Raw genomic sequence first — 253,747 nt, forward strand, 5'->3', positions numbered from 1 at the left:
AAGAGACAGAGTCGTGAGAATAGAGCTAAAGCAATTAGTCAAGGTAATCTCAGCCCTAAGATGTTCTCTTGCCTTGATCATAGTCTAGTTTTTTTTTTGTTCACGGGATGCGAGCGTCAATGGCAACGCCAGCCCTTTATTGCTTATCTGTAATTGTCTTTGAGAAAGTGGTGGTGAGCCATCTTCATGTACCACTACAACCCATGTGGTGTAGGTACAGTGCTGTTAGGAAGGCAGTTCCACATTTTTGACACAGAGACAGTGAGGATTCCTAGCACCTGTTCCAGCCAAAATGCACCTCCATGGTAAGAGATGCAGGTGAACTTTATGTCGTGTTGACAATTTTTGGGCCATCTGCTGATGCTAACAGCTAACAAACAGCATGGCTAATACTGGCTGCACGCACTAATCAGTCTAACTATTAGGCAAACCAAAGTTGGTGTGCTGCTTTCATCTCAATCAACAACTGCAGGTTAATCACGCATCACATTATGTATGATATTTCCAGGAGCTACCAAATTTAGGAGTTTCCCTTCAGTTTTAGAATTGTGGTGCAGATACACAGTGCGCACCTTTCATGTAAAACAATGTTCTCTAACTTGGGAATTAACAATCATTCACTCTCCTGCTCTAACTGTGTCATCCCATGGCACCACCCCCACCCCAACCACTACCGACCATCCAAGTTTACTAATATTCTAAAATTTAACATTGCTACTAAACTAGTGTGGCAACTTCTATTACTCATGAGGTGATGAATTACACATGCAGATTGCAAATTAATTTTACAAAGGGTTTCAGAAGATGTGGATAACAGAGGGAAGGGAGGCTTCAATTTAATTTCATTATTAGATTAAGACAGTATAATGTTCTAGAGACATTATTCTTTTGGTTTCCAAAACTACCTTGCAAATGATTTCTTGACACAGCAAGTGCTGAGAATGTGGAAGTTACCGCCACACAGAGTGCTTGAAGCTTGAATAATGCTGACATATTTAAGTGGAGGCTTCATATTTGCGTAAGGGAGAAGCAAGAGGGACATTGAAGGATGATGTAATTAGAGAGGGAATATAAAGATTGGCACAGGCCAATTGAGCCAAATGGCCTATTTTTGTTCTGTACATTCTCTGCAATTCCACATGATTGCAATGTTCGGATAATATCCGCACAACCACTTTAATAAAGAAATAGACATAGATCCTGAGAAGAGATAGTGTAGTGAGGTCAGCATGCACACTCATATTGTCAAATAAACCCATAGTAAAACAGAGAATAAAGATGTGGAACTGCATTGGCTTCTGCCTTGGCAAAACAGGAAATCCATTTGCAGTACAGAGGAAGGTACTCTATTCCCCTTTGTGATGTTTTTGCTTTTGTCATTATCTTAGAAATGGTTAGAGTTAAAGTTCTTTTTACAAAGGCCAATGTCATGGTTATGTTCTTGGATTAATAATCCAGAAAACGTGAGGTCAAATCCCACCATGGCAATTTGAGGATTTGAATTCAGTTTAAAGAATCTGGAAATGAAAAGTTGGCATCGGTAAAAGTGATCACGGAGCTATTGGATGGTTGTAACAGTTTAACTAGTTCCTATAGGGAAGGAAATCTGCCATCCTTACCCAGTCTGACCTAGATATAACTCTATTGACTGAGTTTTAACTGCCTGACAATTAGCGATTTTCAATACTTGCTGGCCTTGCTAATGAAGAACATCCCAATAATTAATAAACAAAAATTTACTTACATTATTTGTTCTGAAAACCATTGTAATTGTATTAATAGTCAAATTCCTGTCAGGATTAATTGTTTCAGTTCTGGAAATTATTAAAACTGCCCTCTGATAAACACACCTTATCAAACGAACAGAGTGCAGTTCAGGTGATATCACAAATTGCAGAGAAAAATTGTATGAAATTTCTCCAATTATCAATATTTTCAACAATGACTTCTACTTTCAAAAATAGTGAAAGAACATTTCTGGCAGTAGGATGATTTGGAAATCTCAGTGTTTAATTTTATTTGTCATATTTTAATTAAAGTAATGTAAATTGTTTCCACTTTAAATAAATTCCAGCGCTTTTATAGATTACCAGCCAAAGCATTTATTAGTGTCTTAGAGTCACATAATCATTAGTTGACATAACATTCCAAGTACATTCCAGCTTCCAATTCCATCACTTGCACAAATAATGTCAGATGTTGAGGAGAGTCCAGGGGGACAAACCTCTTTCAAAATTGGCTGCAGAGATAGACAGACTGTTAAGCAAAGTGAATCTTGGTAGAGTCCAATTTTTTTCTCCAAGTTTGTACAGTAACTATGGAGGCAGAGCATTAAGGCTTTCTATCATATATGAGTTACATTTGTACAAGTGTTTGTAAAGGAAATACTATTTTTTCCTAATATTACTGTGTGATACTTTAAAGCAGGCTTGTGGGGGCTGTGTTGTATGTGAGAGTGTGTGCGTGTGTGTGTGTGTGCGTGTGTGCGTGCATGTGCGTGCGTGTACGTGTGAGAGAGACTGATTTAATTAAAATAAATATGGTCAGACTGCAAGGTTTGCACCATTAAATGGGTTAAGTGTAAAACAGGCATTTTAAAATGGAAATGGATGAGCTAAGTAAGATAGGTAAATAGGCTAGGCCTAACATTTGCATTTGTAGATAAGTTGAGAGGTTGTTTGAATTTCAAAGGGACAGGATAAGATGTTTTACAACTGGCAAAATAGATAAGGCAAAGTTATTAAGTTTATTTTTCCTGAAAGTGCAGGCCATAATGACAACATGAAAGATTTTTATATTCTGGGAAAAGTACCTTCCAAAGAAAGGGTGAAACAATGGGATTTACAGATCAAAAGGGAGAAAATACATTTAAAGAAAGATGGAAAGCTGTAAGGGGAGTGGCCATGTGAGTTCTTGAAAGGTGGACTGCGAAACAGACCTGTGAAAAAGTAGCCTCTAGTCACCAGAGAAGCATTTGCTTGTTGCAGAGAGAAAGGTTTTGTTAAAAGCCTTGGAACTCTGTTGTCGAGTGAGAGGGAGAGTGAAGCAGTGAAACACTTCCCTTATAGCAACAATGGGTGCTTGTGGTAATATTGCTGGATGTTTTTTTAGATTAAGAATCTGTTTGGACTGTTGCGTGAAAAGGGGTGTGTAGTTGAGAGCCTAGTTAAGTAGAAATCGTTTGGGAATTGTTATAAGACTAAGTTTAACAGTGTAACTGTGATCTTGTGTGTTTAACTTCTTTGTTTCTTTTGTTAATGTTTTAACTTAATCTTTAAACTCTCTAAAGGTGGTAGTGGACTCTTTACTTCTGACTTCAGTGTACATACCTTCTCGTAATAAATACAAATTGCAAAATTGTTGTGATAGTTTGGCCAAGTTTCCCTTTGGGATTTGGTCAGCCTGGCAAATACCACTTGCCATATCATAACAAGTTTTAAAACAGACACCATATTTTATCATGTTCACTCCATTCTCTGGTAAATTAAAAATATCATAATGAAACAGAAAAATGAAGTTGTGGAGTGGCTAACCCTTACATTCTATATTGCTAAATGATCAAATACGATAAATCAAGAAGTTGAGCATAGTCTGTGTCTAATTTTGCAGTCAGATTGACAAATGAGTACATTAGTATGATGTGTCTGCATTCTGTCAACAGATTATTGTGTTAACTTCACCACCAAAGACAAAATAGACTGACAAATGTTCCATTTGTGATTCAAAGGTGTTGAGAAGTAGCCTTGGTAGCTCTAGATCATTGACTCTCAAAAGCAATCCAATGATCCAATTCAAATCTGTAACAGGTTAGTTTTACATGCAATTTTGCTGAATTGCAAGTAGGTACTTCAGAGATTATAGCCAATGATGCTTTTCCTTCTGAACAAAATTAAAGAAAAAAATTTTGCCAGACAGTGCTCCAACTAAATCTATATTTCCATTTTAAAACCTGTGCAAATAGCCCCAAAAATTGTTAAAATAAATCCAAATGGTGGTTGGGTAGCATTCCACCCCATACTACATCACAGTATCTGCTGCCTATACGAACTGTCTAATAATAGCCACTCGATTAAATTGCCTTTATTTAAGTAGATCATCTGAATTTAAATTTACATATATATGTTCATTACTTTGCACTCTTATTTACACATTTCACCATTCTCGCTTGAAGGCCAACAAGATGATTTAGCCATTCTTTAAGGAGTACTCGCCAAAGTGGCAAGAATATTGAAGGAAAAAATATTCTATTTAGACTCAGTAACACAATTTAAGGATTCAGATACTTGGGCTGACTGTTCACCACTAAATATGGAAGAGCACACCCTACTGCAGCAGTAAACGTTCACCTCCTACTATCTGTTTCACTGATTTCCATATTATCGACAATCTCCAGTATTGCAGACATGTAGTAATATGCACTCAGAGGCATCTTGGGCAGTTAAATTTTATCTGTTGGTTACAGGACCTGCAAAAATTCAATGGAGCATCACCCCCTCTTAAACTGTATAAAATTCATCACATTTCTACTTCTCTTTAACTCCCTTTCTCTCTCTACAGATGCTGTTAGACCTGCTGAGTTTTACCAGCATTTTCTGTTTACATGTCATTTGCATCTGTTCATGTAATTTTTATCCTCCATCTTCTCCCTAGTTTCTTGCATCCAAATTATCTTCCTCTGTCAAAAGGTCCTACACCTGTGAACATTTGTATGGCTGTTTTTATTCATACTCTTTGATAGTTTGAAAACTGCAGTGATTGAACAATTTAGGTTGTGTCTTCTCTGGTCAATTTTCCCCTGAGTTTCCAGGAGGTTCAGTATAAATATATGCCCAGACTGAATCCAATGCTCTGAAATTATAACCAACTTCATCACTGTGCGAAGGGTGAAATATGTAAAATAATATGTTGCATAAATTTGATTCAGATAATGCAAAAGACTATTAAAGGAGATATGTGTATTCAGCTCAAATCACAAACTTAGTCAGTCTGGGGGACTGTTAGAGCCTGGCCTTTGGGGTCATCAAAACGGTCATTAGTTGTCAACTGCATGATCATGTGGATGCCATAGGTAAGGATGTACAAAAGAACCAGCGATGTCACCAGGGCCATCCAGATTGCACGAGTGAAGAACGAGGTACAGTCACTTGCATAAGCAAATAGGTTGTTCTCCACATTGAAACCCTGAATCTGTTGAGGGAAAAAAAGACATAAAAACAAGAACATTTGAAACGCAGGTCTGTATTTTAGTCAAGACCAAGTTTGAAGAACAGAGGCTTCCATTGGCTTCTGTACAGAGCAGCACAATAAATCTTGTAATTTGTTAAGTTAGCTTGGAAGCTTGATTCAGAATAGGCTTCACCTAAGTGTTTCCATAACAAACTTTAGGCTTTCATCACCAGATATACTGTAAAATTGGATACAAAAACACTATAAAAAACCCAAGTATTGCAGGTGGTGAAAATCTGAAAAAGAAGTAGAAAATGCTGCAAACACTGAGCAGGTCAGGCTACAACTGTGGAAAGAGAAGCAGGGTTAACATTTCCTTTGATTTGAAACATTAATGCTGTTTCACTTTCCATAGGCACTTTCTGCCTGACCTGCTTAGTATTTACAGCACTTTTGTTTCCAAGATTTTTGGTACACCAATCCCAAAAGCACTTTATAATTCTGCTGAGGCAGACCAGCATTATGTAAGCAAGATAATACATACGAGTTGGTCTTTCACAGATTTAGCTTCACTGGCCACCATTCAATTTTGACCAATTAGACATCAACTTTAGCTCAGTGGGAACACTCGCCCCTGAGCCAGATGATACAAGACTCACTCAAGAGATTTAAGTACATAATTGAAGCTAACACGTCAATGTAGTATGGAGAGTGTCCTGTACTGTTGCAGGTGTCATTTTTTCAATGGTCCACTGCTCACTTAGGTTGACGTAAAAGATCCTATACCACTATTCAAAGAACAATAGGAGAGTTCTGTTGTCCTATTCTCTGTGGCCAACACTTATCCCTCAGCCAACACTACTAAAAGAAACAGATCATTATCTGTATCATTACTGTTAGTGGGACCTTGCTGTGTGCAAATTGGTTGCCTCATTTCTAACATTACAACAGTCACTACGTTTCAAGGAGTACTTTCTTAACTGTGAAAAGCTTTGGGACATCCCAAGGTTGTGAGATGTGCTATATGAAGTTCTCTAAAGAGCTACTTCTTCAATTCATCTTAATTAGCAGAAACCAAATGCAGATGTAGCCAGTGAAATGTTCTTCACTCATGCATTGGAAAGCACATTCTGACATTTCCTACTGCACGGGGGACAGCGTATTGGCAGCTTCTGTTCACATAATGATGTGAAAGTGTCAGTAATGCACTAGCAGGCACAAGAAGTAGCATTACTGCACCTTTTGTTGAAGGTGGTCTAAAGGGTTATTGTTCAGGGCAAACCTGTTTACAGTTTCTCAGGTAACAAAGGGAAAACTCAGAAATCTGATGAGACCATTTGCTAGCAGTAATGCAACCTGATATTTATTGTCCTCTCATACCACCTGAAGTTAGAATGGATTTTAAGGCAACTTGCCCAACACAGCAAGACTATTGTGGAATTAAGATTCCAGCTTTGCCTCCAACTGAAACTGTTGACAATGCCAAACATATACCATTTGTGCTGCTGGGGCTTGACCATCAGGTTGCTATTTTGGTTCCACTCACATATGAACTAGGCGAAGTCAATTGTTCATTTTAAAACTGAGGTGGATAGATTTTTGTTAGCCAAAGGTACCAAGCCATATGGAGCAAATGTGGAGTTAGTTTGCATATCTACTATGATCTCATTGAAAGGCGGAGCGGGCTTAAGGAGTAAACAGCCTAGTCATGTTTCTATGTTCCTAACTGACCTCTCAGCCCCTACAGAACAAAAATACATTGTCCCCGGTGTTGAAGAATATGGCAAGTGAGTCAAGAATTAGAGTTGCTAACCCTGCCAGATTGTCCTGGAGCTTCCCAGAATTGAGGTCTGATTCCCTAGAATTGCTGTCAGCAACCTGGGAAATGGTCACCAATGAAAGGAGGCATTGCTTTGATGAGTCAGTGCTGATGTCAGTCCTCAGCAGTGTTGATTCAATACATGTGTCTTGGGCCAGTCTGTGAGCATGGCAGCTATCCAATCTGGTTGGAAATTAATATAACCAAGGAGCAGATAGTTCATCACTCACCACTTGGTGATGGATGAGGAGTAGGACTTATCCACTGTGGAGAATCCGTAAAATTTTTAAGGCAGTGAAATTATATCTTAGACCTAACGCACATGCTTCAGATCCTGAAAGTCCATTCATTTTGTTAAAATTGCTACATCTTCCCCATAGGTAGGTTTTGCTTATTAAACATGTAGCTCTGTACAGTGCAGCCACGTTCAAAAAACAGGTTCTCTTAATCTAATTCATGCATGACACATCCCAGGACAATAGTACAAAAAAGAATTAAACAGAGACAAAGGAAAAAGAGACAAAACATAGTTTTTAACTAAGAGGCCTGAAAAATCACTCATAACCTATTGAAATGGCAAGCTTGCAAGCCTGAGATTCCAAATAGCCCTTAGTATACTGAGAATTTAAATAATTATGGTTCCAGGTCAATTTACATATTGCTTTGAAAAGAGATGTATATTTCAAGTTCCGAAGAGGGGTTTTTCTCCACAGACAGTCCTGTTGACTTTTTCCAGCACTTTGCTTTTATTTCAGATTTCCAGCATCTGCAGTATTGTGATTTTATTTATATAAATAAGGTAAGGCTTGGTAGAGAGTAACCATTTTTGCATTTCTCATATCTATCATTAAATCAACAATTGTATTTGTTAATAATTAAGAGTTGCACAGGCGAATTTGTTCTATGTCATCTATTTACCTGAAATTCAGAAATGGTGATGGTCCAGGCTTCAGCCGCCTTGTTAGCAGGAATAAGCGTTGCACCATAAAGTCTACTGGTCCCCACTAACTGACAGTGAAAGGAATACTCCTGTGGTGCTGAGATACTGGACACATTAAACATTGCGATATTGAGCTCGTCCTGCACAATTTCAACAAAATCCAACCTGAACCAGTTTCGAGCTGATCCAGTGTAGAACTTGGTTCTCATTAAAAACCTTTGAAGGGAAACAAAAGATCCAAACCCTTTTTGGCAACGTCTTATGGCTTAGTAAATTATTTGTTCAAAAGAATTCAGTTTCCCCCCGGCACGCCACAAAAAAAATCTGGTTAATGTGACAGATTCAACGCTGAATTGTTAAGCGCCTGTGACAAATTTACTTCAAAAAGTGAAAACCGTGAAGAAATTAGCATATAAGAAATAGCCATGGGTGAGGAGCAGAGGAGAGACAGAGAGAAATAGCAGCAAAAAGACAGAAGCTACAAGAAAGGACTACATTCATCGATTCACTATGTACAATGCTGTGTCATTGAATGGTAATAATATGAAATAAAAGTATTATATAAAATTTGGGTGAAAATGAAGACTTTAAAACTGGGACAGAATTGTGTTTGCAAGTTTTGGGTCCATTATTTCCTGCCCTTTAATCCCATTGTACATAAGGATAACATTTAGTCTTTATGATCGATGAATAACATGGGAAGTCAGCAAGTAATATATCAAACATCTTGCATCTAAACATACTGCCTGTTAATTTCTTACACTATAAATTTCCATGTCCATATTTATAATTGGAAATGTCCTGTAAAATTTGCAACTTGTAAATGCACATCCTTCCAGTGAAGCTGCTGCATTGTCAGATAATACCAAACAATCCTCTATTCCCTCCACGAGAAAATTAAAACACTGGAAAAAAAATTATACCCTAAAAAATTGCTTCTTTCTGATCTGGGCATATGTTTCTGTTATGTAAGAGATGCTGCTGCGGGCAATGCAAAGTCACATGATTCAGGGCAGTCCCTTTTTAACCTGTCCACCTTCCTACTGCACAAGAGGTGCCATTTCGGTTGTGGGTGGTGGCTCCACCTGAGCCTCAGTCCTCAAAGTAGCTTCTTCTCCCGCTTCTGGTTCCAAAGGTTTCTAGCCTCATTCTCCTCCTGATTGTCTCCAGTTGGATCACTTGTTGCTCACTTGATTAATTGTCTATTCCCTCTCGAAGGCCTCCACCAAAAAGTTACCTCTCAGCCACAGATGGGTGGGAATCCCAATTAGTTTGGCCCATGTCTACTACTTGCTTCTTATAATTGACATTCAGGCTACGTCTCCCACTTAGAGCTTTTCATTGGTGCCATCAGCACGCTCCATGCTGCTCTCCTGCTGAAACACGCTCCAATGTCTTTGGGGCCTACACTTCTTCTCAGCTGCTCCTACACACCTGCCCTGTTAACCCAGCCTCCCAGCACCTCAGCTTCACCAGAAGCACTGGGCCTATAAATCTGCCACTGAACCAGGGAAACAAGGTGTAACTGCATAAATGTCAGGAGCCAGACGCAACTTTAGGCCTGGTGTCAGTCTAGTTTAAAAGCTGTTACCCCATTAAAGAGCTTTTGAAAACCTTTTGATTGTACAAAAGCAAATCTCTGTCACTTAATCAGAAATGGTAGCTAGGCTTACCTGATTTCCAAAGTGTTAACGCGGATACTTGGATGTTTTTGTAGTGAATACTTGAGGGATAACCTAAAATAAGGTACATAAAAATATGAGGTGTCTTTATTAAAGCAAGTTTTAAAACTGAAGTTCAAAGATCTAAGTCCAAATTTAAAAGCACAAGATAACACAGCTTGGAAAACTCTGGAATGACTAATATCCTATAAAATCCAAAATTTGGGAAATTGGAATAAAAATATTATTGAAAAGTAACATTAGATCCTCCTACAACAGCTATATGAGTAAAGCCTCACTTCAGGACTTGAGAACATATAACCCAGGCTTACACTTCAGTTCAGACCTGAGAAAGTACAGCAATGATATTGGTAACGCTATACAGTACCCAGGAAGAACATGAGCATTCCTGGGCATTTAGCAAAAGAAAAAGCTAGCAAAGTGCAGTCTGTGGTCGCTGTGATATTATGCACCAAATTCAGAGTAAAATGCAGCTCATGCACATTATAAGCCAACGTGAAAAAAAAATGTGCGTATCACCACACTTACCTCACCAACCTTGTATATGCCAGAAATTCGTTCTTGGTTTATTCCAAGATTCTGAGCATAGGTAAGGTAGTATTCACTTGTTCTCTCACATGCATTCCTGCTGCTCTTTGTTGCAAGGGAGCCCTCACCTCCAAAATAATCATCTCTCTGTAAGATATCATGCAGCTGGACTTCCAAACTCATCAAACCAAATGGGTCAGTTCTTACCTTTGTACGTTTCCCACTTTTGTGCAGGATAACTTTAAGAGTGATTACTGATCCTTTAAGTGCCACTGGCATCCATTCATTAGTACTTGACTTTGTAATACTCCCAGTGCTTTATGCACTAGGAGAGTCGAGTATATAGTGAGCTACCCTTACACTATAGAGCAAGGTCAGCCTACGGCTCCACAGGTTTTCAGAGTGCCTGTGCACAGGTGCTGTCGTTTGAGGTGGGTACTATCTATCCAAAAGTGAATAATAATTGCACTTCATCTATTACTTATCTGCTGGTGACATAATCCCCATGCTTGAATGATAAAGACAACTTTTGCATTCCCTGATGTTACATCACAAATACCCTACATACAAGTAAAAAGTTCAATTTTTGCCATAATGGTTCCAGGGATGAGAGATGTTATCTACAAGGTTAGGGCCTGGATTTTCCGTGCCCTCCTGTGGTGGGTATCATGAAACTGATAGGTGACACAAGGCAGCCGAGGATGTTCCACAGGTGTCAATCCATTTGGAGGTGACTCAGTCCTCTGTGTCACCTTCTTTTCATCACATTGACATCCAGCACCCTCAGTTAGGGATGCTGGCCTGCATTTATCCTTAGCTTTCTATGGATGTGGGTAAACTGAGGATGACAACATTTAAAGTCAGACATTAAAGTCAGACATCTGTTAGACATTAAAATGCCTCCTCCTTGACACAGACATTGCGCCCTCATGGCCAGCCATGGCCCTTGCAAACTCCAAAATGCTGAAACAACATGAAGCCCTCAAGGTCACGCATCGTTGCTAATAAAGAGCACACTTCAATTTCAGTATTCCTCACTCCTATCCCATTGCTCCCCTCAGCATTGTCAAAGGCTCTATTGACCATCAAAAATCACCATTTGGAATTAGCATCACTGACCTAGATGAGTGTCTAGGTGAAGGGGTGCACAGTGCTGTATCCCTACATTGTGACAGGAGCCTTGTGGCTGCAATACAAACAACTGCAGGGTGAGAAACACTCAAGGTTATAGGTATGAGCACCAGGACAATAATGTGGGGGCAGAGAGGGAGGCAGAGCTTCAGCACATTGAGGTGGCAAGGTACTCCCACTTATTGGTGAGCTTAGCAGATGTACACTCGGAAAGTTGGAAACATGCTTGGCAGGCAGGAGCACACATGAGCTCCGAGTATGGGCTCATAGCATGAAAACCCTGCTGGATGACAAAGAACACATGGAGTTCTAGGATATATGATCCTTCTCCATGCATTAAGACATCTCTCCTTGTACAACTCGTCTTCACCTTTCAAGATGCAGACGAGATGGGAGAACACATCTGCTTCAATCTAAGGGTGAACATAACATGTTCACATGATTTGCAGGGTCAAGGTTCCTTCCACAAGCATACTTTACAATAAGGCCGAGGCATCACTGATATTGGGAATGATCTGAGAATGGGTACATGCTTTAGTGATATGAAAGCAGACTGGAGCTGGAGATGATGGGGTCACAGGAGGAGGGGATTGGGATTGGCTGAACATTATTGGATTCACCTAGGGGGTTGGCCCGGGGGTGTCCAGCAGCTGGTCCTCCTCCCAGTGGATGCCCGAGGGCCCCTGGCTGACTTCTTGAGAAGGAATGGCTGGAGTGAGTACGAGGTGCCCTGTCCCCTCTCACGTAGCCACTGATGGATGTCACCAATGCCTACAGCGGTGGAGTGCAGCTCCTGGCACAGTGCAGGACCAATATTCTGGACCCAGATCTCCATGGCAGATGCCATTCTACAAGTGTTGACCTTGGTGTGTTGGCATGCCAGCACTATCACTTCAGGCTGAACATGGACGGACTACTCCATCGTCTGTCGAAATCTGAGGCATGCAGCTGACATCCCTTCCTGCTGTTTCTGTGATTGTTGCTGCAGCTCCGCCAACTGATTTAGGACCGAGTCTGGAGGCTCGTCATCTGACTTGGACTTAGCAGAATCCCGACCTCCAGCAGTTCTCAGAGTATTGGCAACCTCAGATATCCCTCCTTCTGCCTGTTGTGGACCAGGTTCTGTGCTGTGCTCACCAGATTGTGACCCCAAGCCTGCTCCAGTAGCAGGTCCCACCAAGGTGTATGTCTCTACACTGCTGGAGGATGTGGGTGAGAGCTGTGACGTGTCTTTTATGGTGCTCTATTCTCGTTCCTCATCTGAGGTGGCGTCAGGGCTGGAGCTGAGAGCCTGGCTTGTGGGGGCCTTGGCGCTTTCCAGAGGTGCCTATGAAAGGAAGTAGAGATAATTAGTGCATGGCAGGCAACTCTAAAACAGGACAATGCACTCACAGTATTATTGTCTGAGGGATGAGCTGGTGCAGGATCCTCACTTGGGCATGCATCGCCACCTCACTGTCGCCACAGACACGGTCCATGTCCTCTCTGGCCAACTCGATGGCCGGTTCTTTGTAGGGAGTGAGGACCTTAATTTTGGCCACTCCACCCTGGCCTGAGACAAGCCTGTCCTGCACAAAATCAGATGGGGAGAGTGTGAGCTGGACACATGCCAGGGCAGATGATAAAGATGCCTGACATGTGTGGGTTCTGAGTGGAGTCACGGATGGGATGAGGACGCAAACTCCAGAGGATATGAGTCCAGATGGAGATGTGTGAGAGAAAATGAGTGGTGATGTCCCTTGGCAGCATGCAAAATCCCAGTGATTGTCTGATGGGCTGGTGAATGAGAGTTGAGAATGATGAAATTATTGACTTATTCTGACAGCACGGATGAGATCATTCATCCTCTTTCTGCACTGGGTAGCTGACCTCTTCTGTGTTGTGTTAGCACTGACCACCTCTGCCACCGCCTTCCAAGCTGGAGTGGTGAGGTTTGTGGACCTCCCCTGACGATCATAGGCATAGAGGAGACCAATGGTGGGCCTCAACTGCATCGAGCAGGGGTTCCATGGAGGTATCATTGAATTTGGGCGCAGCTGTCTTCTTCCCTTTTTGGGCCATTTCTCTCACCTGTAGCAGTTCTGGGCTGCAGACACTGAGAAATCTGTGCACGTGTGCCACTTAAATATGGCGCCCCGAGTGGGAAACAGCTGAGCTCACGAGGGGGCAGGCGAATCAGAGGGCCCCGTCCACAATCTGGCATGTCTCCTAGCGTGCTTAATTAATACAGCTGGAAGCGGATGATACAGTGTGAAAACCCGCCATTGCGACCGGCGGGTAAAACGGTGATTTTCACGCCTGCTGCCACATTTAGTGCACGGAGGGGAGAATCCTGCCCTAGGTTTGAGAAGCTGGGGTGGTTCTCCTTGGAGCAAAGGAGATTAAGTGGAGATCTGATAGAGGTGTACAAGATTATGACAGGCTTGCATAAGTAGACAAGGAAAAGCTGTTCCCATTAGCTGATGGTACAAGGACTGGGGGACACAGATTTAAGGATTTAAGGTTCTGGCAAGAGATGCAGGAGAAAGGTGAGGAAGAAATATTTTTCGCAGCAAGTAATATTGACCTGGAACTTGCTGCCCACAAGGCTCGTGGAAGCAGAAACAATCAATGATTTCAAAAGGAAATTGAATGGACACTTGAAGGAAATAAACTTACAGGGCTGTGGGGATAGAGCAGGGAATTGGGACTGATTGGATAGCTCCAGAGAGAAAAGACATAGGCTTGAAGGGCCGATTGGCCTCCTTCTGTGCCATAAACGACTCTGCTTTATAAAATGAGGTCTAAGCGCAGGGGAAGAGCATACCTTAGAGTTATTATCTAAATATGAGGTGCAATATAAAATGAATAAGATAGCAGGATTCATGGGATCTTCTCGCATCCCCACTCATTTCATTAAGTCATAAGCTGCTACAAATCTATTTCCATGCTGGTAAAAAATAAGCCTCAGACAGTTGCAAAATTAATCAGGAACACATTTCCAAACACATAAATGGCCTTACATTGCAAAATGTTTGGGGGGAAAAATCAACTGCTCACACTAAAGAAATCGTGTTTAACTTATGCATTGCAATTTCTTCAACTTTTCAACTTACGTGGTATTAGTGGTTGAACATACAGAGCTACTGGAGTCCACTGAATTGGAAATAAAAGTTTCATTGGTCAAGTCAATTAATGTTCCATTGGCTGTTAGCTGCAGACTGGTAGCATGAAAGAGAATGCACGTGTTTGTGCCATTTGTTATGTTCAGGGGCGGGTATGGAACAGGGCTGGTTGAATCTGTGGTCATTAATCGCCGTCCGGTTTGAATCACTCCATCGTTAGTCTTTCTAATAACCTGAAACAGTAAAGAGACCCTGTCTGATAAAGGAATTTGATGACAAACAACAGCAACCATTGACCCTAACAAGTGACTCACTTTCTTATAGACTAGCTGTCTGTACCTGGATCCTTACTTTGGCTAAATAGACCATCATTGCCATGGTGCATAGGTTTGCTTCATGATCCATGCAGTGAAGTTTATGGACACTCTGCTGGTGTATTTGAAGGCGGAGGGAGACATAAAATAAAGCTGGTGGCAAGCCAGCCACCTTCCCCAATTTAGGGCCTCAACCCGCCTCTGCCACAATTTTTTGGTCTGCAGGGGGGTGTAGAGGAATGGCGAACACCCTGGCAGCTTTCAATGCATGGGCTGTGGTGGGCAGGAAGAGGTAGTACCTCCTTTGGGGGAGTGCCCTGTGTCCATCATGCGCGCACACCCCCCCCGCTCCCCCAAAAAGGTCTTTTATCCTTCCTACCCCCACCCAGCCAATAAAACCCAAGCCCCACACCAACCTCCTTTGGTGTGATCTGTTAGGCTGGCCCATCCAAAATCCCTAGACTTATCTCAACTCCAGCATCTATGGCACTTAATCTTCAGGTACTGCTTGTAGTCCCAGCACTGGCTATTACACAGTCTAGCCAGATTGGCCAGCCACTTTCTTTTTACCCAGTTTTGGTGTTCCTCTTTGTGTCTTCTACAGTGCAACTATTTGCTCCTTCTAAGTATTTCACAATGGAAAGAGGAAGTGAGATGCATTGGTGTTTAACTCTAGGTATGGAGGTGGCTCAGTATCTTCTGATGCTGGATCACTGGATGGCCCTACAACAACAGCTGCCTTGGAGCTTGATGCAGTGCATGCCTGGGCTTACATGCTATCATACTTGCCCACAGTGATTTAAAGGAGGTGGCTGGCTGTCATGGGCGCGTTATTGCCAAGATATCTCCATCGTTAGTACCAGCTCCTGTCAATTCCCTGACAGTCCCTCAGTATGGCCTGGGATCTGTGTGGCAGCAGATGTTATACACTTGGATTTTCAAAAAGTCATCAATAAGGTGCCACATCATAGGCTCACGCCTAAAGTCTGAATATGTTGAGTCAGGGACCAAGTAGCAGAATGGATAGCAAGCTGACTATAAAACTAGAAAACTGAGGGTAGGGGCTACAGGTAGTTGCTCGGAATAGTGAAAGATGAGAAATGGTGTTCCACAAGGATCAGTGCTGGGGCCATTGTTGTTCACCTGTTACCTGAGCAATTTAGACTCAGGAATTAGAAATATAATTTCAAACTTTTGAGTGACATCAAATTAAGGGGTATAACCACAAGAGGAAGGCAATGACAAAACACAAGAAAAATGTTAATAAACTTGCAGATTGGTTGTGTAATTAGAACATTAGTTTCAATTTAGGTAAGTGTGAAGTAGTGCATTTTGGTAGGAGGAATAAGATGCTACATACAGTTTGGAAAATAAGAGTCTAAATGTAAATTAAGCACATGGGGGTCATTTCTAGAGGAATAAAATCTTGCTTAGGCCATATACACAGTAAGAGTCCTGTGTATAGCTTTGATCTCCACATTACAAAAATGAATACAGAGGCACTGCAGAAGTTGCAAAAACAGCTACAAGATGATACAAGAACTGAGAGGTTATAACTAGACTGAGCGCTGTGTTCAGGAGACAATGAATGAGTAAAAAAAGGAAAGAAAGAATAAGAAGCAAAGGATGACACTAGCCATAAGTTTGGAGAAGACTTTGGATCTCCCTCTTCCCAACTCTATCCTTTTCCTCTAGACCCAGAATCTCCGAGGCCTTTTCCTTGTGCAGATTTAAGACTCCTAAATTAGACTAATACCACTACGCCACTTGACCCCCAACCCCCCAACTATCTTCTGCCTCTCCCCCACACCCTGCAGACGCTGGAACTAGTTATGTGTAGTCTTATCCTGCAAGCAGATAGAGAAGTAACCTGTGTGGAATAAGGCACGAGAAGGAAGATATTTGCCACTCATGTGCCGATTCCAGCAGTCACCTAATACGAGTCTGTGAATATGCAAAATGCAAGTATCATGTACTGGCAGTACTTGACTTATTGCTTATCACATTTCATAGCTCACACTTAAAACAATGATTACAAATAGTCATATTATTGCACAGAATTTGAGTTTGCAGAAAAAAGAGACATGCTGTCGAAGCTTTTTGTCTTGCACTCATCAGGACAGATTTGCAAGAATACCAACAAGTTATACTGCATGAGAAGGCGGTGCTGATTGGTTGGCAAGTGGACTCTGATTGGTAGAGGCATTGCCATGGAAAATGCACCAGGCAACAGTTAACCGCCATGCTTTTGTTTAAATTCAAAGCAGGCAGGTCAACTCTGATTGCTCAAGGCATTGTATATGGTTCACACTGCTGCCACCATGTGTTGGGTGGTGGTGGGAATGAATGGTTAAGGTGGTGGATGTGCTTCCAGTCAAATGGGCTGCTTTGTCCTGGATGGTGCTGAGCTTCTTGAGTGTTGTTGGAGCTGCACTCATCCAGGCAACTGGAGAGTATTCCATCACACTCCTGACCTGTAGACAAACAGGAGGACTGTAACTTTTATAAAAAGATGTAGGCAATTTCACAGAGCGGGCAGGCAGAAGAGAAAGCACTTTGGGTGAAAAAACCAAGGAATGGAGCAGACAATTAATGGAAAGAAACTGAAAGGTCTGGATAAACAGAAAGATCTGGTGTTCAAATGCGTAATTCCCTGAAAGTGAAAATGCTGGTAGACAAAGCCATAAAAAAAAAGGGCAGGAAATATTAGAGAAGAAAAAACCCATACCTAACTCCTGGGTAACCATACAACTGACACCCCGACACCCCACTGACACCACCCCACCCCCCGCGCCCCCCCCTCAACCCCCCACCAATTGCCACCAGACCCTTCAGATGACCCTCCCCATCTACCCCTGACCCGACCTGATCCTGCCACCCAACCCACCCTGCCACCCATAATTCTGCTACCTACCACCCTGTGCCCCTTACCCACCCTGCTACTCTACCCAATTGGCACCCTATTGCCCTGCCACCCCATCACTCTACCCACTTGCCTCACTCACACTCATTCGCTAATACATTGAAATTTAAATGTCCCAAAGCTTTTCACTGTGTTAGTGAATGAAGACTTACCAAAATATGGCAACTAGTGCTGTAAAAAGGGCTTGGCTTGGCTTCCCCTGATGATCCTGCCCTATGAAGGAGGACTCTGATATCAGGCAAACTCCGTATTTCTGAGGAAGCCTGGTTAGGATGTCTAGGCCAGAAATGCGGAGCTCCGACAGTGATTGCCACTCTTTGGTAGGTTGGGCCCAAGATTATGGATGTTAATCTGTCATACAGCTCAGACTTCTAATACAGATGTTGAATTTTAATTTCTCCCATTTGTGAGGGTTTTTTTTAAATAAAAATGCTGATGTGCAAGGTAATCTTTTGGATACCTGTCGGGTTGGAAGCTGGAATAATGCCAATGATCATCAGCTGTCATTGTGTTCACTATGGAGGAGTAATTAATTATGGTTTCAAACTAGGATCAAAAACTAACACCAGGATGAATGCTGATCGCAGATGGTACATGCGTAATTATCTTTTGAGTGGGAGGTCTGATCTAATTTGTACAGCATGTTAAGTTGTACGTATAGCATTTTTACTTATGGGTAAAAGATGTCATGCAGGTTCAAGCAGCTCGTGTTAAGGGTTCTAATGCTTTCGCTGTAGATTGCAATGGAAACGTGATGCTATTTGACACTGATAACAAATAAAAGCAAATTTGAATTCAAAATTTGTGGATGATGCAAAGACCAGCTGTGAGGCAGATTCCCAGTGTTGGAAGACTGAGTTAGAAGAAAACATGAGAAACTTGGCCTCCTCAGCCTTTAAAGGACATGATTGAGAGGGAATTCTTACTGGCATTAAGTAGGGTAGAACAGGTAAAACCTGTGCACTGCTTCAAGGGGATATAGCTTGAAAATGATAAGATGATCATAAGAAATTGGAGCAGGAAAGGATGATTTGGCCCAACGAACCTGTTCCGCCATTAAATAAGATCATGGCTGATCTGATTGTGCCCTTAGCTTCACTTTCTTGCCTGTGCCTCGTAACCCTTAAATCTCTTGTCGATCAAAAATCTGTCCAACTCAGCCTCGAATATATTCAATGACCCAGCCTCCATTGCTGTCTGTGGGAGAGAATTCCAATGACCCTCAGGGAAAAAAAAATTCCACCTTATATCCGTCTTAAATGGGAGACCCTGGTCTTTAAACTGTGTCCCCTTGTTCTAGTTTACCCTAAAGTAGGAAACATCCTCTCAGCATCAACCTTGTCAAACCCCCTCAGAGTCTTCTGTATTTAAATAAGATCACCTCTCATTCTTTTAAACTCCAGTGGGTGTAAGCACAACCTGCTCAACCTTTCCTCATAGGACTCACCCTCATCTCAGGAATCAACCTAGTGAACATTCTCTGAACTGCTTCCTTCCAAGGAGTCCAAAATCTTACACAGTACTCGAGGCGTGGTCTCACCAATTCCCTGTATAATTGTTTTTTTTTATTCATTCACGGGAGGTGGGCTTTGCTGGCTGGGCCAGCATTTATTGCCCATCCCTAGTTACCCTTGAGAATGTGATAGTGAGCTGCCTTCTTGAAACGTTGCAGTCCATGTGGTATAGGTGTACCCACCATTAGGAAGAGAGTTCCAGGATTTTGATTCAGCGACAGTAAAAGGAATGGCGATATATTTCCAAGTCAGGATGGTGAGTTACTTGGAGGGGAACCGCCAGGTGGTGGTGTTCCCATCTATCTGCTGCCCTTGTCCTTCTAGGTGGTAGTGGTCGAGGGTTTGGAAGGTGCTGTCTAAGGAGCCTTGGTGAGTTCCTGCAGTTCATCTTGTAGATGGTACACACTGCTGCTACTGTGCGTCGCTGGTGGATGGAGTGAATGTTTGTGGATGTGCTGCCAATCAAGCGGGCTGCTTTCTCCTGGACGGTGTCCAGCTTCTTCAGTGTTGTGGGAGCTGCACTCATCCAGGCAAGTGGTGAGTATTCCATCACACTCCTGACTTGTGCCTTGCAGTTGGTGGACAGGTTTTGGGGAGTCAGGAGGTGAGTTACTCATTACACGATTCCTAGCCTCTGGCCTGCTCTTGTAGCCACAGTCTTTATATGGCTAGTTCAGTTTAGTTTCTGGTCAATGGTAACCCCCAAGATGTTGATATTGGGGGATTCCGTGATGGTAATGCCATCGAACATCAAGCGGATATGGTTGGATTCTCTCTTGTTGGAGATGGTCATTGCCTGACACTTGTGTGGTGCGAATGTTACTTGCCACTTGTCAGCCCAAGCCTAGATATTGTCCAGGTCTTGCTGCATTTGGACATCGACTGGGTATCTGGAATACTAGTCCAATGACAATACCACTACACCACCACTTCCCCTGCATGCTAACCTTTTGTGATTCACGTATGAGTACACTTCTGTATCACAGCATTCTGCAGTCTCTCTCCATTTAAATATTATTCTATTTTTCTATTCTTCCTGCCAAAGTGGACAATCTCACATTTCCCACATTATACTCCATCTGTCAATTGTTTACCCACTCACTTAACCTATCTATATCCTTTTGTAGACTCTTTGCATGTTCATCACAACATATTTTCCTACCTATCTTTGTATCATCAGCAAATTTGGTTACAATACAGTCTGCCCCTTCGTCCTAGTCATTAATATAGATCAAAAAGAGTTGAGGCCCAGCATTGATCCCTTCAGTACACCACTAGTTTCAGTTTGCCAACCTAAAATTAACCCATCCTCATCACTATGAGCTCTTATTTTGTGCAGTAACCTTTTTTGTGGCACCTTATCAAATGCCTTTTGGAAATCCAAATACACCACATCTAACGGTTCCCCTTTATCCACTTTGGTTGTTACATCCTCCAAGAACTCATAAATATGTCAAACAAACTTTCACAAAACCATATTGACTCTGCCTCATTTTACTATGATTTTCCAAATTCCTGCTACAAGGACCTCTTTAATAATGGATCCTAGCATTTTGCCAATGACAAATATTAGAATAACTGGCCCATACTTTCCTGCTTTCTGTCTCCCTCCTTTCTTGGATAGTATTGTTATATTTGTGGTTTTCCAATCTGCTGGGACCGTTCCAGAATCTAGGGAATTTTGGAAGATTATAACCAATGCATCCACTATCTCTGTAGCCACTTCTGTTAAGACCCTAGAATGCAGGCCATCATGTCTAAGGGACTTGGTAGCCCTTAGTACCATTAGCTTGCTTAGTACTCCTACTCTAATGATCGTGATTGTTTTAAGTTTCTACCTCCTTTTTGGGCATCAGTGAGCAGGTTATTGCTAAGCATGTGCTGCTTGATAGCACTGTTGATGACCCCTTCCATTACTTCACTGATTATTGAGAGTAGACTGATGGGGCAGTAATTGGCTGGGTCAGATTTGCCCTGCTTTGTGTGTATAGGGCATCCTATATTTTCCACATAGATGCCAGAGTTGCAGCTGTACTGGAAAAGCTTGGGCGCGGTGAGTTCAGGAGCTCAAGTCTTCAGTACTATTGCTGGAATATTGCCCACAGCCTTTATGGATCTACTTTTTAATTTAATCCCTAGCTACACATACTCCCTCAGCAGAACACATTTCTTAATCCTCCCTATGTCATTTTTACCCACATGATCCACAGCAACTGGATCCTTCCCCTCCCATTCCAATTTCCTTTCCAGCCCTGAGGAGATGTCCTTGCCCCAGCACCAGGCAGGCAACACAGACTTTGGGGCTCACACTCTGAGCTGCAGAGAACAGTATCTATCCCCCTAACTATGCTGCCCCCTACTAAAACTATGTTCCTTTTCACTCCCCCAATTGATTGGCTCCTCACATCATGGTGCTGTGATCAGTTTGCTCACCCTCCTTGCAGTCCCTGTTATTGTCCACACAAGTTGCAAGAACTTCAAACGTGTTGGACAATTGCAAGGGCTGAGGCTCCTCAATTGCTACCTGGGGACATGAGCCATGAGGAGGATGTTAAGAGGCTTCAAGGTGATTGAGACAGGTTGAGTGAATGGGCAAATACATAGCAGATGCAGTATAATGTGGATAAATGTGAAGTTATCCATTTTGGTAGGAAAAACAGAATGGCAGAGTATTATTTATATCATGATAGATTGGGAAATGTTGATGTACAAAGGGGCCTGGGTGTCCTTGTACACCAATCAATGAAAGCAAGCATGCAGGTGCTGCAAGCAGTTAAGAAGGCAAATGGTATGTTGGCCTTCATTGCGAGAGGACTTGAGTACAGGAGCAAGGATGTCTTACTGCAGCTGTACAGGGCCTTGGTGAGAACACATCTGGAGTATTGTGTGCAATTTTGGTCTCCTTACCTAAGAAGGGTATACTTACCATAGAGGGAGTGCAGCGAAGGTTCACCAGACTGATTCCTGGGACGGCAGGATTGTCGTATGAGGAGAGATTGGAACGACTAGGCCTGTATTCACTGGAGTTTAGAAGAATGAGAGGAGATCTCATTGAAACAATTAAAATTCTGACAGGGATGGACAGACTGGATGCAGGGATGATATTTCCTCTGGCTGAGGGGTCTAGAACAAGAGGTCACAGCCTCAGGATATGGGGTAGACCATTTAGGACTGAGATGAGGAGAAACGTCTTCCCTCAGAGGGTGGCGAACCGATGGAATTCAGAAGGCTGTGGAAGCCAAGTCATTGAACATACATATTGGAAATAGATAGATTTCTGGACTCTAAAGGCATCAAGAAGTATGGATGTTGACTTTATTTAAAACAGAGAGCGGGTGAGTGTGTGGACTTCATTTAAAACAGAGCGGGTGAGCGGGTGGACTTCATTTAAAGCAAACAGTAGATGAGCATGTGGACTTTATTTTAAAACAGAGAGCAGGTGACATCATTTAAAACAGACAGTGGGGAGACTTCATTTAAAAAGAGCGTGCGGAGTGCAACTGATTGGTGAGTTGGATTGGTGAGTATTTCTAGTCTTTAGATTAAAATTAAGGTCTATAGTTTGTGTTTAGGTCTCTAGTCTTTATTTTCTCTTTCTTAAAAATAGCTTGTTAAGTATAAGATCGATATTGGTGTAAAAATTAATTTCAATAAAGTGTAAAGAGTGGGGATTCTTCAAGTGTAAAGAGCAGGGATACTAGAGTAATTAATAAATAAATTTAATTAAATAAGATAACGATGGCAGGATGGGTGATGTGTTGTTGCTGCAGCATGTGGGAGCTGCTGAACATCAAGGTGATCTGGAGCAAACACATCTGTACCAAGTGTTTGCAGCTCAAGGAACTTCGGAACCGAGTTAAGGAGCTGGAGTCTGAGCTGCAGACATTGTGCCACATCAGGGAGGGGGAAAGTTACCTGGATACTTTGCTCCAGGAGGCAGCCGCACCCCACAGGTCAGATAATTCGAATTTGGTCCATGATCAGTGACAGGACGGTGCGACTGCAGGTGAGGCAGGTATGGGGACCCTGGGGGTAGCATTCAAGAAGCCTCAGCCCCTGCAATTGTTCAACAGTTACTAGGTTCTTACAAGCTGTGTGGACAAGAGCGGGGAGTGCAGGGAGGATGAGCGAATTGACCATGGCACTATGGTACAGGGAGCCATTCAAGTGGGGGAAGGAAATAGAAATGTAGTAGTGGTAGGGGACAGTATAATTAGGGGGGTAGATACTGTTCTCTGCAGCCATGACCGTGAATCCCAAAGGCTCTGTTGCCTGCCTGGTGCCAGGGTTAAGGACATCTCTTCAGGACGGGAGAGGAACTTGGAGCAGGAGGGGAGGGATCCAGTTGTCATCATCCGCGTTGGTACCAACGACGTTGATAGGACTAGAAAGGAGGTTCTGCATTTAACTAATTAGGTTTCAAGTTTAGAAATATCACTCAACTATTGTCTGTAGTTATACCAAGTAGCTTAACTAGTCAAGCTATAAATTTGTTATATTGCCCCAGTACCAGTTTAAACTATTGCCCACATTTAGAGGAATAAAATCCTAAAATATTACCAAACAATTACCTACCTGCTCACCTAATTAAAGCTTTGAACACTCACTAGCTTCTGGAGGCTGAGAAAAAAAAAGGCAGCACCTCCTTTCCCCTCTGCACCAAATTCCCAAGTTAGCCTTCATGTTTGTCACACTCAGGCCTCCTCACATTCTGTACCATAGTAAAACCTATCTAATTTAATAGAGAGCTGATGGCTGTCACCCAAGTTTCAACAGTTAAGTCAGCTTCCTGCTACATGATTAACATCTATTCACTTTCCTTGATTAACAGATGATTGCCACTGCCAGGTAGGGTCTGTTAATTAGCTAGCAGTTAACTAGCTTGCAGTTTTAAAGTTCTAAGTCAGAGTCAGACAGCTAATCTAAATTATGGCTTCAGAAAAACTTACCAGAGATTCCCACCTGTGTCAAATTCCCAAGTTAGCACTTGTACCTCATTGCACTCAGGCCTCATTACATTCTGTGCTCCCACAAATTGAAAATGAATTATATTTTACTTGGAGTGATCAACATGTAAAAAGATCTTCCATGTGGAGTATTGAGTCAACAATGTTCGAGTCACTTAAGAGACAGTTAGCTGCTTGGATGATATGCTTTTTTAGATGAATGATCTAAGATGGATGGAATGACTCTCCTTACTCCTAATTATGTAATGAATACTTAGATAAGCTCACGATTCCTGCCGATAGTTTTGTACCTTTAAGCTATTGGGTAGTCAGTCGTTTCAATATCATGGGGAGAATTTTCTCCCCTTTGGGCGGGCTGGTCGGGAGCGGGCGCAGAGCCGATCATCACCCGTGATCGGCTGCGCGTCGCCATTTTACGTGGGCGGGCCAATTAAGGCCCGCCCAGTGTGACGTGCGCCCGGTGGCACTCAGCACTACCTGTGCAGGCGGGGGGAGGAGGGAGAGCCGGGGCCTGAGCTCTTTCATGGAGCTGCCTCAGGGAGATTAATTTCATAATGAAACATTGGATAGAGAAAATAAAATTATTCAGACATGTCCCCTCATGTGACAGTAACACATGAGCTGGGACATGTTTATGAATTTTCATAAAATTTTTATTGAATTAATAAAACCTTCATGAAACCTCATGAGGTTTCATGAAAAATACGAAGGCCGCCTGGACTCTTCGCATGCCCGCCAACCTTAAGGTTGGACGAGCAGCCCTGTTCAATTGGTTCATTAGATTATTAATGGCCTTAATAGGCCTTTGACAGTTTGGTGGGCGTGCAGCTGACTCCTATGCGCAGCTGAACTAAAGATTGGAATGTCGTGTGGTGACACCCGATGACACCGCGTGTCATTTTGCGCATCGTCGTGCGGGGCCCGCTCCTGCACGCCGACCAGAAGATTCTGCCCCATGTAATCTTACTTAGAATTAATACATTCTTAAATGGGATACCAAGCAGTATCAAGGTTGGGAGAAGATTTAAAAAAAATACAATGTTGGCTTAGAAAGCCTTTGAGACATCTGTCATCCAGACATTGCTAGAAACTAGAATGAGATAGCAAGTTCAAACCGCTTGCATAACAAAGCATATAAACCATTAACGGCTAATAATTGGAACTCAGAAGGCTTGTTTCTATGTTATTACTCACCACACTAGGTCTCAGAGCTGTATAAATGCCAGAAAAGTGCAGTCCTTTCTTTCTCAAAGTACTAGTTGCCATCCCAATTATTTTATCTAGAAATGGAATTTAAATGATTTATGAAATCCAGAACATATACATTTAAAAACAAAAATAGGTCAGTCAATGCTAATATGGTTGAAATACATTTAGTTTATCAACATGAGGAGAATGAATATTGGCCTAGGTTTCTGATGAATACTCATCTGAAATAAGATATTGGGCTGAATTTTCACTTGTAAATATTTATACAGGAAAGTTCCTAAATTTAATAGATTAACATTCACTATTTTGAAGTCAAGCACATGACATTACGTATTTTACTGTATTTTACATAATTTTTTAAAGTGTTGAATCAGAACAACTAGGATTGTTGATTGTACCCTTACATACTGATTAGTTGAATGTTCCAACAAGACATTACTGTATTTTTTTGAGAATTTTCACCTTCTTTGCTCAGACACCTAAAAATATTGAACTTTGTAGGTGGGGGCAGCAGTGGTGGGGAGGAGGGGGGTGGGGGGGCGGACGGAAGAGAAAGAAAATAATACAACAATGGGATCTTGTCAACAGGCCTATCGAGACAATTCCCACCCTGCTATCTGAAGAGCCCCAGCTACAGAATGAAATGGAATAGCAAGTTTAAAACTTTCATGCGGTTTTAGCTGTTACTATTTTTGTAGGAGATCAATGGTGACTGGGGTTGGAGCGTGTGGGTAGTGGGTGAATGAATAGTGGTGGGAGGTGCAACCAATGTTGATGACAAAACTTTGTCTACTTTGCCTAAAGGTCTCACTGAAATTCACTTCCAGAATGCAGACCTGGAATAAAGTAAACAAAGATGAACTCATTGCTTTATTCACTCAAGCATACCCATATCCCGCAATACATCAGTACAGTGCAAAGTGGAAAGGTGATGCAGGTCTATACCATCTTTCAGCAATCCAACTTGTCCTGGATCATTTCCAAAAATGCAATTCAAAATTAACCTGCATGAAATCAGTTAAAACCAGTTCCAACTTGTGCTTTAAGCTTGCTCAAAATTCTGAATTACAGGAAAACACATTTGTAAGGTGACAAGCTGAACCATAATGCTGATTTACTAGTTAATTATAAGCAAATGTTGCAATTAGATAATGTAATCTTCAGCAGGGACTATTTCACCTATTCATCTTTAGGCAGGTAATAGTTCACGTTTTTATCTTTAGAGTGGAAGATTATGTTATGGATTTTCATTGTGAAGAAAGCAACTTCTCAATATGTAATTAACCATGAAATAATTAATACAGATTTAAACACATTTTAACATTTACTTCTTTTGGTTTGAGAGAATATTTGAAGTTATATGAAATTATGCCATAAAACATGTAAGTAACAGGGCCAGTGATAATTGAAGATGTGTAATCATATTCATCAGGCTCTGAAAACATAATTACATTTCTTTCCCAAAACCTTTTGAATTAATTTATTTTTATAGAAAGTAATCAATCCTTTGTTGCAAACCTCAATATCTAACCACTTGTTTTCCAAAGCAACTACATGTACATGAGATGCACCTCCTTTTCCCTCAATCCTATTCCCACTAAACTGCTGATAACTCAACTTTCCCTTCTAGTCTCTCTTCAAGCGTTGTTCCCTAAATGTATATCAAAACATTAACAAGACAGCTGTTTAAGTGAACAATTGAAAAGAATCCATCTTTAAACATTGTTTAGATTGTTTATAAATGGTATTTTTTTAAGACTCACCTTGTTCCACCCTCTCACCTCTCTTTCAAAATCATTGTTCTTTACCACCCTCAAGTGAGATAAAAAATTTCACACCGAGATATCTTCACGGCTTTCCTCCCTCAGCCACTACACTAATGACTTCTCATTCTTGATTATTTCAACCTTCATATCAACTCAGCATACTCTTTCTGCTCTGAGTTCACTGCTCCCTTATCCTCCATAAATCGTTCCCTCCACCTAAACTCCCCAACCCATATTCACAGTGCTCTCTTGACCTAGCCAATTTGCCTGGTCTTGCTACTCCCACTGTATCAATTACAGATAAGTCAATCTCCGAATACTTCCTTGTAGCACTCACCACCCATAACCCCTGTCCACTTTCCAACCCTAACTATTTCTGTACCCATCCCTGGAAAAAGCTAAAGCCCAATTCACTTACAACCATGTTTTCAAAATCTGAACCATCTAACCTTTGGCCCTCCGTTCACAGCATTTTTGCAGCTACTGATTTACTCAACCATGTACCTTTGATGCCCAGTTCCCAATAAAACCATTGCTCTCTCTTACCCTGGCCATTCGCCCGTAATGACCTTCATCTCTGCTCCCTTAAGTCCAGAGAACGCAGACTTGAAAAAATATAGCGGACAACTAGCTCAGCCATCCACTGCCAGATCTGGCTGGACTACTGAAAACACTGTCGCTTTCTGGTCTGCTAAAATTGCTCACTATTTCAAAACCATCCCAGAATGCAAGATAACCCCAGGCTTCTTTTCTTTACTAAAAACAGTCTTTCTAAGCCCTTCTCCCCTGTCCCTCTCATGCACTACTAAAAAAATCAGTGCGAGGAGCTCATGGACTTCTTCTGTCACTTAAAAAAAGACATCTGATCAGCTATCTCTGCCACATCCCTCCATTCTACTAGCCCACCCGGCTAAACTTTCTTTAATGCTCCCCTTGTCTTACCCCCGATCTTTCATCTTTCTCTAGTTTTTCTCCTATCTCCCCTCATGCCCTCTCTGAGCTTATCTTGTCCTTGAGATGCACTTCCTGGTTCCTCGATCCTATTCCCACTAAGCTGATGATCACTCAACTTCCCCTCCTGGTCTCCCATGTTAGCCAATATTGTTATCAATTCTCTCTCTTCAAGTGTTGTTCCCCTCTCCTTTAAATCTGTCATTACACCTCTTCTCAAAAAACAAACCTTTGACCCCACTGTTCTTGCAAACTACCATCCCATCTCCAACCTTTCCTCTCCAAAGTCCTTGAACATATCAACATCTCCAAAATCTGTCCCCATCTTTCCTGGAACTCCAAATCTAAATCCTTCCAATCAGGTTTCCACCTCTGCCACAGCAGTGAAAGAGCTCTTAAAGTCACAAATTACCTCTTATGTGACTGTGAAAAGATAAACTTTGCCTCTTTGTCCTTTTCAACCCATCTGCAACCTTTGGCATGGTTGATCACACCATCCTCCTACAAAGCCTCTCCATCATTATCCAGCTAGGCTGGTCTGCCCAATTCTTATCTACCTAATTCTAGCAAGAGAATCACTTGCGTGGCATCTCTTTCTGCTCTCGCACTGCTCCCTGTGGTTTCCTCCAAGGATCTATCCTTGGCCCTGACTATTTCCCAAATACATGCTGCCCCTCAGCGACATCATCTAAAAATGCAACATTAATTTTCACAGCTATGTTGATGACGTCCAATTCTACCTCACCGCTACCTCTCTCAACTCCTCCACTGCTGCTAAATTATCAGACTGCACATCTGACATCAGACTGCAGAAATTTACTCTCATTAAATATTGGGAAGACTGAAGCCATTGTTTTTGGTCCCTGTTCCAAACTCCATTCCATAGCTTCCAACTCCACTCCACTCCTCTCCCTGGCAACAGTCTGTGATGAAGCCAGTCTGTTTGCAACCTTCATGTTACATTTGAACTCAACATGAGCTTCTGACCTCATATTCATGTGCCATAACTAAGACTGCCTTTATCCATCTCCATAACATCACCAACTTTGCCCCATGTCTCAGTTGCTGTTGAGACTGTCATTCATGCCCTCACTACCTCGAGACTTGACAATTCCAATGCACTCCCACATTCCAACCTCCAGTAACTTGAGGTCAACCAAAACTCTGCTGCCCGTGCCTTTGCTCACACAAGTCCTGTTCACCTATCACCCCTGTGCTTACTAACCTACATTGCCTCCCAATCAAGCAACTACTTGATTTTAAAATTCTCATCTTTGTTTTCAAATCCCTCCATGGCTCCTTATCTCTATAATCACCTCCAGCCCCACAACCATCTGAGATATCTGTGTTCCTCTAATTCTGATTGGCCTCTTGTGCATCCCCAGTTTTAATTGACCTGCCATTGGTGGCTGCACCTTCAATTGCCTGGGCCCTAAGCTCTGGAATGCCCTCCCGACACCTCTCTGCCTCAGATCCTTGCTTTCCTCCTCAAAACCTTCTTATTTGACCAAGCTTTTGGTCATCTGAGTCAATAACTCTTTGGTTAAGTGATTCACTTGATTGGACCTCGGTTGGAGTATTGTGTACAGTTCTGGACGCCACACTATAGGAAGGATGTGAATGCATTGGAGAGTGTGCAGAAGAGATGTACAAGAATGGTTCCAGGGATGAGACACTTTAGTTTTGTGGAAAGATTGGAGAAGTTAGGACTGTTTTCCTTGGAGAGGCGAAGGTAAAAGAAGACTTGATAAAAGTTTTCAAAATCATGAAGGGCCTGGGCAGAGTAGGTAGGGAGAAATTGTTCCTGCTCGTAAAAGGATCGAGAACCAGAGGGCACAGCTTTAAAGTGTTTTGCAAAAGAAGCAAATGCGAGGTGAGAAAAAACTTTTTCACACAGCGAGTAGTTAGGGTTTGGAATGCATTGCCTGGAAGTGTGGTGGAGGCAGGTTCAATTGAGGCATTCAAGAGGACATTGGATGATTACTTAAATAGAAACAATGTGCAGGGTTACAGGGAAAAGGCAGGAGATTGGCACTATTTAAAATGCTCAGAGGACCATACAGACACGATGGGCTGAATGGCCTCCTTCTGCACCATAACAATTCTGTAATTCTGTGATTCAGTGTCATATTTGTTTCATAATGCTCCTGTAAGCTGCTTCGGACACCTTATTACATTAAAGGCACATAAATATGTTGCCATTGTTGTTGCTGTTTTTAATGCGAGGTAGGCAATTAAAAGTGTGTACACATTGACAATACGAACAATGTGATGTTTAGCAGAAAACATTTCAAGCCAGCTGCTTCCATAATCTATTTCAACATGAACTTTATCTCAAGGATTTAATATCCTTAGCAATTGTTATCCATTAATACTAATATAAAGCTCTGTATTAGTTATCTGTCTCCACATCTCCACTATTACCTTTGGCCTGTTACCTTCTACAGGTAAAACTCCCCTCCTTCTAGTTTCACTAGTACACTAACAATTGTCCTGTGGACTGTTTGAGGACATCTATCAAAACCCGCCAGGTAGGCAATAAACTTAAATTCAGTCTTTAACATTTTTAAACCAAGATAAAATAACAAAGTAAAAATCAATCTTACCATTGTCAGCCAGAGTCTGTGCCAATTTCAAATCAATTGTTCTATTAATTAAGACAAAGACATTTTCTTATTATCAATGTGTAATGGTGATAATTAACACCATTGCTAAACATAATTCAATTACTTGAACTCTTTAAGATTTATGCTTCAAAATGCATTCATGGCAGCTATAAACTGAACTCTGGGTGTAAGGGGCGTAAGGGAGGGGTAGCAACTCTCACAGGCGGGCTTATTGCAATCTTTTGAAATGGCTCATTCTCATTGGTCTTCGTCTTCACCCAGCTCTCACCTGTGGCTCCAAGTAGTTGTTATCATGTGACAGCAGCCACACCAGGTGAAGGTAGCCTTTGATTCTCCAAATTTCAGTGACTTAGGGGCTTATCCACCCTGGCATGTGAAGACTGACTCGGGTGGACTGGGTAGGTGAGACCAATCTAAGATCTAATGACCTTGAAGGCAGGTCAGCACCATGCTGTGGAATGCATCAAGCTCGACATGACACAGAAGACATCCTGGTCACCCAGTACATCCGGTTCTATCTCCAGCCATCTAGATTCATCTTGCCACTGGACCAACACAGGTTAGACTGAGAGAGTGAAGCTGACAATGTGCAACTCTCCCTATAATCCAATTCACATGCAGGTCATGTTCATCATCTGTCATCTAGCAGCTGTCATAGGCTCTATGATGATGAGCGAGTGACATAACAGCGTGTGAGTGTTCACTGGGAGCTGCAGCCATGAACCTGCACATAGGTAGTTCAAACCATATGATCATTTTTCACTGGAAGGAAACAGAAGTGGAACTTGGAAGCTCCGGTGGGTCAGCTCAAAGAAATTGGTACAGGTTACACATTCTTTTGGAATGGCCATGAGAAGAAGAATGGTGCAAAGCTGGCTTAGGAGCTACTGTCATGAACCATCTTGTCAGTACGTTGACTTGCTTTCTCTAGGGTGTTAATGACCACCAGATGGTGCTGAAAGTCCAACAGGCAAGCAACTCCCATCAGTGTGTAAAACCACTACCATGACCAGCCCTGAAGAAGTCAAGGATAAACTCTATGATGACCTCCATTCCTTGACTGCTGCTGTGCCAAAGTCACACAAGTCTATCATTCCTGGTGATTTCAGCGCAAAGAGTTGGTGCTGATCACTAGGCATGGACAGGGGTCATCGGAAAAAAATGGGGTTGGCAGCTACAACAGCAATGGTCTCCTCTTGCTGAAAATGCATGCTGAGCATGAGTTCATAATCAGCAACACAGTTTTCCATAATCACAACAAGACGTCCTGGATGCACCCCTGTTCTACATTTTGGCATCTAATCGACTATCAGGAATAGGGACTGGCGGGATGTGTAACAATCCTGGCAGTCATGAAGAAATCTCTCTCAGAGAAACTTGTGAGCCACCTGTATAGAGCAAAAATGAACACTCACTGCACTGAGGATGACTGGACGACCTTAAAGGGTATAGTGTACTCCGATGCCTTCCATGATAGTGATCCTGAATATCACATGGATGGGAAGCCACTCAATCTGAGTTGACTCCAGGCAAAGCCCAAAGTCTCCAAGGGTATACTTTGTGATTTCCTTAATATTGATTACTGTGCACTACCTGCTGGACATGCGATGTAGCATGGAATTGTTCTCCAATGCATGCAGCAACTTCAGCCTTATAATCATCATGAAGAAAACTGAAGTAATATGCCAGCCAGCTTCAGGAAGCTCTAACTCAAGCTCAAGGTTTCAGCCCATGACCAGAACCAGTCAGCATTGGATAAGTTTGCTGATCGCGACAGCGCACTCTCTTGGGTTGTTTATATTAACGAGGCACATGCAAGAATCACCAAAGCAAATGTAGCCTTCGGCAGACTTCAAAAATCAGTCTGGGAATGAGGAGGAGTAAGTCTGCATACCAAACTTAAAGCCTATAGAGCAATAGCCTTGTGCTGTCTGTCCTACACATGCAAGGCTTGGACCACGTACCAGGATCTTGCCAAGAAGCTCAACCATTTTCATTTGAGTTGCCTTTGGAAGCTTCTGAAGATCAGATGGCAGGTCAACATACCAGACACAGAGGTGCTCACCTGAGCTTGCATGCCAAGCAAGACACCATATTGAGACAGTCACAACTGAGTTGGGCTGGTCTTGTAGCTAGATTGCCTGACATTCACTTAGCAAAGTGAATCTTTGATGGAGAGCTTGAGTCCAGGGTGCGCTCTCAAAGGAAGTGCTACAAGGACACTCTGAAGGCTTTGCTTAGGAGTGCTGATGTTGACCCTGAGTCCTGGGCAAAGCTTACCCAGGATTGTTGCACCTTGTGCAACCAAATAAAAAAAGAGTGCAGCCTCCTTTGAAAGCTAGCAGATAGCAGGGTCAGAGAGAAAATACAAGAGAAGAAATCACAAGCCAGCAGCTCACTCAAAAATCAATTCTCTGTGGTATCCTGTTCCATTTGCAGCTGAACCTTCGGGGGGCAGATCAGCCTTAGCAATCACCTACCTACCCACCAGAACCCTACCAAACAACCCAAATGATGGACATGGTCATCTTCACCCCGAAGGACGAATAACAAGCTTAACTCTCAAAGACTCATTGCAACATCCATACGCTCCTTCTATCATCAAAAACATTTTTTAAAAAGCTCACTTTCTTACCCATCAACTCAATTAAATTATATTCTTCATCAAAAGTACTAGAAGACACTTGGACTCCCATGGTATTGCTTTTGATTAGTCAGAGGTAACGCTATTGCAAGGAGGGGATAGTTTGGAATGGAATTTGGGGAAATGATGCTTATTTCCCCAGAAAATATTTGGGAAGAGGTTTGTGAGAGTTCTCCCCAGAGTCACTGAAATGTTTTTAGTTGAATCCTGGAAAATAATTTATGTTTCTTCCATAGATTTAAAATTAATAAGTAAAACCACAGTTTCATAATAAATACATATCTGCATGTAACATTATTCTCTCGACTTTGGACACTAGAACTATCAAGAAAGATATAAAACTTCAAAAAATATTAAAATAATTTGCTTCTTTGCCAAAAAGCTCTGCAGCATTATTTAAATTACCAAAATATTCTACATAAATTTCCATGTTTAAGATAAGAGCTTGACTCAATCTTTCTCCAGATTAGTATATAGCCCTTCTAGTACTTGTTACTTATTTTTATGAACAATCATTTTTTTTAAGATCTGAAAATAAGAAATTGTATGAAAGGCAGATTTTATAACCATTTAGAAGACATTAATAAATATAAAAACTTCCCCAAATCCTTCCCCACTTAGTATTGTATTTCTTAGCTCTGTCTGAGCTTGGTTCTGTCATTGTATGTGCAGCTGATATTTACTACAGACCATTTCTTTTCTTTCAAAGTTATCCCAGGAAAAAGTTGAAGAATTTGTGTATTATACAGTTCACGACGTTTTATATGGAAAATCTAATTGGAATGATCTTAACTACTTCTTATGCTGATTCCCTGGTGAATTTTAGCTCCACTAATTTTTCACAGGCATGCAGGACGGCTTGGGGCTTACAAATAGCTTGTCCTAATGTGTTCTATGAATTGTCAGGCTTGCTATGCACTCCCAAAGAAAACATTGAACATGTGTATTGATATCTCTAGCCTGCAACCTGGTGATTTTCTGCAGCTTACGGTGATAGATCCAGGCAAGTCCCATGGACTCCAAGCTGAAGTTTCCCACAAAAGGCAAGTGCATCTCAAATACAGAAAATTCTATTTTACGAAAAGCTCAATCACATATTCTTTGCCATTATGTTGCAAATATTATTCCAATAATAAATTCTCAGCTCAGTACTGTACGCAAGATGATAACTCAAAAAGCATTTTCAGCAATTTGATTGGTTTGGCAGCTTCTTTTATTGGTATCAGTTTCCCATTTCATTGTTTTTTGAATTTCATAATTAGAACATAAGAACTAGGAGCAGGAGTAGGCAATTCAGCCCCGTCAAGCCTGTCCCGCCATTCAATACGATCATGGCTGATCTCATTTTGGCCTCAACTCCAATTTCCCGCCCTCTCCCCATAATCTTTCAACTCATTACTAATTAAAAATCTGTCTATCTCCTCCTTAAATTTATTCAGTGTCTTGGCATCCACTGCATTCTGAGGTAGTGAATTCCACAGATTCACCACTCTTTGAGAAAAGTAATTCCTCCTCATCTCTGATGTCGTTTTGATTCCCAATCCCACTTGTTTTTGACGCAGTCTCCCATTGGTCAGATCCGATATATAATTTTATTTTTGAATAAGCAATCTGAATCAATTAGGTGTAAATGTAACTCACAAGTTTACAGAAAACATGTGCTTGATGCAATTTATTTTTACATATGTACTATTGGATGTACTTTAACCCTTTAATTTACTTTAACAGCAATAGGGATGTTACACCATTTAACGCACACTTTATTACCAGATTAATGACTTATGGTGACTACTCGGCCAGTCAAATTCTGTTTATGTTATGTGGTATTCTGGGATTTTTACCTGTGGTTTGTGGATCGAGTTAAATAGTCTCCATTTTTATTTAAAAATTGCATATTTACGGACTTAATTATTTTTCTCCCTTTACTTATAACACTCGGTTTTTAAACTCTTACAGTTTTGAATACAGAAGAGTTACCAGGTCGGAGATAAGTACCCGAATCATGCAGAGGGAAGTTATCTGGGAAATAGGGCAGAAGTGAGAGAGAAAATGGAGGGCTGGGTGGCAGTGAGGAAATTGGGGCTGGTGTCCTGGGGCTATGCAATTACAAAGGGAAGGGGACTGTGGCCTGGCAGTGAGGTCGATTATGTGAATAACACCAAATCAATGGTATTTTTAAGTAAATTTGATGTAATAGAAGCAGGTAAATGCAGAAAAGAAAGCATCTGACTCAACTGTTTCAAGTACCCAGCAGTTCAAAACAACCCAACAAATTATTACAGGAGTTTGGCGCCAAATTGATCAGTACAGACAACTTGTACTGATTAGTGCAACTAAAAGAAATCTGCACTGGAGGCAGAGGCACCAGTTAGTTATCCCAGGAAGGATGAAAGCCTTAAACCAGCATGTTTTTCAGTAGAATATACAGTATTGGATAAAATACAATATTCTACGTACAGAGCAAGGGCAGAGAAATTTATTAATTTTGCATGCGTAAAAGTATACTGAGAATTTTATTTTTGGAGGTGGGGCTCATGAAGATGAACAGTATCAATGTTGGAAATGGCACTACTTTTTTATTTTGGGTACCTATTATAATAGATTCCACCTCTGACAGTTTTGAGATTAAGAATGGGGTGAATCGTGGCTGCATCTCTAGCCCCTATACTGTTTGGTATTTTTACCTCTGTTCTACTGAGCTATGCTTTCCCTGCCAACATGGAAGGAGTTACCTGTACACATAATCAAACTCCTAAACAAGACCGATAGTCAACACAAAAGTGTGGCATGCTGATCAGAAAACTACTGTATGCTGATGATGTTGCAATAGTTGCCCAGACAGAAGACCAGCTCCAAAGGCTCATCTGTCCCATGCCTGTGTCATGTTCTCCCTCACCATCACTATCAAGAGCTGGGAATTCTGTGGCGAGTAACTCACCTCCTGACTCCCTAAAGCCTGTCTACCATCTACAAGGCACAAGTCAGGAGTGTGATTGAATACTCTCCACTTGCCTGGATGAGTGCAGTTCCAACAACACTCAAGAAACTTGGCACCATGCAGGAGAAAACAGACCGCTTGATGGGCACCCAATCCACCATTTTCACTGTACACCAGTGTGGTTCACAGTGGCAGCAGTGTGTACCATCAACAAGATGCACTGCAGCAATTCACCAAGGCTGCTTTGACAGCACTTTCCAAACCCACCTCAAAAGACAAGGGCAGCTGATGCATGGGACCACCACCACCTGCAAGTTTCCCTCCAAGCCACATGCCTTCCTGACTTGGAACTATATCACCAGTCCTTCATTGTCATTGGGTCAAAATCCTGGAAATCCCTTCTTAACACCACTGTGGGTGTTCCTACACCCCTGGACTGCAGCGGTTCAAGGAGATGGGTCACCACCCCCTTCTCAAGGGCAATTAGGGATGGGCAATAAATGCTGGTCTAGCCAGCAACACCCACATCTCATGAAAGAATTTGTATAAAGAGAACTTTAGTTATGGACAGGGTGTTGTGTCTCTGCCTGTGATCAGACTCGACAACACACCACTGGAAGCAGGCAGCAAATTGTGCTACCTTGGATCTATGGTGAAAGACAATCTTGGCACAGAGCTCAGCACACATATTGGAAAGGCAGTCACCAACTACCAAAACAGGCATGGACAAACAACAAAGTAACCCACAGGACCAACATGCTTATCTACAAGGTCTGTATCCTCAGAACACTGCTAAATGGCAGAAAAATCTGGATGACCTACACCTACCAAGAACAAAGACTCAAAAACTTCCATCTCCGGTGTTTTTGATGCATCCTTGGCATCACATGAAAAGCCAATGTCACCAATGAACAGTCCTTTCTAGGCCAAACATGCCAAGCATGCGAGTGCTCATCAAGCAAAGAAGGTTTTGCTGGTTTGGGCATGTGCACAGGATGAAGATGGCCACATTCCCAAACAAATGCGAAATGGAGAGGTAGCCCATGCCAAAAGAGCAGGGTGCCCAAAGCTCCAATTCAAGGATGTTGTCAAAAGAGACATGAAAGCTCTCAGCATCAATCATGACAAATGAGAAACTCTAGCTGAAGATCCATGCAAATGGAAACACCATCTGTGGGCAGGAGTTCGCCACCATGACAACATGTGGTTTCAGAAGCTCCAAAGCAGATGCCAGCCCTGCAAACAAAGCATCAGTAGAGATCATCCCGCACCACTGGTAAGGAACAACTTCACATATGGCACTAGTGACAGATTTGCCTTTCAGAATCACATTTTCAGCCATCAACAATGTGCAGCAGATGACCTCGCCAAAGCTCTGAGGCTGCATTCCCATCATCAGATGGAAGGACATTAACCTATTATAATAAGTATGAAGCACTTATAGGTTAGACAGGGACTAGAATTGATGCTTTCTGTATTCTTCTCCAGCAATGTGTCTTTGCCAGAAATTCAGAAGATTATATTTGGAGGGTGCAGTATGTCCATCTCCTCATTGGCATAGCCGTCTTCTGGATCAAAATCTGCTCACATTATCTATTATTGGACACAAAACTATGAATCAAATAACAAATTAACTAAGTATCAAATGTATATCATCAGGTTCAACACATTGGAATATAGTGATATGCATGTTTATTTAATAACTTAACATTTACTTTCAGTGATAATGAAAGGATCAAAGACAAACTCTCACTGTAATTTATTGTAAGGTTTATAACAGCTCTTATCAGATATTCCTTTATCTAGTCACAATTTAAAAAGGTGACAATGTACCGTACAGATTAGGTTAGGAATTTAAACACATACCTGTCGACTGGTGTTAAATTTATCATGATTAAGTTTGGTTTTGAAGGATCTATTTCCAGTTCTGTATCTTCAAAATGGTCAATTTGAACTTTGGTCCAATTTTGATTTTCCTGCAATTGTTTTATGGCCCTCCAGTCAACTGCTGGCAGAATCAGGGATGAGTTTGAGGATTCAAGCAATTGCTGGAAAAGATATATTCCACTGATCAGATTTAGAGAACAGACTTCACAAATCTATCTGCTTGTAAAGGAGAACATTAAAACACCTGATAATATACAAACCTCATTGAGTAAAGTATATTCCCTACATATTTTAAGTCACTTTAGAGTATAATTTTCTCTGCTTATTTCTCGGCTAGATCCTAGATCTAGAAATACACAGACTGAACAGACATGCATTCCTTTGTTACTCGGCCTATTAGTTTTGAACATAGTCTAAAGTTGGTGTAACATCCGGAAAGGCCTTTGTTAAGAAACTTTTAAAGTTTTATGCATGGAGGGAAACTAAAACAGAAAATGTCTCCTGAACTTCCATTTTAAAAATTAGGATTTAGCAGTGCAAAGGAAGGCCAAGTTGGTCTTCGCTCAGTTGGCCTGCCCTGTTCCTGTTTTGTAGGGTTGTGTGCTATGCATTTGCAGATTTTATCAAAAAGAACAGGGTGAAGAATCTTCGACCCATCTTAACAAGTTATAATGGTGGAAATTATCACTGTAATTTACACAATAATGTGAAACAACATCATCCAGTGGTGTGTGCAAACCTGGTCACTTGAATTAGCTAGTTCAGGTCTAGATCCGAGGTGGGTTTTGTGGAAAGCAGGGCTACATAGAGAAAATAGACTAAATGTAAAAAAAAAATGACTTACTCTAATTAGGAAACATTTAAACTAGAAAATTGTAGGGTGAGGGTAGAGAAGCACGAGAGAGAAGAAAACAATTATATGATAAATGATTATGATAGGGGCGGTGATGTAAGACACCAAGGGCAGAATTGTCCCAGATTTGCACTAAGTGCAGTAGCGGGCGTGAAAAATGATGTTTTACCCACTGGCCGCAATGGCAGGTTTTTGCTCCGTATTTGTCCGCCTCCCACCTCATTAATTGTGCAGCCACAGGAAACATGCCGTCTTGTTGGCGGACGGCCTCTGAATGACCCGCCATGCCTTTACTCGTTACTGCACTCCAGGTGCCATATCTAAACTGCAGCAGCACACACAGTTCTCAATACTTGCAGCCCAGGATTGCTCCAGTGAAGGCATGGCCCTGAAAGCCAAGAAAAGTTCAGTGACCCATCACTGGAATGTCTTTTGGAAGCCCGTCATGATATCCTCCACACCCATCCTGGCCGCTGGCAATCCAGCAATCTCACTCTGGCTTGGGAGGCGGTGGCAGTGGTGGTCAGTGCCAATGCTGCACACAAGAGGTTGGCCATCCAGTGCAGAAAGAGGATGAATGACATCATCTGTGCTGCCAGGGTAAGGCAACCATCTCATCACTCTAAACTCTCACACTCACGAGGCCATCACACATTCAGTGGCATCTCACTCACAGCCAGCTCAAGGGACATCACCTCACTCTCTCACGCATACCCTCACATCTCCATCTGGTCATTTTATTAAGGCCATTTGCACAGATCAACATGTGCGCCCACACACACACAGTGGGATACCCCGCTTCCCCAGTACAGCCCTTGCCCTGCAGGCTCTTACCTTGCCTGAGGCCACTTTTCCCCCCTTCCCCAAGCAAGCCCAAGCCCTACAACCATTGAAAAGCCACCCCTGCCTTATAGCTGATCTGTGAGCCCCCTAAAAAGTGATGTGGTGCTGCCTGCAAAGCCTGGAGCTCTAGTATGTCATGTGAAATGTATGCTGATGACCGCAAGTGCTGCCCGGAGCAAGATAGGCAAACAAACCTGGAAGTCCCAAGCAAAGTGCAGCCCACCAGGTGCACGTTGCTTACGTACAGTTGTGACACGCGTCAGTGTGCTTGCCCAGATGATCCAGCATGGGGGGCATGATTCTGGCGAGCAGGGCTTATAATGAGATGCTAAAGTATTGGAATTAGGACCCCAATGAGTAGTGGTGTGAAATGCAGCCTGCCATTGACGGGTGGAGCGGACGATCGCAAACTGGTTTTACGATGGCGTAAAAACGATTTTTGGCCTTCTCGCCACTTGCGCCTGACACCAACGGGACCGGACGATTCCACCCTAAATTTACTGAATAATGAAGGACCTCACAGTGGGATTTGTATAATATTTATAAAGTTACATAGTTACAAAGATAATACACATTTCACATGTCATACTGGAGCTTGAAGACTAAGTATTGGGAAAGCTATGTAATGGATACGTGATTCAAGGCTGAGGATGGACCTCTGTTTCATATGCTGACTTAACCTGTTTAGAAAAGCTTGGGGGTTGATAGCTCTGTTCATAAGAGATCTGAGAGTAATTAAATAAATCATATAACCCAAAGGAGTAAGTATTTGAACAGACACAACATAAAGCAGGCTCTCGTTGGAGGAAACCAGCAGAGCAAAAGAGAGTTTCTTAGAGCAGCTTATGGTTGCTTTACAACTATAATGACATCATCAGAATTAAGAGTTAGAAAAGAAAAAAATGCACAAATATGTTATGAATAAGGGACAGCCAGCATGGATTTGTTAAAGCAAATTATGTCCGATCAAATTCTGATTGAATTCTTTGATGAAGTAACAGAGAGGATAAAATATAGTAGTGCAGTAGATGCATATATGGACTTTCAAAAGACATTTGTTAAATTACCATGTAAATATTCAGAAAATAGAAGGGATTAAAGGCAGCTTGTGCATGTAATTGATTATGGCTGGGAGACAGACAGTAGTGATCATGTTTAACTGGAGAGAAGTATGCAGTTCCCCAGGAATTGGTATTGGAGCCATTTTTGTTCGTTATGTATAAATGTTCTGGACTTGTGTATAGGAAGCACAACTTCAAAGTTTGCAGATGATACAAAACTTAGCAATATGGTAAATAGTGAGGAGGATAGTAGTGGGATGGGCAATGGCATAGTGGTAATGCTGTGCGACTAGAGGCCCAGGGGACACCAGTTCAAAGCCCACCACGGCAGCTGGAATATAAAGCTAGACTCAGTAATGGGGACCATGAAACTCTCATTGATTGTCGTAGAAACCTATTTGGTTCACTAATGTCCTTTAGGGAAAGAAATCAGCCATCCTTACCTGGTTTGGCCTTTATGTAACTCCAACCCCAGAATGATGTGGTTAAATCTTAAGTACCCTTTGAAATGGCTTAGTAAGACACTCAGTTCAAGGGCAATTGAGGACGGGCAACAAATGCTGGCCTTGCCAGTGATACCCACATCTCATGAAAGAATAAAGAAAAGTACAAGTCAGAAGAACATAAACGTTATGGCGGAAGTGAGCAGACACATAGAAGATGCCATTTAATGAGGATCAGTAGGAAGCAATGCATTTTAGGAACAACAACATGGAGAAGCAAGTTAGTCAAAATGGTACTACTTTAAGGGGAAGCAAGAGCTGAGGGACCTGGATCTACACATACTTAGGAAGTACGTAAAGACCTTGGGGAGGCTTTGAGGAGGTTTATCAGGATAATACCAGGGTTCAGGGGCTTCAGTTATGTAAAGAAATTGGAGAAGCTGAGATTGTTTCCCTTAGAGCAGAACGAGTTAAGAGGAGCCTAATAGAAATATTTAAAATTTTCAGGAGTTTTGATAGAGCAAGTAGGGAGAAACTGTTTCCTCTGGTAAGTGGGCCGATAACCAGAGGTCATAAATTTAAAATAATTGATGTAAGAACTCGAGGGAAATGAAGTGAAATTTTTTCACACAGAGGGATCTGAAACATACTGGAACAAATCTTCCGGTCTCCAGATTGCTGGAGACCGGACATATGACTGAGATGTGTGTCCAGACCTGAGGAAGTCCCGAAGTGCAGACCTATTCGGGAATTTCCCGGGAATTTCAACTTCCAAACAGCAATTCCCCTGCTCCCTGGGACCCTCCACGAATGTTCTCTGACCCTGAGTTACGTTCGGAGACTTGGGACAGATCAGATGTACCTACCTGAACAGTTAGTTGCCCAGGAAATGTTAGGCAGATTAAAACCTAGTCTAACTCTGGGGTAACTACACAACTGGCCCCTCAATCACCCCCATGACCCAACCAACTACTCCCTCAACCCCTCAACAATCCTGGTGACTACCCTCCTGACCACCCCTCATTTCCTATGTTCCCTCAACTCCCTGACTCCCCTCCCAACCACCAAACCACATCCCTGACCAGTTGACTAGCCCCTAACCACTCCCTTGGCCATCCAGCTACCCCCCCCAATTATCTGACTACCCCACCCCACCACCGGCTACCCTCCCAACGATCCGACTACTTCCCGGCCTGCCTTCAATTAAACCCCTGACCATCCTCCCGAGCTCCCAGCTATCCTCCTAAGCATTTGCCGACCCCTCCTGACCATCTGACCTCCCCAGATCCCCAACTAACCCCCGACCTCCTGAATACCCCAGACTGCCCCCACGACCACCCTACTTCCTGACCACCCCTTGACCTGACTACCCACTCACCTACCCTGTACACACTCACCCACCTCCCCCCTACCCACTTACCCCCTCATCCCCTTCCTACTTACCCATTTAGCCCTACCCACTTCACCCCCTACCTACATCACCCACCTACTCCCTATCCATCTCACCCACCTACTCACTCACCTACTCACTAACATCCATTCACTAACATTCAGACTGGACATTTAAACTTACCATATGGCAGCAAGTGCCATAAAAATGGGTCTCGTCTTCCCCCTACTCTTCTACGGTCCGTTGGGAGTTCTCTGAGGGATGCTGTACTCCACATTTCCAGGGCAGCTAGGTTTGGAAGACCCTGGTAGAAATGTGAAGCAGCAGTGGTGTGGGGAAATTTACAAACGCTGCACCAATTCGAAGATTACTGCCGCTCCTTGGAAGACCCAGGCCACTACCTGAAAGGGTGGTCGAAGAAGATTCCATAGGGACTTGCAAAAGGCAATTGGACAAGTGCTTGAAGAGGCCTAATTTGCAAGGTAATGGGGAAAAAGTTTGGGCCTAGGGCTAAATTGGAACAGCTCTTTCAAACTGATAGCACTGGGCCAAATAGCCTCCTTTAGTGCTGTAATATTATATGATTCTATATTTTCACAGCTTACAATCTGCTTTTAAATAGTGGCACTGTCCAAGTATTACAATATTCATTTAGTAACGCTTTGCAGAAATGCAAAAGTAATGGAAGGTCACAATGATGCCCTTCCCCCGCTGTTTTTAATAATACAACAAAAATATAGCTGTGTGTCTGGTCAAGATCTGTTTCAACTAAATGAGGAGAAATTTCTTCACTTAAAGGGTTACGAATCTTTGGAATTCTCCACCCAGAGAGATGCTCAGTCATTCAGTGTATTCAATAAAGAGGTTGAGAGATTGTTGGGTATTTAAGGGATTTGGGAATAATGCAGGAAGATGGAGTTGAGTATAAGATCAGCCGTGATCTTTTTGAATGGCAGTGCAGGCTTGAAGGGCCAAATAACCTACTGCAACTTATATTACCTATGTCCTTATGTTTTAAAGCATTTATTATAGGCATCTACAGTGCTCACACCTGGGGGCTCATTTCCCTTACATTTAAAATGTTCAGCAAGTTTTCTTTCATTTCTTGCACATTTAGTCTGTAAACTACAGTATAACTTTCAGCTTTGTGCAGAAAATATACAGCATTATACTTTTGAAGATATTAATTCACAACCATTAGAACTAATGAGTCTAATATACCAACATCAATTAAGCCCAAAGTTCAAATCAGAATCTCATTTCTCATCTTCCAGTAGGTAAAACTGGACAAATATCTTTGAAGAGAAACAAATGGTCGATTACAACTGTTACAAACACAGCCGATGTTATTCACTGAGCCAGCCAAATCCCAGAGGGAAACTTGCCTTACTGATCAAAATGCTTTTTTTTGTATTTTGAAAATGAGGGGAAAACTACTAACCCCAGTAGCATAGAATCCCAGTAACATTTTTAGGATTTTAAAATTAAAAGATTAATAACAAGAGGAAAAAAAACTTAAGTACACAAGATTGAAATTACACAGTTAAACAGTCTTATAGAACACTCCCCCCACCACCAAAACCTCACTTGGTCAAAACACACATGTAAACTACTTGGAAACAGCTCCCTTATAGATTTTTAGCCATAAAAATCCAGTAATATTACCCAAGGCAAAATCTGCTGCTCCTTTAATAAAGTATACCACACGACTTCTCACTCTTTTCCACTCAGTTGTGGAACCGAAGGAAGTTCAGAAACAGGCTGCTTTCAGAAAACAAAGACTTCTCTGGCTTGAAACTGGATGGCTGCTTCAAATTCACAACTTTTCTCAGTACATCTCCCCCACATAGCCAACACAACTTAACTAAACATCCTTCCTTAAATATCCTTTTCCCTTTGATCTTAGACTCCATTGTTCTAAGCACCTCTTTGAACTTAATTTTTCCAAAATATAAAAATCTTTCATATCTTACTATTACCTCCACTTTCAGGTAAAATAAAATTTAATAACCTTTTCTTGTTTACTTATGAAAGCTTTGTAAGGTATAAAAGTCCCTTGCCACTTCTAAACTCCCTTTGAAATTTAACAGCTGAAAAGTCGTCCTTTCTATCACCTAATGCAAATTTTAAAACCCAACCTATTTACTCCTATGTTCAACTTCACCATATCCTCTCACTACAAATGCATGCATTTAGCACCTTTACCTCTCATCTTTTTGCTTCTACAAACAAGCTGTGTTTACTAACCTTCCCCAAATTTAATTACACACATACACTCGCTCACAGCCTTCTTTACAGGACATCGCTATGTTCCCAAAAATATTTTTTAAAAATCCATCTTCACACAACTGCTAGGCTAACAGGAAGGTGAATATGCTAATATCTCGTCTTCAGATTTTCTATTTTTCCATATTTCCTGTGAAGGTTAAGCCCTGGGATTGATAAGTTATTTCACCCTACAAATGGGATAAATAATTCAAAATAACACATTAATTAAGCCTGTTCCGACGTAAACTAAATTATTTAAAAGTTATGCTGTCAGTGTTATCAGGCTTCCAGCCTTCACATGTTTTTCCTATTATATTTCTGCTATTTCAGGTGATTGCTTTTTTTCTCATTCCCATAATTGAATTTGTGCATCACAATTTCAATTGCAGCGAAATTGCTGCCAGCTCAGATTCTGATTGTCCATTAACACGTTTTCATTAAAAAAACCAGGAGAACTTTTCTACCTCTTCGTTTCCCCTTCAATATAAGTCAGTTATTTTGTCCTGAAGAAGCATCCTTTTCTGTACAGCAGTCCTAATAAAAGCTGTCAAGTAAATTCTATTAGGGATGAACAGTTGAAAACCATTTCAGTAGTATTAATGAGTGGGTATCTTTGCCTTTCCTCTTGTTTTCCGTATGCCACAAGGAGCTCCCTTTTAGTCAGCATAAAGCCATTTTGTGACATTTTATACATTTTAATTTCTCAGCATAGAAAAAGGTCACCTGAAAGTGAAGACTTCAGTCACACCTCATTACACAACTGGAACTCAACCCAAGGAAGGGTGTCCTCAGTTATGTGTGCTGTCAATGCCAGGAATAATTATTTTGCCTTGAAGCTGATTTAATTGTTTATGATAAGTTAGACAGTTAACTGAAACAGCATTCAGCAGTTTATGAATAATCTCTTCAGTCATTTGTAGTTTATGTTTAAACATAGAATAATTGTGAGGAATCAATCATCTTATCTTGTGCTGCCATTGACATTTGGTTTATCAGTGACTTGAACCTTGTAATCAAGTCACAGCAGCATAGTATCACTTTTACTGCCCATGAATATTTAAAAGCCATGTTCATGGCAGAAGTTTTATGCTGATTTGAGTGTGTTTTTTAGGAGTCATATCATAGACAATAGTTTGAGGCCAATGTAGTTGGTACATGTTGGCAAGACATAATAACTGCAAGGTAATCTGCAGCTGATTCAATTAGATATGCAGTGATTACTTGTTAGCATGCATACTGAATTGCTGAATTTCACTCGTTTAGAAAAGAATTCACTTGTTTTGGTTTAATGAGATGTGTTTTACTTCAAAAAAAAAGTTCCAGTGCACTTGAAATTAACCTCACTCTTACTGATCAAGAATCTCACTCCTAACATTGCCCTGATGTTGAGTGCACATTCTAAGGAAGGAATAATGAGCAGTACCCCAAATCCTCAACTATGTACATTAGCCTGGGCATACAGAACATCTGGCCTGCAGAAAGGTGGTGTATGCTGCACTTTTAGACCTTTTGAAGATTTCAGAATAGCATTAAAAAATCTGAAGAGAGTTGCAGAATGGCTGAAACTCTTGTAATTGTAGTTCTGAGGAGGGACAGGTATCAACTTTGGATCAATGGTAGCATTGTCACCTCAGAATCATGGGTTCAAAGCCCACTCCACAAACTTGAGCACGTAATCCAGGCTGATACTTCAGTGCCGTGTTCTCCCGTTACAGATGCAGTCTTTTGGAATGAGAAATTAAATCAAGTCTCACCTGCTCTCTTAGTGAAAAATTATGTAGCATTATTAAAAGAAGATCAAGGGAGTTGTCCCAAGCGTCCTAATATTACTCCATCAACTATCATTAACAACAGATAACTGCTTATCTAGCTCACGGCTATTTGAGAGTTTTCACTACGTGTAAATTAGCTCCTCTAATTCCCTACATCACAACAATCTCTCTACTTCTATCTCATTAGTTGTGAAGTAATTTGGGATACTGTTGAGGAATATTTCCATAAATGCAAACACTGCTTTTCTTTCAGGGCCAGCAGAAGCACAGTGCAGAATTATTTTAATACCTTCCTGGACAGTCTCCTCTTTTCCACCCTACATAAACTTGATCGCATCCAAAACTCAGTTTCTCTGCCCTACTATGTAGAAAGTCCCATTCACTCATCTCCTTTGTGCTCATTGAACTACACTTGGCTGCTCCCTGTCCACCAACTCAATTTTAAAATTCCTTTATGACCTTGCCCTTTGCTATCTCTGCAACTGCCTCCAGACCCACAACCCTCTCATTCCTCCAACTCCAGCATCTCAACCATCCCCCACGACCTTCATTCCACTATTGCCTATTGTCCCTTCTGGCTCTCAAGATACTCCTTAAACCCTACCTCTTTGACCAAACTTTACTTGTGCCACTGTTTTCTTCTTTGGCCCAGTTTCAATTTTTATATGATTATGCTCCTTTGAGTCAGTGCATTAACAGCACTGTATAAATACAAGTTGTTGTTGTTGATACTTAGTAGGCAACGAGAAGGCTTAGGCTACACTTTCACAGGAAATAGCTGAACAAAGCAGAGTCAGATGTATACATGACTTTGGAAAGTCTATGAAACTTAAGGGAAAACAGCATAACAAAATGAAGTGTAGTTTAGGAAAATGAATCAGCTGTATGTTAAGAACATGAGAACTAGGAGCAGGAGTAGGCAATTCAGCCCCTCGAGCCTACCCCGCCATTCAATACGATCATGGCTGATCTCATTTCGGCCTCAACTCCAATTTCCCGCCCTCTCCCCATAACCTTTCAACTCATTACTAATTAAAAATCTGTCTAACTAAATCTGTCTAGCATCCTGGCATCCACTGCACTCTGAGGTAGTGAATTCCACAGATTCACGACCCTTTGAGAAAAGTAATTCCTCCTCATCTCTGATTTAAATCTACTACCCCTTAGCCTAAAACTATGGCCTCTCATTCTAGAATGCCCCACAAGGGGAAACATCCGCTCCACATCTACTTTGTCTATCCCCTTTAGCATCTTATATACCTCAATTAGATCTCCTCTCATCCTTCTAAACTCTGGCGAGTATAGGCCTAAACTGCTCAATCTCTCCTCATAAGACAAGCCCTGCGTCTCTGGAATCAATTTAGTGAACCTCCTCTGAACCGCCTCCAATGCAACTACATCCTTCCTCAAGTAAGGGGACCAAAACTCTGCACAGTACTCCAGGTGCCGTCTGACATGTTGTGGGAAAAGAGTGCGCAAAGTGGATATGGGATAAGGATATAAACAAAGGCAGCAGGGAAGGCTTCAAGAGGTAACTAAAGAAGTTCAAGAATCAGTTTGGGGTGGAGAACTATCAAAAACTGAGGGCATGCTGGAAAATAATAACTGGAAGCCACATGCTGCTTGCTGCTGAATGGGAAACAGCAACTGGCAGGAAGAGGAAGAGAATCGAAGAAGAACCAAGGGAGGCAGCCTGCAGACCCAGCCATGTTCAAGAAAACTGCCAATAGTCAAACTCAATTACCAGGTGATTGGACAATAGTTTATGTACCTGACGCTTTAAAGTATAAATTGTGAAAATGCTCAGCGCCACCTGCAAGTTCCCCTCTGAGTCACACACCATACTGACTTGGAAACATATCGCTGTTCCTTCACTGTCGCTCAGTCAAAATCCTGGAAATCCCTTCCTAACAGCATGATGGGTGCACCCACACCACATGAAATGTAGTGATTCAAGTAGGTAGCATATCACCATCTCCTAAAGGGCAATAAATGCTAGCCTTGTTCATATCCGATGGACGAGTATTTAAAAGAAGTGGTTTTGTACGTGGGGCTATTGGCCATTGCTTCAGTTCACTTTTGGTTGTAACAGAGCCAATGTTAGTCTCTCTAAACACTTTGTTTGTCTTCCATTTAAACAGGATTCTTACAAATAAATCCAGCTTGCTGTTTCAGTCTGAATGATCCAGTTTGACAATGTGAGCCCTGAATTTCCAAGGGATTCCCTTAGTCACTCGCTGTAACTTCGTTAGGAGACTGGGGAACACCAAGGGGAATAACAAGCAGCTATTTACGCTGTCCCTCTGTTGGTTCTACTAATCTTCTGTTGATGTTTGGTTGGGAGACCAAGAGAACTTAGATGGAATTTCAGAGTTGTGATATTTTTCTATGAAAGTAAAGAATGGTAGAATATGGTGAGTAGGCCATGTGACTCCTGGTTTGAAAAATCCCAATAAATTGCATTTTTTAGTCCTGAGGCACATTAGTTTTACTCTCATGGCTTTTCTGGGACGCAAGTTGCAAATCATGGGTGACAAGGGCTTGATAATGCAAACAGCTGTAACCTGTGAACATGAATAAAAAGATTTGAAAGAAGAGCACGAACTGCAATATTTATAATTCAACAAATGCATTCAAAAATTGTAAAATATTGCAATTTCAATTATAAAAACTTTGCATAGTTATCAAATAAAACATTCATACAGGACACGGCATAAATTTATATTTTGACTCAGAGAGTAGCTAAACACGGTGGCTGGAATCATTTCAGATTTACATTAAGTGCGGTAGTGGGTGGCAAAAATGAAGTTTTACCCGTCGGCCGCAATGGCAGCTTCTCACACTGTATTGTCCCAATCCTGCCGCATTAATTATGCATTCATGGGAAACATGCCGTTTCGATGGCTCTCATTCGCCCGCCATGCCATCACCTTGCTACCTCACTACGCCGGGTGCCACATTTAAAGTGCAGCCATGTGCACACCTCTCAGCTCTTCCAGCCCAGGACTGCTGCAAAGAAGACATGACCCCGAAAGGCAAAAAGGCTGCAGCCCCCAGTTTAATGGCGCATCCCTCGAATGCCTTTTGGACGCAGTGGAGGCCTGCTGTGATGTCATCTGCCCCCGCTCTGGCTGCAGGATGGGCAGCAACCTCATTAATCCAGCTTGGGAGGCGGTGGCAGCGGTGGTCAATGCTAATGCCCTGCAAAAGAGGACAGCCACAAAAGAGGACAGGGCCGCAACAGGATGAATAGTCTCATCCATTCCACCAGGGTAAGTCACTCTTCTCATCACTCTCAACTCACACACTCACAAACCCATCACACATCCACAGGAATCTCACACCTGAAGGGACTAACTCTCACACACACCCTCACATCTCCATCAGGCTCATATCATCTGGAGCTCATGTCCTCATTTTGTCCACGTCTCCGCTCACCACACAAACATTCGATGCAGCACCAAGTTTCCTGCTCACCATTTCTCCATCTGTTTCCATGCAGAAAAAGCCTGCTCACAACAGCAGGAAGAGGTCCCAAACCATGGGGGATGGAGTGGCCCATATTAGGCCCCTCACTCACTTTGAGGAGTGTGCCATCACGCTGACTAGTGAGGACGGGGACCTTGCCTGCAGTGATGATGAGGTTGGCTGTGAACACCCACCTGAGGATCCTGCACCACATCATCCCTCTCTCAGTGCAACTGTGAGTGCTCTTTCTCTCTGCTTTTGACTCTGCTGCCATGCACTAATTATCTCTACTTTGGTTCACAGGGAGCTCTGCCAAGCGACCAACACCCTCAGCCAGCCAGACCCTCAGCTCCATCTAGGTCCTCACCTCCAGCCAAGGTGACACCACCTCCATTGAAGAGCTGGAAATAAGCAGCCTGGAAGACCCGTCACAGCGCTTACCCACACCCTCCACCAGCGCAGAGACACACACTTTGGCAGAACCTAGATCTAGAGCAGGCTCAGGTTCACAGTCTAGCGGTCACTGCACGGACACGTGTCTGCAGCAGGAGGAGGCAGGTTTGGCTGAGCTCCCAGCACTTGGAGGACTGTTCGGGAAGAGGTACCTGTGAGGTCCAAGTCAGATGATGAACCTCTGGATTTGGCCTTCCAACTCATCCTGGAGAGTCAGCATAAGGCGGGGGAATATCACTCAGAACTGTTGGAAGCCCTCAACAAAGTAACATGCGAGTTGGAGGAGTGTGTCCGCCTGCTCTCTGATGAAGTGGTGCCCACATGTGCCCGTATGGAGGTCTCTATGGAGGGGATGTCAGACGCCATGGAGACCCTGGCACAGCAGAACACGGAGATGTGTGCAGACCTGCACTCCATCGCAGGAGCGATAGTTGAGTTCCTGCATGAGCAACACGAGAGGGAAATGGGTCACCTCGACGTCCACCCAAGTGTTCCTTCCCCTCAAGGAGTCAGGCCAGGGCCTCCAGGCACTCAAAGGGAGGAGGAGTGGTAGCTGAGCACCCCTTGGTCATCCACTCAGGAATCTCAGAGGCTGTCCTCTCCCTCCAAGCCCCCTTTGCCTGTGATGCCCTCAACGTCATCCTCTGTCACTGCAGAGGGAGCAGCCGGCCCACAGGAGGACAGCAAAGCAAGCCGGGGCCCTCAAGGCCTCGGCTCTCCAGGGGACCCATGCCGAAGTTATCAGAGGCAACAGGGCCAACCATTGCACAGGCTGCCTCCACCCCTGCTGCGGATATCAGGACAGCAACTAAAGTCTAAGGCGTTCAAAAGTTCTGATCACAGTTGGTTCTATGGGTGAACACATTTTGTCACTTTACAATCCGGAAATATACTCATTTTCACTGAATAATGTGTAACGGTGTCTTTCAGCTTCATTGACAGACTATGCGAATCCTCTCACTGCATCTCCTTCTCATACTAGCAGTTCAGCTGCACACAGCCGGCCCATGAGTGATTCTAGAGGGAGAAGTATGTGTGTGTGGCAGGGCCTTTCGGAGCCTCATGCAATCTCTCTACCACGCACACTGATCCTTCCCGTATCACACTCATCTCACTGTCCTGAGCATTTTCAATGCTGCCTGCTGGGGTTCACTTTCAGTTGTCCATCTGAGCTGAGCTGCATCTCCGCCCACCCCCTGATCATACCCCCAAGCAGCACCTGATCTTGCCCATCATGGCTCTCGTTTCACTTTTGATTTAGCCAGCATGGTAGCGCTACAGTTTTTCTTTCGCTCCCCCGTCCTTTCCCCTCCCCCAATCACCCATTTCTTTTCCCCCAACACCATCAACCCCCCGGCATCACCTTCCACCTCCCCTCTGTTACCTACCAGCCACAACCCTTTTCCTTTGGAGATGTCCAGGTGAACGTGCACATTCCCTTCCTTTCCGAAAGTCCCACCCCCCCATCCACGTTCACCTCCCTGATCTCCTCCTTCCCACCACGAGGGTCCATGTCTGCCCCTGAGTCCCCACCATCCACCCCGGTATCCCTCCTATCAATACTGTTGAACCTTCATCCTACTGCCTCACTCTGCCCTCGGTCATTCTCACCATTCCCTCGTACCACGCTCACCCTCAGTTCGCTCCCCAGGAGGCAGTTGTGGACTCATCAGAGCCCTCCCTTGTACGTAAACCTGGACTTCCCCCCCATCCCGACTCCTTCTCCTTCTTGGAACCCCTTCCTTCACTCCCCCCACTTTAGTCCACCCCCGCGCCCCCATCCCCTCTCTTCCCCCCCCCCCCCCCCCCAAACCGACTGACGGGTTCCCCACCCCTTAGTCCTTCCCCCTTCCTGACTCGTTCAAACACCCTTACTTCTTCCTCCACCCTTACTCCCTCCCCTCCCCGCACTCCTTCCTCTCTCCCCCGCACTCCTTCCTTTCCCTGGCACTCATTCCCTAGCACCCCTACACTCCTTCCTAGACCCCCGCACTCATTCCCCCTCCCCACACTCCTTCCTCCCCCAGATCTCCATCCTTTACACCTTCTATTCCCCCCCTTACACCTACCTCCCCGGTTGCCATCTTCTCCCCATTACCCCTTTCTCTTCCTGTAATCCCTCCCCCTCCCACTGATAGCTTTGTCCCCCCCAACCTCACCCCCCTGACAGCTTCGATCCGCCCTCCCAACCTCAATACCTCCCCCCGACACTGCTCCCTCTCCCAGTCAATCCTAGACCTTCTTTTCCACCCCCTCAAGCATCATCCGTTGTGAACAGACCCTCAACGGTGACTTTCCACCTTAAATGAGCCACTTTGTGGAGTAACCATGTCCATGACAATCTACCCATGGACGTACCTCCAGGGTCCTGTTGCTGTCAGGCTCCAGCATCTTCTGCTCCTCGGATGTGAGCAAGGCCCTGGTGGTAAGTCCCGACTTCTGCACATCACACTTGTCAAGACATGTTCTGCACCGACGTGTTTTCCCGCCGACGTGGGTGGACAATCCAGCATGAGGGGATGATTCCGTCGGGCTGGCCTTATGCAGGTGTATTCCAATGAGGTTCCCGACGTCTGACGGCAGGAAATGCAAACCGCTATTGATGGTCTGAGCGGATAATCGCAAACTGGTTTCACAACATCGTGAAACTTGGCCTACTGGAGTGCTGATATCCTGGTTGATGGGAGCAAGATGCACTTTAAGCTAGACAAAGGTGTAGCAGTTTCTGTTCTTCCTGATCCGGAACCGTGTTTGGAGAGAAGCTCTCTTCAGCTGTCATGCACAAAGCTTTATGGGCCAGGAGGCATAGAACTTTAGGTCATGGGAGAACTGAAGCAAACCCCACCCCCCCCACCTCCAATACCAAGAGAAAGAAGTCACGGAAACATTATACGTGACTCAAAACCAGAGTTGCTCATGTTTGAGCAGGAAAGTCTGTACTGACTTGCATCTGATTTGCAGAATAGAGGAACTGCAAAACCGAGAAGATCAGCCCAGAAACGTCAGTGCTGAATTCCCACAGCTGTTCACAGGACTAGGAAAGCTGAAGACAGCATTCCACATAACTGTACATCCTGAAACAAAGCCAATGGGCAGAATTTTGCCCTTGATGAGCGGGCAGGCCCCACCAGCTCGGCGGCAGGTGGGCAGCCGATCGCCACCACCGAAACGGGCCCCGTTGCTATTTTAAGTGGGCAGGCCACCCGACAGGAAGTGCATAGCGCTTCCTGTGCTGGGGGGGTTGGGGGAGGGATTCCCCAACTGTCAGAGTGCGCACATCTCCCTGAGGCAAAGTGCTGCCTCAGGGAGATCGCTGAAAGGCTGGCAAATATAAAAAATAGAACAATAAAAAATTCATTAACATGTCCCCCTCATGTGAAAATGTCACACGAGATGGGACATGTTAATGAAATAAACAAAAACTTTATTAAAAACTTTTTTAAAACCGCATCCCGCCACTGGATGAGGTTTGTACAAAAATCACCTACCCGCCTGCCCGTTGGGCCCATGTGCCAAGCCGAAGTTCACACGGACCCCTCAAAATCGTCGACGATTGGCAAGTTACGGGCCTTAACGAGTCCTTTAATTAATGGCGGGTGCGTGTCCTGCTGCATAGCGCGCCCGCCGACCTAAATATCGCGCTGACATCGGGCTCATCGCGAGACATTTTAAGCGCTGGCATGCAGGCTCCGCCACCTGGATGCCAGCCAGAAGATTCTGCCCGATGTGTCTATTTACATCCAGAAAAGTTCAACCACTATTGCCAAAGTAAAGAATCATAGAACCACAGAATCTTAACGGCACAGAAGGAGACCATTCGGCCCATCATGTCTGCACTGGCTCTCCAAATGAGCATTATGACCTAGTGCAATTCCCCTGCCTTTTCCCTGTACCTCTGCACATTGTTTCTATTCATATAATCATCTGATGCCCTCTTGAATGCCTTGAGTGAACCTGCCTCCACCACACTCCCAGGCAGTGCATTCCAGACCCGAACCATGTGTCTGAAAAAGTTGTTTCTCACGTCACATTTGCTTCTTTTGCAAATCACTTAACATTTGTGCCCTCTTGTTCTTGATCCTTTTACGAGCGGGAACAGCTTCTCCATATCTACTCTGTCTAGATCCTCATGATTTTGAACATCTCTATTAAATCTCATCTTAGCCTTCTTCTCTCTAAGGAGAACAGCCCCAACCTCTCCAATCTATCTTCATAACTGAAGTTTCTCATCCCTGGAACCATTCTTGTAAACCTCTTCCACACTCTCTCCAATGTGTTCACATCCTTCCAATAATGTGGTGCCAGAACTGTATGCAATACTCCAGCTGAGATCTTTTTAAAATTCAGCATAACCTCCTTGCTCTCGTACTCTACGCCCCTATTAATAAAGCCCAGGATACTAAATGTTTTATTAACTGCTCCCTCCATCTGTCCTGCTACCTTCAATGATCTAAGCACATATACACCCAGGTCTTTCTGTTCCTGCACTCCCTTCAGAATTTCACCCCTTTATTTTATATTGTCTTTCCATGTTCTTCCTACCAAAATGCATCACCTCACACTTCTTCGCATTAAACTTCATCTGCCACCTATCTGCCCATTCCACCAACTTGTCTATGTCCTTTTGAAGTTCCACACCGTCCTCCTCGCAGTTTATAACTCTCCCAAGCTTCGTATCATTCGCAAATTTTGAAATTGTCCCTTGCATACCAAGATCTAGATCATTAATCTATATGAGGAAAAGCAAGGATCCCAATACCGACCTCTGAGAAAGTCACCATAAACCTTCCTCCAGTAAGAAAAATATCCATTGACAGTTACTCTCTGCTTCCAATTTTTCAGCCAATTTTGTATCCACATTGCCACTGTCCTTTTTATTCCATGAGCAATAGCTTTTCTCACAAGTTTTTTTTAATTCATTTGTGGGATGTGGGCTTCGCTGGCTGGGCCAGCATTTATTGCCCATCCCTAGTCACCCTTGAGAAGGTGGTGGTAAGCTGCCATCTTGAACTGCTGCAGTCCATGTGGTGTAGGTACACCCACAGTGCTGTGAGGGAGGGAGTTCCAGGATTTTGACCCAGCGACAGTGAAGGAACGGTGATATATTTCCAAGTCAGGGTGGTGACTGACTTGGAGGGGAACTTCCAGGTGGTGATGTTCCCATCTATCTGCTGTACTTGTCCTTCTAAATGGTAGTGGTCATGGGTTTGGAAGGTACTGTCTAAGAAGCCTTGGTGAATTCCTGCAGTGCATCTTGTAGATAGTACACACTGCTGCTACTGTGCGTAAGTGGTGGAGGGAGTGAATGTTTGTGGATGGGGTGCCAAACAAATGGGCTACTTTGTCCTGGATGGTATCAAGCTTCTTGAGTGTTGTGGGAGCTGCGCTCATCCAGGCAAATGGGGAGTATTCCATCACACTCCTGACTTGTGCCTTCTACATGGTGGACAGGCTTTGAGGAGTCAAGTGATGAGTTACTCATCGCAGATTCCTAACCTCTGACCTGCTCTTGTGGCCACAGTATTTATGTGGCTAGTCTTGTTCAGTTTCTGGTTAATGGTAACCCCCAGGATGTTGATAGTGAGGGATTCAGTGTTGGTAATGCCATTGAACGTCAAGGGGTGATGGTTAGATTCTCTCTTGTTGGAGATGGCCATTGCCTGGCACTTGTGTGGCACAAATGTTACTTGCAGCTTGTCAGCCCAAGCCTGGATATTGTCCAGGTCTTGCTGCATTTGGACATGGACTGCTTCAGTATCAGAGGAGTCACGAATGGTGCTGAACATTGTGCAATCATCAGCAAACACCACCACTCCAGACCTTATGATGGAAGGAAGGTCATTGATGGAGCAGCTGAAGATGGTTGGGTCGAGGACACTACCCTGAGGAACTCCTGCAATGATATCCTGGCTGAGATGATTAACCTCCAACAACCACAACCATTTTCCTTTGTGCTATGTATGACTCCAACCAGTGGAGAGTTTTCCCTCTGATTCCCATTGACTCTAGTTTTGCTAGGGCTCCTTGATGCCACATTCGGTCAAATGCTGCCTTGGTGTCAAGGGCAGTCACTCTCACCTCACATTGGAGTTTGAATCAAGGCTGTAATGAGGTCAACAGCTGAGTGGCCCTGGCGGAACCCAAACTGGGCGTCAGCAAGCACGTTATTGTAAATAAGTGCAGCTTGATAACACTGTCCATGACCCCTTTCATCACTTTATTGATGATCAAGAGTAGACTGATGGGGCGGTAATTGGCCAGGTTGGATTTCTCCTACTTTTTGTGTATAGGACATACCTGGGCAATTTCCCACATAGCCAGGTAGATGCCAGTGTTGTAGCTGTACTGGAACAGTTTGGCTAGGGGCGCGGCAAGTAGGGAGCACAAGGGTTCAGTACTATTGCCGGAATATTGTCAGGTCTCATAGTCTTTGCACTATCCAGTGCTTTCAGTTGTTTCTTGATATCATGTGGAGTAATCGAATTGGCTGAAGGCTGGCATCTGTGATGCTGGGGACCTCTGGAGTAAGCTGGGATGGATCATCCACTCGTCATTTCTGGCTGAAGATAATAGCAGCTTATCTGATGTGCCCGGCTCCCCATCATTGAGGATGGGGATATCTTTGGAGCCTCCTCCTCCAGTTATTTAATTGTCCTCGACCATTCACGACTGGATGTGGCAGGACTGCAGAGCTGAGATCTGATATGTTGGTTGTGGGATTGCTTAGCTCTGTCTATTTCTTGTTGCTTATACTGTTTGGCACGCAAGTAGTTCTGTGTTATAACATTTATTCTTCACCAGCTTCACCATCGGTTAACACCGATATTTAGGTATGCCTGGTGCTGCTCCTGGCATGTCCTCCTGCACTCTTCATTGAACCAGGGTTGATCCCCTGGCTTGATGATAAGTGTAACAAGTCTTTTATGTGGCACTACATCAAATGCCTTTTGAAAGTCCATGTACACCACATCAACAGCATTACCCTCATTGACCTTTTCTGTTACCCCTTCAAAAAACTCCAGCAAGTTAGTTAAACACTATTTCACCTTTATAAATCCAAGCTGGCTCTTCCTTATCAGCCTATATTTTTCCATGGGACTACTAATTCTATGCTAAATAATTGTTTCTAGAATCTCGTCCACCGCTGAAATTAAACTGACTGGTCTGTAATTGCTAGGCTTATCCTTACACCCTTTTTTGAACAATGGCATAATGTTTGTAATTCTCCAGTCCTCTGGCACCTCCCCGGAGTCGAGGGCAGACTGAAAAATTATGGCCAGTGTCCCAGCAATTACCGCTCTCACTTCCTTCAATATCCTTGGATCTATCTCAACCGGTCCTGGTGCCTTGTCAAATTTAAGTACCAACAGTCTATTCAACACTTCCTCCTTATCAATATTGGATCCTTCTAGTGACAGACTTTCATCTTCTGTCACCATGGCCTGGGATCAGCCACCATTGTGAAAAAAGGAAATTGCCTCTATGTTAAAGCAAAGGGCTATTTCACCTGTGAAGATCCAACAAGCTGGTGCTTGAGGATGGTCTGGGTGCCAAAACCCAACAGATATATCAGAACTTGTGTAGATCTTGCATAGCTGAACAAAGCAGTTGAATATGAAGTTCATCCTATGTTGTCTATGCACGAGAGCTAAGCAAAATTGGGAAAGAGTTCAATTTTTTAAATGGCTGTGGTTGCCAGTGTTGAACCAAATGCATGAAATGTAATCATAAATCTCACTTATACTATTTCAGATTCCTATGTTGCAAGGTACTATGTGACCTAGCTGTACTTACCTGGATATTGCAAAATATTTCTTTGTCTCCATAATCAGGACCATGACGTGTGAAGTCTTCGACACTAAGCTGAGAAGCAAATGAAAAGATTAAGGAGTACATATCAGAAATCATTTAACAAAGATTGATTCATGAACTATGTTCATAATAAATAGCTATCACTAACCTCATTCTGAAAAAAGAGAATAACATTCTGAGAGCCTTGGTTCAAAATTGGTTTCAAGAATGTATGCAGCTCATGATTTTTAATGGTATGACCTTCATATATTGCACTTTTCATATTCCATAAAGAGCTGAAAATGAATCACAATACATTCCATAAAGGGATTGTGTAAAAACTTTCATGCAGTAAATGTCAAAACATTTACATCAACATTTTTCTTAAGTTCTTACTTTTTTTTATTAAATTATAACTATATTGGAATACTAGAAGTTGTTCTGACCTTGAAAAACAGTTTTGAAATATGACTGCTCCCTTGACAATGTAACAATGCTGCAGTGCCAAAATTATACCACAGCCTCACTATTTCCCCACCTTTTAATACACAGGACAGTGTCTCGTGTGCATGAATTATATTTAGGTGGCTTGAAATTTCAATTTTTATACTTAAAAAAAAAGAATATATGTTGTGAGTCTGTTGGTGTTGGCGATTTCCTGGAGCCCTAATTATTCACACTGAATTGTTTACACATATTTTACATTCTGGTTAGCAGAATCTTTGGGTATAAGTAAACATTGACAAAATGGGTGCATAAAGGGGCATCATTTCATGTATAATTTTACAATTACATCTCATAACAAATTCCATTCCCATAAATCTACAACGGGGAGATTATTTTTTTTATGTCTATTACACTGTGGAGGAGGCTATTCCACATATTCAAAACAATTGAATTCAATCAATTCCACAAGTTTATTATATCTTCAGGCGTTCAAATCACACCACCAATGCAATCCCATGGCACCCTAAATTTTACAATGATACGTATTTAAGAAGGTAAGAACAAAGCAGACCATTCAATTCCCCGAGCATGCTCCACTAGTCAATTAGCTCATGGCTGATTCATACCTCAAGTCCATAAACCTGCCTTTGTTCCACAACACTTGATATCCTAATTGGGAAAAAAATTATTTTATTGGTCTAGTTTTTAAAATGGTTTTATTTATTCATTCCTAGGATTTGGCTGGCAATATAAAGTTCAGTATTTATTGCCTATTATCCCTAGGTGCTCTTGAGAAGGTGACAGTGAACCGAATTCTTAAATCGCTGCTATCTGTGTAATGAAGATGTTCTCACAATGCTGCTAATTAGGAAGGCCCAGGACTTTAACTTAATAATGATGAAGAGATGGTGATGCTTGTCCAAGTCAAGATGGTGTGTGACTTTAAGGGGATCTTGGAGGTGGAGATCTTGAGGGGATCTATGAGGAGCTGGCATGAAAGAGGAATTGAGGCCAGGGGCAGATCAGCCATGATCTTATTGAATGGCAGTGAAGGCCTGAGAATGGCCTAATCCTGCTCCTATTTCTTATGTTATTATGTGTGGGCCCATGCATCTGATGCCCTTGTCTTTTTAGTTGTAGAGGCTGTGGGTTTGGGTGGTAATGCCCTAGGTTTCCTGAAGAAGCCAAGTAAATTCCAGAGGCCAATTTCTTGCAGAAAGCACTTGCAAAGCAAATTCTATTATAACAATTTGACAGGGCAGGGAAACGCAGCTCCAAGGCAATAATGCACAAGCAGCTCAGGTTGGCTTTGAGAAGGTGCAGATGTGTTTTATAAAAAGAAAAGATTTCAATTATATAGCCTTTTTCCAGGATGTATCAAAGCACTTTACAGTCAATAAATTACTTCTGAAGTGTTGTCACTGTTATAAAGTAAGAATTAGTGGTTTTAAGGTAAACGTCAACTTAAAATGCATTTGGTGGGATTTTATGAGGTTTTAACAGTTAAACCAACAAAAAGACGCTGAGGAGAATAACATAGAAGCATTTAAGGCAAAACCAGATAAAGAAGGAGGAAAAGATATGCTGGTAAGTTGAGATGATCAGTGATGGTAAGGGGCTTGTGGAGTATAAACAGTAGCATGAACCAGTGGGGATTACATGGCCTAATCCTGTGCTGTTAATGTTATCTTATTCTATGTAATACCCTCCTTAAAGGTCACCTACTTGGCCTATTCATAGGCTGGGATTTTCTATGCCTGCCAGCTTTGGGCATGTTCAGCGGTGTGAGTGGACAATATGGTGTGATCGGTTTCACAACAGCGTGAAACCATTTCGCAATCATCTGCTCAGCCTGTCGGTGGCAGGCCACATTTCCTACCATCGCATGTCGGGAAGCTCATTGTAATGCATCTGCATATCATTATTAGGCAAGCCCGTCGGAATCGTCTCCTCCCTTTGCAGCTGGATTGTCCATCCACGTTGGCGGGAAGGCACGCCAACATATTTCACAACAGCACATAAAAGGCATGCACTCGGTGGGATGCACTTTGAGGGGAACTCGGAGGTGAGTATACCACAACAATGTGCCAAGGGTCACCTGTTGGACTTCAAATTTGAAGCATTGGCGGTGGGGGGAGGTCAAGGGCAGCTCTGCCATGGAGGCCACTTTTGGCAGGTGGGGGGCAAGGGCTGCCTAGTGGTTGAAGCGACTTGTGGGGGGAAGGCAAGGGCAGCCCTGCCATCAAATGCAGTGCTCAAACATTCGGCGGGCGGTAGGGTAAGTGACCATTCTTCTGCAGCTGAGACAGTTCAGGAACAACCACATTGATATGATTGGGGTGGGGGTTCTAGCTTATCTGCCCAATAAAGCAATGCAGGGGTATCAAAGTGCCACCAAGTGCTCCAAAGCTTTTCACCCCTCCCACCCCTGGCATAGACTGCAAGGTCATGAGAGTTCTAGTGGACTGCAGAACAGTTGGAAGACTGCACACGTTGTACAATCTCCTTTCTAAAGCTGGCCATGGAGCAGTCACTGCTGGAGATGCTCACAGTCCCTTGCAATGTCCGAATCCCAGTTTGGTCCAGTCTCCCCGATGGTTCAAGCTAACAGTGCAGCCTTGCAGTGCGGGTTAGGAGAATGCCTGCGCCTGAGCTGAGAGCACATCATACAGTCCAATGAGCAAAGCTGCCGCCAATTGGTCAGGTGGAGTGGGGTGGAGATGGGTGAGATTTCGGGCAGCCATGCAGCACACTAATCTCTGGCCATCCAAGTGGTGGCCAGGAAGCATTAAGGGACCTTGACGCTTAACTAGGACAGGTTCTTAGTATACCCATGCTAACCACGTGTCATTCTCTTTCATCCTGTAGGGGGAATACATCAGGGTCATGGAGCCTGGTGAGCTAGCTGTATGCCTGATGGCCTACAGAGAATGGAAGACTACAGATGAGAGCAGGACTGAGGCTCCTGGCTGTGCAGAGACAGGAGCAGCACCCTCAGGAAGAAGGGGCGGTTGGGGCTCCCGCACACGCTGCCAAAGAGCCACAGCGAGCCATCGCTGGTCAGCGCCTAACGACACCCAGAGTCTATAGACGCTGCCTTTCATTCCTGCAGATGACCGAGAAGCAGTGTTGCCGAAGACTGCACATGTCTAGTGAAATGGTTGGTCAAATCTGCAGGATTTGGTGCCACGGGAACATGGAGGGCATCCACTGCCAGTGGCCGTGGTGTCAGTTTCTATGTCAGTGGCTCCTTTCAGGGCTCCACAGGTGACCTCTGTGGGATATCACAAGCCTTCACCCACAAATGCATCCATGAGGTCATGGATGCCATCTTTGCGAGAGCACACAAATTTGTGCATTTTGCCTGGGACCAGGATAGCCTGGATGAAAGGGTGATTGCATTCGTCCAGATTTTGGGTTTCCCACAGGTGCAGAGTGCAATCGACTGCACTCAACGTGGCGCTCAGATCTCCATTACAACGTGCAGTGAACTAGACCAACTGCAAGGGGTTCCACTCGCTGAACGTGCACCAGGTGTGCGCATGGTTTCCAGAGAGTGTGCAGACCATGAATTCTCTCCTCCATCTACACCCCTTTTTGATTCCCCCCCTTTTTTCCTTATTCATTTTTATTCTTTAATTTTTTTCCCCACTTATTTTCATTATTATTATTTGTAAAATTTATTTCCATTTTTAGTCATTGTTTTATCCCCAGCTTTTGGCCTTTTCGATCTTTTTTCCGCATCACCGCCCCTTCCCCCGTCCCCTCGTCCCACCCCACCCCCACTAGGGCCATTTCTCATTTTCTAGAGTGCTTTATCCTGATGCTGCCATTATCACATTCTGCTTTCCACTCTTAATGTAACCATTAGCACCTCCTTTAGCCAGTACCACCACTATTAACAACTCTTTGACCTTTTGTTTATGACATCTTTTGCAATCTCTCCTTTGTCTCCACCTATCACTGACTTTCTATCCAGCTTCACCTGTTCTGTCCCCCTTAAACAGTATATATTTCATCACATTTCTACTTCCCTTTAGCTCTGAAGAAGTCATACCGACTCGAAACGTTAACTGTCTTTCTCTCCACAGATGCTGTCATATCGTAGAGACGCAGCCATGAAACTTTAGAAGCACCTGGTCCTTTATCTGCCTTCAGACCTGAGCCCTTCAGGAGCACAGCATCACTGGTCACAGATGCTGAAGAGATGGGGGCCAGACCCACCTTAAAGGTGCTGAAAGCACTCGGAGAGAATGATGGAACTCTGTGACGCCTGTCCACGACATTCTAGCAGCAATGACCAGCACTGCTGAGGTACAGGTGTCAGTAATGTGTCCATGGATTGTGAGGCTGGACCATCACTTTGGTCTGAAGGCTGCACAGAGCACAGGGAAGAGGCCCTGGACTGAGTCACCTGCCTTTATCTTGTGCAGAAAGGTTTCACATCTGAGTGACAAGAACACTGCTCATCAGAACAAAGAGCCATAGGCAGGGAGACATTCTTGGGAGTTTATTGACAATAGTGAACAGTATGTACAAGTGATTAACACCCATGCCCAGGCTGTGGAACTAACTCTTCTTAACTTTCCTAACCCTGCCATTACGTCTTGGTGCACCCCGGACATCCACAGCGCAGGTGAAAGCAGTCTGCTGACTGCAATGCCCTGTCTGCGATGACCTTGATGGGTGTCCTGTAGAGGGCTGAGACCTGGAGGGTCCTGGCCTGCTTTCAGGGTCCTGCTGTGTGGCAGCGGCACCCTCCTCGGCCTGTGGAACTGGAGCTGCTGAGTTCACAGGAAGAGGGGACTTGGATGGGCTGGACTCTCCCGGAGTCACCTGCTGATCCTCCTCTCTATGGGTGCTCGAGGGCCCTAGGCTGACTCCTTGAAGAGCATGAGTAGCTGGAGTGAGATCGAGCTGCCTGGCACCCCTCACGCGAACACACTGTTGGAGGCCAACTATGGCACCAGCGATGGAGTTCAGTCTGCGCAGTAGTGCAGGGGCAAAGTCCTGGACCAAGGTCTCCATTGCGGCCCCCATCCTATCAGTGTTGACCATGGTGCGTTGGTATGCCGGCACTATCACCTCAGAGTGAGGCCGACTGACTCCTCCATCGTGCCTTGCAATCTGAGGAGTGCAGCAGACATCTCTTCCTGATGTTCCCGAGCTTGTCTTTGCAGCTCTGGTGATTGCAATATGACCGAGTCCAGAGGCTCGTCATCTAACTCAGACTCAGCAAATTTCTGGCCTCCAGGTGTCCTCCGAGTGCCAAACACCAGGAAAGTCTGTGCCACCACCTGTTGTGGATAAGACAGTGTGATGTAGTCACTAGATTGTGATCCCGAGACTATTCTAAAGCTAGGTCCCACCATGGTGTGTTTCTCTGCGCTGGTGGAGGGTGTGGGTGAGTGCTGTGATGGGACTTCAAGGAGGGTGACTTCAGATTCCTCTTCCGTTTCTTCGGGGCTTGGTTGGAGGCCCTGGGCCATGAACTCCATCTGCTGTTTCCCAGATTTCCCTGCAAAAGCAAGGGGAGATAATTAGTGCATGGCCTGTGATACAGGACACATCACTCACAGCATAGTTGTCTGATGGATGTTGCACTGCTGGATCCTCACTCAGTAGAGCGTCGCTAACCTCACCGTCAGCACAGGACCAGTCCATATCATTGCCGACCAGCTGGATGGCTGTGTTTTCAAAGTCCATGAGGACCTTGATTTCAGGCATTCCTCCACCAGTCTGCGACCTCTCCCTGTTGTAAGCCAGCTTGTCCTGCACGAATAGAGATGGAGAAAGTGTAAGCAGGACACCTGCCAGGCTAGATGATAAGTATGCCTGGCATATGTGGGTGATGAGTGGCCCCATGGACAGGATGAGGACAATGATGGTGAGTGTGAGAGAGTGAATGGTGATGTCCCGAACTGGCAGTGAGTGAGATGTCTGTGGAAGGGTTTGTGAGTGTGAGTTGAGAGCGATGAGAAGAGTGACTTACCCTGGTGGAATGAAGGAGATTGTTCATCCTCTTGTGGCACTGGATCGCTGTACTCTTTTGAAAGGCATTGGCACTGACCACCGCTGTCACTGCCTCCTAAGCCTAGGTGGTAACTCTGCTGCCCATCCTGCGGCCAGAGCAGTAGTGGAGAACATCCCAGCAGGACTCCATGGTACGCAAAAGGCACTCGAGGGATGTGTCAGTAAACCTGGTGGCTGCAGTCTCCTTACCTTTCATCTGCCCTGCAGTAGTCCTGGTCTGGAAGCACGGAGATGTGTACGTGCAGCTGGACTTTGAATATGGCACCTGGCATGATGAAGCAGCGAGGTGATGGCGTGGCAGGTGAATGAGAACCTGCCTGCCATGAAAATGGCGTGTTTCCCAGGAATGCATAAATAATGTGGTGGGGTTGGGATGATATGGCGTGAAAACCCATCATCGCGGCCGGCGGGTAAAACGACTGCACTTCTTGCAAATCTGAGACAATTCTGCCCATAATCTCTGTTCACATCACCGCCTTGGATTTGTGTCCATTTTTTAATTGACCAGCTGTCAAGTGTTTTGGGGCATTTTTCTGCATTAAAGTTGTTGTATAAATGTAAGGTGTTGTTGGCGGCCTAAGGTATTGATTTTTGTATTGGTTTATGCACATATATTCAATTTACCTCGTCATGTGGAATGCATTTTAAAATCTGGCTAGGTTGAGAGTTTATTCCTGTGTAAATATACTTTTCTGTGGAGGAAGCAAAATGATTATCCTGTTAAGGACTTTGTTCATTTGGATACTCCTATTTCTGAGAACAGACAGTAGTGTGTTCAAGTATTTAGGTAGGTATGCCAAATATCTGTGCAAGGAGATTAGGCAAGTGTTTGTGCATGAAATTTTAACTTATTACAGAATTGTCCCTACAAAGGGTCTATCTTCTGTTAAATTCCATTTTGTTTACAGTTGTCAAACTTAAACATGGGCATTCCAAGTAAAGGTTTAACATGAAGGAGGTTGAAGGTTTAATACTTTGAAAAGTACTGCAACAATTGAAAACTGGAAGTTTGATCCATGATGATGATCATTTACATTATGCTCAATTTCAGCAGAGCAACTGGGGCTGTTGAAGTTAACTCATGGGGTAGAGCTCCACCTTTCAAAATGTGCTGGAAATTGCAGTGGTTAGGTCACAGTTCAAGTTGCTATTTTAAGTCGTTTGCACAATCACAAAAGTGAAATAGTTCATGAACCAGTGCAATCAGGCATTGTAATACAATGTAATCATTCACTTGATTTTTCTTTCAACTGAAACCTATTCCTTGAAATATTTAAGAAACCTGGTGCAGTTTTACTAATACAGCTGAAAATAGGTTTTGCATCGAAAATAAGTTTTTTAACGAGAATGTCCAGTCCTCCACCTGACTAACCCAATTTAAAACCATTCAAAATGACTTGAAGAAAAACTATACTAAACCATTTACCAGTTACATTGGTGAACCATAGTCAGTTATTTAGTAAATTCATTTTTTTATATGAATAACATTTTGAAACATGCCCATTCGGTGCTTGAGCCCAAGTTGAAGAGCCTTCCCAAACCAACGCAATCTTGCAAAGTTGACCTGGGCTAATGCTAGGCAGGGCCTCATCCAGGAAAATTAAATTAAAGATAGTGGAAAACTATAGTTTAAAATTGCCTGATTTTTTTTTCAGCTGCTTCTGCCGATTTTGCCTAGATTGAACTGATCCATCATAAATGAACGGAAACTCTACCCCATAATCTCCTAGTATCTAAACATTGCATTCGAAAAGTAATTCTGTGAATCCTTCTGAGATCGTTCAATGATATTCTAAGCATAGGGGGCGATAAAAATGTGATCATTTTAACTCTTGCCCTTTTCCCCCCTCTCTCTTAAAATCAAACAGCATTTGCAAATGTGGGTGAATTTCGCAACATACTAACTTTGATAAACAAATACACTGCTGGAGCAACACACTGAACATAATAGAGAAACAATTCAGTTCCAGTGAAAAAATTAACAGAAGTGAGTTTCCTTGGAATTACTGCCACTCTACCATCATAACTTCATCGGGAATGCGTTGCAAACGTCGTTTTACACACACAATGTGGGGTTTCAGCTTTCAGTTTCAAAGGAAACTCCGGTCCAGCATCTCCTTAATTATTTTGGCTTATGGTACAGATCAGATCAACAATTGCATGGTTTTAGGATGTATCTTGCTGTTTTAATTTAAGGTATAAACAATGGAAAATTAGATAAGGCTTTTAAAAATAGTAACAGATATGCATCAGAAAGAATTTGAAAGGACGAGCCTCAAGAATAAGCAGAAACAAAGGCAGGAACATTTTATTAAAAAATAATTGTTGAAAAGAAATGAAGTGCAAGGAAAGAATCAGACAACGCAAGAGGTAAAGGAGGGAACAGTTGCTTCACAAGCTATACAGGCAAATCCATTCCTCTAACATGTCTCACCCCTGTATATACTTGAGATAAATTTTTGCATTGTCATAGCCGTGTTTATGCAGGTCATGTAATCTTTCTGTTTGGCCTTCAAGCATTGGTTCTTGGGCAGGACTTATAAGGTTTGTAAAAGCAGTTACTGTACACATTTACCACCTGTTACCAGTTACTCAACTGGCTGCACTGAAACAACCGCATTGAACAGGAAAAAATCTTGCTTCAGCTGGATACAAACATGTTTACAATTCAAACATGACTTGAACATTAAAAAATTTATGTATTCTTATTTGTGTTGGGATGGTGTTGGTTGTAGAACGTGTCTGCTAAAGAAGTCTTCATAGTCTTCTGAATGTTAACAGCAAGTCTTTATGAACTACTTATAATACATATAAATATGCAATAAAGGGTACTGGTAAAGAGCTACCTCCATCCTATGTCTTAACATGACTCTGGCCAACACCACACTGACCCTAGGTCTAGGTCATGTGGCTTCTTATATCACTGTGTGGGCGGTACTGCACTTAGTCCCACATAACCCTGTATGTGCCAAGCCCTTCTACTACAGTTTGCACTGAGATAAAGTCTAATTAAAGGTAGTTAGCATTCTATAAGTTATACCATGGATAATGGTTTACAAGATGGAATTCATGAGTTTGGTTACTTTGGACAGCATTGCACTTCCTGTGAAGCTTACCCCTAATTTAGAATAAAACAGACAATGCTGAAAATACCCAGTGAGTCTTCCAGCAACTGTGAGAAGAGAAACAAAGTTAATGATTCAGGTTAATGACCTTACATCGCTAACTTTTCCCAGTTTTGATGAAACAGATTTTAGCAAGTGAAATTTGGTAAGGTGTGAAAATGAATAAAGGGAAGGTTTGTATCCATTCTGACCTTTCTCTCGCTAATCTTATCCTTAGCAAAGGTCTTGGCTTCATTCCCTTATGCCCCCCGCTGAATGAATTTCAAGCTCGGCATGATACTGAGTTTGTGTTCCATTGCCTTCGCCTCGGCACCCGCTCCTTTGACCAGGAGTCTTCCAGTGGCATTTTTAACCATTTCCACCTGGACCCCTCCCTCTGGCCTCTTACTCTCAATCTTTTCATTGAGAACTGCCAACATGACATCACCCATCTCAATTTCTTTGCTCCCCTCACTAATTGTAATCTGTCTCCCTCTGACCTTGCTGCACTCCGTTCCGTCAGGTCTAACATTGTCAAAAAACCTGCTGACGAGGGTGGTGCTGTTGTCTGGCAAACTGACCTCTGTCTAACAGAGGCCGACCGCCAAATCTCCAATGCTTCCTCCTACCTCCCCCAGATCGTGACTCCAGCACCAAACATCAAGCCACTGTATCCAGGACAGTCACTGACCTCATCCCTCCTGGAGATCATTCCTCCACAACCTCTAACTTCATAATCCCCCAACCCCAAATAGTCCACTTTCCAAAATCTACAAACAGGACTGCCCTGGTAGACCCATCATTTCAGGCTGTTCCTGCCCCACTGAACTGATTTCTTCATAGTTTGACTCTACTTTATCTCCCCTTGTCCAATTTCTTCCCACCTACATCTGTGACTCTTTCCACGTCCTCCATCACTTGAACAATTTCCAATTTTGTGGCCCTAACTGCCTCCTTGTCACTATGGATCCAATCTCTCTACAAATCTTTCCCCACCAGGACTGTCGAAGGTATTTCCACTTCTTACTTGAATGTAAGCCCAACCAGCCTCCATCCACCACCACCACCCTCCTCCAATTGGCTGAGCTTGTTCTCGCTATGAACATCATCTCCTTCAACTCCACTTACTTCCTTCAAATGGATACCTGCATGGGCCTAGCCCTTTTTGTAGGAATGTGTTGAACATTCATTATTCCAGTCCTACTTGGGGTCCCTCCCTCACCTCTTTTTCCTGATACTTTAATAACTGTGTCAGTACAGTTTCCTGCTCTCATCCTGAACTGGGAAATTTCATCAACTTTGCTTCCAATTTCCACTCTGCTTTCACCTTCACGTAGTCCATCTCTGATTCTTCCCTTCCTTGACTTCTCTGTCTCTATTTCTGGGGATAGGCTATCAACGCATATTCACTATAAGCCCACTGACTCCCACAGCTACCTCAAATACACTTCTTCACACCTGATGTCCTGCTCTGTTCTATTCCATTCTCCCAGTTTCTCCATATCAACTGTTCTGATGATACAACCTTCCATATTAGCATTTCCAACATGTCTTCCTTTTTCTTCAACCAAGCATTCCTGACCCTCGCTCCCCACCGTGGTTGTGGTTGACAGGGCCCTTGACCATGTCAGTTCTATTTCCTACACTTCTGCTCTCACCCCTTTCACTCCCTCATGGAGACACAACAGGGTTCTCCTTGTCCTCACCTTCCACACCCCCAGCTTCCAATATTAAACAGATCATCCTCCACCATTTTCACCACCTCAAGCATGATGCCATCATGCTTCCACCTTCTTTCAGCACTTCAAAGGGACTGTTCCTCCATGACACCCTGGCCCACTCCTCAATCACCCACAACACACCCCCCCCTTCCTATGAACCTTTCTATGCAAACAGAGGTGATGCAACACCTGCCTTTTTACCTTCACTCTTCTCACTGTCCAAGGGTTCAAACACTCCTAGATGAAACAGTGATTACTTGTGCTTCCTTCAATTTAGTGTACTGTATTTGCTGCTCATTAAGTGGTCTCTTCTACATTGGGGAGAGCAAACGCAGTTTGGGTGATCACTTTGTGGAACACCTACACTCAGGATGCAAGTTTGACCCTGAGCTTCCAGTCATCTGCCATTTTAATTCTCCACCTTACTCTCATGCTGACAGCTCTTTCTTTGGACTGCAGTGTCCCAATGAAATTCCCAATATCCCAATGTATGAATGCTGTGCATAGGTGAGTGGGTTGCACACTGGAGTCATCAGCCATGTGGTCAGTGGATAGTCCTTGTTGCCCAGTAACTTCCCTTTGCCTTGTCATAGTGGCTCAAATGCAGCTGGCAGAGCAGAGTGCCACACAAGGAAGACATCATGGCTGCTGTCAGGATTCCAGGCATAGACCTGCGTGATTCTCTACAAATGGTCTCACATCAATTGGATATTGATGGAGTGGAATCCCTCTCGCTTGCAGCATAGGGCAGGTTTGACACGCAGTGCCAGCAAAGCTATTTGCCTGCAATCAATGGCAATTTACATCTTGGGGAAGCCGCATGCTCACTGTGCCTGCTTCTTTCCGGCACAAGAGAATGAAATGTAGTCAGCTCTTTTGCAATAGAGAGTGTCAGTGTAGCTCCAACACACAACACTGTCATAGAGCCATTATGGCACAGAAAACGGCCATTTGGCCCATTCAGTCCATGCAAGTTCTCTGTAGGAAATCCAATCAGCCCCATTCTTCTTCACTATTCCTGTAGCCCTGCAAGTTTAATTCTCTCAAATACCCATCCAATTTCCTTTTGAAATCGTTAATCACCTCCACTTCTACAATCTTTGAAGGTGGCAAGTTCCAGGTCATTACCACTCATTGTGTAAAAAAGTTCTTCCTCACATCGTCTCTCTGCAACTTTCTCCACAAAACCTGAATCTGTGTACCCTAGTCCTTGTATCATCAGCTAATGGCAATAATGTTTCTTTATCTACCTTATCCAAACCTGACCTAATCTTGTAGGCCTACATCAAATGTCCCCTCAATCCCTAAGAACAACCCCATTTTCTCCAATCTAACCTTATAGCTAAAATCACTCATTCCTGGAGCCACTCTGGTAAATCTCCTCTTCACCCTCTCAAGGACCCTCATATTTTTCCTAAAGTATGGTGACCAGAACAGGATGCAATACTACAATTGTAGTCTAACCAAAGCTTTATAAAGCAGAGGGTAAAACATGAAATGTTACAAATATCTCCAGGTCCAACCTGGAAAAAGTCAGATCCATGAATGTTCATCGCCACAATCAGCTTAACAGCCACTGGTAATGCAGTCCTTGCCCAAGTTGCAGTTATGGCAGCAGGTGGCAGATTTCAGAGAGAACATCAGAGAGACAAGTGTAGACACCTCACACACTGTTCCTTGTTGAGGTTCATGTAGAAAAGTTGCTCCTTGAACACTCTGGGTGGTATGGTCTCCTGCGAGGAATCTTCTCCTCGTCCTTCCTTTTTGGCCAGCTTGCCCTGTTCTGTATGGGCCTCTGTTTATTCTGTAAGTCTTGCTGTATTCCATGGGGAAGGCCTATTAATGCACCCATGCTTGGAAGCAACTAGTTCATGCAGAAGACTTAAAGTCAGCAAAATCTACTTGAGTAGCTGCCACACCACTCCTTATAGACATTTGCAACTTTAAACATTCATGGAAAACACCAAACAGTTATCTAATCATAGCAACAGCCAGAAGAAATCAACTAACAACTAACCAGTAAGTAGCTGACAATCCCTTTACATAGCACAGGTGGAGGGTCTTTCCCACTGTTGAACACATGTTCAACTGTGTGAGGTTTAGAGATGGTGATAGATGGAGTGTTGAGTTCCAAAATGGCACCCTTACACACCAAAGGTCACACTTTGTAGGAACAGGTCTGGGTAGGGCTATCTTTCAGGAGACATCTGGCTTTAAAGATTCAGCAATTTTGTTTATTACATATGCTTAACCCTTGGCATATTGCATTCAGCCTCGTCAGCAAGCAACATTTGTTTTAATTAATTTCTGAACCGAGGTGCTGGCACCAGGATACACACCTCCATATGCCACAGTTTGACTCAGCAGTGGATTAAGTGAGTTGATCATCAACAATAAGCCTCATTCAGAGATATTGTTGTCTAAATTTAAATCACATTTACTATGACTTTTTAAAATCAAAAATATACACTGTCCTTCAGATCAGGTGTAAAATCACAATCCCAACTGCCAGTTCAGATGCATGTTAAAGATCCCATTGTATTATTTAAATAAGAATGGAACATTCTTTGCATGCCAAGGCTTAAATTCTCTCTCAATCAACACCATCAAAATATAGATCATTAGTTATTTAACCTCATTCATGGTCATGGGACCTTGCTGCTACATTCAGCAGTATTCACTGTACATGAAGTGCTTTAAAAAGTTCCAAAAGAAGTGATAAGTTGTGTTTTTTAATCTTTCTTCGAAATGAAAAATAAACAACTATCTGGATTTTGTTGTACTAACATTGTTGGAGTCTTCAGCATGAGAATATGCACAGAAAACATTATAATAGCATGAACTTGTGGCATTTACCCTCTAGTCTTGCACAAAGGACTGATGAAAAAATCAGGCTTCTGTTCAGTGTTTCTAAATGGCAACATTACTGACTTTGAAGAATTAATTTTACAAGTGTAGAATCACACTCCCGCAGAAGAAAATGTGTCAGATTTTTTAAAGAAATTAATGTTTTAATTCTACTTTTCTCTTCTACTTCCCTTCTTTAATCCCATGTGTATGCCCCAAATCTTTGCTACTTCTTGTACATTGATTCAAATCTAATTTATATTTCTTGTTTTTTTACTTCCTGCTTTGCAAACTGCATCTCAGTGAGGATTCTTCCACCTGATTGGTTAAAGTGCAGCCTTGCTGTTTACCTTGTTCACAAGCACCACAGATCATATGAGAGTGTCACGTTGAAATAGATGCTAGATAGCTGGAAATCTCCTTTGATAAGCCTCTAACTATATGCAAAGTGAATGATGAAAGCCTTTCACAACAAAGTCCAGGCCAATAAATTATTAATGAATTAAGATGACCACACTTAGCTATTATTCCAATGCATATCTTGCATAATGAGAATTTTTCATCTGTGTTAAAAGCTTGTACTAAATTACCAACCACTTATTCAATGCTGATCTTACATTTCTAGTTAAACACCCTTGGATTGTCATTGACACACTCACTACGCACCACAGTATTTTACAAACACACAACCATAATTGGCAGTGCACCCATTGACTGAAGGAGATTCGGAAAAAGAAACACTAAACAGTATTCCAATTAAAAAGCTGTAAAATGTGATCTATCTTCTTTCAGCTTTAACAATCTCAAAATTAATACATAATCATTAGAAATTTTACACACCTGTAATAAGTATTCATGTACAATTCAAACATTAACTGGAGATTACATCATAATTTACTGCCCCTTTATTCTTCCCATTAATTTATTTTAGTTAACTGTGATGTAGAAAATAAAAACAGCCCAATTGTTAGAGATACTGTGCAAAGACAGGAATTTTTTTTAACAAAAACATTTTTAAGTTAATAATTGCACTTTCCCCAAAGGGAATTGGCCCACATGTATATAATCTTCATGATAGCAGATTTTGAATTTCTTTCCTGACATCACTTGGAACCTACTCACAAAAAGGAATTTACTTCGGTTTAACTTAAAAGCTCACGTTCTCTGACTTCATTTTATAGCAGAATGCTTATCCATGGTAGGTTGCTGGAAATATAATGAACTTACAACCTGGTAATTTCTCTGACTGAAAAATGTTGGTCTCAGGCTCACCTGAAAGTTGACCACATCAGCATAGGGATGTGATCCACAGCAGAGATGTCCTGAAAAAAGCTGGCTAAAGTACAGTAGAGCAGCAGCTGCAAACAATGATCTTGAGCCATGGTACTTTCAGAGGGACTCACCTCCAATTAAAGATCACTGAAAGTAAAAACATATATTTAAAAAAAACCTCTTTTAGTCAGACCTTCGTAATGAGTAGAACCAATCAGGTTTGTTTGGTATGCTCTTGTTTTGGAGAAAACACTGATAAAGCAGGTGGGCAGGAAAAGAAAATTTAATGAAAGGGCATTTAGGAGAAGGAAAAGATATAAAAGTAATATATTTCCTTATGTGCCATGAAGCAATGACATAAAGGGTGTGAGTGATTTTGTAATCAGTAATGAGAACACAAGCTGCTTAACTCTAAAGCCACCAAGTAGCTATTAACTTCAAAAGTAAGTGCCTCTTCCATTTTTTGTTTTATTTCTAAACTGATTTTTTGGAATAAAGGAGAGTTGAGTGATCCACAAATCCATAACAAGTGCACAATATTTTCAGAATAACTTAGATTAAAAATTTGGAGGGGGGGGTGGTGTTGGTGAAGATTTCCTCTGTGTGCCATATGTAACTAAATCATAAATTTGTACTCCATAAATGGTCTATAATTTTATTACACAGCATACATTAGAAATCCACTGTTCAGGGCATTTCTGATTTTGGTGCATAAAATGCTTCATTTGTGACATTGTTTCAATCTTAGTAGCCAAAAGAAACATGCAAAAATTGTTGGACAGGAATTGACCTTCTGGAACTTCAAACATGCTCTACACAGACCTATTGCCTTTAGCATCATCAGAGACCCAAAAGATTATAAAAGATCCAAAGCCAATGTAGGGTAAAAAAATTCTGGAGAATTCCTCTGTGAACGCCTAAGACAATTAAAACTTTCCCAGGAGACCACAATGACCATATCATTTAGTGCCTCACCTACCTTTTGCATGCAGTGCTTTCTGTTCCAGCCAGAACTTCTGACAGCAGGCAGCAAACCTACACTAAATGAGATGGCACCTTGTCCCTTTTGTCTACAATTCCCTGAGAAAAGAAATGCTAGATAATCTTACTATACTACGACTCCTGGATGATGGTATGACGGCAACTGTGCTTTGCAATGGATGGGAGACTGAGTCCTTTCGTATCTGGGCTGCTGTGAAACATGACTGTGTGTCTGCACCAATTCTCTTCATTATCGACCTCATGGAACTCATTTGTGACCAACTTCCACAAGAGGTCACGATTGAGTTTTGGCTGAGAGCCAAGACTAAAGTGACCCTCCAGCATATTCATGACTTACAACATGCGGACAACAGCGCAGTTGTGGCCCACACTGCAAGTGACATTCAGACCATCCTAAATCTCTTCTCCTTTGCAAACAAAAGGATTAGTTTCTCTCATCAGCAAGGCCAAAATTGTCCACCAGCTCTCCTCCAGACAAGCACATGAACCTCCAGCTATTGTTATTAATGGGGAGCTTTGGGAAGTCATTGAACACTTTCCCTATCTCAACTGCTAGCTTTCTCAAAAAGGTCACCATCGAAGAGGAGATCCAACACAGAATCAGCCATGCCAGCATAGCCTTCCAGGAATTGTACAATCAGGTCTTTGAAAATAGACCTCCATAAGTAGACAAAGATTCTAGTCTACAACATTGTTGTTGTCACCATCCTGCTATATAGCAGTGAGATTTTCGTCACCTATTAAAGGCACCTCAGGGCACTGGAGAATTTCCACCACAGTATCTCCACAGGATTCTCAAAGTCAAGTGGGAAGACAGGCAAACAAACTCTAGCGTCCTCACTGAAGAAACATGAAGATGGACAAGGTGCCATCTCATTTAATGTAGGTTCGCTGCCTGCTGTCAGAAGTTCTGGCTGGAACAGAAATCACTGCATGCAAAAGGTAGGTGAGGCACTAAATGATATGGTCATTGTGGTCTCCTGGGAAAGTTTTAATTGTCTTAGGTATTCACAGAGGAATTCTCCAGAACAATCATGCAAAAATCAGCTCTACTGGTCTTCATCCGCATGCCAATAAACACGATCTAATCTTTACGCTAATCAATTGACTAAGAGGTCTTTGCTTCTCTAAAAGTAAATAGACCCACGCAGGTTTTTAAGCTCATTACTGTAATGCAGATCATTCTTGTGACCCACCCATGAACTTCATCCAAAGTTTCTATATTACCCACAATGTGAGGGAACAAATCTAACCAAAGTATTTTGCATTATGGTTCTTCTGTTTTATATTGAATCATCACAGTAATATTATATTCCCTTTCCTTTTTCATGGCACTGGTTGAAATCTTTGAGAACTATGTACTATAAAACCATATAACAAATGCAGTAATGTATTTTTGTCCACAGCCCTAACACTTTCAGACTTGTGCATGAGCTGCAAACTGATGGACTGTTTCCTTAAAGAATGGTGATATCACCAATAGATCTTCCAAGTTAATATCTGCTTTTTATGGCAAAAACCACTCTGAAATCTAATTTCTTGATAAAACAGGATGTTTGGAAAGGGCTCAAGTTATCTGTGTTTTTCAGGCATTGCTGTGTCATTTTATTTTCCTTGACTTTAGAACTAAAAATGTACATTTTATTTTGACATCACATTCAATGGTAAGTTATAGTGTAAAATGACTGTGTGATGATAACATTTCTGGACTAAAATCAACTGGCTGAGAGAGTGGTTCAGAACACACAAGGGATTTTATGCAAGACTGAACTATTTAAAGGGTGGCAAATTTTAATTAATTTTAAGTTTCCCTGTAATAACGTACAAGGGACAAAAATTGTAGTTTGCCTGGTGCCATTCTGTCCTCGTTCAAATTATAATTTTGTGGTTTTGCGTATTTTAAAAAATCTTTGATTAAACATTAGGGCTGATTCAGAGATCCCATACATCCAACAGGAAGCTGCAATTGCAATGGCTGTATCTTGGAAAACCATGGTGACAACAACTGGTGATTTTCTATCCAGTAAAGTTAATGGCTGGAAAATCACAGGCTGCACACTTGTAATTTCCTGAGATGTGCTCCCAGTTGGAACTGCCGCATAGTGGGATCATCCTTATAACATATCAGGGATCAGATGAATATTTTTTCTGAAGTGCCTAGTGCTAAAATGAGAACTATGATTTTCCTTGAGAAACAACAGCTCAGAACAAAGGCATGCTATTTGGGTCATCACAGAACTAATGTCACTGCCTATCAACATGATATGCTTTGTATCTTTGAGCTGAGTTTTGATTGACAGTTTTATATTTGACATACCCTCAGCCTGAAAAATATAATGAGCTTTCGCTAGTTCTTTAATTCAGTTCAGAGGTCCAGCAAATGTATAGATTACTATAGACTGATGTGACTCCATAAGTGAGCATCATGAACAGCAGAGTTAAGGACCACATTGACAATTTTTTGTTTCTGTGTAATTTTATTTGTCAATAAATGTACCTTATACTTTTTTATACTGAGCAGAAATGTAGTGTTTTTCACTAATTTGAAGACATCTGCATTACATGGTGGGTAGCCCAAACTATTTCCAGTGGATACCAAAATGACTGAAAGCTTTGTTGTTTTACCTGTGAGAACACCACCCCGATACTTTGTGCAGTTCCAGTGTCTGTGCAAATGACTTGTATTGAAAAAATAGTGGGAATGAATACCACTACGTTACGTTGAATAAAACTTAATACAAAAAGGATTTCAAATTTGATTCCAGTTACACTTCAATTCATTTGTCTTTCAGTCCATGAGTTTGAAATAAAATAGTCGACTATAAACTATGTAGATATCAATTAGAAAGTTTTGTTAATACGTATAATCTATGACAATGGAATAGCATTACAACATTTAATTTAACAAATTTGCAATCTTTAATTGAAATCAAACATTGAAACATTGTTGTCTAACAACTATGACTTCTGTTTAGAACTAAATGAATTTGTAATTCTGAGGTTGTTCTTGGAAGTCAAGTCTTGCATCAAGCAAGTGTGCGCATAATTCACTATTTCAGGAATCCGGGAAAAATAGGTCTTTCCCAAAGTGTGTCGGTGCTTGATCTTGCGAATAAATGTGGCTTCATAATCCTGCATGGTGAATAACAACATAAACCTGTGTAAGTCACTGAGATTTCAAGTTGAAGGTTAAGAGATGAGGTTTTCTTTGACATATTCTAAATACATCTCTATATTTTTCATTTGTTAAAAATGGATGTTAAAAGTACTGAAGCTGTCAAATTTAGTGTAAGAAGAGCAAGGGATTTTACAGAATGAAAGAACAATGAGTGCATGGAATAAAAATAAAACAGGAAACATTAGACGATCAAGGCCTAAGTCTAGACAGGGAAGACAAGAGAAAAGACAAAGGATTAAAGGGGGCAACTGCAGTGAGTCATAAACAAGGAACAATAATGAGTAAATACTAAAATATTGGAAGAATGGCAGGTTAAAAAAAAAAGGGGAGATGTACCTTTTCAATATTACTGATTTCAAGATGTGCCACAGCTTCCTCTTCTGTCAGGAGAATACAGTTCCATGGTGACCACTCAAACCTTTTATCCCACCTTATCATTGTTAGATCTTTCAGATTGTTCGAAGCACTCAGTGCAGACTGTGTACCCCAAATACTATCAACAAGATGTTTCATATCTTGTTCCTGCCAATACAAAACCTGGCTTGTAACATTATTTCAAAATAAAAATCGTTTTTAAAATAATGGTTCAAAAATGTTAAAGCATAATATTTATTTTAAAAAAGTAGCATAACTAATTTTATTATGGAGGCAGCAGTCAAAGAGAAAGTCTTGGCCTGACCAATGCTCGAGCACAAAAAAATAGATAACTGGCCATTCATTTCTGCTTTTTGTATAATACCATGTATTGTGAAAAATGTTATATGTCTACTTTTTTAACAACAGTCATTGCAAGTTAAAAGTAATTCACTGTATGTGAAGTACTTGAGAAGTGATGAGGTGCTTTATATATACACAAGCCTTTGGGATATGAGACGTAGCATCAGAAATTGATAGACACACTCAGTAGGTCAGTCAGCATTTGTCTGACCAGCTGAGTATTTCCAATATGTTCTGTTTTTATTTCAGATTTCCAACATCAGCAGTATTTTGGTTTTTTGGACATAAAACCATTAACTTGACATCAAAAGTGCATGCCGCTATAGTTACCTCCAACCACTAGAAATAATTTTCACTATTTTTTAATATTAGAAAACAGATTTCAGGAGAGCATAAAACAAGCATACCAGCTTTATATTTATACATATTTTTGTTAATATTAGGTGGAAAAAATGTACCCAAGAGTGTTTGTTTAAATTTACTGCAATAAAAGTTATACTGCACCTGTAATAAGAATGCCAGCTGTGATCCATCTTCAAAATTTGCCTCAGTTTTTCTCAGCCGCTTAAGCATCAGTTTGTACATGGTCACTTCTTCACGGCGACGAGCTTCATTATTCAGCTTAAAGCATTGTCGACACATTCGAAGAGTATGTGAAGTTAGCGACAAGGGGAACTCTGTGGATGGTAAATAGCTTCCACAGCTTGAACAGAAGTAAACATTTTTGCGCAATTGCATTGGATCCTGTGGAACCTATAAATGAGATGAAAAATTCACTTCACCGTTAAAACAAATCTCCAATTCCTCTCACTGCATGAAAATCAACAATAAAAAGGAGGAAATCACTCCATTGTTTCTATTTACACAGCAACATGAAAGGAGCTATCAGATTTACCTTCCAACAAAAATGAAAACTAAATATTACAAGTCTCTAATATCAAATAAAGTTATATTAGGATTTTCACATTGCATTTATGTGCAGACCAATGTAAAAACTTTGTAAAACTCTTAGTACAATAATCAAACTGTCACTGTGTTGATTCTACTTAATATATTCCAGTACACTTAATCACAATACAACAACATAACCAATTCTGGAGCCATTAAACTAGAAATCAAAGTGGTGCAGCAATGTTACCAGGAGTGCAGCACAGCCCAATACTTGGATCTTCTCACGAGCCTGTCCCAAATTTCAGTTGATGAGGATTGACAACATATTAGGGGCGAGTCCAGTGCTCACATTGTCACATTCAACATCAACAGTAAAGCCTTGGAGTGGCACCCTGCTCCTCCAAGAGGGGGAGCTATGGGTTAATCAGGTTGAAAATTAAAGTCAGCATTTGAGGTCCACAATCCAATTAGAATTTTACTGGAGGGCCCACTTTCATCCCAGAATTTTATCTATGCTTGTTTTCAGCAGCCATGTGATGTTAGGCCTATCAGAGGAATATAAAGAAAGATTCACAGGAATGCACCAAAACTGCTGCCAGGTCTAACAAAAGCAAACAGGAGTCGCACCCACTGCTCTGCATCTCTGAGGTAGAATTTACTGTGCAGGGCAAAAAGGGCAGGATTCTAGCATGTCTGAGTCTTGTGGCATTTCTGAACCCATCAACTGCCCCTGCAAGAATTCTGCCATTTGTGAGAAAAAAAAACTTTTTAGTGCACAAGTTTCATCAATCATGGATCTGTTCAGTGTAACTAACCTGAGCTCTGTAAACCAAATTGATATATCGTTATATTTTATGATCTATTTGCATTCACTATTCAAGTGTTGATGTGGGCAATAATCTCAATTCCGCTATCTTGCTTCTTCAGTTAATGGGTTTTGGTTAGACGGATGGCCTGCTACAAATTGATTTACAGGGAACAGCTCAATCTTACACGATAATTATTAGATCTGCAGAAATTGGTAATAGACCAAATTCAAGTGGAATTACCACCTAGTGTTACTTCCACCCATTCATACCAGGCATTAAAGGCAAGCTGTATGAATTTTATAGAAATCAACTAAAATTATAAATTTTAAAAACATTTTTATGCAGATTGTGTTTTTCAAATTATTTAGCTTATTGTTACTTCTACCAATAGATAAGGATCAGAATTATTGTTTCCAAGATGACAAGGTTGGTCAAGATGACCAACTGCTAAAGTCATTACAAGATTTCAGAAGAACAGGAAAACCCCTAAAGAAAAAGAGACCTGTCATTCAACCTACTTATGCACCATGGTAGCCAACTAGAAGTTAGAGGTGACAGATGCACAAACACCCTTTGACGAGCCCCAATTACCTTAAAGCTTGATATTGGCCCAGATCTTCTAAGGAGCGTAAATCACCGCCAAAGCGGAGTAGAGTCAGAGGAAGACAGGACACATCTCTTTTTTACAGCATGAGCTGCCATATGGTAAGGTTAAATGTCCAGTTTCTGAATGTCAGTAAGTGAATCGGAGAGTGCGTGAATGGTCATCGTGAAGATTAGTAGGGTTGTATTGGGAGATAGTCAGGTGGTCAAGAGAGGCAGTCGCGAGCTCTTGGGGGTAATCACAGGGGTGGGTTGGTTGACAGGGGGTAGTTGGTTGACAGGGGGTAGTTGGGGGTGAGTGGGAGATAGTTGAAGGTTCAGTGTGAGTGATTGGGGTTGTCAGTTCTGGCATTACCCAGACATTAGACTTGATTATAATCTGTCTAACACTTGCTGGGAAAGTACATCGGAACTGGTCCAAGATAGCCTTACAACTGTTTACAATTCTTGTGTTTTTTATCCTCCATTTGAGACATGGGGCAGAATTTTACGACAGCGGGATTTTACATCCCCGCTGTAGTCAATGGGGTTTATAACAGCCCGCCGCATTTTACGGCCCCGTCCCCACCGAAATGGGGCTGTAAAATTCTGCCCATGACGTTACTTTAAGAGAGAGAACAACCTCATCTAAAGCCATGTTCCTGTTACTGGGTATTCCTTCAGCCCATTCACTTGTCTGTGCAAGAGGAGGTCTCTGGGCAGCACTGAGAATGGAGAAGTCCTGCAAAGTGGCCCTTGCTGTTCAGCCTTCCAATATGTTGAAAATGGACAGAAAAATCAGGAGAATTAAATCCAAGGCCTCCATAGCAGCAGCATAAGCATTAACAATAGTCACTCTGATATAGCACACAAGCTATTTCGCTGAGGGTTCTGTGATAAAGAGTCCTCAAATTGTCCTATAGTCTGATAGATTTTAATGCAGAGAAGCTTTTTTGCATAACCGGACAAATGGACTTCTTCTGTCAAACCTTGCTACATAATTTTCCAATTCTCCATTAACAGCAGAAAACATTGATGTTCAGATGCAATCTCTCACTTATATCCAGGGTATGTAAGGTTTGAATCCCTGTGATCTGTAGCTGATTAGAGGATATGAGCTGAATATCCAGCCAGCAGGTTTCTGTTCTTTCACTTCTTCCGCCACATACATTTGCTCACTCATGCTCCATTTTTAGCCTGGTGTGCCCACCTCAAACTACCCAAATCCTGTAAAATTGTATTGGTGCTTTTGAGAGGTGGAATGAATGATGCACAATGCTAGTTTCTTAGGAGCTAGTAGTAGCTACAACTGCTTCTTGTGGCCCATCAAGAGAACAAGACGTGTGCTTCACAATACCCCACTATTTATGTGCTGCTTGTTAAAGATTCATAATTTAGTTGCTTCAAAGGAACTCAAAGGTTTAATGTTACAGACTCTTTTTTGATTAGCAGGTGCCTGCTATTACTTTCTGTTTTGACCTTCAGGTGGAGTCATTGGATGTGGCAAGATATGAGGGGATCGGTTAGCTCAGTTGGCTAGATGGCTGGTTTGTGATGCAGAGTGACACCAACAGCATGGGTTCAATTCCCATACTGGCTGAGATCATCCATCCCTTCTCAACCTCGCCCCTTGCCTGAAGTGAGGTGACCCTCAGGATAAACTCACCACCAGTCATCTCTCTCTCCAATGTGAGAGCAGCATCCACTCTTCAACTTCTGCCCCAGGATTCTGAAGCATTCACTTGGAACATCACTTTCTCAATGTGCACATCTGTTCCAAAGCAAATACTTTGAATATGCTGTTCACAAAAAATCTTTGAAACTGCAGGACTCTAAATTCCTTTTGCATCATTCCTCTCTTAAAACAATGAGTTCCCAATTGCTGACACATTCCATGTTGGGAACTCACAGGAACATTCAGCTCCCTGAGCCTATTCTGCCATTCAATCAGGTCCTGGCTTATCTGTAACCCAGCTCCATTTACCTACCTTTAATCTATAGGCTGCATTTGCTGCCAATGCAGAGCATGCGCAGTTGTACCACTTCAGTCCGTAATATCATTGCAAGCGATGGCAATCAGAACTCTACTCATTCCCCCACCACAGTATAATACTCTCCATTTAGTTTCTCGCTTTTTTTTAGGGTTTTGGAAACAGAAACAGTGATTTTATTCAGAACAAAATACAATACACATTTTTGCCTAGGTAATTTCCTTTAGCTTTATCTTTCCCTATGGCATGCAGCTATTTCAAACATGCGAGCATATACATAGAGGCTGGAGACTTCAAACTCCCTATAAAATGCAATACAGCAGATTTTCATGTTCCTGCTTCTGATGCTACTGAAACACCTGGAAACAGCACAAAGATTAAAAATGGGTTGGGAAATTGGCTGGCTCCCTTATAGGTATGTGATCCTCCTCACCCGATTTTCTTGGTGCTCTGTACCTGGATGATTCAATATGCTCAAGTTAGGAACACAAAATCTGTGCCAATTTTTAAAAAAAAGTCAATGAGAATACAATATCATGTTTTATCTAACCTCAAATTCTGAGTGGCAATTTAAATGTTTTCCATTGTGGGCAAGATTCAGCTTTTGGTTTTCTGCGCATGCGTGGACATGTGTACATGTGCAGACAGATGTCGGTGGCCACCTTGCATTGGCAGGAGACACAGGGCAGAATTTTGGCCTTGTTGGGCGGGCTCGGTGGCGGCTGCGGGCTGGGCCGGTTGGGAAGCCGACCGCGATCGGGGCCGGGCCGCGATTTCACGCTGGCAGGCCTTATGTGAAGTGCGAGCGGCAGCACTCAGTGCTGCCTGTGTAGGCGGGGGAGGAGGGCAAGTGCAAACTTAGCGCATGTGCATGAGTGCGAACTTGAAAATCTCCCTGAGGCACAGAGCTGCCTCAGGGAGATGAACAACTTTAAAAATCAGAAATAAAGATTTTAAAAACGTTATAAAACACATCCCCTCATGTGACTCTGTCACACGAGTAGGGGACATGTTATAAGTGAAATTTAAAAATGTTTATTTTATATTTATTTGATGTTGGAAACCTCATCCCACCCGTGGATGAGGTTTCCAAAAAAATGCAAAGGCCATTTGGCCTTTTCGCCTGCCCACCAAGCGTAAGATTGGAATGACAGCAAAAAATTTGTTTCAATGACCTTAACAGGCCTTTTAATTGTCGGCAGGCGTGATGCCGACTCCAGTGCGTGCCCACCAACCGAAATATCGCGCAACTGCGCATCGACATCGGGACACTCGCCTGACATCAACGCACATCAATTTATGCTTGAGCGGGTCGGGTGCACGCCTGCCCGCCAAGGTAAAAATTCTGCCCACAGTATAACCTATATTCCTGTCCCACTGATGTAACAGAAATCAATCTCAATCTTGAAATGTTTTAATTGACGCAGCATTCAGAGCCTTTGGGATGAGAGTTCCATATTTCCATGACTCTTTGTGTGAAAATGTGCTGCCTAATTTCACTACTGAATGGCCCAGAGCTAATTTTGAAATTATGTGCTTTGTTTTGGATTCCCCAATCAGAGGAAATAGTTTATCTATTGAATCCTTTTACCATTTCAAACACTCAAATTAAATTACTCCTCAATCTTCTAAACTCATGGGAATGCAAGCCAATTTTATGCAACCTGTCTTTATAATTTAATCTTTTAAGCTCCAGTATAATTCTACTGTATCTATACTGGACCCCTTATGTTGTGATATCACTAAGAGAATATGCAAATGATCAAGGAACCAGGATGTAAAGTGGCATGCGACCGGCAGCCAGTTAGTAATGTGTATTAGTGAGTGGTTCATGGGGCTGAATTACAATTATAGGTTCCTGTGAGTTCTCAACATGGAAAGTGTCAGCAATTGGGAACTCACCGTTTTGAGAGAGGAATGATGTGAAAGGAATTTAGAGTTCTGCAGCAGCATTGCAAAGATTTTTGTGAACAATATATTCAAAGCATTTGAGAGCAATTATTCCGTGGGACAGATATGTGGACACACAGCACATTGGAGGAAGTGATGCTGCAAGTGAATGTTTCGGAATCCTGGTTGCAGATCTGCATCATTTTTAGAGACCGTACCAAAACTGACCACAATAAGACTGCATACACTTACCATATACTAAGTATGCATTAGTGAGTAGTTACAGTTGTTGCTGTGAGTAATGATGGTTGCTGAATCCCTAGAGCAAACCTGTCCGTACAGCTATCCTAAATTATATATATCTAAAATATCAGTCGCAGTCTTCAAATAAATCAAACGTGCTTATAGTTTACCAATAATAACAATAATAATAAAAATAACAGAAAATGCTGGAAAAACTCAGCAGGTCTGACTGTTTCTCTCGCTGCAGATGCTGTCAGCCTGCTGAGTTTTTCCAGCATTTTCTGTTTTTATTTCAGATTTCCTGCATCCACAGTATTTTGCTTTTATCTACAGTTTATCAATCTTGTGTATGTGATTGATGAATTTGCATCCAGAAATGAAATACCTTACAGGGCCAGTAAATATATACTTGCATTTGAGGTGGTTCAGCAAAGGTTCACTAGATTAGTCCATGGGATGAGAGGGCTGAGTAAATTGCATCTATAATCTCTGGAGTTTAGAAGAATGAGAGGTGAGCTAATTGAAAATATACAAGATTCTGAAGGGGCTTGACAGGGTAGACACTGAGAGGATGTTTTCCTTGGCTGAAGAATCTAGAACACGGGAGTACAGTTTCAGGATAAGGGGTGATCATGTAGCACTCAGACGAAGAGGAATTTCTTCTTTCAAAGGATGGCAAATCTTTGGAATTCTCTACCCCAGGGGGTTGAGAATGTATTCCAGATGAGGCCTGACCAAGGAGCATAACTTCCTCCCCTTTGTATTCCAGCCCCTTGAAATAAATGCTTACATTCCTTCAGCCTTTTGATTACTTCGTGTGTCTGTGCACTAGTTTTATTTTCATTGATTTTTGGATCTGAACATCCAAATTCCCTTGCTCTTCCACTGTTCCTAGTCTCTCGGCAATAAGAAAGCATGACTTGTTTTTCTTGGATCCAAAGTGGATACCTCACACTAAATTCCATCTTCCAACATTTTGCCCATTCACTTACTGAGCCTATGAAACTTCCTGTTCCTATCTACTTACTGTGCTTCATAAATAACTAGTATGAAACATGAATATAAAGCTTAATTCTTCCATCCAAGTTATTGACTTTTATGGTGAAAAGCTGAAGCCCCAATACGATCCCTGGCAAGCACCACTTGTCACATCCCGTCAATCAGAGATTGTTTCTTTTATCTCTATGCTTTGTCACCTACCTCCCAACCAATTACCAACCCATGTCACAAGGTAACCTCCAATTCCATGAGCTTTTACTTTTGTGAATAATTTGTTGTGTGGAATGTTATAAAATGTTTTCTGGAAGACAACTTCCATAGCCACTCCTGTATCCTTTATGTTAGTGATGCCGCACAAAAAAAAACTGGATTAGTCAAACATGACTTGTCCTTTATAAATTCATGCTGAGTATCTCCAAAATCTAGTTATGCATGGATATTGAAGCCTGACACAGAGTCCGCAGGGACAGGTGCATGTAACTCTGCAAAGACCCAGTGTATAAGATTCTTGCTGCCTCTAACCAGACAGTGGAAAGTGAAGCATATGGGATAATTTTTGTAACAATAAAAGAGCATAAGTGCAGAAAAGTTCACATCTGAATCAACCCCTGCCGATTAAAAACAAACTGGCATTTTTTTGTACCTTAAGGAATCTGGCAACTTCTGGGTTAAATGTTGGTGTTTTGATATACTGAAGAAAGAGTGTTGATATTCTCTGCCTGAGTCCTTCCAGGTAAGATTCCTTTACTTGTCTCATGAGAAGGTCTGCCTCTCTGTCAATTAATTCCACAATTTCTTGTGTTAACTTACAGTCATGTTCCTATATAGAAAAATAATAATTGATCTTAGGACTTGACTGTAAGAATCAAATGATGTAACCATTAACACTGTAAAGCTTTTGAAGACTAGAACAGAAATATTTTACAATTTAATTCAAACTGTGCCACGGGAATGGAATATAATTAACATAATACCTTTGCTCAAGAAGGAACCAGGCATACTCTTAGAATTCATAAATCAAAATACGAAAGAAAGCACTTGCATTCAGTTGTGTTTTTACGAAAGTTAATGTAGTATTTTTAAGTGTAATCATTCTTGTAATGTAGGAAACATTGTGGCCAATTTGTGCACTGCAAGATCCCAGTAAATTTGTTAAAGCAAGTAGTGCTTGGTAAATTTTGATCAGACTTGTTTTTGAAGAGGTGGCTTAATTGGCTAGATAAAGGGGATGTAATGTACATATAGGGTGACTCTCTAAAAGTTTGTTGGAAAAATGTAGGTGCATGGAATTAAAGGAAATGCAGCAGAATGGATTAAAAATTCCTCGGTGGTTAGAAAGCAAAGATCAAGGGTAAATGAGTGTTGTCTTATATGATTTGTACTTTGGCAAAGCGAATAGATCTCTCGATTTGCTGATGACACAACAGTTGGGGTCTTGGCAAACAGTGAAGAGGATTGCGAAAGATTTCAGGAGAACAGGTAGTTTAGTGGAATGGGCAACCAGGAAAATCCAATTCTGGCAGTAAGAATAGAAAAGCAGAATACTTTTTTTTTAAAAAAGGCATGAAAATTGTAAATATTGATGTTCAGAGGGACTTGGGTACTATGTTCCTCTAAGCACGCACCTATGCAGCTGCATAGGCCGGGATAGGGGCTGCTGTGAAATTCTGAGATTGTTTCAGAACATGGAGATCGTTAGCTGGCTTTGAGAGAAAAGTGTGGAACAGATTTAGAATTTACCAGAGAGCAAGAAGTGAGCACTGAATAGCTCCCCAACTATGACCATGGCAGCTAGCCCCTTCAACATTCTGTCACCCACACAGAATGATCAGCAGCAAGTTTTTGGTTCATTTTCCATTGTGAGGGACATTATCGCACAAGTTGTTGATTCCTGCTCTGCACATTAACATTTTGCAGTGTTAGTTTTCTTACTTGATTTGATATTAAATAAACATCTTAATCAGTGGGCTTGTTAAATATCCCTTGTTTTAATATTTTTCCTACTTCTTCCATACCTATGGTAACTTTTTAAAAAAATAGTTTCTTTAATTTCAACTGGTGGCATATATATTCACACAATACCTTGATATTGGTGCACATAACAAAATGCATTCCACAAACAGATGGAGGAAAAGGTTAGAGGGACTGCTGCTTGGGTGTATTCGTGCAAAGAATACAGAAATTTAGCATGTATGTACAGCAAGCAATTAGAAAGATAAATGTCATGTTGGCCTTCATTGCAAGGGAATTGGAGTACAAGAATAAAGATACCTTGCTACGATTGTACAGGGCTTTAGTGAGATCACACCGAGAATATTGTATGTAGTTTAGTCTCCATATTTAAGGAAGGATATACTTACATTGGAGGTTATACAGAAAAGATTCACTAGATTAGTTCCTGGGATGAGAGGGTTGTCCTGTGATGAGAGGGTGAGTAAACTGGGCCTATATTCTCTGGAGTTTGGAAGAACAAGAGGTGATCTCAATGAAACATACAATATTCTGAAGAGACTTGATAGGGTAGACATAGAGGTTGTTTCCCCTGGCTGAGGACTCTAGAACATGAGGGCACAATCTCAGGATAAGAGGCTGAGCATTTAGGACTGAGATAAGGAGGATCTTCAGTCAGGGGGTTGTGAATCTTTGGAATTCTGTATTTCAGAAGATTGAAGATGTTCCATCATTGAATATACTTAAGGCTGAGATAGATAGCTTTTTGGTCTCTTAGGTAATCAAGGGATATGTGGAGCAGGCGGGGAAGTGGAGTTGAAGGGGAAGATTCACCATGATCATATCGAATGGTGGAGCAGGCTCGATGGACCATATGGTCTACTCCTGCTCCTATTTCTTATGTTCTTAAGTGCAAAAAGAATATTTTAGAGAAGAGTTTTAAGAAAGTGAATAGGAGAAAATTATTTCGTCTGGTTGACAGCAATTCAGTAAAGAAATAGCACAATTGCATCTAATGTTAGACTGGAACAAAGAACATTAAAAGCTGTATTTTTCATGTCTACAATTACGTGGGCAGACTTTTCTGGCTTCCACATCTTTGAAAAAGAATGTGCAAATAATTTTCATGTTTGCACTTATTCCTAAATTGCATAAAATCAATTAGTTGCATAAAATTACTAAAGCCTATTGCAGAGCATCTAGCTCCTAACTAAAGCCAGAATGCTCGTTCATAGTCAAAAGGTAAACCATTTTAAATACATGCACTTATTTCCAGTGTGATTTTCAATATATGTTTCTGAGAAATGACAGTAATTTCAACCGTCCATTTCAACAGCCAGCCTTTTTAAAAAAAAAATCATTTCAACCTCGTCCTATCTGCTCATCCCTGAATAAACTTCTCCAGGCTTGCCTTCAGTTTTTAAACTGAAAAAGAACAACTAGTTTAATGTCTGTTAGGCACCAACATAATCAGTTCTCTACTTATTTTAAGTACTTCAATACCTTGACTGTGTGTTTTAATGTTAAAAGAGCATCCAGCCTCTCATCCTGGGTCAGGTATTTCATGTTAATACTGTTGTAAATATCACGTAGCTCTCTGGCCCGGATAGTGAACGGTGTGTCCATTTCAGTAACTCTCCCATCATATGCTTTCCACCTTATGGGGTCTGCACACTACAACAATTTAAAAAAAACAATTAAAAACAATTTTCACAGCTCACACTGAAGTGCTTTTTTAAAAAAAAATCCACAAACATATTTATAATGAAAACTTCTCTGACATTTGAATCAGCCAATTTGGTGACACCTTGTGGTCAATAAGATGTATACCATCATATTATTTTAATGCTTTGAGTGAGAGCAGTACAGTTAGTTTATTTGAAGAGTGCAGAGAAATAATTGTTTGTGATACAATTTCTTTAACACAAATTCCTAATTAAACAAAAGCAATTTTTTGAGGCTAATAGATGAAAATACTGAAGGCTATTTCAATAATCAACAATAGGTTAGCAAAAATTTCACCCAAGGCAAACAAAACAAAGTAACAGAAGTATGTTGAGGAGGGAAGACTGAAATTAACAAGACAAAATACCAGGTCCTTACTAAGGTAGTAAGTAATGGAAAATTCAGCATTATTTCCACAATACAGTTGCTGCGAGGTGAAGATCGCAGCTTTCTCAAAACTTTCCCTCATCTGCAATGTTGGAATGGTGGTTGGCTGGCATTGTAAGAAATTAATGTGTAGCTTTTTGCAAGAGCAGATGTCAGCATCATTTCAACCGGCTGGACTGGAACCCCATTATTTTTCAAAACAGATGGGATGTGAATCTGACTGCTTTTTCATAACTATAATAGAAATTTTATTAAAATAATTGAACCATATTTCTAACCTGAGGTAGTATGAATTGTACCACTTATCCGGTATGCGCAATTTGCATACTTTGGATTTTTATTTTAATATCACATTCATTACCACACAGTGCTCTTGTGGAATTTGGAATTCAATGACAGGATTTTGAGTTTTGGGCTGAAACTGCTGTTGGGGTTAAGTGGAGGTCATGACCCTCCATTGTGTGGGCAACAAGCTCCTGTCAGTGATTTTTCCAGAATTTGCCAATTAGTGGCTAGAGGGCGAGCTTGCTTTCCAATTAGGAATGGCAGGTGGGTTCTTGAAGCTGGAGGCCAAATAGTGGGCCTGTAGTTCAGGGGAGGGAAAAAGGTGCCTCCATCTTGAGGTGCCTTCACTCCAACTTCAATTTAAAATGTGTCTCAGCAGCTGGACCACCATTGCGGAGGGGAATCCTCCAAAATCACGGGGAGGGCCTCAAAGCCTGCCTGGAGCACTGTCCCCCGGTCTATCACCAGCAGGCAGCTGGCCAGATCCCTGACTCCCAGGGAACCAGTTGGTCTCTGACAATAGACCTCCAATTAGCCCTTGACTGGCTATACTTGCCACTCACCACTTGTGCCCCCCATCTTGCATTCAGGAAGATGGACAAAGGGTGGGATAGTGGTAGGAAAGTGGTATGCTGGCCAACCATGTGAATTTTCACGCCTATCCAGCTCCACACTCACCCCCAAAAATTCAGCCTAAAATGTTTAATAAATTGAATGCTGTTAGTTGCTGGGGGTACAGAAAGACTTGGAGGCCAATTAGCAAAATGTAACATTCCATAGATTAATATGTTTGAACTACTTTAGTTTTAGTAAGTGACTATAGCCCCTGCATACAAGAATAAGAGCTCTAGATGAAAAACTGTCTAATGATCTTTTGCTTGTTGCTACTTACTTTTATACTGTTCCAAGGGGTACAGTTCAGTGAATATCTACTTTCCCTGCACTAGTTCCTGACAAATAATTCACTGCCTTAATTGATCAAAGAGATTCAAATAAAATGTGATTGTGTACAAAATTATTTAGCATATTTAAATAGTACTGACCTTATTCAGAAGGTTCTGAATTAGTTTTGGTCCAGTTTCCTTAGCAGCGTCAACTTTATGGCGAGAAATTGATGCAATGAGCTGTGCTTCTTGTTCCAGAAGTGTGTAAAGAGCTGCTTTTCTCTCTGGTCCAGTAAGGGTGCGGTTTATGTTACTCAGCTCCTCCTGCTTCCAGACTAAATATACATAGACAAAGCACATAAAGGTAATCTCATTTTTCAGTCTCACTGCAACCATGAGCACCAGCAACAAAATAAAATAATCAGAACAAGTATGTAAAATAAAAAAACACAGAACCAGAATTTTCAACTGAAAGTGAATGTCACCTCTGACTTGAGACAAAATTTCCGAATTTAAGAATACAATGACATTTATAACAAAAAAAGATTATGCACATACTGCAGGCAGCATGAACAATTAATACCTGCCTTGAAACCATAACATACCTTCCAATGCATGAAAAAGTAGATCAAAATCTTCTTTTGTCTTAGGGTTCATCCTTCTTTCGTACTGCTTCTTTAAGTAATTTTGCTTTTCCATTTTAACTTTCAATTCTTGCTCCAGTTCCCATTGCACCCTCCTATTCTTTTGCATCCTCAGTTGCTGAACATAATTCTTAGCAGCCCAGCGTCTAAAATAGGTCTGCAGCACAATTACCTACAAAGAGAAACAAACAGTATAGCTAAACATCAGACATGAATTTTTGATAGCATTTCTGACCAGTAAATTGTAGGTTTCCATTAATGCCGACACTTTCTAGAATAAGGTTTTTGTAAAAGTGATAAAGCTTATTTCTGTACTGCTATGGTAACAGCTCTTCTTATTTCATCAGTTACCATAATTCTGTACAAAATGCATGCTTTTTAATAATTTTCTCAGAAGCTTAACTTTCCATGATTTTGGAGCAGAAAGACAAAGTTTTGTGAATGCAATTAATACTCAAACACAATTAACAGTACAAAGTGACCTCATATCACATTAATTTCTCCCTTTTCAATCAACATTCAAATACAATTTCACTCTAGAATTTCTCTCTGGTGCCACATTAAAATACAATCGCCTAATCCATTAAAACAAACCTTCTGAATTGCTTTGCATATATATTAAAATTACATAAAGGCACTGGATAAAGTTTTAAAAGATTTACAAGGTTTGTACTGGAGCTGAGAGATTATAGCTATTGGGATAGATTGAACAGGTTGGAGCTTTTTTCTTTAAGAAAGACTTAGTGGTGACAGAAGAGGCCCTTAAATTATGAATGGGTTGGACAGGGTAGATGTGGAGAGACTGTTTCCACTTGTGGGAGAAATGCATAAATGCAAGAATGTTAGTAATAAATCCAATAGGGAATAAGGAGACATTTCTTAACTCAGAGTAGTCAGAGCTTGTAACTTTCTACTTGGTTGAGGTAAACAGCTTAAATGCTTTCTGGAGGAAACTAGACAAGTATGTAAGAGAAAAAGGAATAGAAAGATATGGTGAAATAGAGGCGCAAATCAAATGGGAGTAGACTCATATGGAGTGTGTTAAATTTGTATCAAATCTTGGTTAAACCACACTGAACAGTTCTGGTCTCCATATTATAAAAAGAACGTTGAGGCACAGGAGGTGTAAAGAAGATTTACTAGAATGCTATCAAAACAGAGAGCTTATACCTATCAAGAAAGATTGAACAGGCTGGAACTATTTTCTTTAGAATAGATAAGACTGATGGATGACCTTATGGAAGTCTTTAAGATTATGAAAGGTTTGATAGGGTAGATATAGAGAAAATGCTTCCACTTGCAGGCATTTGTGTCCTTATGCAAGACCAGAACTAGGTGCCATAAATTTAAGATAGTCACACAAATAAATCCAATTGGGAATGCAGGAGAAGGCTCTTCTCAGACAGTGGTTAGAAGTTGGAACCTGCTACCACAGGTAGTAGGTTAGCATTGAAGGGGGAGTTACATAAACAAATAAGGGAGAAAGGAATAGAAGGATATGTTGGTGGAGTTAAATGAAGAAAGTGGAAGGAGGCTCATGTGGACCATAAACACCAGTATGGGCCAAAAACAAAAAACTACTGCGGATGCTGGAAATCCAAAACAAAAATAGAACAAAACCTGGAAAAACTCAGCAGGTCTGGCAGCATCGGTGGAGAAGAAAAGAATTGACGTTTCGAGTCCTCATGTCCTTATGACCCTTCAACAAAACTGAGTAAAATTAGGAGAGGAGTGAAATATAAGCTGGTTTAAGGTGGAGGGGTGGGGGAGGGGGGGGAGAGAAGTTGGTGGGGGGGTGGTTGTAGGGACAAGCAATCAGTGATAGGAGCAGATAATCAAAAGATGTCACAGACAAAGGAACAAAGAGATGTTAAAGGTGGTGATATTATCTAAGAGAATGTGCTAATTAAGAATGGATGGCAGGACACTCAAGGTACAGCTCTAGTGGGGGTGGGGTGGAAAGACTGACAGGGCATTACAAGTATAGATTTAAAAATAATGGAAATAGGTGGGAAAAGAAAAATCTATATAAATTATTGGAAAAAACAAAAGGGAGGGGGAAGAAACGGAAAGGCGGTGGGGATGGAGGAGGGAGTTCAAGTCTAAAGTTGTTGAATTCAATATTCAGTCCAGAAGGCTGTAAAATGCCTAGTCGGAAGATGAGGTGCTGTTCCTCCAGTTTGCGTTGGGCTTCACTGGAACAATGCAGCAAGCCAAGGACAGATATGTAGGCAAGAGAGCAGGGTGGAGTGTTAAAATGGCAAGCAACAGGGAGGTTTGGGTCTTTCTTGCGGACAGACCGCAGGTGTTCTGCAAAGCGGTCGCCCAGTTTACGTTTGGTCTCTCCAATGTAGAGGAGACCGCATTGGAAGCAACGAATACAGTAGACTAAGTTAGGGGAAATGCAAGTGAAATGCTGCTTCACTTGAAAGGAGTGTTTGGGCCCTTGGACAGTGAGGAGAGAGGAAATGAAGGGGCAGGTGTTGCATCTTCTGCGTGGCCATGGGGAGGTGCCATAGGTGGGGGTTGAGGAGTAGGGGGTGATGGAGGAGTGGACCAGGGTGTCCTGGAGGGAACGATCCCTACGGAATGCCGCCGGGAGGGTGAAGGGAAGATGTGTTTGGTTGTGGCATCATGCTGGAGTTGGCGGAAATGGTGGAGGATGATCCTTTGAATGCAGAGGCTGGTGGGGTGATAAGTGAGGACAAGGGGGACACTATCATGTTTCTGGGAGGGAGGAGAAGGCGTGAGGGCGGATGCGCGGGAGATGGGCAGGACACGGTTGAGGGCCCTGTCAACGACCGTGGGTGGCAAACCTCGGTTAAGGAAGAAGGAGGACATGTCAGAGGAACTGTTTTTGAAGGTAGCATCATCAGAACAGATGCGACGGAGGCGAAGGAACTGAGAGAATGGGATGGAGTCCTTACAGGAAGCGGGGTGTAAGGAGCTGTAGTCGAGGTAGCTGTGGGAGTCGGTAGGCTTGTAATGGATATTGGTGGACAGTCTATCACCAGAAATTGAGACAGAGATGTCAAGGAAGGGAAGGGAAGTGTCAGAGATGGACCATGTGAAAATGATGAAGGGGTGGAGATTGGAAGCAAAATTGATAAATTTTTCCAGGTCCCGACGAGAGCATGAAGCAGCACCGAAGTAATCATCGATGTACCGGAGAAAGAGTTGTGGGAGGGGGCCAGAGTAGGACTGGAACAAGGAATGTTCCACATACCCCATAAAGAGACAGGCATAGCTGGGGCCCATGCGGGTACCCTTGGCCACACCTTTTATTTGGAGGAAGTGAGAGGAGTTAAAGGAGAAATTGTTCAGTGTGAGAACAAGTTCAGCCAGACGGAGGAGAGTAGTGGTGGATGGGGAATGTTCGGGCCTCTGTTCAAGGAAGAAGCTAAGGGCCCTCAGACCATCCTGGTGGGGGATGGAGGTGTAGAGGGATTGGACATCCATGGTGAAGAGGAAGCGGCTGGGGCCAGGTAACTGGAAATTGTTGATGTGACGTAAGGTGTCAGAGGAATCACAGATGTAGGTGGGAAGGGACTGGACAAGGGGAGAGAGAAGGGAGTCAAGATAACGAGAAATGAGTTCTGTGGGGCAGGAACAGGCTGACACGATCAGTCTGCCGGGACAGTTCTGTTTGTGGATTTTGGGTAGGAGGTAGAAGCGGGCCGTCCGAGGTTGGGTGACTATCAGGTTGGAAGCTGTGGGAGGAAGATCTCCAGAGGAGATGAGGTCAGTGACAGTCCTGGAAACAATGGCTTAATGTTCACTGGTGGGGTCATGGTCCAGGGAGAGGTAGGAGGAAGTGTCTGCGAGTTGACGCTCAGCCTCCACGAGGTAGAGGTCAGTGCGCCAGGCAACAACAGCACCACCCTTGTCAGCGAGTTTGATGACAATGTTGGGGTTGGACCTGAGAGAACGGAGTGCAGTAAGTTCAGAGAGAGACAGGTTAGAATGGGTAAGAGAAGCAGAGAAATTGAGACGACTAATGTCACGCCGACAGTTCTCAATGAAAAGATCAAGAGAAGGTAAGAATCCAGAGGGAGGGGTCCAGGTGGAGGGAGAATATTGGAGGTGAGTAAAAAGATCCGTTGAACGGGGAGAGGACTCCTGCCCAAAGAAGTGAGCACAGAGGCGAAGACGGTGGAAGAAGAGTTCAGCATCGTGCCGAGCCTGAAATTCATTGAGATGAGGGCGTAAGGGTGTGAAACTAAGTCCTTTGCTGAGCACTGAACGTTCAGCATCGGAGAGGGGAATGTCAGGGGGTATAGTGAATACACGGCCGGGGCTGGGATTGGGAGATGGGGTCCTTCTTCCTTAACCGAGGTTTTCCACCCACGGTCGTTGACAGGGCCCTCAACCGTGTCTGGCCCATCTCCCGCGCATCCGCCCTCACGCCTTCTCCTCCCTCCCAGAAACATGATAGGGTCCCCCTTGTCTTCACTTATCACCCCACCAGCCTCTGCATTCAAAGGATCATCCTCCGCCATTTCCGCCAACTCCAGCATGATGCCACCACCAAACACATCTTCCCTTCACCCCCCCAGCGGCATTCCGTAGGGATAGTTCCCTCCGGGACACCCTGGTCCACTCCTCCATCACCCCCTACTCCTCAACCCCCACCTATGGCACCTCCCCATGGCCACGCAGAAGATGCAACACCTGCCCCTTCACTTCCTCTCTCCTCACTGTCCAAGGGCCCAAACACTCCTTTCAAGTGAAGCAGCATTTCATTTGCATTTCCCCTAATTTAGTCTACTGCATTCGTTGCTCCCAATGCGGTCTCCTCTACATTGGAGAAACCAAATGTAAATTGGGCGACCGCTTTGCAGAACACCTGCGGTCTGTCCGCAAGAAAGACCCAAACCTCCCTGTTGCTTGCCATTTTAACACTCCACCCTGTTCTCTTGCCCACATGTCAGTCCTTGGCTTGCTGCATTGTTCCAGTGAAGCCCAACGCAAACTGGAGGAACAGCACCTCATCTTCCAACTAGGCACTTTACAGCCTTCCGGACTGAATATTGAATTCAACAACTTTAGATCTTGAACTCCCTCCTCCATCCCCACCCCCTTTCCGTTTCTTCCCCCTCCCTTTTGTTTTTTCCAATAATTTATATAGATTTTTCTTTTCCCACCTATTTCCATTATTTTTAAATCTATACTTTTAATGCCCTGTCAGTCAGTATGTAATTTTTCACAAAGGAACAGGAGTAGGTAATTTAGCTTCTTGAATCTATTCTGCCATTTAGTTACCAATTAAATCATGACTGATCTGTACCTCAACTCAATTTATCCATCATTGCTCTATTGCCATTTCACTGCTGAAAATTAATAAACTCACAGAAAAAAACATTATAGGTATCCCTCAAGCTCTAAACAGTTGACAACAAGTTACATATTGTAATATAAGGGGTTAACATGGTGTCCCAATACATGCAAGATTGGATCCAGGCACCAGTCGACCCAGTCGACCTAGATGCACAGACATTATCTACTGAAGGGAGTCGGAGCCGCACTGTCAGTTATTGTGAAGGAAGAAAAACAAGTATCATAAACAAACTACCAAGAGTCCTTGAAACAAAGTTAGGAGGTCTGTTATCAGCGCATGAGACAGGCTCTAGTCACGCTATCTGTTGTCTGTTCAGATGACTAATCGCCAGATGGGCTACTCAAGGTTTTTGCGTAACTCGGCGAGTAGCACATATATAAGCCTGGAAAGTCCCCAGTTTGATGAGTCTGCTCCGGGTCGAGTTGATCGCCGAGCGTGGGTCACAGGTGACGTTGCCGCGGGACTGACGGCTCCCAGTCCTGATAATCCGCGGAACACGACCATAGTTAAGCACACCAGACCCGTTGTGAGTTCGGACCTGGTCTCTTCCTCTTTTAATCTCAATAAATGATATATTAGTAAGCTAGTCTCTTGTACTTTGTTTCTGCATCAAACTACCCGCCTGCGAACCTGATCCGTGAAATTTCTTAAAACACATATTTAATGAAGAAGCAAACTGCTCTCAACAAAAATTCTGGATATTCAGTTTTTTCTTGTCCTTGGTCTTATAACATACAACCCCATTCCTGACCAGAGGTTCAGACTGTACGTTTGTTAAAAGTCTAAAATGACAAGGATATTTAATGGTTTAGCTGAGAGTCTATTCCACATATCCATTACTATGAATGTGGTGAAGGGGAAGTTCTTTGGTATATTAAACCTTGCTGAGATTTAGCAATTTTAGACTGGGATCTTCAGGTTTTAAACACTCAAAACACAAAATTAGTAGTATGCATGCACCTGGGTGATCCAGAACTCTCATTTCATAAACTCAAAATCATATCATACCCCCTTTGTCTGCTTTTCACCATGTAAATACATTCAGAACTTGAGATCTAAATTCTAGAATTATCCCTCTAGTTCTATTCTGAGTCTTCGACCACTCATTAATTTTCTTTTGAAGTAGTCTCTGAAATATACATACTGCATTGCAAATATGTCCTTACCAGTGATTTATACAGATTTAGAATAATTTGTTTTGCCTTATGGGAAAGAAATTTCCCAAGAATGTGCTGGTGTCAAGGAAGCAGCAGCACATATGGATAAACATCCACTAGTTCCATTAGCCTTCGTTTCCTTGATGAGTTTCACATATGGGGCTTTACAAGAAGCTTTTTAAACTTTGAATTGGTTATGATTCACTGGATTATGAAGTATTGTCCCTAAAGCCCTTCAGATGAACACTGGCAGCACACCATATAATGCTGCAAGTATTTCCTCCACTATTGCTGCAAAGCTAACTGGTCCTAATCCTTGCATTCATGGCTGCAATGTTTCCGTTTTTTTTCTCTAAAGAATGAAGTTGGAATAAGATCTACTTCTTATAATGGCTTTTTAAAAGCTATAGACATTATCACGTGCTTAAATAAAAATAGTTCCTTAGATAAAGGATGGTTAACCTACTGTTTGGAAGTTGCTTTTTCCAAAAGCTAATCAATAAATGATCCATTAGTTTGCCTGGGTATTTGAAAATACACCTTTCAGGGTTGTGTTGGAAAACCCATTTATCTCTCTTAACCTGTTACAGTGACAAGTTTTTAGTACAGATCGAGAAGCTTTTATGATAAGAATGCAGGCACATGAAAAGGCAGTCAGACTTTTGGAAATAAGATGCTGCACTGCCAGTCAGGCAGCAAAACACTAAGGGCTGCATAAAAAATAGCTGTGGCCACTGATCTTCTCTCCATTCCTGTGGGACCATTTAATTTTTGCTTGATGTTTCAAAAAAATGGATATTCACCACATGGATGATCGTTGGCACAATACCACATTGTGGCACAACACAATAGAGTATTAACACCTTGAAACCATGTTAAATATAACTTGTGTAACTATTATCAATGAGGATTATTCGGTGTAACTAAGTCAACAAATTGATATTTAACTTGTCATCTTTGGGGCCAGAGTGCCATAATTATGCAGCTAGGTATCTGATCTAGAAATTTAAAAGTGGTTTACAACGTGGCAGTAAACTTAATTAAAACTCACCGCTTTCAGCCTATGAGCATAGTATTCTGCAGCAGTGAAATACTTTCCTGGAGTAATCAACTTATCTGTGATATTGGACACGTAACAGCCAATTTTGGTCATCTGTGTGGAGGTGTCATTTGCTGTTTGTTGATACTGATTCTTGTCAGAAACTGTCTAAATGGAAAAGGTTACATTTATTATGGAAATTTGCAAAACAGTACAAGAAAATAAATGTTTATTACAAGAAGTGAAATTTGTGGAAAACAAAATTATTAATCCACTTTTTGCTTTTCTCATCAACAGATTACTTCCTAGCATATTTCACCCATTAATAATTATACTAATTAACTCTGGGAACAATAGAGCCAATTTTCCGAGACTGGCAAGCAGCTAGCATATTGAGGGCCAAAAGCACACCGAAGAACAAGAGCAACAACTTATATCTATATGGCACCTTGAATGTAATAAAACGTCCCAAGGAACTTCCCAGGATGATTACAAAGCAAAATATGTCACAGGGCCACATTAGGCAATATTAGGGCAGATTAGTTTAATAAGTGAATGTTAAGGAATGTCTTAAAGGAGGAAAGAGAGGTAGAGAGGTTTATAGAAGGAATTCCAGAATTTAGGACTGGATATTCATGCAGTCGGGAGAATCTATGGAGGAGTGAAAACAGTGGCCAGGGCACGATTCCGGGATTCCTGGCCTCATTCTTGGGGTTTCCGATTTTTAACAGACTGATTAAGGGTGCGGGCTGATTTAGGTCACGAGCCCAGGCCCTGCAGTCCCGAGCTGGACTGCTCCATTGCAGGGATAGGCATGTCCTCATCCTCCGCAATATTCATGGAGTTGGGGGGCTTTTCAGAGAGTTGTGGTTCATGGCATGTCATGAAGCTATTAATGTATATAATATTTTGGAGAATATTTTTCTTTTAAAATAGAGGTTTAGTCTGCGGGTGTGTCGTCTTAATTGGATTAGAGCCAGCTGGTCTGGGTGTTTTGATGGGTACTAGTTTTGATATGGAAGAGAGATAACGTGCATTTGCATTTTTTTGAATCGAGCATTCAAGAAGTGGGCTGAAAACTTAACGCCTATCTAGCAGATACCAAGCCATATGTTTATTTAACTAATAAAATTAGTACTATGAAAGGGGTTTCATTGTTAAAAGGTGAAGTTCAAAGAGGCTAGTGAGACAATGAAAATTTGAATTCCATCAATGGTGGTAAGTATAACTTCAACAGTTTTCAGGTTTGCAGGGCAGAGGCAATGTAAGATCAAAAGGCAGCTGAAAGCCTCCAACTGGCTCCACAGGAAGAAACCTCATTTTGAATTTGTAAGGTGAAAATGCTTTGCCTGGTGTTTGGTTAAGTCTATGAGTTGCTGTTGCCTTAATGGAGATTAGTTTGGGAATTCGTTAAAAGTTATGATAGTAGTAATTTGAAGCCATGCGTATATATTTTAACCTGTGTAAATTAATAAAATGTTTCAATTAGTTTAATGTAAAGCCTTGAGAACTGGTGGTCTGATTCCTGAATTTAGAGTTGCATCTCAAACATAACACTTAAAAATATAGGTTCTGACAGTTGTTTAAAGTTTCCCTCTGGGGCTTATAAATAACTCCACTTTACCAACTGCATTGGCCATAATCTGGATGAGGGAACATTTTGAAAGGTAAGCTCAAAGGTTAGCTTGCTCCCTATGCCAAACTATGCCCTTCCACCAACCCCCCAATAGCCCCTCATACCAAGCTGCCCCACCACCCACCCCCATGACAACTAACAGCGCTTACATCCCATTCATCCACTTATACACTCTGAAAAAACCAATGCACCCTTAGTGACAAAAGGATGTGTTAAAAACGTCATTCATTCATAAAAATTGTATTTGCTGCCGGTCAATTAAAGTGTCAATCATTCAGACCCTTTAAAATTGAGGCATTGTTTGTCTGGGAATTAACAAAGTAATGTGCAGAGATGATGGGTGAGCGGGAATTGGTGCGGATTGGGGCACGGGCAGCAGAGTTTGAATCACCTTCGTTTCCCAGGGGTAGAATGTGGGTGGCTGGCCAAGAGTGCATTGAAATAATATAGTCTAGAGATATAGTCTAGAGGTAGATAAATAGAGGCAAGCTTGGAGTAGATGATGTTACGGAGAGAGAAACAGGTGGTCTTAGGAATGGTGTGGATGTGTGGCAGGAAGCTCATCTCAGTGTCAAATCAACATGACAGAACCTCCTGTCACTTTACCTGCTCTAGTAGGGCAAAAAGTTCTCAACAGTTTATTGGCTGGACTTGCATGGGAATACAGCATTTCATCTAGACAATGGAAAACTAAAACAAATGTCCTCGTTACTTGATATAAAGTTCCTTTCACTATTTAAAATAGAAGTATTAAAATTAGCATGGAAACTGGATGCCCATTCCTTAAGAGTCTCCTGACATGAAAACACTTTTGAAAAGAACGTGGAACTTTTCATAAAAGTAATAAACTCGTTATAAACATACAAACTAGGAGCAGGGGTAGACTACTTGGCCTTCGAGATTGCTCCACCATTCAATAAGATCATGGTTGATCTGATTGTAAGTTCCCACCTTTCACCACCTTGTTTATCAAGAATCTATCTACCTCTGCCTTGAAAACATTAAAATGCTCTGCTTCCACTGCCTTTTGAGGAAGAGTGTTCCAAAGACTCACTATCCTCAGAGAGAAAAAATTTCTTCTAATCTCTGTCTTAAATGGCAACCGTTTATTTTTAAACAGTGACCCCTAGTTCTAGATTCTCCCACAAGAAGAAACATCCTCTCCACATTGACCCTGTCAAGGCCCCTCAGGATCGTATACGTTTCAATGAAATCGCCTCTTATTCTTCTAAACTTACAAAACAAAATAACAGATTAAAGCTTTAGAAGTTATTTCTTAAATTAAACCTATTGCACAAAGTGCTTCATTCTACCTGTGTCTCCCTGCAGAACATCTCCACACAACAACAGTTTGTTCTCCTTTTGAGTGGAGTCTGTGTTCCTGCATGATGGAATTCTTTTCCTGTCGGTCTGTGTTTGTAGCCACCCAGAAAAGGCTTGTGATAGGGAAGTCTTTCAATTTCTACCACCACAGAGCAACATGTCTCGTCATCTGCAAGAAATCAGTGTTACTTTTTTCTTGAAAAAAACATTTTCAGAATATCCATTTGTTCGTAAGCAATCCTTTTTAACCAGTATGTTTTCTTCAATAATTTGGTTTATTGAAGTTTGCATACTAGACTTAATGACTGTATAAATGGCATTTTACATTCTTGTTTTGTTGAAATAAATATCTCACTATAAATCAAGGGCATAATTGTACACAAGTTGAATTAATTAAATCCAACACATTGCTGTTCATGAAATCTGGGGGATTAGGTGCAGGGGCTTATGGTCATTTGCTGCCATCACTAATTGGCTTCATTTCAGGGACAAATACAAGATGGATAAAGTGCAGTCCTCCTTGGGGGAAGTGATCAAGGGGTTAGCCCATCCAAATAAGGTTTATGTCACCTGATATACCATCCCACACTCGTATAATAGCACATTTGGTCACATAAGTGGCTGCACGTGGTCATATTCCATAACCTTAGTTCTACAAAAAAAATCAAAATATTTTGTATACAATTAACTATATTAATCAAGTACTAGCACCGCAGTTATAGCTGTCTCCCAGGCTTTTTGCCTGTGTGGCTTGTAGGATAAAAGGTTAACATCAGAAGCACCTGATGCTGATGCAACTATAATGCAATATCACATGATTAATGATCACAGAGATCTGAAGGGAAGGAGAAGTCCAACCTCATGCAGACTTTGAGATGTAAGCTGTAAATAAATAAATAATAGTTTTTTACAAACTACAGTCTTAAGGAAAATAGACAAAACCTAAAGAACCCCCACCTAGACACCAAACAGAAACAAAACATGATTGAGGGCAGTGGACAGCGAGTAAAAGACCCAGGGAAAATCTCCAAGAGAAGACTACAGACCAAACAGATCTACAGATTCTTAAAAGGAGGATAAAAAGAAAAATGATCGATAACTTACCTAAAAACTTGGAGCATTACGGCAGATGCAAGCTGAGACACAGACCTGGAGTCCCACCGCAGTGAGCATAGACCAGAATTAATAAGCCCTCTCACTGAAGCAGATCCAGATCCAGAGCTTGGGACAAGCATGGAGTTTACACCGCCACTCCCAGAACCTTTCCAAAGTAGTGAAGGCTCGCAACAGGCTTAACACTGGGACAACTGGGGAAAGAGGTTTTCCAGATATAGAACAGCTTCAGGTTTGTACAAAAAGGAACAAAAGGATCAGGTCAGTATTTACTCTATACAGTTGTAGCTATTGCTGACAATGTAATAGCCAGACAAGGAGTCAACTTTACAGTTGAATAAAGGCAACTACAGAGGCGTGAGGGAGGAGCTGGCCAGAATTGACTGGGAGATGAGCCTAGCAGGAAAGACAGTGGAACAGCAATGGCAGGAGTTTTTGGGAGTAATTTGGGAGACACAGCAAAAATTCATCCCTAGGAAGAAGAAGCATACTAAAGGGAGGATGAGGCAACCATGGCTGACAGGGAAGTCAGGGACAGCATAAAAGCTAAAGAGAAAGCATACAATGCGGCGAAAAGCAGTGGGAAACCAGGGGATTGGGAAGCCTATAAAAAGACCAACAGAGGACAACTAAAAAAGAAATAAGGAGGGAGAAGATTAAATATGAGGGTAAACTAGCCAGTAATATAAAAGAAGATTGCAAGAGATTTTTTAGATATATAAAGGGTAAGAGAGAGGCAAAAGTGGACTTTGGGCCGCTGGATAATGACGCTGGAGAAGTAGTAGTGGGGAACAAAGAAATGGCGGAGGAACTGAATAGGTACTTTGCGTCAGTCTTCACGGTGGAAGACATGAGTAACATCCCCAAAGTTCAAGAGAGTTGGGGGGCAGAGGTGAGTATGGTGGCCATTACCGAGGAGAAGGTGCTAGGAAAACTGAAAGGTCTGAAGGTGGATAAATCACCTGGACCTGAGCGATTACACCCCAGAGTTCTGAAGGAGATAGCTGAAGAGATAGTGGAGGCGTTAGTGGTGATCTTTCAGGAATCACTGGTGTCAGGGGGGGTCCCAGAGGACTGGCAAATCGCTAATGTAACTCCCCTGTTTAAGAAGGGAGTGAGGCAAAAGATGGGAAATTACAGGCCGATTAACCTGACCTCGGTCGTTGGTAAGATTTTAGAGTCCATTATTAAGGATGAGATTTCAGAATACTTGGAAGTGCATGGTAAAATCGGACAAAGTCAGCATGGTTTCATCAAGGGGAGGTCATGCCTGACAAATCTGTTAGAATTCATTGAGGAGGTAATGAGTAGGTTAGACAAAGGAGAGCCAATGGATGTTGTCTACTTGGACTTCCAGAAGGCCTTTGACAAGGTGCCGCACAGGAGGCTGCTCAGTAAGATAAGAGCCCATAGTGTTAGAGGCAAGGTACTAGCATGGATAGAAGATTGGCTGTCTGGCAGGAGGCAGAGAGTGGGGATAAGGGGGTCCTTCTCAGGATGGTGGCCGGTGACTAGTGGAGTTCCGCAGGGGTCAATGTTGGGACCACAGCTTTTCACTTTATACATTAATGATCTAGATGAAGGAACTGAGGGCATTCTTGCTAAGTTTGCAGATGATACAAAGATAGGTGGAGGGACAGGTAGTATTGAGGAGGCGGGAAGGCTGCAGAAGGATTTGGACAGGTTAGGAGAATGGGCAAAGAAGTGGTAAATGGAATACAATGTGGGGAAATGTGAGGTCATGCACTTTGGTAGGAAGAATAGAGGCATAGACTATTTTCTAAATGGGGAGAGAATTCAGAAATCTGGAGTGCAAAGGGACTTGGGAGTCCTCGTCCAGGATTCTCTTAAGGTTAACTTGCAGGTTGACGCGGTAGTTAGGAAGGCAAATGCAATGTTGGCATTTATTTCGAGAGGACTAGAATATAAAAGCAGGGATGTGCTGCTGAGGCTTTATAAGGCTCTGGTCAGACCACATTTAGAATATTGTGAGCAATTTTGGGCCCCGTACTTCAGGAAGGATGTTCTGGCCCTAGAGAGGGTCCAGAGGAGGTTCACGAGAACGAACCCAGGAATGAAAGGCTTAACATATGAGGAACGTTTGAGGACTCTGGGTCTATACTCGATGGAGTTTAGAAGGATGAGGGGGGATTTGATTGAAACTTACAGAATACTGAAAGGCCTGGATAGAGTGGACATGGGGAAGATGTTTCCATTAGTAGGAGAGACTAGGACCCGAGGGCACAGCCTCAGAGTAAAGGGAAGACCTTTTAGAACAGAGATGAGGAGAAACTTCTTTAGCCAGAGAGTGGTGAATCTATGGAATTCATTGCCACAGAAGGCTGTGGAGGCCAGGTCATTGAGTGTATTTAAGACTGAGATAGATAGGTTATTGATTGGTAAGGGGATCAAAGGTTATGGGGCGAAGGCGGGAGAATGGGGTTGAGAAACTTATCAGCCATGATTGAATGGCGGAGCAGACTCGATGGGCCGAATGGCCTAATTTCTGCTCCTATGTCTTATGGTCTTATGATGAAGCTTCAAGCTCTTACGATAAAGTCCTCTCCAGGCATTCAATTCATATTTCATTGTTCAATAAACGTAATCATTGAATGAGTAAACTTTAATAAGAGAAAACAAAAACTGGGTGAATGCATGGATTCGTTCATCAATGATCTCTACAGACTAGCTGAAAATTGTGACCACGGAATACTGAGAAATGAATTAATTGGCGATCGCATAGTAGTTGGGATCCTAGATGAAGCTGTATCAGATCCCTTGCAAACTGGAGAAGACCTAACTCTCATGAAGGCAGTGCAATTCGCATGACAGACCGCCCTCAGAAAGCAAAAGAGAACAGTTATTTGTGGGGAAAGTGATGTCCCATGGAAATGTTCAAAATGTTGGACAGTAGAGAGAAAGCACACTAAGACAGAAGCCCACAAAATTGGAGAAATGCACACCAACCCGCATCTCAATGTGGAGGGAAACACCTGCACAAGCGGGAAGAATGTACAGCAAAGGGAGCAGAGCGTCACAACTGTGGAAAGTTAGGACATTTTAAAATTGTCTGCCGATTTAAAACACAAACAGCCTGCAAAAAGAAAGAAAAAAACTAACAAGGCCAAACCAGATATGAGTGGAACAACCACACAAATAGCAAATAACTTTCCTAGGAAGGGAATGAAACAGAAAAGAATTACTGGAGCATTAAACTAGAAGTGGACAGACACTCGCAGAGTTTAAAGTTCAACATAGGAGCAGGTGCTTCAGTCTTATCTGATGAAGTAAAAGTAGTTTAAGCACATTCATCCATCCAGCTACAAGGACTGGGCAGGACTGAAAGTCATAGGTCAACACTTGGCAAGATTAAAATACAAAAATAGAGAAATCATTGAACCCCTGTATGTCTTACAGAAGCAAGAATCATCATTATTAAGCTGGAAGGCATGCTTACAATTGAGGCTGATGAAGTTGCTGATGAGCAGTACAGTAAGACATTCAGCATTATTTACAGACTTGGGAAAGCTGAAGACTGAATATCATATAACCCTAAGAGCTGATGCAAAACCAATTTGACTCTTCACACCAGGAAAAGTCCCCCACCCATTCTTGGACAAAGTCAAGAGTGATACTGAGCACATGTTACATCCAGGGCTCTCTCTCCAATGTTCTGGAATGATCACAGTCCCAAAGCCTAATGGATCAATTAGAATCTGCACGGGCTTGGCTCAATTAAACAAATCAGTGTAATGCGAGATCCACCCAATGGCATCAGTGGATGAGAAACCTACCAAACTAGCTAAAAGTACCCTATTCATCAAATTAGATGCAAACAGCAGCTTTTGGCAGTTGCCTCTGGACAATGAATCCAGGCTACTGACTACTTTTTATAATGCCATTTTGTCATGATTGCTTTAATAGATTACCATTCAGAATTGCTTCTGCACCAGAGATATCCCACAGCACAATGTCTCAGACTCCAGAAGGCATGAAAGGAGTATTATGCCATATGGATAACATACTCGTACAGGGCTCCTTGAGGGAAGAGCATAACTGCAGAGTGAGAGAAGTCCTCAAAGTTCTACAGGATGCGGGTTTGACATTGAATGGGGAACGTGAATTTGCAAAGCCTATGATTAAATTCCCAGGGCACATTGTGCAAGCCTCAGGAATAACAGCCGACTGACAGAAAACTAAAGTTATTAGAGATTTCCCACAACCCAAGAATATTACAGAGTTGCAAAGATTCCTTGGGATGGTCAACCAAGTAGGCAAGCTCCTACCAAATTTGGCAAAAACCATTGAGCTGTTGAGACAAAATCAACAGTGGTGCTGGAATGTGGACCAGCAAAATTCTTTTGACAAGATCAAAATCATTTAATTTCACCTGAAATTCTAGCACACTATGATTCCAGAACTGCTGACTATAGTAGCAGCAAATGCATAATCTACAGGTCTGGGTGCAGTTTTGTTCTAAGTACAAAAAGATGGTAAAAGAAGGCCATCTTAAGATCACTCACAGAACAGAGAATAGGTATGCAACAATTGAGAAGGAAGCATTGGCAGCAACATGGGCGTGCGAGAAATTCTCAGATTATGTGATGGGACTGCAGTTTAAAATTGAAACTGACCGCAAGCCTTTGGCCACTCTTGCAAAGATGTCGCCTAGAATTCAAAGTTTCAGACTAAGACTAATGAGGTATGATTCAGTGACTGAGTACATTCAAGGAAAGCACCAGACGACAGCAGATGCACTATCAAAAATACCTGTGGAAGGAACAAAACTGGAAGTTTTGAATTTCATCAAGGAACTAGAAGCTTATATTTCACACATTACCAAACACTTACCGGCTATTGAAAGGAGGCTACAGGAGATTAAACAAACACAACAGCAGGATGACGAATGGATTCAGATAAAGGAATACTAGATGGACAGATTATACTCCTAAAAACTCAGTACTATGCCAGTACTTTGAACAGAGAAAGCACATCAAAACCATTGATCTCTTAGTTTTTAATGACAGATTAGTCATCCTGAGAACACTTTGGCTGGAGATGCTTGAAAAAAATTAATCAAGGTCGCTTGGAGATAGCAGAATGTCACGCAAGAGACCAGCAGTCAGTCTGGTGGCCAAGCATAACTCATTCTAGAGAAGAACTAGTCTTGAATTCTCTTACATGTGCAGTGCATAGCCAAGAGCACAGAGAACCACTGTCACCCTCCACTTTTCCACTGAGGCCGCGGGAGCACTTGGGAATGGATTTATTTGAATTTAAAGGCAAGGTATTTATTATCCTCATAGATTACTACTCCAGATGGATTGAAGTGAATAGATTGCACAGCATTCCAGCAGAAGCAGTCATTCATTCACTGAACAGAATCTTTGTGACACTTGGTATCCAGGGCATTGCAGTGTCAGACAATAGTCCACAGTCTGCTAATGAGTTGTTCTACAGCTTTGCAAAGGAATATGGGTTTATGCACGTGACTAGCTCATCTCATTATCCTCGGGCGAATGGAGAAGCTGAAAGTGGTGTACGACCCATCAAAGAATTGATGAAAAAGAATGAAGATCTAAACTTATCCCTTCTTAGTTACAGAACCTCACTGGGTTCTCACCTTCAGAGTTGTTAACGGGAAGACGACTAAGAACCTAAGTTACAGCTCTGCAACAGAAACTATAACCTAATACTACCTCAGATGATCATGACAGAGTTTAAAAAGCATAAGGAACAACAGAGACAAACAGGCTCATAACTTCAACTTCAGGCACAGAACACGAGACTTAACAATGCTACAGTCTGGGAAGAGTGTGTGGATATGAGACTAACAGAAAGAAGGCATAATAAATTGGAGCTCCACAACCAAGATCTTATAGGATTTAGGCGGATCAGGGAAATGTAAGGAGAAACCTCAGTGCCTTGATATCCTTGGAAAGAAAGCCAATGGAAACTTGGGCTTACTATTCAGATCCAAACAGAAATAAGGAACAAGAAACAAGCCAAAGCTCTACTGCCACCCAGGAGAAGGGCATATCGAATGAAGAGTGAGTGCAGACAGTTCTCGACCCTCAGAATGAGATCAGAATAAGATCAGGGAGATTGGTCAAGACACCTCAGAGACTAATCTTGTGAACATTGAGACTTTGTGGGGGAGATATAGGAGAATGTATATAATTGGGATAAAGACTTGGGGGGAGATGTAGAGTGAAGGGTTAACATCAGAAGCACCTGATACTGATGCAAGTATGATGCAATGTCACATAATTAAGTAACAGGGATCTGGAGGAAAGGAGAAGTCTGACCTCGTGCAGAGTTACTGAGATGTAAAGCCGTAAATAAATAGTTTTTTTTTAATGAACTACAGTCTTAAGTAGCTTTCTTAGGGAAATAGACAAACCCTAAAGAACGCCAACAGAACAGAAGATGAAACGCGGCTTGAGTAGGTGAGTGAAACCTACACTTTGATTTTCTCTTACCATCCTTCCCTGTCTCTCGTAAATGAGAAAACCAAATGACAGTTCAGCTGAAACTGTGGCCTGAATTTTTCCCTCGTCGGTCAGGCTCGGTGGGAGCAGTCGGGGAGCCGACAGTGATCAGCTCCGCACTGTGCTTTCACGAGGGCGGGTCAATTAAGGTCCACCTTGTGTGGATCGTGAGCGGTAGTGCTGAGCGCAACCTGTGTGGGCGGGGGAGGAGGGAGAGCAGGCAATGGTGTGCAATTCGCGCATGCGCACAAAAGAGCGCTTCAATCTCCCTGAGGCAAGGAGCTGCCTCAGGGAGATTGAAGCGCTTTTTAAAAAAAACATTTAAAGCTTAATGAGACATGTCCCCTCATGTGACTGTGTGGCGCAGGTGCACGATGACATCAGGACGCACGCCCGATGTAATCACGTCATATTACGTTCATGAGTGTCGGGCGCGTGCCCACATGCCAAAGGTAAAATTCTGGTCTGTAAGTTTATTCAGTGAAAAATTGCTGGTGTTAATCCATCTCCTACCATTCCTCGGTAAAGCATGTTTGTGCACTAAAACAGGATATTATTGGTTGCTCAGAGACCTTAGGATATCTTTGTGAGGCAATGTGTATGGACAAGTATGGTTCTGGGACTTTTGTTACCAAAATCTATTTTCAGTTACACCTGGTCAGATACTTCTGAGCCAATAACAAGGAACAGGCTGTCCACATATCTTGAATTGAAATAGAGCCAACAGGTCATCATCATAATTTTCAAATCGTGAACAAGGATATTTACATGAAAATGTGATTGTCTTTTGTACTTGAAACGTGGGCTAGTCGCAAAATTAATCTCTATATGCATCAGGCACCAAATAAACCCAGGAAGTGATCACATGACTACATGTTCCTCATCTACAATAATTTAAAAAATAGAAAAAAGTCAAGGCTTGAAAAAAATATCAAGAATGAAAGAAAAAAGATCAATTTTTCTCATCGATTTCTTCCAGAATCCTAATTCTCCCATCATAACAGTAATTGCTGTTAAGATATGCATTCTTGTACAAATCTGAATAGGTTTGTCAAAGTCTTTAATATCCACAGGGATGCCTGTTTTGCACTACCTTTTTGAACTGTGACAGTTATCACATCAGATGTGGCAGATTCCTGCTGTGGCCTAATGAGTTTGATTGGGTATTTTTCAGGTTCACTGGATGCCAGTTCAAGCTGGATAGAGCCATGTGGTCTAACTCCTAAATCTACAAGTGTTTCAGAATCCTTAGCCATTCTGCCTAAAACAGAACAGAAGAATGTTAATTCAACACTCAAATTTTCATTAGATGCTCAAGCCTTAGGAATATGTATCAGTCGGACGTTCAAAACTTTCTATGATACATTCATTCAACATGAAAATAGCACAACATTCTTAATATAATGAAAAAAATTGCTAAAAATTCAATTCTTCATAACATTTTGAAGTTTAACAACAACAGCTTGTATTTTATAGCACCTTTAACATAATAAAACATCCCAAGGCACTTCACAGGAGCATTATAAAGCCAGACACATAAGGTGATATTAAACAGAATGGCCAAAAACTTGGTCAAAGAGGTAGGTTTCAAGGAGCTTCTTAAAGGAGAAGAGAGGTAGAGAGGCAGTAGGGTTTAGGGAGGGAATTCCAGAGTTTAGGACCCAGGCAGATGAAGGCACGCCCACCAATGGTGGAGCAACTAAAATCTGGAATAATCAAGAGGCCTGAATTACAGCAATGTAAGTATCTCAGAGGACTGTGTGTCATAAGAGTTTGGAATTCTGATGTTATTACCGCCAAGCAATTTAAGATCATAAGATTCAGGCTTTCTAAACCTTCAGATTATAAGACAAATGTTCTCGTATCTCTGCTAACCACAAACAGCACTAAAAAGGAATATACACTTCAGCCTTCTTCCAGATACCGTAAGTTTTCGGCACAACAATTTGGGTCTTCAATCAACATAAGTCTCAGATTTTTCTGGACAGTGGGTATCCAAGAATAAAACTGCAGACTTCAACTCTCCAAGCAGCAAAACAGGATTGGCCTCCGCAAGTTCAATCATTATCCTGAGCAAAGCTCCATCACAAAACCATTGGTAGGGCATGCAGGCAAATACTGCCCTGCCAGCAACCCCGAATATTTTCACAAAGTTTGTAAGATTACGAAAACATCCCATAGTATAGACAATACTGATGGCCTAGAGAGAGAAGGGAGGCTTCATTGCATTGATGATACCTATTGATCAGTAAGCCTGGTCTGTTAGCTTTCCTAATTACTTACTGTACCTGCATACTAACCTTTTGCAATTCATACACTAAGACACCCAGATCCCTCTGCACCTCAGAGCTCTGCAAACTCTCACCATTTAGATAAAATGCTTCTCTTTTATTCTTTCTGCCAAAATGGACAATTTCAAATTTCACACATTATACTCCATTTGCCAGATCTTTGCCCACTCACTTAACTTATCTATATATTTTTGTAGCCTCCTTATGTCCTCTTCACAACTTACTTTCCTACCTATCTTTGTGTCATTAGCAAATCTGGCAACCATCCGATCCATCCCTTCATCCAAGTCATTTATATAAATTGTAAACAGTTGAGGTCCCAGCACTGATCCCCGTGGCACACCACTTATTACACCTTGCCAACCTGAAAAAGACCCATTTATGCCTACCCTCTGCTTCCTGTTAGCCAGCCAATCTTCTATCCATGCCAATATGTTATCCCCATACCATGAGCTTTTATTTTCCATAATAACCTTTGATGTGGCACTTTGTCAAATGCCTTCTGGAAATATAAATACAGTATATCCAGCAGTTCCCCTTTATCCACAGCACATGCTACTTCCTCAAAGAACTCCAATAAGTTGGTTAAACATGATTTCCCTTTCACAAAACCATGTTAACTGCCTGATTGCCTTGAACTTATCCAAGTGCGCTGCTATAGTTTCTTTAATAATAGCTTCTAATATTTTCCCTATGACAGATGTTAAGCTAACTGGCCTTTAGTTTCCCGATTTCTGTCTCCCTCCCTCTTTGAATAATGGAGTTACATTTGCTATCTTCCAATCTAATGGGGCCTTTCCCGAATCTAGAGAGTTTTGGAAAATTAAAACCAATGCATCAACTATCTCACTGGTCATTTCTTTTAAGACCCTATGATGAAGTCCGCCAGGACCCGGGTACTTGTCATCCCGCAGCTCCAACAATTTACTCAATACCACTTCTCTGGTGATTGTAATTTTCCTGAGTTCCTCCCTCCCTTCCATTTCCTGACTTATAGCTGCTTCTGGGATGTTACTTGTGTCCTCTATAGTGAAGACTAATGCAAAATACCCATTCAATTCATCCGCCATTTCCTTGTTTTACATTTTCAATTCTCCAGATTCACTTTCTATAGGACCAACACTCATTTTGGTAACTCGTTTCTTTTAAAATATTTATAGGAACTCTTACTATCTGTTCTTAAATTTCTGGCTAGCTTTCTCTCATACTCTATTTTTTCACTCCTTATTAATCTTTTAATCATCCTTTGCTATTACTTACATTCTGTCCAATCTTCTGGCCTTCCACTTATCTTTGCACAACTATATACTTTTTCTTTAAGTTTGATACTATCTTTAACCTTTCTAGTTAACCACGGATGGTGTGTCCAGCCCTTGGACTTTTTCTTACTTGTTGGAATGTATCTATTCTGTACATTCTGAAATATCCCCTTAAATATTTGCCACTTTAAACAGCTCTGCTTTCATGCCCTCATAATTGCCCTTATTTAAGTTTAAAAACATAGTCTCAGACCCATTCTTCTCTCCCTCAAACTGAATTTAAAATTCAATCTTATCATGCTCGCTGCTATCTAGAGGCGCCTTCACTGTGAGGTTATTAATTAATCCCATCTTGTTGCACAATACCAGGTCTAGCATAGCCTGCTCTCTGGTTGGCTCCAGAACATGCTATTCTAAGAAACTATCCCAGAAACATTCTATGAACTCCTCATCCAGGCTATCTTTTCCCATCTGACTTTTCCAGTCTTTCTATAGGTTAAAATCTCCCATGATAATAGCTGTGCTTTCTGACAAGCTCCCTGTCATGAAGATATTAATGTATATAATGTCATTGGAAATTATTTTAAATTGGACTTGTAGTGGGGTCTGTACCTGTGGGTGTGAGTGAGTGTGTCTTAATTGAATTAAAGCCAGCTAGTCTGGGCACTTTGAAGTGTAGTAGTTTTGCGATGTAAACAGTAAGGTAGATGGTACATTTGCATTTTGTTGAATAAACCATTCAAAGACTGGGGATGAAATCTTGCACCTAGCTAGGAGACACCAAGCAATATGTTCATATTACTAATAAAATTGGCACTATGAAAGGGGTTTTGTTAGAAGAGGTGGAGTTCAAAGGGCCTGGTGATACAATAAGAATTTGCATTCAAAAGGAAGGCTAGGTATATACAGAAAAGAGTTTTTGTGTGTGAGTCAGAGGCATGTAAGATCTAAGTCTGTAAGCCTACAACTGTGTGAAGGAACAAATTGAAAGGAACCTCATTCTGAATTTGTAAGATAAAATGTGCTTTACCTGGTGTCGGTTTAAGTCTATGGGTTGTTGTTGTCTTGGGGAAGATTACCTGGGAGTGATTAATTTGGGGATTTGTTTAAACGTTATTATGGTAGTATTTTGTAGACATGTGTATGTGTTTAATCGCTTGTTAAATTAGCAAATGTTTAATTTACTTTATATAAAAACTCCTTCAGGCTTGGTGGGTTTCATTTCTGAATTCAGAGCTGCATCTCAAACACACCAATTGAAAATATAGGTTATGACAGTTGTTTAAAGTTTCCCTCTGGGATTTTAAATAACTCGGCCTTTACTAACTGCTGTGTCATAACACTCCTATTATTTCTTCCTTCATGCTCCATCCTACCATGTGGTTACTATTAGGGTGTCTGTACGTGACTCCCACAAGTGACTTCTTACCTTCACCATTTCTTATATCTACCAAACTATTTCCACATCCTTGTTTCCTGAACTTAGGTCATCCCTCTCTATTGTGCTAATACCATCTTTAACTAACAGAGCCACCCCTCCACCTTATCGTCACTTCCTGTCCTTCCTAAATGATACCTATACCCTTTAATAGTCAGGTCCCAATCCACGTCCTCCTACAACCATGTCTCTGTAATGGCTATCAGATCGTACTTATTTATTTCTGTGTACTCTCAGTTCATCTATTTTGTTTTGAATGTTTCGTGCATTCAGATACAGAACCATTAATTTTATTCTTCTATTCTTTTTATAACTTCTAGTCTCATCTGTTGATTTACTGTTAGATTTGTACTCTCTATCCTTCCTGTCATGGTCTGTTTTTCATTTCCCATAATAATATCTTTCTCTTTTGCCTTGTCTTTGCTCTTTGATGTACCACATCTTCCCAAATTGTATCCTTGCTCCCACTACTTAGTTTAAAACCCTCTCTACATCCCTAGTTATGCAGTTCGCAAGAACACTGGTCCCAGTAAGGTTCAGATGTAGACTGCCCAATGGTACAGATCCCACTTTCCCCAATATTGGTGCCAGTATCCTACGAACTGGAACCCACTTCTCCCATATTGAAGTGGGGCTTTAGATCTGCAGTTTTGTTAATTTATCTAAAGTCAGGAGTTCCATATACTAATAAATTCAAAATTATGGCTACAAAAGACATTGTTTCAATGGCAAAGGAGGAATCAATGGGCTTCCATCATGCCAGTTACTTTTGTGCCTAACCCTATCAAAATTCAATGGAAAGATGCCCAGTATCAGCAGGAAATTTGAAAGTTACTGATCACTTTGAGACCAGCTGCAGTAAGGGAAACCGATTTTACAAAATCCTATGGGGCCCACTTCAAAGTAATGGAGTCAACAGCTCACTATCAGCATTTTCAACCACATAGTATGTTGGTGGCACCAGAGACAGGAGTGGCCGATAATGTAATTTTGCATCTGTATCTTCAAGCTGCAAAACAGTGAATGCAAGAGCTGCACACCTATGCTACAAAGTCCCAGTATTTCTGGTAAAGGATGCAGACCCAATACAAACAGTTACCAGTCTGGAAAAAAAGTGCCTTGCACTGACTGCAATCCAAATCCACCAAAAAGATTCTGGCAAGCATTCCACTTGAAATTTTACATCAAGTTCATTTAATTTGATTTGATTTTTATTTCTTCAGTCCAGACTGAGACACGTTATGGAAGGATACAAAGATGGTTGGGGTGGGTTGGGGAGGGCATGGACAGGTGCCACATTTATTAGCATCTTACCAGGGATGAGGGTTTACACAACTATGTACATAGACTTAGGCAGTTAGGATATTCTTCACTGGGGCGCAAAGGGTTTGGTTATTGAATTGATAAAAGGCATCAAGAAAATGAAAGATTAACCTGTGGGGTGGTAATGAGAGGGCAAGAGATTAAGGTAATCACAGAAGAATTAAATGGAAGGTTAAGAAAATCAGGTGCTTGGAATGTGGAATTCTCTGCCACAAACTGCTGTTCCAGCAGAGTCCATGAGTTCTTTCAAAAGGAAGTTGCCTGAAATAGTGTAGTATTAAGAATATCTGTAGAGTAAGCAGTAGTGGGCTTAGAGGTGATTCGTGTCAATAAATACACTGGCACAAAACTGATTGACAAAATGACCGATCTCTATGCTGGAACATTCCATGACCAACAATACATTTGTTAGCAATTCAGGAAACATGCATGATTTCTTTCACACAATTTCTTCAATTGCTTCAGGCTTACCGTCACATGTCAATTGCAGTATATATGCCGGTACTTTCAATTCTTTTCCAAATCGCGCTTTTAGCTTCCCTACTGTAAGGCAGATGGGAAGTGCCACGGTCATAACATCACCAGTAGGAAGTAGGGCAACTTTAACTAAATTGAAAAACACAATAAATTAGTTTGAACGCCTAAAAAAAAAACTAGTAGTGTTCTATTGAATTAAAATTTAATTAATTGTTTATTTATAGTCATTATTTATATTATAAGCAGCTAATATTTAATGAAACAAGTACATCAATAGCCCCTCCAAAAATTTGCATATTTAAGAGAAAAGCTTTGATTTCATAATTAAAATTAACTTTAAGGACACATTCGTAGAATCCAAAATCCTTCTGTTTCTATACAATTTTGATTATTGCTTAATTGGCTTTCTGATGTATAGAAGGACAATCAATTTATGAATATTCAGTAATTTTATGCAAATTATAAATTTTGGCAAATCTTTCAAACCATTATATACCATCCAGCAGCCAAACATAATACTGGTGAAAATTGTGAAATACATTTACAACTCTTGCTGTCAGATCAGTTAATAATGTAAAACACATAAACACATTATTTCTGGTAATTCATCATTCATGCATTCATTGGTAGTCATTACCTGTGGCTGTACTACTTGCAATGTCTGGTGATGGGGTCTTTGGTAGTGGAGGATATGACTGCAGTACTGATCTTTTTTTTAAGTCTCTGTCAGCAGCAGTTGGTGGAGTTTGATAAACCAAGCACTCACCAGTATCTAAACAGCAATAAGGAGAAAGTTTTTTTTAAAATATAAAGAATCGCACATCTGAGGCAACACAGTGAGACAGGCTCCTTTGATTCATATCCTATAAGTTTGTATGTCTGGAGATTGGTAGACCTGTGTTGCTTGCAATGATTAATTCATACATGTCTCCTTCCAAATCTTAATTGACTGAAATGAACACAAAACATCAAAGTTCCATTGTATTTGCGTCTTTCTTCTTAATTTTCTCCTCTCCTGTTTTTGTGAAAGGTTTTTATTAGCAATAGTTGACTCCTTGCTGGGTTCTATGCACCAGACTCAAGTTTTGGTGAGTCTTGATTCAAAGTTTCAGTGTGCTATTTAACTATGGGAGAAAACATGGCTGTGCCTTATACCGTCCTCACCAGATTTTCACACTGTGATCATTGGAAGCCCCAACAGAAGCCGGAATCCTGGCTGAATTTCCCTATTCTTATGGACAATTGTAATGCTTCAATCATTGGCCTGGCTACGATAACTAAATCAAGGAAGACCTGGGGAGCAAACCTGGAAACACGATTTGCAAAGATCAGTTGCTCATTGAATAAACTTGCAGCCTAGTCGAGGCAGCACATTTTTTGACTTCTTAACATTAAAAGCAATCAAATTTGCACTTGATTGGGAGCAACCACCAAAAAATGGAGATTTAATAGCTGCTTAATAGTTTGCACTAAGGTGGACATGCACAAATTGCTCAGATGTCAAATTGGCCAGTTCTGATACATTAGTCAACCTCAATTTCTTCCCACTTACACTGGTTTCCAGTTTTCCACTAAAAACAGAACAAGTTTTGAAACATCAGGCATTCCGACGAACCATCTCGCTGTTTGTTATCTATCAATGGCTGACTCTAAACTGTGAGCGAGCCAAGTGTACATATATGTAAAGTAATGGTCTGAAGTTCCATCATCTACACAAATTCCATTTGCTAATGCTTTTAAACAGTAATACCCTGTGACTCAAAAGGGTCAGATTAAAAGTTCCTTCCCAGAACTAGAGCTTTGGTGATTTCTATTTATGGCGGCAATTTTCAATCTAATAAAAGTAAGTAACAGTAAGCACTCCACAAGTGCTCCACAAATATCCCCACCCTCAATGATGGAGGAGCCCAGTACAAAAGATAAGGCTGAAGCATTTGCCACAATCTTCAACCAGAAGTGCCGAGTGGGTAATCCAACTCGGCCTCCTCCAGAGGTTCCCAGCATCACAAATGCCAGTCTTCAGCCAATTCGATTCACTCCACGTGATATCAAGAAACGGCTGAAGGCACTGGTTACTGCAAAGGCCCTAACAACATTCCGCCAATAGTACTGAAAACATGTGCTCCAGAACTTGCCACGCCCCCTAGCCAAGCTGTTCCAGTACAGCTACAACACTGGCATCTACCCACCCATGTGGAAAATTGCCCAGGTATGTCCTGTACACAAAAAGCAGGAAAAATCCAACCCGGTCAATTACCATCCCATCAGGCTACTCTTAATCATCAGTAAAGTAATGGAAGGGGTCATCAACAGTGCTATCAGGCGGCACTTGCTTAGCAATAACCTGCTCACTGACGCACATTTTGGGTTCCGCCAGTGACACTCAGCTCCTGACCTCATTATAACCTTGGTTCAAACATGGACAAAAGGGCTAAACTTCCGAGGTGAGATGAGTATGACTGCTCTTGACATCAAGGCAGCATTTGACGGAGTGTGGCATCAAGGAGCCCTAGCAAAATTGGAGTCAATGGGAATCAGAGGGAAAACTCTCCACTGGTTGGAGTCATACCTAGCACAAAGGAAGATGGTTGTGGTTGTTGGAGGTCAGTCACCTCAGCTCCAGGACATCACTGCAGGAGTTCCTCAGGGTTGTGTCCTCTTCAGCTGCTTCATTAATGACCTTCTATCATAAGGTCAGAAGCGGGGATTTTCACTAACGATTGCACAACGTTCAGCACCATTCGCAACTCATCAGATACTGAAGCAGTCCATGTCCAAATGCAGCAAGACTTGGACAATATCCAGGCTTGGGCTGACAAGTGGCAAGTAACATTCGCGCCACACAAGTGGCAGGCAATGACCATCTCCAACAAGAGAGAATCCAACCATCGTCCCTTGATGTTCAATGGTATTACCGTCACTGAATCCCCATTATCAACATCCTGGGGGTTACCATTGATCAAAAACTGAACTGGACTAGCCATATAAATACTGTGGCTACAAGAGCAGGTCAGAGGCTAGGAATCTTGCGACGAGTAACTCACCTCCTTATTCCCCAAAGCCTGTCCACCATCTACAAGGCACAAGTTAGGAGTATGATGAAATACTCCCCACTTGCCTGGATGAGTGCAGCTCCCACAGCACTCAAGAGCACTCAAGAAGCTTGACACTGTCCAGAACAAAGCAGCCTGCTTGATTGGCACCACATCCAGAAACATTCACTCCCCCCACCACCGATGCACAGTAGCAGCAGTGTGTGTCATCTACAAGATGCACTGCAGGAATGTCCCTCGACAGCACCTTCCAAACCCATGAGCACTACCATCTAGAAGGACAAGGGAAGCAGATAGATGGGAACGCCACCACCTGGAAGTTCCCCTCCAAGTCACTCACCATCCTGACTTGGAAATATATCACCGTTCCTTCACTGTCACTGGGTCAAAATCCTGGAACTCCCTTCCTAACAGCACTGTGGGTGCACCTACACCACATGCACTGCAGTGGTCCAACTCATAGCAGCTCACCACCCCTTTTCAAGGGCAAATAGGGATGGGCAATAAATGCTGGCCCAACCAGCGAAGCCCACATCCAGTGAATGAATAAAAAAAACTTCAAAAGCAGTTTGAATAAAGCAGGACTGACATCCATTTTTGAAAAAATCTAATCTGCACATGTCAAGCTGTGGAGCAGAAGGAAACTGGTTAATACTCATGAGCCAACTGCAAAAATGAATAAAAAAACAATTAGTTTGATAAATTCTGCTCTCTGACATTGCCAACCTCTGAATGTAGAGTAGACTTGGGAACAAATTAGCTGCTAACTACATTCACTAGAAAATGGTGTGTGTGTGTTCTAAAAATAATTTGAAACATGGCAATAAAACTGACCAATTCAATAGTATTTTGCTCATTAATGTGCTGTAAATTAAAGCTTTAGTTATCAACTTTACCTGTTCCTTTGGAAACTGCTTTCTCGGGCTTTTCTACTTCACTTCTACCATGTACTGCCTCAATAGCAGCTATCTGTGCTTCTAGTTTCTCTCTCAATTCTTCGCAAGTCATTGAAGGTTCAGTTACCTGTTCTTCTGCAGGGTGAAACAGTAGATGAGAATATAATGTAATATGGTTTCAACGAAAACTGACAAAAGGGAGGCAAAGTCAATAGTTGCTGTTGTAACTAATTTGAGGAACATAGACAAATACAGGAAACCAAAACAATCCAGTGTGTTCATCCTAATAGATGGGTTCACAGATAAATAAATATAAAAAAGACCAAACAAAGTCCATCAGGGTCCATCAAACTTTACCCCTCCAAAAAGTAGTGTACTCTAGTGCTTTCTAGTCCTACCATCTTTATTAATCTCAAATAACCTAATTGCACTAAATCCAATCTCTTCAACATTTTAAAAACATTAATCATTTCTGCTCTAAGCCTGGGTTTCTCTAAAGTAAATATGTCTAAACATTGAAGCCAATACTTTTAAGTAAAAGACCTAAGACTAGGCGTGATTCTGGTTATTCCCTTCTGCATCTTTACCAAAACTTCAATATCCACATCTTACCATTCTAGGAGCTGCATCTTTGTGCACCAAATCGTGTCAGAACAGAGGTGGGTGACCGAAAAACATGGTGCGGATGTCCAGCTTTTGTTCTCAAAATCACAGAATTGTTACAGCGCAGCAGGACGGCATTCAGCCCATCATGTCGACACAAGCTCTTCGAATAAGTGATTCTCCTTGTGCCATTCCCACGCCCTCTCCCTGTAACCCTGTACATTCCTCCTTTTCAGATAACAATCTAATTCCCTTTTGAATGCTTCAATTGAAGCCTCCAATGCACACTCAGGCAGTGCATTCCAGACTTTAACTGTAAATATAGAATCTGGTACATACAGGGTTAATGTGGGACTGAGTACAGTACCACCCACACAGCGATGTAAGAAGACCCAGAGCAGTCTAGAGATGGAGAAAGGTGTATGAAGAGCTAGGATGGAGTCAGCTCTATGCCTGTACCCTCTACTGTATATAGCTATGAGTTGTTAATAAAGATGATTTTTTAAAGCTGGACAAAGGCTTTAATATGACTGCATCATTACTGGCTATGACTCACACAAAAACGATTTCTGGCTTTCAGAACAGCAGCCTTGTTATCTCTAAAGAGGTGCTAATGCCCCCTGTGACTGTAGAGATCAAATCCCAAGGAACTGTAAAAAGGCCATTTACATTGTTAAGGCCAGACCCTGGCCAATGGAATGATCAGTCTGCAGGGACAAAAGGACCCTGAAACCTCTGTTAAGCATATTAATGGTTGAAACATTAACCATCTCAAGAATCCAGACAAGGAATATACATCCTTTGTCCAAACCAAGGTGGAGAAGTGGAAGTCATGACACATGACATCCCTCCCAAGCTGCTAGAACCTGTAATATTGCTTTGTGGAACTGAAAAAGGCTCAGACTGCCATTTTTCCATCTACTTGGCAGCAGGAGACTAGGGCTTTGTTTCAGGTTTGAATGCCTGGCCCCTATCTACACTGTTTCTACTGGAACCTCTGAACCAGCACCTACAAGATTAAATCCGTTTATTACAGAGTATATTATACCAGATAAAACCAAACTTTGGTTTGCCCTCACTTGGCATCTGCTATTTTTTGTTTTCTTCTGTGAACTTTAATTTGCACATCGTGCATTGAAATAATTATGTGCCAATCCGATCGTGGAAGTCATCTTCACTAGAAAAGTGGATTATCCATCATCCGTCTTCAACCTGCTGGCTCTGTGAAAGAATACACCTTGGGCTTTGATTCTGGACTCATGTGAAGCAATATTTTTTATTTTCTCTGTAGTCTTTGCCCTGTACCTCTTTCTGTTCTCTATTGCCCCTTTATTGGGTGAATGAAAAGGAAGCCACGTGTTTGAGGGTGTGCAAATAAATTAACCCTTTTTCTATTTGTTCATGGGATGTGGGCTTCACTGGCTAGGCCAGCATTTATTGCCCATCCCTAATTGCCCTTGTTCAGAGGGCATTTAAGAGTCAACCACATTGGTGTGGGTCTGGAGTCACGTGTAGGCCCGACTAGGTAAGAGCAGCAGTTTTCCTTCCCTAAAGGACATTAGTGAACCAGATGGATTTTTACGACAATCCGCAATAGTTTTGTGGTCATCATCAGACTTTTAATTCCAGATTTTTAGTGAATTCAAAATTTCACCATCTGCCATGGTGGGATTCAAACCCGGGTCCCCAGAGCATTACCCTGAGTCTCTAGAATACTAGTCCAGTGACAATACCATTATTTGGTAAGGGGATCAAAGGTTACGGGGAGAAGGCGGGAGAATGGGGTTGAGAAACTTATCAGTCATGATTGAATGGCGGAGCAGACTCGATGGGCTGAATGGCCTAATTTCTGCTCCTATGTCTTATGGTCTTAATAAGAGTGTCTATCTGACCGGGGAACCTGTTGATTCCTTCATAAACTATCTCTGCAGCCTGGTAGAGGGATGTGAATATGGCGATTTAAAGTCTGAGCTCATCAGAGACAGAATCATGGTGGGCGTTGCAGATGGTTCACTCTCTGACCTCCTACAAGCTAAAGATGATCTTACCCTAGACAAGGCAATCCAGCTAATTAGACTGAGCTACATGAACAGCACAGGACCATCCTAAGGGGAGAGAACACTAATTGGGGCAGAGTAACCTCAATAATAACCTCAGTCCACCATATCATGTCACAGAAATACAGGGACCATCCAAGTCAAGGAAAGCAATTCCTGAGCAGCCCAGCAGAGTGACCTTGCCAGCACTGCAGTGTGAAGCGCCCTCACAGGGAAGATCAGTGTCCTGCGAGCACTGCCCAATGCTTTCACTGCAACCAATAGGGACAGTTTCGAAAAACGCGCAAGTCAAAACCCCAACACCATACAGACATCACAAGGGTAATTCACAAGGTCTAGATCGAAAACCCTTAAGGTGTACAACTATGCTTCTTGAATGACATCAGAGAATGCAGTTCTTCATTTTGGAATGTTGGCATCCTTGTAATTGGCCATCTAACAAATGTTAAATTAGCCACAGGTGCCAGAGTGACAGTCCTGTCAGATGAAGAACCATGTCTCCAAGGCTTTTGGATTCGAACAGTCGACACTCCACTTCATGGGGCGGGGGAGTCCAATTTCCAGTCATTAGCATGATCCTTGAACCACTGAGGTATGGCACAAACAGATCTTTGAACTGATGTACGTTGTCTGGAGTCAGCCTCTCTTCTGAGCAGGGACGCCTGCATATCCCTAGATCCCCTCCAGACGCAGGAAGATATCAAGACTACCACTGTCATTAGCCAGCCAGAACAGCACAGTCGAGAGTTCTAAACACGAAAGAATATTCAGACTGATTTCACCTGCAATCTCTCCTCTTTTTGAGGAGCAGGTTTGTCCATCATCATTCCAGGTCCTGGAAAATCCCCCATGGTCAGACCAACCTACTGCACACGAGATTACCATAGCACCTCTAGTTGAAGTGGTACCAGGGAAGGGTCAATAGTCTGAGGAGCCTCTACCTCCAAGTACTATGATGGCACAGATGGTAGACGAACCAACCACTGTGTACACACAGCAACTTCCAGCCAAAACCACATGGGATGCTGGAGCCTGGTAGCATTCTTGTACCATAAATAACAAAAAAACAGAGGTCATCCTCAGACAGCTCCCCAACGGCCCAAACAGAAAAAGAAGAAAAGACACCTCCCAGCAAGCAAATACCATTTTCGTCCAACCCGTAAAGAACAATCAAGAGTAACAACAACCACGCGCCGCCAAACCAGCCAGAACAATCAGGTGTGGTTTAACATCAAGCAATGGAAGAAACGGATGAAACTATACCCAAATACCATTCTAACCTCCAAGCCAACAGCATGAACTAAAACACACCAGAACATACCACTCTCCCAAGGAAAGAGATGTGGAAGAGTTATAAGGCCTGCAGACCACCTAACCCTCTAACTTGAAGGATTTGAACGGGGGTGATGGAGTATCGATGGAGAATAGCAATAATGCTGGAATAGCATTAAGGTTGTAACAATAAAGTAAATGCACAAGACTGATATCAACCTAAGACTTGAAGTAAACTGAAGTAACTCTATATTCATGAGATAAAGACTTGGAGGGGAGGTGTAGTAGTAGGGTCTGGTACATACAGGATTAATGTGGGACTTAGTACAGTACCGCATATACAATGATGTAAGAAGACACATGACCCAGAGCCAAGGGCAGTCTAGAGATGTGTAAAGACCTAGGATGGAGTCAACTCCATACCTGTACGCTCTACTGGATAAATGTATATAGTTATGAGTTGTTAATAAAGACTTGCTGTTGATATACTGAAGACCATGAAGCCTACTTCATGGTGCCCAAAGCAGGATTCTTCATTAACCACTCGCTGCTTGAGATTTTTTTCCTCACGTTGCTTTTACTTCTTTTGCCAAGCAGCCTATCGCAGGTCAGGGAAGGGACAGTATTAAGAACTTTGCCAGTTCAGGTTTGATGGGGTGGGGTGGGGTGGGGTTGGGGGGGTGGGTGGAGGGGTTATCACTCTCCTGGAATTGTGTGGTAAGAGAGAAATAGGCAAGGCTGTTTGCACTCCACCCAAGAAACAGGAAGGAGACAAGGAGCAGCAGCCTGCTCAGGAAGGGAGGGACCCCAGGCATCAGGAGGCCAGAGGAGCACAAGGGAGAAGTAGATACTACCTGAGCACAGAATCTACAGGCAGTAGAGAAGATACCTGGAGATGATAGAGAACCAGTGCCAAAGGACATTTTGACTCTCTGAACAGATGGTCACAGGCATCTGTGCTCTCATCAGTGCAGACCTCACCCCACTAATCACCATGCCCTGCCAGTAGCAATCAAGGTAACTGTGGCCTTGAATTGCTTTGCCACTGGGTCCTTTCAGGGGTCAGCTGTGGACTTCTGTGACATCTAACAGGAGGCTGCAAACCAGTGCATCACCCAGATGACAAATGCCCTTTTTGCCAAGGCTGAACAACACATCAGATTCATAATCAATGGGGCATTGCAGACTCAGAGGGCAATAGGCTTCAATGCCATTGCTGGATTTTCCCATGTGCAGGACATCGCCGGCTGCATGCATGTTGCCATCAAGGCACCCAGTGACTAACCAGTGAAACCCATCAACAGGAAGGACTTCCATTCCCTCAACGTTCAACAATGCCTGCAACCACAAAAGCTTCCTCCATTTGTGTGCTCGCTTTCCTGGGAGCTGTCATAACTCCTTCATCCTCCACCATCCAGGGTTCCTCAGATCTTCATCTCAAGCCCCAAAGTGCATGGATGCATCTTAAGCCACTAGGGAAATACCTTGAAGAGATGGCTACTGAGCCCTTTACTGGACCCCCAGACAGAGAGAGAGGCTATAAAACCAATATCACCTACTCAGCAAGACAACCGCTGAGCAGGCCATAGGGCTTCTGAAGGTGCGGTTCCAGTGCCTGTACTGGTTAGGTGGTGCCCTGCAATACCCTCCTGCAAGGATCTCAGCAGTTCTGATGGTCTGCTCCTCTCTCTCCATAACATAGCCCTCAAGAGGGGTGTGGACCTTGAGGACAGTGAGGCCCTGAAAGGAGACAGCTCGTCAGGCCAGGAGCAGGCTAGAGAGGAGGAGAAATTGGAGGCAGAGGGAGTAGAAACTGAACAGAGAGTTGCCTCTACTGCACAATGAGGCAACCTCGTCCTGCCACTCTCTGGGAAGAGGACTCCTTCCTCTCCTTCATGGCCTCCAGCATTAGTACCAGGTCAGCATCAATGAAGTAAACGTCTGCCCTGCCTCAGTGCCAGGTCGTTGGTTCCCCGTGACATCTCACTCCCCTGTGGTACAGTGGAAGGCTTTGGTACAAACCACAGATCTCTCCCTCGAGACAACCAGCCAACCAGCAGCCTCAGTGATGGCTGCCATGGGGATCCTAAAATGAGGCCCACACTTCATCTGACTTGCCTTCATTCTTGACCCCACTGGCTCTAATTGGACAGGAAACTCACCTCCATATCAGTTAAGGGCTTGTCCTCACGAAAATCTGAACTTCAATTTCCCCCCGGAGGTGGGTTTGAAGATTTTCAGCAACGCAGTACCAAAATGTCCGGTTGTAGTAAATCTGGAGGGAAAGGCCAAGGCTAAGGTTCGCTCTTCCAGAGCTGGTCTCCAGTTCCCCATTGGCCGTATCCATCGGCTGCCACGGTCATAGTGGGTCACTATGCCGAGCTTGTGGGGGCTGGAGCCCCTGTTTACCTGGTTGCCATCCTTGAGTGCCTGTCTGCCGTGATCCTCAAGCTGGCTGGCAGTGCAGCCCTGGACAACAAGGTGACCTGCATCATCCCCCACCACCTGCAGCTTGCCATCCACAATAAGCTGCTGGGAAGGGTCACCATAGCCCAGGATGGGGTCATAGAAACATAGAAAATAGGAGCAGTAGACCATTCATCCCTTCGAGCCTGCTCCGCCATTCATTATGTTCATGGCCAATCATCCAACTCAATAGCCTGCTCCCGCTTTCTCTCCATATCCTTTGATCCCTTTCACCCAAGAGCTATATCTAACTCCTTCTTGAAAATATACAATATTTCGCCCAACATCCAGGCTGTGCTGCTGCTCAAGAAAACCAGGCACCCCAGCAAGGTTTATGCCTGAAAGGGTGAGATCAGAAAAAGATCTGACACAGAAACAGCCAAACTCCTGTTTCCCATCTCTGTGGCAAAATGCCAACCCTAGGGTATCAGCATATTTTGAGCAATGATAGATGGACCAGTCACACAAAGCAATGAAGAATTTATCTCCTACAAGGTGAAAATGAACGTTGTTAGCTAAACCCTAATGAAATCTCATGAATCCTTAGTCAGTCCCTCTGGATTGAGGATAACTCATTTCTCCTTTGGTTTGATGGGTTCTGAAATGGCTGATAAGTCCAATGTGCAGTCTGCAGACTCTGCCACATACAGGTAGTGCTTGAAGGGCTCGGTAGATGGTTTGTTTTGAGGTTTGTGCTCTCCCTCTGATGCCTCAACTTTGCATCTGTACATTCCCAATTAAGTCTCTTGATGTTTTAGATGATTTCCTGAATAAGCCTTCTCCATTTTGCTCAGTCATCAGCCAGGGTCTCCTGTAAGTCAACAGGGATGTTTGACTTCTTCAAGAATGCTTTGAGGACCTCCCTAAAGAGTTTCTATTGTCCTCCTGGGAGTCTCCTCCCATGACCAAGTTCCAAATAGAAAAGTGGTCTAAGGAGTTTGGTGTCAGGCATATGAACGACATGTCCCAACCAGCAGAGCTGATTTTGAGTGCTTAATGCCTTGATCCTGGGCAGGTTAGTTTGAGAGAGGATGCTGCTGTTGGACTGCCTTTCTTGACACCAGATTTGGAGGATCATGCAAAGGTACTGCTGGTGGTACTTCTCCAGTGTTTTGAGGTGCCTGTTGTAGGTTGTCCAAATCTCCGAAGCATACAGAAGTCTGGGAAGCACTGCTGCCCAGTAAATCATGACCTTCACCTTGGGTTTAATGTCCTGGTCTTCAAATATTCTTTTCCTCAGTCAGCCAAAGGCACATGCATGACAATGATGAACTTTGCTGTCTATGTCTACTTTCGTTGAGAGGAGGCTCCTAAGATACGGAAAGTGGTCCACATTTTCCTGGATCTTGCATAATCACATGGGCAATATTTGAGAGGAATATTTGATCATGTCTCAGAAACATGTTAAAACTCTTCAGGTATGATGAATTACTTTGTTTTGTACTGATGTAAGTAAATAGTTCAGCCATTTTGCTTACAGTAATGGCATTGAAGTGAATGACCAATTAATCTGGGGTTGTCTTTGGTGCTGCTTGTTGGAGTGTGTTGTTGGCCTAGACATTGAAAAAACTCGCAGTTTTTAAAAAAGATGTCATGGAATCTTTAAAGTCCACATGAACCAATCTAAGTTTTGGCAAAACAACATATGCTGGAACGGGAAGGAATAATTGAAAAAAGTAAACCCAAATCAATATTTTACCTGGTCGAGAAATCAAAGTTGTACAATCACAATGGTGCTCACTGCAAGCTCAAGCTTATAATACTCATTTATAAATCTCAGTTTATAATTTTAGTATACTCGCATAAAAGCCAATCTTATGTAAAAGTTCATCCCATGATATGTGGCCTAAAAAAACCCATAATTTTCCATACACCTCGTGTAGGAGTCAATCCTTATTTTTCGGGAATCAAAGCCCAAAAATTTCAGAAGCAAAGGGTATGTGGGGTTGGGAAGAAAGAAGCCATTGCTTTAAGTGCTTGGGCACTTGAAAGGTAAGAGTGACACCAACCAAATACTTCTCTACGTGGGTAACAATAGCAAAAATAAATCCTAGCCATTATAAAAGTTACAAAAAGCTAATTACAATGATGGGTTAGTAGATGGGATTACAAATGCTGGTTTATTTTCTTTTTTTAAAAGGGACAGAATATTATATGGAACTTTGTATCGTGCGAGAGTAGAAGGTGGACTCACTGACATTCCACTCAAAGGCTATAGCAAAGGAAGGAAATGTTTATAAAATGCAGTAGAAATGCAGTTACAGACTAGGCCTTTTGCAGCAGTACATGATTAAAACTATTGAACAGAGATCGAGTTTGGAAAGTTTATTTAACAGACTTCAGCCCTCTCTTATAATGGGTTAAAAAGTATTTAATTTGACAATACCTCAGCTTCCTCGCCACTAGAGGTCATCATTCAATGTGACTTTTACTCGAGTTTATATGATATTGCGATATCTCTTCAAGAGAATATGCAAATAGTGTACACTTCTTATCACTGCAGGAAGTGATGTAAAGCACCATGTGACTAGCTGGTGTTTATGTGCCAAGTCCGAGAGTAAGATCTCAGAGTCATAGAGGTCTACAGCACAGAAAAAGGCCCTTCGGCCCATCGAGACTGCGCTGGTCAAACAAGTACCTAACTATTCTAATCCCATTTTCCAGCACTAGGCCCATAGCCTTGTATGCCATGGCATCGCAAGTGCACATCCAAATACTTCTTAAATGTTGTGAGAGTTTCTGCCTCTACCACCCTTTCATGCAGTGAGTTCCAGATTCCCACCACCCTCTGGGTGAAAGAATTCTTCTTCACATCCCCTCTAGACCTCCTGCCCTTTACCTTAAATCTATGCCCCCTGGTTATTGATCCCTCCACCAAGGGAAAAAGTTCCTTCTACTGTCTACCCTATCTATGCCCTTCATAAATTTATACACCTCAATCATGTCCCCCCTCAATCTCCTCTGTTCCAGGGAAAACAACCCCAGTCTATTCAATCTCTCCTCTTAACTAAAACTTTCCAGCCCAGGCAACATCCTGGTAAATCTCCTCTGCACTCTTTCTAGTGCAATCGCATCCTTCCTATAATGTGGATTCCAGAACTGCACGCAATACTCTAGCTGTGGCCTAACCAGTGTTTTATACAGTTCTTGCATAACCTCCCTGCTCTTATATTCTATGCCTCGGCTAATAAAGGCAAGTATCCCACATACCTTCTTAACCATCTTATCTACCTGTCCCGCTACTTAAGGGACCAGTGGACATGCTCACCAAGGTCCCTCTGATCCTCAGTACTTCCCAGCGTCCTACCCTTCATCGTGTATTCCCGTGTCTTGTTTGTCCTGCCCAAGTGCATCACCTCACACTTATCCGTATTAAATTCCATTTGCCACTGATCAGCCCATCTGACCAGCCCATCTATATCCGCCTGTAATCCAAGGCTATCCTTCTCACTATGTACCACCCACCAATTTTCGTGTCATCCGTGAACTTATTGATTAATCCTCCTACATTCAAGTCTAAATCGTTTATATATAACACAAACAGCAAGGCACCCAACACTGATCCCTGTGGAACCCCACTGGACACAGGCATCCAGTCACAAAAACACCCCTCAACCATCACCCTTCCTGCCACTCAGCCAATTCTGGATCCAATTTGCCAAATTGCCTTGGATCCCATGGGCTCTTACCTTTGTTATTGGTCTCCCAAGCGAGACCTTATCAAAAGCCTTGCTGAAGTTCAAGTAGACTACGTCAAATGCATTGCTCTCATCTACACACCTGGTCACCTCTTCAAAAAATTCAATCAAATTGGTCAGACATGACCTCCCCCTAACAAAATCATGCTGACTGTCCTTGATTAATCCCTGCCTCTCCAAGTGTAGATTAATTTGGTCCCTCAGAATTGCTTCCAATAGTTTCCCCGCCACTGAGGTTAGACTGACTGGCCTGTAGTTCCCTAATTTATCCCTTCCTCCCTTCTTGAATAATGGTACCACATTGGTTGTCCTCCAGTCCTCTGGCACCTCTCCTGTGGCCAGAGAGGTATTGAAAATTATTGCCAGTGCCCCTGCTATCTCCTCCTTTGCCACACTCAACAGCCTGGGATACATTTTATCCGGGCCTGGAGATTTATCTACTTTTAAGCCTGTCAGACCACTTAGAACCTCCTCCCTTTCTATGCTAATTTCTTTAACTATATCACAGTCCTTCTGCCTGATTTCATACCCACGTCGTCCTTCTTACTTGTGAACACCGACACAAAGTATTAATTTGGAACCCTACCTACGGTTCCGGCTCCACACACAAATTACCACTGTGGTCCTTAATGGGCCCTAATCTTTCCCTAGTTATCCTCTTACTCTTAATGTACTTGTAAAATAACTTTGGATTTTCCTTTATTTTACCTGCCAATGTTTTTTCATGCCCCCTTTTTGCTCTCCTAATTTTCTTTTTAAGTTCCCCCTACACATTCAATACTCCTCTAGGGCTTCCGCTGTTTTGAGCCCTCAGTATCTGCCATAAGCCTCCCTTTTTTTCTTTATCCAATCCTGTATATTCCTTGACATCCAGAGTTCCCTGAATTTGTTGGTCCCAACCTTTATCTTCACTGGAATATGTCGGCTCTGTATTCTCCTTATTTCCTTCTTGAATGAGTCCCACTGCTCTGACGCAGATTTACCTAAAAGTAGCTGCTCCCAGTCCACTCTGGCCAAATCATATCTGATCTTATTAAAATCAGCCTTCCCCCAATTTAGAACTCTGATTTCTGGCCCATCCTTGTCCTTTTCCATAACAACCTTGAATCTAACAGAGTTATGATCACTATCTGCAAAACGTTCCCCACTGATACCTCTACCACTTGCCCGGCTTCATTCCCTAAAATTAAATCCAGGACCTCCCCCTCTCATGTAGGGCCTTCAACGTACTGGCTTAAAAAGCTATCATGGATGCATTTTAAGAATTCCGCTCCCTCTAAACCTATCACACTATGACTAACCCAGTTAATGTTGGGGAAGTTGAAATCCCCTACTATTACTACCCTATCCCCTACTATTACTACCCTATTATTTTTACACTTCTCTGAAATTTGCCTACATATCTGCTCTTCTATTTCTCTCTGACTGTTTGGGGGCCTATAATGCACTCCCAGCAATGTGATTGCTCCTTTTTTGTTTTTAAGTTCTACCCATATGGCTTCATTTGAGGAGCCTTCTAAGATGTCATTACTCCTTTCTGCTGTAACTGATTCCTTAATCAATAGAGCAATACTCCCTCCTCTTTTACCTCTTTCCCTGTCTCGCCTGAAGACCCTATATCCTGGAATATTGAGCAGCCAATCCTGCCCCTCTCTCAACCATGTCTCTGTGACGGCATTTGTGCCCTCAACTCATCTACCTTATTCATCAGACTCCTCGCATTAAAATAAATGCCATCCAACCTTGTGCCTTAAATGGCCTATAATTTCTACACCTTCCAGACTCACTTGCTCTCTTTTCTAATTTTGGCTGTGCATCTCCCCCTGCTGAACCTCCATTCAGCATCCTATCCCCCTGCCAAGTTAGTTTAAACCCTCCCCAACAGCACAACCATCCTCCCCACAAGGATGTTGGTCCCATTCTGGTTCAGGTGCAACCCGTCCACCTTGTACAGGTCCCACCACCCCCAGAAACAGTCCCAATGTTCCAGAAATCTAAAGCCCTCCCTCCTGCACCATCTCTCCAGCCACGTATTCATCTGGACTAACCTATTTCTATACTCATATGGTACCGGAAGTAATCCAGAGAAATCCTGTTTTTTAATCTGCTTCCTAGCTCCCTAAACTCTGATTGCAGGACCTCATCCCTCTTTCTACCTATGTCGTTGGTACCAATATGTACCACGATCTCTGTCTGTTTGCCCTCCCCCTTTAGAATGCCCTGCAGCCATTCAGTTCCTTTACCCTGGCACCAGGGAGGCAACATACCATCCTGGAGTCACGTCTACGGCCGCAGAAACGCCTGTCTGTTCCCCTTACTATTGAGTCTCCTACCACTATTGCTCTTCCCCTCTTTTTCCTCCCCCACCATGCAGCTGAGCCACTCACAGTGCCATGAGCGTGGATGCAATCCCCAGAGGAACCATCACTCTCACCATTTTCTAGCACAGAAAAATGGTTCCCGAGCGAGATACACCCTGGGGATTTCCTGACTACCTGTCTGACACCTTTCCTCTGACTGATGGTCACCCATTCCCTCTCTGTCTGCACTTCCACAAGCTGTGGGCTGACCACATCTAAGATCTGTTTGTAGAGCTCCCCTATATCTTGTATATATTAGTTCTATCTTCAAATAAAAGAACCTACTTTATTGTTCACCAGCCGTGTGTGTGTGTGATTGAGTTTGTGCGCAGAAAGCACGTAAGGCAACATATAGTCACTAACCAACTCTTGCCGCTAATTAATATTGTACTTTACCTTCTGGCTTCTCTTTTGAGATAACTGGTACAGGGCTTTCTGTTGTTGTATATTTAGTACAGTCCAAAATTATAATGTCTTCGTCCACTGTCATATCTATTTGTTTAGGGGAGGGTAATAGGAAAAAATGTTAGAGATAAATTGCTGTTTCACTGTGGTTAATTTTTAAGCACCTGGATATAGCAAAGCAATGTGATGTAACATCACGGATAAATGGGCTAATACACAGAGACAATTTGTTTTTTCCCCTCACATTTCGATATCTGCTGAGCTTTTAATCTCATGTGGGTTAGCCATAGTAGCCAATTTGAGACCAGATGTTTCTTTACAGGGAAGGAGGGGAAATCAACAACTGAACTACATTGTGACATTCCTGCACAACATTTAAGGAATGGTTTTATGACAAATACAGGTAGACATCTGACAAAAGAATGGTGCATGGCTAAAGTGGAATTACTAAAGCACAAGGGAAAACATAAATCAGCAAACGATCAAAAATTTCCACAACAGCTACATACTCTGGTCAATCCTTCAAATCGAGCACTTCAAACAGTTTGAATAATGCAGAACTGGCATTTTTGAAAGGCTGCAAATTTGTGTGTGCGTGTAGAGTGGGAGGAAACAATTTTATAACCTATGAGCCACCTCAAAAAATGAATAAAAAAGCAATTTCTTTGATAATTCCATTCTCGGGGACTTCCAACCATCTGAAAGCAGAGGAAACTTGGGGACAATTCGGCTACCTAGCACATTTACATGAAAACGGCATATTTGGTATCCAGTTCTAAAAATAAGACATTTCCAAGAACTCAACAATAATTTGCATTTATGTAGCACCTTTAATGTAACAAAACTTCCCAAAGTGCTCTACAAAGTGCAGGAAAATTATGAGCAGGAAATATTTTAAAAAACGATCTGCCCAAAATACAATAAGTTTTGCAACAGTACCAATAAAACTGAACGATTCAATTATACTTTGTTCATATATGAACTGTTTTGTAAATACAAACCCTTCAATTGGTCAACTTTACCTCATTTTAGAAACTGTATTAAGATCTAGCAACTTGGGCCTCATTAGTTGTGGGGGAACAGAGGAGACGTAGCAGCCGGGAAGTATTGCGCATTTGAACTCAGTATTGTGGGTTTCTGAGAGGTCCTCTTTAAATTTCTTGCATTCTTCCCGGCTTGCAACCAACCAGATTAAAATATTTAAATAAACACAAACAAAAACAGAAAATTCTGGAAATACTCAGCAGGTCTAGCAGTATTTGTGGAGAGAGAAACAGAGTTAACATTTCGAGTCTGTATGACCCTTCTTCAGAGCTAAAGAGAAGCAGAAATGTGATTAAATTTACACTGTTTAAGGGGGATGGAGTAGGTGAAGCTGGATAGAAGGCCAGCGATAGGTATATTTAAATAGCAGGCCAGTTTCTGGAGAGCAGGTTTGTTGCTTGAAGTGATGCACTGGAGGAGGGTTAGGTTCCGACTTCCCCTTTTTGAATTTTAAACTATTCCCCTTGCCTGCTTAGCGTGGAGGTTAAAATCTTGCCCCCGTTTTTACACATCATTGTCTGCTGGTCCTACTTTTGCATGTATTGCTTTGATAACAAGCATCTGTGCTTCCAGTTGCTCTCTTAATTCTTTGCAAATAATAGAAGGTTAAATTACTGGGTGTTGTTCAGGGTAAAATAGTGGGTGGGATACCAGCATGGTTTCAGGAAGGCAAAGCCCGTAGCTGCCAGCGTAAATAATTTGAGTAACCTGGACAAACACAGTAAACCAAGGAAATCAGGAGTGTAGTGACTTCATCCTAACAAGTGGGCTCACAAATAAATAAATGTATTAGAAGGGCAAGTAAAGACTATCAGGGTGTATCAATCCTGACCATCAAGACAACTTTATGCCTTCTAGCGCTGCAATCCCTATTCATCTCAAATAACCCAACTGCACTAAATTTAATCAGCATTTAAAAACTTTAATCATATCTGCTCTAAGCCTTTGCTTATTCCAAGTAAATAAACCTAACCCTTGAGGCTGATCTGCATAAGTAAGAGCCCAAATGTTAGGTGTCATTCTGGAAATTCCTCTTTGCATCTTCTTCAAAGCTCCAATATGCATAGATGTGCTGTACACAAAAAGCAGGACAAATCCAACCCGGCCAATTACCGCCCCATCAGTCCACTCCCAATCATCAGAATATATGGAAGGGGTTTTCAATAGTGCTATCAAGCGGCACTGTTCAGCAATAACCTGCTCACTGATGCTCACGTTGGGTTCTGCCAGGGTCACTCAGTTCCTGACCTCATTACAGCCTTGGTTCAAACATGGACAAAAGAGCTGAACTCCAGAGCAGAGGTGAGACTGCCTGCTCTTGACATCAAGGCAGCATTTAACCGAATATATCATCAAGGAGTCCTATCAAACCAACCACATTATAGGAAGGATGTGATTGCACTGGAGGGGGTGCAGAGGAGGTTCACCAGGATATTGCCTGGGATGAAACATTTAAGTTATGAAGAGAGGTTGGATAGACTTGGGTTGTTTTTGATGGAGCAGAGAAGACTGAGGGACGACCTGGTCGAGGTGTACAAGATTATGAGGGGCATGGACAGGGTGGATAGGGAGCAGCTGTTCCCCTTAGTTCAAGGGTCAGTCACGAGGGGACATAAGTTCAAGGTGAGGGGCAGGAGGTTTAGGGGGGAATGTGAGGAAAAACTTTTTTTACCCAGAGGGTGGTGACGGTCTGGAATGCGCTGCCTGGGAGGGTGGTGGAGGCGGGTTGCCTCACATCCTTTAAAAAGTACCTGGATGAGCAGTTGGCACGTCATAACATTCAAGGCTATGGGCCAAGTGCTGGTAAATGGGATTAGATAGGTAGGTCAGGTGTTTCTCACGTATCAGTGCAGGCTCAATGGGCCAAAGGGCCTCTTCTGCACTGTAATTCTGTGAAACTAGAGTCAATGGGAATTAGGGGGAAAACTCTCTACTGGTTGGAGTTATTTGGCACAAAGGAAGATGGTTGTGCTTGTTGGAGGTCAATCATCTCAGTTCCAGGACATCACTGCAGGAGTTGCTCAGGGTAGTGTCCTAGGCCCTACCATCTTCAGCTGTTTGATCAATGACCTTCCCTCCATCATAAAGGTCAGAAGTGGGGATGTTCACTGATGATTGCACAACGTTCAGCACCATTCGCAACTCCTCAGATACTGTAGCAGCCCATGTCCAAATGCAGCAAGACTTGGACAATATCCAGGCTTGGGCTGACAAGTGGCAAGTAACATTTGTGCTAAACAGGTGCCAGGCAATGACCATCTCCAACAAGAGAGAATCTAACCATCGCCCCTTGACATTCAGTGGCATTACCATCGCTGAATCCCCCACTATCAACATCTTGGGCGTTACCATTGACCAGAAACTGAATTGGACTAGCCACATAAATACTGTGGCTACAAGAGCAGGTCAGAGGCTAGGAATCCTGCAGCAAGTAGCTCACCTTCTGACTCCCCAAAGCCTGTCCATCATCTATAAGGCACAAGTCAGGAGTACGATGGAAAACTCTTCACTTGCCTGGATGAGTGCAGCTCCAATAACATTCAAGAAGCTTGACACCATCCAGGACAAAGCAGCCCGCTTGATTGGCATCCCATCCACAAACATTCACTCCCTCCACCACCAATGCACAGTAGCAGAAGTGTGTACTAACTACAAGGTGCACTGCAGGAACTCACCAAGGCTCCTTAGACGGCACCTTCCAAACCCATGACCACTAGCATCTAGGCAGCAGACATATGGGAATGCCACCACCTGGAAGTTCTCCTCCAAGCCACTCACCATCCTGACATGGAAATATATCCCTGTTCCTTCACTGTTGCTGGGTCAAAATCCTGGAACTCTCTCCCTAACAGCACAGTGGGTGTACCTACACTACATGGACTGCAGAGGTACAAGAAGGCAGCTCACCACTACCTTCTCAAGAGCAATTAAGGATGGGCAATAAATGCTGGCCCAGTCAGCGATGCCCAAATTCCATGAATGAATTTTAAAAATTACCACTTGAGGGCTCAGCATATTTTAAGCAATCGGGGAAAAAGTCAGTTACACAGAACAAGTCTAGGAAGTTATCCTATCCAGAATGGAAATGAAAATTGTTCGCTGCACACCTGAATCCTCAGTGGCACTTCTACAAAACTATGGGCAGATGCTTGGGAACAGGAAGAAAAGTCTTATTTTGCCTGTTAAAAATATTTTGCCTGTTAAAACACATTTTAAAATACGTCCGATACAATTAATTACTTTGTCATGTACCGATGTAAGCAAACAGCTTTTTAGTGCACAGCAAAATCCCACAAACAGCCTGAAATGAATGACGAATTAACCTTTTTCTGGTTGCTGATGTATTTGAGGGAGGAATATTGACCAAGGCACTTAAAACTCATTCCTCTCAGAAAATGCAGTAAAGTCTTCATAACCCATCCGGCAAAATAATATGAAGGGAATTGGATAGAATAATTGACAAAAAAGGAAAGAAAAGTATTATATTTTATGTTTGGAAGAAAAGAAGAAGTTGAACAGCAATGACTCAATATACGGTGCTCATTGAAGACACAAGCTCACAATTCTTAGAAACCTTGGCTAATAATTTGAACTGTAGTAAATCTGAACATGCTACTAAGTAAAATTATACATTACCTTCTGGCTTCTCCTTTGATTGATCAGAGACAACCGGTAAAGGGCTGTCCAAACTTTTAGTGCCTTCTCCCACACTAGTTTTGCTACAGTCAATTATAATATGTCCTTCTTTTGGCATGTCTTTATTCACATTCATTGGTTTAGAAGATTTCAATGGGAAAAGAAAGGGTCATGTGAAAACGTTACTTAAAAATAAATGTTGTGAGATACATTGCTGTTTCAATACAGTAGATTTTTATAAAACTGGATATCATTGCAAACTGATGTGATGTGGTAACGTCATAGGTTAATGGGCTGATACATTGGCCTGCAAATCCCACACTCCACATCCACTGAGGCTTTTAATCTCATTTGGGCTGCATCAATTGTAGCCAAATTCAGACCAGGGGTAGGGAAGGAAAGAAAATCAGGAAGTGATCTAAATTGTGCCATTCTTGCATACCACTCGGGGGAATAATTTTATGTCAATACAGGTTTATGGCAATGCATAACACCTGACAATTGAATGGGGCATTACTTACTAAAACATGAGGAGAAACATAAATAAGCAAAGCATCAAGGAGTTTCACAATAGAAACATGCAGTGGTGTGGGGACACGGCTTAACTACACTTACAAATAAAGCTCTACTGATAATTTAAAGAAACTATTTTGGTGATAAGTATACATTAAATGTTAATCATTCAGTAGTTAGAATTATGTGTAACTTTGATTTTCCAGTCTAACGTATAAGGAAGATAGGAACAGGAGTTGGCCACCCCTTAAAGTTGTCCCGCAATTCAATTAGATCAGGGCTGATCTGTAGCTGAACTCAACTTACTGGCATTTTCTCCACGTCATCTGATAGCTTTGTGTGAGAAAAATCCCTATCTCAGCAGGCACCACATTTTAAGGGAGATAGCTGCAGATTCCCTGTAACTTTCCTGTGGAAAAATTGCTTCCTGATTTTACTCCTAGCAGCCTAGCTCTATTTTTATGATTACACTCTCTTATTCTAGAATCCTGCACCAGGGGAAACTGCTTCACCGTACCTACCCTAATGAATCAATTTATCATTTTAAAACCTTGATTTTCACCCTTAACATTCTAAATTCAAGGGAATACAAAGCAAGTTTATGCAACCTGTCCTCATAATTTAATATCTTAACCCCTACTAATAGATCTTTCCTGAATTTCAGTGCTCAAAAACTGAATGCAGTTCTCAAAATAGGGTTTGGTCAAGTACAATTGGACCATCACTTTCCTTCAGGGAGCAGAGAGGAACTGGGCCTACTTGGGAGCACCTTTAATTGGCAGCTTTCAGGAGCTGACAGTGTTTGGGGGGTAGGGGGGGGGGGAATCATAGTGACATCACAGGAAAATTGTAAGCTGATTGGTTGGTGGGAAACTGCTGTTAGGGTGTGTCAGGAAATAGCTGAAATCTTTAAAAGTAAAAGCAGCTACTTAAAATTAATTAATTGATGCAAGCCAAAGGGAAGAAAAAGTTAAGATAAAGCAAAATAAAGTTAGAGTAATGTAAGAAATCGGGGTCTTGAATAAACAGGTATTTTCTGCATAATAGAAACATTGAAACTAGGAGCAGGAGTAGGCCATTCGGCTCTTCGAGCTTGCTCTGCCATTCATTATGATCATGGCTGATCGTCCAACTCAATAGCCTGCTCCCGCTTTCTCCCCATACCCTTTGATCCCTTTCGCCCCAACAGCTATATCTAACTCCTTCTTGAAAGTATACAATGTTTTGGTCTCAACTACTTTCTGTGGTAACGAATTCCACAGGCTCATCACTCTCTGGGTGAAGAAATTTCTCCTCATCTCAGATTATAGAACCTTTATAGGATTTTCTAAACAGCATTGATTCTAGCTCTGGAAAGATGGTTTCTAAACACTTTGACCCTCTTAGATACTTTGACAGTCTTAGTTCAGGCTGCCATGTTGACATTCCTAAGCTGGTAGGATGGTGTCTTATGCACCCCCTTATCTGTGCAATTGTTTTGAAGGACCAGGATATGACCCTCAGTGTGATGTAATCTAAAAGGCTCACCTCGAGCAGGATGATGAACAGGGAGGTGGTAACCACCCTGACAATTTGGGTACCTGCCCTGTGTCCATTGATCAGATGGATAGATGATTGACACTGGGTAAGCTACCAACCCCCAGAAAAAGGGTATATTAACAAGTGCTCAGGCACAGGGGCTAGGTCATATACTGGTGAGGGGTCCTGCATAGGTGGTGCTGGTAAAGTGGCAGTGCTCATTGGACAGCTGCCTTCTTCAGGTGGAAGATGGACCAATGGAGGGGGAGGAAGATCAAGGGAAAAGTTTCCTAACACTTCGACTAGAGAACAGAATGCTGTTATCACAAGCTACTGAGATCAACACACACTGGTAACTGTCTGTTTGTCCTCCGGGATCACCAAACCGTTCTCAACTGTTACAGGTCATATACTTTTCTCTGTCTAATTAGTTAATGTATCATAGCTAAACTGTTGCTTCTTAATAAACTATTTTAAAATTACATATGATTAGTCGACTGCCTATTTAGGTATCTGTGGCCCCGAATCCTAGAATCTTACAGTAAGTAAAGTTAAGGCATGGCAGGGCAGCTCAGCTATGTGGAATTCCCATCCTGTAACATGTGGGAAATCGTTGGTGCTTCATGTAGCCTAGACAACCACATGTGCAGGAAGTGTCACCAGCTGCAGAAACTTAAGCTCCAGGTTTTAGAACTCGAGTGACGACTGGAGTTATTATGGCGCATCTGCGAGGCTGAGAGCAACATGCATAGCATATTTAGGGAGGTGGTCACATCGCAGGTTAAGAAAGTGTGCACAGAAAGGGAATGGGTGACCGCCAAACAGTCTAGGAATCTCCTGAGTCCATCTCGCTCACTAACCAGTTTTCCGTTTTGGATACTGGTGAGGGCGATGGTTCCTCAACAGAGTGCAGCCGGAGTCAAATCTGTGACACCAGGGCTGGCTCAGCTACACAGGAAGGAGGTAGAAGAGCAGAAGAGCAATAGTGGGAGGGATTCAACAGTTAGGGGAATAGACCTGCATTTCTACGGCCACAGTTGTGACTCCAGGATGGTAAATTGCCTTCCTGGTGCCAGGATCAAGGATGTCACTGAGCAGTTGCAGGATATTCTTATGGGGGATGGTGAACAGCCATAGGTCGTGGTCCACATTGGTACCAACGACATAGGTAGAAAGCGGGGTGAGATCCTGAAAACATATTTTAGAGAACCAGGAGAGATTAAAATGCAGGACTTCAAAGGCAGTAATCTCAGAATTACTCCCAGTGCCATGTGCTAATAAGTATAGAAATAGGAAGATTGAGCAAATAAACGTGTGGCTGGAGAGATGGTGCAGGAGGGGGGGGGCTTTAGTTTCTGAGGCATTGGGACTGGTTCTGGGGCAGGTGGGACCTGTATAAGGAGAACAGGTTACACCTTAGCAGGACTGGGACCTTTGCTAGTGCTGTTGGGGAGGATTTAAACTAGTTTGGCAGGTGGGTGGGAACCAGTGAGGGAATTCAGATAGGAGAGAAACAAAGCTGGTAATGGTAGAAAGAAAAGTAGTAAGTGAAATTGGAAGTCAGCTGAAACAAAGGGTTGAAGTACAGGAAATTGTTAAAAAGACAAAATTAAAGGCAGTCTGAATAAATGCAGCATTCGCAACAAGGTAGATGAATTGATAGCACAAATAGAAGTAAACGGGGATGATCTAATTGCCATTATGGAGAAATGGCTTCAGGGTGACCAAGGCTGGGAACTGAATATTCAAGGGTATTTGACATTTAGGAAGGATAGGCAAAAAGGAAAAGGAGATGGGGTGGCACTGTTAATAAAGGATGAGATTAGTACATTAGTGGGACAGGATCTTATATCAGAAGATCACGATGTTGAATCAGTTTGGATAGAGCTAAGAAACAGCAGGTGCCAGCAAACAGTAGCGATAATGTAGGGCACGTTATAAATCAGGAAATTGGAAGTGCACGTAACAAGGGTAATACAATAATCATGGGAGGCTTAAATCTACATATAGACTGGGAAAATCTAATTAACACTAATGCTGTGGAGGACAAATTCCTGGAATGTATACAAGATGGTTTTCTAAAACAGAATGTTGAGGAACCAACAAGAGAATGAGCTATTTTACATCTAGGGTTGTGTGATGAGGAAGGCATAATGAATAATCTTGTTGTAAAGGAGTCTTGAGGGAAGAGTGACCAGAATATGATAGAATTTTACATTAAGTTGAAAGTGATGTCGTCCAATCAGAAACTAGGATCTTAAATCTAAACAAAGGTGTGAGGGACAAATTGGCTGTGATTGATTGGGAAACTACTTTAAGAGGTATAATGGTAGGTAGGCATTTAGAGAATTAATACTTGGTTTGCAACAAATATACATTCCTTTGAGGCACAAAAACCCAAAATGAAAAGTGATTCAACCATTACTAACAACAGAAGTTAAATATTGTATTAGATCAAAGGAAGAGGCTCATAATTGTTGCCCAAAGAAGTAGCAAGCCTGAGGATTTGGCAGATTTTTAGAATTCAGCAAAGGAGAATCAAGAAACTGATAAAAAAAAAAAGGGAAAATAGAATATGAGAATAAATTATCATAACATGAGATTAGCAAAGACAAATGTGGGCAGAGCCAGGAGAATTTATAATGGGGAATTACAAAATGGCAGCGAAACTAAACAAATACTTTGTATCTGTTTTCATGGAGGAAGATACAAAAAAAATCCAAGAAATATTAGAGAACCAAGGGTCTAGTAGGAATGAGGAACTGAAAGAAATCAGTATTAGTAAAAAATTAGTACTAGAGAAATTAATGGGACTGAAAGTTGATAAATCCCATGAACCCGATTATCTACCTCCCAAAGTGTTGAAAGAAATGGCTGTAGAGATGGGGATGCATTGGTGGTCATCTTCCAAAATTCTATAGATTCTGGAATGGTTCCTGCAGATTGGAAGGTAGTAAATGTAACCACACTATTTAAGAAAGGAGGGAGAGAGAAAACAGAACTACAGAGCTGTTAGCCTGATATCAGTAGTAAGGAAAATGTTAGAATCTATTATAAAGGATGTGATAACCGAACACTTAGAAAATAATAATGTGATTGGGCAGACTCAACATGGATTTATGAAAGGGAAATCATGTTTGGTAAACCTGTTGGAGTCTTTTGAGGATGTAACTAGATGAATTTATAAGGGGGAAACCAGTGGATGTTGTGACTAAAGTATAATAATTTTCATAATATTTTTCTGGTTTATTGTGAAGTAGGTTTATGGGGGTAAGTATAGGTGGTTCTGTCTGTGATTTAATTACATTTGGAGTCAAGTAGATCGCAAGCTTGAAATAATCAAAAGAAGCTAGGTGTAGAAATGTGCTTGACATGCTAATGAGTAAACATGGATGCTGGCTTAACATGTAAGGTGTGAACGGAATTTGTGCATTTAGATAAATGAAGGGATTGTTGGATTTCAAAGGGATGTTAGTCTGTTTACAACTATCCAGATAAGCAAGGCTAAGGAGTGTGTTTATTTTTCCTGAAGGTCACTGACAATATTGGCAACATAAAAGTTTTTATATTATTAGGAAGATACAGTTTCAAAGACATGGAACAATAAAATTTACATATTAAAGAGAGAGAAACATATAAAAGGAGAATGAAAGGCTATGTAAGGAGTAAGATCCAACAGGAGTGTGTGAAACAGCCTTCAAGAAGCCTCCAACCATTTGTGCATAAGTTTGGTAAGCAAAGTAACTGAAGTTTGGAATTCCACTGTCAAGTGGGTATTGTGTTAACTTGCTGGCTCTGTTTTAAATCTAAAATCTACTTTGGACTGTTGCCTTAAAGAGAGTGTGTAAGTGGGAGTCAGGTCAGCTAGGAATTTTAGCATTTGTTATAGTAGTAAGTAATTGTGCTTGAGATCTTTTATTTTGTTAATAAATATTTTAATCTAATTTTTAAAAAATCTCTAAAGGTCTTGGTGGACTCACTACTTCTGAATTCAGTACACACATCTCATAATAAATATAAATTGCAAAACTACTGTGATATCCCTTGTGGGTTTGGTCTGCCTGGCACGCATCGACTGTCACATCATAACGTATTTGGATTTTCAGAAAGATTTTGATAAGGTCTTACATAAGAGATTAGTAAACAGAATTAGAGCACTTGCAACTAGGGGTAATATATTGGCGTGGATTGAGAATATGTTAATATATTAATTGAGACAGAAAACAGAGGGTAGGAACAAACAGGTCAGGTTGGCAGGCTATGACTAGAAGGGTACCACAAGGATCATATGAGCATACATGATGTGGCAAATGATGTGCGCCAGGCAGATCAAATCCGCGAGGGACACATGATCATGCAATCACAACTATCTTGCAATTTATACTTTATCTCGAGATGCCTGCCCCGAATTCAGAAGTAATAAGACTACCACGACTACAGAGGTTTTTAGAAAACTAAATTAAACATTTATTAGCAAAAGAAAAGATTTCAAGCACACACATAGGTCTACAAATTACTACTATAATAACTCCTAAAACCCCTAATTAATCTGGCACCTCCATTAATGCAACAGTAGAAAAGTAATATATTTAAACAGACCCAGGCAAAGCAACACGATACCCTGGACAGTGATATTCAAAGTGAATTTTCTCAGCTTCGGTTCCTGTAGATAATAACTTGATGCACAGATGCTGGGGCTTTTCACACTTGTGTTAGATCTTGGAATTCCTTCTCCTCTGACACATAGCCTCACCTCCTTTATACATGTTCCTTCCTTTTTAATGCAAATTTCATCGCTCCAATATGTATTTGCAACTTAATTTTTCTCATAATATAAATCTTTCATGGTACTAATTTTATGAGTAACCTTTGGGAAAAATAAATACACTGCTTGGCTTCTTCTGGCTAGGTGTAACATCTTACCATCTCTTTGAAATTCAAACTACCCTAATTTATCTATAAATGCAAATTTTCCTCACAACTCACATTTTAAAAGTTTAGCCATGCTTACGTATTTGGCATTTCAAACCTAGCTTCTTGTTGATAACTCAAAGCCTCCAGACCAGCTGTCTCCAATTCAACTAAATCCCACACACACACACAGAAACTAATCCAAACCCCACTATTAACCCTCTTTTACAATAAATCACAATTACATTAGGAAAATTATTATATTTTCATGACAATATGAACATACGAACTAGGAGCAGAAGTAGGCCATTCGGCCCCTCAGGCCTGCTCCGCCATTTAACAAGCTCATGGCTCATGTGTTTTTGTTTCGAGTTCTACATTCCCTTCTACCCCCGAAACTTTTGATTTCCTTGCCTAACAAGAATCTATCTGCCTCTGCCTTAAAAATATTCAGTGCTTGTGCCTCAGCTTTTCACAATCTATATCAATGATTTGGATGCGGGACCAAATGTAATATTTCCAAGCTTGGTGATGACGCAAAACTAGCTCGGAATGTAAGATGTGAGTTGTGAGGAGGATGCTAAAAGGCTTCAAGGGCATTTAGACAGGCTAAGTGAGCGGGCAAGAACATGACAGATGGAATATAATGTGAAAAAAATGTGAATTTATCAACTTTGGTAGGAAAAACAGATATGCAGAGTATTTTTTAAATGGTGAGAGATTAGGAAGCACTGATGCCCAAAAGGACCTGGATGTCCTTGTTCATGAATCACTGAAAGCTATCATTTAGGTGCAGCAAATGGTATATTGTCCTTTATTGCAAGAAGATTTGAGTACAGGAGTAAAGATGTCATGCTGCAATTGTATAAAGCCTTGATGAGACCACACCTGGAATATTGGGCTGAATTTTCCCGTCGGCGAGTAGGGGGCGGGGCCCACTCGCCAACGCGAAAATGACACGGGATGACGTCGGGGGGAACCCCGGACATCATCCCGCCCCATTTAAATCTTCAGGAAGGCGGGGGCACAGCGAGAGCAGCTGTCTGCCCACCGACCGGTCAATGGCCAACATCCAAATTATGAATATACATGGCGAATAGCTGAGGCACCTGTACAGCTTCTCCAGAAACACCATTGTCTCATCCCACTGCAAGGATTTGTGGCAAAACCAAAGGACAGGGCAGAAAAAACAGGTTTTCAAGTATAATGCTGGAATAAAATTAAACAGAAAATGAAGAAATAACCATGGGAAACCAGACACCTTTGAGGTGTTAGGGGTTTGGCGCAATATCACACATGTGGGTTTAGTGATACCCAAGACCAGACATGTTCTCATGTCAAGTCAATCGAGTAATTGTTGCAAGGTCATAGAACAACAGGTAAATGGAAATGGATTATCTTCAAAGTCAGGGAATCGTGCGAAGTTATACAATAAATTATCACATTGATTCACAACATCAAGTAGGATATTGGGTTTGGGTCAGGACTCAACGTCGGAATCAAACGGTGTCATGACCTGCACTGTATGGGAAAGTCACCCAACAGTGATTTTTCCCAAACTGGCCAATTAGTGGTTTGGTGACTCGAACTATGCTATTAACAAAACGGATACATTGCATACAATAATCAAAAGATATACTGTTCTACAACTGCGAGATTACATTTTACATGAATTATTATACGTTTTAATGTTAAAAAAATATCGGCTTTGTGATACCATAATGATTTAGCAGTGTGCTGTCATCCACAAATACTATAAATGTATTTAACTGTTAAAGTATCTTGATTGCTAAAGTAGTACTATCTGTGATCATGGAAACATATTGCATTCCTTTCAGAACTGCCAATGAGGACATAAATGTTGGTTGTCATAATTTATGGTATTTGTGGATGACTGTGCACTGCAAAATCATTATGGCATCACAAAGTCAAAATATTTTTAAAGTTTGAAATGTATAAAAATTCCTGTAAAATGTAATTTTGCAGTTTTTGCAACAGTATATATTGTGATTAGTCTCTTGATTTCTTGAGGTTTAATGATGTTCAAAACAAAAACTGATTTTCTCCAAATTTACCCTCTTCTTTTAAGGAGTGGATTATGGTTTTAAATTATTTCTACTGATATTCTCCTGGTCTTTGAATAAACAGGATTTTAAAATCACCAATAAGAATTGATTTCAGAGATCATTAAATATGTTGCACTCAATACAAGGACAATAACACGTGGCCTTTGTTACTTAAACATCACCAGTAATTTGAAAGATAATTAGCAACCTGGAAACTGTATTTTATAGGTATGGACACCATGTTACATTCTGTGAAAATGTCAACACTACCTGGTTTGGTTATATCAACACGATCTGGTGGCACTGCCTCTTGTGTTGTAACATCCTTTACTCCCACTGTTTCATCTGTTGTGACTTCATCAGTTGGACCTCCCCCTACATCATGGCCTACAGTTTCAGAATCTTCTGTTCCAAGTAAATGAGAACAATTAGGTTGTAGTAAAAAATAGAATAAATGCTTGGCTGTTGAAAGCCATTGAGATCAGACACAATCTAACTAAATAAAACCAGATTGATTGGCATGTTGAGTTGTGGGCCACAGGAATTAAGATGATTACATACTTCCCTATTGAGTTTAGGATACATTTGTGTCCACAAGCCTCTCCATGCTGATTTGCCAATCAGAGTTTTCCCCACATGAAGTATGGGCAAAATAGTCAGCTTGATCCACTTATGTGCATAATTTACTTTCCAGCTGCATAAAGGAAGAAAGTCATCTTGCTGCTATGTTATTTGAGAGATTGAGTGCCTATCCATATTCGCCTCTGTTCATACCCCTTCTTACTGGTCCCTCCCAATAGCAATCCCCTACCATCTGCTCTGTCCCTCCCTTTAACCTGCTTGGAAAGCCACTTACTTTGTAAAGGGGGGATGGGGGTGGGGATGGAAGGAGTGGATTGTCTAACATCAATCTAAAAGAAATCTATCATACAGAGGATTGGGACACAGTGGATTGTAATGCACACATCCAGATCGACTCCTTTGCTGGTTTCCTTGCCAGCATCCCCACCTGCAGTCTTCATAAATTTCAGCAAATCCAGAACTTCCCAGCTTGTGTCCCCTACTGCACTGAGCTCCATACACCCTTCATTTTCATGTCATCAATGGCTCTCTGTGCCAAGACAATTTCAGAATCTTCTACTCTACCAAATGAATTTGAGAAAACTCATGATCCTTGCACGGTTATGGCTCTGCTCCCCACGATCTGAACCTTTTCCACCCATATATTCCGCCAAATCCTCTTCCTTATTGTCTGAGGTTGTCCTCTGTCCCTCTTTTCTACCAAAGGACACTGACTTTTCAATCATAATATCCTTGTTCTCTAGAATGCTAACAGAACAATTTTGCTATTTTCCTATCTACCCTAAAAAGGCCCATAAAAACCCATCTCTTCAAGCATGACTGAAATATATCCCACCTCATCTCAAATATAAATAATTGAATAACGGCAGCAAAATCCATTGACATTCGATTGCACAGTGGCATCTCCACTCAATGTTGTAGATTTGAGTCCACAATTCCACATGAGCTTCATGTGTTGGCCAAAACTTAATGTGGGTGGGGGGAGGGGAGGGGGGAAATAATTGGAAGAGAGGCCTACGATCTGCCAAAAATAAAGTGAGCTACTCTGAGGTGCATTTGTGCATCTATTGCAGTTAGTTACTATGTAGTAAGGAAAATAACCTGGAAATAACATGCTTATCCAGTGTTGAATAGGGGTTGATGCAAGATATGTGGACTCCAAAAGGATGCAGTTGGAAAAATTATAAAACTCTGAGAAAATATTAATGATAACAATTTCCATGGTAACACCACATTTCTGCAATTAGTGCTGATATACCAACCCACAATCTTTCCACCGAAATGTCACCAGCAATTTAAAAAATAAAACTTTAATAGTCCAGGAACACTAATTTTATTCTATTAGCAAAGAACAATACCTGTTGGACTACCAGCAACTTCCAGTGACACAGCCTCATGTGGTGTTTTATTTGGTGTCTCTTCATCAATCAGAGTAGCTGCAGATGCAGATGATTCTCCCGTATCATAATTTAAAAATTCGGAACTTTCTATTACAGCAAATCAACACATTTGCGTGGTTGATGTTGTGGCATTGAGTGTGAAAAGGAGAAAAATAGGTTATCATACATATACGTAGGGTGAAATATATGGCTTTTGGAATACAACATATTTGGGGGAAAAAATTGTCTAATCACATAAGAACAAAATAATCCAGTGTCATAGCAGGCTAGTGTGAATACTTACTGTCAGATGGAGTGGCAGAATATGTATATATATATCAATGTTCAAATTCATCATCATGTTGAATTTCTGATCTCAGGATGAACATAAAAACATTTAATATATAGGAATATGGTGCTAGAACATGGACAGGTGGACCAATAGTCTCCTTGTGCTGAAATTTTACAGTTTTACAAAAATGAGACTTCCTAATGTATGAGAATTTTTATCTGACATTTCAATATTGCACTTAGGGATGACATAGTTTTTGGAATAGACATCCCTTGAGATCATTGTCAGAAGTCCACATGTTCACTTATGATCCAAAGTGCTCTTTTGTTTTGCACAACATGTAGTTAAACAATTGCATGACTCAGAGAAGGAAATTAAGAACACTTACTTTGGAACACTGACTACTGAAATATGGCACGTGCTACAATATAAATTCTCCCCTCTTTATAGATGTGTTAATACAAACTCTATTGAGATGAAACATATCCTTTGGATCCATAACTAATTTATATAAGATACACAATTAAAGCATATACAGTTTCCAAAGTGAGAACATCAACATCTTTACACACCTTGGTTTATGAAAACAATAACAATATAATTTACTTTCTTTCTAAACATATTAAATTATCTTAAGACAGAAGATCAGTCATTTGAGCTTGATTCTTTAATGCTAAGTTTGCCCAGACTTTTTCTGACAGCCACAAAATTATGAAAAATAGACAGAGGAAGACTAACTTGGTGAACTACCCCCTTAAATTTATGAGAGGGAGGCTTTGCCCATTGGCCTGTCAATCAAAGTAGATTACAGTGAGCCAACGGTATATTTCTTTCAGCAAAAGACTCAGAAATAATTCAGAATCAAAGTTATTCCCTCAGATGAGAACACAATCTTTAAACTGGGATCAGGAAGCTCCTAGATGTTTGCTAGCTAAGTTCTCCACTGTGCCAATGAAATATTAGAGTGACACGCTGGGCTATCAGTTATTGAAAGAAGCCATCTTCATGGAATGAGGAATTTGAGATTGTAAGTAACAACCTTCCTTGTCAACAACTGACACTTCAAATTACTACATATTCCTTTTCTCTATTCTTACTTCCAAGATGTACTGCTTTGCATCTTTTCTACATTGAACTGCACCTGCTACATATTTGCCTAGACAACTAGCTTATCGATGTGTTCCTAGTGTTTTCATAGTCTTTCTCACAATATCACCACAAGCAATTTTGTGTGAACTGCAAACTTTGGATATTGCTCCCTCTAGTCAAGCAGATGCATCCTTTAGATGCAGCTGAAATAAGACAATTTTTCATAGGAGCTAAACCTTTAGACCAAGAGACAAAAGGCAAATTTAATTCACATTACTCTGTCCATCTCAAGCCATATAAAAACAGCAATTCAGCTATTTTCCCCAATTGAAAACAAAACAAGGTTCCGCTCTTCTCACACAGCCATCCTTTGTGGATCTCATGCACCTCCTAGAGGATGAGAAAAGGTATATTTGTTTCTGGCCCAAGTTAGGGAATAATATATTGCATCAAATGGCCTAGAGGGAAGTGAGGAGAAATTAATTGAAAAAGGAAAATGAAGGTTTATATCAATTTTAAAAAAGAGAGAATCTGTCACTACTCTAATGCAATACTTGTGGAGACACTAGCACTTACATTATTAACATTCTATCTGGTGGCATGAAACTGAATAAATCAAAAGTTTTTAAATGCCGAGCACTAAATTAAATTTCTTTAGCATTCTTTGTAGAGCAGAAGGGTACCTGTTTTCGCCCATGATTAGCTAAGCTAAAGATGGGTAAGGGAGCATAGTGTGGCAGTCAATTATTTCCATGGGTTCATTGTTAAGGAACAAAATAATAGGAAAGTAAAAAACTTAGTAAATGATCTGCAGGCTGCATGATGTAGAAATATAGGAACAAAAGAAGCACATTTGGCTTTGTCAAATTTGTCAGCTATGGAAGATCTATCCTTTTAGTCCCACTTGCAAACCCCTTCTCCGTATTTCTCATTTTCCAAGTATCTATCTCGCTTTTAAACACTTGAATTGACTCTGTGCAGCAGTAAAATAATATACTTTATTATCCTAGAAAATTGTGCAAGTTTTTAGTAGTAAGTAAAAATTAAGTTTAAGATATTATATAGTCAGTTATCCTAGAAAATTGTGCAAGTTTTTAGTAGGAAGTAAAAGTTAAGTTTAAGATATTTTATAGTCAGTTTTACCTGAAGGTGACTCAGCATTATCATATTTTATGGGTCTTGTATCGGATGTTCCAACTGCTGGCTCTACAGGAGGACCCTCTTCTGACACTTCTTGAACTTCTGTGGCTTGGTCAGAAGGGTTCTCCTCTTTCTCAGGTGCATTGCTTTGTTCTTTCGCTTCCTGGATGTGGCTGTCATTTTCTGCCATTTGTCTACATAAAATAGAAAGGTTAAATCCTTAAGACAACACTTAAGTGCTGAGTGCAGCCTGATTTTTTTTTCTTTATTCACTCATAGGATGTGGGTATTGCTTTTTACCAGTCTTTAATTGCCTTTCAGAAGTTGATGGTGAGCCACCTTCTTGAACCATTGCAGTTCCTGTGGTGAAGCTACACCCACAGAGCTATTAGGGATGAAGTTCCAGGATTTTGACCCAGCAATGGTGAAGGAACGGCAAGACATTACCAAATCAGGAATGTGTGTGTCTTGGAGATGAACTACAGGTGGTGGTGTCCCATGTGCCTTTTGACCTTGTTCTTCCAAGTGGTAGAGGCTGCAGATTTGAAATGTCCTGTTGAAGAAGCATTGGCGAGTTCCTGCAGCGCATCTCATCGATGTTGCACATTACAGCCACAGTGCGCCGGTGGTGGAGGGAAGTGAATGTGGTGGATGGGGTACCAATCAAGTGGGATGCTTTGACCTGGATGGTGTCAAGCTTTGAGAGTTTGGAGCTGCATTCGTCCAGGCAAGGGGAGACTATTCTATCTTACTCCTGGCTTGACCTGCCTGAGGATAAACTTGTCAATTCATCTAATGGCACAGTGCCTTTAAAATGTAGAAAGGAGGAATAACCTCCCCAAACCAGACATCTTTAATCATATATTTCCACTGGGATGAAATCCTGCAAGGCCTATTCCAAATACGAATCTTCTTCTACATGTGTTTCATATGTTGCAGCAGAGATTACACTTCAAGAGTGCTTCATTAAAGTACTTCATTTACTTTAGTAAAGTGCTTTGGTTCATTCTAACATTCTAAGGTCATGGAAGTTATATAAATGCAAGTTTTTTTTCTTTGTTAATTCTTTTCAAAGCTAATGGATGTTAGTAGCATTACTATCTCAAGTTAGTGTGCAGGTATCTCACCAGTGCTATAGAATCTTGGGTTTGGATATCATACCAAGAAAAATCTTTATTCCACTGATGGAATGTCCTAAACTCAGTCTCCTCTTTACTCTTTAAAGGGCAGGAATTTGACAGCAGCGGCCAGAAGGCTCCAAGGCCAAGAATCTGTTTGGATAGGAGAGAAAACATAGGCCAGGATTTTCCAGCCCCGTCGCGGATGGGATCCGCTGTGGGCGAGGCGGCGCCCCAGTCAGAAGTTCAGCGGCAGGCGAGTGTGGAAAATCCCACCCATAACTTATGACTTCTCTTTAGTTGACCTGTCATTCACCCCAGGCCTTCTCAATGGAGGGGGTTTCCGTTGCAAACCCAATGACATTTTTGGGAAACCCTCGTGACTGGGTATTTCATGGCCAAGAAAAACATGTTACAGAAAGTCCCCTCTTCCTTCACATACATGTCATTGCTGGACCTGCACCTACTGCAGACACACGCCCAGCTCCATGTCTCCAAGGAAACTCAAGAAATGATGCAGCGCGGCAAGGCAAGGAGGGCCAGAGGTTTCTTCATATGGGACTCTTCCCCTTACTCCTAAACTTCATACCAAGGAATAGACATTCCCCAGGGGAAGTTAGGAAGATTAATTATTGTTTAACAGCTGCAATATTGGAGCTTGGAGTTTAGATGACCTGACACACCCATTTTTGCTCTCACATAACCCTGACCTCATACCTATGTTACAATCATAGAATGATACAGCACAGAAGGAACCCATTTGACCCATTGTACTTCTGCCAGATCTCTCAAAGAACTATCCAATTAGACCCACTCCATTCTCCTTTCCCCATAGCCCTTCAAATGATTCTCCCTGGAGTATTTATCTGATTCTCTTTTGAAAGTTATTGTTGAATCTGCGTCCGCTATCTTTCCAGGCAGTGCATTCCAGATCATAAAAACTCACTGCATAAAAAAAAATTCTCAGATTGTCTTCAGTTCTTCTGTCAATTACCTTAAATCGGTGTCTTCCAGTTACTGACTCACCATATCAAAACCCTTCATGGTTTTGAACACCTCTGTTAAATCTCCCCTGCTCTAAAGAAGAACAACCCCAACTTCTCTAGTCTCTCCACATAGAGAAGTCCCGCACCCCTGGTATCATTCTAGTGAATTTCTTCTACATCTTCTCTCTGTCCTTGACATCCTTCATAAAGTGTGGTGCTCAGAACTGGATATAATCTCCAACTTGAGGCTAATCAATGATTTATAAATATTTAGCATAAATTTCTTACTTATTCTATTCCATGGCTCTATTTATAAAGCTAAGGATCCCACACGTTTTTAACAACCCTCTTAACTTGTCCTGCCATCCAGGATTCGTGTACATATACCCCAGGTTTCCACTCTTGCACCACCTTTGAAATTGTAGCATTTGGTTCATATTGCCTCTCCTCATTTTTCCTACCAAAATACATCACTTCACACTTCCCTATGTTAAATTCCACCTGCCATGCATCTCTCCATTTTACCAATTTATCTATGGCTTCCTGAAGTCCGTTGCTATTGTCCTCACTACATTTCTGAGTTTCGTGGCATCTGCAAACTTTAAAATTATACCTGTACACCCAAATTCAGGACATCAATAAATATCTAAAATAATCCTAATAATAACTCCTTGGGGACTCCACTGTTTACACCCCTCCACCAGTGTGAAAAACAACTGATCACCACTATTCTCTGCTTTCTGTTTCTTAACCAATTTGATATGCGCGTTGTCACTACCCATTGAATCTAATAGGCTTCAGTTTTGCTAATACGATAATGAAAGGAAAGAATTAGAGAAATTAGTTAAGCTAGAGGGGGGCATAGCTGCAGAAACTGATCAGATACATCTGAAATTCTTGAAAGCTATAAGGATGAAATAGACAATGCCTTAGAGGTTTGATTTCAGAGAGTGGATGCATGCTCAACTATTGGAGAGTGACAAATGTTATACTGATTTACAAAAGGGATACAGAGCTAAACTAGATAATTTACGAGTTATTTGGTTTAACATCAATGGATATTAATTTTAGGAATCTGTAATTAAATATCAAAATGGATGAAGTGTTTAGCCTGTCGTTATTTTTAACACAATTCTGTCCCTAACAACCCAAGTCATACCCTGCTGTCGCCCTATTTTACTGGCTCGTGTCCTTCCCACCCATCTTAGCCCCAACATTTGATTACCCCATTAGATCCTAACCATCGTCCCACCTCCAACATATTCCCAATCACCGCCAAATCATTGCATGTGTCAGGCCTGTCCTCAGCCAAAGGCCATTTTATTTTTTAAAATCAGCTGATATATTTTCAAATTTTCAGATGATCGTTTGTTGCCCAGATACCTGACTTCATGGGATCAGATCAGAGCACCTGTTATGACTGCAGCCGATGTTATTCAATGAGCCAGCCAAATCCCAGAGGGAAACTTGTCTTACTGATCATAACTTTTTTATTATATTATGAATACGAGGGGAAAACTACTGATCCCAAAAACATAGAATCCCAATAACACTTTTAGAATTTTAAAATTAAAAGATTTATTAACAAGAAGAAAAAATACTTAAACACACAAGATTAAAATTACACAGTTAAAACAGCCTTACAAAACATTCCCCACACTTGGTCAGAACACACAAGTAAACTACTTAGCAATAGCTCCCTTATAGATTTTACCCATAAAAATCCAGTAATATTACCCAAGACAATAACTGCTGCTACTTTAATAAAGTATACCACACGACTTCTCACTCTCTTCCACTGTGCTGTGGAAAACAGAAGGAAGTTCAGAAACAGACTGCTTTCTGGAAACAAAGGGGAAAATTTTTCCTATAGTGGGCTGGCTGGGTGGGAGCGGGTGCGGAACCAATTGCTGCCCGTGATCAGCTGCGCACCGCCACTTTATGCGGGTGGGCCAGTTAAGGTTCGTCCAGCGTAACACACGGCTGGTAGCGTTCAGCGCTAACGGTGCGGGCGGGGGGAGGAGGGAGAGTCGGGGCCTACACTAGCTGTCTCAGGGAGTTTGAATGGTTGTGAAAACTTTTTAATAAATGAAGTGAAAATTTATTTAAACATTTCCCTTCGTGTGACAGTGTCATATGATCTGGGACATGCTTGTGAAGTAAGTAAAATTTATTTATTTATTTTATAAAACCTTCAGGAAACCTCATCCCGCCCGTGGATGAGGTTTCCTGAAAAACTCAAAGGCCGCTTGGGCTCTTCGCCTGCCCGCCAACCTGAAGGTTGGACAGCCAGTGCTGTTAACAAAATAAATTACTTTTTTTAATGGCCTTAATAGGCCGTTGACAGTTTAGTGGGCGCGCAGCTGCCTCCGGTGCGCGACCACCAAACAAAATATTGAAAAGACGTGCAATGACATCGGGACGCACGCTCGACATTATCGCGCTTCATTTTACATGTCGGCATGTCGGGCCCGCCCCCACACACTGACGGCAATATTCTGCCCAAAGACTTCTCTGCCTTGAAACTGGATGGCTGCTTCAAATTCACAACCTTTCTCAGCACAGAGCTGGTCTCAGGACATCTCCCCTACATAGCCAACACAACTCAACTAAACATCTTTCCTTAAATATTCTTTTTCCCTTTGATCTTAGACTCCACTTTTCTAAGCACCTCTTTGAACTCAATTTCTCCAAAAAAATCTTTCATGTTTTCCTATTGCCTCCACTCTCGGGTAAAATAAAATTTAATAACCTTCCCTTGTTTACCTACGAAACCTTTGTAAGTTTTAAAAGTCCCTTGTCACTTCTAAGCTCCCTTTGAAAGTTAGCAGCTGAAAAGTCAAGCCCTTCCCTATCATCTAATGCAAATTTTAATACCCAACCTATTTACTCGTACATTCAGCTTCACCATAGCCTCTACATTACAAATGCATACATCTAGCACCTTTATCTTTCATCTCTCTGCTCCCACAGACAAGCTGTCTTTATTAACCTTCCCCCAATTTAATCACATGCTCGCATGCGCGCACCCACACCTTAACAGAATTCCACCATGTTGCCAAAAATAACATCCAACTTCATACCTCCCTCAATGGAAAAAAATGAAGCATCATATTTCAAAGACATTTTCTCAATCCATTTCATCTTACTTATTATACTTATCAAAAAAAAAACTTACACTATGGTGTACATGCATCAACCATGAAAATATATAGAATTCTTTCGTAAGAATAAAGTTTATTCCAGTCCATTCTCAATTTCTGAACATCCAAGTCCTTTTGAACTTAAGCTCTTGACAACGCATCTGCAATTAAATTCTATCGTCCAGCCACCAAGTATGATTTTTAATTTGAACAATTGCAATGATAAACTCCACTGGAACAGTCTGGCGGTTTTATCTCAAAACTTTTCCAGAAACTTCAAAGGATTTGGTCCATATATACAACTGTCTCTGAAGAATTGTTTGCAACATAAACTTCAAAATGCTGCAATGCTAAAACCAAACTTAGTTTCTTTTTCTATAGTTGAATATTTCTTCTGATGCACATTCAACTTCTGTGAGAAATATCCCATTGGTTTCTCAAGTCCCAGTTCATCTTCCTGCAGCAACATAGCACCAACACCCAGATCACTGGTGTCAACGGCCATTTTAAACTGCTTTGTATAATCAGGTGCTGCTCGAACCGTTGTAGTGGTTAGTACAGCTTTCAAGCTGTCAAATGCAGTCTGACACTCCTGTGGTCCATTGGAATCTCCTGTTCTTTTTTAATAAATCAATCAGTGGAGCAACTACATGAATTTCCAATAAAATCCACTCATGCCCAAAATCTCAAAACTTCCCGTTTCGTTGTAGCCACTGGGAACTCTACAATAACTTTTACTTTCGCATCTTGTGGGGTTACTTGACCAGGTTCAACAGTGTGGCCTAAATATGTAATTTTCACTTTTGCAAATTCACTTATAGCCAAATTTATCACCAAATTAGCTTCCGGTAATCAGTCAAACAGTCCCTTTAAATGTCGTAGATGTTCCTACCAGGTTTGACTGAATACTACTAAGTCATCAATATAGACAGCACAATTGTCCAGTCCTTCAATCACTTTGTTAGTCTCTGAAATATTGCTAGTACATTTTTCATACCGAATGGCATACTTTTGATTCATATAAACCAGCTGACGTCAGAAAAGCTGATATCTCTTTTGCTCTTCCGATAAATGCCCTCACAGCAAGTCAATTTTTGTGATAAATGCGGACTGTCCAACTCTTTCGATACAATCCTCCAATCGTGGAATAGGATATGAATCTGACTTTGTTACTGTGTTTACTTTGTGCTAATCAATACATAGTCTTCATGATCCATCCAGTTTTGGCGCCATTACAATGGGTGAACTTCAATTACTGTGACTGGGCTCTATGATGTCATTTTCAAGCATAAATTCAATTTCTTTCTGCATAAGCCAATTTTACTGGAATTATTCAATATGTGTGAAACTGAAACCCCCACATCAACATCACGTAAAGCCAAAGCTGTTTTCCCTGGTCTATTTCCACAAATTGCTTTGTGTGACTGCAACAGCATTTGTAGATCACTTTGGCAGTTTTCTGGAAGGTAACTTAATGTCACATTTAGAATTTAAGTACTTCCTCAATATTCAATTCAATCAGAAGGTCAATTTCAGAATCCTTAATTTCTGTTTCCTCTTCCCTACCCACCACCACCAGTATCTCCTTCTATTTATCCTCTCTATCAAAGTACTTTTTTTAGCATGTTTACATGGCACGCCAATTGACTCTTTCTTCTATCTGGGGTATTCACTGCATAGTTTACCTCATTTAAGTCTCTTTTCGATCTGGTAAGGTCCGCTAAACCTTGCCTTCAACAGTTTGCCTGACATTGGCAACAATACCAACATTTTTTTCCCCAGCCACAAAGCTACAAGCCTTTGCCCTTTATTCCGCATTTGCCTTCATCACTTTTGTGATATCTTTAAATGTTCCATAGCTATCTCACATGCCCTACTCAATCATTCGTCCCATAATCCAGGAGAGTCTTTTCAGAACTTTGACTCACTAATTTCTCCTGAATCAACTTGAGTGGGCCCCTTACTTCATGAGCATAAATTAACTCGAAAGGAATGAAGCCTGTTGACTCATTAGAGATGCCCCTAATAGCAAACAACAAGAATGGAATCCCTTGATCCCAATCATGTGGGTTGTCTTGACTATATGCTTTCATCGTAGTCTTTAACGTTAGATGCCACCTTTCTATGGCACCTTGTGAGTCAGGGTGATAGACTGACAACCTAAATTGCTTTATTCTTAGGCTGTTCATTACTTCTTTAAACAGCTGTGATATGAAACTTGAACCATGGTCCAACTATATTTCTTTTGGTAACCCATATCTTGTAAGGAATTTGGTCAACTCTTCTATAATTACCTTTGCTGTGATTTTCTTTAAAGGTATTGCTTCTGGAAATCTCATGCACACATCCATGATTGTCAGTAGATACTGATTTCCATTTTTAGTCTTAGGGAGGGGTCCTACACAATCAATCAGGACCCTGTTAAAAGGTTCCTCAAATGCTGGAATTGAAATTAAAGATGCAGGTTTAATTACTGCTTGAGGTTTTTCTATCACTTGACATGTGTGGCACGTTTGACAGACTTTAACTACATCTTCATGTAGTCCAGGCCAATAAAAATGTTTTTTGTATCTTAGCTTGAGTTTTCCTAATTACCAAATATCCAGCCATTGGAATTTCATGAGCCATTCTCAAAATGTAATTCCGGTACCCAGATGGAGTCACTACTTGGTGCACTATCAACCATTTTTCATCTGCCAGGACATGAGGTGGTCTCCATTTCCTCGTTAACACATTGTTTTTAAGGTAATAACATTCTGGAATTTATACTGCTTCTGTTTCAGAATAAGCTGTCTGGTATAACTGTTTTAAGTCTGGATCCTGCTGCCATAACTCCACTAACTTCAAGGAATTAAAAACCTCAGCCTCATCCTTTCCAACCTTCTCACCCTGATTAATCTTTTCAAAGATAGATCCAGCCAACTGAGGTTCAGTATCATCCCCCTGTCTCTTTGATTCTCCCTCTTCCTGTTTAAGTTTATGTATCTGAGGCCTCGTCACCACACAATTTGGAAATGATCCAGGATGCTCCTTCTGTAAAACCTCTGTTGATTGCATCTCAACAGGCTCCTCTACTACAGTAGGCATAATCAATATTTGCGTTCCAACTATATAATTTCCTAGAATAAGTAGGTAATAGGCAATTTCTCTACCACTCCAACAATCACCACTCCAACAATCACCACTCCAACAATCACTTTTTAAATTTAGTTTAAACTTGAGCCCCCATGAATTCCACTAACTAACGCTTTCTCCTGCAAAACTCTTCTGGACAACAGGTGGCACTATTCCATAACATTAATGACTGGCTATCTCCTGGATCTCCTAAGATCTCAAGAGTTTTCCTGCTCTTCCCTTAAAATATGAATATACTTCCCTTTGCATATAAAATCTTTAAACATCTCTGTAACTTGCCCTTCAGAGCTTCTTTGAGTAGGTTGCAAACACATTCCCACCTCTCTGGCTAATACTGTTCTTCCTTTTTCACTTGTAGAAAGGCTACTGGTCTGTCTTGCACTTGGGACTCAGAGCCCACAGCACTTTTCCTTACAGAACTCTTCTGAGTTTCTGTCACTGCAATCAGTTTCCCATTTAACCTCCAAAATTTGATCTTGTATATCCAGCCTTGTTACAATGGTAACATATTACTTTTCTTCCTTTAACTTTGCCTTCTACCTTTCCATCTTTAACAGACTGGTGTACTTCAACTGGCTCCTTATTACTAACACTTTTACCATCATTAGGTTTTCTATACCTCCAATTTCCTTGCTGAGCCCCATATAATCCTTTTCCTATACTCTCATGTCTGTGTGAAATATCATAAGTATCAGCTAAAACAGCAGCTTTCCTGACCTTTTTACTTTGTCTTTCATCGAATTATGTCTTGATAGTTACTGGAATATTATTTCTAAATTCTTTCATAATCTCTCTTACATTTTCAAAAGTCCTGTCTAACTTTAATGCCCAAAACCATTGATCCCAGAGAGTTTCTTTTTCTCTTGCAAACTCTACAAATGTCTGATTAGGTCTCTTTCTTACAGTCCTAGACTTCAACTGATAAGCTTCAGCAACAAGTTCATAAATGCTTAGCATTGCCTTTTTAGTACCTGTTAATCTGCAGATTATTCCTCTGATAAACTAGCATACACAGTCATTGCTGTACCTGACAAAACACTAACATTATAGTCCAAGCATCTCTTGGCCAATAGCTATCTATCATAGCTATCTTTTCAAATGAGGTGAAATATCTTTCTACTCCATCCTTCGTAAATTTAGGCACTAACCAAAGATTTTTAGTTGAATATAATTCCTCAAAGGAATCAAAGTCACCGTCTGAATCACTATCTCTCCTTTCTTCACTTTGTTATGGCAGAGCGGTTGGTAAAGGCTGAGCTGCTCAAATCCCAGAGGGAAACTTGAAACAACTGCCAAAACTGTTATGCAATTCGTATTTTATTTCAAGATGCGTGCCTTGAATTCAGTAGTAATATGTCCACTGAGTCTTAGAGGGTTTTTACAAAACTAAATTAAACATTTATTAAGAGAAGAAAAGACTTTAAACAGATACATAGGTCTACAAATTACCATAATAACTCCAAATCCCCTAATTAATCTGACTCCCAGTTACACCTCCGTTAAGGCAACAGTAAAAACAAATAAATTTCAACAGACTCAGGCAAAGCACCCAATATCCTGGACAGTGATATTCACAGTGAGTCTTCTTAGCTTCGGTTCCTGTAGACAGCAGCTTGATGCATAGAGGCTGAAGACTTTTCACACTTGTTAGATCTTAGAATTCCTTCTCCCTTACACATAACCTCATCTCCCTTATACATGTTCCTCCCTTTTTAATGTAAATTCCATTGTTTCAATATGTCTTTGCAAATTTACTTTTCTCATAATATAAATTGTTCATGGTACTCATGTTATCAGTAACCTTTGGGAAAAATAAACACACTGTTTGGCGTAACATCTTATGGCTAGGTGTAACATCTTACCATCCCTTTGAAATTTAAACTAACCTAATTTATCTAAAAATGCAAACGTTCCTCACACCTCACACTCTAAAACTTCAGCCATGTTTACATATTTAGCATTTCAAACCTAGCTTCCCTTTTGATAACTCAAAAGCTTCAGACCAGCTGCCTCCAATTTAATTAAATCCACCACACACACATCCAGAGAAACTAATCCAAACCGCACTATTAACCTACCTTTACAATAATCACAATAATATTATGAAAATTATATTTCCATGACACCTTCTTCTAAGTTTTTCCCTAGTCAGTGCTCCTTCTCTCTGATACTCAAGCTCAAGCTTTCGCAATTGCACTTCTTGCGCTTTTTTTCTTTTTCTTGCTCCTCTTTTTCCCATTGAAGCTTTTTCATTTCCATTTCTTTCAATCTATCCCTTTCTTTTTCTTTCTCCTTTCTTTCTAACTCAAGTTTTTTTCATTTCTCTTTCTCTTCCAGTTCAATTCTTTTCATCCTTCTTTCTCTCTTTCCTACAGTTCAGGTTTTTGTCCATTTCCATTTCTTTTTCCAGTTCAAGCTTCTGCTTTTCCCTATCTCTTCCTATATCAAGCTGTTTCATTTGCAAGTGAAGTCTTACTAATTCCAGCTGTGACACACTAGTTTCAGATGTCTCTTCCAACTTTGAATGCTGAGCAAGTACTTTAATTATATCAGTCTTATGGAATTCTGCTTTTATTTCTATCTGCACTTTGTCTGCTAATTCTCTCAACTGAGTTTTAGTCAGAGATTTCAAATACTCCACAGTCACATCTTCCAAGCCCAGGAAAATCATAGCAACGGCCAAAGACACTTTGCAGTCCAACCACTTCATAGTTCCTCAACACAAAACTCCTAAGTTCAGTATTCTCCTCGTACTCGTATCTTTTGGACTCACAAATTCCAAACCAATTAAAGAACTGATTGACACAGCCCCAGCTATCCGTGGAGCCCTGAGTGACACAGCCTCAGTTATCCCTGCAGCCCTGAGTGACACAGCTCCAGATATCCCTGCAGCCCTGAGTGACACAGGCCCAGATATCCCTGCAGCCCTGAGTGACACAGGCCCAGGTATCCCTGCAGCCCTGAGTGACACAGGCCCAGATATCCCTGCAGCCCTGAGTGACACAGGCCCAGATATCCCTGCAGCCCTGAGTGACACAGGCCCAGATATCCCTGCAGTCCTGAGTGACACAGGCCCAGGTATCCCTGCAGCCCTGAGTGACACAGGCCCAGATATCTCTAGAGCCCTGAGTAACACAGCCCCAGATATCCCTGGAGCCCCGAGTGACACAGCCCCAGATATCCCTGGTATCCTGAGTGACACAGCCCCAGATATCCCCAGAGTCCCGAGTGACACAGCCCCAGATATCCCCGGTGTCCTGAGTGACACAGCCCCAAATATCCCCGGTGTCCTGAGTGACACAGCCCCAGATATCCCTGCAGCCCTGAGTGACACAGCCCCAGATAGCCCCAGAGTCCTGAGTGATACAGCCCCAGATAGCCCCACAGTCCTGAGTGACACAGCCCCAGATATCCCTGCAGTCCTGAGTGACACAGCCCCAGATAGCCCCAGAGTCCTGAGTGATACAGCCCCAGAATCCTGAGTGACAGCCCCAGATATCCCTGCAGCCCTGAGTGACACAGCCCCAGATATCCCTGCAGCCCTGAGTGACACAACCCCAGATATCCCTGCAGCCCTGAGTGACACAGCCCCAGATAGCCCCGGTGTCCTGAGTGACACAGCCCCAGATATCCCTGCAGCCCTGAGTGACACAGCCCCAGATATCCCCGGTGTCCTGAGTGACACAGCCCCAAATATCCCCAGAGTCCTGAGTGACACAGCCCCAGATATCCCCGGTGTCCTGAGTGACACAGCCCCAGATATCCCCAGAGTCCTGAGTGATACAGCCCCAGATATCCCCAGAGTCCTGAGTGACACAGCCCCAGATATCCCCGGTGTCCTGAGTGACACAGCCCCAGATATCCCCAGAGTCCTGAGTGACACAGCCCCAGATATCCCCAGAGTCCTGAGTGACACAGCCCCAGATAGCCCCGGTGTCCTGAGTGACACAGCCCCAGATATCCCCAGAGTCCTGAGTGACACAGCCCCAGATATCCCCAGAGTCCTGAGTGACACAGCCCCAGATATCCCCAGAGTCCTGAGTGATACAGCCCCAGATATCCCCAGAGTCCTGAGTGATACAGCCCCAGGCCACAGCTCTCTGCAGCCCTGAGTGACACAGGCCCAGATATCCCCAGAGTCCTGAGTGACACAGCCCCAGGCCACAGCTCTCTGCAGCCCTGAGTGACACAGCCCCGGATATCCCCGGTGACTTGAGGTGAGACAATCCCAAAGCAGCGACCAAACTACAAATAACCTGGAACTTGACCCTAGGCCCAACCCGGGGGGGGTTATGTCCCCGAGTATTTGCTGACCTCCGACTCGGGTTCCCCGCCGCCGGCCTCTCCCGTACTGGAGCTCAGCTGTTGTGAGTGGAGCCATAGCAACCGCCGCGACACTGGTGCGCGTGCGCCTTCAAACTGCGCCTGCGCTCTGCCGACACGTTCCCCATTGTGAGGGTGCTGACCTGAGCTCGTGTTTGTAAAGTGCAGTCGTGGCCAGAAATGATAGCTCTCTACTCTCAATTACCTTGAGGCAATTTTTAGAGGAGGTGTCCCTCAGAATCATACGACACAGAAGGTGGCTCTGCGGACTCTTTGAAAGAAACAACTTGCATTTATAAACTTTGCAACTTTGAAAGTGCTGTCCACTTTAGTCCCACATCTCATTCGTTATCACTGTGCAAATTAATACTCCACAAATGCATGTCTAATTGCTCTTTAAAAGATCCTTTGCAAGCTGATTCCACTACCTTTTCAGGTATCCTGTTCCTAATATTAACAATCCTCTCCATGAAGAAATATCTCACTTTCCCTCTAATTCTTTTGCCAATTATTTTAAATCTATGACCTCTGGTTACCAACTCACTTTTTTATTTTCATGGGATGTGGGCATTTTGTTGCCCACCCCTAACTGCCCTTGAACTGAGTGGTTTGCTGGGCCATTTCAGAAGGCAGTTAAGAGTTAACCACATTGCTGTGAAGTTGGAGTCACATGTCAGCCAGACCTGGTAAGGGTGGCAGATTTCCTTCCCTAAAGGACATTAGTGAACCAGATGGGTTTTTATAACATTCAATGATGGTTTTGTGGTTTCTGTTACTGAGATTAGCTTTTAATTCCTGATCTTATTCATTGAATTTAAAATTCCACCAGCTGCTGCTGTTGGTGGGATTTGAAGCCATGTCACCAAAGCATTAGTCTGGGCCTCTAGATTACGAGTCCAGTGACATAACCATTCCACCATTGTGTCCCTCAAAAGAGGAAATATTGCCAGAGGAAATAGTTTCTCCCTTTTTACCTAAACAAAACCCCTGAATTTTAATTGTACCTATTTGGTCTCCCCTTTCAGTTCCCAGGAGAACAATCCCAGCTTCTTCAGTTTCACCACATAACTGACCTCACTCATCTTCAGTCTCATTTTGGTAAACTTCCCCTCTACCTTCTCCAGAAACATTCTTCCTAAAGTATGGTGATCAAAATTATACACAGTACTCCAGCTGGGCCCTTAGAGATTTGTAAAGGTTTAGCATGACTCCTTTGTTTTTGTATTCAATGACTGTCTTTACAAAGCTAAGTAACACATGTACTTTCTTAACCACTTCAACTTGCCCTGCCACCTCCAAAGTTTTATATGTGCACACAGGTTCCTCAGCTCTTGCATTATCCTCAAAATAGTACCAGATACTACCTCTCCATGTTATTTCTCCAAATCCCTTTTCCAAAATATCATAAACATCACTCACCATTGAGCAACACATCTTAAGTGAAAAGCAAAATGCAGCATATGCCAGAAATACTAAACAAAAATAGAAAAAGTTGTAAACAAACAGCAGGACTTAAAGCTGGTTTTGCAGGTAACATTTTTTTTACCTTTTATCAAAAATTTATGTGGGGGTAGTAAAAATTTGAGTGTTAGAGTTACCATAATAAACTGAAGCACATGCAACCATAAAAATAATTAGAGAGTTTTTGGAGAGACACGTGAAATGACAAAAGCCCCTTCACCCCGATCCCACTGCAAGAAACTATATTTGCCAACCTTGTACAAACAAGAAGTAGGCCATTTGGCCCCTCGAGCCTGCTCCGCCATTTAATAAAATCATGGCTGATCTGATAGTAACCTCAAATCTGCATTCAGCCTACCCGATAACCCATTGCTTACCAAGAATCTATCCACCTCTGCGTTAAAAATACTCAAAGACTCTGTTTCCACTACCCTCAGAAAAAATTTCGTCTCATCTCCGTTTTAAATAGGTGATGGTTTATTTTTAAACAGTGACCCCTAGTCCTAGATTTTCCTACAAGAGGAAACATCCTCTCCATATCCACCCTGTCAAAACCCCTCAGGATCTTATATCTGCCAGAAATCTGCCATCCTTACCAGGTATGGCCTACATGTGACTCCAAATTCACAGCAATGTGGTTAATTCTTAACTGCCCTCTGAAATGGCCCAGCAAACCACTCAGTTCAAGGGCAATTAGGGATGGGCAACAAAATGCCCACATCCGCATTGGGAGCAGCGAATGCAGTAGACCAAATTGAAGGAGATGCAAGTGAAGCATTGCTTCACCTGAAAGGTGTGTTTGGGCCCTTGGACGCAGAGGAGGTAAAGGGGCAGGTGTTGCACCTTCTGTGATTGCATGGGAAGGTGCCTTGGGAGGGAGATGAGGTGATGGAGCAGTGGACCAGGCTGTCCCAGAGGGAATGGTCCCTACGGAACGCTGACAGGGAGGTGAAGGGAAGATGTGTTTGATGGTGGCATCATGATGGAGTTGGCGGAAATGGCGGAAGATGATCCTTTGAATGCAGAAGCTGGTGGGGTGAGAAGTGAGGGCAAGAGGAACCCTATCATGGTTCTGGGCGGGGGTGGGGGGGGCGGATAGGAAGGTGTGAGGGAAGAGGGACAGGAGATGAGTCGGGCCTGGAACAGAAAATGCTGGAAAAAACTCAGCAGTCTACTCCCTACAATTCCCTCACAATAAATGATAACATTCTATTAGCTTTCCTAATTACTTGCTGTACCTTCCTCTCGCCTTTTGCAATTCATGCACCCGGATCCCTCAGGGCTCTGCAATCTTTCACCATTTAGATAATATGCTTCTCTTTTATTCTTCCTGCCAAAATTGTAAAATTTATTCAGTTTTGTTAGCTTTACAACTCTGAGGCAGAAATTGGGTAATATCAGAACTCTGTGCAAATGTCCATGTCACTAATTTCAGTTGGGGTGCATTTTGAATGAAAAAGCTTATATTTTTAAGAACACCACCATCTCCATGGTGCATTCCAAAATGTTTTATAGCCAATGGGTTATTTTTGAAGTACACAAGGACCCAGTTCACAATTTGCTCCAGAGGTGCATCAGCTGACAGTGACTTCTAAGCGCCTTGGAAAACTGCCTAAAATAGGTGAACTCCAATATACTAATCAGGGGCCTAACACCCCAAACTGGGTGCAGAGGAACAGGCAGGCATTTTGGTTTTCATTTACCTTGAGTTAGAAAGGGGCTGACTCTCCTAGCTCCACAGCAATTCTTTCACTTTGTGTTGTCTCCACTACTTTCCCAGGATGTATCTGCAGGACAGCGCGACATCCAAGCTGGATGATGTTGGGGAGGCCCAGTACAGTAAACTGCATTCAGAAGCCCAGTTGGCACCTGTAGCTCACTGGTATTATTGAAATGCAGTCCAGTTTGGAGCAGGCCATGGAATCCCACCTTTAGATGTACATTTCAACACGCCACAAATTTAGGGCTGGTTCCCAAAAATTAGCCCAATTTCTCCCCTATCAGTTGAGTTTGAAAGAAATAGGGGAAGGCAAGGTTCTGAATGTTATTCAGCAATCTCGCCACTAAGTGCACCTGGATGGCGAGCAGGGGCAGGAATTGGTTTGTCTGCAATGCCCTCCATGGTTAAAACTCACTGCTCACTGTCCAGGCTCATTCACAAGAGAATGACAACTTGGGCAAAATGCCAGAGGAAAACTGGTATCCAAATCCCACCCAGCAAGAGGTCAATATGAGTAAATGAGGAGCAAGTTGGCAGAAAGGAAATGCTGCTTCATTGCAAAGCAGATTATTCTGCAATGTGCACAGGAATAAAAAGGTGCATTTATAGTTCACATCAGATATTGTGGCATGGAAAAATTCAAAATGAAGCAAAGAACATGTCAGAGATTCATTTTAATAACATTTATACCGGTTGGAATTGACAGAACAGACAGTATGGTTTTTCAAATAAAGCAAAGTAATTTACATAAAGTTTAAATTGGCCATTTCCATTGGTTGTGAGGAGCTTCTTCTATTAATGGTTCCCAAGGTTTCCACTTGGCCATTTTATGTGCCAGAGAGAGTTCATCCTCAGCCTGGAATTGAAATATAAATCAGTATCCAACAGTATTTTAATATCACTTCAAACACAACATTTTAGCATTTCAATTGATTTATGCTTTTCAACTCCCACCAAAGAATTAAGACTAACTGCTCCCAACCACTAGCTTAGTCTTAACAATTGGAAGCTTAGAAAGATATCAGGGACTACGATTCAATTAGTTGCCATCACCCTCCAGAAATATTTCACAACATATTTAGCCATTCACTAAGTCATGTTTGATAAAGATGATTCTTTTCATAAGGAGCTTCTCAGAAAAAAAATTGTACATGTTCTGCTCCAGCCTGGCAGTTTTTAAAAGTTATTTTGTTGAGATAAATAACTCAATAGTCTCAAAGCAAAAAGGAAAACAATGCTGAATAGTGTTTAAATTACTTTTTCTTTGATCCCATAATGTCTTGCCATCAATAATGAACCTGTGCAATACAGTGGTTAAAAAAGGGCAAAGTTAAAGTTGGGCAAATGGTTACAAACTAAAATCAGGAAATAAGTATTCTGTTATTCTCAGCTGCCAACTTTAGGGTGTAATGGTCTTTTTGGTTATTCTGAGTGCGCCAGAATTTGCACGTCAAATTCATACCAAGAATATCCCTTTAATTAACATGTATTAATGAATAAACCTGAAGTGACACCACCTGTCAATAATGCTGTATCATGACACACCAAGAATGTTGAATATTTGACGAGCATGGTCATCTGAATACATAACTGAAATTTTTATTTCAAAGTGATTACACGCTGTGATCTGCACTGTCCTCAGATGCCAGTTATAAACTGCCTGCACTTCAGCTGAGTGTCTCAAATGGATGACAGTCCCATCGTCCATAATTCCTAACCTGAAAATCAGCTAGACAGACACAAGTAGTCAAATTCAGGAAGTCTATTTTGCAGAGCGCCACAAATGCTCAAAGGCGTCAATTTTTTTGTACATTTATGTGCCTTTTAAAATTTTGTTTAAATATGCTCCAGTGAAGTAGTTTGGATCTTGTTTTTTTTATTTATTCTTTCATGGGATGTAGGCAAGGCCAGCATTTGATTCCCATCCTTAATTGCCCTTGAACTGAGTGGCTTGTTAGGCCATTTCAGGGGGCAGTTAAGAGTCAGCCAAATTGCTGTGGGTCTGGAGTCACATGTAGACCAGGCCAGGAAAGGACAGCAGGTTTCCTTCTCTAACGGACATAAGTGAACCAGATGGGTTTTAATGACAATTGGTGATAGTTTCATGGTCAGCATTGCCGAGACTCAATTCTGAATTTTATTAATTGAATTTAAATTCCACCAGCTGTCGGTGGTGGGATTTGAACTTGTGTCTGGATTACTAATCTAGTGACATGACCCCTATGTCACCATCTCCTCTATATTAAAAGGAATTATGTAAATACACGTTGTTGTTGCCTCTAATTAGAGTGCAATAAATTATTATAAATTCCAAAGATCCAAATAAAAGTCACGCTAAATGTTTCTTCCACATTACCTCCAATAATTGGAGAGAATTAATGCATTTTTATCACAAAGTTTAACACATAAATGTGGTATCAAAGACCATCAAAATACAAAACCTATTCATTCATCAGAATAGGAAGTGTAAAGGAAAAAGATAATTTCAGGGTTCAAGTGCTGTAGCTCCAAGTAGATTTTACCTTTGAAAAAATTCTATAAGTTGGGAATACTGCTCTGAATTCAAGATGGCAGGGCTTAATTGAAATTAATTCGCAAAATTAGAACAGTCTCTAGATGTTTACTTGTAATAATGCATTAATAATATATTTAATGAAATATATTATTCTTACTGTTTTCTGTATTTCTACAGACTTCACTGTCAATCATTCTTTTAGCTCTTTCCGACATTTCAAAGACTAGGGTATTAATTTACTATCAGTGCAATCTGTGCTCTCCTTGAATATATACAGAATGGCACAGGTAGTGATTCTTCTTTCATCTCAAACTGGATACAATCAAGTTTCCGAAATCCCACTTGTTGATTTGCAAGTGTTATAATTTACAATCCACCATGTGATATCCTTTAACAGCTGGGTCAGTTAACACAATAATGTGTTTTACTCTAGGAATACGGTAATAAAATATACACATTAGAAATATTCTGCCAAAGTACCAATTCATGTTAGGGTATAATTCCACAGTATTTAGAACCATTTAGTACCTCACCTAAATGATGTTTCCTGTATGTATGAAGCTGGATGGTGGGTGTAGACTACGTATTCAACTATGGGATGCATCACAACTAAGACCAAACCCACTATTAGAAATATGAAGTTTGTAAGATGATGTTGTTTTGGGACTGCCTTTAATTTAGGGTAAATTGCAAGAGTGAAGGTGTCATGTGACCTGTTCTGAAGTTGCAAGACATTCACACCTGTAAACAATAAACAGGGCAGCTGTGCTGATGGTGGATAGACTGTTGGTCTCCAAGTCACAGGGAGGGATTAGGAATGTCAGGTTTGGTAAACTGTTATACTTTAAGCTGTCTATTTAGTTCTAAGGTAGAATGGAGTTGGGGGGTCAAGAGGATAGCTTATTAGCATTTCTACCTGGATAAAAGGCCCATGTGATTCACGTTGCCATGCCGCTGGGCTTTGAGACGGGAAGAGACCATAGCAAACCATTGTAGGATCAGGTTGTGGGGTTTTTCTTAAGATACACCTGAACCTCACAGACAGGTCAGTCTTCAAAAATCTGGGAGAGATCAGAAAGATACAGGCAGCTGGTCCTGCATCTTAAGCAGAGAAAATGCTGGCTCTGTTGGTCAACACGCAAAATGCAGATGGGAGCACACACTCAGATTGAAGAGACTGACTTCACGAGGATTTAAACAAGATTGGAAGATTTGTCTAATTTGGCTAGAATGAAGAAATCTCCAAATTGTCTTTCACTGTGAAAGTCAGTTCAGGGATTTGAAATTATCCAGCTGGAAAAGGAAAAAGGAAACAAGCTATAGGGAGCTGAGAACAGCTTTGGACTGGTTCCTGGAGAATGAGGTGTCCGATTAAGGGACAGAGTAAAGTATAACCAAGGAGGGGGATATTCTGCCATTTTAAAAGTTAATTGGGGTTTTTTTTTGTAGTTTAGAGTGTATGTTGCCTATTGAAGAGTGTTTAGATAATGTTATTTAGTTTATTACAGTAAAAGTCTTTAAACTTCAAATCTTGTCATGTGATCCTTCCAGTCAGTCACTGGAAATTTGAATATCTTTCTAAAAGTTATCGGTCTTTACTGGGATCATAACACCATCTTCATCCAAAATCTACATATTGGATTTCTAGTAATGACCACCGAATAGCGATTAGGCAGGAGAAGTCAGGCTGCACCTCCCTAGCCCAAGTAGCTGAGGCCAAGTGCAATCACCCCAGCCTAGATCAGCTAGCCGAGCACAGATGAAGAACCCAAGACCTAGGGTGTGCCTTCCACTGATATTATAAGCTGGGTAGGCTGCCAATGTTACAGAATGTGTAGTTATACAATGAAAACAGAAGAAAATGCACTACAAACAGAATCTGGACCAAATATGTGCAAAATTCAAACACAAGACACAGGATAGCAATGATATTGAAGGATGGAAGTCCTCTCCATTTTGAGAGGAAATTCCTGACATGATAGTTCCTTCTGCTGCTGAAAGTCTGTACTAAATACATTCTACTGATTTTCATGTGGGCCTTAAATACTCCAGCAGTGACATACCTGTGAAATGACTTCCTCTATCTGCCCACAGTTGATTTTGTCTTCCAGCTTTTGAACATCATGCTCCTGCAATATACAATACAGGACAGGTGACTTGAAATGAACATTTGTGTACAAGGTCTCACTTCCTGTAGGTGTTAGGAAGGATGTTCCAGGATTTCAACCCAATGACAATGAAGGAACAGCGATATAGTTCCAAGTCAGGATGGTGTGTGGCTTGAAGAGGAACTTGCAGGTAGTAGTGTTCCCATGCAGTTGCTGCACTTCCAGGTGTTAAAGGTCATGGATTTGGAAGGTGCTATTGAAGGAAGCTTGGTGAACTCCTACAGTGCATCTTTTAGATGGTGCACACTATTGCCACTATGCATCGGTGGTGGTGGGGGAATGTTTAATGTGGTGGATGGGTTGCTGATCAAGCAGCTTGCTTTGTCCTGGATGGTACTGAACTTCTTGAATGTTGTTGGAGCTGCAAACATTCAGGCACGTGAGAGTATTCCATCACAGTCCTGACTTGAGCCTTGTGATGGTAGACATGTTTGGGAAGACTACTCTCCACAACATTCCCAGCGCCTGATCTGCCCTTGTAGCCACAATATTTATATGGCTGGTCCAGTTAAGTTTCTGGTCAATGGTAACCCCCAGGACGTTGATAGTGAGGGATTCAGCAATAGTAATGCCATTCAACATTAAGCGGAGATGGTGAGATTCTCTATTGTTGAGGATGGTCATTTCCTGCCACTTGTGTGGCAAGAATGTGACTTGCCACTTATCAGCCCAAGCCTGAATGTTGTCCAGGTCTTGCGCAAGCGGCACTGCATTGGGTGGGGGGGTGGGGGCAACAAAAAAAAATTAATCTTCACCTAGCACACAGTGTAAGACAAGGCAAACTTAACTCAATTTAGAATGTATAGTATATTTCCAGTAAAGTGAGCATTACTATTAAGAAAACACATTCCTTAAATATCTTTACCTATAGCTTTTGGTATCACCTTATTATCCTTGATCACTACAATTGTCTGAAAAATATGCAGTATTCAAATGTTGTGTCCCCATAAACATTGAAAAAACGTCTTTCATTTGTTGCATAACATTTATTACCCTTAATTAATGTCATACCATAAGTAATACATTATATTTATTTTTTTTAATCAATCTTACAGAGTTTAAGAATTTCAAAAGAAAGACAGTTATGGGCCTTGAAAAAATACTCAAATGAAACATAACTGATCCATTTGGCAAACAATACGCCATTGATTAAAAACAGTTAAATCAAGCTGGCTTACCGATTTTACCAAGTTAAACCTTTCACTGATGATCTGCTCGGTGTACTTCCTATAGGCTGCATCCTGAGGGATGGATTGCAGGACAGCAAGAATTCTGGTGTACAGGATTCTCAATGACTGAAAGTAAACAATACAAAAAGCATTGGGGCATTAATTCTTTTGTGGCTTATTTCTCTTCTTTTAGTCTCCCCAAACTCTCTCTGGCAGGCAGGACAGACTGCAAGGTTGCAATCCCATCAGATAGCTAATTATATCGTTCAGTCGTCTTCGGTTTTCCCTTTTGTCAAGGAACATTCATCCTCTACATGGTACCTCCCAGTTGCTGTACCAGTTTGAAATTTGGGACTGTTCGGGTGATATAATTAAGTTTCCAAACTAGTGATAGCAATAGGTTCTATTTAGGTGGATAAGTTAGATAAGGAGGGGAAAACTAGTGGTATGAGAATAAAAGATGGAAAGAGGGTCAGGTTAAATGTCAAGACGTACTTTTTTCACAGAGACATCCATTACCAAAACAAGTGGTAAGTACGGGTGGTATGAACTCACTGCAGTCCTTCAAAGAGGGAACTGGACAATTGAGGAGATCCCCAGTTTCGGAAGATAAGTGGAGAGGTAGCTGTAATTTCGCGGTTTCTTTACTAAATCGGCTTAGTTTCTTTGCCTTTCCCAGGTGTGTGAGAAGAACTGTGTTCACAAATTTTCATCCTCCCACACTGACACTAAACAATGCAGCTCCAGCGCAGTGTACATCGAATTAGCCTCAACCTTTCTCTTAATGTCTTGATGAAGCTGGCAGTTGCCTTGAATGAAATCCCAAACATTGCCAGGTGAAATCAACATGAAAGATCTCAGGCAATTAATATATTAAAACCAAAGAAGAAACATATTCCAGACACAACAGACAATCCTCTTCTTCAAAGGTCAGAACTCCCACATCTAGTGCATGCACTAGTTTTTGAATATCATACAAATAACAGATTCAGTCTTTAACTGGGAAGCATACCACTAAATGTTCAATAAAAGAACTTGGGGAAAAAAATTGTGAATTCTGCACCAACATCAATGCCATCTCACTGTTTTGCCTCATGGATTGTCTCTCAGATAAATTAAGTTACAGAATCAATATTTTTTGGAAGTCTCAATGTTAATTTACTACAAGCCTAGATTAGTTATTTCCCCAAGGATTATTCTGACCAGCCAGTCCAGTCATTTTCAATACAACAGAAAGGTTGCTTTCTCTCTCTCCTTGATCAATACTGATGAAATATACTTTTCAAAAGGAAGCTGATGTTTGAATTCCAATCATATTTGAGGCTTTACTATGAGAAATTTAACAATGACAAGGACTGTACCAGATCACACCTCATTTGGTACACTTTACAACACATGGAATTGTACATGTTACAGGACTCAAGGCAAAAATATACAAAAAAAATACCTCATGAGGATTCTGGGCCACAGCAAGACCCACCAACCCAGTGGTCTGCAGGAAAGAAAAGAAATAAGATTAATATGTTCTGGTTCCAAAGAAGAGTCATATTGGACTTGAAATGTTAACTCTTGTTTCACTCTCCACAGATGCCCCCAAGTCCTGCTGAGTTTTCACCACTCTTTTTACTTCAGACCAACATTTGCAGTGTTTTGCTTTTATTTTAAAATTAATGTGTTATGTTTCCACAAGCATATTTTGGCCTCCACTATATTCCCCCTACTTCTCTCAGACACCTTCCTCCTACACTTTTCTCTCTCCCCAGATCCACCTCTCCGTCAATTGTTTTGCTCCATACATATCTTTCTCTCTCCTTCCTCCTTTCCCTTATTTATTGCTCCTCTTATATGTTTTCCCCATCGCTTTTCCCCTATATTACTCCCTCTCCTTTCCCTCAATCTCCATATCCTTTTTTCCTGACATTAATATTTTCTATCACTGTCCTTCCCCTATATATTTGTTATTCTCACTCTATATATAATATATATATATATATATATATAAAGATATATCTATATAGTTTATTGTCTGTCTTTTCCCAATATTTTTATTTATTATTCTATATATTTCTCTCCTTCTATCCCCGAGGTATTTATTTCTCGGTGTATTCCCCCATATATTTACTTCACTCTCTCTCTGTCTGTCTATCCACTGTATATTTTTCTCTTTCTGTGTTTATCGCCTATATATTTTCCCTTTCTGTGTCTTTCAACTGCATAATTCCCTCTATCTCCCAGTTCCCCGCATACGCTTCTCCCTCTCTCCCGGTCCCGCGTGTAAGGTTCTCTCTCTCTCCCAGCCCACGTGTACGCTTCTCTCTCTCTCTCGCCCCCCCCCCCCCCCCACCGTATACTTCTCTCTCTCTCTCGCCCCCCCTGTATACTTCTCTCTCTCTCTCGCCCCCCCTGTATACTTCTCTCTCTCTCTCGCCCCCCCTGTATACTTCTCTCTCTCTCTCGCCCCCCCTGTATACTTCTCTCACTCTCTCGCACCCCCCCGTATACTTCTCTCACTCTCTCGCCCCCCCTTCTATACTTCTCTCTCTCTCGCCCCCCCCTCTATACTTCTCTCACTCTCTCGCCCCCCCTCTATAGTTCTCTCACTCTCTCGCCCCTCTATACTTCTCTCACTCTCTCGCCCCCCCCATACTTCTCTCACTCTCTTGCCCCCCCCATACTTCTCTCACTCTCTCGCCCCTCTATACTTCTCTCACTCTCTCGCCCCTCTATACTTCTCTCACTCTCTCGCCCCTCTATACTTCTCTCACTCTCTCGCCCTTCTATACTTCTCTCACTCTCTCGCCCCTCTATACTTCTCTCACTCTCTCGCCCCTCTATACTTCTCTCACTCTCTCGCCCCTCTATACTTCTCTCACTCTCTCCCCCCTCTATACTTCTCTCACTCTCTCCCCACCTCTATCGCTCGCGCTCTCCCTCTCTCCCCGCATCGCTCTCCCTGTATCTCTCTCTCTCCCCCCCTGTATCTCTCTCTCTCTCCCCCCTGTATCTCTCTCTCTCTCCCCCCCTGTATCTCTATCTCTCTCCCCACCTGTATCTCTCTCTCTCTCCCCCCCCGTATCTCTCTCTCTGCCCCCCGTATCTCTCTCTCTCCCCCCCCCCGTATTCCTCTCTCCCCCCCCCCCCGTATCCTCTCTCCCCCCCTGTATCCCTCTCTCCCCTCCCTGTATCCCTCTCTCCCTCCCTGTATCCCTCTCTCCCTCCCTGTATCCCTCTCTCCCCCACTGTATCCCTCTCTCTCCCCCCCGTATCCCTCTCTCCCCCCCTGTATCCCTCTCTCTCCCCCCCTGTATCCCTCTCTCCCCCCCCTGTATCCCTCTCTCTCCCCCCCCTGTATCCCTCTCTCTCCCCCCCCTGTATCCCTCTCTCTCCCCCCCTGTATCCCTCTCTCTCCCATGTATCCCTCTCTCTCCCCCCCTGTATCCCTCTCTCTCCCCCCCTGTATCCCTCTCTCTCCCCCACTGTATCTCTCTCACTCCCCCTCTCTCCTCCTGTGTCTCTCTCTTTCCCCCACTGTCTCTCACTCTCTCTCCCCCACTGTCTCTCTCTCTCTCCCCCTCTCTCCTCCTCTGTCTCTCTCTCCCCGTCTCTCTTTCTCCCCCACTGTATCTCTCTTGCTCTCTTCCCTGTATCTCTCTCGCTCTCTTCCCTGTATCCCTCTCGCTCTCTTCCCTGTATCCCTCTCGCTCTCTTCCCTGTATCCCTCTCGCTCTCTTCCCTGTATCCCTCTCGCTCTCTTCCCTGTATCCCTCTCGCTCTCTTCCCTGTATCCCTCTCGCTCTCTTCCCTGTATCCCTCTCGCTCTCTTCCCTGTATCTCTCTCGCTCTCTTCCCTGTATCTCTCTCGCTCTCTTCCCTGTATCTCTCTCGCTCTCTTCCCTGTATCTCGCACTCTCTCCCCTGTATCTCTCTTTCACCCATATATATTTTTCTCTCTCTTTCACCCTGAATATTTCTCCTTCCTCCTGTATATTTTTCCTCTCTCTCTCTTTCTCCTATATATTTTTATTTTTCTCTCTCTATCCCCGACATATTTTTCTTTTTCTCTCTCTCTATATCCCCGACATATTTTTCTTTTTCTCTCTCTCTATTCCGTATATTTTTCTTTTTCTCTCTCTCTCTATTCCCTATATTTTTCTTTTTCTCTCTATTCCCTATATTTTTCTTTTTCTCTCTATTCCCTATATTTTTCTTTTCCTCTCTCTATTCCCTATATTTTTCTTTTTCTCTCTCTATTCCCTATATTTTTATTTTCCTCTCTCTATTCCCTATATTTTTCTTTTCCTCTCTCTATTCCCTATATTTTTCTTTTCCTCTCTCTATTCCCTATATTTTTCTTTTTCTCTCTCTATTCCCTATATTTTTCTTTTTTTCTCTCTCTCTATTCCCTATATTTTTCTTTTTTTCTCTCTCTCTATTCCCTATATTTTTCTTTTTCTCTCTCTATTCCCTATATTTTTCTTTTTTTCTCTCTCTCTATTCTCTATATTTTTCTTTTTTTCTCTCTCTCTATTCTCTATATTTTTCTTTTTCTCTCTCTCTTTATTCCCTATATTTTTCTTTTTCTCTCACTCTCTATTCCCTATATTTTTCTTTTTTTCTCTCTCTCTATTCTCTATATTTTTCTTTTTTTCTCTCTCTCTATTCTCTATATTTTTCTTTTTTTCTCTCTCTCTATTCTCTATATTTTTCTTTTTCTCTCTCTCTTTATTCCCTATATTATTCTTTTTCTCTCACTCTCTACTCCCTATATTTTTCTTTTTCTCTCACTCTCTATTCCCTATATTTTTCTTTTTCTCTCACTCTCTATTCTCTATATTTTTCTTTTTCTCTCACTCTCTACTCCCTATATTTTTCTTTTTCTCTCACTCTCTATTCCCTATATTTTTCTTTTTCTCTCACTCTCTATTCCCTATATTTTTCTTTTTCTCTCTCTCTCTATTCCCTATATTTTTCTTTTTCTCTCTCTCTATTCCCTATATTTTTCTTTTTCTCTCTCTCTTTACCCCTGTATATTTCTTTCTCTCTCCCTCTCTTTACCCCTGTATATTTCTTTCTCTCTCCCTCTCTTTACCCCTGTATATTTCTTTCTCTCTCTCTCTTTCCCCCGTATATTTCTTTCTCTCTCTCTCTCTCTTTGCCCCTGTATATATATTTCTCTCTCTCTTTGCCCCTGTATATATATTTCTTTCTCTCTCTCTCTGCCCCTGTATATATATTTCTCTCTCTCTCTGCCCCTGTATATATATTTCTCTCTCTCTCTGCCCCTGTATATATATTTCTCTTTCTCTCTCTCTTTGCCCCTGTATATATATTTCTCTTTCTCTCTCTCTTTGCCCCTGTATATATATTTCTCTTTCTCTCTCTTTTTGCCCCTGTATATATATTTCTCTTTCTCTCGCTCTCTCTTTGCCCCTGTATATATATTTCTCTCTCTCTCTTTGCCCCTGTATACATATTTCTCTTTGCCGCTGTATATATATTTCTCTCTCTTTGCCCCATATCTCTCTCTCTCTTTGCACCTGTATCTATATTTCTCTCTCTCTCTTTGCCCCTGTATCTACATTTCTCTCTCTCTCTTTGCCCCGTATCTCTCTCTCTCTCTTTGCCCCGTATCTCTCTCTCTCTCTTTGCCCCGTATCTCTCTCTCTCTCTCTCTCTTTGCCCCGTATCTCTCTCTCTCTCTTTGCCCCGTATCTCTCTCTCTCTCTTTGCCCCGTATCTCTCTCTCTCTCTTTGCCCCGTATCTCTCTCTCTCTCTTTGCCCCGTATCTCTCTCTCTCTCTTTGCCCCGTATCTCTCTCTCTCTCTTTGCCCCGTATCTCTCTCTCTCTCTCTTTGCCCTGTATCTCTCTCTCTCTTTGCCCCGTATCTCTCTCTCTCTCTCTTTGCCCCGTATCTCTCTCTCTCTCTTTGCCCTGTATCTCTCTCTCTCTCTTTGCCCTGTATCTCTCTCTCTCTTTGCCCGTATCTATATTTCTCTCTCTCTCTTTGCCCATGTATATATATTTCTTTCTCTCTCTCTTTGCCCCTGTATCTATATTTCTCTCTTTGCCCATGTATATATATTTCTCTCTCTCTCTTTGCCCATGTATATATATTTCTTTCTCTCTCTCTTTGCCCCTGTATCTATATATAGCTCTCTCTTTGCCCCTGTATATATATTTCTCTCTTTGCCCCTGTATCTCTCTCTCTCTTTGCCCCTGTATCTCTCTCTCTCTTTGCCCCTGTATCTCTCTCTCTCTTTGCCCCTGTATATATAGTTCTCTCTCTCTCTCTTTGCCCCTGTATATATAGTTCTCTCTCTCTCTCTTTGCCCCTGTATATATAGTTCTCTCTCTCTCTCTTTGCCCCTGTATATATAGTTCTCTCTCTCTTTGCCCCTGTATATATAGTTCTCTCTCTCTTTGCCCCTGTATATATAGTTCTCTCTCTCTCTCTTTGCCCCTGTATATATAGTTCTCTCTCTCTCTCTCTTTGCCCCTGTATATATAGTTCTCTCTCTCTCTCTCTTTGCCCCTGTATATATAGTTCTCTCTCTCTCTCTTTGCCCCTGTATCTCTCTCTCTCTGACCTCCACTCACTTTCTTCAGGATTCCAGCCATTGTCGCCGCGGTGCACTGTGGGAACGCCTCCAGACCGGTTCATCGAGCTCCGAGTCATCGCGAGACCCAGACGCGATCAGAAGACCTCCGAACTCTGAGGGTTGGAGCGACCTTCAGCTTCACCGGTTGGTGGATCAGAGCTGGGCGCGGTTGTGAGGGGGAGGAAGCAGATCTTAATAGGGGCGTAGAGCGGGAAGTGGATTAGAGACGAATAGTAACGGCTGAGCGCTCGGGGAAGGGGGTGAAAGGTTATTGGGGGGTCGGCAGGAATGTGGAGTTGAGGCTATAATCAGATCAGGTCTGACCTTATCGAATGGTGCAGCAGGCTCAAAGGGCCGAGTGGCCTGCTCCTGCTCCCCATGTTCCGAATCACTGGCTTTGGTGGATCACCGGAGCCTGTCTGCCTGATTGTGGCTTCAACCTCGCATTCCTGCCTACCCCCAATAACTTTTCACCCCCTTTTGCATCAAGTATCTATCTGGAGTGATTAAAGTGATTTGGAGATCGGGTGGGGCCTGGGTTTGGGGTAGGGGCTGGGATAGACTGGGCAGGGCTCAAGGTAGAGAGCTCGGGTGGTGGTGCCTGGTGTAGAGGGGTGGGGCCGCTTACTACCTCCTTCTCAAGGGCAACTTGTGATGGGCAATAAATGCTGGCCCAGCCAGCGAAGCCCACATCCTGTGAATGCATTAAAAAATGGGCTAGGACACAAACCCTGCAGAGGGTGGACAGTGTTTGGAGGGAGAGCGATGGACTAAGACTGAACCTGTCCATCTCCGCCAATGTCCCTGAAATGTCAGCAGCACTGTCTCTGATAGTGATACCCAGTAGTGAGGAATGACTCAAGTGCAAACCCTGCGTTCCTCAGACAAATCTGACCATGGCTCCCTTGGACCTACTTGATTCTCGCTGAATGGCTAAAAGAATGTGGCTATCTTTCTACCCTCTCCTGTGGTTTGTGCAGGAAACTGGGCTTTTATTTTTGCTTCTTTGTCTCAAGAAATCTCCTTTCCCACTTTCTCCAGTACTTTGTTAATACAGAACTACATACACACATGTCAACCATCAGCATTTTACAGCCTTGCTTTCCTTTTGCTGGCAGTGTTTTCCTAACCCAGATCAGCATACAGCATTTGTTTCTTAACTGCCTGATATACTTTTTGTTAAAGACTCCCTGTACTCCCTTGCATTCGTTGAGTTTTGCAAATGTCAAAAAATGTGCACTGATGTAGAGCTTTCACCTGTAATGAAGCAATAAAGCTGCATGAATCACAACATTTTGTGCATGCTGAGAATTTGCCAGTCTGCATGGAGATCAGTAGTGTACTGTTGTGTATTAATGTTAATGGATCTGCTCACTATTTTGCCTTCTGATAGTAAGAAACTTAAAAGCCAGTTGCAACTTTTAAGAACATCTTTTTATTAATAATAAAATATGTATAATCTCACAAAAGTTGGATGACAGTAAAAACATTTATATAGCAACTTTCACAGCATAGATATCTCAAGTGTTTTTGTAGTTAATTATGCATTTTTGAATTTGAGAATAACAAGATCCCACAAACAACAATAAGATACATTGCCAGTCAATCTGCTTTGCTGATGTTGGTATTGACCACCGCATCTTGCTCTTCAAACATTGACATGGGATCTTTTCCCTTCACTCTGGTTATTTAAAGAATGACATTAAAGAACTTAGGATGTTCACTTCATTATTTTGAATCAGATTCATTTATTTGAAAACACAGAGAAGATTAGCATGTGCTAAAACTAAGTCTCATTGTCGCCAATTGACATGTTAATCACATAGATGCATTTATAAATAGAAACACCATGCCAAAAGAGGAGGAAACATAACACACCACATTTTCCACACAAACTACATGCAGTTCATAAAGACTACACCTATTTTAACATTTGGCCCAGTTTGGTTTATACTTCATTTCTGGTATTGGTGGTCATCACACTGTTGACTACATCCTTAATTCAAAATCCAATCTTAAAAAGTGGATCTGTATCACAAGTAAGTTCCCTTCTACTGTACCATAGGATATTTTGTTTTGGAGGAAATGTTGATGAGCCTGATTTTCCTAATTAGGAAGTTTCCTTTTGCAAATACGTAAATTCTGTAAGGATAATAATGCCTAGCATTATCATCCCAGAGGATTTATTATTCATAATGTATATTTTAGTCGTGCATTTTGTTTACTGATTATTTGTTGATGATAAAAATTTCTTAAGTAAGGGCCTTCATCTTTATACTTCATCCATTGTGTAAAGCCAAAAGCAATCTTAGAAGAAAATAATCTACTCAAAATGTAATACACACAATGACAATTAACTATCACAGTTTGATACAATATATATTTGATTTATGCTAAGATTCAGAGATTATGTAGAGTTGCTTCCCTACTCTTGCTACATATTGTTGGAATTAAAAGGCCTGTGCAAGTGCACCAGCAGGATAGTGACACAAAAATGTTGCACTTCAAAAGAGCACACTTTAAAGCGATAAAATGAGGTTTAAAAAGTTAGTCAAAGCGTAATGGTTGCGACGTTGACGGCAGACAGGTGGAAATTAAGGCAATATTGGTGAGGCTACAGTTGAAATACATGCTGGCGAAGTTAAAATGAAAGTGTAGATCGGTTGTAATGACAGCGAAACTGCCATCATTCACTATCACCTGTGAAACTGACAGCAACTTCTGGTGTCAGCACATACGCAATTAAGCACAGAAATCTGGAAGCTGCTGTCAGTCCTTCCCTGCTCCACTGCTGGGTATGCTGTTGATGCCCCCACAGACATCTTTAGAAATCATTAAATTGCTATTAAAAAGGTTCTGTAAAAGTTATGCCTTAGTAATGAGACATACCATGTCACAACTATTACTCAATGACCTCCCTGGCCCTGGAAAACCAATTCTATGTTTGTGGAATGGCAAATTTCTCCATTATAATAACCCCATAGATTTTTAATGCAATTCTTTTTGAAAGTTTGTTTATGGTATTTCGGTTACAAATGTACATGCCTCAATTTTTATTTTGCTCTCTGAAATTTATTTTAAAAAATGAAGGATAATGCATTTTATTTTGTGGTTTGCTGTCTATGAGAATACTTCAATGTGATTGGCTGCTTACACTGTGTGTTGGGATATCTGTTTCTGAATGCTGGGAGATCCCATTGACTTGGCACCAGATTCAAATTAAGGTTAAGAAGGTGAAATCGATGCCACAGATATCTTCATGGGCAGGTTTCTTCAAGGCAAATGGCGAGTGCCATTGCTTTGCCACTGACTGCAAAACCTGGGCTGATGTGAAGTAAGATTGTAAAGAATAACATTAAAGATAAACAAAAAAGTACTTTCCAAAAATAACCAAGGAATCCATAGGCAGGAGTATTGAGAGAAAAAAAGAGACACGAATAGAGACATTGACTGTAAAGTTGCTAGAAACACCTTGAATAAGATTAATATTTTTTCAAATAGATGCACAGTAGTGCAAGTGTTAGTCCTCTTGAAAATGGCTGGGTTGCTGAAGCCTGGGAACAATGAACTAGCAAAGCTATCAAATAATTACTACATAACCCAGGAGGAGGAGAAAATCAGAAATACGATTTCCAGGAATGGCAGAATGAAAAAAAAAACTGATGCAATACGTAGATAACCTCTTTTTGATGGATGAAGTGTCTGTGCCTGTATATTTTTGCTCTCTAACCCACAGTTTCATCAATCACATTCAACCAAAAATAAATCCTTTGAACCACAACTTTGATTTATACAACATATGTAAGGGCAGCACAAGAAAACTGAATACTGAGCCTAAGCTGGAGATAGGAGGAGGTGTGGCCAAAAACATGGTCAAAGAAGTAGGTTTAAGTACGGTCTTTAATGAGGAAAGGGAGGCTGTTGGGTTTATGGAAGAAATTCCAGGCCATGGAGTCAAGGCAGCTAAAGGCACAAGCCCAATGAAGGGGTAAAGGGAGCAGGTTGCATAAGAGGCTGCATGAAAGGAATGGAGAAGCTCCTGAAGAATGGAGATAAGTCTGGGAGGAGAATAGAATCAATGGCAAGGCTACCGTTGTTTGTGGCAGTCAATGGTGGCTTTGGTCTTACTGATGTTTAACTGGAGTTTTATGTGGAAGTAGTTATGGCTCATCCAAGACTGGATATTGGACAAGCAGTCTGAGTACATGGAGACAGTGGAGGGATTGAGGTAGATAGTTAAGAAATAAAGCTAGATATTGTCAGAATATATTTGGTATTGAACCCGAGTCTGTGTTTGATGTCAGCAAGGGGGTAGTACCTGGATAAGGAAGGGAAGGGGCCAATGATAGATTCTTGGGGAGCTCCAAAGGTAAAGGTAGGAAATAGATGGAACTGTTCTGTGTACAAATAGATAGGTAAATATAGAATCAGGCAAGAGGGTAGTCCTACTAAGCTGAGTAATACAGGGGAGGCATTGGAGGAGGATGGTTTGGTTTTCCATGTCAAAGATTATGGAGAAGAGGGATAATGCACTATGATCACAATCACAGAGGCTGCGATTTTTGATTTAGTTGGTGCCTTTTCAGTTAAGTGGCAGAGGTAGAAAGGAAAACTGGAGATGGGATAGTTTGCAAGAACCAAATGATTTAGGGTGGGTTTTCTGAGAAACTGGTTATGTTGGCATTGTTAACATTGAAGAGGGGGAGCAATACCTGAGTTCAGAAAATCACTTAGAATATCAGCATCAGGAGAGGAAGTTGGTGGTCAGCGGTTTGGTAGAAATAGGGTCAAGGGAATAGAGAGGTAGATCTCAAAGAGTGGGCATAACGGAAAATGGAAACAAGACTAGGAATTGATTCAGGGCTAGGGCAAGCAACAGCATAGGAGAAGGGTTTTGTGGGAGACGGATAGAAGCAGAAGGGTGTATGAATGGATTGTCTTAAACTTAGTGACCAAGTAGTCCATTAGCTCTTTGCACTTTTGGAGTACAAAAATTCTTTATTACATAATGTCCCTCCTTCTAAAGCCTCCTCAAAATGTAACCCTTTAATCGACTCATTAGTCATGTTCCCTAACTCTTGTCCAATCAATGCTTGTTATCCAATTATTTTAATTTCTATAATGTGCTTTGGAGCATGTTATTATATTAAATTGGCATTGTTACTGTAAGAAAGGACAAGATGAAAAACTTTTCAAAGTGAACATAAGTTTAAAATCCAAGCAGACATAGGTTCAAAGAACAATTGGCGATATTCCTTGGGAGAGAGATTTAGTGAGAAAGTGGGGTAAGTTTATTTTAAAAGGTATAGGCTTGTGTAAGCGAAATGATCTCTTGTTGCTAAAAGCTCTTATTCTAAATGGCCATTTATAATGTCAGGGAACTCCTCAGTTGAATTCTAGCTTGATAATTCATTGTCAGGCATCAGTTTTCTGATACATAAGTTAACCATTACTCTCTTATTTTATCCCTTCCCTGATAGGTCTTGGTGCAGATTGTCCAATTCACAAGATAATGGATGCAACCACTGATTCAATCAACGACCAACTGTCACAGTATGCAATGCAGCTGAGTATTGAAGAGAGTATCGAAGCCAATAATAACTCATCACCTCAGTACAATGAGAGGTAATTGATGCAAAGCATATTGTGACAAATGATACATCACTCTGACTCCATTTCTCTCTCCCTGTATCTAGGTACCATGCCCTCAGATGGTGTTGACAATCATATATTGTCTATGGTTATGATTGGCAAGGTACTGCAGTGATTTTGCCTTTGCTTTCCAAAGGTGGCTGGCCAGGAATCTCTCCTGCTCTTACCACCTGCCACAGGCATATGTTGGCAGGATTTACAAGTTGATACTCAACCTGTTTGACCACTTTATGAACATACCTTCCATAGCCATCAAGTTTTAGAGCGGGACTTGAACCCAGACCGTCTGGTTCAGAGGCAGGGATGCTACCCACTGTGCTACAAGACCTTCCTTTGACTCCATTTAGTTTAGCTTAAAAAATAGAAAGCAGAGACTAAGGCTAAGGAACAGTTATTCAGACTGGGAGAAGATCGAAAGCAGTGTTCCATATGGGTCAATACTGGGTCCATTGATATTCATAATTTACATTAGTGATTTAGATTTGGCAAAAAGCAGTTCAATATCAAAATTTGCAGGTAATACCAAACTTGGGGGTATGGCAAACACCGAGGAAGAATGCAACATAATATAAGAAGACATTAGAAAACTTGCAGGTTGGGCAGCTAACTGGCAAATGGGATTTTAACACAGATATATTTGAGGTGATGCACTTTGGCAGGAGAAACCTAAAGCTTGGAAAATAAACTAAAGGCCTGAATGTAGTAGAAGACCAAAGGGACCTAGAGGTACAAGTGAACCAATCATTAAAAACAGAAGATCAGTAAAACAATTAAAAATGCCAACAAAATATTGGGATTTATTTCAGAATTTGAAAAACGTGAAGTTGTGTTAAACTTGTATAGAATCATGGTGAGGTAGCACTTAAGAGGACTGTGCACTGTTCTGGTTTCCAAGCTATAGGCAGAATTTTACATCCTATGGGCGGACGCGTGCCTGACCCGATTGGGCGTAAAATTACGTGTGTGTCAGCGTCACGCACTTGTGCAATATTTTGATCGGCGGGTACGTGTGGAGCCACACCCGCCATTAATTAACAGGCCATTTAAGGCCCTTAACAGTCCAACTGATGGCAAATTTTCCTTACCCGTGAAACAGGCAGGTGGCCAGCCAACATTTTCAAAAACCTCATCCAAGAGCAGGATAAAAAGGGTCAGCAGCATTGCCAGTGTGAGTAGTGTGGAGTTTTGGTGATAGTTTGCTGCTGGTTGCTTATTGGTACTTGGCAGCCTCATCGCTGTTTGAGGCTTCATTTCAGGACTTATTGGTGTCTGCAAGGTCTCTGGTGGATTCAGACCGTGTGGACATCCAGGTATAAGACAGTCTTCCGTTATCCTGGTAATGGGGATTGTGGTCTCCGCTGGAGGCACCTCCTCTGAGGAGGAAGAGAGGGGCAGAAGGGGGAGGAGGCCAGGTGTCCCAATGCAACTTCCAGGGGAGCGACCTGTGGGAGAAGAGGTGCTGGCACAAGGGGCGCAGGGCCAGCAGATAGTCAAAGGTGGAAGGGGCCGCAAAAGACGCCACTCTCCTGCTGCCAGGGTTTACAGGCAGCAATGCAGCTACCTCAATATGTCTGAGATGCAAAGCTGAAGGAGGCTCCGCCTCTCAAGGGAAACCGTCACTGCCATTTGTCAGATGATGGGGCCTGAGATCAGCTCCGACTGTGTGGGTTGACACCCCATGCCAGTGGCTCTGTGGGTCACAGTGGCCCTCAATTTCAATGCCTCCGACTCTTTCCAGGGGTCAGTGGGGATCTGTGTGGAGTCTCCCAATCAGCTGTCCACAGTTGCGTCAAGCTGGTGACAGAAGCTCTGTTCAGGTGGGTCTTGATCTTTATTCTTTACTGTACAGACAAGGCTAGCCAGGTTGAGCGAGCCAGAGGCTTTGCAGTGATTGCTGGGTTCCCCTGTGCCCAGGGTGCAATCAACTGCACACATATGGCCGTCAAGGCACCGGCCAGTCAGCCGGGTGCCTTTGTCAACAGGAAGGGCTTCCACTCCATGAACGTGCAGATAGTGTGTGACCACAGGATGCAGATTCTGCAAGTCTGTGCAAGGTACCCTGGCAGTTCCCATGACACTTACATCCCAGACACTCCCAAGTGCCAAGGGTCTTCAGTGCTCCAGCCCGACTTGATGAATGGCTGCTGGGTGACAAGGGCTATCCATTGAAGAGGTGGCTCATGGCGCCTCTTTGCCACCCAAGAACAGAGACAGAGAGCGTTACAAAATGAGTCATGTTTCCACAAGGGCGGTGGTAGAGAGGACCTTATGACCTCTCAAGATGCATCTCTGATGCCTGGACCATTCAGGGGGAGCATTACAATACCCCCCAGAACGGGTGTCACTAATAGTGGTTGCATGCTGCACCCTCCACAATCTGGTACTGGCAAGGGGGGACCCACTGGAGGAAAAGGATTTTAACGCGTTGCACAGGCCACAGATGATGAGTCCAGTAGTGAGTCCAAAGATGAACATGGTGAGGAGAACACTGAGGGCATGGAGCTGGACCTTGGTAACCTGCAGGGACACCTTGATCCAATGCTCCTTTAGCTAGGCTAATGGGGAGGCGGTGGTATAATGGTATTGTCACTTGACTGATATTTCAGAGACCCAGGTTAATACTCCAGGGACCTGGGTTCAATCCCACCACAGCAGATGGTGGAATTTGAATTCAATAAATATCTGGAATTAAGGGTCCATGAAACCATTGTCGATTGTTGTAAAAACCCATCTGGTTCACTAATGTCCTTTAGGGAAGGAAACCTGCCATCCTCACCTGGTCTGGCCTACATGTGACTCCAGACCCACAGCAATGTGGTAGACTCTTAAAAATGCCCTCTCAACAAGGGCAACTAGGGATGGGCAATAAATGCTAGCCAGTGACGCCCACATCCCGTGAGTGAATTAAAAAAAAAGCTACCAAAGATCAGCTTCACCTGCATGCCAGGGCTGCAGCCTCCATCCCAGATGTCTGAAAGGACCCTTTCATTTGAACACAAAGAACACTCGGTGCCTATGCAATAAAGTTCAGAGCCACCTGCATCTAGCATTACATACTGGCATTCCCCAGCACCAATTTTGTCAGGCCATGACGACAAAAACACAATTTATCGCATTCTGACAGTTCAATAGTATCTACATAAACATGCCTGGTCTTCAACCCGTGACCAGTATACATAACGTCAACATAAATGAACATAAAATCATCGATGACCTGTCCCTCTTGTGCTCATGTTGCCTTTAACTCACATTTGTGAGTACTACGTCTTGGTGCTCCCCCTTCGCTGGCACCGGCATTGTAGACAGCCTGTTCATTCTGCTGTCTTTTTGGCTTTGATGACCTTGGTGGTTGCCCTCTGGCCAGTGGACCCTGTGCTGGCCCCACCTGGGAAAGAGCAGCCAGTGCCATGGCTGGCATCTCCCCCATCGCCGCAGCCTCATCAGATGCCACGATCTCTGGCACAGGGGCAGAGGAGCTGCTACCGTCATCCAGAACATCCTGAGAGGAGCCCGCAGAGACAACAAGCAGCTCGTGCGCCAACGTGAGGTCACCCTGGACCTCCCTGCTCACCATTGATGGACGGACACTTAGCTGGGATACTGGGTGCCTCATCTACCTCCCACCTAGACACTGACCACCTGAGGTCAGTGCCTGTGTGAGGGCTTGCAGGTCCGAGCACAACCCCAGGAATCCCTGATTCTGTTCCCGGAGCTGCATCTCCATGAGAGTCGCCACTCTCTCAATGGAGGAGGCAGTGCGCTTGGCCATGAGGGTCAACGCAGTGCTCACGCTCCGCATGGACACCTCCATAACGGAGACCATGGCACACAGACCCTCACGGATCTCCGCCAGATCCTCCCGTACATCTCGCTGGACATCCAGCATCTGCCGCCTAATGGACGCCTCCAGAGGCTCATCATCTGCCTTCGACTGAGCATCGGCCTGGTCCCCAGCAGTCCTCTGACTGCCAGCGCCCTCTCTACCTCTGTTTGCACCTCAAGCAAGTGTGAAGTGCCCTCACAAATGTGTACCGAGATACTAGATCTAATGCCCACCGTGGTGCTGGTATCTGTGCTGGTGCCTGCTTCAGAGAGTGGTTGTGATGCTGGTGTAAATGAAGCCAGGAGGTGGTCCTCCAGTGTCGGGGTGGCCCTTCGGGGTCTGCAGAGCAAACGCCTGCTGGCGAACCTAAAAGGGAGAACAAGGACATGTCATTAGTTAAAGTCATCACACTGTCACTGTGCATGCCTCACAGTGCCCTCGTTTTCCAATGATCAATGGAGACTCCAGGTTTGAGGCTCACATCAATGAAAAGACTGCACTAGAATGGTTGCACAAACCGAAAGTCTCACCTCTGCAATGCACTCTTACCTGCACCCGCCCTCCCCTCTGCCTCTCATCGCCCAGTTACATGGGCCGCGTGCCAACTCTTAAGCTCCAGGGCATCTTGCTCATATCTGGACAGGTTTAGGAGGTTAGAGGGGCCTCTGCCGGTCCACGACCTTTCAATATTGTTGTGGCTGTCTTCTCCTGATTTGCCCACTCTGTACTTGCAGCTGCATTGCAGCCTGGCCAAACCCAGCTGAGGAACACCTGGCAGGGCACTTCCAGGTCATGACCCTCGAGCCGCAAGGCACTCAATCCAAGCAGCCAGGGCTTACCTCCTTGGCCAGCTCCGGTGTCATTGACAGTTGGCACTCAGACTCTAGCGCCCCTGAGGTCCTCAGGGGTGACAGCCACACCTTAAAACTTCTGCACGCTGACCCATGTCAACATGGTCCCCTCCCTTCCTGAGTGCAGCAGGTCATTGAAGCACCTCCGGCGCTGGACCCAGGTGTGCCGTACCACATCATTACTGCAACCTGCTCCCATGCCCTCTTGACGAGGTGTGGTGGCCTCCTCCTCACATCCTTGGGGACAATGGTGTCCCTCCTGGCTGCCACCACCTCCAAGAGGACAGCTAGGCACTCATCAGAAAAGCAGAGGGCCGAGTGTCCACCCTACCTGCCCTCCCGCCTGGCATATCCAGCTGCATTTGAATTCACAGTGAAAGTACAGGATATGTCCTTCCATGGCAGCCTTACCAGGGGCTGCCTGGACCACTTTTATACCAGCTGCTAGGTCGCCATTGGACCAGGCGGCTGACAGGCCCCTGCCCCTGCTTGGCCCTTCTAGCCAGTGCGCAGCCGCGTTGCACGCTGGGTGGGCATTAATTGACCCGCCAGTGTGAAATTGCTGTCGGGGCCCGATCGTTGGCGGCGGACCATTTCCCCACCGCTCCCGGGCCTGCCTGCCCGACAACCTCAAAATTCTGGCCTATTAAAAAGGACAAAGAAGCACTTGAGAAAGTGCAACAAAAAAAATGCAAGATTGGCACCAGAGAAGAATTGAACAGGTTGGCACATTTTTCTGCAGAAAAGAGAAGACTTACAGGAGATATGGCGGCGATCCTAAAAATTATGCATGGGTTGGACAGGATAGATAGGGAGAGAAGTTTTCACTTGTGGGAGAGTTCAAAACTAGAGACCATAACTGCAAGATAGTTACTAATAATTCAATAGGGAAATAAGGAGAAATTCTTTCACTTGGAGAGAGGTTAGAATGTGGAACTGACTATGACAGGAAGTGGGTGAGGCAAATAGTTTAAGATGCTTTCAAAGACAAGTACATGAGAGAACAAAAGGGATAGAAAGATATGTTGAAAGGCTAAGTTGAGGTAGATGGAATGGGAGGAGAATTGATTGGAGTATTACCACCAGCAGAGACTAGTCAAGCTGTGTGGCCTGTTCCACTGTTGTTTATTTATTGTAACCATTTTCATCAATTCAGAATTGGGGTCCTCATTCACCTTGTGCCATTTCTGTTATAGATTTCTATCACCCAGCCAAGAAAACAGACAAATAGTGGAATCAATCAGACAAGGTACAGTGTTACAGCGTCTGACCTGCACGCCATGTGATTTGTCGTGTTGTAGTTCTTAATAATATGAACATATGAATTTGGAGCAGGAATAGGCCATTTGGCCCCTTAAGCCTGCTCTGCCATTCAATAAGATCATGACTAACAGTAAAAGCTTTTCCATTCATTTTTCCCAGGAGAAGTCTTTGCTCTACAACAGTTGATTAAACATAAATTTGCTTTCGATGAAGCAGATGAGAAGGGATGGTTTCCACTGCATGAAGCTGCTGTCCAGCCCATTCAACAAGTGCTTGAGGTTGTACTGGACTGTGAGTTGACATTAGATACCAGGCCATAATGTGGTGGAACATTATGAATCTTTTTCTATTTAAAATAAAATACATTACTCACCACACCGTTCCCCCCACCCGCCCCGGATGTTGAGGCCAACTACCATACCGACATTGAGTCCAAAGCACAGAAACAGACCATTCAGCTCAGCTGGTCTGTGCCAATGTCTAAGATCCACGTGAGCCTCCTCCCATCCTTCTTCATCTAATCCAATCAGCATGACCTCCGATCCCCTTCTCCCTCATGTGCTTATCTAGCTTCCCTTTAATCAGTGGTATTCACCTCAACTGCTCATTATGGATTAACAGCTGCCCTGGTTGCAATAAATGGTGGAATTTTCCTTGCCCATTGGCGTCAGGCATTATGGCGGGCTTGAGCAGATAATATGGCAGGAAGGCCAAAAATCGGTTTCACCCCTTGTGAAACCACTTTGCGATGGTCTGCTCCGCCTGTCAATGGCGGCTGCTTTTCCTGCCACTGGACATCGGGAACTTCATTTTAATACATCTGCATACCATTATAAGCCCTGTTCGCCGGAATCAGACCCCCACATCAAATTTACCACCTAGATCAACGGAAAAACACCAGTGCAGAACATGTCTTGACAAGTGTGACGTACAGAAATCAGAACTTACCATCATCCTCTTTTTGCACTGGGTGGCTGTCCTTTATTTCCCACCTGCTACTGCACTTAGTGCGAACCTGGGACGATTCCACCCAAAATCAATCAACATGAAAAAGAATCAAACTTGGGATGCCCCTGGACGTATGGTTTAGGGATCATATCCTACCTCTGGAAGAACAATAGGATTTTGATTGAAATGTGACATTTTCCAGGCATTGGGATATCGTTATATTGCACCTTTAATTGCATATTTCTGAAATTGTCACCTCATCAATTTGCTGTATCACAAATGCTGTGATGTCTTTTTCACTGGAATCACAAAATCACTGCCCGACCTTGGTATTTGAGTCTATTCTGTGAGTAGCCTTTTGTACTACATTGGTTCCCACTCTCAAGCCAATATGAGCCTATATTCATCGTTATTAATGGGAAGTATGGTTGGATAAAAACGCAGATCAGTGTATAAATTTATCCATTTATTTTTCTAAATTGTTAATTGCAGCATCTTATAAAACAATTTGGCAACAGAGGACTGAAGCTGGGGATACCCCACTTACTTTGGCTGCTACAGCTGGGATATTAGGGAATGTGCAAGCTCTTTTGGAGAAGCGGATCTGTCCCAATGTCACTAACAACAGGGGAGAAACACCACTATTAATTGGTAAGTAGATTTTTTTAACCTTTTGAATGTTAGTTTGCTTTTCCCCATCCCCTCCTTTCCTGTCTTCTTGCTGGGGTATGGACTAAATGCTAGGAGAGGGGCACTTCAAACTCAAACTGATTGTGTTCTCACCTAACATCCGCACATGTGCATTTCTAGCAGAGCTGCTGATTTACCTTTCGATTAAAAACCAGCCAGAAATGGGTGGAGCCTTATTAATGTTTGCAAATTGGGAGGCAAAAAACACAGTCATTCTATTCTTTGATTGAAGGTCGATAGGAACTCCATAAAAAAAGTGCATATGGTCATTTACATTGTTTCAACAGAACTTCCAGCCAATCTTCTGTCAAAATTAGATCAGGAGAAGCCCCATGAAATTCTAGATGGAAATAGGGAACCGACATTCCTAAAACATTTCCATTAAGGCTAAGTGGGTTTACAAAGTTCCTAGGGACCCAGTTGACCCTGGATTTTGTGAACGTTTTATAAAGCAGGTTTGACATGACACTGGACTTATACTCAATGTAATGTCATGCCAAAATGAATTGAGACTACTCCTTTCTGTGATTGGGCTCTGGCACTTGAGTCACACAGACAGTATGGGCCTACATTCTCTTCACACCAGTGTTAAACTTGCACTGCAAATACATTCTTATGTGAATAATTTATTTCTAATTTTAAGGCCAATCTATTTATCGAACAAAAAGTTATATTTAACAACCAATGTCAGTACAGATCATGATGGTTATGCAGAACAATCGCGTCTTATGACGTGTGATAACATTCACCCAAGAAAAATAACAAATAGATCATTATTATGGCTTTATCCAGAACAAATTTGCAGTTGATTATAATTCAAATTTTCTGTCCCAGGCATATATATACTAAAATAATGCCTTTAGCAATTGCTCTGCCTGAAATTTGTTCCATCTGTTATACCATTTGAAATCCCATGGGATTTAAATGCAGCTGCTAATCTTTGAATAGACACCCTGTTCTATAGATGCACAGTGTTGCATTATTGCACTTGTCCACATGAGAAAGTGTTATTGAACAACTTTGGCTGAGGGATCATAAACTATTAACATATTATGAATACAGTCTAAAATATGACAACTGTAAGAGACTTACAACTGCAGAACAATAACAGCAGTGTAAAGGACAGTGTTCCAGCCTCATTCTGAAGTCTGCCACAATTATTACAAAGTGCAGTTAAAAGGGTTACTTTAGTGGGGGGTTATCTGCCTGGTTTGAATTCTGGGAAACCCTGTTCTGAAGACTCAAGTCTTGAACTTCTGGGAATGGAATAATTTGCAGTGCAAATTCACAAAAACTACATATAACATTGCTGAAAGTTTTTATATTTGATTTTGTTTTTATTTTCATATTGGTCTTAAAACAAATGTAATGGAACTGGTCGGACGGCATCAGTAATGCAAATCACTCAGCACACCATTGCTTGATTCTCTTTGTGGAAATAGTTTTGTCGGATATTTCAGTTTGCAATTATCTATCATTAAATGGTCGTTGTGCTGCTGTCTGCCTCTTTGTTTTCTTTAAGGTGTATATCATGGAGGATAGTGGAAAGCTATTTAGTGGACTACAAGGCATTAAACTCATTGAGGGAATACTGTGGCACCATGCAATGTAAATATGAAGCTCAAACATGATTGAAAATGGAACTGCATTGGAAGTTACACATCAAACCATCCACTAATCGTTATATGGCATCCATTGTCTCAACTAATTCCTTGAAAACTCCTTTTTTTCCAATGCACCAGTCTCTTCCGTATTGCAGGAAATGCTCAAGTGCTGTGTTGCAGCACCCAAAGGGTGACTTGAATCTTTAAGGCTGAACCAGAAGCCTTGCTAAGTGTCTGAAGTGGAAGCGTTACCATCCTTCCTCCCTAACAGGTGACAGCAGGATGAGTTGTTGGTCGTGAAATGTATTTTTGAGACCCTGCATAGTCTACAGAAAAATATGGATCATAACTTACAGATTTATTATTCATGTAATTACTGATTGGAACAGGTTCTGCAGAGAGTTTGGGGAATTGGAAAATTCTTTTTTTCAGGATAAATTTCCTGCCTGGTGGAGTGGAGCCTGGAACGACAAAGGTCATTCTTTTTGCTCGCTGTTCTAACTCATAACTCTTCAATCAATGTTTTCTCACTTATTTATATAATCATTCTTAAAACCTCGTATTTACACTGGAATCACCATAAGTGGTAGAGATCACTAAGAGTGAATTTGTAAATCACCCAATAGAGGGCGATCTGTTACTGTATGTTTCAATCTCAAGCCTGAGTTTATGGATATCACAGCCCCATATAAGAAATAGAACTATCTCATTATCTCATAGCGTACATCATTGGCAAGCCCTCAATACGCAAGTAAGATTGTTTCTCAGTATAACATTTGAGCTTTAAGATTTGCCATGTCTTTGAATTATTTAGATTATTTAGAGCAACAGACATTACCACAAAGCTAGCTAACACATGAAAAACAAATTGATGGTACTCCAGCTTCTCCCTAGTCAAGAAGCATCGATTGAATAGTTCTAGAGAGAATGTAGACTATGTATACCTATTTCATAAAGTATAAAATGCAACATTGGCAAGCATAGAATATCATACTGGAAATGAGGCCCTGTATTGGCTATATTCAGTCTTGTACTAAAAGGACTGAGATGTATAAGATTATTCCACTGCACATCTTGAAATCCTTGTCAAAGGGGAGGTTAAGGCACAGTTAAGTGCTGTCACCACACAAAGTACTCAACCAGAATATTTGGGATTGGCATGAGCATTCACTGCTCCCTTACAGACTGTGCTTATGGAGAGTGTGCTTTTCAAATCTATGAAAAATTATTTAAGGGGGATTATATGTTACATGATAAAAGATGAATAATTGCCTCAATGTTGACTGGGACAAGTTTTGTGAGCAAGATGGGGAAAAGTTTTGGTCTGTGCAATTTTAACAGCACAGCATACGTCTTTTTTTCCAGCACGTTCACCACCCAGAAGCCAACCTGATTCCCAGGCTTGGCTCCCTGTTGTATGGGGAGAATCTGGAGGAGGCCGCAGACCAGGAGGAAGTAGAGAAACTCCAGCTGAGTTAGTGGGAGAATGGTGTGGGGAGTGAGAGGCTGCCCAGTCCTTAGGGTGGTTGGTGATCCTGGAACAGGGAAGGGTGGTCACAGAGAGCACAGCTCAGTGGTGGTCAGGAATTCAGGTAAGCTTGGTGTGCTGGGAGGGAGGACTCCTGCTCCACCTGGTGTACAAAACAGTCCTATCCTCCCTTCAGCTGCCTGGTTTCCAGATGCATGGGAAAACCAGCCAACCAGGATTAAACCAAAACAATGGGTTAAATCAAAGACATGCAGCCTAATTATAATGTATGATTGGCCAAGCCATCTCGTCAGAGCAGGTTGGCAGCAGTCTCACCATCCTGCCTCCATTAAAATCTGAAAGCGGGCAATTTGGAGGCAGTTTCAAGATTCTTTTAAAGCTTTCACTCCTCACCTGACCCAAAGCAACCCATTTTTGGGATCTAAACTTCTCCCCAATGTCTCTGAGTGTGTTAGAGCATCTTGAGCTTCCGATTACCATCATTAACCTTGGGCTTTGTTGTCACTATTTCTGATATCATCAAGCCCCATTGAAATGTGAAGTGACCCTGCACTAACTGTTCATCCATTAGGAATCTTCTACATATTTATTCAGTTTCAATCAGTATTTCAAAAAAAAAGTTTACATTTCTTCTAGTTTTTCTGTCTGCTGTTTATTTTTAAGCTGTGAGGAAGAATTCCCTTGAAATGGTATCAGTGCTGCTACAACATGGGGCACTCATAAACCGGCCCTGTGTTAGAAGATGGACGGCAATGCATGAAGCAGCCAAACAAGGGCATGATGAGATGCTGGCACTCCTGCTGAGAAACAATGGGAGCGTTAATCAGAAGGATGGGTACGGAATAACTCCCGTTGCTATTGCTGCTACATTTGGACACTGCAGTGTAATGGAGCATCTAATTCATAAAGGTACCATAAGAAAATGTCACTTGCATTAATATGGCTTACAGAAGAACATAAGGAACAGGAGTTGGCCATTCATCCCCTTGAGCTTGCACTGCCACTCAGTAAGATCATGGTGGATTTTCTACATCCACTCCACCTTCCCGCTCTATCCCCATATCCTTTGATTGCCTTAGTATCTAAAAATGTATCGATCTGTCTTAAAATATGCTCAAGAAACCGTGCATCCACAAACCTCTGAGGTAGAGAAAACCTAAACCCACAAACCTCTGAATGATGGAATTTCCCCTCACCTCAGTCCTAAATGGTTGACCCCTTATCCTGAAACCAAGACTCCAGCCTGAAGAAACAAACTCTCAGCATCTATCCTGTCGCACTCTCTTAGAGTTTCAATGAGATCATCTCTCATTCTTCTAAACTCCAGAGAATATAGGCTCAATTGCTCTTTATATTCGTGGAATCAATCTAGTGAACCTGCAGGATGTGTGACTTTTATTCAGGTTGCTTATTTCAGCTGGAATGCCTTATTTTGCCTGCAGGGGGTGATGTGCATGCTCAAGCGGATGATGGCGCCTCTGTATTGTTTGAAGCAGCTGAAGGTGGGAATCCAGATTGTATCACCATCCTGCTGGAGTATGGAGCCAATCCCAATGAACCAGACAACTCAGGCCACCTTCCAATCCACAGGGCGGCACAGGAGGGACATTACTTGTGAGTAATAGAGCATCTCATTAAAGCACATGCACTGAAACCAATACCCTGCTTTGGCTCAGCTGGTTGACAGTTATTATGAAATCTTGGTGGGTCTTTGCTCTGATGGCTCAATGAGTTTGTTCAGTGAGTAGCTAAACCATACAGATTAGGAAGATTCCAGGTTTGGTCTGTGCTGGGTTAACTAGGTGGAGGCCCTATTTGGCCTCTGCTCCCTTGGGTTAAGGAGCTGTAATTTAGCACAATCTCCCACTCTTGGTCACTAACCAATCACTCCTGCTGCAAATGCATTTGTTGAGTGAAGTCAGTGCTGAGCTTGACTTGATGCCCTATAATTGAGTAGCTTGTTGAAACCCACTATCAAAGCTTACACATGATGACTGGTCACTGGGGCAAGTATCATAAGAAGAACACAAAATCATACTGCAGCTAGGTGACACTACTCAGGAGAGGAGAGAGGGGAGAAACTGACAAAGAGAAGCTAAGTGCATATATTAATGAGCAAAGTGAAAAAAACTGTATCACTGATGGATGACATTGACGAGTAAAGTGTTCGTAGAGAACGGTTGTTTAATAAAAAGAATTTCACATTTGGGATAGGGAAATTTATTATACAGTTCCTTAGATCAGATCATTTTTCTTCTTACTCCATTCATGTTTGATGAAACTGCTTTTGATTTTTGATCTGTTCTGGCATAGCCGATGGTAAATGCTGAGTTGTTCAAACCCCAGAGGGAAACTTGAAACAGCTACCACAACTAATTTCGCAATTTGTATGTTTCGAGATGCGGGCTTTGAATTCAGTAGTAATAAGACCACCAAGTCTTATAGGTTTTTACAAAACTAGATTAAACATTTATTAACAAAAAAATGATTTTTTTAAGCACATACATATGTCTACAAATTACTACTATAATAACTTCTAAATCCCCTAATGAATCTGACTCCCAGCTACACTTCCGTTAAGGCAACAGTAAGACACATAGATTTTAAAAGGCCCAGGCAAAGAAACATGATATACCCTGAACAATCCAATTCAAAGTGAGTTTTCTTAACTTCAGTTCGCTGTAGACAGCAGCTTGAGGCTTAGATGCTGAAGGCGTTTCACTGTTGTTAGATCTTAGAATTCCCTGTCTTTACACACAGCCTTCTCTCCTTTAAATATATTTTCCCCTTTGAATGAAAATTCCCATTGTTTCACTATGTCTTTGGACTTTACTTCCCTGATCATAAAAATCTCTCATGGTACTAATTTTACCAGTAATCATTGGGAAGAATAAACACACTGTTTCTGAACTTCACCTGGCTAGGTGACACATTTCACCCCTCCTTTGAAAACAATCTAGTCTAGTTTATTTAAAAATGCAAATGTCCTTTTACACCTTACATTCTAAACTTCCCCCATACCTACTTAATATTTCAAACCTAGCTTATCTCCCAAAACACCAAAGCCTTCAGATCAGTTGCCTTCAATCCAATTAAGTCTCACACACACACAGACACATGCAGACACACATGCAGACACAGATACCATTATTTTACAATACCAATAACAGTTTTATATCTTCATGACAGATCTAGAGATGAACCAGAGTCTACTTGCACCATTTTTGATTCAATAATATCATATAATTTCTCTAATTATGTGATGGAAAAACAGAATAAAACAATTTGTCAAACTCTTTTTTTAGTAAAAATATCATACATTGTATTTGCTTGGATGTTGGTTCATATATCCTTAATGTGTACCTTCAAAGAAGTGCTGTGAATCAAAGTTAAGAATCAAGCTAATTTGATCACCAGATTTTATCTGAGACTGTGAATCATTTGGCAGAAGGCTGCTCAGCAGGCCAGGAGCAGCTATGAATTGAGAGCAGCCAAGGACATCAGAGTGGAGGTCAGCTTGTACATCTATCACTAATCCTTTGAGAAATAATAATCATGAGTAGCATACAGCTATTTATATCTCCATTACAGTGCATTACATGTTTCACATTAAAAAGGAAATTGAGCAACAAAAGGTTTAGAATTCTTCCCTCCCGACACTTTGGGGATAATTTTAACTAAACCCACTGGGCACAATGTCCGCAGGATTGAGTTGGATATTGGTTTTATATCTCACCCAATATTGCTTCATTGACTTCAATACAGAGCAAAATCAGACAGCATCCCACTCAATCCCATTAGCTTCCTAACTGATATGTTAGGTTAAAATCTCTTCCATAGTACTTGACGATAAAAGAGTGAGGTTTTGAGTCAGGAGTTGATGGCTGTGGACTCCCTGATCTATTGGTCTCAATGGGTTTGAAGATCTGTCATTAACCCTTTGCTCATCCCACTATGTGAAGCATCACACCGGGAAAAAAAACTTGAGACAGGGTCAAGCACTGTTGGCACAATAATCTTTCATCACAGCTCATCGTCACCAATAATACCAACCCACTTTTTTGTGTGTGTTATGATCCTGGACCAGAATCCCACACCCCAACCCTCCCCCACCCAAGTTTTTTGATATGACCCAGTTAGGGACCAGTAATTTTTTGTTTAAAATAGACAAAGTTTGAGATCCAAGACACTTGCTAAGAGAATAAAGCCACAAGATTCCATGGTTTTTGAACAAACAAAATAAACTTTACTATAGAAGTCAGAAAGATAAAACAATTTACAATATCTATCTTACATTCTAACATTCAGGGTTAATATGAGGTACATGTAAATTAACAGACAGACTGTGGGCGAACACACTACACTGCACAATAAATGTCAGATGTGACCAAAACAGATCCCACAGATTTCTCAGTAACCCACCCAGATGTCAGTAAAAATTGTGAGTCAACCAATCTCATTGGGGAGAATTTTCTCCCTGTCGGGGCGGCTGAGTGGGAACGGGTGTGGGTGGGCGCACAGCCAATCGCCGCCCGTGATCGGCTATGTGCCGCCATTTTGGACCACCCAGCATGACGTGCACCCGGAAACGCTGAGCCCTCCCTGTACGGAGGAGTAGGCTGAGCCGGGGCCTGTGCGAAAGAGCGCAGAAATCTTCCTGAGGCATAGAGCTGCCTCAAGGAGATTAGTTTGAATTTGAAAAATTTAAATAAAGAAAAATATAATTTTTAAGACTTGTCCCCTCATGTGACAGTACCAAATGAGCTGAGACATGTCTATGAATTTTATTAAAATTTTTATTAAACTTTAAAAACCTGCATGAAACGTCATCCCGCCCGTGGATGAGGCTTCATGATAAATGCGAAGGCCGCCTGGGCTCTTCACCTGCCCACCAACCTTAGGGTTGGACGGCAGCTCTGTTAATTAGTTTAATTTTTTATTTAAATGGCCTTAATGGGCCTTTGACAGTCCGGCGGGCGCACAGCCGACTCCGGTGCGCGCCCGCCGAACTGAAGATCTGAATGACTCGCAGTGACGTCGGGATGCACGCCCAACGTAACCGTGCATCATTTTATGAGTTGGCAAGTGGGGCCTGCCCCCGCAAGCCGACCCGAAAATTCTGGCCATTGAAACTCTGACTCTTTCACAAGGGATTCCAGTCTTTATTTTTAAAGATCTGGCCTTAGAATTCTGCCTAAAAGTCATTCTGACTCAGACTGCTTCAATGACTGTGAGCCTCACAGGGATCTGATCTCATCTCCTGGGACTCCATTCTCCTGGATTCCCAAGTCTACACTCCAGCACCAACTCACAAGCACAGTTTCAGCTGTTCACCATACTGAGCAGAATACTGCTCCAAAGGGTTACCTTTGCCCTTACGGCCTGGAATCAGGTAGCCTGGAATCAGCAAAATTCCGCTGCCCTCTCAGATCTCAGGGCATCTCCCAAGCCCTCATTACTTAAAGCCTGCATATCGCAGCACTTTTACTACTTGGAGACCCTCTTTGCTCTTCTCCCCGGTGGTTCCTACTGATGGTATCCTCCTCCCCGTGGCTCCTTCCCCGGTTCTCTCTCTTTAACTGGGACCTCTCTTGGGATCTCATTTTGGTTCCGTCTTTGTGACTTCTCCATCCCCTCTCCCTGTCCCTTGATGTGGTGCCCTGCTCCTGGGTCACATGATCTTTTTTTCCCTTTCTTCACGCAGGCGCACTGGGCCCTTGCCTTCAGCCTGAAGAATTACAAATGTGCATGCCGCTCCCATTCCGCGCATGAACGCAAACTCGTAGTTCCCAACCTCTGCCCAACAAGGTAAGTTTGGATCTCGTAACATATGATTTGCATATTGCAAAGAGAAGAAAATAAGGCAACAGAAACCTCAACCCTTTGATATATCTAAGAATGGATTTCTGAACATAATCATAAGACAGTAATCGCATCAAATGGCGCCAGGTGATCTAGCTTGTGTGTTTATATTTGTCACCTGATCTCTAAGTTAACATTATAATCTTCATATTATACTAAAGTGTCCTTTTTAAAAAGTATCTATTGTCCCTTTTGACAGATGTTTTATTTGTTTTGGGGTGAATTTCTGTTCAAACAGTGACTATTAAAGGGACATGGACTGTTCATTTGATGCATGTTACTGGTGAGCAATAATGAAATAATTGATGTAGCATTTCAGACCAGCAAAACAATTAAAAATGCTATTAAAGTACTGAGATTTATTTCTAGGGGCATAGAATCTAAAAAAAGTGAAGTTATATTAAACTTGTGTAGAACCCTGGTCAGGTCACATTTAGGGTACTGTGCACAGTACTGGTCGGTATTCTGTAAGGAAAAGGACATAAAAGCACTGGAGTGCAAAAGAGATTTTCAAGAATGGTACCAGGACTGAGAGATTACTGCTATCAGGAAATATTATAGATGTTGGGCTTTTTTTCTTTAGAGGAGACATGATGGCAATCTTAAAACTAAGAATGGGTTGGACAGAGTAGATATGGAGAGAATGTTTCTGCTTGTGGGAGAATCGAAAACTAGGGATCATAAATACAAGATAGTTACTAATAAATCCAATAGGGAAATAAGGAGAAATTTCTTTACTCAGAGAGTGGGTAAAATGCAGAACTCACTATCACAGGAAATTGTTGAGTAAATATATTAGACACTTTCACAGGGAAACTAGACTTATCTGAGAGAAAGGGGAACAGAAAGGCTGAAATGAGTTTGATGGAACAGGAGACACGTATGGAGTATAAACACCAGCACAGAGTCATTTCGGCTGTATATTCTATCCAATCTGTATATCACTGCAGTCAACTATCAGAGAACTCCATTGATATTGGAAAGGTTAATTCCTGAATTCTTTCTGCAAAGATCTAATGTTAGTTCATCTGTAAATTTGTGTTTGATGCTATATTTTTTATCTGCAGGGCCCTGAAATTTCTCATTCTAGTAACTCGGAAATCTGCAATAAAGAAAAGTGGGATAAATCCAATCCATTCAGCTGCTGAAGGTGGCAATGCCCAGTGCCTCGAATTACTGATTGAAAGTGGATTTGACGTTAACGCACTTTTAGATGAAGAAATATCTGAAAGCTATGATGACAAGCGGAGGACCGCTCTGTTTATTGCTGTGTCTAATAATGATGTCGCATGTACTGAACTCCTGCTGAAAGGGGGCGCATTGCCAAACAGAGATCCATTGTCCTGCCTCCTTGTGGCAGTAAGAGCAGGAAATCATGAACTAGTGCGTTTACTTCTACGCCATGGGGCCAATGTGAACAGCTACTTCTTGCTGATTAATGACACTCACTTTCCCACTGCTATCCAGTATGCGATAAATGATGAAATGATGCTGAGACTTTTGCTCAATAACGGATACAATGTGCAGATTTGTTTTGACTGTGTACACTCTGACAGCTTCGGAAGGCTTCTTCCCTGGCCTATGATTGAACCAACGTCCTATATCACCTCAGTAAGTGACCAACTCCTGGTTCGTAATGCATGAAGAAAGGAATTGTAGAAAATCCTTTTAGAATGAATTGGTTCTGCAATGCCTTTACATACAATGACACGATTCACTGGATTTCAATGTAATTTGGTGCACATGGAGTGTTTGAGAAGTTTCTAAGTGATATAAAGAAAGAAAAATTAACTTGCATCTATAACACACCTTTCATGACCTAGGATGTCCCAAAGTGCTATACAGCAAAGGAAGTGCTTTTGAAGCATAATCACTGTTGTTATATAGGAAAACACAGCAGTCTATTTGCACAACCTGCAATGAGATAAATATCAGTTAAATATTTTAGCTGTATTGGTTGAGGGTTAATACTTGGCCAAGTCACTGATAAAATTCCCCTGCTCATAGTGTTGTGGGCCCTTAACATCCACCTGAGAGGAAAGACAGGTATCTATTCTGAAAGACAACACCTCTGACAGTGCAGCACAGCTTCAACGCTGTTCTGGAGTGCCAGTCAGGGATATGCGCTGAAGTCCCTAGAGTTGGAGTTTAAACCACAACCTTCTGACTCAGGTGGCCGCTGAGCCAAAGCTGACAACTGATGAATTTGCTTGATTGGGCATAATGTACTGCAGATTAATTGATGTTGCTACTGTCCCCTAGATGGCTTGGAATAAGCCAGAAACAGAAAAGTTCTGGATTATGTCTACCTGGACTGCCACTGGCCTTGGGTGGCTGCAGGTTAGCCTCCCTGGTGAAGCAGTGCTGGTGAAGGCAGATTTTCTCAGACATTCTCAAGTAGATGTTACCACAGATTAGGTGAGGCTGGGTATTGTCAGTATGCATTGGTGTAATTAACTTCCCTCATTTCATCCATCATACTCATCTTCTTCTGTTGTGTAATGAGCCTGGGATAACTAATAATCTTAGAGTAAAGGATCCTCTTGGGAAGAGTGATCATAATGTAAGGGAATTTCATATTAAGTTTAAAAGTGATCTGGATAAGTTCGAAACTAGGGGCTTACATTTAAACTAAGCCAATTACAGAATGCAAGTTTGCTGAGGAAGATTGGGAAAGTAGATTAAAAGATATGACAAATTAGCAATGACCAAGATTTAAATAAATAATTCATCATTCTCAGTGAGTATCCATTCGCTTAAGGAATGGAAAAGTAGTAGAGCCATGTATAAGTGGAGAAGTTAAGGATAGTATTAAGTTGAAAGAAATTGTTTAGAATGTTGCCAGAAAAAGTAGTAAGCTTCTGGATTGGAGCAATCTTAAAAAGGATGACCAAGAAATTTATAGACAGAAAATAGAATACGAGAATAAACTAGCAAGAAATATAACAACAGATTGTAAGAGGTTTTACAAGCATGTAAAAGGGAAGAGATTAATGAAAGTAAATATGGGTTCCTCAGAGGCATGGATAGGAGAAACTATAATGGGTAATAATGAAAAGCCAGCAATGTTAAACAAATACCTTCTGTCTGTCTTCACAGTAGAAGGCACAAAGGCCACAAAGTTCAATAAGGCCTATAATCAGGTGCAAGGATCACGATTCACAACTAACCTGTGCCCTGTGCTTCTGATGCAGGCAGCACACAAACTTCTTGCTGTCTGCTCATTTACAAGTTTGCAATGTGCAGTTAGCACTAAAAGCACTGTCGACTGGCTGCACCCTTGAGTGAAGGAGCAAATTCGTGAGAGGCTAACACAAATTCAATCTAGCGTTCACTGCTTAAAGCTAGCCTCTTAAAGGGGAGGTACATTTTACCTGGAACAGGTGCTGGAAGTGACTGGAGAAGAATATCTGACCTGCAGGAAGAGTAACTAAGGTGCAACAGGGGAGAGAGCAGACTTCAAGGTTCTCTGATGCAGTAGTGAAGGCCTTGGTGTAGGAGGTGGACAGGTGGAGAGAGGTCCTCTATCCACAGTGGGACAGTAGGGTCTCCATACAGACACTACTAAGGCTTGGGATCAGATAGCTGTCACAATCAATGCCAGCAGTGTAGCCCCAAGGACCTGGATGCAGTGCTGCAAGAAGTTCAACAAGTTCATCCAAGTGGTCTAGGTCAGCGAATTCATCAACTGGGCCACTAACCTCACACTCCACTCATGCACACTCCCTTCACTCACCTACCAACAATCTCCATCAATCAGGATTCAGACCTTACATCCATACTTCACCTCACCCTCACACACTTAGCATTGCTGCAAGCCTCACACCCACATCTCACAGCTTGCACACTCTGCCACCTATTCAACCATGACAGCCACATCACCCAAACACATTGCACCACACTCACTGACACACTTCTTTACCTCTTGCAGGACAAAGTGTCACATAACCAGAGGAGCAGGAGCTAAGCAGCAGGTAACAGACATGCCTGCATTTCTTCACCCCAATGGAGGATATGGTGCTGGCCATCATTCGAGCAGCCATGCCTGAGGCTGTGACCAGTAGCAGGGCTGAAAGCATGGGAAATAATAATCTGTTCAGACCTAATCCTCCTCCTCACATCCCATTTCCCCTCATCCAACAATCTCTTCTGATTTACAAGTTGCAAATACTGTAAGTTCACCCCCTCGCCACCCACCCCAAACGCACCCCCAACCCCACCCCACTCATCACAACCTTACCTGTGTGCCTTTTTCCTTTCAGATCCCCAAGAACTGCAACCTGGCCAGGCAGTGCGGGGAAGCTCAGACTGTTGTTTTGCAAGGTCACCCTCCTGTCACAGATGCCCTCATGGTTGCAGATACCAATCTTCAAAGGGGCTTGCCGTGTCTCACAGTAATCCAACAATCTGTCCCCCAGCACGTTGCTAGGATTGTTAAAGTGTGAGGGACTGGCACTGCTTCTGTGCAGCCTGACTCTGCTGTCCTGTCTCAGGAAGACTATTCGTCCTCTCACCACTACCACTTTGCAATTGCCCTACTGTTGCCTGTGTGCCAGCCCAGAATGCTGCCACACTTGGCAAGGTAGCGCAGTCTGAAGCCAAGCCTTCTAATGCTGAGCTGCGTGAGGTTGACCTGGAAGACCACCTGCAGTCTCCCCAGCTGAATGTCAGCAGCCTTCCACCAGCCATGCTGCATCCACTGGGGTAGCACCATGTAGGAACACTGGGCAAAGGCACCTAAAGGACAGGCAGCAAGGGATTGAACAGGAATAATTAGTTTACTTTTGTACTGCATATTGGATGGTTTGTTTGATAAAGTTGGTGGAGTGTTTGTTTTGTGGTGACTTTTATTTCAGCATTGCGTCCAAGTGGACACTGTGATGGCGAGTAACAGAGGGAAAATAAGGTGTGGCACTGTTAGTGAGTGGGGAATTGGGTTGTGTTCACTGATATCACAAATGGATGAGCAGATCATAGACTGCCCAACCAGAAAAGGTAGTAAAGTGATGGCCTCCTCCATTCCTCCAACTTCTCGTCTTCCTCCTCCTCCTCCTTAACTGTTTGCCATATAGCTGTTGGCAGCTCTGTTACCCTCATGATGGCAAGGTTACACAGGTTACAGCAGCCAACAATGAATCATGACATAAGTGCTGTTGGATGCCTCCTGAGAGGGCCAGGCAGTGGAAGCATTTGTTAAGCACTCTAATAGTCCACTAAATGGTATTGTGTGTGGCAGCATGGCTGTCGTTTTGTGGCTGCTCTCCATGTACGGGTGAATTGAGCACCAGAGTCATGAGCCAGGTGGTCAGTGGATAGCCTTTGTCACTAAAGAGCCACCCTCTAATTTCTCATAGTGGCTAAAATGCTGATGGCACAGGAGACTGGTGCAGAATAAAAGCATCATGACTGCTGCCAGATTAGCAGGGCATTGACCTGCACAGTGTTCACATCAGCTGGACACTGAGGATGCAAAGTTGCATGTTTGCTCCATTTCTTCTCTGTGGACAGAGTGAATGTAATGCATCCCCCTCTCTGTGCATTTAGAGCATCAGTAACCTCCCTAATACAACAGTGGACAATGAACTTTGAGCTGTTGTAGATAATACCTGCTACAACCTGGAAAGCTGCCAGCGCTAAAAAGCTCAAGACCATTGTCACCTTTACAGCTCCTGACAGCGCCACTCTGCCTCCAACAGGTGGCTAAATGAAATGGGGATGGTGCTCATGCAGGTCCACACTGAAATTGCGATAGAATAATTTCTCCCTGAAGACCCTGGATTGTTATGGCCTCCTGCTGAGAGTCCTTCTCCCCCTCCTTGTCTCTCCTCTTCTAGGATCTTATCCTGCTCTGTGTCGCCTTGCTCGTTCTCCCAGTCATACAAATCTTCAAATACTTCTACTAACTAAGCAACAGCCAGTAGAAATTAATAAACAAGTAACCTAAAAGTAGTTGATGGTGCCTTTTAATAGCAATTTTCAGAATCCTTCCTCCTGCAGAACAGATGTTCAGCTGTACGAGACTGAGACAGGGCATGAGCTTGAACGTTCAGGTCAAAAATGACACTATCAGCGTCAATTCAGCATTACACACTGACTGACATCTCAATCTTCCTACTCTAGATATTTCTGGCACTCGCTCCCAGCACCTGCACTAATGCCCTCACCAAAATGATGTCTGGCACAGTTAGCACCAGAAATTTGCATGTGAAGCACAGAGACCTTTTGGACCCAAAATGACACCTGCAATGCTGACAATATGGGTCCTATGCAATTGAATCTTGCAGCAAAAGAACATAACAGAAATTGTGGGGAAGGGTCTAATGAGAGTGAAGAACTTTAAGTAATACTTGTTAAAAAAAGGTACTGGAGAACTTAATGGGGCTATAAGCCAACAAGTCCCTGGACCTTATGGTCTTCACTCTAGGGTTTTAAAAGAGATGGCTGCAGAGATAATGGTTGCATTGATTTTGATCTCCCAGAATTGCCTGTGGATTGGAAGGTAGCAAATATAAGCCTGCTATTTAAGAAAGGAGGGAGAGAGGAAACGGAACTATAGGCCAGTTAGCCTGGCATCAGTAGTAGGAAAATGTGAAAATTTATTATCTGTTAAGGGCACAATAACAGGGCACTAGGAAAATCATAATATAATTAGGCAGAGTCAACAGGTTTGATGAAAGAGAAATGGTGTTTGATAAGTTTATTAGAGTTCTTTGAGAATGCATCTAGGAGGATAGATAAAGGGAAACCAGTGGATGCAGTATTTTTAAATTTTCAGAAGGCATTTGATAATGTTCCATAGAAAAGGTTGTTACATAGATTAAGGATTGTCGGTAATGTATTAGCATGGGCTGAGGATTGGTTACCGGATAGAAAATAGTAAATAGGAATAAACGGATCATTTTCAGGATGGCGAGGCATAACTTGTAGTGCCACAAGGATCAGTGCTTGGGCCACAACTGTTTACAATGTATATTAATTACTTAGGTGAGGGGACAGGACGTTGTATATCTAAGTTCAGTGGTGTAGTGCTGCCCGAGCACGCTGGAGCGCCACTCCGGCACCTCCTCTAACCAGCAGAAGTCCCGGCTGTGACTTCTCCCGAAAAGCCCCACGAGCCGCAACTCCTGTGGAACAGCCCCGCAACTCTTCCCGATACCCCAGCTCCCCCCCAAACAGCCCAGACTCCCCCCAAACAGCCCTGACTCCCGCTGAGCCCGTGGAACTTGCCACCGCTGCTGCTGCCATGGAATTACAGTTCCCAACAGGCTGCAGCCTCTCTGAGGTCATTTGTGAAGTGCGCAGTTTGTCTTCTATCTTTTCCTGTGTGCATGCGCAGAAGAAAATGCCATAAAGGGACAAACCCCCAACAAATGATGTGAAACTACAGGTCAGGTGACCTGAGCAGGAGCGTCATTACGGAGGATATGGCCCACACAGCAAAGGGGATAGGAGAAAGGTCCCAGAACTTCCAGGAGTAAGGTTAAAGAAAGCTCCAAGTTAAAGAAAGAACAGCAAAAGGAGGAGACTTGAAGCAAAGTGGGCTTGAAGGAAACCATGAAGATCTGAGGAGGCAGCCTAATGTTGGTGACTCCTTACTGTGGGCTTTTGGAGCAGTAGTGTTTGCTTGACACAGTCGAAGATCTGGAAGTGTGCTTGGAAGGTGAAACTTGAGTGTGTGTGCAGATGCAGAGTAATTGCAGAAGGTGAGACTGAACAAAGTGTCAAAACTACTTTCTGTTTCTGGCACTGCTGCATTGTGTGCCATTCGTCGCCTGTTTAGTGTCTACATATTCTTTTTTTCCCCAACATCTGGCTCTCGAAAAAGCTAGCAACAGCTGAGGAGAGTGCACCAACAGGTGTTAAGGATGCCAAGCTTAGGTTTACGAGTCCTTGGTTGTGCCAGTGCGACTGGTATACACAAATGTAAATTGGCTGTAATTGGGAAGAGCAATGCCCCAAGAGCTTCAAGGGTATTCAAACATTATCTGTTCACTATTATGCCAATAAGAGAGCATGGGTAACCAAGGACACATTGTCTGATTGGTTTCACAACCACTTTGTACCAGAGGCACGTGCACATTGTCGGGTAGCTGGACTTGAAGAAAACTGTAAAATCATGTTGCTCCTGGACAATTGTTAAGCACATCCCCCTGCCAAGCTCTTGGTGAAGAACAATGTTTTCACAGTTTACTTCCCAACTTCCCCCCCACCCCTCCTCCTCCCCGATGTAACGTCATTAATTCAGCCGATGGACCAAGGCAATTTTCAGGTCATGAAATCTAAATGATAAAAACAGTGATGACAAGGATGAAACAGTGAATCCGACAGAGAAAGTGCCCATAGACGATATTATTAAGATGTGTGATGGGTTAATAGATGCACTCTAGCAACGTGCATTTATAACTGAGCAAGCAATAATGTCAGTCTATAAAATAAAAAACAAACTTATGAAACAAAAACCAATGTTGTTGAGGCAGATGAAACTGGAAGTGCTATTCAAGAATGCCTCTCAGCAAAATACATTAATAGTCTGAACCCTCTCCTACAAGCAGAGTCAAAGATGGTACCATAGTTGGGAACTTTTTACAGGTACCATTTTATTGACTTTAGACTATAGCTAGCCTAGGCTTAGGCTATTGTAATGTAAGTAGGCCTAGTCCTATATGCTGTATCCGAAAACCGAAATTGTCTGAAATCCAAACTGCGATCGGCCCTGAGGATTTTGGATAGTGAATACTTGACTTACACTAAACACTACTGATTCAAAATACCACACAGTTCAAAATAAAATGTCTACCACTTACTGGCATTAATGTTTTTCACTTGAAAAGCATAGATTACTTATTTTTGGAGACTCAAATGGTTAATACATAGGAAAACAACGCAATAATAGATTTAGAAATGATATGGCCAATACATTTTCTTAGCGCTCCAGCACGTCAAAATTTCCCACTACGCCACTTTCTAAGTTTGCTACCATACAAAACTAGGTGGGAAAGTAAGCTTGTGAGGAGGAGTTAAAAAGGCTACAGAGGGATATAGACAGTTAAGTGATTGGGCAAGAAGGTGGCAGATGAAATGTAATGTGGAAGAGTGCAAAATTATCCACTTTTAAGGAAGAACTTTAAGGAAGGACTACCAAGAAGGAATCTTTTAAAAGGTAGACTAGTAAATGTTGAGATTCAGAGGGATTTGAGGGTTCTCATACACGAATCACAGAAAGTTAACATGCAGGTGTGGCAAATGATATGCTAGCTTTTATTGGCAATAAGTTTTCAATCTAAAAGTGAGGAAATTTTGCTACAATTATATAGAGTTTTGATGAGAACACACCTGGAGTACTGAGTACAGATTTGGTCTGCTTACCTAAGGAAGGATATACTGGCCTTAGAAGGTGCAATGGAAGAGAGATTGAGTAGAATGAGCATATTTTCTCTCGAGTTTAGAAGAATGAGAGGTTATTTCGTTGAAACATCTCAAATTCTTTGCGGGCTTGGCAAGGAGACTCTATAACAAGGGGTCATAACTCAGGATGAGGCATCAGCCATTTAGAACTGAGATGAAGAATTTCTTCACTCAGAGGGTTGTAAATCCTTGAAGCTCTCTACCCCTGAGGGCTATGGATGCTCATCCAATGAGTATGTTCAAGACTGTGACCACTAGGATTTTAGGCACTAGGAAATCAAGGGATATGGTGATAAGGTAGGAAAGTGAAATTGATGTAAAAATTCAGCCATGATCTTACTGAAAGAGGCATTCTGGCCTATTCATGCTTCTTATATTCTTCTTTCTCCTCTAAGTAATAGAGTGGAATTCCAACTGGAATTCAGATGTCCAAAATTTAGATTGTAGCAATGATAAACCTCACTGGCAAAACTCTGAGTTAGAACACCCCAAAAACAACCAAACTGTTAAAAACAAACATTGAAAATTCAGTTGTCACAAACTATTTTAATAAATGATCCAAGTATGCTCCTTTAAATGAAAGCTTTCTCTGTTCAGGACATGCCTGATTTTGTGTGCTAATTTCCATATGACTTGTGTTATTTTTTCATATCGATGTTATGTTGTCGCTTGTTTTTGAAGAGAATACCATAACCTGGACTGAGGCCACTGGGCAGAATTTAATGCCCCCTCCTAGAGGCAAGTTTGGAGATGGGAGGGAGGGGTGCAATGTAATCAGGTGGGAAGGTACAGGGTGGAGATCCCACTGCCTCTCTCTGATTCAGTCCGGGCTGTCAAGGCTTGTGGGCAGTCTTCCCACCCAGAGGCGAATTGAGGCCCTTAAGTGGACACTAAAGTGTCTCTTAAGGGCCTTATGCACCCGTGACTGTTATTTAACAAGTGGCGAGTGGGGCACTTGCCATCTGGGAGGCTGCTCAGCAAACCCTTTTGGGTTTGCCTGTGGCATTCCGGGGAGGTGGGGGGGGGCGGTGGGGGGCCCATTGTTAGGCGTTCTGTGCCCAATTTAGGGACCTGGCATTGGGAAGTCAGGCATCCGCAGGAAGCCAACCCTGCCTTTGCTGTCAACCTCCTCTCCCTACCTGGCCAGTGCCCCCCTCCATAGGCATTACATGCCACTCCACTTCCCTGACTCCGGAGGATCCATCGCTGATCCTCTGCTTAGGCCTCAGTGCAATAATGGCACTGGCCATCGTTTCTGGTGACGCAGCCAGTACTGCAGGGTTGCTTGGCCTTTGGTTAGCCAGCAGCTCTCAGGGATGAGATTTCCACCCTAATGGGGCCTTAATTCAGTGGGACGCCTGACACTCTGCAGGTAAGTGCCTGAATGCACTGAAATAGCACCGGGTTTCCTGTGGAAAAATGACACCCAACTCCCATTGGTTCTCCAAACAGTGGGCAGGACCCCCATCATACAACTAAATTCCACCCATTGTCTTAATCCCTGCCACAAACTTTGTTCCCTGACCACTGATTCAATCTCCTCTCCACTCTCTCAGGCTGAACCAAACTGTTTGCAACCTCCGTTTTGTGAGATGAGCTTTCTACCCCATATCCCCGCCATCACAAGACTGCCTACTTCCACTTCCATAACATCACCTGCCTCCACCTCTCCCTCGGCTTATCTGATGCTGAAACCCTCATCTATGTTTTTTTTTGCCTCAAGATTTGACTATTCCAGTGCTCTCTTGACTGCCTTTCATAAACTTGAGCTCATCAACAACTCTGCCCATACCCTAATTTGCCCCAAGTTCCATTCACTGAACTACATTTGCACCCAGTCTACCAATGCCTCAATTTTAAGATCATCATCCTTGTGTTCAAATCCCTCCATGGCTTTGCTCCCTCCCTATCTCTGTAATTTCTTCCAGACCCATAACCCCTGAGAACTGAGCATTCCTCCAATTCTAGCCTCTTATGCATATTCCATTCCCTTTGCCCAACCCATTGCTAGCTGTGTCTTCAGCAGTTCTGGGCCCTAAACTCTAGAATTCCCTCCCTAAACACCTCTGCCTCTTCACTTCTCTCTTCTCCTTTAAGACCCTCCTGAAAACTTTCCTCCTTGACCGAGCTTTTAGTTTCCTGCCCTAATATCTCCATCCTTAGCTTGATGCTAATTTTATCTGATTAATGTGCTAACATGCTCTCGACGTTCTCCTGTTCTTTAAATTTGTTTGTAGTTCTGCGAGTTCATCACCGTTTCCTGGTTAAGTCATTTGGTCGGCAGGGTGGTGCGTGTGCTGATAGATTACGTGGATTACGTTTCCTTCTGCGTGAAATTAAAACCTGTTCTTGAGAAGCAAAAGGAGTGGCCTGAGATCCGTGACATCATGGGTAAATCTGCCTTCATTCCCTTTCCTTGCTAGAAAACAGAAAATGGTAGAGAAACACAACATGCAAAAGAACACAAAACAAGCTATTCTTCTGAGTTAAACATTCTTCAAAACTGATTTTTACTGAAAGGTCCCTACCTGAAACAATAACTTACCATATCTCTTTCAGATGCTGACTGAGCTACTGTGCTTTCCTGCATTTCCTGTTTTTAGTTCATGCTTTAAGTATTTATATTTCCTTTTCATTTAAGAATGTATTGCTCAGGCTGGTATATTGCAGTACGATTAAACCTTTGATAACTTTGGATTTTTTTTAACTGTGAAAACAAAGAGTAGAACAAGGCAACAGGCTTTTATCTGAGTTTATCAAGAGAAAATAAACCCTGTTCTTATGGATCTGTACAGTTCCTTGATTCTGCTTTATACTACATAAGCATTATGTTGGGCCACACCTAGAGCATTGTAAGCAGTTCTGAGCACCACACCTTAGAAAGGATATATTGGCTTTGGAGGAAATGCAGTGTATATTTATGATACCTGCACTAATTTATTAGAATAGATTACAGAAACTAGTGTTGTATTCCCTGGAATTTAGAAGATTATGGGATGATTTAATCAAAATTTCAAGATATTAAGGGGAACAGAGAGAGTAAATAGAGAGGAAGTTTTTCCTTTGGTTGAGAAGTCTAGGACTGGGGATATAGTCTAAAAAAAAGAGTCAGACTTTTCCGGAGTAAAATGAGGAAACAATTCTACACATGGGCTTGGATTTTTCCTATGGTTGGTGGGCTGGGCGGGAGTGGGTGGGGGTGAGCGCGGAGCTGATCACCGCCTGCGATCAGCTGCACGCTGCCATTCTATGCAGGCGGGCCAATTAAGGCCCGCCCAGCGTGATGCGCAGCCGATAGCGCTCAGCGCTACCTGTGCGGGCAGGGACAGGAGGGAGAGTCAGGGCCTGCGCTCTTTCGCGAAAGAGCGCAGCAATCTCCCTGAGGCACAGAGTTGCCTCAGGGAGATTGAATAGACAATAAAAAACTTTAATAAATGATGTTAAAATTTATTTAAACATGTCCCAACTCATGTGACAGTGTCACATGAATTGGGACGTGTTTGTAAAGGCGGGGAAATTATTTTATTGATTTTATAAAAACTTCAGGGAACCTCAACCCGCTGTGGAAGAGTTTTCCTGAAAAACGCAAAGGCTGCTTGGGCTTTTCGGCTGCCCGCCAACCTTAAGGTTGGACAGGCAGCGTTCTTAACTAGTTTAATTACATTCTTAATAGGCTGCTGGCGTTTTGGCGGGCGCGCAGCCAACTCCATGCGCCTGCCGAATGAAATATCGCGATGGCGTGCGATGATGTTGGGATGCATGCCCAGTGTCACCACGCGTCATTTTACACGTCAGTGTGTCGGGCCCTGCACGCCAACCGGAAGATTCAGCCCATGAAGTTTGAAACCCTCTTCCGCAAACAACAATCCATGCTAGACCAATTGTTAACTTTAAAACTGAGATTGATGGATTTTTGGTAACCAAAAGTATTAAGGGATCTTGAGAAAAATTGGGTATATGGAGTTAGAACGCAGATCAGCCATGATCTCTAGCAGAACAGACTTGTTTCTGTATAATTCTATGTCATTTCTGTTGGTACCAGCAGTCAATGGCTAAACAAAACTGTTTAAAAAAGGTTCAAATTAATCACCCTTTGCACCGAGGCACTGATGGCCAGAATCATTTCTACCTACCACCTTCCCTGGAAGCACAGGATATGATTCAGTGGGTGATGGCAGCTCTCTCTAATATTTTGTCCAGCTTGCTTATTTTAGCAGCCCTAGTGATGATATTGCTAAGACCAACTAAAGCAAAACACAAAAGGAATTAAATATAAGGGTAGTGTTACACAGGAGATATCTTTACCACTTAAGACCATCAAAAGAACTTCAGCTCTCTTTAAGATAATTTTAAAATATATTTTTAACTTGTAATGCCATTATGGTCTGCTTTAACAAGTCAAAGAATTCAATAGTTGCTCCTGAATTTGCTTTCAAAGCTATGCAAAGATATTTTGCTATTTCACAATGCAATGCTGACTACAAAACTGCTAGCTCAGATTTTGGTCTGTGTTTTTAGACCCTCAATGGCACTTTTACTCCATTATGTATTCAAGCTAATGGAGGTTTGGTTAAAATTCACTGACTGGAAAAATAAAATTGGTGCTTTTCTTGCAGAAAACCCTCGTTATTTGAAGCACCTGTGTCGACTGAAAATACGTAAACACGTGGGGCAAAAACGACTGCAAGATCTTACATGTTTAGCATTGCTTCCCCTGCCTCCAGTACTGGTGAACTACATCTTGTACAAGGAATATGACCTATATGGAAGAGGTCTTGACTTAAAGTATTAGTAATGTGAACACTAATCATTTGTGTGTTGGTGTCATTTCAGTACAGTGCTGAGGTTCATATTCATTGTTAAATTTAGGAGAGCATTTGTCATAAAATGAATGGTTTGCCAACAGCTGTAACGGATGAATGTTCATCTTGCTGAATAAGCTAGCACAGTACAACAAATAACATCCCCACAGCTTTAAGTGTTGGAGGAATTCTGGTTGAACTGCTTTGCAATTAAAATATTTGCAAGTCTTGCACAAGATTAAAAATACAGGGCTTTCCAAATGCAAAACTGACCACACCAAAAGCTTTTTTTAAACGTTGTTATGCATGTCCAGCAGAGAAAAACCTCCACCAGTATTTTTGCAGTATTAAATGTTGATAAGATATCATAGCTTAAATTTGAAGCTTCATTATAAACATTATTCTGTCATACACAATCCCTTTCATTTGGTGAAAGGTGTTGGTGCATGCTTTTTGTTGATATAATTTTCAAAGTTAGCTTTGTATGTGACAGCTCAAGTACAGAAATTGTTTCTTCTGGAGTAATTGGCCCCTCCATTTCTACTCTGCTTCTGGTTTTCTCCCTTTTTTTGTCGAAAGCAATACTGCTAGTGCTGTAATGTGGTTCTATAGGTTGCCATTGCCCTCAGATCCTTGTCTCTATGGGTGAGGTCTGATAGTGATTATTGGCAGACGATTTAACGGGAATGTAGAGGACATCTTTACCAGATGTCCACACACAAGCACTGTGTTTTTGGACCCTCAGTGGCACTTTTACTCCATTATATATTCAAACTAATGGAGGTTTGGTTAAAATTCATTTTAGGATAATGATCAAAAATAAAAGTGATGAGGGTTGGTTTGCATTCATATGGAACTGGCTAGAGTGATGTGGAGCGTGAAATAGAGCTTGGGTCTGCATGGCCCCCATGTCAATCTATACTGGTGTTGGTGTGATAGTGGTAACAATAGTGGTGACTGCATTTAAGGAATACTTAATTGTTGTACAGTGCTTTGGCATGCCCTGAGGTCATGAAAAGCAATATAAAAGACTATATAAATGCACTGTACAACAACACCAGTATAGATTGACATGGGGGCCTTGTAGACCCAAGTTATATTTCACTCTCCACATCACTCTAGCCAGTTCCATATGAATGCAAACTAACCCTCATCACTTTTATTTTTATGTATTTAGAAGTGTATATATAAATAACAAAGCCCTAATGATATTCAGTTACTGATATTGGCGATTCAGTTGTCAATAAATTCAAATGCTTGAATGCTATTTCCTATTGGTTAATGTAGAAAAACAAGATTGCACCTTTCCATGCTGGTAGAGGGCTGGCATTTGACTGACTTGCCCCCCTAGCCAAGAATAGCCAAAATTCACCCATGGACGGATAAAAATTCAAGCTGGTAGAGAAGCCAAGTGCTCAACCAGTGCAGTCACTGTGATGCCATGCTGAAACTATATCTTGTGGTTCATTTAGTTCCTTCATTCAACAGGTCCCCTAATAGCAATATAGTCCCAACAAATCACTCCTCACTTTGCCATTTGCGTCATGTTGAGATGCCAGTAGTCTACAGGAACTATTAGTCATCCACAATCTTTGATGAAATGTTTAGAAAGACAAGACTTGTCCTTTTAAGCGCTGTTTCTGAATTAGTGTTTTTTTTCTTAAAAGTTGTTCTGATTTATTCAGAGGAGTGTAACAGTCTTGCTTCATAGTTTTGTGTAATTATCTCTTATACTATTTTTGTTTGTAGTCAAGAAATATGTGTAGAAAACCTCTTAAAAATAAATTATTTATTTTGTGCTAAAAGACCTTTATTTTCTTATTTCTGATTTTTTGCAAGTCACCGATTGTTTTACTGGATTGTTAGTTCCAGCAATCAATAAGCTGATGTGTTGATTTGTCTTTGTTGTTCTGCCCAGTTCCCTATGAAAACAGGACATTTAATTCAATAACTAACTTGCCTTTATGCCTGGATCAGGACTTCTACAGATTGTAATCAAAAACAAATTGCAAACAAGCCCATTTAAGAAAAACACAAGATAAGCATTTAACAAAAAAAAAAGAAGTTTTCCATTAAAGTGACTAGACTTTTAAAGTATGCTGTGCCATTCAGGTAAAATTTGTATTACTTACATTGATCCACAAAGAATAAGTACTGGTTTTTTTTTTGGAAGGGAACATGAATTGCAGCACATAACGAACGTTGTTATGACCCAATGCATAAAAACAACACAATGGCATTCTCACCTGTGTTTGGTATAATTGTGTTAAGAAATATATCTTATTGTTCAATTATTTCCCTGACATTGCTAAGTTAGCCATTTTGAAATAAGGGTTTTGTGTAAGCTACCTTTTCCTATTATGCATTTGACACAGTGCAAAATAGGTGAACGTCCTCTGGATTTCTCTCACTCCACTGCCCTAACTGATGGAAATTTAGCAGAAATGCCATTCCGCCATGTGTGTGTGGTTTTCTTTTGCATTAAGATGGTTGTGAAGGCATTCCATGCTTCTTCTGTGTCGGTTAGGTCCCTGTCTAATGGCACTTTTATATCTCATCTTGGCAAATCTGGCCCTTTTGATGTCTGGTACTAGCATTACAATTTCAGCAGTTTTATTTTGGCTGATCAAGTTGAATCCAATAATATTGTGCTCACTGTTACCCAGGTATTCCTCCACATCAATGTCCAACAATAGGATACTTGCTTTTATTAGCCAAGGCATAGAATATAAGAGCAGGGAGGTTATGCTGGAACTGTATAAAACACTGGTTAGGCCACAGCTAGAATATTGTGTGCAGTTCTGGAATCCACATTATAGGAAGGATGTGATTGCACTAGAGAGAGTGCAGAGGAGATTTACCAGGATGTTGCCTGGGCTGGAGAGTTTTAGTTGTGAGGAGAGATTGGATAGATGGTGTATTTTCCCTGGAGCAGAGGAGATTGAGGGGGGACATGATTGAGGTGTATAAAATTATGAGGGGCATAGATAGGGTAGACAGGAAGGAACTTTTCCCCTTGGTGGAGGGATCAATAACTAGGGGGCATAGATTTAAGGTAAGGGGCAGAAGGTTTAGAGGGGATGTGAGGAAGAATTTTTTCACCCAGAGGGTGATGCGAATCTGGAACTCACCGTGTGAAAGGATGGTAGAGGCAGAAACCCTCATAACATTTAAGAAGTATTTGGATGTGCACTTGCGATGCCATGGCATACAAGGCTATGGGCTTAGTGCTAGAAAATGGGATTAGAATAGTTAGGTACTTGTTTGACTGGCACAGACTCGATGGGCCGAAGGGCCTTTTTCTGTGCTGTAGACCTCTATGACTCTATAACACTGCATCGGTATCAAGTTAAATCTAGTGTCTGATTACCTTTTGTTCCCTAACTAACATGCTGTGTAAGGAAACAATCATTTATTACACCTTTAAATCCTCCAGCTGTCCCATAATAGGATTACGTAGGCAATATAGCACTGAAACAGGCCATTAGCCCAACCAGCTGGTGTTTATGCTCCACTCAAGCCCCCTCCCGTCTTTCCTCATTTAAACCTATCACTGTAACCCTCTATTCCCTTCTCCCTCATATGCATGTCTAGCTTCCCCTTAAATGCATCTATATATTTTCTTCAACCTATCCCTGTGGTAGCGAGTTCCAAAATCTCGCTGCTTTTTGGGTAAAGGAGTTTCTTTTGAGTTCCCTATTGGATTTCTTGGTGACTATCTGATATTGATGGTCTCTAATTTGCTCTTTCCCACAAGAGGAACACAGGGGCTCATTTTAACTGCCAGATCACTGGTACCTCATCACAGCCTTGGTTCAAGCATGGACAAAAGAGCTAAACTCCAGAGGTGAGGTGAGAGTGAGTGTATTTGACCGAGTGTGGCATAAAGGGATCCTAGTAAAACTGGAATCAATGGGAATCGGGAAAAACGCTCCGCTGGTTAGAGTCATACCTAGCTTAAAGGAAGATGGTTGTAGTTGTTGGATGTCAATCATCTCAGTTCCAGGACATCACTGCAGGAGTTCCTCAGGGTAGTGTCCTCTGCCCAACCATCTTCAGCTGCTTCATCAATGATCTTCCTTCCATCAAGGTCGGAAATGGGGATGTTCGCTAACGATTGCAATGTTCAGCACCATTCGTGACTCCTCAGATACTGAAGCAGCCCATGTCCAAGTGCAGCAAGACCCAGACAATATCCAGACTTAAGCTGACAAGTGGAAAGTAACATTTGCACCACACAAGTGCCAGGCAATGACCATCTCCAACAAGAGAGAATCTAACCATCGCCCCTTGACATTCAATGGCATTACCATCGCTGAATCTCCCACCATCAACATTCTGGGGGTTACCATTGACCAGAAACTGAACTGAACTAGCCATATAAATAGTGTGGCTACAAGAGCAGGTCAGAGGCTAGGAATCCTGTGGTGATTAACTCACATCCTGACTCTCCAAAGCCTATCCACAATCGACAAGGCACAAGTCAGGAGTGTGATGGAATACTCTCCACTTGCCTGGATGAGTGCAACTCTAACAACACTCAAGAAGCTTGACAGCATCCAGGACAAAGCAGCCCACTCGATTGGCACCCCATCCACAAATATTCACTCCCACCACCAGCGACGAACAGTGGCAGTAGTGTGTACCATCTACAAGATGCACTGCAGGAACTCACCAAGGCTCCTTAGACAGCGCCTTCCAAACCAACGACTGCTACCATCTAGAAGGACAAGGGCAGCAGATACATGGGAACACCACCACCTGGAAGGTCCCCTCCACTCACCATCCTGACTTGGAAATATATTGCCATTCCTTCACTGTCGCTGGTTCAAAACTCCGGAACTCCCTCCCTAACAGGACTGTGGGGTACCTACACCACATAGACTGCAGCGGTTCAAGAAGGCAGCTTCTCAAGGGCAATTAGGGATGGGTAATAAATGCTGGCCTAACCAGCAATGCCCACATCCCATAAATGAATTTTAAAAAAAACATACTCATGGCAATAACTCATGTCCTGTCCTCAGATTTAAACTCTACTGAGTTTTGCTCAAACTGTTGTGTAAGTGCACCAGTAAGCTTTGGAACAAAGCACAACTATGTTTCCCTGAGTATAAGGAGATATTAAATATAATCTAGCAGCCTTTTCATGCATTGTTCCTTTTACTAATAGAGTTGCCAAGATACTCAAGAAGATGAAATAAAAATAGAAAATGCTGGAAATGCTCAGCAGGTCAGGCAGCATCTATAGAGAGAGACACAGAACTTTCTGTCAGCCATCAACCTGAAATATTAACTCTCTTCCTCTCTCCACAGGTACTGCCTGACCTGCTGAGAATGTCCAGGAATTTTCTGTTTTTATTTCAGATTTCTAGCGCTTATGGTATTTTGCTTTTGTACTAGTGTTTAATTCATTGGCATTTCTGTTCTAGGAATACACACCTTGAAAAAATTATGTTCTTCTCTCTGTCTGAATTTATGTTTGTCTCTTTTATCTTGTTCACCTTCATTGCTTTTTGTTTCCCTTCTTGTGTTTTGATCGGGTATCTATCAAAACGCCCCTTCACAACTATCTCTCTTCCTCTGCAACTGTCTCCAGCTCTGACTTATTCTACATGGATTCCAACTAAAATTCCAACCTTTATCTTTTGCATCCACATGCAATTACAGATATCTCATAGAGATTCAGCATTCCTCAAGCTGTTGTGCTAGCCACGTACCAAGATTGATTCTATGCACAACTACATACACATTCTCGGCCTCTCTTCAGCACCACTGACTCACTTTGATCAAAGCTGTCCTGGTCTGCAGTTTCATTTCTCCCTTCACCTCATGCGTTGTTTTAAAAAAAAATCCTTTTTGCAATCTTTCAGGTGTGAAGAATCACAAATTTTAGCAACCCATTGGTACCAATACTCCTCTAGCTGCTTTTTCCCTTCAATTCCCTCTGACACCATCCCTTCTTCCATTCTCACGCCTTGCCATGTTTTCACTATCCCCTTTGACCTTTGTCACCTGTATATTGTGTTAATTTTATGCAGGTGATGGGCATTACTTCAGGGTTTCTTTAGAGACACTTAGCGAAACTGTGATGTGGTCGAATTAGAAGTTGTATGATTGTAATGTTGTACTCTGGAAATAAATGTAAGACTGAATAAAGATTAGCTCCAGTACTATCCTTCACCAACTGGCTTTCCAGAATAGAACAACCTTGCCTTCTCTGATCATGAATGGTCAGTCCTTAGCATAGGCCTCAGCTTCACCCCCTTACATCAACACCTCATGAATTTTGAGCTTGGCACGTGCTGAACTATTCTTCTGTTGCTATTCCCTCTGTGCCCACTTCTTTGAACAGGAGCCCTCCCCATGCACAGTGGACCCTTTCTCCCATCTTAGAATTCTCATTTAACTGGCCTCCTCCCTCTACCCTTTCTAGATATTTTCATTCAGAACTGCCGGTATAACCTTTGCTGTCTCAATTTCGCTAATCCCCTCGCTCACTCTGACCTATCTCCTTCTGAACTTGCAGCCCTCCATTCCCTCCGATCCAACATCGTTATCAAATCTGCTGACAAGTGGGGTGCAGTTATTGTTTGGTAAACCAACTTTTACCTAGCAGAGGCCAAATGCCAATGCTTTGACATTTACTCTTACCTCCTCCCCAGGACAGTGATCCCACCACTGCTTATCAAACCATCATTTCCAACACTGTGACTGACCTTATCTCCGTTGGAGATCTTCCTTGTGCAGCCCAAAAAAAAACCTCATTCTGATGAAAGGTCATCAACCTGAAACGTTAACTCTGTTTCTCTTTCCATTGATGCTGCCTGACCTGCTGAGTATTTACAGCATTTTCTATTTTTACTTCTGATTTCCGGCATCTGCAGTATTTCATTTTTTGTGTTCAAGGGGTTTAAAAATAGTTCACCAGACTTCTTCCACTGGCAAACAGATTGGCTGTGATTTTCCATTCCCACCCATGGCGGATGTCATGGTGGGCAGGAGCCGAAAATATTGCGAGAGCAAAAAAGTCCGTTTTACGTCGGTGGGAAAACAGGGGGTCCTGTCGTCCGCTCCGGACTTCAATGGCAGAGCACGTTTCCTGAAGTGCAATATCGGCACGGCCATTTGAATACATTTAAATCTTATGAATACTCATAATAAAACCTGCTTGCCAACATCATCCTCCTATGCTGGGTCAAGAGGTAACATCAGTGCCTAATTAGGCCACTGTTTCACAACGGTGTATAGGAGATGTGCACCTGCCGACCAGCACTTCGCTCGTGACTCCAAGCTTTGTCACCTACCTTTCATCACACAGCACTCGCAGCACCTTGACTCAGCACCAGGCTTCGCAGGCAGCACCACATCGCTCTCTGGTGGGTATCAGGCTCTCTGTACCAGACCAGAGGTAAGGCAGGGGTGCTGTGGAAGAGGCCACATGGCAAGGCCTCCACTGGGATGGAGGCAGAAGCAGGCAGAAGTTGTGGAAGGGGGTGCATTGAAAGGCCTCCACTGGGGAAGGGGGGGAATGTAACAAAGGCTGCACTCCAACACGTGACGAGTGGGTGCGGGTTGGAAGCATCCTCTGGGCCAGAATGGAGAGGGACAAAAGCGAGTTGGGGCCTGAATTGGAAGATGGCAGAGTGATGAAGCGCTTAGCCTTACTGCGCTGACCTTTCAAGGACTGTCCCTATCCTAGACAAGGGAGGAGGAGGGCATGTAAGAAAACTGTCATTCATGCCCAGCATGTTGTGTGCAGGGCATGATCATTACAATGGGCATCTCGGTTTGGCACATTGCTGGCTCAATGGTTGGCACACACTCAGTCAGGGTAGGCTGTAGCTGGTTAAAAGGAATTGTAGGGCCATTCGAAGGTTTCATGGGAGGGGGCAGTGGGTTGGCTCAAAAGCTCACTTTGCAATAGGGCTCAAGAAGTGGTGGGCTAATCTGCCAATGGGGCATAGGCATGTCTGCCTTAATGCACTAAGTGGGTTACATAGGGATGTCCTCCACAATCAAAATGGCATAAAGCTTTGGAGAGGAAGGCTTGAGAATCCTTGGAGGGAGAGAAACCTGAACATAAGACACCCCCAGGACGATGGCAGGGATTACCAGACTCACACAAGGGAGGGTCCTAGCTGGCCTGGTAGTGAGGTCTTAGCACCACCATCTCGCAAACTGAAGGGATGGCACAGCACAAAATTAATCTGAGGAATAGCTCAGCTGGTGAGGGCTCTGAGGGCCATTCGGAGGACTGGTGCTCTGTGCTGGGGGTCCAATTAAAGTGATTGTGTATTGCCTATTGAGGATAGATGCACACCTGAAACACATTAGGAGCCTTTCAATGATAATGCAGGGAATGAGGTGACTGAAGCAATGAAGCGCATTAATGTGAGATTAGTGACCAGTTATGGCGGTAACAGAACCCCTTGCTTTAACCATGTTCCAAGCATGTCAATTGCCCACAGCGATAATGAGGTCTAGACCATTTTGGCAACTGGATAAGCTCCAGATGCATCTTGAAAGCAGGAGCTCTCAGTCTTGGTGATGGCAGGATCACAGATGAGAAGCCTCAGAGCCACCTTCAATAATCAGAGTTCCTCAATGAACATTAGACCTCATGAGTACCACAGAGAGTGTAGTATGACAGTGCAGTGATTGAGGATCCCAGCACCTCCTGGACTAACCAATCTCTCAGCAGCTGGCCATGTCGGGGGTGGGGGTCGGGGGGTGCGGGGATGGTAGGGAGAAGGTGTACCAACAAACATTCTTTACGCTGGCCAGGATTTCAGTGGCGAATAGGTGCCGTCATTGGATCCAAGCCCTTGGACCCACAGCCACCCAGTAGAAACGTACAGAAATTGGAGCTTTTGAGGCTCATTTTTTTTCTCATTGATGCCGCAGAGAGGGAAATGTTAGGAAGATGGAGGCTGGATTTGTTGTGGCCTGCATTCTCACACACAGGCAGGAGAGAAGGTGGAGAAGATTGTGATTGTGGTGCCAGGCTCACCAGAGGGAGGAGCTAAACCCCCAGTAGTAGGGGGCAGCAGGGCCCCATCCAGTCGCAGAGGATGATGTTCACAGGAGCGTGGTGCCTAGGTGGCTCTCGAGACCGAGGGTACACGGAACTCGCATGTCTATCTACAGATAGCGAGAGACAGTGTTGCCCACCCCTCCACATGTCCAAGGATCTGGTGACTCACACTTGCCATATTCTCCAAGATCTGGTGCCATGGGGACTGGGAGGGCATCCATTGCCAGGGGCTCTGAAAGTCACTGCCGCACTGAACATCTATGCAATTGCCTCCTTCCAGGGCTGCACCAGGGACCTCTGCGGGATCTCCTGAGTGTTAACTCAAGATGCATACATGAGATGACGGACACACTTTTTGTGAAGGCCCACAATAACGTGCACTTCGCCAGAGATCAAGAGAGCCAACCGGCCAGCGCACTGGGCTTTGCTGAGATTTGTGGATTTTGACTGCACTCATGTGGCTATAAAAGATCCCTGGCAACAGGCACTGCAGTACATAAATAGGAAAGGATTCCAGCCGAAGGGTCATGAAGACCCGAAACGTTAACTGATTTCTTCTCCACCGATGCTGCCAGACCTGCTGAGTTTTTCCAGGTAATTCTGTTTTTGTTAAGGATTCCAGTTGTTCAATGTTCAGCTGCTCTGCAACCATAAGAAGCAAATAATGCAGGTATATACGAGATACCCAGGGAGCTGCCATGACCCATACATCTTGAGCAGATCGCAGATCCCTGACATCTCCGAAGGACCAGACAGAATCCAGGACTGGCTCCCCAGTGACTAGGCGTATCCGCAAAGGACCTGGCTGATGATGCCTGTGCGGTGGCCACAAAACCCTGCAGAGAGAAGATACGATGCTCATATCACTACCTAAACACTGGTAAAGCAGAGCATTGGCATCTTAAAGATACAGTTTTGATGCTTGGACAGATCTGGCGGAGCACTCCAGTACACACCCAGAGGGTCTCCCGGATCATTGTCACCTGTTGCTGCAAATGGGGAGGACTTGCCAGATGCAGACATGGAGGGGCTACACATCTCCTCTGATGAGGAGGACATTGAAAGGGATAAGGGTGGGTTAAGGGGACTGGAGGAGATTACAGAGAGAGGGAGGGTTGTAGGGACTGGAGGAGGTTACAGAGATAGGGAGGGCTGTAGGGGCTGGAGGAGATTACAGAGATAGGGAGGGTTGTAGGGACTGGAGAAGGTTACACAGATAATGAGGGCTGTAGGGGCTGGATGAAGTTACAGAGATGGGGGGCTGTAGAGGCTGGAGGAGGTTAGAGAGATAGAGAGGATTGTAGGGGCTGGAGGAGGTTACAGAGATGGGAAGGTTTGAAGGGCCTGTAGGAGGTTAGAGAGATAGCGAGATTGAAGAGGTGACAGAGATAGCGAGGGTTTTAGGGGCTGGAGGCCAAGGCTGCATGGGCCAGACGAGGCAGGCGTGGAAATGAGGCCCTCATAGCAACCAGATTCAATGCGGATGATGACGAGTAGTAGTCTGCATCCTCTTGGACAAGTGTCCTCTCTCATGGACCCACATGAACACCAGAGTTGCTAACCTCTCCTTGCAGCCATGCGCTTCAATCTGAGAGTTTTGCCAACCATTGTCCTGGTCCTTTGAAGGATGATGAAGGCTCGGTAACATGTGTCCTTGCTGAGAGGAGGTCCAATCTGGATGAGGGCATTCCGCATCACACGTCAGAGGGCACAGCCTCTTGTAATGTCTCTGCAGCATCACAGTCACCATGGATAATAGAGGCAGGAGCAGCTCTACAAGTCTCAGTGCACTCATAACTGTATGCCTTCAGTCCGACAAATCTCCTCAAGGAGATCCATCTGCCAAAACAGGACAACGTATTCTGTGTTAACTTGATGGTGTAACTGAGAGGTTGCACTTGGGCCAAGGCAGCTGGGGATGATATGCATGTCTAACTCCATTTTGACATCACCTAGTCCTTTGTGCCCCCTTCTCATTCATCACATTGACTGTCACTCTCAGTTAGGGATGCAGGCGTGCACTCATTCTGACCTTTCCATGGATTTGGAGCACCTGAGGATCATGAAGTTCACACAGTCAGTCTGCCCTCATGGCCAGCTCTGGCCCTTGCCAGCTGCAAAATGCAAACACACCATGAACCACTCAAAGTAGTACTTGTTTGATCATAAAGAACACTCATCAGATTCATTCTGGGTTGCATCCCAAAGGTGTACTCAAAAGTGTCAAAAGCTACCATATGCACTTCCAGAGCATGCTCCAAGACGCCTTTGACCACACCACATGACCATTTCTATTTATCTTCAATGACCTCAGTGAGGATATCGGTGAGGGGAGACTGCTTAGAATGTATGACTCAGCTCTACATCCCTACATTGTGACGAGGGCCTTGTGGTCGCAATGCAGACAACTACAAAGTTAGAAAGGCAGAAGGTTGGAGGCTTGAGTGCCAGCAAAATGAAGTGCCTTCGAGGGTCAGAGCTCCAGCACTTAAATGTGGAAAGGTGCTCGCATTTAACAATTGTGCACTGTGAGAGTCGGATACGCACAAGGTGGACAGGATCACATACAAAACTCTGAGTAAGGTCTCAGAGATAGGAAATCCTGCCAGATGACAGTAAGTAAATGGAGTGTGAGGATCTATGACCCTTCTCCATGCGTTTACACATGTCTCGATGGACACGAGACCTTCACCTTACAATAATGCAAAGATGGGTGAACATCTTAGCCCCAATCTTAAACAGGCAAAAATGAAGAATACATCAAGCAGCACGTCACGTGAACGAGGTTCCTTACACAAGCAGACTTGACATTAAGGACAATGATGTTGGAAATGACATGAATGCGTACACACACTGTGGTAATATGGAACTGACAATATCGATCTGAGGCACCTGGTTTTGATATCTGCAATAAGTGGGAGTAGGGACCATTGTGTCACACCTGATGGACAACAACACAGCTGATCATAAAGAGGAGGCAGACACAGAAGCTGTGAAATGGGTGGTATTGTAATGATATTAGTGCGAAGTGTACAGCATGTGGCTATCACCCATGCCGCCGTTGTGCTCCTAATATTTCTTAATTTTTCTAACCCTACCGCTATGTCTTGGTGCAGCCCCAACATTCACAGCGGAGGTGGAGGCAGCCTGCTGACTGCTATGCCCTGTTGTCTGTGATGATTCTGGCTGGTGTCCTCTGGAATCCAGAGACTTGGAGGGCCCCAGTCTGCAGTGGGTCTCCTGACAGGGCATGTGCAGCTTCCTCAGCCTGTGGAGCTGGAGGTGATGGGGTCACCAGAAGAGGGGATTGGGATCAGCTGGACACTTCCAGAGCCACCTGGATGGATGGTCCTGCGGTGTCCAGTTGCTGGTCCCCCTCCCTATGGGTGTCTGGCTGACTCCTGAGGAGAAGGGTAAGCTGGACTGAGATTGAGTTGCCCCGCCCCCTCCCCACACTACCCCCTGCCCCCACACTTGCATAGCCACTGATGGGTCCTGCCAATGCCTACACCAATGAAGTGCAGCTCTTGGCACAGTCCAGGACCTATGTCTTGGACCAATGTCTCCATGGCGATCGCCATCCTACCAGTGTTGACCTCGGTGCATTGGCATGCTGGTGCAATAGTTTCAGGCTGAACGCAGACAGACTCCTTCATCATTCATTGCAATCTGCGCAAAGCAGCTGACAACCCTTCCTGTCCCACTCCCTATTCCCTTGACTGTCGCTGAAACTCCACCAACTGTGTTAGGACCGAAACAAAAACAGAATTACCTGGAAAAACTCAGCAGGTCTGGCAGCATCGGCGGAGAAGAAAAGAGTTGATGTTTCGAGTCCTCATGACCCTTCAACAGAACTGAGTAATATTAGGAGAGGGGTGAAATAATTTCACCCCTCTCCTAATATTACTCAGTTCTGTTGAAGGGTCTTGCGGACTCGAAACGTCAACTCTTTTCTTCTCCGCCGATGCTGCCAGACCTGCTGAGTTTTTCCAGGTAATTCTGTTTTGGTTTTGGATTTCCAGCATCCGCAGTTTTTTGTTTTTATCTCTGTGTTAGGACCGAGTCTGGAGGCTTGTCATCAGACTCAGACTCAGCAGAATCCTGGCCTCCAGCAGCCCTCTGAGCCCCAGCTATCTCGGATGTCCCTGCCTCCGCCTGCTGTGGATCAGATGGTGTGCTGTGCTCACCAGATTGTTTCCTCGAGACTATTCTAGAACTAAGTCCCACCGAACTGTATGTTTCTGCAGGGGTGGAGGGTGTTGGGTGAGCAGTGTATTGGGTCTTCAGCAGTGCTCTCCTCTTCCACTTGGGTTGGCACTGCCCACCTCACTGTCACCACATGCACGATCCCTGTCCTCTCCAGTCAGCACGATGGCATGCTCTTCGTATGGATTGAGGGCCTTAAAGTTCAGCCAATGCACCCCCAGTCTGGGACCTCTCCCTCATATTGTGTGTGAACTTGTCCTGCATGAAGACAAATGGAGAGATTGTGAGCGGGACACATGGCAAGGCAGATGATAAGGATGCCTGCCTTGTGTGCGCGGTGAGTAGAGCAGTGGATGGGATGAGCACACAATGTACACAGGACATGAGGCCAGATGAGGTGTGAAGGTGTGTGTGAGAGAGTGAGTGGTGATATGCCTTCAGCTAGCAGTGTGTGAGATCCCTGTGGAGTGTATTTCTTCCAAGTCCTGATGGGCTTGTGAATGAGTGAGCTGAGGGTGATGAGATGGTTGACTTATCCTGCTGAAACAGATGAGATCATTCATCCTCTTCCTGCACTGGATTTCAGACCTTTTCTGCGCTGGATGCCAAAGCCATACCCTCCCAAACCAGAATGGTGGCATTGGTGGACCTCCTCTGGCTATCACTGGGGCACAGGGCATCCCGCCCGGCCTCAACAGTGTCCAGCAGGTGGCCCAGCGGAGCATTACTGAACTTGGGAGGCGCACGCGTCTTGCCTTTCAGCGCCATTTCCTCCATGGGGCTATCCTGGCCTGTAGACAATGAGGAGGCTGTGTGCGGGTGCACTTTAAACATGGCGTCCGGAAGAAAGAGCCGCTGAGGTCACAGCAGAGCAAGTGAATCAGAGGCCTCCCACCCACGATCTGACGCACGTCTGGTTTTTGCATCGTTGATGAGGCGGTGAGAGAACAATATGGCGCCAAAACCCGACATTGCGCTCGGTTGTGATAACGCTGCTTTTCCTGCCCGCCACTGCACTTAGACCACGGAGGAGAAAATCCTGCCCGTAGTTTTAACGTGGTGGATGCTCCCATAGAACCATACACAAAGAACAAGCTTTAATGTGGGCCCTCTATTTCTAAATCACATGTTCCAAATATTTCATTACCGGGATATAAGGGAGTACAGAGGATCATAGTTAATGCTTCAGTTACCACTGCAGAAAAAGCATTTGACCTGCACCAGACATGCAAGTCCCTTATCACTCCTCAATTTTGCTCCCCACCTCCTGAAGGCTGGGGTACCTAAGACTGATCATACCCTCATCAGATTCCATGCACAGAATCTTGCTGCCTTTGAAAATTTTCTGAGTTTGTGACCACATGTGGGTAATCTTACTAGAAGTGGCCAAATAAGAGGCTGCCCCTGAGAGCGCCATTCAATTAAGAACAGCAGGTAGAACAGGCACTCAGCTGAGCCAATGGAAGGGCCCACAGCAATGTCCTGCAGGCAGTACCACCAGGAGAGGTGGGTGCTGCTGCAGCAGGCAAGAGAACTTGAGGGTGCCTCAAGATGGAGACAGCCCTGGACGATATATGAAATTATTTAAATTATTTGTGGCCCCAGGTACCAGGCCATCATTGTAGAGAGGGATACCAGCTCCCTCCCAACAGATGGTCTGCCCCCCTGGCCTGGCCTGCTGGAGATGGAAACACATCATCCCCCGATCCAAAAGCGACCTTTAGCTTTTTCTTCCCTGTTCCACCTCCAGCCCTGCCTCCACCAGTTTCATAAAATTCTGTCCATATGTTATGAAGCCATGGTTATTGGATACCAATCAGTTGTGAAAATCTTGTCTGATTTTTCACACACCTAGGTCAGAGATACCATATCAGTTGAAGTTAGTCAATGCAGCACGGACTGGAAACCTTGCTGGTATGAATGGCTACACCAGAAGGTGTATGAACAAAACACATCATTGTGGACCAGTCAATGTCCTTTTTCTACATGTAGTCCCCAAGCTCTCTAATTTGGTGAACATTATACAGCTTACACATTGCCATCCATTGGGTCTCTACTAGCCAGCAGCAGATCCAGAGGAACAAAGGGAATTTTAGCACCAGCCCTTCACCATCTTCTGCATCATGGTGGGGAGAGCTCAGATTATACACCTTCATCACTGTCACAGTGTGTGTCTCCCATTATGGCGGCAAAAAGTAACTGTATTGAGACCTTTAAGACATCGAACTTCGACCTGCAGAAAACAGCAAGTATCTGATAAGCACTGATTTGGAAAAAAGGCAAAATGAGACCAAGCAATTCAAAGAAGGGAGAGGTGACAAATAGTATATGGAAGCTTAAGGTAGTGATAAGGGGGGTTTTAAATCACATAAATGTGCCAAGTGGTATGGAAGAAATCAAGGAGAAAAGGAGAACTTATTGAAGAGACTTAAAGAAATCAAGTATCTATAGCGCTGATGAAATAAAGCTACATGGATTTTGTGTCTTTTTCCACATCCTTTAGATGTAGATCTGCTCCCACAATAATTCATCAACTGCTGCTGAAGATCTACATTTTCAACTGGTGGAATTTCTTTTTGATGGAGAATGGACTGTGGCCATCTCAGGATCAGGATGATTAGTGGCACTGTACTTGCTGTGATCCTTGTGTAGAGTTCCAGGTACCTGCTATCCAGTGGGAAACCTGTGTCTCTGTGGAATCAAACTGACACGAAAGCTATTGCTAGCAATTGAAATGTAGAACTAAGTCAATCCTTTGTAGCACACCTGATAAGCTGATACTTGAGTTAAGCAAATCTGCTATATTTCTGGCCACTGCGAACATACAAACATATGAAGTAGGAGCAGAAGTAGGTCATTTGACCCCTCAAGCCTGCTCTGCCATTCAATACGATCATGGCTGATCTGTTTGTGCTTTGAATTCCACATTCCCATCTACCCCCAATAACTTTTGATTCCCTTGCCTAACAAGAATCTCTCTATCTTTATCCTTATACTTAATGATTAAGCTGCCAGCCTAGTTTACTAACGGTCAATATTCTAATGACTAGCGTGGCTTGAGGTCTTCAGGCAGCAAGAAGCTTACTAGTGATGTCCATGTTGTTAGCTGGTTGAATGCCAGTAGTACTCCTGCACACACTTGAGGTCCAATGAGGCTTGGCCCTACCTAAGCCCTCTGGATTTAGGTAAATGATCCCTGCAGACAACAAACTACCTGTATGAAATTCTCAGTAGTTTTGTTGGAGACTCTTAAACATTGTGATTAATTTCTACTCATGTCAGACACCTAGTTTACCAAAAAAATCTGCCTAATGCATAAAAACAAACCAGATGTTTAATATATACTTATTGAAAATGTTTATCTTCAAACATTTACAAATAAATTTCAATGTAATCCTCAAAGAAATAATGAAAAAGGGTTCAAAAAATTGTATTTGTTAGCCTTGGGCTGGTATCTTATCTTCCTTAAAGATAATGTAAATGTTATAAGTGTGACTTTAAACTCTTAAATGATTGCCTCCTAGGTTTGCATATTTAAATATAAAATATTAAAATAAGTATTTCAAACATTTGCCACTTCTGTATGCAGCTGCTTGACATATTTCTATCAAATTCTATTGTTTATTATGTTAATGGTAATGTTTGTTATGGTCCAGTAAGCCAGTTAGTGAAGGCAGATACTGGACCCAATCTTTACTCAGTCTTACACTTAGTTACAGAGTGAATCATTACAAATGCACACCTCCAAACTCAACCACTCTACAGTTTCAGCAAGTGTCTCCTATACCTGTAGCTAATTTGGTAAATTAACAGGTGAACAGATCAAATTAAATCAACAGATTAAAACAAATTAAAGTGATAACCTCTTAAAGGGGAACTGTAACAAAGAGGGAAAATTTTTAAAGGAACCTTATCAAGTTAAACTAAATTTTAGTTTTGGGGGCTGAGGAAGCACTCCAGCCGTGGAAGGCCTCAATCGTGCCAGTGGACACCACATGCTCCCTCTCCAAGGATGCCCGGCCGTAAGCATAACCGCAGAAGTGTCTCTTTATGTGCGTAAGTGAAACCCCATTTAATGTCCTTCACCTGCATATAATTAAATACAATTGATACACAATTAACAAAGATCAACCATTTTATTTTAAATTTGTTAACCACTGTGTCAAAATAAATTCATATTTACAAAAAATGTATAACTCCTACATGAACAGTGTTATTTCAAGCCCTTGATTTTTAACCTAAGCAGTTTGTTGATATGAAGGCAAAGGCTCACAGCTAATGCTTAACCTTCAAAGGTGAGGTACAACCTAATTTATAAAATAACCTGCATGATTCTCCTGCAATTGCATGTCCTTTAAACAGAAGAAAACAGGTTCCCTGTAGCTTCTAGAGCATTTATTTAAAGCTAACTGAGCAGGTGTTACAAAATATTCCTTTCAAAAGACTTAAGTTCATAATACAAAACGTCTTGCTGCCTTATTTTACATGACTGCTCTTTGCCCTGTGAGCTTGATATTAAGTCCACATGTATTATTATGTTGTCAAGGATACAACAGACAACAAAGTAATCTCAGCATTTCCCAGAGCAGAACATTGATCTGCCCAATGAAATCAAAGTATCTGCCCCTCATCTTTGAAATTTCAAACATGTAGTCTGTGAATATTTGTGTGCTGGCATATGTTCTGTGACATGTCAATGTTGCCAAATCATGAACAAACTATTTTTGTTGACTATATGCTTTTTTTCTGTACCTCTTTAATAATTTTCCATTCATTTTTTTTCTGTAGGTTAATGAGTGAAAATTTATTCAGAACAGAACTGTGAATTATTTGGTTCATGTATTTGTTCTGTGTTGTAAAATATGTAATAGTTCAGCTGATACACACCCACATTAACACACAAGTGGTGCTTTCAGTGAGGCCTTTCTACGGAGATTAGAAGTCTACAGAGGATTTACATATTAATCACACACCAGGACAATCTGTTTGTCTATCTTTATCTCCACATACGTTGTCAATTTCCTTTATTATCTGTCCCATATCTGTAAGGATTCCCAGAGACATGTGAATATGGCAAATTCTCCTGTACTCAGACTTGCTGATTTGCCGTTTGAGTCATGAGCTACAGTTTAAAGCCAAAGCCTCTATCACCTGATAAGAAGACAATGGCCTGGAAATGTGTTTGTGCAGACCAGATGGGCAGTCCCATGAAAAGACACTACTTTAAAATTTTGGTCGCACTAAATGGGTTTGCAAAACTTGAAGAATTCCTCTTATCTGCTGGATGCTCTCTGTAATATTCAATGCAATAGTGAAGGTTCTATAGATGATGGCATGTTAATGGTTGGAAGGTGAAAACACAAAACTGTTCATGTCATGGCTGAATGCTTAAATAAAGAGAAGTTTTTCTTATGGGTGACAAAGACTTGTTCCAGGTAAAAGTACAGGAGATAGCACCTGTGTTTGCACCCGTTGGTGTGGGAGAACTGGCTAAATGGGTTCTCAGAATCACAAAATCTTTACCATGCAAGAGGCCATTCAGCCCATTGAGACTGCACTGGCTCTCTTAAAGAACATTCTACCTAGTCCCACTCACCTGCCTTATCCCTGTAACCTTGCACATTCTTTCTTCTCAGATAGTAATCCAATTCCCTTTTGAATACCTCGATCGAGCCTGCCTCCGCCACCCTCTCAAGAGGTTTGTTCCAGACTCCAAACATCCTCTGGGTAAAAAAAATTTTCCTCACATCACTTTTACTCCTCTTGCCAATTATTTTGAATCTGTGCCCTCTAGTTCTTGATGCTTTCTTGAGTGGGAACTGTTTCTCACTATTTACCCTGTCCATTCCCCTCAGGATCTTGAATACCTCTGTCAAGTCTCCTCTCAGCCTTCTTTTCGCCAAGGAAAACAGTCCCAACCTCTCCAATCTATTGCTCTTCATCCCTGGAATTATCCTTGTGAATCTGCTCTGTACTGTCTCCAATGCCTTCACACCCTTCCTCAAGTATGGTGCCCAGAGCTGAATGCAGTACTCCAGATGAGGCTTAACTTTCTTAAACATGTTCAACATGACCTCCTTACTCTTGAACTCAATGCCCCTATTAATAAAGCCCAAGATACTATAGGCTTTATTAACTGCTCTCTCAACATGTGCTGCCATCTTCAATGAATTATATACATATACATTGAGGTCCCTCTATTCCTGCACCGCCAATAGAGTTTGTCCATTTATTTTATACTGTCTCTCCATATTCTTCCTGCCAAAATGAATCACCTCACATTTCTCTGCATTGAACCTCATCTGCCACTTGTCTGCCCAAACCACCAACATATCTATGTCCTTTTGAAGTTCAAGATTATCCCCATCACAGTTGACAATGTTTCCAATTTTTGTATCATCGGCAAATTTTGAAACCATGCCCTGAACACCATAGTCTACATTGTTGGTATATATCAGGAAGAGCAAGAGTCCCAACACTGACCCCAAGGGAACTCTACTACAAAACCTTCCTCCAATCTGAAAAACAATCATTTTTCTCTACTCTCTGTTTCCTGCCACTCAGCCAATTTCTTACCAAGAGCCTAGCTTCCCTTTTATTCCATGAGCCAGAATTTTGCTCACAAGTCTGTTGTGTAGCACTGTATCAAATGCCTTATGAAAATCCAGATACACTACATCAACAGCATTGCCCTTATCAACCTTCTCTGTTATCTCCTCAAAAACTCCAGCAAGTTAGTTAAACATGATTTTACCTTACTGAATCCATGCTGGCTTTCCTTAGTTATCCTGCATGTATCTAAGTAACTGTTGATTTTGTCCCGAACTATAGTTTCCAGAAGTTTCCCTACCACTGAAGTCAAACTGACTGGTCTGTAGTTGCCGACTTTATCCTTGCACTTCTATAGATCTCTGGTGCACCCTCACGGGCCTGGTCTCTGTTGGTACTTCCTTTTCTAGCAGGAAGCAAAGGTAGAAGGAAATCTAGAAAGGAATTCCATTATGACTTGACTGAGGAGAACCAGGAGGGGCAGCATCACAGCAGGTGACAGAAAGTACAGTGGTAAAGCAGTTAGGAGGCACAAATCAATAGACACATGAGGATTCTTTTTCCCAGCACCTAGCACATCTGCATGCCTCATTTGTACATGTGTGATTCCCGCTGAGTGTAAGTGAGGTGCTAATGACAGGGAAATATCTCTACCACCATTTTAGAATGGTCATTCTTCTGTCTGCTTGAAAGGACATAAAGTGAACAAACACACATGGCAACAAATCTCTGCCTCACTTGCTGTCCCTATCTGCCACCCAAATACCACCTGATTCTCAGGCAGTAGGAGGAGGAAAGTTTTGGTCCCGATCTTTATAACAAAGTAGTTGACAACTTATATTTTTACTGGAAAAGAACCAGAACAGCCCTGAATCATTTTTATAACATGGTGTATACAAGTAATGCAAATGGTGATTTCTTATATAATTTACAGTAGCTCGTAAACAAAATAACAGGTGGGCAAAGCCCTGATTCATGAAGATGGCCGCTACTTGCTAGCACCCCTTATGCTAATGCCCAGGACAAGTTTCACCCCCTGAAATAGAAATGTTCCATTCCCCAGCACTAATCCCTTAACTGAAGGAGCACAAAGTTCATAGATAAATACACAGAAAAGAATTGCACTCTTCATCACTTAAATCTTAATGCCACTCAAGGGGACAAAATTACAGACTCCGTACTTAACATTTTTCTCCTCAGGAATTAGTGCCCCTTACTTTCACTGGAAAGTTGGCTTGTGCTGCTGAGTAAACATGTTAAGCGAAGGAATGTAACACTATGTTCTGTCAACAGAAATGACAGCTGCTGACTGGCTCCAGCAAGCTGCTGCCACATACAGAACAAAGACAAAGTCAAGGTCAAAAATGGAACAAACTGCCAGGGATCTAAATTCTGTGGAAATAAATCAGAATTATTGAAGATATGGGTTTTTACTCCAGTTAGTAGAGTAACTGACATATCAGAATACAAATATACACAATTGATTCATTATCTTCAGATTGGTTCTACTTTAATTCACTTAGTGGTTGCAAAATTCGACTCTATATCCCACTGGTTTTGATGCTATGAGAGTCAGGTGAGGTAAAAATAGCAGAGGGTCTGTTCGCGACAAGTTCCAGTATAACCCCCAGCGATCACCATGTTGTAGGGGGTGGGAGTGCAGGCGTCCCTTCCACACTCCGGAAGCCTGCATACTGAGCACATCATGATATGAGTCAGCATTCTAACACCTGATTTGCAATTTTGGACCTTGTCATTTATGTTAACGCCCTCTTTTAAAGAGTCACGGATGAAACTAGGTTCAACTGCATGAGGCAGCCCCCACCAGCTCCAAAAGGAGTTAGTGGAAGTACAATGTTGCTGGAGGGATTCACTGAACTTCTGTAAATTAGAAAGGAGTGGTGCAGGACCTTTAGAAATTGTTGTGCGCAACTATTTCGATCAGCCTCTGAGGACCCCAGTTGCTTTCAAACATGGGGGCTGTAGAGATAGACCCCCTTGGGCTTAGTTTCACTGGGAAATGAGGACAGTCAGTAGAGAAGACAAGCTACTTGCAGAGAGAGGAGGAGGAGGGCTCTCATCAGGATGCTGTGCCCACCTAGGGTCTTCAGAGAGGTATTCTCCTTCCTACAACTCAGCCAGAAGCAGTGAGTTTGGCGGCTGTGCTTCACCAAGGAGGCGGGTCACAGACCGGTGTCACCTCCTTGACTTTGACTGTAACCTCATAGCAGGGTGAGGACTCTCCAACGAGTACTGGAGGGCTCCTGCTAAACAGCCAGTTAGGGGAACCATTACTTCAGGACACTGATGGCCTGCCCCACAGCATTCCTAATTGCAGCATGGTTCTTACTGTAGGACTGCTCGCCATGTGTGGTTGGATTATTGAGGCAAGTCATTAGCCACATGTACAGTGAGCAGTTACATTTTAATTTGATGTACTGGCTCAAAGATGGCAGAAACTATGTGGACTAGCGCAGGATGAAAGCATCACGACTGCTGCCAGGATAGGGAACATTCACCAACATGTGTTCTGATAATGCTTGCACACCAACTTCAAATGGCCAATGGCTGTCAAGACAACTGTGGCCCTCGATTTCCATGTCAGCAGATCCTTCCATATTGGAGCATGCATCTTCACCAACACTTCGCAGTTCGCTGTCCATCGCTTCATCTGATAAGTCATAGAGGTTCTGTTAACAGGAAAGGGGACTTCCCTGTCTTCTCTGTAATTAGAGAGAAGTAGGAGAGTGCACGTGACTTTGCCAGGATAGCGGACTTCCCTATGGTGGAGGGAGCCATCGAATGCACACATTTTTTAAAAGTTCATTCACGGGATGTGGGCTTCGCTGGCTGGGCCAGCGTTTATTGCCCATCCCTAGTTGCCCTTGAGAAGGTGGTGGTGAGCTGCCTTCTTGAACCGCTGTAGTCCATGTGGTGTCGGTACACCCACAGTGCTGTTGGGAAGGGAGTTCCAGGATTTTGACCCAGCGACAGTGAAGGAACGGCGATATATTTCCAAGTCAGGATGGTGAGTGACTTGGAGGGGAACTTCCAGGTGGTGGTGTTCTCATCTATCTGCTGCCCTTGTCCTTCTAGATGGTAGTGGTTGTGGGTTTGGAAGGAGCTGTTGAAGGAGTCTTGGTGGATTCCTGCAGTACATCTTGTAGATGGTACACACTGCTGCTACTGTGCGTCATTGGTGGAGGGAGTGAATGTTTGTGGATGTGGTGCCAATCAAGTGGGCTGCTTTGTCCTGGATGGTGTCCAGCTTCTTCAGTGTTGTTGGAGCTGCACTCATCCAGGCAAGTGGGAAGTATTCCATCACACTCCTGACTTGTGCCTTGTAGTTGGTGGACAGGCTTTGGGGAGTCAGGAGGCGAGTTATTCATCGCACGATTCCTAGCCTCTGACCTGTGCTTGTAGCCACAGTATTTATATGGCTAGTCCAATTCAGTTTCTGGTCAATGGTAAACCTCAGGATGTTGATAGTGGGGGATTCAGTGATGGTAATGCCATTAAACATTGAGGGGCGATGGTTGGGTTCTCTCTTGTTGGAGATGGTCATTGCCTGACACTCGTGTGGCACAAATGTTACTTGCCACTTGTCAGCCCAAGCCTGGATATTGTCCATGTCTTGCTGCATTTGGACATGGACTGCTTCAGTATCTGAGGAGTTGCGAATGGTGCTGAACATTGTGCAATCATCAGCGAACATCCCCACTTCTGACCTTATGATGGAAGGAAGGTCATTGATGAAGCAGCTGAAGATGGTTGGACCTAGGACATTACCCTGCAGTGATGTCCTGGAACTGAGATGACTGACCTCCAACAACCACAACCACCTTCCTTTGTACTAGGCATGACTCCAAACAATGGCAAGTTTTCCCCCTGATTCCCATTGACTCCAGTTTTGCTAGGGCTTCTTGATGCCACACTCGGTCAAATGCTGCCTTGATGTCGAGGGCAGTCACTCTCACCTCATCTCACATGTGGGCAACCGCATCACAGTAGAGAGATACACTGAAACCACAAAGGATACTATTCAATTAATTTGGAGGGCACAGTACTCACTGGAGAGTGTCTCCCAATTCATGGGTTGCTGCATTCTCCACAACCTGGCCAGCATGAGGGTGCCCCCTTCCCATCAGGGCTTTGACAGCTACCTCAGGAGGAGGAAGAAGACAGAGGAAGTGAGGAGGCAATTAACACATCCACACTCCATACATGCAGACCATGAGCATCTCATCAGTCTCCAGTTCCCCTGAATAAATCCAAAGATCCCTGTTGCTCAATACATTCCCATCTTGTTGTTTCTGCGTTACCAGCCATCAGAGTATCCTCAGGCATAATCTTGAAATAAAAAGACACCACAAAGCAACTATTCCTATAAACATTATCTTACAACACCTCCAATGATCCCTACAATATCTAACGATTCATCCTTGTGCATTCCCTTTGTGCCTGTCTTGAGTTGTCTTTGCATGTCCTAATTCTCCTACACAGTGAAACCCTTGCCTTGAGGGACCAGCTTCAACACCATCTTGGCGTGAGGGTAGCAGTCTGGGCTGGCTGGCTGGCAGAAAACAGCAAGGGCACTGGCCGAGTGGCAGTGGTGGGCACACCAATGCTGTCATCCTGAGAGAGGGCAGCAGCTTTGTGCAGCACAGAACCACTGCCACTCCCTGGGGCGAGACCTTGTAACCTTTCGAAGGATAGATTATAGGCTAGCTTTAAACACAGAACCATAGAAAAGTTACAGTGCAGGAGAGGCCATTCAGCCCATCATGTCTGCGCCAGGATAGTGGGCTTCCCTATAGTGGAGGAAGCCATCGACTGCACGCATGTGGCATTGTGGGAACTGCATTTAACTGGTGTTAGTCTCGCATTAATTTAGTCTCCCTGCTGAACATGCTGCCAGAAGACAGCACATTTAGTGTTAGGTGACACTTGACAATGATAGAAATGAGCAGGCATCACTCTGATTGGGTGTGGGGTAACTCTGTTACGACAGGTGAGGGCATGTGTCAGGACTTGCCCTTTCTTTCCCACTCCTCGAATGATTGTAACAGGTTTTTCTTATAATTTATAAGGATGAAGATATTAATTCAATGTGTGTGCTTCACCATTTATATGCTGATTGCAAAGAACTCAGTCCAACAAGCATTCTTGAATTTAAACACAAAAGGGTTAGTCTTTATTGTGCTAAATACCCACCCAGATAAGGACATACAGATATTGAAAAAGACAAGCTCATGTCCTGACCCCCGCAACACACACGCACACACATACACAAGCATGTAAGGTTACAAGTATACAATAGGAAGTCACTTTTTGACCAAATTAAATTTCAATGATAAAAGGCAAGAAATTAAGAGAATTCACTGTTTATGAGTCCTTCACTTGTATCCATGCCTGAGGTAGATCTTTTCCACAGTTGTCTTGTAATTCCAGTGGAGTTGAGGCCAATGTAAATTTCTGCAGACAGTCTCTTTTTTAAATGTAATCCATATTTTCCAATTGTTGCACCTGATGTTCCTTTCAATGGAAATTCCAGACTGTAACAGAGACAGGGTCTTGAACTTGAGAGAGAAGGGAGAGAGAGAGAGGGTGTTACTGTTCCATTGGCAGATTTCATTTAGACTTTCTTGGGTGTTGTAATAAAAGAAATTTCAAAATGGTTATTCTGGTCACATGACCTCTCCCTCTATAATGATTTCAGAAGGTAATTGATTCACACATGTCTGGACGGGCCATGGCTATTGTTTTTATGGTCTAGGTGATCAGTTTCTTTATCACTTCAAATGGACCATTCTTCCCTGTGATGGTCTAGGAAGAACATCTATATAGCCATTGTCCTGGTAGACTTTCTGTTTCTGCCTGTAAGGTAGCTTTATAGAAATGCAAGTGGTGAGTGCCAGTAAAGTTTCAGTTCATCTTTGAAGTAATTCTTGACATCGACAGGTGTGAAATTCCACAAGAAGTTGTCTTGGCATGTCTTATTTGTGATCCACTTTGGAAACTTACAGAAACTAGCCAGTTTGTAATACCAGACATCAGGTGACATGTGGCAGCCATTTTAAGTGAGTGTCCTTGCTTGCTTTTTAAAAGCCCTTTTAAAGCATTTCAATATATATTGGACCAATCAACGTAATTAAAGATTAATATTACACATGCGCACGTCACATCATCATGACAAACTGCAGATCACGATCCCTGTACCTGTTCATGTGCCATAACAAATTTTTAGCCCTGTATCTTTGTAGGTTTCAGTCAATATTTCTATACTTCTAAGTGTTGTGGTTTCAGTGTTGAGGAATGCAACACAACATCAAGCATTGCAAAGGCAGGTATAGCATGCATGGAAAATGTTACCTTGTTATTAACAATGTGATTGATTGGCCTTGGAGGTGCAGCAGTGCAGATTCATCAAAATGATACCAGAGCTAAAAGGATTCAATTATAAGGACAGATAGAATAGAATAGGATTGTATTCCCTTGAGCAAAGAAGATTAATTGGTGATCTAATTGAGGTGTTTAAGATTATTAGAGGATTTGATAGGGTCGCCAAAAATTACTTCCATTGGTGGGAAAGTCCAGAACAAGGGGCCATTAACCTTAAAATTAAAGCTAGGCTGTTCAGAGGCGATATCAGAAAGCACATTTTCATGCATAGAGCAGAAACCTAGAACATTCTTTTAAAAGCTGCCAAGACGAGGCCAATTAAAAATTTCAAAAGTGAGCTTGTTGGATTTTTGTCAGGCAAGAAGGGTTATGGAACCATGGCAGGTAAATTATATTAAGATACAGATAATTATGATCTAATTGAATGACAAGACAAGCTGAAGAGCCTGAATGGCCTACTCCGATTCTGTTATGCCACCGCGGATGATAAATGCTGAGCTGTTAAAATCCCAGGGGGAGACTTGAAACAACTGCCATAACTGTTTTACAATTTGTATTTATTTTGAGATGCGGCCCTGAATTTAATAGTAATAAGACCACCAAGTCTTATAGGTTTCTTACAAAACTAAATTAAACATTTATTAATAGAAGAAATGATTTGAAGCACATACATAGGTCTACAAATTACTACTATGATAACTCCTAGCTCCCCTGAATAATCTAACTTCCAGTTACACCTCCGTTAAGGCAACAGTAAAACACATAGATTTAAACAGACCCAGGCAAAACACTCACCTGAATAATCGAATTCAAAGTGAGTTTTTCTCAGCTTCGGTTCCTTGTAGGCAGCAGCTTGAGGCTTAGATGCTGGAGGCTTTTCACACTTGTGTTAGATCTTAAAATGCTTGCCCTTACACACAGCCTTCTCTCCTTTATATTTTCCCCTTTGAATGCAAATTCCTATTGTTTCACTATGTCTTTGGACTTTACCTCTCTAATAATAAAAATCTATCATTGTACTAATTTTCTCAGTAATCTTTTGGGAAAAATAAACACACTGTTTCTTAACTTCTTCTGGCTAGGTGTAACATTTCACCCCCTCTTTTGAATTGAAGCTACTCTGGTTTATTTAATAATGCAAATATTCCCTTTACACCTCACATTCTAAAACTTCACCCATGTTTACCTATTTAGCATTTCAAACCTATCTTCTCTTCTTACATCAAAGCCTTCAGACCAGCTGTCCTTAACTAAATTAAGTCGCCCCCACCACACACATACAGACCCCACTATTACTCTACAATAAATTCCAATAACATTATGAAAATTATTATATCTTCTTGACAGGTTCTTAAGCGATTTAACCTAAACCTCATAAAACACCGTATTGTATTAGCAAAACACTCCTCTTTTCCAAGCTAACCAATCTTGTGACCTCTCTAAGAAAGATAGTTTAATGTTGAAAGTAATTTTAATGTTGCCCATTCATAGACCAATCACAGACTCTTACAAATAACATAATGTTATTTATAACTGACTTACAAATGTCAGTTTGTAAGGTCCTTTCAACCTATTTAATCTTATCCTTCCAGAGTACAGATTTAGGTTCTTTTCATTTCCATTCAATTGATTCTTTAATGAGTCCTGTTTCCTGAACTCAATCATTCATTCCAGTGACCTGGTTCAACTACTGAACCCTCCTCGCAATGATGTAAAGAAATATTTCCTGGTGTCTGTCTGAAACCTGCTCTTCATCCTATTAGTCTGGGTTGGCTTCAGACCATTCTTGTATGTGAAAGGATGGTATTACTTATTCACTACTTCACCCACTCCTTCCATCTTTTTCTTGTAAACATCCTTTTCCAAAAATTCTCTCAAATTAGCAATAACATTAGTATAGTACTGAAAACAGAGAGAAATACCAAGGTAAATAATCTTGTGATTAAGTTAAACAGCCTGAAATGTGTTATCCAAAAAATAGGGAGAAATTTGCATTCTATTAAAACACTTTAGGCCAATATAAAGAAACTGTCATGCATTGGTTATACTTGTGCAATTGATTAGTTTTATAAAGGCTTGTTACATGAGTGCTCAATTTAAAGGCATGTAGTGACAAAAGGAGACAGCTATGGAATGTTTGTCTTCATCTAATCCATGGCAAATAGAAAAGCACAACATACCACTTCCCTTACTAACAGTGCCTATAATTGAGTTCAGTACAGATAAAGAAGGTATTTTTGTTTTGTGATGACAGAGCACTTCACTTACAGTTATTACTGATCGGTCAGAGGCAATATGCTACTCAGAGGATGTTATAATTTGCTTCACCTCGGAAGTTAACGGACAATCTATGCACTAATTTCTAGTATTTACTCCGTTTACATCCATTCAATTTTTATCCATTTTGGAACAGAAGCAGATTGGGTTTAGGTGGAAGATGTACTTCCAAGTAATGCGCATGCATCATCGAGTAGATTAACAGCAGGCTCCTCTTTCAGTTATATTGAGAGCTTCTAATTTGATCAGAATTATCTCAACTATGTTTTAAGATAAGCTGGAATGGGGACAATTCCTGTCCTACACCATTATTGAATTTGTAAACCAGCAGTAATGTGACACAAAGACACTTTTTGTATCCAGTCTTACAACTTAATCCATGGCATGAAATTTCCGTAGTGAATTAGCATGAGAGGAATGGGAAATGAGACACGCTCCATTTCACCAGATTCCTGTTCAATTTTTGCTGCACGCGATCTTCTGGCAGGTTTTTTAGGGTAGCCAAAAGCAGCTCTCATATCTTCTGATCAAAGTCACCTTGATAATGTTCATTTTAGTTTAAACTGTATTTTAATGGCATGAATTTCTGACCTTCTCCTTGGGATAGCACAATGCATTCTGCAAGCCCATTTTAAATGTGTGACAAATGCCCAGTGATGTTCTGGCCTCCAGGAAATGAGCCCTCAAAACTGAATTGCTGAATTTTCATTGTTGTAAGATAAATTCTTAACTGTGGTGCAAGGGTTTGTTCAGTCAGTCTCAAGAAGAGGCTCTGAGGCTTGTAAGGTTGAACAGTAACTGTTTATTGGAAATGCATAACTATATGCATATATACAAAGTATAGCCCAGACTTTGAGCTAACTCCATGCTTACTTCAACACAAGTCTCTAGATCATGTCTGCTCCATGTCCTAAGCTGTCTGCTCTGTGCACAGATCTCTTGTCATGTGACTCTTTACATCACATTGTGGTTGGTACTGTTCTTCAGTCCCACATTAACTTCTGCTATGCCAAACACCCTTATACTTCAAATTGGGTGTTAGATTGAATGCTCCCCTCATAGCTTTATGGAGGTGGAAGAAAATGTATGTGAGGCAGGTTTACTTACACCATTGGAGGACTATCCACTGCCATTCTCACCCACACAATCAGGAGTAGAACCAAGACTGGCTGAGGAAATCTGCCTTCACCTGCATTGTGCTATCAAGGAGGCAGTGTCTTAGTTGTGCCATCTGCTGGAATATGACTGGCAGTTATCAACAGCAGTAGTGCTAATGGTTGTGATGGTTATCACAGCACTTGTGACTCCAGCTGCTTAGAAGCTCCCTCAATCAAACACAACAACAGTCAACCTGGAGCAAACAGATATCAAAGAGATCAACTGATATCCACTAGGGTAAAAGCCTTCATTGCTTTTGCTATGGATAATCGATAGAAAAATGTGAGAGTATAGTAATTATTCCACATTACAAGAGTATCCAAAGTCCAGAGCATTATTGATGGCATTGATTTGACCATCCAAGCTCCTACATACTATATCATGAGGGCAAATTTTCTCCCTGTCATGCGGGCGCTGGTGGCCATTTTACATGGGCGGGCCAAGTAAGGCCTGCCCAACATGACGCACACCCAGAAGCACTGAGTGCTCCCTGTGTGGGTGGGGGGAGGAGGGAGAGTCAGGGTCTGCACTCCTTCGTGTATGCGGGTGAAAGAGCACAGAAATCTCCATGAGGCATGGACCTGCCTCAGGGAGATTATTTTCATTATGAAAACTTCAAGAAAAGAATTTTAAAAATTATTCCGACATGTCCCCTCATGTGACACTGTCACATGAGCTGGGACATGGCAATGAATTTTAATGAAAAATTTTATTTGATTTATAAAGCCTTCATGAAACCTCATCCTGCCCATGAATAAGGTGTCATGATAAACGTGAAGGCTGCCTGGGGTCTTCGCCTGCTCATCAACCTTAAAGTTGGACAGGCAGCTTTGTAAATTCTTTTAATTGGTTGTTAAATGGCCTTAATAGGCCTTTGACAGTTCGGTGGGAGCTGACTCTGGTGCACACCCACTGAACTGAAGATCAGAATGACGTGTGGTGACGTTGGGACGCAGGCCCAACATCACCACATGTCATTTTACACATTGGCGAGTGGGGCCCACCCCCACATCCCGACCAAAAGATCCAGGCCATGGTCTTCTGCAAAACTGCAAAATATTCAATGTTGAGGGACCGAATAGCATACTCCTGCTCCTATGTATGTTTGTATGTTAACTCCATGTCAAGAAGATATAATAATGTCTACAATATTATTGGAAATTATTTTAAAATAGAATTTAGTGGTGTCTGTGTCTATGCGTGTGTCTTAATTGGATTAAAGCCAGCTGGTCGAGAGGCTTTAATGTTTGAAAGAGGAGTAGGTTTGAAATGGTAATTAGATAAATATAGGAAAATAGAAGGTGAGGTGTAAAGGGGGCAATTTGCATTTTTAAATGGGCCATTCAAAAGAGTGGTTGAAATATTACACCTAACCAGGTGAAGCTCAGAAACAATGTATTTATTTTTTAAAAGCTTACTAGTAAAGCGGGTATTATGAAAGGGTTTTATTGTTAGAAGATTTAAAGTTTTAAAAAAACCTAGTGACAATGAGAATTTGCATTCAAAGAGGAAAATATTTATAAAGGAAGAGAAGGTTGTTGGTAAAAGGAGGAGGGATTCTAAGATCTAAAGCCTTCAGCTTGTAAGCCTCAAGTCTGCCTGCAAGGACCCAGAGCTGAAAGAAACTCATTTTGAATGCAACTGTCCAGGGTGTGCTTTGCCAGAAGTCTCTTTAAGTCTGTGTGTTTTACTGTTGCCTTACTGGGGATCCAGCTGAGAGTCAGATTAATGAGGGGATTTTTGTAGTTCTTATAGTAGCAATTTTGTAGATATATGTATGTGCTTACAATCTTTCTTGTATTAATTAATGTTTAATTTAGTTTTATAAAAAATCTCTTGAGGCTTGATGGTCTTATTACTACTGAATTCAAAGCCTGCATCTCAAAACATACAAATTGCAAAAATAGGTTATGACAGTTATTTCAAGTTTCCCTCTGGGATTTGAACAACTCAGTCTTTACCATCAGCTGTGTCATAATACTCCATCAATAGTAAGGTGGCCAGTAATCCAGGAGGCTGAAGGTCAATGCCTAACCCTCAGATAGAAATTAGAATTGCTTTATATTAAGATCACCTTCTCTGTCTGGGTTATTTGATTCAGAAGGCATACTGGAAGGATAATTTCTAGGTTTCCAGGAGACTCAGGCTATGATCTTCAGTCCTTGCCAAACAGATATAACTAAAGCAAAATACTGCAAATGTTAGACATCTGAAATAACAAGGCCAACTAGAGTCATTACACAGCATACTAATATATTTTGCGACAGTGTTTCTGATGCATGGTCAGCTCAGACTTGTATTACCTTGTACTATAAGGGACTGCCAGATCATTGCTACCTCTTGCACATGATACACCTTTGCCATTTGGAGAAACCTTACCCAATGAGAAAATGGAGAGGAGGTTTTCCCATAAACATAAGCACTGACAAGGACTGGGGATATATCCCTTTTGGAACAGCTCTCTGAGGTGGAGAATTCCAAAGCTTCACAACCCTCAGACTGAGGAAAAGTTTTCTCATCTAAGTCCAAAATGACAATCCCCTTAAGTTTTGTTGGGAGTTACCTTTGTGAGCTCACCTTTATGAATGCTAAAGTGACAATAGTTCAACTCAATTGAAAATTTGTCAGTTTGGTCAGGTATATGAAGCTTTGAGAGCCCTATAAGAGTATACAGAGTTTCTATAAAAGTATACTCCCCAAATGGTATGCATACTTGGCCTGTCTTATACAGGTAAATGCTAGGTAACCACTTTGCAGACTTTTTGAAGTTAGATAGCAAAATTCTTCATAACCCCTCTGATAGTTTGATGTAGCTACCCTTGCTACCATAAGTGAACTGCTGTCCTGTGGTCCTGTGGGAAAGGTGTCACGTTGCAGGGACATCTTCCTTTTGTCCACACCCTCCATAGCTGTATTAGTAAACAGTAGCCACTCCTGAACAACTGCTTCATTATAACAGATTTGACGGCTTTGTCTTTCTTACCACCTTCAGACAGCTGTGCCATTACCATAGAAACTGTTGCAGTGTACTTTACAGGCAAATGAGGAGAGATTAAAAACGAAAAGGGTAAAGTAATGGAGACTGACCATACTGAGAGATTTAGGAGCTTCCAGGGTACCTGGTAACCAACTACACAATGTGGTGCTGATGCTCATGTGTGTATTAATTAAAGAAGCTCTGCCCTGGTTCAGAGCCAGAGTTTTGTTGAAAGGATCCCATTTGGCCATGTGAAATCCATCAATGAGGCCCTGCACTCATGGGAATGTAGCCACCCTGAAAAAATGCAGAGCCCTCTCCTGTTGAAATTCACTAGCACTGGCAAACAAGGCATGAGTGATCTGATGTTGTTATGATCATTGTGGAGACCAATAACTTTTAAAAGAAATTTCAACTTTCAAAGAATGACTGATAAGGGTCACATGACAAGATTTCAAGCTTTAAAACTATTACTGTAACAAATGAATGAAAAGCAACATTACCTAAACACTATTTCAGTAGGCAACTTATACTTTAAACTACAGAAAAGATCCCTCAATTAATGTTTACAATGACTAAAAATCCACCTGCCAGAATTATACTTTATACTGTCCCTTAGGCAGACATTTCATTCTCTAGAGCCAGTCCAAAGCTATTCTCAGCTCCCACTGGCTTGTTTCCTTTCTCCTTCTACTCCCTGAAATGTCTTTCATGGTTAGCACAAATTGGAGAGTTCTCCCTCTGGCAAAGCTAGGTGAATCTTCCAGCTTCATTTAAATCTTCATGAACCCAATCTCTTCTATCTGAGCTCGAGCTCCCACCTGCATCCTGCAGGATGAACAATAAAGACTTGATGGAAGTAAAAAGCAAAAAACTGTGGATGCTGGAAATCCAAAACAAAAACAAAAATACCTGGAAAAACTCAGCAGGTCTGACAGCATCTGCGGAGAGGAACACAGTTAACGTTTCGAGTCCGTATGACTCTTCAACAGAACTAAGTAAAAACCTTCCGTTCAATCTTGGAGAATAACACTCTATTCACTGTCAGCACAGCTGCTCTGGTCATTGTTTACACGTGTGAATATCTTACACTTTCTTCCCAGTAAAACAACCTGGGCCCCCTTTAACATTTAACAACCAAGCCAGGCTTGTTGTCAACAAAATTCAAAGCAGCTCACATGACCCCCTTCATTCCTCCATCTTACCCTAAATTAAAGGCACAGTGCCAAAACTTAACAACCTTATAAACTTCATATTTGTAACAGTTGATTTATCAGTGCGCTGTAGGACTGCCTAATCTTACAGATGTTATCCAAGGCAATATGCATGGGCTAAGTCATGTAGATGTTCAAGGGAGAGGTGAGAAATAACAGCATAGACAGAGCCATTATGATTTAGATGAGGTTGGCAGCCTGAACATCATTTTTGAAGCCATAAATGAGGTCAAAAGTATGGGTTGTCTGTGAAACCAACCGTAAAGCTGACTGCTCAAATTCAGTTCACTGTAGGTGAAAATCTCCTCCAAAATGTTACATACTGCTTCAACAGACAAAGAAACACAACAGGTCTTCCCTTTGACATCTCAGATGTACTTTTACATCTAATTTTAAGACAAATTATTACTTACAATTCAAATGAAGGCACTCACGACATTTACTTTGTGAGTAGTACTTGATGGTGTTAAACAGAAGAGCTACGTAAATAAGTTGGAGGCCCTGCCAAAAACAGGCCTGGCTTTCCTCTGACATGCACAACATTGTTGACTCAAATTTCATATATCATTTGATATAAGTGAAAGCCAGTCTGGTCACGTTCACTCGGATATTTCAATTATTAGGATCCAATCACACGCTAGAATGGTTCTCATTTTCATTTGCTTGATATCAGAAGGAACACTTTCCCAAATTAAATCTAGAATAAACCTTGAATGTTACCCAGTGAATCACCTACAATTTGTGGAAAATCCACATAACCTCATATGAATGAAAAAATCAAGGCCCAGTATAAAAACACTGAGAAACAGAAACCTCAAATTGTCCAGAGTCTTTAACCAGTGGACCAATGCAAAACAATGGGTTAGAATATTGAAATCAGAGATACTGGAGTGGAAAGGCTGATCAAGAACCAGGAAGTCAGGCAGCAACCACCTTTATCAGAACTCCACCAGTTGTGTGACATGTATCAATCCCTGACACCAACTTGCCTAAACTGCTTCTGTCCCAGTTGTCACAGCTTCTTCTCAATATGAAAATGAACGACAATACCATCAAAATTAGCCCAAACACAATTCCCTGATTTCCTCATGTGTAATGTTGTCAATATTGTCAATGTGAAATGGGTGAGCAGGATCAGAGACATTCTGGCCGAGGATGTCACTCGTTTCTGAGCTAGCATCTCATTTAGGTCAAGTAGTAAAAAAAATGGGTTTGAATTTTGGGTTTGTCACAGCTGAATTGTCTGGAATTGTGTTTATTTTTGGAAGGCTTTGCCTTTCAGATTTATGATTCTGTCATGACTCACTGTGGGATAGTGCGCTGCAATTTCAAGCCCCACTGTTCCCCGAGCCACGACAAATGTGAAAAGTTTGACCAAACCACCAGATTGTCCTAATTCTACCTAACTGTTTAATTGAGGTTAACAGAATACGAGCACCAAGTTTGTAAACTTAATAAATAAATAAGTTTATTATTCAAACTGCCGTTAACTAGTGGCAAAAAAAATGAACTGCTAATTTCTAACTCTATAACTTAAACTCTACCCCTTCCTAAATCCCTATACACACACACACACACACACAAGATACATAAGACACACAAAAACATGGATTTTAAGGATGGGATAAAACAGTTCAATAGCACCAATTCCAGAGTACAGGATTCGATGGGTTGATGTTGATTTATGCCTTCCAAATTCCTTTCAGTTCTTGTTGATGAACTTTCAGTCTTTAGTTCACTGGTTGAGCAGTTGCCTTTCAATGTCTGTAACAGTGATTTTCCCCTTTTCCTCTTGACAGGGGTTTTCAGAGAGAGCAGGTTATAGAGATATGAGGAGGGAAATAGTCAGTTAGCTATTACTGTAGAATTACTGGAATCTTCCACACACAGGACAGAGTGTTGTTAGGTCTTTTTCATTTCAGGCTAGGAGCTATTTAGCTGCACTGCTTTCAAATACCTGGTCACCTGGTCAGAAGCCAATTAAAATGTTGTTGTCAGGCAGCTCCCTTGGTCCAGGATCCTTTCCAGCACCATCCTGTCTTTCATGGTACACTCTGTTCCAGGACTGCAATATTATTATACATCTCTCATCCTGTCCCAGCGGACAGGTATTTCAACCTGTAGCCATTGTAATTTTAACTCACAGGCCAACAGAAATAAAAAAAATGTTCTGTACAACAGTCCAACAGAAATAAAAATATGTTTCTTACAATTACAACAAATGAAATTCTGGATCTGAGAATTCCAACTGTGATTTCCCTCTTTTTATATTATTTGGGGGGAGAAGAGGTGATGGTACTGGATGCAGACTGCTCTTACTCATGGAAATGGTGTTTATAGACTCAGGTACCTATGTCTATTCTAAGCTCCACTTTGCTACAGAGTCAGTGATGGAGTTGTGTCACCTGCACAGGTTACAATGGAAAGATGTGTGGGCTTTTTCACCTGTACTCATATAGGACAATTCCTGCTTCCCAAGCAGGAATAATGATGCTGTTAACTGAACGCAATCTTCCCTGCCTCAGCTATTTGAAGAGGAAGGCAGACGGCAGGACTGGCTGCAGCAGTCATTTTTAACACCATTGAGACACATAGCAGTAAAGTGTAGACACAATGAGTCTAATGCATTCAACATGATCATAATGAATGGCGGAGCAGGCTCGAAGGGCCGAATGGCTTACTCCTGCTCCTATTTTCTATGTTTCTATGTAACAGAATTGTTATACAACACATTGTATATGCATCTTTAAATAGAACTGGACAGGTTGAGAACATTTTCTGGCATTGTCCAACCAGGGTCCCTGTTAAACGTTGCACAGTTTTACTATTCAGAGAGGTCTAACAATCGAGCAGGTAGAACAATCGGCCACCATTGGCCCAGAGTAGAGCAACCAGAAGATATGCTGAAACACTGCTGTCGCCAGCAATAACCATATATGCTGGTTTTAAATTTTACTCATAATGTTAGGGGCAAACACTCAACAACCCACAGTGACTGTAGTCAAATAGCTGGTTTACAATATAATTCTATACAGATGAGAGCCTCTCTTTTGAACATTTGAAACGCCTGCAATGAAACACAACTAAAGTCAGTTATTGTTCTATCTTAAAATTATATTCATTCATTTTTTTTTTAGGAAAAAAGAGTGACTGATTGTCCCCAGCCTCCATCCTAGTAACTGGCTAAATGGACAACATGAGAAAGCATGGTGTCAACTCCTGATGGTCTGGCCCATTTAATCTTTGCATTGCCACAGGTTAATTACTGTCAGACGAAATTGAAT

At 42.2% G+C, this 253,747-nt stretch overlaps 4 protein-coding genes across 8 annotated transcripts; 1 reads left to right on the forward strand and 3 right to left on the reverse strand.

Moving 5' to 3' along the window:
• Window positions 1-2,077: 2,077 nt before the first annotated feature.
• LOC144696723 (V-type proton ATPase subunit S1-like) lies at window positions 2,078-74,120 on the reverse strand. The gene is made up of 10 exons (XM_078568376.1): window positions 73,877-74,120; window positions 58,622-58,748; window positions 58,456-58,524; window positions 38,090-38,271; window positions 30,621-30,661; window positions 25,283-25,368; window positions 14,362-14,603; window positions 9,599-9,661; window positions 7,904-8,141; window positions 2,078-5,187 (listed from the first exon to the last, which is right to left on the reverse strand). The coding sequence occupies exons 1-10, from the start codon at window positions 73,984-73,986 to the stop codon at window positions 4,978-4,980; spliced, it is 1,368 nt and encodes a 455-aa protein (XP_078424502.1). The 5' UTR covers window positions 73,987-74,120; the 3' UTR covers window positions 2,078-4,977.
• Window positions 74,121-77,345: 3,225 nt separating this feature from the next.
• iqub (IQ motif and ubiquitin domain containing) lies at window positions 77,346-164,699 on the reverse strand. Of its 2 annotated transcripts, XM_078568377.1 has the most exons (19): window positions 164,615-164,699; window positions 151,922-152,112; window positions 149,377-149,505; window positions 147,707-147,841; window positions 138,429-138,548; window positions 133,740-133,835; window positions 120,888-121,022; window positions 117,576-117,710; window positions 116,933-117,067; window positions 111,244-111,411; window positions 102,537-102,715; window positions 99,600-99,755; window positions 92,015-92,225; window positions 91,569-91,744; window positions 89,632-89,802; window positions 86,822-86,998; window positions 79,278-79,526; window positions 78,393-78,578; window positions 77,346-78,010 (listed from the first exon to the last, which is right to left on the reverse strand). In XM_078568377.1, exons 2-19 carry the CDS (start codon window positions 152,106-152,108, stop codon window positions 77,837-77,839), a joined length of 2,919 nt encoding a protein of 972 aa, XP_078424503.1. In that variant the 5' UTR covers window positions 152,109-152,112; window positions 164,615-164,699; the 3' UTR covers window positions 77,346-77,836. The 2 variants fall into 2 exon arrangements, with proteins under 2 accessions (XP_078424503.1, XP_078424504.1); XM_078568378.1 differs by lacking the exon at window positions 138,429-138,548 and having other exon boundaries at window positions 164,615-164,688.
• A 3,764-nt stretch (window positions 164,700-168,463) lies between these two features.
• On the reverse strand, window positions 168,464-180,369 carry LOC144696725 (NADH dehydrogenase [ubiquinone] 1 alpha subcomplex subunit 5-like). Its single transcript, XM_078568379.1, has 5 exons — window positions 180,256-180,369; window positions 175,104-175,148; window positions 173,666-173,782; window positions 172,383-172,448; window positions 168,464-168,660 (listed from the first exon to the last, which is right to left on the reverse strand). The coding sequence occupies exons 1-5, from the start codon at window positions 180,274-180,276 to the stop codon at window positions 168,559-168,561; spliced, it is 351 nt and encodes a 116-aa protein (XP_078424505.1). The 5' UTR covers window positions 180,277-180,369; the 3' UTR covers window positions 168,464-168,558.
• A 3,714-nt stretch (window positions 180,370-184,083) lies between these two features.
• On the forward strand, window positions 184,084-218,454 carry LOC144696726 (ankyrin repeat and SOCS box protein 15-like). Of its 4 annotated transcripts, none has more exons than XM_078568381.1 (10): window positions 184,084-184,138; window positions 185,738-185,882; window positions 191,780-191,832; window positions 192,006-192,137; window positions 193,287-193,445; window positions 197,241-197,486; window positions 198,020-198,191; window positions 203,507-204,050; window positions 214,082-214,235; window positions 216,461-218,454. In XM_078568381.1, exons 2-10 carry the CDS (start codon window positions 185,770-185,772, stop codon window positions 216,634-216,636), a joined length of 1,749 nt encoding a protein of 582 aa, XP_078424507.1. In that variant the 5' UTR covers window positions 184,084-184,138; window positions 185,738-185,769; the 3' UTR covers window positions 216,637-218,454. The 4 variants fall into 4 exon arrangements, with proteins under 4 accessions (XP_078424507.1, XP_078424506.1, XP_078424508.1 ...); XM_078568380.1 differs by lacking the exon at window positions 184,084-184,138 and adding an exon at window positions 185,374-185,542; XM_078568382.1 differs by lacking the exons at window positions 184,084-184,138; window positions 191,780-191,832 and having other exon boundaries at window positions 185,746-185,882.
• Window positions 218,455-253,747: the final 35,293 nt, after the last annotated feature.

Source organism: Cetorhinus maximus, chromosome 22, assembly GCF_964194155.1.
Source record: "Cetorhinus maximus chromosome 22, sCetMax3.hap1.1, whole genome shotgun sequence".
In the NCBI taxonomy this organism is placed as follows: Eukaryota; Metazoa; Chordata; class Chondrichthyes; order Lamniformes; family Cetorhinidae; genus Cetorhinus; species Cetorhinus maximus.

What these genes read in the sequence shown, in the direction of transcription:
- LOC144696723 (XM_078568376.1), bottom strand. Translation starts at nt 73,986, where the DNA reads ATGGCTCAAGATCATTGTTTGCAGCTGCTGCTCTACTGTACTTTAGCC. An exon ending in CTGATGTGGTCAACTTTCAG is followed by an intron (nt 58,749 to 73,876) that starts GTGAGCCTGAGA and finishes ATTCATTTTCAG; the next exon opens with CTCTTTATGGAATATGAAAA. An exon ending in ACAGACTCTGGCTGACAATG is followed by an intron (nt 25,369 to 30,620) that starts GTAAGATTGATT and finishes TTCCATTTCTAG; the next exon opens with ATAAAATAATTGGGATGGCA.
- iqub (XM_078568377.1), bottom strand. Translation starts at nt 152,108, where the DNA reads ATGGCAGAAAATGACAGCCACATCCAGGAAGCGAAAGAACAAAGCAAT. An exon ending in AGCAGTTTCCAAAGGAACAG is followed by an intron (nt 117,711 to 120,887) that starts GTAAAGTTGATA and finishes ATTGCTGTTTAG; the next exon opens with ATACTGGTGAGTGCTTGGTT. An exon ending in ACTTTTTCATGCATTGGAAG is followed by an intron (nt 91,745 to 92,014) that starts GTATGTTATGGT and finishes ATGTATATTTAG; the next exon opens with TCTGGAAGCAGGAGGAGCTG.
- LOC144696726 (XM_078568381.1), top strand. Translation starts at nt 185,770, where the DNA reads ATGGATGCAACCACTGATTCAATCAACGACCAACTGTCACAGTATGCA. An exon ending in TCACCTCAGTACAATGAGAG is followed by an intron (nt 185,883 to 191,779) that starts GTAATTGATGCA and finishes TTTCTGTTATAG; the next exon opens with ATTTCTATCACCCAGCCAAG. An exon ending in AGTGGAATCAATCAGACAAG is followed by an intron (nt 191,833 to 192,005) that starts GTACAGTGTTAC and finishes CATTTTTCCCAG; the next exon opens with GAGAAGTCTTTGCTCTACAA.
- LOC144696725 (XM_078568379.1), bottom strand. Translation starts at nt 180,276, where the DNA reads ATGGCTGGAATCCTGAAGAAA. An exon ending in TGGCTGGAATCCTGAAGAAA is followed by an intron (nt 175,149 to 180,255) that starts GTGAGTGGAGGT and finishes TCTTTCCTGCAG; the next exon opens with ACCACTGGGTTGGTGGGTCT. An exon ending in TGGCCCAGAATCCTCATGAG is followed by an intron (nt 173,783 to 175,103) that starts GTATTTTTTTTG and finishes GTTTACTTTCAG; the next exon opens with TCATTGAGAATCCTGTACAC.